Source organism: Bos javanicus, chromosome 2 (assembly GCF_032452875.1).
Source record: "Bos javanicus breed banteng chromosome 2, ARS-OSU_banteng_1.0, whole genome shotgun sequence".
In the NCBI taxonomy this organism is placed as follows: domain Eukaryota; kingdom Metazoa; phylum Chordata; class Mammalia; order Artiodactyla; family Bovidae; genus Bos; species Bos javanicus.
Window position 1 is genome coordinate 121805241 of NC_083869.1, and position 237451 is coordinate 122042691.

The 237451-nt window shown below is 53.1% G+C and overlaps 5 protein-coding genes, 1 long non-coding RNA gene and 2 pseudogenes across 28 annotated transcripts; 5 read left to right on the forward strand and 3 right to left on the reverse strand.

Moving 5' to 3' along the window:
- Nucleotides 1–1196: 1196 nt before the first annotated feature.
- On the forward strand, nucleotides 1197–40568 carry SPOCD1 (SPOC domain containing 1). Its single transcript, XM_061431241.1, has 16 exons — nucleotides 1197–1210; nucleotides 9676–10882; nucleotides 29196–29237; nucleotides 30228–30404; nucleotides 30851–30943; nucleotides 31062–31122; nucleotides 31434–31524; nucleotides 32297–32456; nucleotides 32596–32712; nucleotides 34269–34394; nucleotides 36820–36931; nucleotides 37148–37298; nucleotides 37610–37745; nucleotides 38263–38352; nucleotides 38644–38830; nucleotides 39729–40568. The coding sequence occupies exons 1-16, from the start codon at nucleotides 1197–1199 to the stop codon at nucleotides 40394–40396; spliced, it is 3432 nt and encodes a 1143-aa protein (XP_061287225.1). The 3' UTR covers nucleotides 40397–40568.
- LOC133235912 (large ribosomal subunit protein uL13-like) lies at nucleotides 24557–25500 on the reverse strand (annotated as a pseudogene).
- Nucleotides 40569–68693: 28125 nt separating the features above from the next.
- ADGRB2 (adhesion G protein-coupled receptor B2) lies at nucleotides 68694–105632 on the forward strand. Of its 10 annotated transcripts, none has more exons than XM_061389614.1 (30): nucleotides 68700–68862; nucleotides 75722–76547; nucleotides 88057–88140; nucleotides 88397–88561; nucleotides 89748–89912; nucleotides 90512–90676; nucleotides 90759–90926; nucleotides 91001–91102; nucleotides 91277–91383; nucleotides 92157–92351; nucleotides 92528–92596; nucleotides 92674–92782; nucleotides 93105–93435; nucleotides 93815–93920; nucleotides 94108–94151; nucleotides 94417–94543; nucleotides 94991–95094; nucleotides 95197–95299; nucleotides 96006–96156; nucleotides 96368–96437; nucleotides 96835–96901; nucleotides 97035–97120; nucleotides 97425–97523; nucleotides 99583–99754; nucleotides 100072–100167; nucleotides 100515–100554; nucleotides 101220–101839; nucleotides 104168–104203; nucleotides 104476–104574; nucleotides 105143–105632. In XM_061389614.1, exons 2-30 carry the CDS (start codon nucleotides 75737–75739, stop codon nucleotides 105326–105328), a joined length of 4677 nt encoding a protein of 1558 aa, XP_061245598.1. In that variant the 5' UTR covers nucleotides 68700–68862; nucleotides 75722–75736; the 3' UTR covers nucleotides 105329–105632. The 10 variants fall into 10 exon arrangements, with proteins under 10 accessions (XP_061245663.1, XP_061245674.1, XP_061245598.1 ...); XM_061389623.1 differs by having other exon boundaries at nucleotides 104479–104574; XM_061389634.1 differs by lacking the exon at nucleotides 97425–97523 and having other exon boundaries at nucleotides 68701–68862.
- Nucleotides 105633–106229: 597 nt separating this feature from the next.
- Nucleotides 106230–127829, reverse strand: LOC133231411 (uncharacterized). Of its 2 annotated transcripts, XR_009731128.1 has the most exons (5): nucleotides 127753–127829; nucleotides 124085–124250; nucleotides 123441–123559; nucleotides 118554–118596; nucleotides 106230–116843 (listed from the first exon to the last, which is right to left on the reverse strand). It is a non-coding gene; the product is annotated as an uncharacterized LOC133231411 (long non-coding RNA). The 2 variants fall into 2 exon arrangements; XR_009731127.1 differs by having other exon boundaries at nucleotides 106230–118596.
- Nucleotides 127830–127892: 63 nt separating this feature from the next.
- COL16A1 (collagen type XVI alpha 1 chain) lies at nucleotides 127893–184037 on the forward strand. 9 transcript variants are annotated; one of them, XM_061389535.1, is made up of 73 exons: nucleotides 127985–128172; nucleotides 128272–128406; nucleotides 129703–129809; nucleotides 132073–132147; nucleotides 132255–132372; nucleotides 133220–133343; nucleotides 133649–133915; nucleotides 134503–134583; nucleotides 134735–134881; nucleotides 135675–135728; nucleotides 136031–136057; nucleotides 136599–136634; nucleotides 137665–137691; nucleotides 139166–139228; nucleotides 139500–139541; nucleotides 139667–139711; nucleotides 139808–139843; nucleotides 140201–140263; nucleotides 140827–140871; nucleotides 140956–141051; nucleotides 141213–141251; nucleotides 141839–141883; nucleotides 142012–142047; nucleotides 142518–142628; nucleotides 143032–143067; nucleotides 143299–143334; nucleotides 143410–143520; nucleotides 143881–143925; nucleotides 145778–145813; nucleotides 145912–145956; nucleotides 146448–146579; nucleotides 147351–147386; nucleotides 147594–147701; nucleotides 148018–148140; nucleotides 148261–148314; nucleotides 148518–148559; nucleotides 149124–149159; nucleotides 149245–149298; nucleotides 149481–149549; nucleotides 151734–151787; nucleotides 151879–151905; nucleotides 152654–152713; nucleotides 152892–152939; nucleotides 153069–153122; nucleotides 160126–160179; nucleotides 160392–160424; nucleotides 162573–162689; nucleotides 162797–162838; nucleotides 162920–163006; nucleotides 163894–163938; nucleotides 164812–164856; nucleotides 166565–166618; nucleotides 167171–167224; nucleotides 167836–167889; nucleotides 169386–169430; nucleotides 169562–169615; nucleotides 169928–169963; nucleotides 170273–170335; nucleotides 173744–173815; nucleotides 173999–174052; nucleotides 174657–174701; nucleotides 174910–174954; nucleotides 175261–175314; nucleotides 175726–175779; nucleotides 177759–177809; nucleotides 178109–178198; nucleotides 179666–179701; nucleotides 180274–180318; nucleotides 181193–181381; nucleotides 181743–181809; nucleotides 182520–182696; nucleotides 182869–182946; nucleotides 183690–184037. In XM_061389535.1, exons 3-73 carry the CDS (start codon nucleotides 129737–129739, stop codon nucleotides 183890–183892), a joined length of 4899 nt encoding a protein of 1632 aa, XP_061245519.1. In that variant the 5' UTR covers nucleotides 127985–128172; nucleotides 128272–128406; nucleotides 129703–129736; the 3' UTR covers nucleotides 183893–184037. The 9 variants fall into 9 exon arrangements, with proteins under 9 accessions (XP_061245527.1, XP_061245574.1, XP_061245584.1 ...); XM_061389543.1 differs by lacking the exon at nucleotides 128272–128406 and having other exon boundaries at nucleotides 127893–128172; nucleotides 134756–134881; XM_061389529.1 differs by lacking the exon at nucleotides 128272–128406 and having other exon boundaries at nucleotides 127979–128172.
- Nucleotides 184038–192961: 8924 nt separating this feature from the next.
- Nucleotides 192962–211130, forward strand: PEF1 (penta-EF-hand domain containing 1). The gene is made up of 5 exons (XM_061389765.1): nucleotides 192962–193062; nucleotides 203149–203458; nucleotides 207640–207795; nucleotides 208281–208424; nucleotides 210082–211130. The coding sequence occupies exons 1-5, from the start codon at nucleotides 193039–193041 to the stop codon at nucleotides 210309–210311; spliced, it is 864 nt and encodes a 287-aa protein (XP_061245749.1). The 5' UTR covers nucleotides 192962–193038; the 3' UTR covers nucleotides 210312–211130.
- Nucleotides 196771–196892, forward strand: LOC133236153 (small nucleolar RNA SNORA70; annotated as a pseudogene).
- Nucleotides 211131–213707: 2577 nt separating the features above from the next.
- On the reverse strand, nucleotides 213708–224563 carry HCRTR1 (hypocretin receptor 1). 5 transcript variants are annotated; one of them, XM_061389733.1, is made up of 9 exons: nucleotides 224378–224563; nucleotides 223416–223971; nucleotides 221929–223280; nucleotides 221569–221747; nucleotides 219961–220204; nucleotides 219488–219603; nucleotides 217648–217874; nucleotides 216466–216587; nucleotides 213708–214580 (listed from the first exon to the last, which is right to left on the reverse strand). In XM_061389733.1, exons 3-9 carry the CDS (start codon nucleotides 222125–222127, stop codon nucleotides 214390–214392), a joined length of 1278 nt encoding a protein of 425 aa, XP_061245717.1. In that variant the 5' UTR covers nucleotides 222128–223280; nucleotides 223416–223971; nucleotides 224378–224563; the 3' UTR covers nucleotides 213708–214389. The 5 variants fall into 5 exon arrangements, 4 of the variants coding, with proteins under 4 accessions (XP_061245717.1, XP_061245728.1, XP_061245708.1 ...); XM_061389744.1 differs by lacking the exon at nucleotides 224378–224563 and having other exon boundaries at nucleotides 221929–222269; nucleotides 223195–223280; nucleotides 223416–224120; XM_061389724.1 differs by lacking the exon at nucleotides 224378–224563 and having other exon boundaries at nucleotides 221929–222729; nucleotides 223195–223280; nucleotides 223416–224120.
- Nucleotides 224564–237451: the final 12888 nt, after the last annotated feature.

Sequence of the window (237451 nt, forward strand, 5' to 3'; positions counted from 1 at the left end):
GTGGGGCGGGGGGGCGGGGGAGGCGCAGAGAAACCTTGCCAGTGGAGAAACTTGACAAATGCGACCTCAGCCAGGTGACGAAGGTCGACAATGATAAGCAGTCACGTTGATACGATGTGTGTGCATCAGCAGCCTTGGGCAAGGTGCCAGTAGCTTTGCATAAACACAAGCATGTCCACCTGAGCGGCCATGGCTCTGGTTTATCATTGGCTGCGTCCGTCCACGACCCTGCAGGCTGGGGATCAGGAGCCTTGGAGCGTCTGACCAGCGATTGCCTCCGCTGCTAGGAGCTCAGAGGCACAGGAAATCCAGAACCTTCGGCCTCGGCCTGGAACTTACAGGGGCAGCCAGGTTCAGGAGCATCTTAGGAGGGCTCAGTCAGAGGTCCGGCAGTGCCCAGCAACCTTGACCAGGATTGCAGAGTTCACAGTGTCCAGGGCATGACCTTGAGTCAGAGAGGAGGTCCCAGGGGCCGGGGTCCCAGCAGCTGGCAGCCTCAGCAAAGTCCCGTGGTGCCTGTCCTCAGATGACTCCGCGCCTCAGGACACAGAACTGATGCCTTGTGTTCCAGAGTCTCTTGCCTGGGGCCCAAAGGGTTTGCTTCTGGTTTTCCAGTCCTTGAGTCCACAACTCGTCCTTCAGCAAATCGAGGAAGCTGGGAGGAGGTGGAGTGATGGTGACCCAGAGGCCCGTGCAGGCCAAGTTCATTGGAGGGGACGGCACGGTGACCTCTGAGTGAGCCGCCCCACTGACTTCTGCTGCTGCCGGCTGGTGGAAGCCGTGCAGGGTGTGCCTCTGGGGAAGCTTAGTTCCCAGGGACGTCTGTTCTCCCATCACGGGTTTGCCTCCCCTCTTTCCCTGGGTCCTTCAGATTGAGAAGCCAGAATTGAAGAAAATGCACAAAGGTATCCATGGAAAAGAAACTTTGTCCTCTCTGCCCCTCCCCAGCATCTGGAGAAGCCAATTGACAAAAATCAGTCCATCTCAGGGAGTCAAGACTGAGACCTTCCCCCTAGTTGAATCTGTAGTAGCCTCTGGTGTGGTGGCCAGAGGTGTATGGGACAGTCAAAGCCCAGCCTGTCAAGTAATTGACTGAAGGGAATCCTGCCAGGGGAGAGCTGCCTGGTGCCTGGGGAAGGTCCCCAGCCCTGGAACTGCTAGGAGAAGCAGAGGGAGAGGTGGGGCTGGCAGACCTTATGGCTGATGAGAGGTAGGGTTGACTTCTAGGTTTCTGGCTGGGAGGACTTGGTGGATGGACCTCAGGACACGGAGTTGGAGATGCAGGAGGAGGGGCAGGTGGGGCAGGAAGCCAGCTTGGGCCACGCCGGCTGGCTGCAGGCTGGGAGCGGAGATGGCACCTCTTGGGCCAGGAAGACAAAGCCCTTTGTGCTGGGGTTCCACATCCACTCACTTGGCTGGTGCCCAGCCAGGAAGGCCCAGCCCCCAAGCCCTCAATCAGTGGCAGTTTCCCTGCCATACATACAGCACCAAGGTCTCCCCCATCAGCACGCTGCCTCTCCCTGGTTCTCAGGAACCCCTTTGCTTCTCCCCCGCTAGGCTCTAGGCCCTAGCTCTCCCCATCCCTCTTCCTTCCTTGGATGCAGGAAATTTCTGGCCCTGCAGCCCACTCAGCCGAGGGTCACCCCCCAGCTTCCAAATCTAGTCTGGGCCTCAGACATTTGGGGAGAAGGAAGGGAGGGAAAGAAGCACCGAGCACTGAGTGGCTACTGGTTTAGGTCCTCCGTAATTCTCACACCACTCTGCTAAGCGTGTTGCCACCCTTTCAAATGGCAGCCCTGGGATTTGAACCTATGTCTGTCCAGCTCTAAAGTGAGTGCTCTTTGCACAAAAGGAGAGAGCTGTAATGCCCATATGCTGTCAACACTGAGCTAGCTCCTTGCTCCTGTGTCTCCATCATCCCCTCTTCCCTGGCTCCTTCTCCTTTGGCCATAAACTCAATGCTCATTTTCCTGGAAGTCCTCTCCCCTTGACCTTGCAGTCCTCCCCTTCCTTTTGCTAGCAAACCTCCTGCTTCATTCCCTTCTATGACAGAGTCATTCCCATGCTAGAGCCACCAATGCCCCTGGGCTCCATGTTAGGCTCTTTCTTGTTCTTTTTCATTATGGCTTTTTACAGGAAATTGAATGTATTCCCCTGTGCTATACAGTACTGCCTTGTTGTCTCTTTATTTTATGTATAGTAGTTTGTATCTGCTAATCCCAAACTCCTGATTTACCCCCCGCCACCCTCTTTCCCTTTGATAACCATGTTTGTTTTCTCTGTGTGTGAGTCTGTTTCATAAATAAGTTCATTTGTATCATACTTCAGATTCCACATGTGTAATATGATGGGCCCTTTCTTATTTAGTCTTTATATTTCCAGGTTTGGACTTCCCTGGTGGTCCAGTGGTTAAGACTCTGTGATCCCAAAGGAGGGGGCATGGGTTCAATTACTAGTTGGGACTAAGATCCTACATGTAGGTTGGTCAAAAAAAGAAAAAATATATATATATATTTCCAGGCCCTTCTGTAGCAAATGACACTCTCAACAAACTACTCCTTGAAAAAACAAAAGATTTGTTTTTCTTTTAAAATGGAAAAGAAATATATGCCCCAAACACATATGTATTGCAGGAAAGAAAGAAGAAGAAGGAGAGAGAGAAAGTGAGTGAGAGGCAGGGTACTAAGATTTAGAAAGTGGTCAAAAATGGAAATGAACCTATCTATGAGACAGAAATAGCCTCATAGACATAGAGAGCAGCCTTGTGGTTGCCGAGAGGAGAGTGGAGGGCGGATGCACTGGGAGCTTGGCTTAGCAGAAGCAAACTATTACATACAGAATGAATAAAAAGCAAGGTGCTACTGTATAGCACAGGGAACTATACTCAATGTCCTTTGATAAGCTATAATGGAAAAGAATATTAAAAAACAATGTATTATATATATGTATAACTGAGTCACTTTGCTATACAGCAGAAATAAACAAAACAATGCAAATCAACTACACTTCAATAAAATAAAATTAAATTAAAAAGAAAGTGGTCATTAAGAAGTGAAAAAATAGCACCTATTAGGATGCAGAGTCATTAGGGGGTTTCTCCTAATGACTGGTGGGAGTGTAAGTTGGCACAAACACTTAGGAGCAAAGATGGGCTTTAGTGATAAACATCAACATTTACCTGTTCTGAAGATTCTGACTTAAAACCTGCTGCCAGATGCAGACGTACAATTAAAATACACAGTCAGCATGACCACCTCAACTTTACTTCTGATCATTGGGCATTAGGTTTTGATACAGGAACGGGCAACCTAGATCCCTAACATGGATAAGAGCCAGGACATAGAAGCAACTTAGACGTCCATCGACAGATGAATGGATAAAGAAGTTGTGGTACACATATACAATGGAATATCACCCTGCCATAAAAGGTACGAATTTGAGTCAGTTCTACTAAGGTGGATGAACCTTGAGTCTGATACACAGAGTGAAGTTATACAGAAAGAGAAAAACAAACATCATATACTAACGAATATATATGGAATCTAGAAAAATGGTGCTGATGAAACTATTTGCAGAGCAGCAATAGAGACACAGACACAGAGAACAAACTTGTGGACTCAGTGAGGGAAGGAGAGAGTGGAATGGATTGAGAGAGTAGCATTGAAACATATTACCTTATGTAAAATAGATAGCCGGTGGGAATTTGTCCTGTGACGCAGGGAGCTCAACCTGGTGCTGTGTGGCAACCTAGAGGGTCGGGATGGAATGGGGTTTAGGGAGAGGTTCAGGAGGGAGGGGACATGTGTATACCTATGGCTGATTCATGTTGATGTAATGACAGAAACTCACATAACGTTTTAAAGCAATTATCTTCCAATTAAAAATAAATAATTTGTTTTTAAAAAACAAGAAAAAAAAATGACTGAAGTTTCAGGTTAAGAAGGAATTAAAAGGAGACTTCCCTGTTGGTCCAGTGACTAAGACTCCATGCTCCCAGTGTAGAGGGCCTGGGTTTAATCCTTGGTCAGGGAACAAGATCTCACACACTGCAAACAAAAGATCCTACGTGCCGAAACTACGACCTGGTGCAGCCAAATACACAAATATTTTTTTTTAAGTCATAAAAAGAGAAGGAATTAAAAGAACAATAGTAAGCCAAAGGAAGCAGAAGAAATTACATAATGAGAGAAAGAGCAGAAGGTAATGAAATAGAAAATACAATGGCAAAAACAAAACAAAAGCCCAGAGAAAATAAACAAAAATCTAATTATTAAACAAAACAAAACATAGAAAGACTGATCAGGAGAGAGAGAAAGAGAAAAAGCACAAATAAACAGTATTAGGAATGAAAAGTGGATGATAACTCTGATACAACAGAGATTTTTTTTGACTCATGGGAATACTATGAACAACTTTGTGCCGTACTATGAACAACTTTGAAAACCTAGGCTGCTATCAAAAAGTCTACAAACAATAAATGCTGGAGAGGGTGCAAAGAAAAAGGAACCCTCTTACACTGTTGGTGGGAATGCAAACTAGTACAGCCACTATGCAGAACAGTGTGGAGATTCCTTAAAAAACTGGAAATAGAACTGCCATACGACTCAGCAATCCCACTACTGGGCATACACACCGAAGAAACCAGAATTGAAAGAGACACATGTACCCCAATATTCATCACAGCACTGTTTACAACAGCCAGGACATGGAAGCAACCTAGATGTCCATTGGCAGACGAATGGATAAGAAAGCTGTGGTACATAAACACAATGGAGTATTACTCAGCCATTAAAAAGAATACATTTGAATCAGTTCTAATGAGGTGGATGAAACTGGAGCCTATTACACAGAGTGAAGTAAGCCAGAAAGAAAAACACCAATACAGTATATTAATGCATATATATGGAATTTAGAAATATGGGAATGATGACCCTATATGTGAGACAGCAAAAGAGACACAGATGTAAAGAACAGTCTTTTGGACTCTGTGGGAAAAGGCGAGGGTGGGATGATTTCAGAGGGTAGTGTTGAAATGTGTATATTATCATATGTGAAGCAAATTGCTGGTCCAGGTTTGATGCATGAGACAGGGTGCTCAGGGATGGTGCACTGGGATGACCCAGAGGGATGGGATGGGGAGGGAGGTGGGAGGGGGGTTCTGGATGGGGAGCACATGTAAAAATAAATAAATTTGAAAATCAAGATAGACATAAAACATAAACTACTAAAATTGGTTCAAAAAGAAAAAGAACTGAATAGATCAATAGTCATTTAATAAATCAAGCTAGTAGTAAAATGTCTCATTGGCCAGTGGCACCATATAATTTTCCAGTGAATTTCACCAAATGTTATAAGGAGTAGAAAATCTTCATACAATGTTACAGATACTATAAAAAAAAGGAAATCTACCTGATTCATATTATAAGACTAGTACAAACTTGACCCTAAAACTAGAGAAGGCAGAATAAGAAAATAAATCTTTAACCTATTTTCTTATAAACATAGATGCAAAAACCCTGCTGAACTGTATTAAATCAAATGTGGTGGTGTTTTTTTTTTTTTTAAATCATACTTAGCTAAGGACTGTATTAGTAATGCAAAGATGGTTCAACATTAGAAAATGTTATCAATGCATTTTATTGCATTGTTTTAGGTAGAAAGGTATCAAAAGATGTGGAGCAAACATACAATAAAATTTGCCTCATTAGTGAAAACAGTATTTAGTAATAATAACAGAAGGGAATTTCCTTAATGTAATATATATTACCTACCAAAAGTCTACAGCAAAAATTGTGAAACTTTAGAAATTTACCATTTAAGTAAAGAAAAAAAATTCCCATGCATCTATTCAAAATGGCACTATAAGTGCTACACAATGCAGGAAGATTAGAAAAAGAAATATGACATATAATGAAAATGCAGTCTAAATAAAAGATATCAAATAAAAAAGGGAACTATAACTCTAATGCAATACAAGATGAAATTGTCATTATTTTCAGACTTAATGATCACACAGTTACATATAATTATAAGAAACCAATAGAAAAAATATTACAATTAATGAGAGAGTTCAGCAAAATTTCTGGATACACAGTCCACAAAATATAACTGTCTTCCTTTTCATTGGTAATAAACAAGTGGAAAAGTAAGAAGAAAAAAGAGCAACAAAGATTACAGAGCACAAAATAACTTAATAAAAATGCACAATATTTTGGTGGAGAAAAATCACAAAATTGAATTGAAAGTATGGAGAGAAATAAATCAAATTTATAGGTTAGAAGACTCAGTATGATACATATTCAGTTATACCCCCAATCTGTACATTCAATGAAATTTTAGTATAAATCCAAACAGAATTCTTCAGGGAACTTGAAAAAATAGTTCTACCATTCATATGGAAGAATAAAGGTATGTAGACAGCTAAGACAATTATGAAAAATAGGAACCAAGCTGGGGATAGGACTTGCCCCCGAGGTATTAAGATGTTATCAGAAGACCATAGTATTAAAGTAATGGCATATTAGTTAGGAATAGACAACCTGATCACTAGAACAGAAGAAAGAATCCAGAAATAAACCCAGGCATTACTGGGAACAAGGTATACATCAGAGATGTCATCAATCAGTGGAGGAATCAGCAAACAGTTCATTGGGCATTGGGCCAAAACCTGGCAAAACTGTACCTTGATCATTTTGTATGACAAGACATTTAGAATATCAGGAGACAGTGAGACCTGCTGGGTTTTTAAACCAATTTACTAAAGGTAAATTAAAAGAGGTAAACATAGGATTAATATAGGTTAAGGATTTAGACCATATACCCAGCACTCGGTTTCCCTCATTAACATATTTTTGCTTTTTAAATTCAACATCATGTCTTTGAGATATTGGATAGGCTAAAAAGTTTGTTCGGGTTTTTCCGTAACAGAGTATGGAAACCTTGGCTTGAAATAGCACTGTTTGTATCAGTCACCATTGCCCTTTTATCCTCTATGCCATGTGATACCTCTGCTTCTCCTTTCCTTGTCCAATTGTGGGAGACTTTCATTATCTAAATGGGCCAGAAAAATAGTCTACTTGGTCTTAATGGCCCTGGTCCATGTCTCTGCCATCAGGACCAGGACATTCCACGGTGGGAAGTCATCTTCAAAAATTTTTCTTTAGAGCAGTAATTGTGGTCATTGGTAACATCCAATCTCACCTCTTAACCTCATTTGTGACCTTGACAGCCATATAATGAGAGTTTTCAATATGGATCACACTACAGCTTCCTTTTTTTTTCTTAAAGTAGATTTTATTTTCTAGAAGAGTTTTAGATTTGGAGGGGGAAAAAATGAAGATTGGTACAGAGAGTTTCCATATACCCAGCACTCAATTTCCTTCATTAACATTTTCTTGCTTTCTAAATTCAACATAATGTTTTTAACATCCAACATCTTTATTGGATTGGCTAAAAAGTTTGTTTGGGTTTTTTCATAACATCATATGAACTTTTTGGTCAACCCAATATTTAAATGTATTAATTCTAACAATGTAGTAATCCCATTGAGTGGAAGCTTCTTATGGTCTCACATGGCACAAGTTTCATGCTGGGGAATTTCATCTACCTCTCAGTCAAATCTCTAGTTCTGCAGTGAAAGTATTTACATAGTCATAATGTTATAAATGGGGCTTCCCTGGTGGCTCAGTGGTAAAGAATCCACCTGCCAATGCAGGAGACATGGGTTCTATCCCTAGGTGGGGAAGATCCCCTGGAGGAGGGAATGGTAACCCACTTCAGTGTTCTTGCCTGGAGAATCCCATGGACAGAGGATTATGATTGATTGACTGGCAGGTTACAGTCAATGGTTTTGCAGAGTTGGACATGAGTGAGCAACTAACACACGACAACTAGAGAGAACCTGTGCAATCAAGACCCAGAGCAGCCAGGAATAAATTAATTATTTTAAAAAGTCAGCAACATTTCTTTTAAAAAAGATACATAAATGTATTTGGCTGCACTGAGTCTTAGTTGTGGCATCCACCATCTTTAGTTGCAGCCTGGGAACTCTTAATTATCGCATGTGGGATCTAGTTCCCTGACTAGGGATCAAACCCAGGCCCCCTGCATTGGGAGTGTGGAGTCTTAGCCACTGGACCACCAGGGAAGTCCCAGATGGAAAATATTTTTTAAAAAATTTCAAGAAAGACTCCAAAAGCAAAATTTGGATTTCTTAAGCACATGCAAGATATTCATACAGCATTTACACTGTACAAGGAATCATAAGCAGTCTAGAGATGACAAAGTATTTGGGAGGATGTACATAGGTTACATACAATGGCTATGCCATTTGGTATAAGGGACTTGAGGATTCCAGAATTCTGGTGTGCCTGAGATTTGGAGAACCAAATTCCCCAGGCAAAGGGACGACTGTAATAGCAACTAGTCGAAAAACAAAAAAAATATAAATATAAAAGACAAAAACTGGGAGGAGCAAAGAGGAAGGATTGGTAATGAAATCACACAGCAGTTAGTCAATAGATACTGTTAGCCTGGCGAGCTGCAGTCCACGGGGTGGCAAGGAGAGGAACACAACTGAGCGACTGAACAACAAAGACATTAATAAACCAAGGAATAGAAGTATGAGTATATTATTCATAGTCACATGAATAAAAAAAGAAAGAAAGTTGTTCCCAAGAGCTGGGCAAGTGAGAAGACATTTTTAGGTTTTAATTCCTAAACTTTCTGTTGGGGTTGGGTGTTGCATGTTCATCTACGTGAATTATATTTGAGACAACAATAATTAAAATAAGTAATTGAGGAAAAAATCTAGATTTGATTCTGATATTCCTCTAGAGGTTCAGGTACTTTCAGAAACGCCCCGTTGCCATAGGATCAACATGAAACTCTCACGCAGGCATTCAAGGCCCTTTCTCGTCAGGCACTTCCTCCCGGAAGCCCTTGGGTGGAAGAGGGCGCCCTCTGCCGGAGCAGCGACGCCAGCACGCCCGAGGTCCCGCCCTTTGCGTATCAACAGACTCCGCCCCCAGCCCTCGGGGGCTCTTGGCATCATGTGATCTCAGCCCATTTACACCTGGGTGTCGAACCCCAAGAAGGGGAGCCCAGAGACCCCAGACCCCAGGTGAGAGCGAGTGGGTCGGTGGGTTCTGGGTTCCCTGAGAGGTGGGAGACTGCCTGGTCAGGCTGGGAACGTAATTGGGAATATCTGTCAGGCGCGGCCCGATGTGAGGGTGATGGACAATTAACATGGGTGATTTAGAGCTGGGCTTTTTTTCGGGGACCGAATCCCGGGTCTTCCACTTTTTATCTGCGCGTGGCCTTGGGCGAGCCACTGGATATCAGTTTCCTCGCCTGTGGCTGCCAGCATGAAATGAAATAATGCACAGAAGTACATAATTCATAAATGGTAACTGTTGCCTTTAAAGCTCATACAAGCAAATGTGTGAACTCTCAGAAGAGGGGAAGACTTTATAAAAGGTGGCTGTAGCTCAACCCTGTTTGAAGACAGGCCTCCCCTCCCTCACCTGGGGCAGTGTGTCCCGCTGGGGTGCTTATGTCAGTGGTTCCTGGGTGCCCTGGAGGTGCCACCTATAAGGGAGGCTGCCTCTGAGGTTCCCATTGGCCTGGTGTCCTGAGTGGGCCAGCAGGTCAGACCCCCCTCTTATCTCCTCACAGGGCCTGCCTTCTGTATTGGGCCCCTGGAGGCGAAGAGACGTGTCTCACTCAGGAGGCAGCTCCAGCGGGTCCCAGCACAGAGGACCCCGTTCTCAGTCCCCTCAACAGCCTTGGGCTTTTCCAGGAGGACATGGAAGAAACCAGCTCCATGTCAGGCCTGGCACCAGACCTGTCAGGAGAGAGCTCGGGGGACCCCGTTTGTGCTGGCTGTGGGAAGAGGGTCCTCAGGGAAGAGTCTTGTCAAGGTGCCAGCTCCCAGGCAGTGGGTGCTCCTGGGGCTAGCCCAGAGGCCACGGCCCATCCAGTGGTCCTGGGGCTGCAAACTGTGGGACAGAACCGGAATTCAGTGCCCAGCTCCAGGCTCCGCCGTCAGCTGCCCACAGAGCCTGCCCAGGGGAGGGCTCAGGGCCTCAAGAGGGTCCAGATTATTCTGCACGATGTCTTAGCTGGAAGTTGTCCCAGGAATCTTTGTAGTGGGTGTGTGGGGGCAAGAAAGAAAAGCAGGAAGTCTGAGACCCCCTCAGAGGGTCAGGAAGGTAGCTTCTTATGGCTTGGTCAGAGTGGGGACAAGCCCAAGGCTGTGGGAGACTCCCTGCAAGGTGCTGACGTGGCGTCCTTGGGAGGCCCGTGCAGTCCTCTCTCTTGCAAGGACACTGGGTCTGGGCCTGGACACCCAGGTGGAGGTTGGGTGGACTGTGACTCAGGGATTGAGAAGTTTGAATATTTGCCCACTGTAAGGGGTGGGACCCCGCCAGGCAGCCCCTGTGACCCTGTGAGCTTCCCTGTGCCCACTGGAGGACCGTCACTTCAGCTAGCTGCCCAGGATCCTCTCCAGAGCCCTGAGCTGTGCCTGGGAGGGTCTGGAAAGGCTTCCACAGCACAGCAAGAAGCTGAGCACATCATGAGGCCTGGTGATGGTGATGGCCATGGTGCTTCACACAACCAGGAGGAGCTGGAGGTCGTGGCTCGACCAGTGTCTGGGGGGAGGCCAGGGCAGGGACTTGGTGACACCCCCTCCAGCTTCCTGGAGCCTGTAGCCAGCAAGGCTAGCTCAGGCCCATCCATGAGGCAGAGAAATTCCAAGTGTGCTAAACAGTTGAAAATGGACCCAGTGCCTGGTGCCCAGGATCAGGGCACTAACAGATGGCCAGACAGCTCCAACCAGGACCAAACAGAAGAATCCAGCCCAGGAAGTGGCCCCAGACTGGTAAGTTGACTCTGAGAGGTTGGGATGGGAAGGGCATCATTATCTTTTGGTGTCAGTGAGTCTTGTGTTCAAATCCTATCTCTGCCCACTTCCTAGTTGAGTGGCCCTGGAATATTTTTTAAACTGTTTCCTCATGTGTGAAAAGGGAATTCTAGTTCCACTTTAATGGGATTGTTTTGAGGAGAAATGAGATGATGATGTGAAATAATGTACTTAGCACAGCATAAGGCACAAGGTAAATCTATTTATGTTAAATGTGCTTTTCCTTGAGTGTAACAATAGTCCTGTGAGATAGGCATTAGCCCTATATTCCCAGGGGAAGCTGAGGCTAAGAGAAGTTAACAAAGTTTTCCAAGCTCACACAGCAAGGGAGTCAGTCCCTAGCCATGTTCCCTGTATTCACTGCTTCCCTTTTTCCATTGTTCTTTTATTGATGCTAATAATTGTCATTTTATTAATATAATCATGGTCAATATGTTTATATACCAAGGGCAGAAGATGGCATTGCTGTGTTTGATGTATATTTCTGACATAGTTGAATTTTTTTTAAATTGAAGCATCATGTTAGTTTCAGATGTACAGCATAGTGATTCAATTATATAAGAGTCGGACACGACTGAACGACTGAACTGAACTGAATATATATGTATATATATGTTCTTTTCAGATTCTTTTCCCTTATAGGTTATTACAAAATATTGAGTATAGTTTCCTGTTTTATATAGTAGCTCCTTGTTGGTTATCTATTTTATATATCATAGTCACATAGTTGAATTTTTATCACCTCTATAGAATATGTGTTGTGTGCTGAGTGCTTTTGATTTAGTCTTCACATGAAGCCCAGAGAGGTGAGGTTACAGGCCCAGGGTCTCACAGCTGGTAAAGGACAGAGCCAGTATGCAGACCCAGGCAGCCTGTCCAGAACGCTTACTGCACTCCTGCTATGTGCATTCCCACCACCATTGCAGTAGTAAAGGCCCCTGGCATGCTTACTACATGCTGGGCACTGTTCCCAAGCACTTACCTTCAGTCTCCTAACACCCTTACAGAGAAGATGCTGTTGCTATATACCCATTTTAATGATGCAGACACTGAGGCTCGGACAGGTAAAGTGAGTATGTCAAGGTCAAACAAGCAAATTAGTTGAACTAGGATAGGAACCAATGAGCTGTGGTGATAAATGCCTGTGGTGATTTATCACTATTTGATACTATAATTACATTAGAGATGCTATTACATTATCTGTGTAAATATCACTCAAAACGTTCATTTTTAATTAAAAAATGAATACATGTTTATCATAGAAATTAAAGAAGAAATAAAAATCCCCATAATGCCAACAACATTCAGAGCTATCTCCTGTTGACATTTTGGTGTATATGTCCTTTCTTCCATCTTTTTCATGTACATATATATCTTTTCTTTGCCTAGAAATGGGATCATGCAGATCAAAATTTATAACTTGATTTTTTAGGTATTAAAAATTGTTTCTACAGTGAATTTGTTGACATAGAATGAGGAAATCCCTTTTAATGTCTCCTGACCCAGTTGCCCTTTGTTTGATATTAATGGTTAGCATTCTTCCAGTCTTCTTTTTTATGAACTTCTGTACATATATGATGGAGAAGGCAATGGCACCCCACTCCAGTACTTTTGCCTGGAAAATCCCATGGACAGAGGAGCCTGGTTGGCTGCTGTCTATGGGGTTGCACAGAGTCGGACACGACTAAAGCGACGCAGCAGCAGCAGCATACGTATATGAACATCTTATATTGATCGAACCTTTTTATATATAAGTAGGCTCATGCCGTGCCTCATTGTTCTGGGACTTCTACTTTGATTTTCAGATGCTTTAGAGTTTGAAGACGTTTCCAAGTTGGCAAATCTGTGCTTTCCCTGAACTCTGCATCATGTCTGTCTACAGGCACTGCTGGGACCAGAGGGTGGGCTGGGACTTGCTTTTCTCATTTGTGGTCACTGTCGTGTAGTTAAGAGCATGAAGCTCAGAAGCTGACAGATTGGCATTCAGGCCTGGCTTTGCTGCTGTCTGAATGTGACCTAGGCAAGCGGCCTCACCTTTCCAAGCATAATTTCCTCATCTGTAAAATAGAGGTAATAAATTACTTACTCATTGGGCAGTGGTAAGGGGCAGGTGAGATGACATGTCCTGTGTTCGGCATTTAGCACAGTGCCTGGTACAAGAAAAATACTCAGAAATGTTACCTGTTGTTGACTATACATTGTCCTTCTCCAAGGACTGCCAGGGTGAACCCCTGTGCATCTGGCTTCTCCCCATTTCAGATTATCTATGTGGGCCAGATGCCCACAATTGGGATTCCTGGGTCTGCAGTGTTTTGAGGGGGTGTTTGAGTTTGGTGGTGGAGGCAGGTGCCTGCCCGTCTTGACAGGAAGCAACCCACGGCTGCTCTCTGCTTCAGTCCCATCCTTGACTCTGCGACATGGTCCCTCATCCCACAGCATCCCAACCAACCGGTTGCCATGGCAACTGGTGCCAGCTGCAGGAGAAGAATGGAGGCTGTGCTGCGACAGGGATGGGCAGGTGGTTGAGGCCAAGGCTGAGTAGGGTGTGGGCAGGTGTGGGCGTAGTGCCCAGCTGGTCTGGATCCCCTCTCAGGGCTCTGGCACCTTCTCCTGGAGACAGCTCGGCTCATATCAGGAGCAGATAGACAGGTTCAAGGTCAGGCTCTGCTTCTTACAACTGAGTGACTTTAGAGACATCTCTTCTCTGAATCTTAGTTGCCTCCTCTATGAAATGTCAGGGATCAGCTGGGCCCCAGAACTACTGGGAATCTGGTGTGAGAGGCTGGCTGTGTTGTGTTCTTTTGGTTTGAGATTGAGATTCTTGGAGGAGGGTGGAGAAGTTGGTTTGACCCCCAGGGTGGTTAGTGAGATCTGGAGCCACTCTGTGGCTGGGATACCAGGAGGCGTGGGACAGGCAGCTCTGCCAGGGCCCCCTGCTCTACCCGTCACAGTTCAGGAGGTACACAGCTCCTCTGGCCCCACCTTAGGCTCTCACACTCAGGTACCCTGTCTGCAGCTACAGAGTATCAGGAGGTGTGTGAGGGAGGCACATGTCTCCAGCAGATGGACAGCCGAAGAATAGCTCTTATAAGTGCTTACTATATACTAGGAGCTTCACATAGGTCATCACCTCACGTTTAATCCTCATAGTAGCATGAAAATTCAGTGTTAATATGCTTATTTTGCTGATTAAGAAAACTGGGATTCAGAAAAGTTAAGTGACTCACTCATGGTCACACAGCAAGTAAGTGGTGGAGTCAGGGTTTGAATCCCGGCCTGTTCAGTTCCACTCTGTGCCCTGAGCCCAGCTGCCAAAGGCCTAGCTACAGGATTTAGATGTTTTTCCCTCCTGGGGGAGAATGCAGTTTGTTTATTCTTTTAAATTAATTTTTATTGGAGTGTAATTCTTTTCAATGTTGTGTTTCTACTGTACAGAGTGAATCAGGTATACGTATATGTACATCCTCTCTTAGATTTCCTTCCCACTCGTCACCACCGAGCACTGAGCAGAGCTTCCTGTGCTATGCAGTAGGTTCTCAGTTATTTCTTTTTTTCACAGTAGTGTATGTATGTCAGACCCAGTCTCCCAGTTCATCCCATCAGTGCTTTCCCTCTTGGTATCCATAACTTTAATCTCTACTTTTGTGTCTCTATTTCTGCTTTACAAATAAGTTCATCTGTATCATTTTTCTGGATTCCATATATTATATGATACGTGTTTTTCTGTTTCTGACTTACTTCACTCTGTGTGACAATCTCTAGGTCTGTCCAGGATTTAGGTTTTTATGCGACTTTATGTTCAGCACACAGGGGTGCTCCTCCAGGATCTCAAAGTTCAGGGGAGAGGAGACAAAGTAACCAGAATTGAAATGCAGATAGAACATGCCATGCCTAGCATGTTCCAGATCCCCAGAGGACAATTGAGTCTTCCCTGGGGAGGGGTGAGAGGGAAGGCTTGGAGGTAGGGTGGAGCAGAAAGGGGTGCTGTCGGAGCTGGGTTTGGGCAAAGAAAGTGGGTGTGCAGCAGGCTGAGACATAGGAAGAACATCCCAGGAAGAGGACAGAGCACATGCAGAAGCTCAGAGGCAGGAGGCAGCCTGGAGCATTGCAGGAGAGGAGCAGTAGGTGGGATAGGGTCCAAGGGGAGGAAGGAGGTGGGAAAGATCAGTGATCATAATATTGCTCTATTTTGGGGGGGCTCCAAAATCATTGCAGATGGTGACTGTAGCCATGAAATTAAAAGACGCTTGCTCCTTGGCAGGAAAGTTATGACCAACGTAGACAGCATATTAAAAAGCAGAGACATTACTTGACCAACAAAGGTCTGTCTAGTCAAAGCTATGGTTTTTCCAGTAGTCATGTATGGATGTGAGAGTTGGACTATAAAGAAAGCTGAGCACCAAAGAATTGATGCTTTTAAACTGTGGTGTTGGAGAAGACTCTTGAGAGTCCCTTGGATTGCAAGGAGATCCAACCAGTCCATCCTAAAGGAGATCAGTCCTGAATATTCATTGGACAGACTGATGCTGAAGCTGAAACTCCAATACTTTGGCCACCTGATGCAAAGAGCTGACTCATTGGAAAAGACCCTGAGGCTGGGAAAGATTGAAGGCGGGAGGCAAAGAGGACAACAGAGGATGAGATGGTTGGATGGCATCACCGACTCAATGGACATGAGTTTGAATAAACTCCGGGAGTTGGTGATAGACAGGGAAGCCTGGCTGCTGCATTCCACGGGGTTGCAAAGAGTCGGACCCCACTGAGCAACTGAACTGAACTGAACATTGTTTAAAGGGAATTGGAGAGACTGAAGTGTGGTCAGGTGCCAGGAGGGACTCTCTCAACGACAGGAACCAAGGAATCTTTAACAACATCAGAGTTTACAGAGAGAGCTTTCTGTCTTCCAGGCACTGTTCTAAGAGCCTTGAATAATGATAATAATCCTTGCATTGACACTAGGAAGTTGATAACTGGTATGATCCTCATTTTACTAACGAGAAAACTGAGGCACAGGGAGGTTAAGTAACTTTCCCAAGATCACACAGATCCTAGGTATTGGCAGCAAGTATCCTATTGCATGAATATGGCATGATTTATTTATTCCTTGACTCCATGTGGGCATTTGGATTGTTGGCAGTTTTTTGCTATTACATCTGGTGCTGCTGTGATGAACAGTTTTGTATGTTTCTTGGTACATATGGGCAAGAATGCCTCCATGGAATATTCCTGGGAGTGGAATTGCTAGGTTATAGAGTGTACATGTCTTCAACTTAGTGCCAGATGTGTCTAAAATGGTTGAAAATAGTCTGTACTCCCATCAGCAGTGCCAAATTCTAGTAGCCCCGTATGTTTACCAACACCTGATATTATCAAACTTCAATTTTTGCCGGAGTGAGGATATGCTATGGTGCCTCACTGTTGTTTTAATTTTCATTTCCCTATTACTGAGGAGACTCTTGGCATAAATTCTGGTATTTTCTGTTAAGTCTTTTGCCAAAAAATTTTGGTTGTTTTAACTTTTTCTTATTGATCTGTAGGAGTTTTTTAAATAAATAAATAAAGTATGTATTTTTAATACATGTATTTAATGTATTTTTTAAATAAAGTATGTATTTTAGATACTATTCCATTGCCTGTTATATGTTTTGCAAATATATTTTCCCAAAGTTCATATTTTGATTTCTTTATGGTGTCTGTTGATAGGTAGAAATTCTTTTTTTGTTGTTGTTTGGCCACACCACACAGCATGTGGGATCTTAATTCCCCAACCAGTGATCAAAACTGTACCTCCTGCAGTGGAAACTCGAAGCCTTAACCACTGGACTGCTAGAGAAGTCCCAGAAATTTTTAATTATTAAAAATTGTTTATTGTGATGAAACATACGTAACATAAAATCTCCCTTTTAAAACCATGTTTCAGTGCACACAGTTCAGCATGGAGTGCATTCACATTGTCGTACAGCCATCACCACTGTCCACCTCCAGAACTTTCTCATCTTTGCAGGCTGAAATTCTGTACCCATTAAATAACCCCCCAATCTCCTCTTCCCCCAGCCCTTCATAACCTCTATTCTACTTTCTGTCTTTTTGAATTTGACTATTTTGGTACCTCACATAACTGAAGTTGTACAATAGTGGTCCTTACGTGTCTGGCTTATTTCACTTACCATGATGTCTTCAAGGTTCATCTTGTAGCATGTGTCAGAATTTCATTCCCATTTTAAGGGTGAATTAACCTTTCATGGTATGTATTTACCACAGTTTGTTTATCCACTCATCTGTTGATGGAAATTTAGGTTATTTTCACCTAATAGCCATTGTAAGTATGCTGCTGTGAATGTGCACGCAGGCTAAGTTGCTTCAGTCGTGTCCAACTCTTTGTGACCCCATGGACTGTAGCCATATCCAAATTTCCAGTAGTCTCATAAAGATGATCATTTATTTTTATACTTTGTTTTTTTAAGTTAGGGTCTAAATAGGATCTGTATGTTAGAATTGGTTGATACGCTTTTTAAGCCTCTCTTAACCTATAGATGGGAGTCCCAGGTGGCTCAGTAGTAAAGAATCTGCCTGCCAGTTCAGGACATGCAGAAGATGCAGGTTCAATCCCTGGGTCAGGAAGATCCACTGGAGGAGGAAATGGCAACTCACTCGGGTTTTCTTGGCTGGGAAATCCCACGGACAGAGGATCCTGGGGGATTACTGTCCGTGGAGTCGCAGAGTCAGAGACAATTGAACATGCACATGCAACCCACAGGTCTCTTTCCATTCTTGTTTTTTCTGAACTTTTAAAAGTTTTTTAAATTAAAAAAAATCTTTTTATTTTATATTGAAGTGTAGCTGAGTAACAATGTTGTGATAGTTTCAGGTGTATAGCAGAGCAACTCCACTGTACACATATGTATAGTATACACACATGTATACACACATGTGTGTATATACATATATGTATCCCTCAAACTCCCCTCCCATCCAGGCTGCCACGTAACATTGAGCAGAATTCCCCGTGGTATACAGTAGGACCTTGTTGGTTATCCATTTTAAATATGGCAGTGTGTACATGTTAATCCCAAACTCCCTAACTATCCCTTCCCCTCGTTCTTCCCCCCTTGGCAACTGCAAGTTTGTTCTCTAAGTCTCTTGGAAGTCTGTTTTTTGAAGAAACTAAGTTGTTTGTTTATTTGCTAAGTTGTACCTTATTGCATCTCTGTGGAATAGTGAGACCTGATCCTCTGTTTTCTATATTTTCTGTGAAGTGGTGGTTGAATCTGGAGCTTTGATTAGGTATAGATTCAGAGTTCTGGGCTGACTAATTTGTTTTTAGTGGGTTTTTTTTTTTTTTTGGTCTTTTTAAAATTATCTTTCTTTTTTATTAGTTTTTTTATTTTTATTTTTTGGGAAGCAGACTAATTTGAAAGCATATAATGTCTCATTTTATTTCTTTGTATTTTTGATGTACTATAAAATGGTAGTTTTTTAAAACTGCAGTTTCTAGCTATTGATGGTATATAAAATGCAATAGATTTTGCAGAAATCTTTTATTTATATAATTTATCTATTAGGATTTTGTTTGTTTTCTATGTAGACAGTCATGAAACATGCAAATAATGACAATCTTGTTATTTCCTTTCCAATTCTTACATCTCCCCTACTCCCTTCCCTTATTGTGCTAGCTGAGACCTTTATAGTATTGTGTAGACCTGCATAACATTGAATTTAAGTGGTGATAGCATGGAGCCTTGTCTTGTTCTGGATTTTAAGGGGAATGTGGTCACCATTTCACCAGTATATTTGCTATATTTGTATTTATATATATCATTATAATATATACTATATAATAATATATACTATATAATATAGTATTATATAATTATATTATATAATATATATAGTATATATTTGTAAGGGAACTCCCTTCTATTCCTGATTTGCTTGTTATGAATGGAAAGTACATTTTAAGAAATATATTTTCTACAGGTTTTGAAATAATATGATTTTTTATTCTCTTACTAATATTAGTAAATTTAAAGAATTGGATTTTTTAAGTGTTAAGTCAGTCTTTCATTTCCAGAATAAACCCCAATTGATCATGTTATATCTTATGTTTTCTGAAAACATAGACATGTTTTGTGTTTGTTTCCAGAACATAATGATGTGTTTTATGTTTCTTGTTTATGTCTTCGTGTTGATAGTATTTGGTTTGGAAATTTTGTGTTTCTATTGATGAGTTAGTTAACTGGCCTGAAATGATTTGTTCCCATGCTGTCCTTGTGAGGTTTTGGTATTCAGTTTTGCAGCTTCAAAGAATGAATTGTAGACTGTGTTCTCTTTTTCCATTTGCTGCAGCAGTTTGTATAAAATTGGAGTTATTTGTTCTTTGAACATTTCAGTAGAATCACTGGTTAAAGAAAGATCTGGACGGGTGTTTTCTTAGGGAAGATAATCCTCCCCTACTGAGTCAATTAATTCTACGCTTATGTGTTTATTCAGTTTTTTAAAAAATTTTCATTGAGTCAATTTTGGTAAGTTATATCTATCTAGAAATGCATCCACTTAATCTGAGTTTTCAAATTTACTTGCATGTTGGCATAAAGTATTTTACATATCGTCTAATTTTTTTTAATATCATGATTACTCATTGCAAATTTTGTCTTGTTGTGCCTTCCCTGTTTTCCTTATTGTTGCCAAAGAGTTGTCTGCTTTTTGAGTCTTTTCAAAGACCCAATTTTTGGTTTTGTTGACCCTGTCTGTTGTATATTTGTTTTCAGTGTCACACTTCTTTCCGTTTATTCTCTTATTTTTATAATACTTTGAGAATAATGCTTGGTTCATTAATTTTCTATATTTTGTTTCTAATAAAGTCATTTAAAGTTACAGAGGAACCTCTGATGATCATATTAGCTGCATCCACATACTCTCGTATATAACCTTTCTTATTATAATTCAGTTCTCAGAATTTCATAATTTTTACTACTCATTTTATTTGGCCTGTGTACTATTTATAAGCATATTTCTTAATTTCCATTCTTTCTTTACTTTCCTTCTCTATTTTTTTTTTGTTATCCTTTTTAAAATTAGTTAATTAATTAATTTTGACTGTGCTGGGTCTTCATTGCTGTGTGGACTTCTCTCTAGTTGGAGCAAGCGGGGACTACTGTGTAGTGGCCGTGCTTGGGCTCCTCATTGCAGTGGTTTCCCTAGTTGCAGAGCGCAGGCTGTAGGATGCAGGAGCGTCAGTAGTTGTGGCGCGTGGGCTCAGCAGTTGAAGTTCCCAGGCTCAAGCGCACAAGCTCAACAGCTGTGGGGCACGGGCTTAGTTGGTCTATGACATGTGGGATCTTCTTGGACCAGGGATCGAACCTGTGTCTCCTACATTGGGAGGTGGATTCCTTACCGCTGAGCCACCAGAGAAGCCTTTATTATTGCTTTTCAACTAATACATATTGTAGCCTGAGAAAGTGATCTTTATCTGAGTCGTCACTTGTCTCTGCTGAGCACTTGAAAGTTGGCCAGTCCAAATTGAGATGTTCAGTTCAGTTCAGTCGCTCAGTTGTGTCCGACTCTTTGCAACACCATGCACCGCAGCACGCCAGGCCTCCCTGTCCATCACCACCTCCCGGAGTCCACCCAACCCCATGTCCATTGAGTCGGTGATGCCATCCAACCATCTCATCCTCTGTCGTCCCCTTCTTCTCCTGCTCTCAATCTTTCCCAGCATCAGGGTCTTTGCAAATGAGTCAGCTCTTTGCATCAGGTGGCCAAACTATTGGAGTTTCAGCTTCAACATCAGTCCTTCCAACGAACACCCAGGACTGATCTCCTTTAGGATGGACTGTTTGGATCTCCTTGCAGTCCAAGGGACTCTCAAGAGTCTTCTCCAACACCACAGTTCAAAAGCATCAATTCTTTGGTGCTCACCTTTCTTTATAGTCCAACTCTCACATCCATACATGACCACTGGAAAAACCATAGCCTTGACTAGATGGACCTTTGTTGGGATGTACTATAACTGTAAATACAGTACTGGATTTCAGTGACTTAGTCACTGAAAAAAAGAAATTAAAATTTCATTAATAATGTTTTATATGGATTATTAGGCTCGTCATATGAGCATGCATTTTAAAAAACATCAAAATTGGTGAATTCTTGTGTTCAGTTCAGTTCAGTTCAGTTGCTCAGTCGTGTCCGACTCTGCGACCCCATAGACTGCAGCAGCCAGGCTTCCCTGTCCATCACCAACTCCCGGAGCTTGCTCAAATTCATGTCCATGGAGTCAGTGATGCCATCCAACCATCTCATCCTCTGTCATCCCCTTCGCCTCCTGCCTTAAGTCTTTCTCAGCATCAGAGTCTTTTCCAATGAGTCAGTTCTTCACATCAGGTGGCCAAAGTATTGGAGTTTCAGCTTCAGCATCAGTCCTTTCAGTGAATATTCAGGACTGATCTCCTTTAGGATGGACTCGTTGGATCTCCTTGCAGTCCAAGGGACTCTCAAGAGTCTTCTCCAACACCACAGTTCAAAAGCATCAATTCTTTAGTACTCAGCTTTCTTTATAGTCCAACTCTCACATCCATACACAACTACTGGAAAAACCATAGCTTTAACTAGACGGACTTTTGTTGGCAAAGTAATGTCTCTGCTTTTTAATATTCTAAGTTGGTCATAGCTTTCCTTCCAAGGAGGAAGCATCTTTTAATTTCATGGCTACTGTCACCATCTGCAGTGATTTTGGAGCCCAAGAAAATAAATTCTGTCACTGTTTCCATTGTTTCTCCATCTGTTTGGCATGAAGTGATGGGACTGGATGCCATGATCTTAGTTTTCTGAATATTGAATTTTAAGTCAGCTTTTTCACTTTCCTCATTCACTTTCATCAAAGGCTCTTTAGTTTCTCTTCACTTTCTGTCATAAGGGTGGTGTCATCTGTGTATCTGAGGTTATTGGTATTTCTCCCTGCAATCTTGAATTTTTGGGTAGATATTTTAATATTGAAGATGAAAGATAAAAAGAAACATTTTCAGAATACCATGCTTTATTATTTCAGGAAAGGTAAAAACACAACTGAAATGCAAAAAAAGATTTGTGCATTGTGTGGAGAAGGTGCTGTGAGTGATTAAACATGTCAGAAGTGGTTTTCGAAGTTTCATGCTGGAGATTGCTTGCTGGATGATGCTCTGCAGTTGGGTAGACCAGTTGAAGGTGGTGCTGATGGTGGTTTAGTCGCTAGGTTGTGTCCGACTCTTGCAACCCCATGAATGTAGCCCCTGTCCCTGGGGTTTCCCAGGCAAGAATACTGGAGTGGGTTGCCATATCCTCTGGGAGATCTTTCCATTGAGTTGATAGGGATCAAATCAAGGAATTAATTGAGAACAATTAAAATTAATGTTATACCCAGCTTCCCAGGTGGCTCAGTTATAAAGAATCTGCCTGCCAGTGCAAGAGATACATGAGATGTGGGTATGATCCCTGGATCGGGAAGATCCCGTGGAGGAGGAAATGGCAACCCACTGCAGTATTCTTGCCTGGAGAATCCTGTGGACCCAGGAGCCTGGCATGCTGCAGTCCATGGGGGCTCAAAGAGTTGGACACCACTGAGTGACTGAGCACACATGCAGTGTTACACCACATGAGAGGTGGCCGACACACTCAGAATATCCAAGTCAAGCACTGAAAATCATTTGCACCAGCTTGGTCATGTTAATTGCTTCGATGTTTGGATTCCACATAAGTTAAGCGAAAAAACCCTTCTTGACTGTACCTCTGCATGCGATTCTCTACCTAAATATAATGAAAACGTTCCGTTTTTAAAACAAACTGTGACAGACGATGAAAAGTGAACACTGTACAGTAATGTAGAATGGAAGAGGTCTTGGGGCAAGTGAAATGAACCAGCACCAACCATACCAAACGCCAGTCTTCAGCCAGAAAAGGTGATGTTGTATATATGGTGGGATTGGAAGGGAGTCCTCTATTATGAGCTCCTTCTGGAAAACCAGACAATTAATTCCAACAAGTATTGCTCCCAATTAGACCGACTGTAGGCAGCACTTGATGAAAAGCGTACAGAATTAGTCAACAGACTACGTATATCAGGATAACACAAGATCACATGTTTCTTTGATGACCAGGCAAAAACTGTTACAGCTTGGCTGGAAGATTCTGATTCATCTGCATGTTCACCAGACACTGCACCTTCAGATGTCTATTTAGTTCGTCCTTATAAAATTCTCTTAGTGGAAAAAAATTCAATTTCCTGGAAGACTATAAAAGGCACCTGGAACAATTCTTTGCTCAAAAAGATAAAATGTTTTAGGGAGATGGAATTATGAAGTTGCTTGGAAAATGGCAGAAGGTAGTGGAACAACCAGTGAATAGATTGCCCAATGAAGTTCTCGGTGAAAATGAAAAATGCGTCTTTTGTTTTTAACTTTAAAACCGAGGGAACTTTTTGGCCAACTCAATACGTATTGAAATGATAATGTTTTGGATGTGTTAATTAAAATATAAAATGAATTTCACTTGTTTCTTTTTACTCTTCTTTAATGTGGCTACTGGAAAACTTAAAAATGCACCTATGGCTCACATTCCTATTTAATTGGGCAGTGTTGGTCTAAAAAATACTCATTTTTTGAAACTTGCTGAGATTTGCTTTATGGTTTAGGCTGTGTTTAATTTTCGTATATGTCGCACGTATACTTGAAAAGATGTGTACTCTAGTTGTTAAGAACAGTGTTCTATATATGTACACAGATTAAACTTCTTCATTGTTTTCATTGAATCTTTTTTCTCCTGACTGATTTGTTTCAGCTAAATTTAACAATAATTAAGAGAAATACATAAAAATTTCTTGCTACAATGTGGATTTGACATTTTCTTCATGCTTTGCCAATTTTTGCTTTCTGTTTTGGAGGTTATGTTATTAGATGCCTATGCATTTAGAATTGTTGCAGCTTCTTGATGAAACTGCTAGTCATTATGTAATAAGGTCTTTACCTCATTATTTTTTGCCTTAAAATCTGTTTTATCTGATATTAGTGTAGCTATAAAACTTTATTTTGGTTAGTATTTACCCATTCACATATTACTCCATTTTTTTCTCTTAACCTTTTTGCATCACTGTGTTTTAGAAATAGGTTTTACAAATACTTTTTTTCCCTTTTAAAAATTTTATTTTTTTAATTTAATTTTATATTGGAATACAGTTGATTAACACATATGTTTCACGTGTACAGCAAAGTGATTCTGTTATACACGTATCTACTGTCTTTCAAATTCCTTTATAAATATCTTATAATTGGATTTTCTTTTTTAAAGATCTGGTAATTTTTGTATTCATTTGAAGTGTTAATCCATTTACATTTGTTGTATTTATCGATTCATTTGAACCTATTCCTACTGCCTTACTTTGAATATACCATGCATTTCCTATACACTTTCTCCCTTTTATTGCCTCCTTTTATTTATTTATTAATGGATTAATTTTGGATCACAAAATATAGGGAAGACACAGGGGGAATGCCTGTGACCCCTTGGCTGCACTTCCCTTCCATAAATACCTTTTAGAACCCCAGATTTGTGCTGCCTAGCCATTGTCTCACAGCCTAGCAGCTGCGTGTATATCCAACCATGTGGGAAGCTTAAGCAGACTCCTGTACTCAATGTGGTGTCCCTTCCAACTAAGTCTTCCAGCTCACTTTTGCCAGTATTGCAATAGCACTGATTGTTCCAACCGCCTATGTCCTAAAACTCTCATGAAGGAATAGGTCTCAGGCAAGTTGTGCCTGCACAGCCCTTAGACCACGTAGACAACACAGCCCTGTCTACACTTTTAAAAAGGCCCTTCTTAAACAGCCACGACAAAGGCCCCTCCGCTGTACCCGGTCTTCTAAGCCCCAGGCTGCCTGTGGCACCTGGATGGCAGCCCCTGGGGGCCCCCCACAGCCTGGTGTGGTGATGGAGGAAGGCCAGGCCAGGCCAAGCATGACGAGTAAACCATTTTATTGGGCTCAGACTAGAAACCCATGGGTCCTGAGGACGTCTGTGAGTTTGTCAGTTTTCTTCTGTGTTCTTTTCGGCCTGCTTCCATCGCCTCATTAGCTACTACGTCTCCGAGAATGGTACCTGGCCTTCTCTCTTCTCTTCTTCCGGGTGGCTTTTACTGCCTGGTTCGTCCAGCCAACCTCATGAGCCAGGGGCCCTAGGTAGGCAGACTTCTGCCTGGGCTTCAGACGCACAAGCTTGAGGGTGGCAGGAACCACCATCTGCTTTTTCTGGCTGTAGGGTGGGGGGTCCCTTCAGACACCTTTGGTGGCCCAGAGCGGCCCGGCCCGGCCTCGCTTGCTCTGATGGAGCAGTGTGCCTCAGTCCTTCGGGGGTTCGGCAGTGGTAGGGGCCACAGAAGGGGGTTGGTGTTTATCCGTTTGTGGAGGAAGGCCGGGTAATTCAGTTTATTTCTGTAGAACTTGCCGGAGATGCTGATGCCCTCACAGCACACGACCACAACCTTCAGGCCCAGAAGCACCTGCTTGGCCATGATGGCTCTGGGCGTTGAGCACAATGACCTGCCCTTCCGCCATCTTTGGCAGCCAAGTGGGGTTTATCGCCTCCTTTTAGATTGACAGCCTTTTCTTATTCCTTTTTATCTCTCTAGTAGTTTGGAAGTCTTTGGTGTCCTATTTACATTTTTTTGATGTCTGTTAGAAATGTCAACAGAAATACCTAGGCTATCAAAGTATAAAGGTAGTTACTATCTTCCTCTGAAATAACAGGATCTTGGAATACTTTAATTCTAGGCATGCACCTTCCCAATTTACGTGATGTTGTTATCTAGGAAGTTAGTCCTCAGTTATTTTCCCAATCCCACAAATGACCCAAATATTATAGTTTCATAGAATCTGTGTTTGTTTAGGTTTAACCACATATTTATCATTTTCTTTGGTCAGAATTCCTCTTTGCATCTCAGCTTTTCTGTCTGGATCATGTTTTTTTCCTTTTGCCTTAAGTTCATCCTTTAACGTTTATTAAGAAAGATAAAATCATTAAAAAAAAACTCTCGGTTTTTCTCTATGATATCTTTATTTAAAAATTTTTTTAAGATAATTTTTTTTAATTTTTTAATTTTATTTTTAAACTTTACAATATTGTATTAGTTTTGCCAAATATCAAAATTTTTAAAACTTTTTTTTAATTGAAGTATAATTAATTCACAGTGTTGTGTTAGGTTCAAGTATAGAGCAAAGTGATTTGACTCACTGAATCTGTTCTTTTTCAAATTCTTTTCATTATAGCACAGGGAACTATATTCAGTTGACTCTTTGCGACCCCATGGCCTGTAGCCCACCAGGCTTCTCTGTCCATGGGATTCTCCAGGCAAGAATGCTGGAGTGGGTTGCCATGCCCACCTCCAGGGGATCTTCCCAACCCAGGGATCTAACCCAGCTCTCCTGCATTGCAGGCAAATTCTCTACCATCTGAATCACCACAGAAGCCCAAGAATACTGGAGTGGGTAGCCTAACCCTTCTCCCCCGGATCTTTCTGACCGAGGAATCAAACCGGGGTCTTCTGCATTGCAGGCAGATTCTTTACCAGCTGAGCTACCAGGGAAACCCCTGGGATCAGACTGCCAGGATTTAAATCTTAGGTCTCTGGTTTACTAATTGTATGACGCTGAGGAAACTGACTAGCCTTTCTGCACCTCTATGTGCCTCAGTTTCCTCTTCTGTAAAATAAGGGCAATAACAGTACCGATATCTAACTCACAGGGTTATGGTGAGGATTCAGTGAACTAACATGGAGAGTATTCATAACAGTGATAGCACATTGTCAGTGCTAGATGGTTAGCAAAGTGTTAGATGGTTATTTTTTCTCTTGGTGCTTTTAGGATGTCCTTATCATTGTTGTGGAGCAGTTTCACTATGATGTGTCTAGGTGTGAATCTACTTTTACTTAAACTTTTTGAAATTCACTAAGCTTTTGGAATCTGTAAATTGTTGTCTTTTATCAATTCTGGAAAATTCTTAGTCGTCTGTCTTCAAATACTCCCTCTGCTCAGTTCTCTCTTTCTGGGACTTTGGTTTGAGTGAAATCAGTGCTTTTCACTCTGTCTTTTGTGTTTCTTTGATTGTGTTTCACGGTCTCTGTGCTGTGAATAATTTGGATAATTTCTTTAAACCTATCTTCTAGTTCACTAGCTTATTTCAGCTGTCTAATACTGTTAGGCCTATATATTGACTTTTTAAGTTTTCATACTTATTATCATATTTTTCATTTCCAGAAGTTGTGTTTGGTTCCCAACCAAATACGCTTGGTCTTTTATGTGTATTTTTGCCCTTCATCATATGTTTGGACTAGAAAGAAAGCTGAGCACCAAAGAATTCATGCTTTTGAACTGTGGTTTTGGAGAAGACTCTTGAGAGTCCGTTGGACTGCAAGGAGATTAAACCAGTCCATCCTAAAGGAAATCAGTCCTGAATATTCATTGGAAGGACTGATGCTGAAGCTGAAGCTCCAATACTTTGGCCACCTGATGCCAAAAACTGACTCATTTGAAAAGACCCAGATGCTGGGAAAGATTAAAGGCAGAAGGAGAAGGGGATGACAGAGGATCAGATGGTTGGATGGCATCACCGACTCGATGGACAGGAGTTTGAGCAAGCTCTGGGAGTTGGTGACGGACAGGGAAGCCTGGCGTGCTGCAGCCCGTCGGGTTGCAAAGAGTCGGACACGACTGAGCCACTGAACTGACTGATGTGTTTGACCTCGCCTTTTCTTTTTTTTTTTCTTTCTTTTTTGGCTGCACTGGGTCTTCATTGTGGCATGCAAGCTTTCTCTAGTTGCAGTGTGCAGGTATAGGTTGCCCTGAGGCATGTGGGATCTTACTTCCCTGACCAGGGATCAAACCCATGCCCCTGCATTGGAAGGCAGATTCTTAACCACTGGATGACCAGAAAAGTCCCCTCACCTTTTATTTATTTAGGCATATTATACGTACATACATTGTATTCTTGTCTGATAAGTCCAGTATCTGAAGTCTTTGCCGGTCTGATTCTGCTGCCTGTTGTTTGGAGCCTCATAACACTGGTATGTGAACCCCTGAGAACAGGGGCCAGCCTAAAGGTTTTAAACTTGTAAAGACCATTCTTAATCTCTTACCTGCTTTCCTTCCCAGATATCCTGTTTTCTTGTCTCCGCCCCCCCCCTTTTTTTTTTTCTCAATTTACTTTTTTGAAAGGCTGATTCACTCCCATGGTTTAAAAAAAAAGTGAAAAACCTTCTTCCCAGCTCTCAGTTCCTTTCCTACTGGAAGCCTCTGTTACCAGGTTCTTGTGGATACTTCCAGAGGTATTTTATGCAGATGCAAGCAAATACAAATTAAAAATTCTGTCTCTTTTTAAAGCAAATGGTAGCACACTACACACATTGTTCTGAACTTTCTAATTTTAAAAATAGTATGTAATTGTAAAAGAAACACATGCTCATTTTGAATAACATAAATACCCAGGTGTCTGCGAGTAGAAAGTGAAAGTCCCCCTGGAATTTCATTCCCCAGAGATAACCTGTATTGTGCATCTATAAATATATATTTACATAAATCGGCTTATGCAACATGTACTGCTCCATAACCTATTTTTTTCTTTTTCTCCCAACTATGCAGCTTGACATCTTTCCATGAATCTTACCACATCTGTCAGTGCTCTCCACATAGCCCAGTAGTTAAATGCCTGGACTTTGGAGTCAGACAGGACTAGATTCTAATTCTAGCTCTGTCGCTTAGTAGCTACAGGACTTTTCAGAGCCTCTCTGAGCCTCAGTTTCATCATCTATAAAATGGGGATAGAAATAGTACATAGTCCATGGTGGTGTTCAGAGATCTTAGTAGGATCATGTATGACATGCTCCCTCCACAGCCAGCTGCTTTATAAGCCCTCAACAAATGGTGGCTTTTACTGACTCACTCTTTTTAATGGCCACTTAGTATTATGGCCTGGAGAATTTCATGGTCTTTATAGTCCATGGAGTCGCAAAGAGTCAGACACAACTGAGCAGCTTTCACTTTTAGAATCCATAGTATACTGTGTCACTGTTTACTAACCATTCTCCTTTTGATGGACATTGGATTGTACCCCGTTTTTTAGTTACAAATGCCAACCCGGTGAACACTGAATATACATCTTTCACCTTTGTAAGGGTGTCTTCTTATGAATTCACTGCAGGGAGGGGGGGTCACTGGGTCCTCTGAATTCTAATCTTTCTATCCTCTTTCTCTCCAAGGAGACGATGAGAATGGCCCATGGAGTGAAGCTTGTGTGTTACGTAGGTTTTTGCTTTTTATTACTGCTCTTCTTTCTTCCTCTTCTGAGGTCTGGTGGGGTGGGAGGGGTCCTCCCCAGAGACAATCCCAGGCCCTTGCCCCTGCCTGCCCTCTTCCAGAGCATCCCCACTCCCTATGATGTGACTCTCAGACTTCCATCTTCCCCCAAACCTTGGAACCTGACCATTCATGATCATTCACTCAAGGATTAGTTTTCAGATCCACCTACTTTTAAAACAACTTCTGGTGACTTGTAATAAATTGGAAGAATCAAAATACACTTAAATGGGATAAAAGTCTAAAGAAAGCAAGAAAAGGGCAAGGAGAAGGGGAAATCTTGTTACTAACAACCCCTCACTCTACCAATCCTGGAAAGGTACAACTGCTAGGTTTAAAGTTAAAACTGAGCTTCCTGGCGGCCAAAGCAGAAAGGGGAGCAGAATAGGTTCTATAGGTCATCAGAAGACCCAGAACTACTCTGCGCCTTGAATGGGTCATGAAGGGCTTCCTCTCTGGGTAATAGAGGGATGATCAGTAGGCTTTCAGAGGGGTATGGATATGTTCACCATGTGGCTGCTTCAGGGGGAAAAGGCAAGTCACTGATCCCCAAAAACGGGCCTGACAGAGATTTTGAGAAAGAGAGGGTGGACTCAGAACAGGATATGAGCCCCTGGTAAGATGCATCTCTGGTCATAAGGGTGAGAAGGGTCTTGGTATAGGGTCCAAGTAACTGTGAACGTGGCTGGGAGGAAGGGCGAAGCCGAGAGGATGAGAATGATGCCAGGCTTCTTTCCTGGGATGGAGGCCAGGCAGTCAGCAAACATTTACTGAACCCTACTGTGTGCTGGGCCTTTTCCAGGCATTGGGAGTACAGTGGGGGCCAAGACACACGTGTTCTGTGTCCTCATGGAGCTTACCATTCAGCGGGGAAGAGAAAGGACTGTAAATTGCAGGTGAGGTTAGCAGTCTGAAAGGCACTTCTCCCCTGGCAGGTTGGTTCCGAACCAGTGATCTGCCTCCTGGGGGCCGTGAGCTACAGCCAGGCAGGGGGGCAGCTACCTCCAAAGCTGGAGGTTCTGGAGGACATGATGGAGGCCAGCTCAGCCTCATCTGCCCAGAGGCCCAGAAAGAAGAAAAGGCGCAGGGCCCGGGGCCGCGTGAGGCGCCAGGTACAGAACAGGGTCTTTACACTGACGTCACTTAATCCTGCTGGGAGAGACACATGGGCATGTGGTTCACAGAGACGTTGCTGCAGCCCAGAGCGATGCTCTGACTTGCCCACAGTCACACAGAATGTGACAGCCCGGGGTGCGTTAGACCGTCATCTAACCTGGTGTCTGTGTGCTCCTTCCCCTGCACTGTTGAGTTCAGGAGCTTGACTGCATGCAGCAAGGGAGGGCGGGAGGGCCCGTGGCCTCCATGCATCTGGGGAGAGAGTGGTCATGGACCTTCCTTCCTGGCCAGCTGGCATGTCCCACCATTCCAAGATCCTCTAGCCACCTCCCTTGGGGAGGGGGGTCCTGGTGGCCTCTCTGACCCCTTTCACCATCCCCAGGAGTCACTCCCTGCACCCCAGGGACTCCCCCTTCTTCTCTGCCTCCTCGTTCTGTTGCAGGTGAGGGTTCGCATTCAGGAGCCCAGTGCTGAGGGTCTAGGGGTGAGTGCTTCTGCTCTGGCCACGCAGTCTCCCTCCCTGGAGCTCACACAGGTCAGGGCGAATGTGGGGGTGCACAGGTGGCTGGGGAGACGGTGCCCCCGCCCCCGACCCTGGGGCTGGGAGGCTGTACCCAGGGACAAGGCCTCAGTTCCTCACCCCTCCCCCACAGCACAGCCCAGTGGAGGCTGAAGAGGAGGAACCTGGTGAACAAGCAGGGGGCGAGGACTTAGGTGAGGGGCTGTGGAGGGTGCCCCTCAGCAGCCGCCTGTCTTCCAGGAATTTCTGGGGACACAGGGGCTCATGCCCAGCTCCTGGCCTGACCCCTGCTGGGACTCCTCTCCTCCCCCCACCATCTGCCTGCAGTCCTTCCCCAAAGGGGTGGGGCTGCTGGCTGCCTGGGCTCAGCAGACAGACATCCTAGACACCTTGGGTCCCTGAGGTGGGACCCCTTCCTTACCTCCTGAAACCCCTCAGCCTTGAGTTGCCCCACACCCTTGCCCCTGAGCATCCCCTGGGAGCCCATGACACTCTCTCCCCACAGCTCAGCTTCAGCCCCAACAGGAGAAGCCACCCCTGGATATTGGGATACGGGGCACCGTGGTCCGCACCATGCAGGAGGCGCTGTGGAGTCGGTAAGGCCTTACTCCCCCTCCTCTGACACCCGGCACACCCTGAAGGGCTGCCCTCGCATGTCCCACCTCCCGGGGCTGTGCCGTGTTCTGAGGGCTTGTGTGTCTATCACTAACCGCGTTTTGTCCTGTGAGGTCATTTGCCCACACGGCAAGCCAGTGGAGAGCCGGATTTGAGCCTGGGTCTCTCTGGCTTCAAGGTGGCGCTTTTCCTTTAAGCCACTGCAGCTCTCAGTGTCTGCTCTGTCCTTGTGGATATCACCCACAGAAAATGCTTTCAGACACAGGGCGACTCTGTGCTGGGACCATCTCAGAGATCTGAGCTCAGAGCGCTCATTTTACTAATGGTGAGACTAAGGCCCAGAGAGGGCAGGATTTTGCAAAGGCCACACAGCAAGTCAGTGGCTGATTCAGGGTTATACCCAGGACCAGGTCTCCATCCTCTGCCTTGACCAGTGCCTTATCCTCCCACCCCCCGGCTTCTGCCCCTCCATCCATACCCTGGTTCACTGGTCAGGGAGAGCAGGGGCCGAGCAATCGGACCTTGCTTTTCCGCTCATTATGTGGCCTTGGCAAGCTCCTTATCTTCTCTGAGCAGCAGTCACCCATCTGTAAGTGGAGAATGATAGTACCTGTTTCCCACAGAGTGAGATGGGTTCACTTAGGAAAATGTTCAGAGTAGAAACCAGAGTTGGCCCAAACCCTGCTCCCCACCCCTGCTCGCTCTCAGGCTCAGTGCCCTGGCCCTACCCTTGTTCCCCTCCCCACCCCACAGCCGTCGGAAGCACCCAGACCTGGTGCTTAGTGAGAAGGTCGTGGAGGGCATCGCTGCTGGCATCGAGGCAGCTCTCTTCAACCTGACACAAGCCACCAATGGCCGCTACAAGACCAAGTACCGCAGCCTGCTGTTCAACCTGCGGGACCCCAGGAACCCGGTGAGCGGGCCTCCGGGCTGGGCTGGGGCCTGTTCCGAGGTGGGAAGCCCTGGAGTATCTGGGAGCCTGACCTGGGAGTGCCCGGCAGGGTTGGGGTGGGGGTTCTCCAAGCGGCGTGATGCAGCCCCTACCCCTGCAGGAGCTGTTTCTCAGAGTGGTTCATGGAGACATCACCCCCCACGGCCTGGTGCGGATGAGTTCAGTCCAGCTGGCCCCCCAAGAACTGGCCCGCTGGCGGGACCAGGAGGAGAAGAGGGTGAGTTGTCAGATCAGGTCAGGACCTGGCAGAGGGACTTGGGGGAGGCTCGAGGATGGAGCTGGAGAGACAGAGAGTGAGGAAGAAGGTGGTGAGACGGGAGTACAGGATAGACAGAAACAGAAATGAGGAAACAGAGCAGGCAGACGGGGAGAGGGTCAGAGAGACTGTTGTCACTGGGGCGGATAAAACAGGAAAAGAGGCAGAAGTGAAGGGGGTTGAGGATGGAGAGCCTGGTAGAGGTGACGTCCCTGAGGTGTGGTCGTCCCCTGGCTTTTCTGTGGAGCTGGACTCGGGGTGTGTGTGTGTCAGGGTCAGGGGCGGGGGGACTGGGGATGCTGGCCCAGACTCTGGAGTCCAGGAATATCATCCGCCATCCATGGTGGGTAGACCCAGTGTGACGCCTCTGCTCCAGTTCCAGCCCCAGAAATTCCAGAAAAGGCTGAATGTTTTCCTGGTGCCCCGGGCCTGGTGAGGAAGCCCACAGCCCCCCACACTTCACAGTTGCACCCCCACATACTCTGTGTCTGTGGGTCTCTCCCTCCCTGGGAATGGCTCTGAGATGGGGGAAGTGTGGGCACTGAGCCAGCTTTGGGAGATGTTTGTGTAATGGTTGTTGGTGGCCCAGTGAGAGAGAGGGGGACTGACCGAGGGAGTGGGGCCCATGGATGGACTGGGGGCAGTAAGACCTTGTTCTGACAGACACTAGGCTGGTTAGAATTAATAGTGTAATCCATTAGGTGCATCTGCCCACTGCAGTCTGAGCTTCTGTCGGGGCATTGTGGGTCAGGGAGTAGGGTCATCTGTGTAAACTGTGGGGCCCATGCAGAATGAAAACGCGAGCACTTTGTTGAATGATGAAGAATTTCAAGACGACAGCAGCATGAAGCATGGGGCCCTTCTAGAACAGGGCCCTGGGCTACTGCATGGAGCCCATGCCCACAAAGCCAGCCCTGCAGGGAAGACTGGGCTTCTGTTCTCCAGGGGTTGTTAGAAAGGGACAGATAAGCTTTCCAGAAACATTTCAGATACGATGACATTGATCAACAATAAGGATCACAAGGAGCAAATACTATGAACTAGACTCCAGGCTAAGCACTCTATGTAAGCTGTTTAATATGACAATCTTAATTTCATTTCTAAAGAACAGGTCAGCTGAAGCTTAGAGCCACAAAGGGCTTGCCCAAGGCCACACCACATTGTGGGTTTTTATTAGTGGCAGCTGGTGGCCAGTGGCTGTGCTTTCTCGATGACACACTCTTTGCAGGACAGAGAGTGGGTGGGATACAGTCTAGGGCAGATTTGACTTGTGGGAGGAGCAAAGCTCAAGAAGGCTTCCTGGGGGAGGCAGGGTTTGAGTTGGAGGGTGAATGAGTGGACTATGGAAAGGTAGGGCAGCTGGTGGGTCTTTCTGGGTTAGGGAGCAGGGAGCTGCGGAAGTAGAGGTGTGGAGGAAGGCAACCGGCTGGCATGGCAGGGGAGGAAAGGGAGCACGTGGGCTCCTGGTGGCCAGTCCCCCACAACCCCAGCTGAGCAGGGGCTGCCCCCTCTACCAGGGCCTGGAGATCATTGAGCAGCTGCAGAGGGAGCCGCGTAGCCTCCCGGCCTCCAAGCTGACCCACAAAGGGGAAGTCGAGATCCTGCGGGACGAGGACCAGACGCTGACCCTGGAGGACCTGGTGGTAAGTGGGAGCCTGACCTGGTGGTCGCCAGGCAGGGCCTGTGCCCACGGGCCCCAGCCCTCACCTCCCCAGCCGTGTGGCTGTGGGCAAGGCACCTGACTATGCTGAGGCCCAGGGTTGTCACTGTAAACCAGGGAACGTCGGTTGCTGCACACGGTCTGGGAGAGCATGGGGCGAGACAGCTGCCAGCATGGGGCGAGACAGCTGCCGGCATGGGGCCTGCCGACACCTTCTCAGTGCTGCTCCCCCGCCTTTTGGCTGAACCCCACGTGTGGAGTAGTGAGTCCCATCTCTGTAGTTCCCCCAACCTCAGGCACTCCGACCGCATCCCAGGTTGGGAAGCAGGTGGGCCACGCTGTTTGAGGCAGTGACTTTAGGGAATGTTAAGGAGCAGAGGCTTACTCTGTTCTGCAGAAGGACTGAGGATGCTCCAGCAGGGAGCGGCATGGAGTCCCGGCCGTCTGTGCAGCGTGTCCTTGCTTCCCCTGGGGTCTGCCCGATCCTCGTGCACATCCTGCTCCTTCACCCCCTTGGCTCCTCCATCTTGCACTTGGCCCAGCAGGCTGGAGCAGCCCTCCAATCAGTGAATCCATCCAATCCATTGTCAGCCTCCTGCAGCCAATCGGAGCGCCTCCTTGGCTCACTTCAGTCACTCCCAGGAGAAGGCTGCTTTGGCTTTGGTTGGGTGTTCCATGGATTGGATGTTCACCCTGGTCTAATCAGTTGTGTGTCCAGGATAGGGGAGTGTCGGGCAGGTCCCTTGAGCCATGTTTCCTGGGGAAACGGCAGTGGCCATGACCAACAGAAATCCCTACTCTTCTGCACCAGTATCCAAGCCAACAACCAGAATTGCTGGTGTTGCAAAGAAGAGCCCTAAGGGGGTGTGGCTGCTCCCTAACCCAAACCAATCTGCATTCCCTGAGAAAGTTGAATGCAAATGTAGGGGGAGGAGCCAGAGACAGATGGGTCGAGAGAGTGGTTGGAGAGTAGAGGAGGGGAAGATGACACAGAATAGCAGTCCCTCTGGTTGAACACCTACTATGTGCCCCTTTTACAAGTAGTGCCTCATTCAGACCTCACAATGAGTGAGATGGGTGAGGCACCTCACACCCAAGGTCGCTTAGTTGGCAGTGGGGGAGACTGGCACCTAGGCTGTCTGACTCCTAAGCTTGAGCCTTGTCCACTGCTCTAGAGGTGGTTTTAAGGCAAAAGTAAGTTTCAAGATCTTTTCAAATCTTCCTAAAGAAATGTTTGCTCTGTGTTTAAAGCTGGTTCTATTGTAAGGTAGAAGGCTTATTTAGCAACGGGCATCAGGACTTGAAAAATGTTCATTCTCCCTGATTCTGTCATCTGCTTATGAACTCATCCTAAGGAGGTAAATTGAAAGTTTAGGAAAATACTTTCTGCTCAAGGATGTCCTCAGTGTTATTTGTACTAGTGAAAGCCTGGGCATGACCCAGTTGTCACTCAGCAGCGCAACAATGGTGATGCGCACACTCCAGTCCACCCCATGAGTGCTGTGTCTGTAGGGACCGTGTAACATGGTAGATGCCTCTGCTGTGGTTCATGGACAGAAAAGACAAGCTTGCATGTATGATCCCAGCTCCTTTTTTTTTTTTTAAGTTATTTATTTATGTATTTAGCTGTGTCAGGTCTTAGGATCCCTTAGAAGATCCTAGGGATCTTCATTACGGCCTGCCGGCTTCTCTAGTTGTGGTGGGCGGGCTTACTTGCCCTGTGTCATGTAGGATCTTAGTTCCCCGCCTAGGGATCAGACCTACATCCCCTGCAGTGGAAGGCAGATTGTTACCCACTGGACCACCAGGGAAATCCCCCAGCTCTTTTAGCAAAAGGATTCCTGAAACTCTGGGTATAGATAAGCTATTATAAAGGAATACCCAAAATATCAGCAGTTGCTTCTGAGTGGTGAGACAAAGAATGATTTTTGTTTTTTTTATTTTCAAATTCTCTGTGTTTTCTAAATTTTTTGTAATAAGTTCATGGTACTTTTGTAATTGAAGAATGTATTATGCTGACGCTGTCTGGGACTTGCTGGCTAGCATCCGCCCAGCTGAGGCCAAGGTAACCACCTAGCCGTGAGAACCACCCCTCCTCCTAGCACCGCCCCCCCAGCCCTGAGCTCTGTCTTGCTCCAGCTCTGGAGCAGAGGCCTGGTTTACAGTATCTGGGTCCAGTTCCCCCTGTGACTGCAGAACTACTGTGTGACCCTAGGCAAGTCCCTCTGTTTCTACCTCTGGAAAATGGGGACACTCTTCCTTACTTGGCTCTCAGAGATTCAGATGAGACCAGGGGTGTTTATTTAGAAACACAAAACCACATCGCTGAGGCCTCCATATAACAGGAGGCCTCCTGACTCCCCAGCCGCCTCCCCAGCCCACCTCCTCTCTCCTCTTGTGCCTCCCAGGGACCCATGGTGTCCATAGACGGCGGCCCCCAGGCCCTGCCCGCCACATCGAGGGACAGCATGGAGCAGCACCAGCACCACTTCCTAGACCCCAGCTGCCGCATCTGCACGGGTCGGGGGAGACACGGGAGGGGCGCAGGGGCGGCGGGCAGGCCTGGACTGGGCGTGGGCTTCAGCAGCGACACGGATTCATGACTTGGGGCGATGGTGGCAGGGTGTCCCAGGTCACCTCGAAAAGGACCTTGTTCAAACCCAGTTTGTAATGCCCTGGGCTGGCTTCAGCCTAGCTCCTGGCCTCCATTTCAGCTCTTGCCTCTGCTCTTTGCAGACTGGAAGCCCTCGTGTGAGCGGCCAAGCTCACGCAAAGCTGCAAGGAGGATGCGGGACCATGCTTTCCAGAGAGCCACAAGCCAAGTTCCTGTGTCCTTTCCAGATATGCCCCAAAACAAGGAGAAGCCTCTAGCAACGTGCAAGGACAGGTGTGGGGAAGTGGGCAAGGAGGTGGGCAACCCAGCAGGGTGGGTAGGCGAGGCACCCACTGGGGCTGCAGACAAAACCTGGGCTTTTCCATATGGCCTTAGGCAAATCTTGCCTCTTGTGTGGGCCTCACTTTGCCCATCTGTGCAATGGAACTATCACCCCCACCTACTGGTCTCCGCCTTGTAAGGCCTTACTTGGACCAGTGTTCCAGCACCCACTGGAGTCACAAGACCTTCTCTGAAAACTAAGGAGCTGCTGGGGAAGCCCTGATGACCTGTTCTGCCTGGCTCTGTCTCTCTCTCCCTCCTAGGCTCCAGATGCCTGCTGGGCCCACAAAGGCCCTGCCCACCCAGCTGCCCTGGGAGGGGTCTTTGGACATGTTCTGCATCAAGCGGTTCCGGGTCAGGGCCCAGCTGGTCTCGGGACACAGCTGTCGCCTCATCCAGGTGCTCCTGCCCTGCTCTTCAGGGACTCCTTCGCACATTAACCAGCCCCCTCAGCTACACACACCGCCGTTCATTGATTGACACACTCATCATTCTTAAATCATTGGCACCCTCTCTGTGCTTGGCCCCATGCTAGGCATAGGGGCAAATGAGATGCCAGCCTCACTTCACACATGGGCAAAGGACTCCTTGTAACCCAAAGCATAAAGCAGGAAGGACCCAGGACAAGGTCTGGTGTTGCCTGGTTCAGAGGAAACCAGGAGTGAGCGAGTGATCAGCTAAAACATTGGATGAGGGGTTCGAGGAGGGAGTGAGGGGTTTCTGAGAAGTTGCAGATTGGCCAGGACAGGCTGTAGGCCTCCAGGAGTAATTAGGGCCCCAACAACCATGGGGGGCCCTGATCAACTGCCTGCCCGTCCTCTTGGCCACAGGCCATGACTTCCAGATAGCTGGTCCTGAGTCTGCCCTAAATGGGTGGGAAGCTGGGAGGCTGACTGGCCGTCCTACCTGCCTGCAGGCCCTGCCCCAGGTGATCCGCTCTGCAAGCTGCATCGCCCCTGACGCTGTCTGGGACTTTCTGGCCAGCATCTGTCCAGCTGAGGCCAAGGTAACCACCCATCCGTAAGAACCACCTCTCCTCCTAGCACTGTCCCCCCAGCCCTGAGCTTTCTTTTGCTCCAACTCTGGAGCAGAGACCTGGTTTAAGATATCCGGGTCCAGTTCCCCCCCAGTGACTGAAGACCTCCTGTATGACCCTGGGCAAGTCCCTCTGTTCCCACCTCTGAAAAATGGGGACACTCTTGCTCACACGGCTCTCAGAGGTTCAGATGAGACCAGGGGTGTTCACAGGACCAAAGCATGACTGTTGCTAAACCTGCTCTCCTTCCTGCAACCACAGGACATCTGCGTGGTCAGACTGTGCCCACAGAGCTCTCGGGACACCCAGAACTGCCACCTGCTCTACTCCTACCTCAACAACAAGCAGTGCCACGGCTTAGCAGCCATGGAACAGGCGAGGGTGGTCCTGCTGCCCCTGCCTGCCTTCCAGCCCCTGCCCTCCAGGCTGCGCCCTCTTGGAGGTCCAGGTGAGTGCCCGAGGCCTGTCCCACACCCCGCCTCCCCTCACTGGGTGACCAGACGGGCATTGCTGACATAGTCACCCCATTTCTGTGGAGGCAGGCACGCCTCAGCAGGGAATTCCCGAGACAGGCACGTGTGAGAACAGACTGGTATACCGCCTAGTGTGTGCCAGACAGCGTTCTGAAAGCCGTACTTAAATATTAAGTCAGTCCTCAACATTACTCTATCAGAATGGTAGTTAGTTTCTTCATTTCACAGATGAGGAAACTGAGGTAGGGAGAAAGCAAGTGACTTGTCTAGAGTCACAGAGTCAGTCAGTAGCAGAAACTGGGCTCCTAGCCACCACTTAGCCTCTCCAGTAAGGCTGATGAGAAACTCACTGGCCAGTCACGTTTGACTCAAACATGGCAGAGCAGAGGCAGGAACCAGAAATAATCGGCTGAAAGCCAGGCCTAAATAAAAGAGAAAGGAGGGATGTTCTTACCACGGCTGTCCTGGGCCAGGCTTGGCTTTTGTGCATGGGTAGCCTCCAGGGCGTGGCTCCAGGAAAGCATGGTTGGGGGCGGGGGTGGGGTGGTATCAAGGAGTGGGGTGTGCCTATTCCTGAGCAGAGGGTTTGATGTTTCTGGGCTGCCTGATCTGGGGACTCTATGGTAGAATCACAGTCTGGAGATCAAACTATCCATGCATCATTCTCAGCCAGTGAACCCGTTCTCACACCATGAGAGCATCTTAAAGCTGCCTACTTACTTTTCTCAGCCCCTCATGGGCCCCATCTTACTGCTGGAAAGCTCTCTTGGGATCTAAGCTGTAGACCTCTTGGCCACAGACAGAATGCAGTTTCTGGGGGCTGTGAGTTCTCTCTGTCCAAGCCTTTGGTCTCTTTCCCCCATCTTTCTCCAGGCCTGGAAGCCACTCACTCAAGCCTGTTGCTGGCTCTGCTGCTCCCACAATCAGGGCTTCCGGCCATGGCAGGATCTGGTGCCTTGAGGGGGAAGGTTCGCAAAATGGTCTCCTTCAACCGAAAAGTGGAGATGAGATGCTACCAGCCAGAGGACAAGGGACCACATGTGGCCCTGAAGGGCTCCCCTCCCCCAGGGGGTGCCATGCAGCAGAGCCAGGGCAAAGACAGCCTGGCTCCAAGGGGAATTTGTGCTTGGCAGAGACCACCCAGAGGCAGGGGGAGTCTGTGGGGAGAGCCTAAGACCCGGCAGGGTCCTGGGCGAGGGCTGTGGCCTCCAAAACCAGGCTGGTGCCAGTCCTGGCATCCCTATTCAGCATCACCAGTTGGCCATGACCAACACTGCCACAGGGCTTCCTGTCCCAACCAAGCCCTGCTCCAGCATCTCAAATCCCTGGTGGCCATGACCCAGCAGCTCCAAGCCTCACTGATGTCCCCAGGACAGGAGGAACTTTCCCAACCACCTGTTCAGCCTCCCACAGTCCCTGGGACTCATGGCCTTCTCTGCCAGCCCCCTGCAGCTCCAGAGCCCCCTGGCTCAGCCCTGGACTCCTCTTTGGGCCCTACAGATGGAGCTGGCACTGATAGTCCCCTTCCTGGAGAGACCTGACCCTCATTACTCATAGAAGAGGGGTTTTAATTCCCCCACCAGTGTTGAACTCTTAAGTGTTCCAGGGAGAGCAACAGGGACATAGGAAGGGGAGAGTTAGCTGTTTACATTTGCTGTTCTGCTATTTGCTTGGTGTTGATTTTTGGTTTAATAAAGAATTTGGCAAAGTTGAGACTGCATCTGCTGGCTGGACAGGAGGGACCCTGGGACTGGCCCTGTGTGGGTTGGGGTAGGTGTATCTGGAAGATTCTGTGCACAAGTATGGCAGAGCTAAAGTGCTAGGGATGGAGGGGTGGGGCAGCTTTGAGTATCTGAGGTCCTGGGCCATCACTGTGCCCCAGGGTTCACCTGTTGCCATGGTGGGCTCTGGAAACATTTTAATGAGTATTTTGAACTGGATGGAAGAAGTAGTGATGAGAGAGAGGGCAGCTCTAGGTTGGGGGGAGAGAAAGAAATGAGGTTTTTTGAAAGGGCATAGACACTTAAAGTTTGTTAGGGAGAGAAGGAGAGCAAGTTGCAGGGGTTTTTAAATTTTTCAGTTACCAAGGTTTTTCCCTTTGATAATTGGAGGTTTCCACCATAATCCCCATGTCTCTGTTTCTGTGCATATCTGAGGGTCTCTGTGTGTCTAGTGCCGTGGGCATGTGTGTGCGTCTGATTCTATGTCTGTCTGTGGGTCTCTGATGTCTCTTCTTTGTTCCTCTTGCCAGCCCCCAGGGACTGATACTGGAGACAAGCCAAGGGTCTTGGCTTGGGAGGTGGACTCTCAGGGTGGGTTTGGAGGCTGCTGTTAGGGTGGGATGGTGCTGCTTTGTTTGGGGGCTGGGGTAAGCTCTTAACAGCAGCTGCAATTGTAAGGTATCTGAGTGTGTGTGCACCTCCAGAGAGCTGCATGGGCTCTAACTGCCTCCTGGCTGCCTAACTCAGGGCCCAGAAGCAGGGCTAGCATTGGAGGAGAGAACTTGCGGCAGGACGCCAGCCTTACCCACCACCCGCTGCTTCGGCTTGAAGGGTTGTACCACTTCCCACCGGTTCTCGAAGTCTACCTACGTCGCCCTGGGCTGGGAACACTGGGACAGTAGTTGGGGGTGTACCACTTCTCTGCCCCACGAACTCTGCTGCTGCCCTACTCGCGATCGACAGCAGAGGGGGCCCTAGACCTTGGGATGGAGGTCGGGGCTGGCAGGACTGGAGGCCCAGCTGGGGGCGGGACGAAGTGTGGGAATTTCGCGGTAGGGATTGGAAGCACGTGCGGGGGTGGGGTGGGACAGAGTGGGAACTGGATTGAACGGGGGAGGGGGCAGGGTTCCGAGGGCCTTGTCTGGGCCTCCGTCTTGTATGCAAACTACGCAAATTACCATGCAACCTGCGGCTGGATGCTGACTCGGCAGCAACTTGGGCCATTATTTTAACACAAGGCAGTAAGGGGACGTCTGTGCGCCCCCTCTCAAGGCCCAGGGCTTCCTCCCAAGAAGGTAGGAGAGCGTTTGCTGCTTTTCCAAGCACTCAAGGAAGAAGCAGCTCCGTACTCTGGACTGAAACTTCCTTTCGGAGCGTCAGTTTTCCCTTCTGTAAATGGGAGTGATAATGCGGCCCTCTGGCACCTTGCGCCGCGGAGAGGACTATAGGTGATCCCGTAAATCCTCAGGCTGCCTGGAGGTCTGGACAGCATAACCTTCACCCACCTTTTGGCCGAAGTCCACAGCCCCTTGCTTTTTATTTGGCAGAGATGGCCAGAAGCGCGGGTTAGGCGAGCAGTTACTAGGGGGCGTGGCCGGAGGTTGCTGGGCTCGGGGTTGCCAAGCAACGCTGGGCGGGGCTCACGTTGCTAGGCCGGAGTAGGCGTCTCCGCCGCGGACCTGAAGAGCCCCCCCAGCTCTCCTCGGTTTTAGCAGAGGACAACCGAAGGCCGTGCTCTCCCGAGATTTTCTCTGGGCTTCTGTTTCCCCCAGGCAGAACGCCTTTTCTGAGGGTCCTTCCGGTCACACCCTCTGAGACTCCGCGAACCTCTAGGCCCTGGAGCGAGGAACCCTGGGTCTTTGTGAACGTGTCTACGCGTTTGCTTGTGCAGTAGAGGGAACGGGGGTGGGGGTGGAGGGGTCGCTTTTGGGTTTCTATAGCAACCGCTCCAGTGTCACCCCATTGCTCCCGAAGATTTGAGCGGTTGCTTGTGCAAATTTATATGTATCTGCATGTCATTAACATAGAGGCGGAGTCGGAACTTGTTTGGGCAACAATCCCTGGACAGTTATATTTGCTCTTCCCTCATCTCGCCGCACGGGCACGTGGGCTGCGCATGCGTGAGTGTTTTGCTTATTAACGTTCCCAGGTTTGGGGTAGGTGGGTGAACTGTAATAGTGATCACCGCTTCCTGGGTCCCTCAGTCACCTCATGGAGCTATTTGAGTGAATCTGTCCAAGTACCCTTGACCAAAGACCCAGTCCCACCAGGCAATGCCAGGCCTGGTTGGAATCCCAATCCTGCCATTTCCTGTCTGTGTGGCTTTGGGCAAGTTTAGTTGCCCTCTCTATGGCTCAGTGTCCTTCTCTGTGAATGGGAATACTAATCCCTAACTCAACAGTTATGTGAGGGTTCAATGAGATATCACTTTTAGGTACACCCCTTGCTGCTTCTGGCATACAGTAGGCCCTCCGTGATAGCGCTCTCCTGCCCTGCATGGAGCCCAGCTCCTCTCAGGCCCCAACCAAAGCAAACTGACTTCTTTGCAGCTCATGTCGTGAAAACAAAACACCAGGAAGAACTTCCAGACGTCAAAGCAGCCTGGATTTGAGGCACAGGGTGAGGAGTATCGTTTGCCTTTTTGTCCTTCTTGGAGGCTGGAGGCCAGATTGATAAAACATGGACACGCTGCCCATCACCACCATTACCACACACACCCTTACACCCTTCTCTATCTCAGTGGCCCACTGTTTCAAGAAACCTTACACTTCTGTCTCAAAGCAGCAGCAGCGAAGTTGAGAGTTTTGAGAACCAGATGAGCTTTTAAGGGGACCAAGCGAGTATTCTCCAGGACTGTGACGTCTGGGATGGAGCAGGATCTAGCAGGAGGCTGCGGCCAGAAACTTTGCATGAAGAGCCACGTAGCTGCGCCTTTTCCGGAGAGGACTGGGGGACCCTGGGGCCACTTCTTTGCCTTTTATGTCCTTAGTGTCCCCATTTGGGGACAATTATGAACAACTGGGACTCCTCTGCTGTGACTTGGGGCAAAGGGAGGCAGAAGTCAGCTCAGTATGGAGAACCCTCTCACTGCTGCAGCTGTGTAGCAGTGCCAGGCAGGAAGTGAGTTCCCTGTTGGGGCTGTGAAAGCAGAAGCTGAGAGGGATCCTTGGAGCATGGCTGGGATAGAGCAACAGATCTGGAAGTTCTTGTTCTAACTTGGACTCTGTTCTAGTTGTTCATTTGTCCAGTTGTGTCCGACTCTTTCTGACCCCATGGACTGCAGCACACCAAGCTTCCCTGCCTTTCACAATCTCCCAGAGTTTACTCAAACTCATGTCCATTGAGTCAATGATACCATCCAACCATCTCATCCTCTGTCGTCCCCTTCTCCTCCTGCCTTCAGTCTTTCCCAGCATCAGTGTCTTTTCTAATGAGTCGGCTCTTTGCATCAGGTGGCCAAAGTATTGGAGCTTCAGCTTCAGCATCAGTCCTTCCAATGAATATTCAGGGTTGGTTTCCTTTAGGTTGACTGGTTTGATCTCCTTGCCGTCCAAGGGACTCTCAAGAGGTTTCTCCAGCACCACAGTTCAAAAGCATCGTTGCAGATGGGAGAAAAAATGGAAGTCTGTCATTGTTTCCATTTTTTGTTCCATCTATAATTGTTCCAGAGAGCCTCTTAAAAAACTGGAAAGTCCTCCTGAGTCCAGTGTCACCTTTCTGCTCTGGAAGACGCTCCCTCTTGTCCTCCTCTCTCTCTATGTAACCTTAACAGCCAGGGTCAGAGAGGTGGCAAAGCAGGTGTTAAAGGAGAAGAGTCAGTTCTACTGTGTTGATTTCTTAGTTCTCAGTTAAGTTCAGATAATTAAAATAAATGAGATTGGCTCCTATCCTAGGTGGCGGGTGGTTGTTGGTGATAAAGAGGGAGTGTAGAAGCTGGATTCTGCTTGGTTGGTTGGCTTCCTGGAGGAGGTGGAATTATGTTGGGGCCATACCCTGCAGTTGTCAGTCTGCTGTATGCAGGACTGCTGTCTGCCGGTGGATGGCAGTGGGCCAACTCCTTCCCTAGAAGCCACCTGTGCTCCACAGGTAAGGGATCTAGGGACAGGCTGAGAGCCTGGCAGTGCCCAGTTGGCCTGCTTGTGTCCCGCTCTGGGGGCCAATTAAGTCTTCATCCCTAGCTGCGCCGATGAACAGTTAATAAGGCGGCAAACACCTGCAGCTATGGAGGCGAATTAAGAGCAACAGTCGGCATAATACACAACCCGATAAGTGAGCAATTAACAACCGGAGAAAGATTAATAGAAGCAATTACGTCTTACTCGGAGCTCTGTAAATACGACTGTCAATGGCTGAGGGATTCAGTCCAGTCTCTCCTGGCCCCACCCCAGGCTGCAGCCTTTGCTGGAAGGGGAGCCAGCCCAGCCAGCTTGTGGATTCTGAACCACATAGTCATACGTAATCACGGAAAGTGTGCATATATGCAGATGTGCACATAGACATACATATACAAGTATGCTCACAGAGACAGTCCATAAAATGCACAGACACACATTCCTTACTGTCACCCACACTCACATTCACATAAATGGGTACCCGGAACTACATGTTGGTCTTGCCAGAAATATACACACAGGAAAATACCCACAGTGCCACAAACAGACACTTCCCTGTTTTAGACAGAGCTAGAGCCACACAGGGGCTTCCCTGGTGGCTCAGACAGTAAAGAATCTGCCTGCAGTGCAGGAGACCTGGGTTCAATCCCTGGGTTGGGAAGATCCCCTGGAGGAGGGCATGGCAACCCACTCCAGTATTCTTGCCTGGAGAATCCCCATGGGCAGAGGAGCCTGGCGGGCTACAGTCCATGGGGTTGCAGAGAGTCAGACACGACTGAGCAACTTGAGCAGCAGAGAGCGGCACAGACTACCAAACACACAGTGACACTCACATGTACAATTTGGGCATGTAGACACGCAACTCAGTACTCTCAGGATCCCAGATGCATATGGCATCTGCCTGCCTTTGATGTCCACCTTGCAAAGGGTCTTGCATTGTGAGTGAGAGCTATGGCCAGGCATTGGTCTGAGAGAACCGTAGTGAGGGTAGGAAGGGACCGAACATACGTGAACACATATGTAAGCATGTCTGTGTGCATGTACCTCTAAGCACGTATATCCTTGCAAGAGTGTGTTTTACCAGTGTATGTTTCTGTGTGTAAACGTACATGTGTCTGTACATCTAAGTGCCTGTATGGGTGTTGGCCTGTCGTGATGTGTGCACGGGTACATGTGTATGTGCTTGTCCAGCGGATCTGTGACTACACACGTGGGCTTCCAGTTCCTGTGTGATGCTGTGCCGGTGCCCAGGTCTGGGTAACTGTGTGACTGTTCCTCTGAGTGGCTTTATGTAAGTCCTGTCTCTGTGCTGGGGCGGATGAGGGAATTGTCTCTAGGATGCTTCCCGGGGAGCCTGCGAATTCTGATGATCCCGTGGTCTACCTCCAGGGGTTTGGGTTCAAGGACAGTCCAGCATCCTCTAGAACTCCTTGGTTTTCCTCCAAGGGACTTCCAGCCCCTGGAGTGGGACTCAGCACCGTTGGGCCTCACCCAGGTAGGAGGAGAGGAATGAGAACAGTTCCTAAAGAAATAGACTTGAAGGGTAATTTCTCCTGGCTGAAAGTCGAGCCAGGGTTTCCCTGAAACGTTTCTCTCAAGGCCACAGCTCCAGTCCCCAAGGGGCTCTTCCCACTCCTGCCTCCACCTTGGAGCTTCTCATGGAAAGCCCCCAGACCTAAGACTCACACACTTAGCCTGCAGTCTGGGACATACTCCATCATGCACAAAAGCTCCCAGACTACAAGGATATGGTCATGCAGATTCACAAACCGAGATGGTCATGAATATAAACACATAAATCCTATTCATGTTCACACCCAGACCTAGCTGCCCACTCACTGTCTCCTGGCACACACAGAAAATCACACACTCGTGGGTACACACACCTGCACTCCCACATGCCCCCACTCCTGTCACCGTCTGAGATGAGTTCAGTGCCAAGCCCATGGGCCCAGAGGGTGGTCCTGAGACAGGTTCCCCCCTGCTTCTCCTAAGGTTAGCCTGGTTAGATGGCCCCAGGAGAGTTCTCCATCACTACTCACCCACCGGCTGACAGGCGGGAATGCTGAGGCCTGGCTTTGCCAGAGGGGGCACAGTGTAAAAAAGGAGGTAATGAGGCTCACCAACATCCCCCACCTCTCCACCGGAGACCTGGATACAGCCTGCCCAGGGCCTCTCATTGTTGGGCAGGGATGAGCTTCTGAGCAGAGACACAGACACAGGGATTCACAGGGAACCATCCACACACACTCACACCTCCACAGGACACCAAAGGACCCAGGCACAGGCAGTGTCTGGCACCCCCACACCCCGGCAGAGGCGCCCCCTCACCAGGCGCCAAAGCCAGGGTTAACCTTGCACAGTGTCTGGCTAGACCCCTCACTCCCCAGCAGCCACCCACCATCTAATGAAAGCAGACAGGAAACAGATCTGAGGGCCCCCGAAGCCAAAACATCCACATGTCAGTTTCTCCTTCTGTCAGTCAATCCAGCCTTCTGTTGGGCTTTTATTCATTCAGTCTCTGTTTTTCATTTGTTCGTGTGTTCACTCATTCATTTTCAACCAAGAAGGATGTTAAACAAATCATTACTTTCAGGCTAATGACCTGGCAGCCCTTCTGGCATCCTGGCTTCCTGGCCTGGGGGCACAGTAGCTGGGAAGGGAGCAAAGCGGGGACCCAGGGCTCTGAGGGAGAAAGGGGAGGAGTGGAAAGGGTACCCCATCCCCTACTTCTTCCTCAGACCCTCAAAGTGAAAGAAAAGGTGCTGCTTCTGCAGCTGGAAGGAAAAAACCAAGTCCCAGGATAATAGATAATAATAGCTAACACTTTCAGGCTCTTACTCTGTGCCAGGCACTGTTCTGAGTGCTTTCCATGAATTAACTCAGTTCATCCTCATAACAACTCTATGAGGCAGTTACTATTATTAACCCCACTTAGGCACACAGGGAGGTTAAGTAAATTCCTCAAGGTCAAACAGCTTGTCAGAGCCCCCCCAAGCATTTAGAGAGCCCAGGGCAGAGTATAAAAGGAGGCATCTAGCCATCCAATGGTTCCGCTTCTCTCTCACCCTGCTCCCTGCAGCAGCATGAGGGGCTTCATGTGCATGCCTGTTGATGCCCCAACACTTGAGTTCCTGCTTGCCATGGTCTTGGCAAAGAGCCACCCTTCTGAAACCCTTCAGCCTTGAGGAGAAAGGACGTGGGAAGAGACCACTACACCCTGGCAGCTGGCTTAGGGCTGTTTGGGGAAGGAGTTCCAAGACCCTAGGTTGGGGAAAGAGGAAAGTGAAAAAGTTGGCTTAAAGCGCAACATTCAGAAAACTAAGATCATAGCATCTGGTCCCATCACTTCACGGGAAATAGATGGGGAAACAGTGGAAACAGTGTCAGACTTTATTTTTGGGGGCTCCAAAATCACTGCAGATGGTGATTGTAGCCATGAAATTAAAAGATGCTTACTCCTTGGAAGGAAAGTTATGACCAACCTGGATAGCATATTCAAAAGCAGAGACATTACTTTGCCAAAAAAGGTCCGTCTAGTCCAGGCTATGGTTTTCCCAGTAGTCATGTATGGATGTGAGAGTTGGACTGTGAAGAAAGCTGAGCACTGAAGAATTGATGCTTTTGAACTGTGGTGTTGGAGAAGACTCTTGAGAGTCCCTTGGACTGCAAGGAGATCCAACCAGTCCATTCTAAAGGAGATCAGTCCTGGGTGTTCTTTGGAAGGACTGATGCTAAAGCTGAAACTCCAATACGAAGTTTCGCCACCTCATGCGAAGAGTTGACTCATTGGAAAAGACTCTGATGCTGGGAGGGATTGGGGGCAGGAGGAGAAGGGGACGACAGAGGTTGAGATGGCTGGATGGCATCACCGACTCAATGGACATGAGTTTGAGTGAACTCTGAGAGTTGGTGATGGATAGGAAGGCCTGGCATGCTGCGATTCATGGGGTCACAAAGAGTCGGATACAACTGAGCTACTGAACTGAACTGAGGTTGGGGTATGGTCTCAAAGTGGGCTGGAGCTTCAGATGGGCACAACTGTGTGAGCCTGTGGACCTTTACTTTTTTCTTTTTTAGTATTTCTTTATTGAATTTATTTATTTGACTGTGTTGGGTCTTAATGTGGGCTTCCCTGGTGGCTCAAGGCAGAAGATTCAGGTTCAATCTCCCTGGCTCAGGAGGATCCTCTGGAGGAGGGCATGGCAATCCATTCAAGTATTCTTGCCAGGAGAATTCTGTGGACAGAGGAGCCTGGCAGGTTTACCATCCATAGCGTCCCAAAGAGTCGGACACAGCTGAAGCAACCGAGCAGGCAGGCACACACGGGTCTTAGTGTGGGGTGCAGGATCTTCAGTCTTCATTAAGCATGGAGGTACTTTTATTAGTTGCACATACGGGAATTTTTTTTTAGTTGCAGTATGTGGAATCTTTAATTGTGATATGTGGGATCTGGTTCCCTGACCAGGGATCAAACCTGGGCCCTCTGCATTGGGAGCCCAGAGTCTTAGCCACTGGAGCACCAGGGAAGTCCTGAGCCTGTGGACATTTAAATTCTTCACCCTGTGCAGAAGAGGGCCTAAGTGGGGTCATCTAAAACGGGGGTTCAGAGCAAGGGCCCCGCTTGCCAAGGTCTGAAAATATGGGAGCTGGTAAACGACAGTCCCAGGCTATGATCCCAGGCTCTCTGGCTGGAGTCAGCTCTTTACAGACTGATGGGGGCCGAGGAGGGCAGGGGGCTGACAGGAGGGGCAGAGGTTGCTGAGTTCTACTTCCCCACCCTGACTCCCAACCCTGCCCTGATCAAATCCAGGCCCTTCCCACCATGGGAAGGCTGTGCCCAGCTCTGTCTGGGTGCTGGGGCTCTCAAGGGTGACTTGATTCTTAACCTTGTTATCCCTCCCACCCCATTCTCATTGACATCCCCGCCCCTCCTGCTGCAGGGATTAGGGAAGGAATGGAGGCTCTGGGATTGAATGGGTACCAGTACATCGACACATCCAGCTTCCTGCCTCTGTTTCCCTGGCCCCAGGATTCCTGCTGGTCTCCAGAGACTTTTTCACATAATTACCCAGGCTAGGAATTTCAATTTCTGGTGCCAGCCAGGTCCTTGTTATGCAAATATAGGCAAATGAGATGCAAACGGAGCAGTCCCAGATTAACAGAGAAATCCCCAGCAGCTGGAGGGGTCACCCTCACGTCGGCTCCTGGAGCGTCCCCAAGCTCCCCGCAGACTGTCCCTGTCCACCTGGGTGTGTCTGGCCCCTCCAGTCCTTGCTGCCACTTTCGCGCCCCCTCCCCGCTGGAAACTATCTGCCCAGACCCGGGGAGGGTCTGGACAAGAGGGGACAACCGGGCCCCGGCCCTCCGCCACCATTCCTGCTGAGGTCTCTGCCTTCTCCCCATTTTTGAGAGACCCAGACAAGGATGGAGGTTAGGGTTGGGGTGGTGAGTGGGGCTGGGAGAAAGGGAGAACTCTGCTTTGCCCCTGCAGAAGAGAGAACTCATGCACACATGCATACCCATGGACACGTGGAGTTGAGGGTGAGAATCACCCCTAAGATGTACACACATGTACACTATTCACACACAAGCCCCACATGCAGCACCACACAAATCTGGCCAAGCTCCCCACCTTTCTTCCTCCTGTGCTGTGCTCAGTCACTTCAGTCATGTCCGACTCTTTTCGACCCCATGGACTGTAGCCCACCAGGCTCCTCTGTCCATCGGATTTTCCTGACAAGAATACTGGAGTGGGTTGCCATGCCCTCCTCCAGGGGAATCTTCCTGACCCAGGGATCAAACCTGCGCATTCTTTACTGCCCCAGGGAAGTCTGTCTTTCTTCCCCCAGCACGCCATAAATTAAGCCATAGATGCCAACAGGCTGAGATAGGAGGGCAGGCTGTGTCTCCATCCTGGGACCTGAGGTTAGAGGCTGGGCTGGTGGAAGGACCTGGGGTCTGTGTGAAGACAGAAGGGAGTAGAAGATCCTGCCCAGGGCCTGTCCCTGGGGAAGAGGCTGGGGGTGTGTGAAAGTCTCCGCAGGAGCAATGCCCACCTGAACCCCCGGGGACAGGGTTGAGGCTGGTGTCTATACCCTCAGGCACTGCCTGGGGAAGCCTGGCCCGCTGGCTGGCCCAACCGGTCCAGGCCCAACTTCTAAAAATAAGAGTCGAGAATCTAAGCCCCTGGTTGGTTCTGCAGGAGCCTGTTGCCTTGGCAACCCCTTCTTAGAGGCCTCCCTCCCAGCTGCCCCGTTTGGCTGCTGGTCTCTCTGCCAGTCCCCTATGCTGGCCCCTCTGTCCTGTCCTTCTGGGGAGGAAGGAGGGGGTGTGGGGCTGGGGGCAGAAGCCCCTGGGGACTTGGGCTGAGCACAATAGCCTGAGTGTGCGACCTGTCTGGGGCTGACTGTGTTGGAGGCTGGCTGAGTGTGGGTGTGCGGCTGTGTGCGACAGGACCCGTGTCTGACAGCCTACGTCAGGCTGTGCCTCTGTGCGTCTCTTCTGCCTGTGCCTTGACTCTCGGAGTCCCTGTGGACGACTGTGCGCTGTCTGTGGATCCTGGTCCACGTGCGGCCGTGTGTACCTGTCGGAGGGAAGGCCTAGCCTTGGCCTTTCTGTGCCTGCCCCTGCCCACGGCTCCCCTCCACGTGGATTTCCCCGTACCCCTGCCCACCCCTGCTTTCTGGTGCAGCAGACCGGGAGCCCACACATGCAGGGGGCCCCAGCGTGAACCAGAGGTCAGGTGGTGAGTGGACCAAGGTCAGCTTCTCCCAGGGTTTGCAGCCAGATATGAATGAGCGCCGAATCTGCTCCTTTGGGAGAATGGGGGGGAAAGCCACTCCTGAAGCCATGCGATCTAAATCTGAGTGCATGCACGTGTGTGCTAGAGCCGCTGTCAGAGGCAGCACCTCCCCTCCCCCACCCCGCCTCCCCTCTCCAATTAATCACCGAGTCCTGTCAAATCTCCTCATAATCACTGCTCCAGCCCGCCCTTCCTCTCTTCTTCTCTGTCACTACTGCCCAGCCCAGGCCAACCCCCTCTCTCACCCAGATGATGCAACAGACTCCTAACGGCTCTCCCGGGCTCCTAGATTTCCATATCTTGCCTCCCCGTATCTCCCACGCCCCATGCTGTGGCCATGATGGTGATCTTTGTAAAACACAACTTGGATTCTGTTATGTTACACGACACCCGCGTCCCCTCCCCACCACCTCCCCGCAGAGGAACATCCACTTTATTCTCAGGGCAAAGTGCCAGCTCCTCAAGCTACTCAAGGTCTCCGCTCACTGACTGGGCTTACCTGTTGCCCCTTCACTCAGCTCCGCAAACTACGAAGAGTTTCCAGGAGAGGTCAGGATCTCTCTTGCCTCTGTGCCTTGTACATAATGTTTCCTAGCCTAGGACCAATCCTTTGGATAAACATATGCACATGAGACTCAGCATAGGCATCACCTCCAGCAGGAAGCCCTCCCGGACTGGCCAGGCTGTGTTCTCATGACATCCTGAGCTGCCTAGCCCCCGAACTCCACCACCACACATGCTACATATGTTTCTAATGACTTTCCCCAAAAAATCTTGTAAAAGATTTAGAAGAAACACAAAAGTATTAATTGAAACAAAAAGTCACTGATAATCCTCTCAGACTTAACTAATTTCTTCCAGACTTCTTTAAGTGAATTGATTAAATATTTTTGTTATAAAGTTAAGAATATCCTATATGTATAGATTCTTTTCCTGCTTTGTTTCACTTATCATTACATAATGAACCTTTCCCCAGGTTATTAAAAGTTCTTTAAGAACATGACTTTTATTGTTTGCCTAATATTCTTTTATATATGGATATATTGTATTTTATTTAACCAGCCCTCTATTGCTAGACATTTATGGTGGTTGTGATTTTTTATAGCTACAAATAATGGTAATAAGCATCCTTCTGCATGGTTCTTTTTCAGCATCTTTGGTAATTTCTTCGATTGAGTTCCTAAGAGTAGATTAAGAGGGTCAAGGGGTCTGTCTGTTTTAAAAGCTCCTGACACTACAGTGCAATGGCCTTCACCCTTCCATTGGGAGTCTGAGAATGATCCAGATTTCAGTTCTCATCAACACTGATGCTATCTTTGAAAAAAAAAAAACTATTAATTTCAATAGGTAAAATTGCATTGTATTGTTTTAATTTGCATGTCTTTGATTACTGGTGAGGATAAAGCTTTTGTATCTCCTCTTTTGTGTCATGCACAGATCATGCTGAGCTATAATTATATTTTTACATCCTGCCTCTCCCTCACCAACCTTGGCTTCTGAGGGCAGAGCCTGTTTGGGTCCAATTCTCTGTATCGGGAGCAGGGACCGAGGAGGTATTCCCGGAGGGCTGGATGGATTTAATTGAAGACTGTCTTCAGCCTACGCTTTGACATTGGGCAGACCTGGAGTCAAGCTTAACTCAGAGGATTGAACTTGGGCAAATTACTTCGCCTCTCTGGGCCTCAGCTTCTGTGTATGATAAGTGGGTTTGAGTGAGGCTTCAATGTGAAGAAGCATGTGAAGAGGCATATGAGCTGTTGTTCGAGTTCTGCTCGTGTTCACGTTCAGGCAGCTGAGGGACGAAGGAATGTGCGGAAGTGGCCAACTCTCCCCTCCCAGACACGAGATGGGGTCCCGATGCCTCTTGGTCCAGAGGCGGACAGGGAGCTAAGAGCCAAGGGTCCAGGTGGGCTGGGAAGGGCTGTGGCAGCAGTCAGGCCTAAGCTCCAGTTCAGTTGATAGGGCATTTGTGTCCTTCTGTTAAGTCCCAGAGGGGAATGTTGGCACTGTTCCCATCTGGCAGGGTTTCTGTGTTGTGAGCTGTTACCCACACCATCGTGTGATATGGTTAAGTCACCGTCACCAGAGAGGGACAGCACCTCTGCCCTGGTGGCACAGCATCTCTTCCTGAGATTGGCCCCCTGCCGCAGGGAGTGTCTTAGAGACTAGCCCTCTCGCTGGGGACACCCTCACCCATTCTGGCTCAGGACGTGTTCCAAGACAGACACGCACAATTTCTCTGAACATTACCAGCCTAATGATACTGTCATTCGAAGTCTGGAAATGAGGAGAAATCGGCTTTTTCTCGGTAATTAACGTGAGTGATGGGCCTTGAGATGGTGTGGCAACCCCCTTTAAGTGAGAACCAAGCTCTTACGAAAGTCAGTCAGGTCATCCCTATGCCTCCAGGAAGCTCCACATATCCACCCCTGGCCTCTGTTTGGTCTCCCCTGGATGGGCCAAGGCCCCCCTACCCCTTCCCCTTTGCCATTTCTTTAGGGATCACTTTAGGGGCTGAGCCCTAATGGTCAGAAAGTTCCTCGTTGAGTCTTCCCACAGTCCTTCATGCTGCAGTTCAGTTTACTCTCCATTATCCTCCTGAGAGCTACCTTTATTTTGGGGGGAGTATCCTTGGCTTAGTAGAGGCTTTCTTTATCTTGTTTGTAGAAAGCAGAGGTAAAAACACTTGGATAAGAGTGGATTGAAATGAGGTACTCCAAGGTTTGCAGCAATGTTCCAGAAAAGAACCTGGAGGGATGGGGTAGGGCTTAGCTCTAGTCAAGAGAGTTGAAAGCTGACCCAGCTCTTCTGAGTGAAACATCACCAGATTCATGAATACTTCTCATGAATACTTCTCTGCCTCAGTTTCCCTGCCACCCTCAGGGGAAAATGTTTTTATCCCATCCCTTTGTCTTCTTTGTTCACTTTTGGTGCTGAGGAAGGACACACGGAGTAAATCAGCTCGAGGTCCTGCCCATGAACAGCTCCGAGTCCAGTGGGACAAGAGACGCTGATACTAACGCTCTGAAACAGATCTACAGTGTCACAGAAGAAGGAGGTTACAAAGGGAGCCCAGAGGAGAGAATGGAGGAATCTGAGAGGTAGAGGAGGGGGTCTGGAAGGAGGCATTTGATAACAAAGGAAGGGTGTTGGAAGAGCAATCCAGGTAGAAGGAATAGCGTGGTCAAAGGCTGGGAGGTGAGCCAAGAACCTGGGACGATCAGGAAATGGGTCCTAGATCCTGGGACACAGGGTGGGTGTAGAGGCTGGAAGAAAGGGAAAGCTGGGAGGTTTCCAGGGGTCAGAGGGTACAAGGCAGTGAATGCTGAGATAGGGCGTTTGAACTTTATCCCAAGAGCACTGGGGAGCCATTGAGGGTTTAACCAAAGGAGATATGGTTGAATTTGTTCCTTAGGTTGATCATTTGGGGGAAATATGGACAGAGCATGCAGGACAGGACTAGCAGCTACTCTTACAGTGTCTGTGGTCCTGAATGAGGGCAGTGGGTTCCAGAGATATTAAGAGGGAAGATCAGATGGGACCCCAGAGCACCTACAGGTGAGATGGGCGGTAGCTGGTGGTCCAAGGTCAGGAACCCAAATTGACTCTCAGCACAGTCTCCTCCTCCTCCCCCCCCCAACCCCCAGGGGCTCCCTAGGCCCCCAGGAAAATGTTTCAGCTCCCCAGAATGGTGTTCCCAGTCTGGCCCTACCTACGTCTTAGAACTTAGCTCCTCCCACCGCCCTGTGCTCTGGCCCAACTAGTTTCTCCACTAGTCATGAGCTCACATCACCCATTCTAGCATCCAAGCCTTTGTTCATGTTAATTACTGTCCCCCTCCCCATGTCTTCCCTCCTCCCTGCCTCCCCAAATCTTCCCCACCTCCTCAGTGAAGGAGGCCTTGCCTGCCTCTGCTCCTGCCACCCCAACCCCCCTCCACACATCCTGCCTTGTCAGCCCACTTTACCTCCTTTCCTCTATAACCTTCACTTAGCAAAGGTCTGAGCAAACCTCGTCCTCAGCACAAACAGTTGTTCAAAGATCTTTAAAGGAGAACTGTAGGCTTTGGCTTAGGTCAGGGAGGAGAGCCGGCTCCCACCCTGCAGGGGCTCTGAGGGGGCCAGGCCAGCAGAGCAGCCTCCTTTGCAGCTATCTTGACTCGGCCAATGGAGTTGTTGTTATTGCTCCAAATTAGGCACCAATTTGCCCGTGTAATTGTTTGCTAATTGGCATGAAATCCTAATGTAATTAGTTGGGCCCCTTATCGGGGAGCTTGGGGAGCCAGGGGCGGTGGGGGTGGGCCGCTGGAGCAGGGAGGGTCTAGAAGTCTGGGGAAATGTGTCTGAGGGAGGAGGCCCTGAGCTGCCGTTGGGGTTGAGACAAGCAAAGGTAGAGACTGCAGAATCTCACAGTGGAAAGAACCTTTGGAGAGCCCGGGACTTGCAGCCCATCTTACAGATGGGGAAACTGAGGACAGGGGGCAGGAGGAAACTCCTGGGAGCTGGTGGGAGAGCTGGACCATATATCTGGGTCAGCTGTCTACAGGGAGCGTGGCTATGGCCTGACTGTGGGTCCTGATGGCATGACCCATGGCTGTCTGGCCTCTGTTTCCAAGTAAAGGTACCCCTTTGAGAGGGATGAAGGGAAAGGGTAGAGGTTGTGGGTACCAGATCCCTTTTGAGTAGGAAATGCAGTAGGTAGAAGGCCTAGGAAGCATGTCAAATGGTTAAAATCGGAGGAGCGATGGGGGCAGACAGGAGGCTCTGAGTCTCTCCCTGGGGAATGACTTTGGCATTGAGAGGAAAGATGGGGAGGCTAGAAAACTCAGCTTTTGTCCCCCTCCTCACTTGCCGGCAGATACCCCCATATCCCACCCGAGGCTTTTTGCTTCTTCTGTCTCTGGAATGGGTCCGCAAAGGTGCTGGAGCCAGCTCATACCAGCTTATGAGGCCCCATTGTTAAGTGTTTAGGAATTTTGCCAACCAGTTGACTTGGTGTTGCTGGTTGAAATTGGCCATCATGGGAGGATTTACACCATGGAAATGGATAAACGCTACAAATCAAGACCACACCTCCCTACACCCTACTCAGAGCCAGTTGGACAGTTACCAGCAGACCACTGAATCCATCTGAAATGTGATGAAAGAGCCTCAGAGACGCTAATCATGTTAGGGCTCGAAGGTCTCTCCAGATCCCAATACAAGGGGAAACTGAGGCTCAGAAGCCACCAAGGAAGTCCATGGGCCACCAGACTCTCAGTCCACGCTCCCCTACACCCCAGGACTGATAACAGCAGAGGGGGCCGCAACGTTGCTTGAGGATTTGGCCTCCAGAGAGAGGAAGGAGACACTGGAAATGCAGGCTGGGTGTGATGGCCAGGAAGGGGGCAGAGTGAGCCAAGGGACCACAGCAAGTCATGTTTAAAGGGGCTTCTGTCAACAACCCAGCCTGTTTCCATAGTTTGGCCAGTGAGGAGAGGCTGTGGGCCCAGGCAGGATCAGGAGGAGGGGCGGCTAGCACGGGGACTGTTCTGAGGATGCCATTTTAGTCACATGGTCCCACCCCCACTCACCATCCCTAGCAGCCAGTCTCCCCCAGAATTGACTCTCACGCCCCAGGTTGCTCTTCATCCTCCTCCCTGAAGTCTGTCCTTAATCTCTCCAACTGCATCAGCTCCCAAAGTTCCATTCTCTCTAATCCCTATCTTTACCCAAATCTCTCCTGTTTCCTGGTCACCATCCCCGGATGTCCTGAAGGCACCTCATTGCAGTGTGTCCAAAATAGAAATCATCGACTTCCCACGAGTCTTTCCCCATCTGAGTAAATGGCACGCTTCCCCTTAGGGCTTTTGCACTTGCAATTTCCCCTATTTGGACAGCTCTTCCTCCCACTATCCCTCACCTCCTTCAGGTCTCTGCTTGGATGTCACCTTCTCAGAGACACCTTACCCCAAATTGACCTCATGCACCTCTACCTCTCCTGCCTGCTCGCCCAACACTATCTTCCTTCTTTGTACTTATCAACACTCACATTCCATGTACTTATCCTTTTGTGTCTGGCTTTCCTCCTCCACTGGAAGGTCAGTTCCACATAAGCACAGCAGTTATGTGATCAGGTTCTAGAAGTTCCTTGAGATCCTAGATTGCATCCGTTTCACTCCCTTAGTACCATACACTTTTAGTAAGCTCTCACTAAGTATTTGTTGAATGAATGAATGATTGAATGAGCCGCTAACCAGTCACCTTCTCCAATCCTGGCTCCTCAAATCCACCTTCCAGTTGGCCATTGTCATTCCTTAAACAAACTTGACGATGATTCTAAAACCTACTTCTAGTTTACCTTATAAGACCCTCAGTGATATATTTCCAGCTTAACCTCCAGTTTCACACATCCTTCCCCAAACAACTGCATGCACACACACACACACACACACACACATACACACACGCGCGCACGCATGCGCGCACAGAGCCTAGATACACTATTTGTGCCTGTGTATAGAGCTCCCTCAGCTCTTAGGTGGTCCTCTACTTTCTCTGACTCATTTACTGCTTTTCTTCCTTCAGTCCCTAGTGTTTCTGGAGCAGCCCCTTGGTGCCAGTCCCTTGCTGAGCCTTACTGGGAGGAGTCAGCCCCTACCCTCCTCAAAATTCTCCCATCTTTCCAGGAATGCTTGTGTACACATGCTCAGCCTTGTCCAACTCTTTGCAATCCCATAGACTGAAGCCCACCAGGCTCCTCTGTCCATGGGGTTTCCCAGGGAAGAATACTGGTGTGGGTTGCTATGTCCTCCTCTAGGGGGTCTTCCTGGTCCAGGGATCAGACCCGTTGTCTCCTGCATCTCCTGCACTGGCAGGTGGATTCTTTAGCACTTGAGCCACCTAAGAAAGAGGACCTGAAATCATATTCTCATCCCTAGTTCCTCTTTTATTGTCCTTTGGAGCCCCCTGTCCCCAGGCAGGCCCCTGGAGGGCCCTCAGAAGGAGGCAGCCCCTGGCTCTTGTCTGCTTCTGGCTATGGAATCACACATTATTAGAATGATCAGGAATAACTGGATTTGAGGTCTTTGTCCCCTCGCCGGCCTCCGGGAGGCAGGATGCAGGGTGAACCCTCCCTGTCAGGGCCCAACTTAGGGCCTAAGTGAGTAAAGGGAACAAGGAGTGATTCAGGCTACTTCTCTTCCCTAGGACTTCTGAACCTGGGCGCTCTTCACCCCACAGGGTGCGAAACCCAGGGAGAGCTGCGGTTCAAGGGAGTGAAATGTGCACACAAACTTGCCTGTATCTGGGACCTGACCTCTTAGCAGGGTTTCAGGGGCCTGTCTCACACTCCTGTCTGTGTCAGGCGTGTTAGCAACGTGTCCAGTGCCTTTGCATTAGGGTTGTGTGCGCCTGGCCTGTTGGGAGCCAGCCCCGCCTTGGTACCCGCCGCCTGGCCTGTTGGGAGCCAGCCCCGCCTTGGTACCCGCCGTGGTCCTTCCTGCGCTCTAGCTTGAGCCTCAGGGCAGCCACAGGTCGGCGGCAGCTCAAGACTGATGAGCTGCCCCTACGCTCGCAGAAAAGCGCCAGCGTGAAACAGGCGCCGCTCCGTCCTTTGTCCTTCGGGCTAATGGCGCATCCTCTCCGGCCGTTGCCCCCGAGAGCCCATTGAGCGCCCACGGGTCGGAGAACTCGAAGGCGGGGGGTGAGGGGTGGAGCAGGGCTCAGGCGTGCCGCGCCCCGGGCGGCGGTGTGCCCGGGATCACCGTGAGGAGCGGGCTGTTCCCTCAGCCTCCCGCAGGCGCCCAGAGACGCCCAGCGGCGGCGCAGAGACACTCAGCACTTGGGGCGGCAGTGGCGGGCGGCCGGGCCTGCTCCCAGAGCCCTGCGCCCTCAGCCCCGCTCACGGACACCCACTCCTGCACCCTTGCACAGACGCACCGACACTCTTGGGCACCAACACCGGCGGAGACGCAGTGACACAGACACCTGAGTGCGCACACGCAAGGACCTGATCGCAGCTTCATGCGGGGGCTGGACGCGAACACACGCGGACCAACACACTCAGACAGACTCCTTCCTGCAAACGCCTGCCCCCTAGGCTCATCAGGGCAAACGCGGGTCCACACAGGCGAGCAGACACACCGATACACCCTCAGTGACATAGCGAGCCCCCAGTCGCACTGGCACACTCGCAGACGTACGCAGGACCGAGACCACGGACACAGACACAGACACGCTAGGGCGGACTCGTCCTAGAAACCCACGCTCACAGAGGCAAAGGCGTGCCCACAGTGCGCACGAAAACCCGACACAGCCCTGTGGACGTTCACGCAGTGATGGAGACCCCGACACCCGGGCTCCCGGTCGCTGGATCGCAGCCAAGCCGGGGTCGTCCCGGCCCTACAGAGACCCAGTCCCAAAGCGCATCCACCCAGACGCACGCCACACATGCAGGCGCGCGTGAGCAGACACACCAGCGCCGCACACACAATCGCACAACGCAGACGCACTTGGGCCCCAGCTGCCTTTGAAATTCAATTCGGCGCTGTCTTCTGCCTGCTCTGCGACCCTGCGGCCCGGCACCGCCGGCTCGGACTCGACTAGTTATTGCCACCCGCCCCCCTGCCGACCCCCAGAGGAAATTAAAATTCATTTCAGGGGAGACCTGGGCGGAGCGCGGGACGGTGCAGCCTCTGCGGGGAGTGCCCTTTCTAAGTGAAGGGGTGCCTGGTGCCGAGGGACCAGGAACCCCTGCCCCTGCAACTATGTGACCTTGACCCCGTGGTCAGCAGTTTCTGGGGCCCCTCAGGAGAGGTCCCCCTTCAAAAGGCAAACACAAAGCTGACTGAGTTTGTTGAGAGTGAGGGGCACCGCCAAGGTCTCAGCCTGAGGGTGGGTACTTCCCCTCTGGGGCTTCTTGGGAAGAATTAGTTCAAAAAATCCCCCAAGACAAGAATCACCATGTCATGGGTCTGGTTCTGCAGACACACAAAACACATATCCACACATAATCCACACTCTTCATCTAGACACACACACACACACACACAACACCCAGGTCCACAACCCGCCACAGACACACACCAAATACTATCACACACACACAGGCCCCCTGCGGGGAACTGAAGCCCTGCCAAGAACCCCAAGCACACACAGGAACACACACCACAGGCTGGTATAGACAGGTACCAAATACTGACACACAGACACACACAGACCTGCAAATTGCACACACCCTGACTCATATGCCACCCCAAGGCACAGATCCTCAGAGGCCCGAAAACACTTACTCCTACACACACGTAAACACACACACACACACTGAACAGAAACACCATACACTCTGATTGCACACAAACTCCAACAGCACCAAACACTGCCCTGTCAACACCCTCCACGTTCACCCAGACACTGAGTGCGTGCACAGATTCTAGTATCAGCACAGATACTCATTCTATACCATATATATATCCCCCCAAAAAAAACCCGTGCACAAAAACACCACACACTCCACATGCAAATACACACACACACACACAGAGCAGAGATCCCCAGAGCCAGGCCCAGGCTTCTGACGTACAAGGCCTGGGCAGACACACAAACCTGCGCGCAGGCACACCGTATACACACACAGACTCTGCCCCCACGCATTGACGCACACAGCCACCCACACGTGTACCCAAGCTCAGCCCCACTCACTCCCACTCTGACATGCAGAACACGGGCTTAGCGATGCACCCTGGGGCCTCTCGCCTCCAAACACAACAGTGGGGAGCCTTCTTGGCCCCCTCCCCTGAGCCCCAATCCCCTGCCTCAGTCACAGGGCTAGCCTCCAAGTCTGAGACCCCCAGAGGTGAGAGTTGCCAGGGTTGGCAGCAAGCTGGTCCCAGCCCCTCACCTGGCAGTAGTCATTGCCTTCCTGCCAGCATGATGTGGCATATGTTAAAGATGAGTGATGTCCTCCTGGGTTGTGTCCTTGTGCAGTGGTGTCTGAGGGGCCTGTGGTTGTACCAGCCAGGGAAGTGTGTAGGTGTCAGCCGGCATGTGGCATGTGTCCTTCCCAACACCCTCAGCAAAACCCTGGTTGTCTCCCCCAAATATAGGCAATCCAGCTTCAGCCTCTCTTTTCAATTAGCAGGCCTTGGGAGTCAGACCCCTCTCAGATCTCTCACCCTGAGGGAGCTGGTCTTCTCCGGAAGATCATCTCTAATCCAGAAATAAATTAAAGTCCACAGTTGGCCCTTGGTCTGTCCTCTGGGGGGTCGGGGGGAGGGTAGCAAGGAGGCTGAAGATGAGACAGGATTAACGCAGGACCTTCCTGAGTGAGGGGAGGTACAAGTTCTATCTCTGCCTCTCTCTCTGAGCCAGTTTCCTCATCTGTGAAATGGGGATCCTCCCAACTTAAGGGGTTGTTCAGATCCCCGGGAGAAGGGAAAGGCTACCCACTCCAGTATTCTGGCCTGGAGAACTCCATGGACTGTATAGTCCATGGGGTTGCAAAGAGTCGGACACGACTGAGCGACTCTCGCTTTCACTGTTCAGGGGCTAATTGAGACAAGAAGTTTTAAATAGCCAGCACAGTGTCAGGCCCACAGAGGCTGAGAGGGTCCCTCTAGGTCACCTCAACCCTGCCTGCTATGCTCATTGTGTCCGGCTTGGCAGGAGCCCAGCTCAGCAGGATCCAGGTGGCATAGGGCCCACCTTGTGGGGGGAGAGGGGGGAGGGTAGAGAGAAAATCCGGTATCCCAGATGGTGGGAACACACTCCCCTGACTGCCAGTGTGCCCCATGCCTGCCAATTATCCCAGGCCCTTCCCAAGGGACTTTCCTCCACACTCTGGAGTGGCTGCCAGGGCTCTTAGCCCCTAAGGCCTGTAGCAGCAGTGGGGGGCTTGTGGGATTAGACCTCAGAGAGAATTTACCAAGGGAGTGCCTGGGCTGCGTCCTGTCAACCCGGAGGGACTGTGTCTGAATGCAGCCTTGATCAGGAGGTGACAGGACTGATAGGTAAGCCAGACAGATCTCTACTGCACCAGAAAAGTGGAAGGGGTCGCGTCCTAGGGTTGGGTGCGTGTGGTTAATTATATACCTGCGTGCCCTGGGCAAGTGTGTATGTCTGTGCGTCAGTGATTGTGTATGTCTGTGTGTCAGTGACTGTGTATGGATGTAGTTTTGTCTGTATGTGCGTCTGTGTGTGTGTGTGTGTGTGTGTTTACAGGGACAAGGATGGCAGAAAAGGAACCAGGTCTTCCAAATAAGGAGAGGAGGTGCTATGGAGAAGTGGATCTGGACTCAGTTTCTCTACAGGAATCACATGTGCACACTGTCTTGGTCACATGCGGGCTCCGGCCGCCTCCTTCGCTGCAGTGATTTTAGCAGATAAGAACTCCAGCTGGTATGGGGAAGGTGAGGGGGGCACTGGGAAGGCCTCAAGGCCAGGGCCCCATTCTGTGTCATCTCCATGACCCAGAACCTAGAACAGCCCACAGCCCAGAGTAAGTCTGAAAGGGGCCCATACTCACGCAGATGACACCTCCCTGCATCTGGCACATTGTCTTTATTGTCTCACGTGACTTACGTCAGCTGTCTTAGGTTGAGATCATTATTTCCATTTTACAGAAAAGAAAACTGAGGCTCAGGGAGCATAAGTGACTTGGCCAAGGTCACACAACTGGTGAGGAACAGAAGCAGGAGTCTAGATCTGTGTGATCCCAGGGCCTGAAGTCCTTCTGGTTCTCTAGATCTGTGTGATCCCAGGGCCTGAAGTCCTTCTGGTTCATCACGTGGGAAACTATTAAACACTTGTTTTATTGGGCAAGCGTTGATTGAAGATCTCAGAGTGGAAGCTGTTTGAGGGTGGAGTCTATGCCTGTCCTTTCCCCATTCATTCCCTCAACATTTATTATCTCCTATGTATCGTGCTTTGTGCCAGGAGATCCAATGCTGAATGGATGGACAAGGTCCATCTACAGGACTCATAATCCAGTGGGGAAAACAGATGACATGTAGGGAAACAGACAACATATTTTCAGAGCAATGAGTGCTAGGAAGGAAATGCAGCAAGGCAATGGTATCAAGCGAATGGAGTGGGGTGGACAGGGACCAGAAGGTGGGGGTGGGGAGGGGCCCTGCTTTAGAAGTGTCATCGTGGAGGCCTCCAGGAAGAGGTGATAATAGAACTGTGATCTTCCTGATGAGGAGTCAGTGTGGGAAGTGCTGGGAGGAGGAGAGTTTGGAGTTTTCCAAGAGCAGCAAGGAGACCTGTGTCACCTGAGCTTTCTGTAGGGGTGAGGCAGTGGCTCTGGAGAGGCTTAAGGGCCAGGTCATGCAGGGCCTGGAAGGTCACGGTGCTCAGGGAGGTGGGAAGCCATTGGAGGCTTTAAGAAGGGGTCCCTTGATTTACATGTTAAAAAGATGGCTCAAGGATTTCCTTGGAGGCCCAGTGGTTAAAACTCCACACTCCCACTGCAGGATGCATGGGTTTAATCCATGGTTGGGGAACATGGCCAAAAAAAAAAAAAAGATGGTTTGGTGAGCTCCAGAAGAATGAGAGGTAGAAGTGGAAATCTGGAAATTAAATGAGAGAGAGTTCAGGTACCAGATATTGGCAACTTGGACCCTGGTGTTGGCAGTGGGGATGTGAAGAGCGGATAAATTTGAGATATTCTGTGAGGTGGAAGCAATAGGACTTGCTGATGGTCTGTTTCTTGATGCCTGAAGTGAAAGTGTTAGTTGTTCAGTTGTCTCTGACTCTGCAGCCCCATGGACTGTATGTAGCCTGCCAGGCTCCTCTGTCCATGGATTCCCAAGGCAAGAATACTGGAGTGTGTAGCCATTCCCTTCTCCAGGGGATTTCCTGACCCAGGGATCGAAGCTGGGTCTCCTGCATTGCAAGTGGATTCTTTACCATCGCCACCAGGGAATAATCCCATCTTGGTACCTAGTACATAGTAAACACTCAATAAATATTTGTTTAATGAGTGAAGGCATCTTCTTCATGCCAGGCTTTCGTCCACATCCTCCAGTATAAGACGTGTGTAAAGATTCCCCAGGACCCTAACATTCTTCTCCATCCTCTGCCCCAGGGGCCAGGGGCCAGAGAATGCAACCCCAAGGGTTGTACACAAACCAGACACTGACCTTCTGGGAAGATTTAGTTGTGCTGAGATAAGTTGCTTCAGTTGTATCTGACTCTTTGTGACCCCATGGACTGTAGCCTGCCAGGCTCCTCTGTCTATGGGATTCTCCAGGCAAAAATACTGAAGTGGGTTGCCATTTCCTCCTCCAGGGGCTCTTCCCAACCCAGGGATCGAACCTGCATGTCTTCCATCTCCTGCATTGGCAGGTGAGTTCTTTACCACTAGCACCACCTGGGATTTAGCTAGGTAGCAACTAATCCTCCCTTTTCTCCCTAACTTATAGCACCAAGAAAATGACAAACATTCAGCCTGGGTTGCCCCAGTATCCTAACTCTTTTGGCATCTGCAGCAGGAGGGATGGGAGCTAGATATGCAGGACATCCTTCAGGCAGAGAGGGCTGGCCCATCCCATCTTTTCCAGGATATCCCACCAGGATCCATGACAGCCAGAACACTGAGGTATTTGTCACATGGGCTCTGGGACAGATCCTGGTAGAAGACTGTCATATAGAAGTGGGTGTCTTTGGGGACATGTTATGAGCTCCTGATAGGTGTCTGAGGTGGGCGTGGGTGTCTGGAAGGAGACTTTGGTATCCAGAATTCTGGATTGCTGTAGGTGCCTGGCTGGGTGGCAGTGAAGGGCAGAGGCTGAGGGAGGGGTCCTCCTAGGTCCCACCGGCTAGAAGGAAACCTGGCCAGGCTCTGGGCCAAATAAATCCTTGGGAAGGGAAGAAGTACATTTTCTCATCTGTTTAAAGGGCAACGAAGCATAGCGGTGGCTGGCCCAGCAGGAGGCAGGGCTGAGACCAAGCGCACAAGACTGGGGTTGTTCCCCCCTCGACCCACTGTCCCCTCCTGTGCTGTCCCACTAAGGACTGTGCTGTCTCTTGCCTGGGCCACTGGTGATGTTTACTGTTAACAAGGATACAAATTAATTGGTAATCAAAACTATTTTTAAAAGGCCCTCTTCAGGGGCATAGCTCTTGCTAATCCATGTTTTTAATCCGAGCTCATTTATACCATTTCACAGATAAGGAAACAGAGGCTCAGAAAGCTGAAGGATTTTCTCAAGGTCCTCCAGCGTGGCACTATGAGAGCAGGCAGACAGCGTGACTGCTAGGTGCCCTTGGGGGATCAGCCCCCTCCATCCCATCAGAGGTCCCTGAAGGGGCCCCCATGGGGCTGAAGGGCTGGAGTCATTGTCCTTGTCAAGTCTGTGGGGTGGGGACCCATGGGAGATGTCTCTTCACCCCCCACAAGCCCTCTGTGCTCAAGCTCTGGCTGATACCCCTTACCTGGCCCAGGTTCTGAGCCAGGTTCCCTGCAGGCCCTCCTGGGGCTAAGACTTGTTGTTCCCACCCCTGCCAGGGCTATCAGAGAAGTAATTTCTCTTCAACCAGCTGGATTTGAATATGGAAACAATTTATAATTACTCCAAGTCCTCCTGGGCCGCATTATCACCATAGTGAGTGTAGAAGGGCAGGGGCTCCTGGAAAAGGAGGTGGGGAAGCCCCAGTGTAGAGAGGCACCTTGAGAGAGCCTTCTGGAGGTTCCACCTAACTCAACCTGCTTCTGCACAACCCCTGGGAGGTCCTGCTCTCTCCACCCTGCTCCCACAGGCCCTCCTGCCTTGCTGATTTCCCCACCCTGCCCCAGTGACCAAGTATGGGTACCATCTCTGTCAGTCCCTCTCTCTGTCTGACCACCTGTCTCCTCTACGGCATATGTTTTTGTGGCTGGAAGAATGGGGTCAAGAACTCTGAGGGCTACCAAGGCATAGAGAAATAGACAAAAGCCTGCTGTCTCTCAGGAGCCAAGCCTCCAATCCCCTGCACCCAGCTGCATCCTAGGCGAAGGGGGAGGGCCTCAGGGATCCAGCTGCATAACATCTGCAAGAGACCTTCCCCGGGTTTCTCTGGGCTCTGGGGCTTTAGTATGCTAATATAATGAATATTCATAGGGAGGAAGGCAGGCTCCGGGTAGGAGTGGAAGGGGCTGGAGCTGTGAAGGACAGGGTCCTTACCTCGTCGTGGGCATCCCATGTCCTGAGCACTCTCCTCACCTTTGCCTATCTCCTTAGGACCTCAACTCCAGCCACCCCACTGCCCCTCTCAGTGCCCAAGTAAGGAGGCCCAGGATCACCCACTGCCCTTGGGATGGCTCTCAACACACGGTGCAGATGGCAAGGCCCGCTTGGGCATAGCTTTTCCCTCTGCAGCTGAACCTCCAAACCTAGAGACCTGGGGTGTGCTTGAGGGTGCCCAGAAAGAACCCAAGAGCCCTGCCTGCCTCAAGGCACAGGCCTCCTTGGGCTCTCGCTGGGAAAGGAAAGGTGCCAGCCCTCCTGCCTGCTTCATCCAACCTCATAAATTCCCTTAAGGTGACGGGTGAGATTCCTTCATCACCCCTTATTACCTCCTTCTATTAAAGTCGATAATCTCTCACAATCACTCATAACAAATGTCACGGAGGCTGCTGGAGAGGCAAGAGACGGAGGGAGGGAACGGGGCGGTGGCGGGGGGGGGGGGGGGGGCTTTTTCTCTGGTACTGTCCCCTGGGAAGAAGTGGTCTTATCCTGCCCCATAACGAGGAGACATAAATTCAAGGTGCTCCCGTAGAGAGGTGGGGTTGGGATTGGGTGGACTGGGGACTTCCTTGCTCTCCAGGTTTGGCCTCCTCCTGGTCAGACAATCTTCAAAAAGTAGAGTTCCTGAAACCATCCCACCCTCACTGCAAAGCTGCCCCCTGCTGGCTACTCCTCTGACCAGAGCCCTCCGATTAACCTACTTGTCTTTGGCGGAAGTGGTGTGTCCCTGGTCTGCCCACCTTCCTGGTGGCAACAAGCCCAGGCCACAAACCGCCCCTCCAGGGCCCCGAGCCATGGGCATCTCCCTGAGTGCCGTCTTTACCGTGTGGGCTCTGGCCCCACCCAACTGTTCCTGGGTGCATTGCCAGGATGGGGAGGGGGCGGGCCTGTAGGTTTCTGCTGCTTCTACACAAACAGATGCATCATGGGGGCGCCCCTGGCACAGGGAAAGGCACTTGAGGGAACAGACAGGCACTCAGGAAAACATGTAACACACCGCACACGTGTAGCATCCCCGTGCCTAGGGACATGCAACACGGCCCAATTTACACAAGAGTATGCACCAAACAGAACACACTGCAGTGAACATGTGTGGCTCCTACATACAAGTGATGCGCAGCATTCAGCACGTATGTGGCACTTGGAAGCTTGCACATATATAGCATCCTTACCCACAGGAACAAGCAACATGCATTCAGGACCTGAGCACACGTTAACGCACCGTGCGTGTGTGTGGCGGTGGCATGCAGAGCCAGGCAACATTGCAGGGCACACACAGGGCACCTGTATGCATAAGCATATGCAAAGTTCAGCGCACACGAGTGGCACCTGCATGCACAGGGATATGCAATTTGCAGTGCACACGGGGAAAGGGGGGTGGTAACGCTCAGCCCTCAGGGTCCCAGAGACCCTGGTTGCGCGAGATGCCTCAGGCCTGGGCTATCTCCGGAGTGGTGTCGCGGATCGCCTCATCCTGCGGTCCAGGAGGCCGAGGGAGGGGCGGGGGCTTACCCGGGGCTTCTCCCGCGCCGGCGCCGGGGGCCCAGGGCGGGGAGGGGGAGGGTGCGCTTGGCTCGGCTGGCGCTGCTCCCCCTTTAACAGGAGGCGGCGCGCGTCGCCCCCACCCCCCTCCCGCCCCTTCTCCCGCGGCTCCTCGCGCCCAGCCCGGCGCGCGCCCTCTCTCGGGCCCGGCCCGCGCAGGCGCCGCGTCCCGCCTCGGCCGTCACTCGGCCCGGCGCGCGCTGCGGGCAGCGGCCGGAGCGGCCGGAGGAACCCGGTTTGGCCGCGGCGGCGCTCGGAGACCGAGGAGGATGCGGCGCCGGTTTCTAGAGCCCTGGGCTGCGGCCGCCGCCCGCGAATAGGAGGCGGCGCGCGGCGCGGGCGGTGCTCAGGGCGGGGGAGCGGGGAGCCGGGGGGTGGGGGGCGGCGTGGCGAGGAGGCGGCGGCAGGAGCCCGCGCCCGGCCCGGCGCCCGCCCGCCCCGCGCGGCTCCGCGGCGCCTTTTCTGCACCCGCCGCTCCGCGGAGCGGGAGCCTCGGCCCTCCGCGCGGCTGCAGCTAGCTGCCCCGCGCCCGGCCAAGCCCCCGCTTTAGGGATGGCAAACTTGCGCCCCGTGGCCGCCTCCTCCAGCGCCGGCCCCCGCTCCTGCTGCTGACGGCGCCCAGGTGAGTGCTCGGCCCCAGACCGCGACCGGGCCCGCACCGAGCCCTCCCGGCGCGGTCCCGATTTCCTCACCGGCCCGGACTAGGGGCGCTCCCCCAACCCACCTCTGCTGAATTCTCCCCCGCCCCAACTGAGTTCGTTCAGCATCTATTTACCCACTCGCATCTGTTTGGGAACTTACAAGCCTGGGGCCGAGGTCCCCTTCATCTCTGGTGAGTCCCTTTTCTGTCCCCCTCCTCCTTACCCATCTCTGCCAAAGCCCCTCGCCCTCGTCCCCCAGCTCTGACCCAGACCTATCCCCATCGTTGCCTCGAGTCTTTTCCCGATCTGAGCCTGGATCCGGGGTTGCGCCCCCACCCTTGAATAGAATCCGTCTCTCCAACCTGCAACTCGAGTGTGTCTCCCCCGTTAATCCCCCCTCCTCGTCTGGGGCTGAAGCCTGCTCCTCCCCTCCGCTTCATCTCTGCACAGAGTCCTTCCTGTCCCCGTCCATGTCTGCCCAGAGTTAGTGCCTTTCCCCGCGCCGGTAACCCGACCATGCTTCCCCCTCTTATTTCTGCCCTGATTGCCCCCTCCCCCAGATCTGCCCGGGCGTCCCGCTATCCCTCACCAATCTCTGCTGCAAGTCCCCTCCCCCTCAGCCTGGACTTGGGGCCATGTCCCCCATGTCTACTCCGAGCCCCCTCCTCTCCAGCCTGGGATCTCGACTGGCCCCGCATCCCTGCCTCCCTTGTCCATCTTTGGTCAGAGTCTCTCTGTCCATCCCCCATTCCTCTCTTTCCACCCCCAGGGCATAGAGCTGGGCACCAAACGCACCCTCCCGCAGCCCCGGGGGCTGGCACGATGCGGGGGGGAGGTGCGGGTTGTAGGCTCTGAAGTTGGCGGCCACTCCCGCAGTCAGCTGGGTCCGAGGGAAGTCCTCCGCGCCACGGCCAGTGCGGAGCGGGCGAAGGGTCTGGTGCCCGCGGGGGGAGGGGCTCCCGGGCCAAGAGATGCTGCCCGCCTGCCCGCCTCGCCAGCTGCCGGCCGGGCCCCTGGGCGTCCTCTGGCGCCCCCTGCCCGCAGTCCTGGACCCGCCGCCCCTTTTCCTCCCGCGGGCAACCCTAGGTTTCCGCAGCCCGAGCATCAGCGGTGGCTGCGGGACGGCACTGGGAAGTCCCTGAGGAGAGGAGGTTGGTGGGCGAGGCCGGGTGCCCCCTCGTGCTAGCAGTGCGGGAACAGTCCTGGTTGTCTGGCCATATGCTCTGGGGATGGGGTGTGGGGTGGGCAGGAGGGCTTATCCCAGGAGCCCTGTGAGCCCCCAGGTACAGACTAGCAGGACTGGCCCCTGGATTTGAGGTGGTCTGGTTGGGATTGTTTGGGCTTGGGCAGGTGTCCCCGGGGAGCCTCTGTCTCTCTACCCCATGGCAGGACCCACTAGGTGGGGGTGGGGGCAAAGGTGGGCTCTTGTCTTGGGCCTGAAGTAGTGGGGCAGTGGGGGGAATCCACTTGGCCTTGCCTGGGTCAGAAAGGGGACCTAGGGAGCATCTCTGGAGCTGCCACAGGGGTGAGGGTCAGTGTGGACCCTGCAGGGTGTGCCCTAGTTGGGGGGGGTGAGGCTTGAGGGAGGGTCTTCCCTGGACTAAGACTGACAGATTTCTCCCCTCTTCTTCCCTTGTCTGCCTTCCCCTCACCTTTTCTTCCCCCCTCCCCCATCACTCTTCAGGAGCTAGGTCCAGTCTGGGGTGGGTGTGTGTGGCAGGCATTTCTCTAACCCACAGTTAGGTCCCAGCTAGTCCCTGCCCTCTTCTCTCTCTCCCAACCTCCAGGAAATGGAGCTGAGTAAGTAGTTAGTAACTCAGCTTTTGGTTGGGTGACCTGGGTTCAAAACTGTGTGACCTGGGCAAGCTATATAACCTTTTTGAGTCTCAGTTGGTCCTCCATAAAATGGGTCAGTGATAACTGCCTCATATATCTAATGGTATCTAATGGTATTAGGTAGATGTGTATAGAGAGTCTAGCACCTAACAATGCTTGACAATGACAGGCATGTTAGGCTATTTCCTCTTCAAGGCCAAGGTCAAGCCCCTCTCCACTCCACACCACTCCTAATCCCATAGGAGAAAGGCAGGACAAGTTCTGTGACACTGTTCCAGCCTCCAGGATAATAAAGCCAGAAAACAGCTCCAGGGCCCATCATGATGGGTCCAGGGAGCCAGTGACCATTAGTCTCCCCTACTCCTTACCCATCCTTCAACATCCCTGCTAGACTCCTGTGTGATCAGAGGGGCATCGGTGAAAAGCCAAGGCCTCTGAAATACTGGCTCAAGTGCAGAGGCTGGGGAGGTGGAGGAACCCCAGCCAAGGTCCCCCAAGGTAGGCTGCCTCTTAGTGGGGGCCCACGTGGAGAATCAGTCCCAGAGGAGCAAATGGGGGCACAGAAGAGCCACTACCTCCCCCCCGCCCCCGAGGGAGGAGAGATTGAAATCAGGAACTTTCCAGGGCAGTTAGTGTTCCAGGTCAGAGTTAGGGGGCAACTTGGCTAGAGGGCCCCCAAGATCTGGAAGAGACCTGGCTTTGGCGGGCAATGGGGAGAGAGAAGGCTCGAACCCATGACGTTCTGCTGGGCCGGAAGCCCTCTGGGCAGCGTGGCTGGGTCTGGGGCCCACCGGGGAGTCCTAGACTCCCGCCTGCCCGGGCAACCCTGACATTGGGGAACAAAAGCTTTCGGTTCCTGTAGCAACGGCGGCTCCAGCTGCTGCAAAGTTCCGGGAGACGGGCGGAGGGCGGCTGAGTCACCGACCCCTCCCCCGCCGCCTGCATGGCACCGCCATCCCCCCGCCCGGGGGGCTAGGGGACCTCATCCTAGCGGTGTGCGGGAGGGCCCTGGAGCCCCCGCGTCCTCAGACACTCTGCCCGCCGAAGAGGGAGGGGCGGCACTGGGGAGGGTCGCCCCTCCCCTGGGTCTGGCCCGTCGGCTCTCGAGGCTGGTTGGAGGGTGTGTGCCCTTCCGGGTACCAGAGCTCCGCGAGAGGGGTCCTTGAAGACCCAGGCCCCGGCCGGGGCCGGGACGGGGAACCTCTAGGCGCTGCGTGGGGGTCGCCGCCCGCGTGTCGGCCTGGGCTCGGCCGCGCAGTGAGCGCCGGGGAGGCGGAGGGTGAGTGACGGGCTTGCGAATTGGAGCTGCCAGGTGGATAAACGCGACGGATGTGCGCGCGGACGCGCCCCCTCCCCCACCCGCCGCCCCTCCCCCTCCCGCGGCCCGGGGCAGCTGGCTCCCACCACCCAGAGCCCCTGCTTCCAGCCATCGGGAGGTTAGGGGTCGACCCCAGGGATCCCAGAGACCCAGCTCTTTGCCCTGAGGTGCCCCTCCCCGCCGCGCTACCCCCCATGCCCCCTCCCGCTCCAGTCTGGTCTTGGTCCTTCCAGCTGCTGGAAAAGCCTCGGATTCCCTCACTGGTGCAGAAGGGATGCCCAGGCCTGTGGGGTCAGGGAGGAAGCGAGCCTGAGTGTGCTTGGAGAGAGGGTGGGATTCTCACGTTTGAGGGCGGCAGAGGGGCACGCTGGTGAAGGGAGCCTGTGGCTGGAGGATGGGGTCCCTGAAACTGAGATGACTCCAACCAGCTCCTCACCCCTCTCAGCCCAGAGAGGTCTTGAGGGAGGTGGCCTTCAGATTATCCCCTCCGTCAGCCTCCGGACCCGGGAAGTTCTTCCTCAGAGCTGACCTTCATACCCCTCCTGTCCGCCTCTGTGCATGGAAGATTTGGTGGTCTTCCTGGACTTGCAGGTGGCAAAGCTACCTTAAGGTTTAACCCAAAGAGCCTTCAGAGGCAGCAACCCTACTCTCAGCAGGAAAGAGGAGAGACTGAGGTTCTGAGAAGGGGGATAAAGGGGAAAAGATGGTGTGAAGGGTCTCCCCCACAGACTGGCTCCAAGTTGGGAACCCCAGGGCAGGGATTGGGTCTCTGCTCCACAGAGGGAGAAACTGAGGCTCAGGGAGGCTACTCACAGCTGGTGACCATCTGAGCTGCCTGTGAGGCAGGGGTCCTTCTAGGTCCCTTCCCAGGGGAGGCAGTCTCTGACCCAGCTTAGAATTGGGCTCCTGGCCTTGTTTTGTGGGTAAGGAGTGATATCGAGAGGGACCCCTAAAAGGTCTTACGTCACTGCAGGAACAACAGGAGTGGTACACACCCAGGGTGAAATGCCAGAATTGATGTGAGGGGAGGTGTCTGAAGGAGACTGACTGGAGTAGGGGACTTGGGCAGGGTTTAGAGGTGGCTCAGTTCTGGAGAAGCCAGGCTGTGGCTCTGAAGGATAAGAGACTTAGTGCTTTTGGGCAAGTTGGAGCTTACGGAGTCTGCAGGAGCCTGGGAGTCTCAGGAGGTGGGACTGGAGGCCTGAGCCGCTGTTTCAGGAACACCAAGGAAGGAGCAGCAGGTCAGATCCTGCGTGCTACTTAGCTGTCATAGGCTGAGCTTCAAAGAACCAAACACCTGTGTGTGTGTTCACAGTAGAGAGTACATTTGCATCTCTATGCATGTGTATGAGTGTCTGGCTCTTGACAGCCTTGTACATGTGAGTGTGTACACCTCGTGTGCATTGAGTTCACTCATCTGGGGTTTACGCTGATTTCTGTGCATGTGTTATCTTTTCACATGCAGAATGCCTGGCTAGACATGTGTCTGTGCATCCACGCTTTTGTGTGCATGTCTGCAGGGCACAGGGGTATTGGTGAGTTTGTGCGTGGAGATTCCCTGATCTGCTCTCAGTGGGGGAGACAAGGCCAGTTATAATGAGCCCCCTCCTCCCCTCTACTGAACAGCAGCCATGGCCTGAATTTTGCAGCCTGCTTAAAAATAATTGGGGGCAGCGGGGGGATTGTATGTCACTCACCGTCAGCCGCTGGCTTTTGCCGGGGCCTGGTGCCGCAGCAGGCTGGCTGGGCTGGACGGTTGGTTTGGGGCAGGCATGATGTGGAGCGAGAAGGCCAGGGGCCTGGTCCCTTTTCTAGCTCTGGGGGCAGGGGGAGTAGAGGCACAGCCTATCCTGGCTTCTGCTGAGTAACTCCAGGGGGGTCTTTGGAGGAGGGTTGGGGCGGTTCCTCCCCAATCAATGCTCCTGCCTGGAACCTGCTTCCCCTCCCGTCTGTGGCCCAGGATGGGCAAGTGTGTGTCTGTGGTCGGGGCCTGGGGTCTGGCTCAGAGTGGCAGCACATGGGATCTGGGGCATTAAGGCATTCCCTGGAGGCTGCACAGGGTTTGGAGTTCTGGGGTTCTAATTCCTGTCCATAGTCCCCCACCCCCTCACCGCCTCTGGCCACTATTTAGACCCCTGAACAGCCACAGCTCCCTGGGGGAGCATCTGTGTCCTGGGACAACCTAGCCACACCCTGTGAGTTATCCTAGGTTTGTGTAGAGCTTGGGCCTGAAGCCTGAGTAGCAGGGAAGGGGACAGAGCAGGAGGCTATGGGTGGATGTAGGAGAAACTGGGCTGGGGCCTCAGTTCCTGGACTCCAGTCTCAGCCTGGCTTCTTTGGGGGTGATCTTGAGCACACTGCCTCACCTCTCGGAGCCTCATCTTTTCTCCTCTAATGTGGAACAACCAGACTCTAGGGGCCCATCCAGTTCTGTGAGCTATGCTTCGGGCATGCAGGAGGGAGGCAGTGTGGATCCCTTTTGGGGGCAGGGCTGGAAGTGGGTCTCAGGCAGCCCAGGCGCAGCTCTCTGCCATCCAGACAGCTAGGATGGAGGCCGTGGGCACACCTGCAGCGCCCCCACATCCCTTGTCCACAAGGGGGTGACTGCTTTGTGTGTCCGTCAACTCGGGTCCTAGTTACCCTCCAGTGCCCAGAGTCCATTCACAGCTGCTGGGAGCTCAGCTTAGTGCTTTGTGGGGAGGTGGAAATCAACGAACTCTGGTCTCGCCTCCTCGAGCTTCAAGGCTCATGAGATGAGTGAGCTAGCCCTAGGGAGACAGCAGGGGACAGTGGTCTCAACTGGGTGACTCAGACTTTCAGGAAAGGGCTGTGGCAGCTAAGAGCAGGGAGACAGCTCAGTGGCCTCCCTGGGCCAGGCCCTAGCAGGCCAGGAGCCAGGCCTTGGAGGATCACCCCTTGGAGGGGAAGAGGAATTAGAGGGGAACAATGTACCCATTTTGCAGATGCCTCTCCCCCTGGTTTCCAGCAGGAAGTCCACACAGCGGTAGTCATGACTTTTCATGCCTGCGATGCCCTCCCATGGGCACAGCTCAGGCGGTGCCCAGTCCCTGGCATAGGGGCGGTAACTCCTCCCCTTTCTCTCCCACTCAGTAAAGCAGAGTGAGTGAGAATGACATTGTTCCGAGAATAACCTTGATTTGCTCTGATTTATAAAAAAGCAAATCGTTGTCAAACATTGCTACTTTGACAATTACTGCGGGATTGTGTGTGACACGCCTCACAGCCGATCACGACACATTGCGACTCTGAGCAGCGCCGTGCTGGAGAATAATACAAGCTGGGTGGTGGGGCTAGGGCTGGGGCTGGATCTAAACATCAGCTGAGATGCTGGTGGTGGATGGGACTGATGGAGGAACGGTATAGTCATAGTCACAACTAATGTTTCTTAGGGACGTATGAGATTCCAGACCCTCTCCTGCATGCCTCTGTTTAAGAAGTCAGGGAACTGGGGCTCAGAGAGGTCAAGTCTGTTGGCTTAAGATCACACAGGTGGACCTGGGTGACTTAAGAGAAGTCAAGTCTGTTCTTAAGATCACACAGGTGGACCTGGGTGACTTAAAAGAACCTAGTCTTCGCCACGAGGCTACAACCTGCAGCGGGCCACAGGGGAGTCAGAGCCCATGCTGGCTGTGCTCGGGGCCACTGACCACTGTCTCTCTCCACAGGGCAAGGGACATAGGATGACCCCAGCCTGTCCCCTCTTACTATCTGTGATTCTGTCCCTGCGCCTGGCCGCCGCCTTCGACCCCGCCCCCAGCGCCTGCTCCGCCCTGGCCTCAGGCGTGCTTTACGGGGCCTTCTCACTGCAGGACCTCTTTCCTACCATCGCCTCGGGCTGCTCCTGGACCTTGGAGAACCCAGACCCTACCAAGTACTCCCTCTACCTGCGCTTCAACCGCCAGGAGCAGGTGTGTACCCACTTCGCCCCTCGCCTGCTGCCGCTGGACCACTACCTGGTCAACTTCACCTGCCTGCGGCCCAGCCCCGAGGAGGCAGAGGCCCAGGCGGGGTCGGAGCTGGGGCGGCCCGAGGAGGAGGAGAAGGAGGAGGAGGAAGCCGCGGGGTTGGAGCTCTGTGGTGGCTCTGGCCCCTTCACCTTCCTGCACTTCGACAAGAACTTCGTGCAGCTGTGCCTGTCGGCCGAGCCCTCCGAGGCCCCGCGCCTGCTGGCGCCCGCGGCCCTGGCCTTCCGCTTCGTCGAGGTCTTGCTCATCAACAACAACAACTCCAGCCAGTTCACCTGCGGGGTCCTCTGCCGCTGGAGTGAGGAGTGCAGCCGCGCGGCCGGCAGGGCCTGTGGCTTCGCCCAGCCGGGCTGCAGCTGCCCCGGTGAGGCGGGGGCCGGCCCCGCGGCCACCACCACGCCTCCTGGTCCGCCTGCTGCCCACACCCTGTCCAATGCCCTGGTGCCCGGGGGCCCCGCCCCACCTGCCGAGGCTGATTTGCACTCGGGGAGCAGCAATGATCTGTTCACCACGGAGATGAGATATGGTGAGTCTGAGCAGGGCCCAGGTGGGGCAGGGGTGTCTGGAGGACTGATGATGCCCGTCTCAGCAGATCCTGGGCTGTGCATGTGGTTGTTCACCAGTGTCCCCTCTGGGTTCTGCCGTATCCAAGTGTGGGAGTCACCAAAGTGGAGTGGGGTGGGGGTCAGACCTCCCTCTGGAAGAGTTTGCATTCTGGGTGGATGAATGGGGGCACAGATCAAGCAAAGGAACATGACAAACCCAGGGAGGGGAGACCCTAGCTGGGCAGTCAGGGAAGGCTTCCTGAAGGAAGTGATACAGGAGCAGAGATCAAAAGGACAAGCAGAAACAAGCCAAGCCAAAGCAGTGGTGAGGGCATTCCAGGCAGAGAGAGGAGCATGTACAAAGGCTCAAAGCTGGGAATGACCGCAGCAGGCCTTGGCACTGCAAGCCGACAAGGTTGCCTGGAGGCTGGAGTAGGCAGGGTGCAGGGACGTCTTCCTGCCCACACGGGTCAGTGAGTTTTGCTTGTGGCCCCAGGGTCAGGGCAGAGGAAGGAGCAGAAGAATGTGAAGAGGCCTAGCTTCTTTGAGGCTGCCTTGGAGGGCTGACCTGGCTCAGCTCCCAACATCCTCTGTCTTTCCCCTCTGGGCCCACGTCTTCTGGGACCAAGGCCACCAGTTGCTGGAGCTTCCTGCTGAGTGGGCAAAAGCTCTCCGAGCCCTTGAGTCCTGCCTGCTGCCCCTCCCACCCCAGCTCCCACAGCCATGGCCACCTTCTGCCGACCCTCCTTCCTGCAGCTTCAAGGCCCCGAAACCCTCAGCTGGGTCCTATGTGTCTGCTGAATGGGTCAGGGACTGGCCAGGGGCTCAGGACATGGGGATGGGAGGGAGGCAGATTTGGGATGTGGTTCCTAGCTCTGGTACTAACAGGGAGTTCCCCCACCCCCACCCCTTTCTGGGCCTCAGTTTCCCCATTTGGGGTAACATGTGCTGGCCAACCATCAGGAGGCTTCATGCATAGACTGAAGTCAGAAGGGACCTTCTGGATCAGGCTGAGAGCATTGACAGGGAAACAAGGGGTCTTGTGTGAGGGCTGCTGGGAGCACTGGAGTAGGACTGTTCAGTACCTGCTTTGGAGACAGAGCCCGGAAGTTGGGAGCCGTCTTTGTTACATTGAGTAGATACTGTTTTACTTACATCAGTGTTTTTGGCTGTAAAATGGGAGATAGCCCTGGTTTAATTAGAGATGGTTTATCATGACAATGGCCTCTCCCAGGGCTCTGGGGGAGCCACTTCTCAGTCTCCCCCGTGAGACTTCTGGCATCATGCCCATCCATGGCATGCCCATCCAATGCCCAGTGGCCTTGCTCTGGCCTCTCCCCTAGGCCACCTTGGCCTCTCACAGCGGTCGATGAAGCCATCGGAGTGACAGCCAGTCCGTGGGCAGGCTACGGGCCCTGGAGGCTGGCTTGGGATTTAGTGCCTGCAGGAAGAAATTGAATTTCGCTTCTTTGTCGAACATCAGCGGAGAGCGCCAGGCGTATATCAGGAGGTTTATGGCTCCTCCTGCCTGGCCGCCACTGCCTGTCACTATGTGGGGGCTCCCTCATTGTACTCGGCAGAGGGCAGGTTCTTTCGTCTGGCTTTCCCTGTGGTCCATAGGCCCAGTGGTCCGCAGTGGATGGAGAGAGGCTCTGCCCTCCTGGGCAGGCACCATCCGGGCAGGCTGCCATGTGGAGCACAGAGCCAGAAGCAGCCAGCTGGGCTTGGCTGAAGCCGGAAGCAGGAGTTGGTTGGTAGCTGGGCTGTCTTTAGGGGTCAGAGGGGGCCGGTGACGGGAAGGGCACCATTGTTCCCACCATTCTCTGAGCCTCTGCAGGGTCCTCTGGGACTGAGGATGGGTGGAGATTGGATGCTGGTTGTCTCTGGGCATGAAGCCTGGTATCTTCTCTGAGTAGGCAACCCTGGGCTTCCAGCTCATGCCCCTTGCTCTGCTTGGCGTGTTGCCAGGCTGCTCCATGGGATGGTCTGCAGGCAGGGCTCTCGTAAGGAGTTGTATGGGGGAGGGGTGGTGATGTGGCATCGGCTCTAAGTGGACTCACAGGGCACACTGGTGCCCAGAGCTGGGCTGGCACAGCCCCTTCCTCTCCCTTGGTAGGCAAGATATTGTTCCTCTTCACCACCTCTTCCCTTGGGCTTACCCTCTCTGGGTCAAGAGATGATGGGCACTTGATTCAGTTTGTTCCATGGGGCGGGGGGCATCTGAGTTGCCCCGTGGCAACATCAGGACCCGGAGCACTCTGTGCCCAGTGGCGGCATCACCTCGGCCAAACCCTTGGCTTCCCCTCTGTGTTTCCCCTCACCTCCTCCCCACTGGGCCAGGAGGGCACTTGGACCAGCTGCAGGAGAACTGGCTGGCACACACAGGACTGCTGGCTTGAGGACAAGATCGGTGGGATGGTGGTGAACGATGGTGGTGAACAGAAAGCGTGAGATCCCCGTCCCAGCCCCTCTGCCAGGCACCGGGGTAAGGCAAGCAGTGCTCATTTTCTCTGGGGCCTCCCGGGTAGTTTCAACGCAAGGCCGAGCAGGGTGGAGCTGGGTTGGTACTGGGAGAGTGATGAGGCTGGGAGTGGCATGGCTGGGCCCGCCTCAGAACCGAGTGCATTTGACAAGAGGGTACAGATGCCTGTTAATTTCACGCAAACTGCCTTTGATAGATCTCTTGTTATTTTTGGTGAGTTGAGCCATAAATTTGTGCCATCTTGCTGCCGCAATCTGTTGGGTGGGGGGGGAGAGGAAGAAAGGGAAGGCAGGCAGGAAGGAGCTCCGCGGAGGACGGGCACGGAGGCTGGCTGAGGCCAGGGCTGGAAGACAGTGGGTAGAGGTGGTACCTGCTGCAGAGCCCAGCTTCCGGGAGCCGGGTGTCAACCTGCAATTCCTGCCCTCTGATCCTCAACTTGAGTTGTGGCTGCTCCAGGAGACATCTGAGAGGAAGTGTCCTTGCACCCCCTTCCCTCCTGTGCCACACTCCCTGCCTCCCTCCAAGGGCACTGTCCCACCCTTGGCCGGATGCTACGGGCAGACCGTTCCTATCATCCGGGCTCCATTCCAGAGGCATGGCCACCAGGTGAGCCTGAAGTCCCCTGAGTGTTGGGCCTGGGGTGGGCAAGAATGGGTTCAGATCCTGCTCTGCCACTGCTGCTGGGTGACTTGGACAAGGCATGCCCCACTGGAGCCTCAGGACCCCCAGTTCTCTGTGTGTGTCCTTTCCCTGATTCAGCCCCAGTTATGGCCTAGACTCCTCAGCCTGGCATTCCAGCCCCACCCCTGATCCAGCTGCCACCCGCTTTCTCTCTAGTTCTCTCACCCTTTCAACCCAGGCTCCTACTGGCCCTGGAACCCTCTGCTTTCTGGCTTCTCTGCCTTTGCTTGGGCTGTTTCCCTCACCTGGAATGCCCTTTACCCTGGGTTATCCTTTGCCCCATCCTTCCAAGCACAGCTCAAGCCCTGTCTCCTCCAGGAAGCTGCCCCTCACCTGCCTAACCCAGTCCTAGATTGGCTTTCTTCTTCACAGTCAGGCTCTGCTGTCTTCCTTTGACAAACCTGGTCTAGTGTCAGGAAGAGGGGCCCTATCTGCCTTTTGGGGTGCAGACATGGAGGAGTCAGGGCCTCTCTCAGAGAGGGTAGGGAGGAGGCCTAGCACACGTGGTACATTTCCTGGAAAATCCTTCCAGCCAGATCTCTGCTGCTAGAAATCTGTGTGCTCCCTCGTAGGATGGGGAGTGGGACTCAGGCCCCCCACCCCCGCCCCAGACATCTCAGAGGGGACCGAGCCCCAGCCCATCCATCACACACATCTTTGAGTCTTCATCAGTATGGAGTTTGTGCCAGGCCTTGGAGTGGCTCTGAGTGAATGAGATCCAAGGTAGACTGGACACACCTGCCCTCTGGTGGGGGAGAGTGACCACTAGTTCAGTGGTGGTCCAGGCCACCGGCTGACATTGCCAAGCCTTAGGTTCAACCCCTGACACCACCACTGACTAGCTGTGTGATCACGGGCATGTTTCCCCATCCCTGTATCATCACCTATAAACTGGGGAGAGTGGCGCTATTTTAAAGAGTGAAAGTGAAGTGAAGTCGCTCAGTCGTGTCCGACTCTTTGCGACCCCACGGACTGACTACAGCCTACCAGGCTCCTCCGTCCATGGGATTTTCCAGGCAAGGATACTGGAGTAGGTTGCCATTTTCTTCTCCAGGGGATCTTCCCGACCCAGGGATTGAACCCGGGTCTCCCGCATTGTAGGCAGACACTTTACCGTCTGAGCTACCAGGGGATTAAGCAAGAGAATGTGGGTTAATGCTTAGCACAGTGCCTGGCGCATGGTAAACCCCTGATAAATAGGCGTGTGTTGTCAGAACTTAGTGCAATAGGTATAAATATAGGTGCTGGATGTCAAGGGAGGAGGAAGAGGGAGAATTAAACCACAAAGGGGTGGGAGGGCTGTCTAAAGAAGGTGATTCTGAGTTGGGTTTTGAGGAGTGAATAGGAATTCACTGGCCTGTGAATTTTTTTCTTTAAATCAAATGGCTTTTTAAATTTAATATAGTAAAAGTGGAAAAGAAGTATCACTTATCTGAAATAAGAGATAACCAAAGAAAATAAGAGATTCTAGCTTGACACTCATCCTTTCTCTTGATTTGTTAGAAAAAGAAACCATCAGATACTGGGGATGGTGGTAATGTCTCAGAGTGCACAGATACCTTCTTTCTCATACATTTGGAAGGATTAAAAGTGACATGGGTCATATAATTTATCATCTAAACCAGGACATTTTCGAGGTTATAAATGGGGGGAGGGGTACGGTCACTTCCATCAGGGCGGCAGGCCCAAACTGGACTCTCCCCAGCAGATTGGCAAATCATCACTCTGCAGGAAGGAGGCCTGGAAAGGGGCCCAGTGTTATTTCGTGGCACGTTTATGCGCCTCCCCAAGTCATTGCCCCGTGCAAGGGGAAGGGCTTTCAAGGTAAAGGAAGCTGCCCTTGCTGGGGCATGGTGTGTGAACATACAGGGAACCGGGGGCTATAGTAGACCAGCCCTTACTAGATGGTAGCCCCAGTGGTGGGAGATGGGGGCCGAGGCTCTGACTGCTGCCCCCAAACACTGGGACCTCATCCTGTTGGTGGAGGGCCTTAAGGAAGTGAGAAGTTAGGCAGCGTGGGGGAAGAGGGATGAGTCAGACGTAGTCCCTGCTCTCGGGGAGCTCCTGGCCACGTGGGGGATGTGGCGGAGACCCAGCTAGCTCTGTCGGGAGGTTGGGCAGGTAGGCCAACAGCCTGGGGAGGAAGTCGTTGGAGGGGAAACTGGGATTCTGGTGGGGTGTATGTACCCAGTTGCATTGTACTGCAGAGGTAAAGCCTGGAATTTATAAGAGCCACCTTCCTCTGACCTGGCCTTTCCCCCACACCCCCCAACCCCAGATCCTGATACACTGCTGAGATGGGGAGCCATGGAGGGGCATGATAGAACTGTGTTTCAGGGGGTCAGTTGGTGCCTTCTTGGGGCTCTAAGGCCAGTCTCAGGGAGGATGTAGAGAGCCCTGGGAAGGGAGGACTGCTTTGTAGATTACACTGCTGTCTCCCTGTGGAAGAGATGATTATCGTGGTTATTTTTAACACGTTCATGACAAAGGAGGCTGAGGGGGCTGCACTGTGTAGTTTGGGGGGCAGGGTCTGTGGAGCATGGAGTAGCAGGTGTGTGTAGTCCTTCTCAGATGGCAGAGCACCTGTGCTTACCCCGCCTGCCAGTACTTGGGGTGAAACTAGAGTGGCCCTGTGTGGCTGGGGTGGAGGAGCCCTCAGGAATATCTGGTGCTTGCTGGATGCCTGTCCTGTGTCTGGCAGTTCAGAGCTGGGCCATTTGTGCAAGAAGGTTGAGGGAGATTGAGATCCTCCATTAGGGCCCAGGAGAGAGAGGAGCCCAGGATACTCACAGATACAGCTGGGGAGAAGGGACCTACACGCCCAAACCTCTGTGTAGTCAGTCTAGGGAGGCTTCCTGGAGGAGGTGGCATTTGGAATCTAGAAACTTTTGACAGATTGAGGTAGAGGAAGGGCATTCCGAGAGGTAGGAACACCATTAACAGATGAGTGGAGGGAGGAACACATTTGCATGTTCAAGGGATACCAAGAAGGGGGTGGCAGCTCCTTTTCATTAAGAGCTTATTATGCTCCAGGTGGCCCATACCTCTCATCATTTAATTCTCACAATGAATTAGGAAGTGTCATCTCTATGTTCAGTTGGAAATTCAGAGAAGTGAGGCGACTTGCCCAAGGGCACACAGCAAGACTAGGCATGCTTGGGAATCAGACCTGCATCTGTCTGGCTCCCAAATCTGTGTCCTTCCCACTGGCCCACTTGGCCTCAGAGTGAGTTTGGCTGCCTGGAGGGAGGGGAAAGCAGGCCCTGACAGGTCAGCAGGGCAGAGCATGCCAGGCTCAGAGGTTTGTGGTGGCTGTAGCAGTGCGAGGCACTGAAGTTTCCTCAGCAGGGGAGTGTGTGGCTGGGCTTCCAGAGGACTGCTTTGGAGGCCACAGAGGAGACTCAGAATTGATGCTTTTGATCTCTGGTGTTGGAGAAGACTCTTGAGAGTCCCTTGGACTGCGAGGAGATCCAACCAGGCCATCCTAAAGGGGATCAGTCCTGAATATTCATTGGAAAGACTGATGCTGAAGCTGAAACTCCAATACTTTGGCCACCTGATGCCAAGAACTGACTCATTGGAAAAGACCCTGATGCTGGGAAAGATTGAAGGCAGAAGGAGAAAGTGATGACAGAGGATGAGATGGTTGGATGGCATCACCGACTCAATGGACATGAGTTTGAGCAAGCTCCAGGAGTTGGTGATGGACAGGGAGGCCTGGTGTGCTGCAGTCCATGGGGTCACAAAGAGTCGAACATGACTGAGCAACTGAACTGAACTGAACGGAGGAGACTCAGGCTCGCCTGGGGGACGGATGGGTCGATGAGCAAAGGAATGATTAGGAAGAGGTGTAGGAAAAACGAGAACGGAGGCAGTGGTGGGGTGAGGGAGTGAATGGGGTCCCATGGGAATTAGGAAAGGTGTCTCTGGGGAGGCCTGAGTTGAGCTGTATTTTGTCAGAGCCAGCCCAGTTCAGTGGAACGTGGCCGTGGGATGAGGCAGGCCAGAGTTCGAATCCCACACGGGCCTCTGCAGAATGAGACCTTGGAGCCTCATTAGTATCTCATTAGTAAAATGGGCAAACCCGCCCTAATGAGGATTAAATGAGCTGGTGCAGAGCACAGTGACTGGCACATAGCAGTAGTGGGGGAATTACCTACTGCGAGTTATTCAAAACCAAACAGGACAGTGAAGAGATTGTTCAGGATTGAGCTGGGAGGCGGGTCCCAGGTGGCAGTCGGGTGGGAAAGCTGATCAGTTGTAGGGCGAGGCACCCTAGCCCCTGGTCCAGTCAGCTCATGGCACTCACAGTTTGGGGGTGCTCACACCCCTCCCTGGACTGCTCTGTGTCCTCTTGGCCCCGGGTCCTCTCACACCCTGCCCTACCCTGGGCCCGGAGCCAGCTGGGACCTGCACGTGGCATATGTATAATAAACGTGTGTTTCAGTGGCTGACACCCCTGGTCTTATCTGCCTTCTTTCCTGGCAGGGAGAACTGGCTTTCTTCAGAGGGGGCTGCGGTAGGGATGGGGAGGGGAGGGCAGTCAGTGCAGGCCCCGCTCTGTGGCCTTAGGCTTGTCACTTACCCTCTCTGGCCCAACCCAGGAGGCTAGAAGAGGGGCTCAAGAGCTGGACCTGGGACATGTTCTGATTTTCAAATGGGGTGGATTCTAGAACCACCGACACCACCTCTGGTTATATGGTGAAGCTGGCCAGCAAATGGGTGGTAAGTGGTTAGTAGAGGACGCAGGCGCCACAGGAAGCAGTGTGAGCCCCTGACAAGTAAGGCAGGCTGGTCTATCACATGGCTACATTTGATGGGCTTAGTGGATGCCAGGTCAGGGATGAGAGGGGTGCCATGCGCAACAGTAATGGCCAAGGCGCTAAAAATAAGCTGGATGAGAGGACTCTCAGCTGGGTTCACAACCGGTCAAATGGCATTTCCAGAATATTTATTAACAAATGGATGTCAGGCTTGGGGGTGGTCTTGGTGGTGGGCTGCAGGGCAGAGTTGATACTCAAGATGGATGAGAGGACTCTCAGCTGGGTTCACAACTGGTCAAATGGCATTTCCAGAATAATTATTAACAAATGGATGTCAGGCTGGGGGGTGGTCTTGGTGGTGGGCTGCAGGGAAGAGCTGATACTCAAGATTACAAATGACCATTTCCAATGACCCCCATGGGGTGGGAGGATCTAGGAGCAGTGTGTCCATTGGTGTTTCCTGCTGTTTCTCTGGGCTGGATTCTGTGCTCCTGTTCACTGGTGGTCAGGGAGATGACTCACCCAGCCTTCCTTCAAAGGACTCATGGGTCGGGGGAAATTCAGTTACCAGATGGAATCATCTGTGATGACAGCTCATGTATAAGATGGGGCAGCCAACTCTGCTAGGGGAGCGAGGAATATGACTTCAAAAACAGGAGGTCATTTGAGCTGGGTTTTGAAGGTCAAGTAGGAGTTTTCCAGTTGAAGAAGATGGGAAACAAACAGGTTTGAGAGGACATGATGATCTTATTTTGGACATATTGAGTTTGGGGCCCCCCCGTCAGGGGACCTGTTCAGGAGGCAGGAAGCTATACAGGAGTGACGCACAGAAGGCTTCACTCTGTCTTCGGGGAGACAGTGATGTGGGAGCAGCCATCTTGAGGGGGTTATTGAAGCCTGGGGGAGCAGGGAAACAGGACAAAGTATGGACTCCTGATGTGGGAAGCAGCAGGAAGACCAACCCGGTCAAGGAGGCAGGGCAGGGTGAGGAAAAAGCCGGATGAGTCGGGGAGGGAGTGTTTCCCAGCTGGAGAGTCTGCGGGGCCAAATGTTGCCGAGGAGTCACGTGAGATGAGGCCTGCAAAGTGTCCATAGGATTTAGCAACAAGGAGGGCGCTGATGACTCTGTCAAGAACAGTTTCAGCAGAAGGATGTGGTCCAAAGTCAGATTGCAGCAGATTTAAGGTGACATTTGAGGCAGGATGCGCGTGGCAGGTGAGAAACTGGAGTGCCAGTTGCAGATCACTCACTGATGGTGATAAGAAGCTGAGGGCAGTAGCCAGAGAAGGCTGGAGGGTCAAAGGAGGGCTGCCCTCAGAACGGAAGGGGCATAGGTCTGCTCCCTGGCTGCCACGAGGAGAATGCTGACGAGATGCTGATGAGAGAGAAGGCAGGCGGGAGGAATGAGAGGCAGCACGGGGATGGGGGCTGGCCTCTGAGAGGACAAGGACTGCAGGAAAGTTGGGAGTTGGAGGGGGATGGTAAGAAGTCAGGATGTGCGTGTGTTGGTTGGGGGGCTTCCATGTCAAAGTTTCTGCAGTTTCTCATAAAGCAGCTTGTTGCAGAGAGGGAGTAGGCGGAGGTGGGCTTGAGGAGAGAGGTCGAGGTCTGGCACAGCTGCCGAGGTGGGGGACAGGGGAGGCAGGGAGCCCCGCATGCCCAGTGGATGTGCGGCCCTGAATCTGTCGTGGTGCCAGTTGGCACAACTGTGGATTTCTTCAGCAGCCTGGGGGTGGGCGTGGAGAAGGCGGTTTGTCACAGGCTCCAGGGCCTGGGAATGGCTGAGCGGGTGTGGTGGAAGGGCTGGATGAGGGGATTCAAGAACTTGCCAGACATGGCTCCAGCATCTTCACGGTGGCCTCGACAGAGACAGGACCCAAAGCGAGGCCAGGAGGGATGGCAGATGCTGTTCAAAGGGAGGAGGCCCAGGGGCCTGAGGGGTTGGTGAGGGGAGATGGTGAAAATAAGCCAGATAGTAGTGCCTTCTGAGGATTCTCCACGTCCAAGCAGGGTGCTGAGGGCTTCATGGCCTCCGGTCGGGAAGTCCTCAATTCAGCCCTCGAGGTAGGGGGTATACTGAATATTGTTCTCCAGAAGTCAAAAAACAAGATCAGAGAGCCAAAGACACTTGCCCAAGGTCATGCAGCTGGTCAGTGTCCACACCCAAGGTAGGACCAGAGTTGCCTGACTCTGAAGCTGTCCTGGGGACAGAGGGCCCACAGGTTTCTGAGATGGTGGAGAAGTTTGAAGGATGAGGCAGATCAGTTGCTAGGCCTGGTGGCTGAATCGGAGGGAAGGGTCCAGGAGTGGATGAGACCAGAGGCTGGGCTGAGTGGCAGCTGAGGGCTCCTTGGACCTGCAGGTTTGCTCAGAGTGGCCACTTTCATACCTGGTCAGGAAGAGCTTTCTCTTAGGCTTGGCGGCAGAGGGCAGGAAGAGTATACAAACTTCGTGAATTCCTTCCAACATGGAGTGCCTGTGCTGTGCTGACCTGGTGTTCAGAAATAGGAGAGGGCCTGGGGGTGGGGGAGAGGAGTACCTTCTAGTTTGGGGACGGCGTGGGCTGAGCCCTGTCCCAGAATTATGTTTGGGTCCCACCTGCCCCAGCAGCCTCTACATGGGCTGGGTCTTTCTCCCCTGTATTCATGTCTGCCGCATGCCCGCTACCCAGCCTGAGGGAGGGGGCCTGATGAGCTCATGTCTGAGCAGGAGGGCCTGGCTTTGGAGAAAGGGAGCTCCCAGCCTCTCCTCCAGGGTTGGCGGTGCTTCCCAGGCCTAGACCAGACACATAAATCAGGGCAACCCAGAGCCCAGTGAGGCGGGGCCGGAGAGCAGCCGCAGACCCCAGAGCGCCCGCTGCTCTCTGGCCACAGAGCCATGGGGCATCGGGTCTGCTGGATGGAGGCACCTGCCCTAGGCCCTTAGGTCTTGGAGGAGCAGCATTCTGACCTGTGTCTCCAGGTCACAGTCCAGTGCTGCTTGGGCCCCAGGCCCAGCCCCTGACTTGGCAGGAATCATGTCCCACAGGCAGGACTGAGGGGTGGTCATGGCTGCTCACCTTGGCTGTTTGTCTGCCTTCGGGTCAGCCCTTCAGGTCAGGGGCAAGAGGCTGGACTTCCAGCTTACCAAGCTGTGTCATCTTGGATGAGACACTTCCCTTCTCTCCGGTCCTCAGTTTTCTCATCTTTAAACTGCGGCGATGGTCGCTACATCCCAGGCGAGGAGGGTTTAAGGAGATAGGTAAGGACAGCACTTGGCAGAGAAGCCTCCCAGAGTTCATTAATATGAGCGGCCACTCCCCTGCAGTCTCCCCTAGTCTGGCTGAGGCAAGAGGCAGATAGTTGTGAGGCTATGCGTGAACCCGGTGTGGCCTTCTGAGCCTCAGCTTCCTTATCTGTAAAATGGTGGTGGTGGTGGGGCAGGGGGCAGGACGTGATGCTCTCTCAGCATTGCCTGCAGCTGGTGCCAGACCCTCCAGCTGAGGGCAAGCAGACCCGCTCTGTGCCACTCTGGCAGGACGGAGCTGGCCTCTGCTGAGCCCCTGCCACCACCTCCGTGTTCCAGGTGAGGAGCCGGAAGAGGAACCGAAGGTGAAAACCCAGTGGCCAAGGTCTGCAGATGAGCCTGGGCTGTACATGGCACAGACAGGTAACTCGGGCCCGCCTCCCTTCCTCTGTGGCGGGGGCCCGACTGTGTGGCGTCTGGTGGCATGTCTGCTTGGTGTGTGCCCGTCTGTGTCTGTGTCCTGGCGCTCAAGTCGTGTCTGTCTGCCATGTGACGCCTGTTGGGGCAGGGCGGGGTCGCCTCTTGAAGAGCCTGTCGCTCCGGGGTCAGGGTAAGAGGATTCCTAGGAGACAGTGCTTGGGAGATACCCCCTGCCGCCGACGCTGTCCCTCTCTCGTAGGCGACCCGGCAGCTGAGGAGTGGTCCCCGTGGAGCGTGTGTTCCCTGACGTGTGGGCAGGGCCTGCAGGTGCGGACCCGCTCCTGCGTGTCCTCCCCCTATGGGACCCTGTGCAGCGGGCCCCTGCGGGAGACCCGGCCCTGCAACAATTCAGCCACCTGCCCAGGTATGCCCATCCTCCCCGCCTGGTCTGCCTGCAGGGTCAGGTCCTGCCTGGGACTTGGGCAAGTTCATCTTCCAAAGATGGTTGGTTCCCTCCTCCTTTCATTCAGCAAAGTTGACTGTCTGCCCCTGCCAGCCCACCACCATCCGTGCCCAGCCCCCACCCAGGGCATTGGGGACACAGATGAATCAGACCAGGGCCTGCAGTAGCGGGCTTGGTTCTGGGCACGTCACTCCCCTGATACCTGCATCCTGGTAATCAAGGCGTGTCTTGTTCCCCTTACTGTCCTCCCTGTTCCCTGTGCTCTGGCCACACTGGCACCTCTTGCACTTTTCCCACCTCCCTGCACTGGCTTATTCTCGTCCTATCCCCTCCACCTCCCCCTGGGCTATTAAAATTCAGCCTGTCCTTCAAGATCTGGGAGAAATGCCACTTTAAAAAATAAAAAGAAAAAGAAACTTTCTCTGACCATCCCCTCCCTCCTCTGACTGCCTGTCCTACTCCCCAGGGAGTCCCCTCTAGACCCTGAAGCCTTCCTTGGTTCAGCATGGAGTTGTTGGGAATGCGCATGCGCCTGAGGGGCCTGGCGGCTTTAGCGGGTCCTGCCCCTTGTGCCTGAGGGAGTGAAGTGGTGCCTAGGCCAGATGGACTCTTGGCTGGGAACTTAGAGTAGGGCTACCCGGGGGAAGGGGGTGTTGGCAACTGGGGGTGTGCAGGAGCTTGCAAAGGGCTGGGGCAAAGCTGTGTTCTGATGTGAGCTCTTTGTGTCAGTGTCCATGTGGAGGGTCATGTCTATTTGTGTGTCCACGTGCTTGGGATCGGGAGGGGCATTCTCTTGCCCCTGCCAGCCTTGTTGGATTCTCGCTCTGGGTCTGGTGTGGGGAGGGGTAGGGATGGGGTAAGGCGGGGTAGATCTTGAGCCCTTTCCTGGGCTTTCCTGTGCCCCCTGGCTCCCCTCCTGGGTTGATTCTAGTCTCCCAGGTCGGGTGTCCACAGGCAGTGTGGCCTGTGTGAGTCGGGACTAGAAGTCTGTGTCTTCTACAATCACCCTCCAAGGGCAGTGTCCTGAGGCCCAGGACAGAGCCAATGAGGAGCCGGGGCAGAGCCGCCGGAGCTCCTGATTGGTGGGCGGATGGCAGTGGGCGGGGCCAAGGTGCCGCCCAGCCACCGGCCACATGCTTCCTTGCAGTGCACGGCGTGTGGGAGGAGTGGGGGTCCTGGAGCCTGTGCTCCCGCAGCTGCGGGCGGGGGTCCCGGAGCCGGATGCGGACCTGCGTGCCCCCCCAGCACGGCGGCAAGGCCTGCGAGGGTCCCGAGCTGCAGACTAAGCTCTGCAGTATGGCCGCCTGCCCGGGTCAGTAGCACCCGTGGGCTTCCAGGCGGGCATTGCCCAGCCAGGGTGGGGGGTCGGGAAAGGGGAGGAAGTCAGGTCCAGTACCCTGCCCCTGGGGGACCCCAGGAACTTTGACCAAGCATGGGGAGACTGGCAAAGTCTACCTGCCAGTGTGGAAAGTGACCTGGCCCAGCACGTACTTGGAGTTGGCACCCAGAGACCCCCCATCCAAGGGGGCTGCTTGCCCGTGCCCCTTCCCCTGAGCTACGCCTTGTTGTTCACAGCAGTTTGGAGCTCATGGCCAGCTGGACTCTGAGAGGACCCAAAGCTGGGCTTATATGTGGGCAAAGATCAGAAGGTGGCCCAGGGCCCATTTCCCTAGCCAGAAGAGAGTGTGCGTGCCTCAGTGCCGAGTGGAGAGGGTCCTGTGTTCCTGGAGCTGGTGGCAGGCAGGCCCAGGCCCAGGCACCACCAGCTCCCTCTAGCCCCCCTTCATCCACCCCTCTCCAGTGGGTCTGGCCTCGTTCAAATCTGAATGCCATCTCCCTGCAGGGCTTTATCCCAACCCATCCCCACACCCCTTGCTCAACAGCCCCCCCTGCTTGTGTCTCCCCATGCAGTGGAAGGCCAGTGGCTAGAATGGGGTCCCTGGGGCCCATGTTCCACGTCTTGTGCCAACGGGACCCAGCAGCGCAGCCGGAAGTGCAGCGTGGCAGGCCCAGCCTGGGCCACGTGTGCCGGGGCCCTCACTGACACCCGGGAGTGCGGCAACCTTGAGTGCCCGGGTGAGTGTGCAGTGCAGAGGCAGCAGGTGGCGGCCCTGGACCAGGGGGCACCTGGGGCCACTCACGCCCCCCGTCTCTGCAGCCACAGATGGCAAGTGGGGGCCATGGAATGCGTGGAGCCTGTGTTCCAAGACATGTGACACAGGCTGGCAGCGCCGTTTCCGCATGTGCCAGGCCACAGGCGCTCAGGGCTACCCCTGCGAGGGCACTGGCGAGGAGGTGAAGCCCTGCAGCGAGAAGAGGTGTCCAGGTATTGCCCACCGGACCCTGGGGCTTGGGGGGAAAGTGCCTGGGCCTGGCTGAGCCCTGCCGCTGTACCCACAGCCTTCCATGAGATGTGCAGGGACGAGTACGTGATGCTGATGACATGGAAGAAGGCGGCTGCTGGCGAGATCATCTACAACAAGTGCCCCCCCAATGCCTCAGGTCAGGGGCAGGTGGCTCTCCCTGCAGGCCCCCCACTCCCCCTCCGCTGACATCCCCCATCCCTGCTATTCCCTTCCAAGCCTCCGGCCTCTGTGAGCCTCCATCCTGAGGTGTGGAATGAAGTGGGTGAGAGCTGAGCCCTCACATCCAGCCCTCTGTCCTGTCCCCCTGCAGGGTCTGCCAGCCGCCGCTGTCTGCTCAGTGCCCAGGGTGTGGCCTACTGGGGGCTGCCCAGCTTTGCCCGCTGCATCTCCCACGAGTACCGCTACCTGTATCTGTCAGTGAGTGCACCCTGCTGGGCTGGGGCGACATAGGGTCTATCCCAGGCTCTGGTGGGAGGTGGAGGGAGCTTGATTCTTGCTCATGCCCATGTGCCTTGGGCTATAGATGCGTGCCCACTTCTGCCCAGCTCTGCCTGTCCTTGTCTGGCAAACTCCTATTCATCCCTCAATACCGGACTCTCTTCCCTTAGCCCTAGTGCCTATGTGTCTGCACCTACAGCCCCCCTGAGCTTCTCCCTCATTAGGTGTTGCGAGCTCATCACAGTGTCTGTGTCCTGTGAGTCTGTGAGCTCCTTGAGGACAGGAACAAAGTTGAAATTATTTTTATGTCCCCAGTGCCCAACCCAGGGCTCCCCATGGGGTAAAAATGGTGTTCGCGAACATGGCCTGTGTGTACTTGTCTGACTGGAACTGGTATTGTGTTTGTGCTTGGAACTTGTGTTTAAGAAGGGAGAGAGCACAGCGCACTTCAGCATGGGTGGACTCCTTTCCACTGGGGAGGTCCCTGGACTGTGTTTATCATCTTTTATATGTGCATCTGAGCTCCTTCCTTCTCTTGCTACTTCTATTTCAGTCTTTTTTTAAGTGTCTTTAGGGATACTCTCTCTCTGTATGTCTCTTCCTTAGATTCTCTCTCCCCGCAGTTCCTTTGAGCATCTCTATCTGACCTTCTCCCTCTGGATGCGCATGGTGGCTGAACTGGAGCGGGACGGGCCAGGGGCTGGTCCCGGCTCTTGACGCTTCTGTTACAGTGGTCCCCCTGTCACCTGCAGCTTCGGGAGCACCTGGCCAAGGGGCAGCGCATGCTGGCGGGCGAGGGCATGTCTCAGGTGGTGCGCAGCCTGCAGGAGCTCCTGGCCCGGCGCACTTACTACAGCGGGGACCTGCTTTTCTCCGTGGACATTCTGAGGAACGTCACCGACACCTTCAAGAGAGCCACCTACGTGCCCTCGGCTGATGACGTGCAGGTATCACTGCTCTGTCAAGAGGAAGGGGGGCTGAAGGTTCAGAAGCCCTCTTTTGGAAGTGGGGGAGGCCAAGCCCCTGTAGCTGAGTCTGCAGGGGGTGTGGCAGGTGTGGCTGTGGCGGGGAAGCTACTGTCCCTGGGGTGGTGACCTCCTGACCCCCACTGCTGTCTCCCCAGCGCTTCTTCCAGGTGGTGAGCTTCATGGTAGATGCAGAGAACAAGGACAAGTGGGATGACGCTCAGCAGGTGAGGGGCTGGGCTACCAGGCTTCTTCCCCCGTGGCTCACTCCCACCTCGGCCCCTTACACCCTTTCTGTCCCCAGGTGTCCCCAGGCTCTGTGCACCTGCTCCGGGTGGTGGAAGACTTCATTCACCTGGTGGGCGATGCTCTCAAGGCCTTCCAGAGCTCTCTGATTGTCACAGATAACCTGGGTACAAAGAGGCAGGCCGGGGAGGGGCTGCTGGACGGGGCCAAATGCAGGATGCCATAGGGGAGGGAATGGTTTCCGAGGGCTCTTCCTGTTTTACTCTCCTGTTCTCCGGTCCTGTCTTCCCTCATTTAACTCCTTAATTTTTTGTCTCCATATTTTCTTCCCATTCCCCCATTTCTTTGTTGTTTCTCTATGTGTCCGCCCCACCTCTGTGTCTGTACCAACCTTGACGTCTCCATCTGCCTTCCTGCTCTGTCTCCCCCACGTCTGTCTCTTCCCCATGACGGTTCTCTCCGTCTCTTATCTCTCTCGGTCCATGGCAGTGATCAGCATTCAGCGAGAGCCTGTCTCCGCTGTTTCCAGCGACATCACGTTCCCCATGCGGGGCCGCCGGGGCATGAAGGACTGGGTGCGGTACTCAGAGGACCGCCTCTTCCTACCCAAGGAGGTGCTCAGCCTCTCCTCCCCAGGGAAGCCGGCCGCATCTGGGGCAGTGGGCAGCCTGGGCAGAGGGAGAGGCCCCGGAACCGTGCCCCCTGGCCCCGGCCACTCCCACCAGCGCCTCCTGCCAGCAGACCCCGAGGATTCCTCCTCCTACTTTGTGATTGGTGCTGTGCTCTACCGCACCCTGGGCCTCATCCTGCCACCACCCAGGTGAGTCCCTGGGAGGAGGGACGTGGATGGGTCTGCTGTAGATCCTGGCAGGCCCAGGTAAGGAAGGAGGGCTGAGCCTGCGATGGCCACAGGGGATCCGTCTGGAACCTCCCGCAGCCTCTTGGACCTTTTTCCTGGCTGGGGACACAGGTGCTTCTCAGAGATGTCCATTGCAGCTCCCAGAGGCTGCAGAGGGGTCCAGGGGGTGTGGGACCGGGTTCTAGACCTCACTCAAAGTCCTAGGCCCCACTGAACCCTAGGCCTTCCTCTAGCCTTGGCCCCATGGTAGCCTCCTGCCTTTGGTCCAAAGCACCCTCCAGGTTCCCAGCTAGGTGTGGATACCTGCTGGCAGGAGCTGACCTCAGCGTCTGTCCCCCAGGCCCCCGCTGGCTGTCACATCCAGGGTGATGACAGTGACTGTGAGGCCTCCCACCCAGCCACTAGCTGAGCCCCTCATCACAGTGGAGCTTTCCTACATCATCAATGTGAGTAGGGGCCTGGGCAGGGGACCCTGGGGTAATGCAGGAAGGGCAGGCCTGTCTGATGGGGAGGTGGTGTCCCCTTGACCGTGGGCTGAACCTCTGACCGGTGGGGCCCTGCCCTGCAGGATGGGTGGTGGTTGGGGTGGTGAGCACCTCACCCCGCACTGGACTCAGTTCCTCTGCTCCCCAGGGCACCACGGATCCCCATTGTGCCAGCTGGGACTACTCCAGAGCGTGAGTTGGGCCAGGGCTCAGTGCAGGGAAGGCTGCAGCCGCAGGACTCCCCTCGGGTGGGGGTGTCCCACCTGGAAGGCCAGAGGGCGGGTTCCTGGGCACCATCCTTGGCCTAAGGGATCAAGGGCAGACCCCGGGGCTCTGGCTGCCTGCCTCTTGGACGTGGCCTTGCCCTGGGTCTCACCTCTTCTTGGGCAGTGGCTGGCACTGGGGGTGGGACTGCCGAGCCAGGCTGGGACTCATTCCCCCTCTCCCTGGACCCAAGAGACGCCAGCTCAGGGGACTGGGATACCGAGAGCTGCCAGACGCTGGAGACACAGGCAGCCCACACCCGCTGCCAGTGCCAGCGCCTGTCCACCTTCGCCGTGCTGGCCCAGCCGCCCAAGGACCTGGTGAGTGGGAGGGAAGTGCCCAGGATGGACAGGAGAAGAGATTCCTGGGTGCCAGGGGCCATCTGTGGTGGTGGCAGGGGGGGGACCTGGGTGATCCTACATGGCATCTGAGTAGGTATATTTGTGGGAGGGCACAAGGAAGTCTGTGCCCCCGGGATGGTGCCCACAACGATGACACATGGCAGTGGGTGATTTGCCTACATGTACACACACGTGTGCATCTGGTTGTGAGCGGAAGAGTGGGTGACAGCATAAATACGCGTCTACGTATGTGACTGGGTCTGCTCCGTGCGCGTGTGAAGGCAGCAGTGAGCCCCCTCTGTGTGTACGCGTGACACAGATGGAGGTGCCAGTCTGTCCTAGACAGGAAGTGGGGGAGGGCGAGGGCACCCCCGCAGCTGCTCCCCACCCCCGTGACCCATCGGACTGTCTGCCCCTCTTCCCCAGACCCTGGAGCTGGCGGGCGCCCCCTCGGTCCCCCTTGTGATCGGCTGTGCTGTGTCCTGCATGGCACTGCTCACCCTGCTTGCCATCTACGCTGCCTTCTGGAGGTAGGTGGGATGGTGGGGGGTAGGGGTGGGGAAGGAGGTGTCCGGCCACCCCAGGTTGCTAGCTTTTCTGTGCCCACTGTGTACCCCCCACCCCACCCCCAGGTTCATAAAATCTGAACGCTCCATCATCTTGCTGAACTTCTGCCTGTCCATCCTGGCATCCAACATCCTCATCCTTGTGGGCCAGTCGCGGGTGCTGAGCAAGGCAGGTGCAGGCTCACAGGGGTGCCGGGGTATGAGAGCGGGGTGAAGGCGGGGACGGCACACACGTCCGTGTGTATGAAACTGAAGTGCTGGATGTGTGTAGACTCTCAAGCGGGGGTTGTGAGAGAGTGCGAGTGGGAGCTGGTACGTGTGAGCATCCATGCGGGCGTTGGAGAGGGGGGTGTGTGTGTTCCAGGGAGAGATGTCTGTGTACATCTGCGAACGTGGAGGTGAGCTGAGCGAGTGTGTGCACGTGTGTTGGGGGTGTCTGCCGGCAGGAAGGAGCCCAAGTAAAGCCTCTTGCACCCCTTGCCCACGTCTGATCTGTGCTGGCTGCCCCCCTTGTGCCCCCACGGCCCTCTCTACCTGTCGCCAGCCCTGCTGGTGCCAGACGTGTGGCCCACCTGGCCGTGACGTCGCAGGCCTTCCTGTTTGTCCCCTTCCCTGGCAGCCCCGTCTGTGCGTGGGCAGCCCGCCTGCCCGCCCGCCCGCCCGCCCCTGGATGCCGAGCACCGTGTGCGTGTCACTGGGCCCGTGTCGTGCTGTGTGTGGGTGCAGGAAGACGGGGGTGCCTGGCAGGGCTCTGTGGGGGGTGGAGCTCAGGTGGGCGACCGTGGCAGCGCCCAGCAGCAGCGGGCGTGGGAAGCCCAGCGCCTCCCACCCTGGCGGCTGCTCAGGGCCACTCCCTGCCTTTGGTCTCCCCGCAGGGTGTGTGTACCATGACCGCCGCCTTCCTGCACTTCTTCTTCCTGTCGTCCTTCTGCTGGGTGCTCACCGAGGCCTGGCAGTCCTACCTGGCTGTCATCGGGCGGATGCGCACCCGCCTCGTCCGCAAGCGCTTCCTCTGCCTGGGCTGGGGTGAGCAGGGCCCGTGCTGGACCCTGTCCCTGGGCCTCGGGGCGAGGGCAGCTGGAGAGCTTCAGCTTTGGCCCCTGGTCTGCTCTCTGGTGCCAGACGTGGCCCCGGCCCTGCTATCTGGGCACAGGGGTCAGCTGGGCTGGGGGTCTGGGAGGATGAAGGACCCCGAGGATGGGCGGCCGTCTCACTCTGGCTCCCCCAACTCCCCCAGGTCTGCCTGCCCTGGTGGTGGCCGTGTCCGTCGGCTTTACCCGCACCAAAGGATACGGTACATCCAGCTAGTACGTGGGCCTCCCGGGGTGGGCAGCGGGGGTCTGTGGGCCTGATAGGGTTCCAGACTTCTTAGACTGCGATCCTGGCCCATGCCTGCTGTGGGCCTTCGGGCCAGTTGTCCCATGTCTGAGCCTCGGTTTCCCTGACTATAAAAGGCTGGGATTGGATGATCTCAGAACCGTTTACTCAGGGATCAGCCCTGTTTGACCCCCACGGTAGCCCCAGAGCCTTTGTTAGAGGGGTGACCGAGGCTCTGCAAGAGCCAGTGGCTCACTCTCACCCTGTCTGGGTCCTGGCCCCATGTGTGATGTGACCTGGCAGCTCAGGGAGTCCTGAGGGATGGTGTTTGAGGGTGGTGGCAAGCCTCCCTGGGTATCTGATACCCCCTGTTTCCCCCTTCCCCAGCTGCTGGCTCTCTCTGGAGGGTGGCCTGCTTTATGCCTTCGTGGGCCCAGCAGCTGTAATTGTCCTGGTATGTGCCCCTGCAGTGTCTTGGGACGGGCGTGTGGCCCCAGGGGGTCTGCCTCCTCCACCTGGGGGTGTCCCTTCCAGGAGGGCATCTGGTGATCCTGTCTTCCCCCACTCCCACTCCACCGGGCCCCCAGGTGAATATGCTCATCGGAATCATCGTCTTCAACAAGCTCATGGCTCGCGATGGCATCTCAGACAAGTCCAAGAAGCAGAGGGCCGGGTAAGGGGAGGGGGGTTCTCTGTGCCGTGGCCTCATGGGCAGTGCTGTAGGCAGGGCGGGCCGCAGCCACCCTTGGAGACTCAGGGCTTGATGATGTGACTGGGGCTCCCTGGCCTTGGGGCATCAAGGGTGCAGGCAAGGTGGGCACCCGGTGTGCTCAGCTGCAGCCCCTCGCCCACCCTAACCCACCTCTCTCTCTCTCATCCGCCCTCCCCCTCCCACCCCACTCGGGGCTCACACCGCCCCATCTCCTCCCATTTCCTGTGTGTCTCCCCCCTTCTCCCATGTCTGTGCCGCCCCCGAGGTCGGAGCGGTGCCCCTGGGCCAGCCTGCTCCTCCCCTGCTCAGCGTGTGGAGCGGTCCCCAGCCCCCTGCTCAGCTCAGCCTCGGCCAGGAACGCCATGTTAGTTGTGCCCTCGTGGGAAAGGGGGGTGGGCAGGGGCAAAAGAATGGGGGGCAGTGCTCGTGGTTGGGGGGGAGGAGGGATTCAGCCCAGCGCCCTGCCAACTCCTCCCACTCTCAAGGGTGATAGCAAAGGGGGCACAGGGAATGAATGTCTGTGCCTTCCAGAATATGCTGGAGTCCTGTGCCCCCGCCACGTTGCTCCCCGCCCCTGCCCCCCACCCCCGGCTTACATTTTATTCAGGCACAGCCACACCCTCCTCCTTACACCCCCAACCTACAGAGGCTCATAGAATCTTCAGCTCTCAGAATTTTTGAGCCCAAAGAACCTTAGAATTAGAATGATAGAATCTTAGAATAAGACAATCAGAAGCTAAGAATGTTCGAATGAGTGAATCAGAGAGTCTTATCATCTGTCATAGAATCTGAGACTTAGAATTTCAGAGGCATTGACTCTCACAATCAGTTGGAGGACAGAGAAGCTTGGAGGTAGGGAATCATTAGGCTGAGATGTCCCCTGGCAGCTGTGATTCTTAAAATCCCAGCCACACAAGAGTAGAATAAATGAATGAACTCACAAGGGTTTCAGGCCCAACCTTCCACTGAGGGCCAGAAAGGCAGCTAACCCTCCCTTGACCAGTGAGGGCCAGCTCTGGCTTGCTCACCTCCAGGGTCAGGGAGCTCACTGCCTGTGGAGGTGGCAGGGACCATCTCCAGGAGCTCCATGTAGTAGAAAGCTCCCTCTCACTTGGGCTGCCATCTGCTTCTCTGATCCAGTCTCTCAGAACTAACAGTCAAAAGCCTGGGCTTCAGAGGCAGCCAAGTTGAGTTTGCATCCTGGCTCTGCCTCTGCCTCTGCCCAGCTGGGCACACTCCAGTTTTCTCATCTGTAAATTGGGATAATAATCGCCATGCCTCTTTATTAGAGTTGTTTTGGCCACAGTGTGACTCATGTATGTAAAGTATTTGGTGTAGGGCCTGGCAGAGCATTGGTGGTTAATCAGTGGCAGCTCTCATGACTGTGATGAGGCCCTCTCTGTAGTCTTGGCTCTGCCCCCCCGGGGGTTGTAGAGGCCACTGTGCCCGCTCCCTGCCAGGGTGAACAACCCTGGACCACTCTTCCTAGGACAGGTCTTGGCCCCCTGCCCATGTCTCTGCCTTGTCCACAGCCATGCCCACTCCTGCCTGCCTCTCCCACCCCAGTGTTCTTGAGGCAGAGTGGGCAGAGTGGCACGGAGGGCAAGGCTGCCCCCACTGTGCCCTCATCGACTATTGCTGGTGGGGGCAGGCTGACACTGGTGCCCGGATGCCAGGGACCCTCTGCCTTTTTTCTCTGCCCTCCTTTGTCAAGGAGGCTGGGGACATGTGGGTTTGGCCCTGACCCCTGGCCTCCCCCTCCCACCCCCCTACCCCACCCCCTCCACCCCCACCAGCTATGGTCTTTCTGCCCAGCTCTGAGCAGGCACCCTAGAGCCTGGCACCTCCTCCTTGGGAAACAGAGGCAGAGGAGCCCCTGCCGCCCTGGCCCCTCATCTCCCCTGAATATTTGTGCTCTGTGATGTCCTCCGTCCTCTCCGGCCGTTTAATCTTCCAGTGTGTCTCTGCCCGTCTCATCCCCGCTCTCACCGTGTCTGTCTCGCTTCGTCCCTCTTCCTCTCCTCCCCTCCCAGAGTCTCTGGGGATGCGGCCCAGGCCTGTGATTTTGTGCAAATTGGGGCTAAAACTCACAGCATCTGTACCTGTCTCCCTCCCCCTCTGTCCCACTGGTTCTCTCCAGTCTCTCCGTCTGTCACCTGATGCTGCCTCTGGCTCCGTCCCCGTGTCAGTGTGTCTGTCCCCCCCTCCTTCCTGGTCCCCCAGTTTTCTGCTCTTTGTCTTTGTTCCGATTCTCTGCCCCCAGCTGCTCAGCCCCTCTCTGCCAGGGGACATGACTGGGGTTGTATTGTTGGGGGCCCCGCCAGTCTTGGGCAGCTCAAGGGCCCCAGGCTGAGTGCAGGCCCAGGTTCAGTCCAGCCTGGTCCCTGGGAAGGTCCCCGACGGACCATCTGCCTCGTCCTCAGGGCCTCACTCTGGAGCTCCTGCGTGGTGCTGCCCCTGCTGGCGCTCACCTGGATGTCTGCCGTCCTGGCCATGACAGACCGCCGCTCCGTCCTCTTCCAGGCCCTGTTCGCGGTCTTCAACTCTGCTCAGGGCTTTGTCATCACGGCCGTCCACTGCTTCCTGCGCCGAGAGGTGGGCTGGGCCTCTCCCTGGCCACATCCACCCCTGCCCGTGACCACGCTGGTCCCTTGCCACTCCCTATGGTGCAGACGAGCACAGCTGGGGAGGATTAAGGCCCTGGCCAGGCCCCCATTTGCGCAGCTCTTGGTGTGGAAGCTGATAACCTGGGCAGCCTTGGACCCCCTGGGGCTCCTTCTACCCACCCCCCTAGGCTGGATACGCTGCTTTGCTTCCATGCCCATCTGGGTGCCTGGGGTGGAAGGCACAGCTCGCCGTAGCCAAGGGGCCCTGTGGTGGCCTCAGGCCCAGCAGGCACCTGCTGTCCCCAGGTCCAGGACGTGGTGAAGTGCCAGATGGGTGTGTGTCGGGCTGATGAGAGTGAAGACTCCCCCGACTCATGTAAGAACGGGCAGCTGCAGATCCTGGTGAGTGAGGAGGCCCAGGCAGGGCACAGGTCAGTTCTGAGTGCCCCCTGCCCTAGACCCCTCACCTTCCCCTTCACTCTGCTCTGTCCCCATCTTTCTGGGTACAGAGATCAGGTTTGATTCTGGCTCAGCCGCTAACAGCTGAGTGGCCTTGGGCAAGTCCCCCCTTCAGATATCCCCCGCTCTTGGGTGGGGCTGGAGGAGACCACACCGGGGGCCCCTCTGCTCTGTTGGGCAATGTGCCATGGGCAGACCGTCTGGCTGGGTAGGGAGGGGCCTGAGTTCCCTCCCACCCTGATACATGGATCCTCTCTCTGCCTGTCTGCTCTCTCCCTCTCTGCCTATAGTCAGACTTTGAAAAAGATGTGGATCTGGCTTGTCAGACTGGTGAGTGTGCCAGGGCAGCGCTGAGAATGGCCCCAGATATGGGGATGAACAGGGGGCCCCCCAGCCCTACCATGGGACGCTCCAGTGGATTCTGGCTGTGGGGTCCAGCTTTTGAGTCAGGCAGCCCTGAGCTGGAGTCAAGGCTGTGAATACCACCCACTGTATGACTTTGAGTGGACAGCTTACTCCTGGAGCCTCACTTATAAAGGAGAGAAATCTCTTCTCTAGGGTGGATAGGAGCCTTAAATCAATTAGGGGACCAAATGCCTAGCAGGGTGCTCAGCACCAAGTGGCTGTTATATTATTGTGTCATTTCCATGATTCTTATCAGAATCTCCAAGTTTTGTCACCTAGGGCGGAGCTGCCCAAGGAGCAGGGAGGAACACGGCCCTTTTGACAGCCTTGGGGCTCTGGGGTCGGAGGTCAGGACCTGCACCTGGGCACCGTGGGGGCAGGGGCCTTGGCTTCATTCCTTGCTTTGCCTGGCTGTGGACTTCGGGGATAGTCACTGTCTTAATCCCCGTGTTAATCACCCAGCCGTCACTCCGGGACTCAGTTGCCCCTAGCGTCCAAGCTCAGGGCCTTGGTACCTGCCCAGCCTGGGCAAGGAGACATCTGGGGGCTCCTGCTCCCCCGGACTGACTTCTCTCTGCTCCTGCCCCCAGTGCTGTTCAAGGAGGTCAACACTTGCAACCCATCCACCATCACGGGCACGCTGTCCCGCTTGTCTCTGGACGAGGATGAGGAGCCCAAGTCCTGCCTCGTGGGCCCCGAGGGCAGCCTCAGCTTCTCACCACTGCCTGGCAACATCCTGGTGCCCATGGCAGCCTCACCAGGGCTGGGGGAGCCACCGCCCCCGCAGGAGGCCAACCCCGTGTACATGTGTGGAGAGGGCGGCCTGCGGCAGCTGGACCTCACGTGGCTGCGGCCGGCCGAGCCGGGCTCCGAGGGGGACTACATGGTGCTGCCCCGGAGGACTCTGAGTCTGCAGCCTGGCGGCGGGGGCGGAGGTGGCGAGGATCCCCCGAGGGCCCGGCCTGAGGGCACCCCCCGGCGGGCCTCCAAGTCCCTGGGCCACACCGAAGCCTACCCCAGCTTCCTGTCTGTGGAACACTCGGGCCTGGGGCTGGGCCCTGCCTATGGGTCTCTACAGAACCCCTACGGGATGACCTTCCAACCGCCGCCGCCAACACCCAGCGCCCGCCAGGTGCCAGAGCCGGGGGAGCGCAGCCGGACCATGCCCCGAACTGTGCCTGGCTCCACCATGAAGCTGGGCTCCCTGGAGGTGAGGAGCTGCCGGGCCTGGGGCTGGGGGTCAGAGGCCTGCCCTAGGGCGCCCGTCACTGTTTGGCAGCAGCCGGGAAGGGACAGCTGGCAGCCTCCTCATACAAAGTCCCAGGAAGTATACGTGCTGTGGGCTTCTCCTCCATTGATGCCCACGGCGGCTCCAAGGGAATCCTGGCTCCTGTGAGCTCCTCAGATGGGCCTGGTCTCCACACGCTGAGGGTGCCCTTCTCGAAGGTGCTCACATTTGCTTGAGTGCCCGTTTTGGGGTGAACTGGTCAGGGTGGGCCCTCCTTAAAGGGGCCCATGGCTCAGACCTGGTGCCTTATTGCTAGGGAAGCTGTATCTAGGGGCCGAGAACCTGGGCCTCCAAGTCCCTGAGTTCAGATCTGAGCGCTGCTGGATCAGCAATGAGATCTGGTGCCCAGTCTCCCCTCCCAGAGACTCACGTAATCTCTCTTCACTCTAATCTCTCTGAGCCTCAGTCTCCTCATTTGTAAAATGGGGATAACGTAGCAGCCTCTTGGTAGAGTTGCGAGGACTAATTGATGGATATAAAACATTTATCTCTGTGTGGAGCAGGTAGAAAGTGCTAGATAATTGAGGAGTGCTACTGTTACCGTTCCTGAGATCAGCCTCAGGCACTGCCCACAGGCCTGTGGTAATTGCCTCGCTCTTCCCCCCCGGGGAAAACAAGCCCCTCTCTTTCCATGCCTATGTGTTTTCTGTGGCTGCCCTGCCTTCTGTCTGGCTCCCTCAGGCCCACTCCCTGGGAATCACTGGCAACAAGCAGTTGATAGTGACCCACTGTAGAACTCTAGAACATTCTAGAACTTTCATTGGCAGGATGAGGAAGGTGTGGATGAGGGAAGGGGCAGGAGTCACTGCTTGGGCACTGTTGGCTGCTCATGTTTGGGCCCCAGAAACTGGCTCCCCATCCTCCCTATGGAGAAAACCAAGTTAGCAGCTAGAAGGTTCGCAAGTTTAGTTTTTCCTCCCAAAATGTTTCTTGAACATTTGGTGCCTGCTCCTGCCGCAGATGGCAGAAACAGGAAGGCGTCACAAAGACAGAAAACTCTCGACATGGGCAGTGGGGAGGGGAGCGCTCAGCATCATGGCAGGTTTTGTTCTGTGGACACCTGCCCATGCTTGGGCCCCTGAGGAGGGGCCAGCACTGGGCTCCTTGTGTGGGAGGTAGCAATAAACGTGGCAGAGCCTTAAGGGGTCAGGAATGACGTCCAGAATTCTGGTGTGGGCAACTGCGATGGGGCGGGGGCGGAGGAGTGCGTTTGGGGCGGGGGAAGTTAGAGTTTATTCCATTGGGCGCAGCTGTGTGCGCGGTGTCTGTGGACATGAGGGAGCAAGGAGAAGGAGTTCCACGGCCTCTGAAAGTGCAGTGTGACTAGAAATGGGGAGGACACGCACGTGCATGGTGAAGGACTGGGGAGAGTCCAGGGCAGAGTATCGGGGCCTAGAGTTGGAGAAGTCAGGGTGGGTGGCTGAGAAAGCAGGCAGGGAGGTGGAAGGACCAGGAGAAGGTGTCACCAACTGCAGTGGTGGTGAGTGTGTGTGCAGGCCTGGGACTGGGGAAATCTAGGTGGTGATTTTAGCCACATTCTTGAGGACTTGTGAGCAAGTCCCTTCTCCCTGGACCTGTTTCCCTGGTATAACATGGGAAGGTTGGTCTTGGTCTCATGAGTGCTCCCATGCTGACATTCTGAGACTCTGAGGACTTCTTGAGTGGCATTGGACGCGGAGTAGGCCACCGGGGCCTTGAAGGTGGTCTTGGGCAAGTGAGAGTCGGGAGAGGCATGAGGGACGGAGGCGGGGCCGAGTTTGGCAGAAAAAAGGGACAAATTGCAATCGAAGAAGGCTTCTGTGATGCTGAGTCCTGTATCTGCAGTGGGATGGAGGTTTCCAGGGAGAGGGGAGCCTGTTGGTGTCAGAGAGGATGGGACGAGGTGGGTCAGGACAGGGATTGCCTCTGGGGCACAGAAGAAGGAGGGTCTGCCCTGTGGTCTGGCCTGGGGATCTGTGTCCCTGCCTCGTTGGAAGTCTGCACTGTGGCATCTGGCCGCTGTGTAGGTGCACGTCTACACGTGTGCCCGCCTGCGTGTACCCCTTGGGGTGGGATTGCACTTCAGTGCCTCATCTCTCATGCCTCTGCCCCATTTCCACAACCTCAAGGGCTACCCTTTAAAGGATTCCTAACTCCTGGGCCTAGGCAGGGGGACAGACCCCAAGGGAGCAGACTTCCTGTCTCTAAAGCCCCTGCACTTGGTTAAAAAGTTCTCTTCTCCTTCACTGCCTCCTGGTTGCTCCTTCTCAGCGAAAGAAGTTACGGTATTCAGACCTGGACTTTGAGGTAAGTGCTCCAGTGCACGTGTGTGTTGAATTGTGTGTGTGTGTGGGGTGGGGGGGTGTCTGGCCGTGGAGGGTCCCCTCCTAAAATTAATCCAAGCGCCAGTGCACGGCCTGAGCCCATGACAGTCCCTCCGCTGCCCAAGGCCAGAGCTCTGGGGTGAAGACCAAACCAGGCCTTGTCCCAGAGGGGGCCCAGTAGCAGGCGGGGATGTGGGGACCCAGATGCTGAGTGCCCCATGGGGAGCACCTCTCCTGACACCCTGTGGCTCCCAGAAGGTGATGCACACCCGGAAACGGCACTCGGAACTCTACCACGAGCTCAACCAGAAGTTCCACACTTTCGACCGCTACCGCAGCCAGTCCACGGCCAAGGTGAGAGCTCCTCCTATGGCTGCCCCTGCCCAGAGCTGGGGGCCCGACCGGGCGCAGTGGCCCCTGCGGTCAGACTCTGAGCCATGGTCCCCTGTTGCAGAGGGAGAAGCCGGTGGGGGGCGGTGTGTGTGTGTCTGTGCGTGTCCCTGGGTGGAGCAGCCAGATAGAGCGTGTCCAGCATAAGTACCCGGACTGGGTAGGGGTGAGGTGGCCCATGAGGTACTCATTTTCTCCCTGCCCTCCTCCCCAGCCTCAGCCCGCCTCACCAAGGGCCTGCCTGTGGCATAAGCAACAGTCTGGGGTTTTGGGGGAGGTGGTATCGGTGGGGGCTCCCCCAGGATCTTGAGGAGGATGGGCAGACAGGAGACATGGTCTCAGGGGCCCGCTCTGAGCACAGGGGTCAGGAACCCAGCTCTGGAACCGGTGGATCTGGATTTGAACCTCACTTGATTGGTGGTAACGTGGGACATCACCAGCCCTCTCCCTGGGCCTCTTCAGTTGGTTCTTCTGTACAACGGGCGGGAGGGTTTTGGCCCATCTCCACCGGCCCTTTTTGCTCCACCCACAGGAGAAGCCCAGTCCAGGGGAGCGTCCCGGCTTATCCCAACAGCGGCGACATCAGAGCTGGAGCACCTTCAAGTCTATGACGCTGGGCTCGCTGCCCCCCAAGCCCCGAGAGCGGCTGGCCCTGCACCGGGCAACAGCCTGGGAACCCACAGAACCACCGGACGGCGACTTCCAGACGGAGGTGTGAGTGCCACGCCGGACTGCCCACTGCGTATAAATATTATATATCTCTCTATTTTCACACTCCACTTTGGAACTACCCAGGAGCCAGCGCCCCCTCCCCTCTCCCGAGGGCTGGGCAGGGAGGCACAGTGGACTCGGCCAGGCTGGGGGAGCCAGACACGGTGTGCCCGGGGGGCCGGGGCTCTTCCCTGTTTCTCAGAGGCCCCTCAGCTCCTGGAGCCCCATCTTCACCCCCAGCCTGTCTGTCCCTGTCCCTGGCTGGGGAGGGGGGAGGGGAACTTTGTTGGGAATAAACTTCACTCTGTGGATTTTGCTTCTGAGCTGCTTGCTTCCCCAGGAGAAGGCCCAGCCCTGGGACCCTCAGCTTTGTTCCTCTGTCTCTGTGATTCACTTCTCTTGGTCTTAACACATTGTGATGGGGTCCATCTGGGAGGGGAGGGTGGCCTGGGCTATGACCTCATCTTTACACCTGACTCTCTGGGTGACCCTGGACACATCCCTTCCCCTGTTGGGGTATAGGGTAAGCAGATTGGGAATGTAGGGTGGGGCCCCTTGAAGCCAGACTTCCTCAGTGGCTGTGATGGGCATGGCTGCCTTTCACTGAGACCCAGAGGCCAGGCAGAGCTTAGTGACCTCAGTTTCCTCATCTGTGAAATGGGGATGGTGACAGTACCTACCTCATAGGGTTGTTATGAGAATGAAACAATGTAACAGATATAAAGAGCTTAGTAAGTGCCTGGTACATTAACTGTTTAAGTATTAGCTGTTGCCTGCAGTACTTGGTCTCCTGCTGTGCACCATGTTAGGAGCTCCACGCCCTCGGCCTGGACCCCTCACCACAACTTTGCAGGAAGGTTTCAGGCGGCCCGTTTTGTGGATAAGAAAATGAAGCCAGAGGTGGGAAATGACTTGCTCAAGGCCACAGTCAGAGGCAGGACTGGGACTGCATCTTTATCAACACTCTCCTAGTAGGAATGGAAGCTTGAGCTCAACTTGCAGGGACCCAACCTTCATGGTTGCAGGAAACGTCAGGGAGCTGGGTGCTGGGGGAGCCTCTGGTTCCAGGGCTCAGGTGGATGTGAGGAGGAGGGGCCAGGTCAGCTTGGTGCCAGAGGGCAATTTCTAGGGCATAGTCTTGACAGGCCTGAGTGAGTGGACGCTGCTCGGTTCCAGGAATCTAGAAGTGACCAGATAGGATCAGTGTGGAGATGTGTTGATCTGGCTCTTCTGTGGTTAAGCAGCCACGGGAGCAGAGGCCACAGGTACATCTTCTGCTCAGTTAACAGCATGGGAGCCTCTGAGACACAGGCACAGCCCCTTGGGGAGCTGACCTTCTCTGGGGTGGACATGTCAGAGGGAGGGATTAGGTGTGTCAGGGGACTGAATTGGGAGAAGGAAGAAGGGACTGGCTACTGGGGTGGGGGTGGGTACCACAGCTGATGGCCTCCTGGAGCGGCTGGAGGACTGGGGGTCCTGGTGGTACAGGCTCCCCCAGGCTCCTCTGAATCCTGCCACCTGTGGGCCCAGTCAGAGGAGAGAGCGGACCACCTCCCCCCCAGGCGATTGCTCAGCAGCTGGGCTTCCCTCCCCTCTGGCAGCGCCAGCACTTCTGGGCGCAAAGCGTTCATTCAGGTACCACCTCACTTGAGTCTTCAAGGTGGGTATTGTGATTCCCCCATTTTACAGACTAGGAAATCAAGGCTCAGAGAGGGGCCAAACCCCCCATGGCTTGTAAGCTGCTACATTGGAACTTGCGGCCAGAAGGAGAAGAGCCCTGGTACCAGCCAGTTTAGGCGGAAGGGGACTTTGGTTGAAGTTGCAGCACTGCGGGCAGTGGGCGGGTGGTCAGTCTTGGGCGATGGGAGCCAAGGTCAGGCTGTGGCCAGATTTGCCATCCCTTCCAGCTGCTCTGAGTGTCAATGCCATTCTTTCAGGCAAACTTCCTCACTCCCCTGGGCCCCCAGGCTTCCTTCTCCCAGCTCAAATCGCTCAACTCTGCCCCCAGAGGGAAAGAAACTTTCTCTTGAATTCCAATCAGAAAAACCCCCAAGGAAGGACTCTCATTGGCCCCAGGCAGGGGGTGGGGCACTGTGATTGGCAGCCCCCTTGAGACCCTCAGGGGAGGGGGAGGGGGCGTAGGTCTCTAGAAAAGGGAGCCCTATTCCCAGTTGTGCTTAGTCACTCAGTCGTGTCTGACTCTGCAACCCCATGGACTGTAGCCCGCCAGGCTGCTCTGTCCATGGGATTCTCCAGGCAGGAATACTGGAGTGGGTTGCCATGCCCTCCTCCAGGGGATCTTCCCAACCCAGGGATTGAACCCAGGTCTCCTGCATTGCAGGCAGATTCTTTACCGTCTGAGCTCTTCCCAGAAGGGGGTTTAAAGGCTCACACAAACAAAGCCCCCTGTCTCTGACCTTGTGCCAGCAGACCCTACCCCACATTCCTGGGCTAGGCTTTCTCTGAAGCATCACCTAAAACCCTCTGGGTGCCTTTCCTTTGTTCCTGCCTTCCTCCTTCCCAGCGCTGTGCTCCACTGGCTCCACTAGGATCTCTCCAGCTGAGATACAATGTGCATCCCCCCGCCCACCCCCCTTGCCGTTTCTTAGTTTCTTGCTTTGTATCTGGTTTGAGGAGGAGGGTTAATATTCACCTGATTGATTCTGCGCCAAGAGCAGAGCTGCAGCAGAGGCTCCTGGAGGGCTTTGAGACTCACCACTTCCATGGTCAGGGGCAGAGCTTTCCTGTGTGGAGGGCTCTGCTCCTCTCTGCCCCTGAGTCCCCACTCCCCAGGCAGTGATGCACTGTGTCTCCTCAGACAGGTTGCCCGGCCCTGTCTGACTTGGGTTTCCTTATCTATAGTCCCGATTGCCCTTTCATCTGGGCTAGTATCTAATAACTGTTGTGTCTTTCTTTTTTTTTTTTAAGTCTTTATTGAATTTTTGTTACAGCATTGCTTCTGTTTTATGTTTTAGTTTTTGGCCCCTAGGCATGTGGGATCTTAACTCCTTGACTGGGGATCAGACCTGCACCCCCTGCATTGAAAGGTGAAGTCTTAACCACTGGACCTCCAGGGATGTCCCCTGTCCTGTCTTTGATCTCATTGTCTTCCTTGTTCTTTCTGCCTCCAGTCACTACCTAGCTCTAGTGTGATCTTTCCAAAATGCAGATCTGGCCAGGCCACTGCTCTCCCTACTAAGACGCCTTCCATCCACCCTGGAATTAGCCTAAAATGCGAGGCCTTTGGTGATGTGATTGTTGCCTGCCTCTCCTGACCCATCTCCCTCACCTCTGTGCCTTTGCACGTGCCATTTCTTCTGCCTGGAACTTCTGCTGGCTCCCATTGACAACTTCCCCTTTAGCCTTCCAGATATAACCCCAGTGGCCCCCTCCATGAAGCTGCCCCTGAACTCCCCGCCTCAGCCCTCAGCACTCGCTGGGCTCCCACAGCCCTGGCACACGTTGCCACTCTTGCACTGTCGCTGGCTGTCATCTGTGTCAACTGGTTTGGGTTTGTGCACTCAGATGAGGGCTCCATGTGGAACTGTGGCTCTTTACTGAGAGACCAGAAAGTGAAAGGGTTAGTCACTCAGCCCTGTCCCACTCTGCAGTCCCATGGACTGTAGCCTACCAGGTTCTTCTGTCTCTGGGATTCTCCAGGCAAGAATACTGCTGTGGTAGCCATTCCCTTCTCCAGGGGATCTTTCTGACCCAAGGATCAAACCCAGGTCTCCCACACTGCAGGCAGATTCTTTACTAAACCACCAAGGAAGCCCTGAGAGAGATGGAATGCACAAATCTCTCTAAACAATGGTTTTCTCATCTGCAAAATGGGGGTACTGATCATCCTTACCCAGCCTTCCTGTATCCAGAACATGGCTTGAGATTATTCCCAGGGAGAGTTTTGCAGGTGGTATCCATTCCTCCCTCCCATTATTCCTTCCTGGGCCTTAGTGCTAGCTTAGGACCCCAGGTGGGAAGTGAGCCCAGATGCTGTCCAGGGTGCTGAAAGAGACTTGCCACCCTCCCAGGCAATAAGGAGACAGCAGCCTGAGCAGCTCACCCAAGCTCACCTGCAGCCTTTCCTTGCCTTTCAGACTGTGGCAAGGTCATGGGTGAGCAGACCATCCCCACTTTCATAAGATCATACCCTGGGAATGTCCAACAAAAATATAATGCAAACTCTCTCTCACTCTCAAAGTTGCTCAGTCGTGTCCGACTCTTTGCAACCCCATGGACTGTAGCCCGCCAGGCTCCTCTGTCCATGGAATTCTCCTGGCAAGAATACTGGAGTGGGTAGCCATTCTTTTCCCCAGGGGATCTTCCTGACTCAGGGATTAAACCTCAGTCTCCCACATTGCAGGCAGATTCTTAATCTGTCTGAGCCTAATGCAAGCTACATATGTAATTTAAAGCTTTCTAGTAGCTATTTTTTTAAAGTAAAAATTAACGACATTCATTTAAATAATCTATTTAGCCCACTATATCAAAATGTTATTTCAAAAACACATAATCAATATAGAAAATTATCAATGAGCTACTTTACATTCTTTTTCCATACCTAATTCTCTGAAAGTGTGTGCATTACATGTACAGTATGTCTCAATTCAGAATTGAGGACTCAGTAGCCACATGTGGTCAGTGGCAATCATATTAGCACAGCTCTAGACAGAATAAAGGCAGTGACCTTGGGCAAATCAATTCAGCGACCTCTGAAAAGGAGGTAGGAATACCACCTGCCTCAACTGGTCATGGGAGGATTCATGGAGGTGATATAAGATGGGTTCCCAGCTCAGTGCCAGTACCGAGTAGGTCCAAAGTCGATATTCCTGGGATTTGGGTATTCAGGAGACCCTAATTGGCAGAAAGGGGGTGTTAGGGATGCAGGAGAAGGTCCTGAGGAGACCTGTGCACTGGTATCTGGCCTACTTACACTACACACCCCCTCCCCTCACCCTCTACAACCACCCTCACAACCCATCTTCCTTTTTTCCCACCTGCAGCCCCAGATCCTGGGATAAGGGAGGCAGGTTAGGAAAGGCACTTGGATCAACATATTAAAACTCAATTGAATTTAATTCACTTCCATTAGACACCAATTAAAAGAAAATTAGGTGGCCTAGGTGGCCAGAGGGAAAACCTGGGTGGAGGGTGCTGCCACCTTCTGTCTCTCTGGACTCATTTCCCTTGAGGCTGCTTCTTGCACCCCCTGGGCAGTTCATGGGGTCCAACAGCTGGGGCTTTTTAGAGCCAGTACCCAGTGCCCCCTATTTCTCCTCCTTGCACTCTTCCAAGGACACCAACCCCAGGAACCCCTCTCAGGCCCTTGAAGCACTTGCTAAGTGACCAGGGCAGGGGAGACTCGAATAAGGGTTTTGGAGTTTCAGACTAGTGCAAATCCAAGAAGGGTGTTGGGTAGGGGTTGGCAGGATCAGATTTAATAGGGTTGCTCAGGGTGGATGGGAAATGAATGGGGGCAGTTACTGAAGAGTGAGATGGATGCGGAGAGACCAATGAAGAGACCACCCATAACAAGGAAACTTAAATTAGGGGGATGCTACATGGCAACCCACTCCAGTACTCTTGCCTGGAAAATCTCAGGGATGGAGGAGCCTGGTAGGCTACAGTCCATGGGGTCACAAAGAGTCAGTCAGACACAACTGAGCGACTTCACTTCACAGAGGGGGCACGGAATCTGAATGTATGCAGCAATGGACTTGTCAGCCCCTGGTATGGGTGTTATCAGAAGGATCCAAGGGCGACTTGTGGGCTTCTGTCTTAACATGCCCAGATGGATGACCATGCCATTGAATTCGGAGGCCAGGAAGAGGATCAGCTGTGGGGGAGACAATTACGACTTTCACCTTGAGCCTGTTAACACTGTAATACCTTGGAAATAGTCAAGGGGGAATTTCAAGTAGGAAGTAGGTGGTTAGAAATACAGGACTGGAATTCAGGAAAAGGGTGGGATTAGAGTCACTGACATGGCAGGAAGCATACTGGAACAGGCTGCAGGGTGAGGGGGAGGTGAAGAAATTAAGGCAGGATAGACAATTTCTGAAACGGAGATATGAAAAGAAGGAAAGAAAGCTCAGGGGCCACTGTTGATTCTGAAGGTGAAGTTACCTGGAGAGGATGATGGAATGTTTCCAAGGATGGAGAGGCCGTCCTTACCCCCTCCCCAAGATCCTACATAATGATAGACCAAAAATAACCAGCCTTACTGTCCTGGGAGGCAGGGTCTTGAGCCCTGGTAATGGATGTCATCACAGAGATTGATTCTGCTCATTTGCTGGGCGGCAGGCCAGACACAGTTCCTGAAGGAGGGTGGGGGAGGAGAGGGGTGGGCATTCAACGAAACCTTGGCTCTAAGGTCTTCTGGGAAGGGGGAACTCTGGACTCTACAGAGTAGGGAGCTCCCGGGCACAAGATGGACAGACAAACCCACTGCCTTGGGCTCTCTGCGGCCCTTGTCCTGTTCCTTCTGACCAGGCAGGAACAGGGGTGAGCTCACCCCACAAGCCTCAGCTGCCCACTGACCCTGCTCCAGGCTTGTATGTCCCAATCCCTGGTGGTGGCACAGCACAGCACCAGCCATCAATCCAGGCATCCCCAGGGTCAACCGAGAAAGTCAATATTTAATTTGGGCACCATGTTAATGCCATCGATTGCTGACTCCCCTCCTCCACTTCCTCAGACTCATTTGTCACTTCCCACCCATGGGGGGCGGGGTGGGGTGATGCAGTACTGGAACCCAGGGGCGGTGGAGCTCAGCCAGGGTCAGCTTGGGAAAACTGGCTGCATGTGGGGGTGCTACCCTTAGCCACCCAGCCTCCCATTCTCCCTGAAAACCACTGATCTGCTTTGTTTGAGTTTCCTGAGCTCTTGTCTCCAGCAAGGAGCAGGTGGGGAGGTATACATTCCTCCCAGGCAGGGACTGAGCCTGACTCCCTGCAGGGTCCGTATATAGAGCAGGTGTGGTTGCAGGCTGAGCATTGAAGGGAAGGATATAAACCATGAAGGACCCACCGTGGGACAAAAGTGAGGCCCAATCCTGAGACCCAGAACCCGAGGGCCGTGTTGGCTCAGGCTTCTGGAGCCCCTCCCAGGTGCCCACCACTGTGCCCGTGTGATGCTGTGGAACCCACACAGGGACTTTATATGGACTCCTTCTCTGGGCCCTGGAGGTGGGCTTCGGGGCGAGTTGAGCTTAGAGGCCTAGAGCCCCTCTGAGCAGTGAAAGAGGCTGAGGGGAGGGCAGAGCCCATCTCAAAACTAGGCTGGGTCCAGCTCCACCATGTGTTCTTGTCAGCTCTGTGGATCCAGATATGGGCTGGGGGGCTGTGCCTCTGCACCCGGCCCAGCCCACCCACACTCAGGAAAGGCATGAAGTCTGCTTTACGGGCCAGGCTTGTGCTCAAACCACAACTCCGTCCCAAACTTCTGATCGACCTTGGGTAAATTAAATAACCTCTCTGAGCCTTAGATTCCTCTTCTGAGAAGTTTCTTAGGGCCTGGATCATTTTTTATAGTTTTAGAGGGTCAGGGATGGGCAGGGGCAAACCTTGGCCCAAGGAGGTATTACAAGAGTTCTCACACCGAGCAGTTGTCACATCTAGTGCAGCCTTGAGAAGCTTCTGGCAACATGCTCTGAGGCTGCTCACTATCAGTTAGGCCTGGGCCACTGTGGCCCCCTTGGTGTTCCTCATTATGCAGAGCTCAAGAGCCAAGACTGTGTCACCAAGGGGACAGTTGGGTCAGGCCGGCCATGTGGCACTGGGTGTGACCCAACAGGCAGTCCAGCTTGAGGCACCAGCAAGGTGGCAACAACATAGGTGCGCACACACACACGTGTGTGAAGAAATACTGCTTCGATGAACTTGTCCAGAGTTTTGTGATTGAAAAATCCACAAAGAAGTTGTTTTCATTTCAGCAGACACATAAGTATTATGCCTCGTGGGTTACTGTTATTTCTGTTATGAATCATGTATGGGGAGTATGAGGACATCTAAATGTCTTAGTCCGGCCCAGATGACTCCCATTCTGAGCTGCCGAAACTTCACAGCAGCCCAGCTGACCCACTCGGAGCCACTCAGTCAAGTCTAAAGCCAGAAGAGCCTGGCTTGGTCATTCATTTATTCTGTAAACATTGTCTGATGCCAAGTTGTGCCAGACCCTGAACTGGGCACTGACAATGTAAAGATGAGGAAGACATACTTTTAAAGAAGGACACAGAAGAAGAGGGAAGCAGGACAAAGGGATGGATTTTCTTTCCTCTGCCCCAAACCTTCCAGGGGCCTCTTGTTTCTCTTAGAATAAAGTTACATTTCCTTCCTGTGGTCCCTGCCCATCTCTCTTGACAGAGCTCCAGTTGCATGTCCTCCTTTTTGCTCTTTGAACACAGTTTCTCCCACCCCAGGGCCTTTGCATATGTTACACCCACCACTTGAAAGGTTCTTCCCTGGTTATCTGCTTTCCTGGCTTCTCATCTTTTGATTGAAGCTCTAACGCACCTCCTGCATACCCCTTGCCCTTCTGGACCATTTTTAATCACATCATCCTAATCCTTCCATAGTACCACTTCTCCTGGTGAAATTACGGCACCTATCTTCTGTTTGGGCTTCCCTGGTGGCTCAGATGGTAAAAAAAATCTGCCTGCAGTGTGGGAGACCTGGGTTTGATCCCTGGGTTGGGAAGATTCCCTGGAGGAGGGCTGTCTCCTCCACCAGACTGTAAGCCTGTGAGGGCAAAACAGAGTGAGTCTCTGACATTCACACCATTGCCTGACACATGATAGGAACTTCATAGCTAATGTTGAATGAATGAATGAATGTGGAGTTTAAGGTTCCCATAGGAGATCAAGAGGCAAGTATCCAGGAAGCTGGTAGAGCTAAGGCTCTGGCCCTTGTTTTTCCACTGCAGACCAGCTGCGTCTGCGTCTAGACTTGGGGGTAGAGGGAGGGTGTTGCATGTGCAAGCCTGGAAAGGAGAGAGCCCCAGAGAACACCAGCCTTCGAGCATGCATATTGCAGGAGGCTTCTTCCTTGCATATTAACTTGCTGCTGGACTGGCAGCTCCAGCTGCTAATGAATTTTTTAGTATTAGGGCCAACAGTTGACTGGGGATGAAGGCCACGTCCACTTGTGTGTGAGAGGGTTATGTGCAGCTATTTAGGCAGGGGTTTGTTCCCGGGTGGCCCGGGGCGCTACCATGTGCAGCCACGTGTCTGAGTGGGCTCTGCCCTTAGCTGGCCAACAGCACACATGGGTGGTTGATGCTTTACATGCCATCACTTCCAATCCCAACCCAGGGAAGGAAGGGTCCTTAGAAACCATGAGTTTCACTGCCCCCCCCCAACATTGTGCAGAGAGGGAAAACAGGCCCACAGAAGGGAGAGGTTGCTCAACATTACACTAGGAGTCCATGGAGGGGAGAGTCAGGACTAGTGCTCAGTGGACACTGAGCATTTATGGAGAACTATGGTGAACGGAGTTGGACACGACTGAAGCTACTTAGCAGCAGCAGCATGGTGAACCTGGCGCTGCTATGGGGGCTCATCACACGAGGGAAGCTCATGATCCAGGAAAAGGAGCCTGGGAAGAGGGAGTCAGAACTGGACATGAACAATAGGCCCAAGAGCAGGAGGCGTCTCCTCTGCCTTTAGTGGGAGGGTGTCAGGGGAGGCATTTAAAGAAGACCACACTTGTACAGAGCTTTGAAGACCGATTGAAAACTCAGCAGGCAAAGAAAAGGGAAATGACACTGCTGGTGGAGGGTGCCACGTAAGCAAATGCATGGAGGCATGAAACAACCTGGAAAGTTTGGAAAATTGCAAATCATGAGGTTTGGGTGGAGAGGAAAGTGAGGAGGATGGGCTGCAGAGATGAGGTGGCGAAGGGAAGCAGGTTCCGATGGCAGTGGGCCTTGTGGGCCACAATAGGGGTTTGGATTTTATTCTGAGGACTGCTGGCAAATCACTGGAACAGTTTTGGGCTTTAGAAAGATTTCTGTAGCTCCCAAGGAAAAATGAATTCAACAAATACATTTTGAATGCATCCCTACAATGTGCCAGGCACCGCGCTGGGTCCTAAGAATTCAATTCTGAATGAGGCACACCTAGTTTCAGTCCTGCGGTGGGAAGCACAGACAGGTGGAGCAGGTGGGACTGTTGGCACACGGACTCAAGAAACATCCTATTTTTGTATTCTCATTAAATCAGCTCTAATCTGACTCTAACTCTAAGCCCTTTCCTACATGTTGGCAGAAGATTCAGTCTCAACCACCTTGGGGCTGCCTGTCACTTTCCCTATAGGCTTGTGCGAGGACCTGCTGTCCCACCTGGGGTCTAAACATGGAGTCCTGATTCTGGGTACACTGGTTACATAGAGATAGATGCTCATTGTACTAGTCCATGGGGTCCCTTAAGCTTTGGCAACTCAGCTGTTCCTCTGCCACCCAGAGGCATTGAGGTTGGTACCCCAGTGCTTGGGCTCTGGCCTCCCCAGGTGTCCCACCCGTCCCCTCAGTTCCCATTATCTGTTGGGGGAGGGGCTACTGGACCCCAATCTCCACCACTCAGACGACCCCTGCTTCTGAATCCACTGCAGCTAGCTGCGTGCTCTCCTTTCTCTGCCCTCGTTGGCTGCCCTCTTCTCCCCATCCCTTGGGAACACCTAGCGCGGTCACTTCCAGAAGGCTAGCTTTTTCAAAAGTCAGGATGAGCCATCAAACTTCAAGCAGCTTTTGTGTTCAACCCCTCACAAGTTCCCGGAGGCTAGAAAAATCAAAGGGCTCAGATACCAGCTTGGAACTGGGAAGGGAGCAAAGTAATTAACATCTCAATAAAATATATTGCCACAAAAGTGGATAGGTGATGAGAGACCCAGGCACTGGGTCCTGTGGGAGCTCAGACAAGAGTTACCTAACTCATGCCAAAAGGCCAGGAAAAGCCTCCCAAGGAGGGGACTTTTTTTTTTTTGGCCAGACAGAGTCCTGAAGACAGCAAGGAAAAGTATTCTGGGAGGAGGGAACAGCAGGTATGAAGGCCTCGAGGTGACAGCCAACAGGGGTGTGTGATGAACTGATAATTGTTCTGTGAGAATAGCTGGGATTGAAGGAGGTGAGTCTGGGTGATAAAGAGCCTCCCAAGTCCCAAGCCAAGGTTTGGAGTTCATCTGACCAAGAGAAGCCACGGAAAATAATTAATCAAGGAAGTGACCCAAGCAGAGGTCTGGTTCAGAAACATTTAGTTGACTAGCAGTAGAAGAATGAATGGGGAGAGGGTAAAATTGGAGGCAGGGAAGGCAGTTGCCAGGAACTGCAGGGATCCAGGCAAAGGATGGTGGCTGCCTGGACCCCTGATGGTGGCGGCGATGAACAGAAGAGGGCATTATCCGTAAGTAATGAGGGAAGAGGGACAGGTTTTGGGGGTAGGGGGAGGGTGGATCTTCGAATGACTATCAGGGGTGAGTCCTTGAGACGGAGCAGAGCAGGATGTTGGTGTGAAGGTGTCAGCAGAAAATCTAGGGAGAAGAAGGAAGGATTGGGGGTGCAATGGACCCCTCCCCGCACCCCATCTCTGCATCCCGCGATTCCCAAACTTCCCACTAGATGGAGGGCTGGTGCTGGGAGACCGGCTCCGCCTCTCATCCTCTGCCCCTCACCCTCAGTGGGCTGGGCCTCCACTTGGGCTTCTCCAAACCCCGTGTGTCCCTGAACTCGACCCAGAGCACATGTATCAATATTTGGGGTCTTCAGCTGTCCCCACTCCCTAGGACTCTGTTCTCAGCCTCGAGGGCCCAGTAGTGAGGGCCCTCTGCCCCAGGTCCCCTCGGTGTAGAGCTCTGTGCCCAGGTATACAGGAGTGTTTCTGTGCTGGGGACTGCCTCCACCCCTTCAGCCTCCAAAACTGCCTGGCTCCCACAGATAGGTCCCCAGCCTAGAGGCATCCCCATCAATGGCGCCATTGTTGCCCTCGATGCTCTCCTTCTCCCGACCTCACGCTGGGGGAGGAGGCCCCCATCCCTCTCACTTTTGCTCCAACCCCCAAAGACGGGCCCAGTTCCGGTGCCAGGCTGTTAAGGAGAATGGCATCTAGGCCTTCCCGGACTTTGGGAACAGGATACGCGCTTGGCTGTGGGCGGAGCTAGTTAGGAGGCGGGGCCCAAGGTGGAGTCAGGGATGCCACCCGGGCCGTGGGTGTGGCCCAAGGCGGGCTAGGGGCGTGGCCTATGGCGGGGTGGTGTTGGGATCTCCTGAAACTGGAGGCTTCCTCCCCTCTGTCCCAGCACTCCCCGCCCCCGCCCCGTCCCAGCCTCTGCGGTCGCCCGGGAGTCCTGCCCGCTCTGGCTTTCAGTCCAATAGCCAGACAGACGGACGGTCGGGAGGCTCCTGGCCCCACTTAACAGAGGTCGTTTCTCAGGAGGCCGCGCCCAGCTCCCTGAAACTGCCAGGCCTTGCGAAGCCGAAGGGAAAAAGGAAGATACATTTTCTGGGCGCGCACCTCCCCCACCCCCTACACCCCAAGTGTTTCCGTTCTTTGCTAGACAGACAGCTAGAGGTCCTGGGGCTTAAGTCCTGAGCTGGAGAAGCTGGTCAGGCGCCTGCACCCCCATGAACCTCCCCCCGCCGCCCCTCGACGCTCAGGCTCTAAAAATAGATCGAGGCCAGGGAGCGTGCCTACGCAGGAGGGGGTCTGGGAGGCCTGAGTCACCCTGCCGGCAGGGCCTTCCCAGTCTCGAGAGCCGAGGCCGCCTTGACGGCTGGGCATCGCTCCGATCCTGTTGGCCCGACTCTGCACTCTTGGCCGTGCCATGTCCCCCTCCCATGCCCGGGGAGCCAGCCAGGCGATGGCGGACCCGGCCGCGTGAGCGGTAGCAGCCACAGCCGGGAAGGATTAGGAGTCCCCCGGTCCTGATTTATTTAGTTGTTTTTGCGTGCCTGCCGGCAGCGCCCCCATCCCCCACCCACCTGCGGAGCAGTCATGTCTACACCTGCCCTTCTCTCCTGCCCAGGCCCACAGAGATGTTCTAGGCTTCTGGGTGGGGACCTGGCCTCCGGGCAGCAAGAAGTCCCAACTTGGATCTTCGAGGTTCCAGAGTTAGCATTCCCATTCAACAGATGAGAAAGCTGAGCCCAGGAGAGAGGAAGGGGCCTATCACACAGCAGATTGTGCTGTGATATTCCTGGGTTCAAATCCCAGCTCTGACTCCTAGCCAGCCACTTCTCCCCACCTGTTTCCTTAAAGTGCTCGAGTTGAAGATGACATCCATTCACCTGTAAAATCGGAATAAGAATAGGTACTTAGGATTGTCCAGACGATTAAAATTATTCTTTAAAAAGCAGCAGTGACCTGCTGGGTGTTACATGTGGGTTTAGTTCCAGCTCAGCAAGTCAGTTATCTCTGGCACCTATTTTTTTCCGCTTCTGGAAGTACAGAGGAGGATTAATGGGTGTGGTGCGGTGAGCCCCAGCTCCTACCCCCAGGGGCTCACCCAAGATGATTGGGGCCTGGTCAGGGCGCTTAAGTGAAAGTGGAACGCTTGGGTCAGAGTGGAGGGAGGAAGGGGAGCATCCTGGCTTTGCATGGGTCTGGCTCACCTGGCGGTAAAGAATCTGCCTGCAATGCGGGAGACCTGGGTTCAATCCCTGGGTTGGGAAGATCCCTTGGAGAAAGAAATGGCAACCCACTCCAGTATTCTTGCCTGGAAAATCCCATGGATGGAGGAGTCTGGTGGTTACAGTCCATGGGGTCCCAAAGAATGGGACATGACTGAGCAACTAACGCTGGTTCCTGTTCTCAGGAGGGGGCATGTTTGGGTCGTTACAGGTTTAAGAGCCTCAGGCTCAGGGAACAAAGGGGCTCAAGAGTCTCTAAGATCATCTTTTCCTTGTTGGCAAAGGGCACAGGCCCTGAATCCAGGTCCCCTGTCCCAGGCTCTTTCTCCCCACCTTCCAACCACCTGTTCTCTGTCATCCAGACACCAGTATCAAGCCTTTTCTGAATGATCAAGGCTGACAATACTCCAGTTGGTTTTATTTCTTTATAATATATTATTTAGGCCACTTCATGGAAAAAATTGTCTGATATCTGTTGGAAATGTCATTGACCTTTCAAAGCTACATGAAATCAGCTTTGTAAATAGGAAGGCAAGTGGGGTGGGGAGGGACTGCCAGCGATGAACGTGGGTGTAAGATGCAGGGCAAGAGTGCCCGGTGAATTAGCAGCCCTCCCCAGTACTAATGATGTTAATAATTAATATTTTTGAGCATTTACTACGGACTTGGCTTAGTTTCATGTATTATCTCATTTAATCCTCCCAACAGTTCCATGTGGTTAGGTGCTATCATTATCACCCCATTTTACAGGTATGGAAACTAAGGGCTTAGAGAGATGACAGAAGAGAATGAAGCCAGGAAGTAGCAGAGCCAGGAACAAACCTTCTCCGAGCTAAGATTTTATTTCCTGCCTTGATGAAAAAGTTGGATTTTCACCCTGAAAATCCGCTTCCTCAGTCTCCCTTTCTAGCTAGGTTGTCAGGACTCCCCAGTCCAGCCCCGGGCACTACTGGGAGGAGGTGGGGCTGGGCAGCAGCCAGTTTCTCTCCACCCAGAGTTCCAGGATTCAAAGAATTTATGAGTCCAACTGTCTGAGGCTCTTGCATGCAAAGACAGAGGCCGGGAGTCCCCAAGTGCTCCTCTCCCCACCATGCCTCACCCAGGAGACTCCTTGGCTTGCTCTCCACCAAAGGGAGTTTGTCCTGGGTCCTGTTTCATTCTTGCTGCCAGTATTTATAAAGGGCCTTGTCTCTGTCACATGCTCCAGGGATAAAATGGTAGCAGGCTTACAGTCTAGCAGGCTGATAATTAATTACACCCCTCCCTCTTCCAAGCTTCTGCTCAGATCTGCCCTTTCTGGGAGACTGTTCCCAACTGCCTTCCTCAGCCTCTTTGGGAAGGAAGGTGAAGATAGTCTCAAAGCTAAACATGGGAAGGGCAGGTGGGAAGGGAAGGCAGCTAACAGATGTGTTTTTTGCGGTGGTAAGGTTACACTCTCTCATCGTGTGTATGGAATAGCTAGCATCTATTGAGTTTCAGGAGCTGTGCACAGCACTTGAAATGTCTCATCTCAGGGAACTCTCACAGCATCCCTGTGAGCTGTGGACAATTCCATTTTATCAATAAGGAAACTGAAGCTCTCTCCAGGAGATGAAGGGATTTGCCAAAAGTCACACAGCTTGTAAGTGGTAGGAGTGAGGTTTGAACCCAATTATTCTGAGGCTGCAGCCCCCACCCTTAACACTATGCTGAGTTCTTGTTTGACTAGACCTACGACTTCTTGGTGGTCCTGTGGTTAAGAATCTGCCTGCCAGTACAGAAGATACAGGTTGTATACCTGGTCCGGGATGATTCCACATGCCGTGGGGCAACTAAGCCCGTGCATCTCAACTACTGAGCCTATGCACTGCAACTACTGAAGTCTGTGCACCCTAGCTAGAGCCTATGCTCAGCAACAAAAGAAGCCACTGCAATGAGAAGCCCGTGCACCAAAACAGAGTAGCCTCGGCTTACCGGAACTAGCAAAGGTCCACGTGCAGCAACGAAGACCCAGCGCAGCCAAAATAAATAAATTTTAAAAGAAAGAAACTAAGACTTAGAGAGGCCTAACAATTGGCTAAAGCTCATACAGCAAAACAGGGCTGTGAGTTGAGTTGGCTGGTACCCAAAATGATGCTTGGGTGAAGGTATACAAGCTATCCCACTAGGGCCTTGGGAAGCTAACTCTCGCACCAGAAGGGATTCCTGGGAACGGGGCAGGGCCTGGAGGAAGACCGGTGGCGGGCAGGTCTCTCTGAGGGTCTTCAGTGCTGCTTGGGCTGCACTCTCATCCCTGCCCCACAGGCTCTGTGCTATGGGACAAAGGACCTTGGGATGTCTTGGCAGAGGCACTGTCCCTCCCATGTGTGTTCTGAGGTGTCATCTCTGTGTCCTGCTCTGTGCAGGCCTGGGGAGGTGGCTGGTAGACAGGAGAAAAGGATGTTTAAGTCCTTAACTGAGTCCTTCACCGCCCTGGGGACTTCCGGTCTGTCTGGAGAGGAGGGAGGTGCCTTGTTGGGGACAGTGACGCTGGCGAGCATTTATGAGCATATTTGGTAGGTGCTGACAGCAGGAGAGCACCTTCCCCTTCGCCTATCTCTCCCATAATCCTTTCAGCAAACCCTAAGTGACAGATACTGTATCTCTGTATACTGCTTCTGCATACAGATGCTGTATTTCTGTTTATCCGAGGAAGAGGTGAAGTGATGCCACCAAATTACAGAGCCATGATTTGGACCCAGGTATGGAGGAGCCTGGTGGGCTGCAGTCCATGGGGTCACTAAGAGTTGGACACGATTGAGTGACTTCACTTTTCACTTTCATGGATTGGAGAAGGAAATGGCAACCCACTCCAGTGTTCTTGCCTGGAGAATCCCAGGGACGGGGGAGCCTGGTGGGCTGCTGTCTATGGGGTCGCACAGGGTCGGACACGACTGAAGTGACTTAGCAGCAGCAGCAGCAGCAGCAGCAGCATAGGTGATCTAACACCGTGCTCTTCTGCAGGGTTTCTCACATGTGGTCCCTGGGCCCCAGCACCAGCATTGCCTGGGAAGTTATTTGAAAAGCAAACTGCTGAATCAGAAACTCTAGGGGTGAGGGGCTGACAGTCTGTGTTTAACAAGTCCTCCAAGCTCCCAACTTCTGCTCTCCTGCCTTATAGGCCCTGGGTGAGAGTGGGGCAGGGTGCAGGTGACCTATCTAAGATCACGGGCCCTGGAGTCAGACGGAGCTGAGTTCAGGCAGAACTAAGTTCAAATCTCTGCTCCACCACTTTCCAGCCCTATGACTTTGAGACTTTGATCATGAATCCCTGCTTTCCTAGCCTGTGAAGTGAAGGTGATAACACTGCCTCACCTCCTAGAATTGTTGCTGGTTAAAGATCTCATTTGACAGATGAAAAAAATGGCAACTCAGGGATCTCCTTGGGGGTCCAGTGGTTAAGAATCTGCCTTGCGAGGCAGGGTTGCAGATTCAATCCCTGGTTGGGGGGACTAAGATCTGAGCTGCAACTACTGAGCCTTTATGCCATAACTAGAAAGTATGTGCGCCACAACGCAGGATCCTGCATACCACAACTAAGACCCAACACAGCCAAATTAATATTTCATAAAAAAGAAAAGAAAAAACGGTGACTCAGAGAGGGAAAGGGACTTCCCAGAGCCCTGCTGTGTGAGCTCCTTTCCAGAGAGGACTCTGCCCTGTGGGTCTGTCCCAAAGTGACCGTTTCCCATCCAGCTCCATCCTGGCTAGCTGTGTAACCTTGAGCTGATTACTCATGTTCTTTCTGCCCGTCTCCTCAGGCTTAGAGTGGGGATCATAACAGTGCCTGGGCTTCCCGCCGTTGTGGCGAGACTAAAATGAGTTTCTCCGTGCGTGGTGCCGACCAGCAACTTGAAAAGGGCTCAATAAATGTTAGCTGCTGTTATTGAAGGCAGACGCAGGAGCAACCCCTGTGTCTTCTAAATGGCCCCCAGCCCTGGTCAGAGCATGATTAAGAGTTTAAAGGAGGTCAGAGAGCGTGGGAATTCTGAGGGGTGGAATCTTCCCCTTGGAGGAGAGCATTTTGGACAGGATCATTCTGTATCGTGAGAGACCGTGTTGTGCCTTGTAGGATGTTTAGCAGCGTCCTGTGGCCTCTACCATCTAGATGTTAGGAGGTCCCCCCACCAAGCTGTGATGACCCCAGATATCTCCAGACGTTACCGAATATCTCCCGGGGAGGAAAATTGCCCCTGTTGAGAATCACTGAGATTATTAGGCAGGGTGGTCTGAGGTGCTTTGTTTGCCTCATGGGATGGTGGGGAGGCTGGGGTCCAGGGTCACACAGCAGGTAGAGATGGGCCTGGACTCCAGGGCTCTGTGCCTGTCGCCTCTCCACAGGTCCCTCAGAACAGGTGGGCAGAGCCCAGGGGACAACCAAGCTGGGGCTCAGGATGCCTGGAGTGTCCCCGCTTCCCCCGTTGGAGTCTACTTCCCCGACCACTGCCCCATGCCTGGCAGTGCCCATCAGAGTCTGGGCTCACCTTTCCAGAAGCTCCAGGGTGGCCAAACCAAGCAGGTACCTGGTACCAGGTGCTACTGAAGTTGGGCATCTAAGAATGTAGCCAGGGCTGGGGTTGTCAGTGTGGAGCTAGCCATGGCCCTGTGAGGGAGAGGGGCATCAGCAGAGTGGAGCATCAGCCCGCCCGCCGGGACCATAAAGCTGCCACCAGAGGTGAAAGATGGGTCCCCCTGCCACTGGGATGCAGAGAGCCGTGGAGACGTGGTGACAGGGCTGATTTAGCGGGGGAGGAGGGAGGATGAGAGACAGTCAGAGATAAAGAGCCAGAAACAGAGGCAGAGAGACAGAGTGAAGAGAAGCAGAGAACATGGATGAGACAAAGAGAGACGGGAGAGGAGGACATAAGGACGCAAAAAATGCAAGAAACAGATCAGAGACGCACAGAGAGATGCAGTTAGAGACGCAGATCCAAAAATAGAGGGAGAGAGGAGAGTCAGAAACAGAGACAAAGATGAGAGGGAGCTGAAGAGGGGGCCGGAGTCACAGAGAGGGAGGAAAGAGAGCAGGAGAATTAGACGCAGAGAAAAGAGGCCAGATTCCGTGAGGGAGACACATTCAGTCAAAGGAGACAGGACAGAGACATCCAGAGACGCTCAAGGGACTGACCTCTGCCTCTTCTCTGTGACTCACGCCCTCTGGGCATGTGTGTGTATCTCTGCCCACGTGCACATTCATGTCTGTGCTCCTGTGTCACACTTCCCGTGGGAGCCATCTGTATCTGAGAGCCCGGCAGTGCTTGGGTGCGTTCATCTGCTAATTCACTACTGGCTGCCTGTGGGGTGCAGGGCAGTGGGTATCAGTGAACATGGCCCCTCATGGAGATGCTTGCTTATTCATAGAAAAAGTATACAAAGAAATACCAGAGCTGTGCAGAGATGTGAAACGGAGTCATGTATTAGAGGACGACTCAGGGCTCCTCTATACCTGGTGGTCAGGGAAGGTCACTGAGGAGGTGGAGGGTGAGGTAAGACCTGGATGTCAAAGAGCCAGCCTGGCAAAGATCAGGGGCAAATCCTTCCAGAAGGATGACTTGGTACAAAACTCTGAGGAGAAAACCAACTCGGTGAATGCAAGACTGAGAAAGGAGGCTGGTGGGGCCACAGCTTCAGGGGGTGAGGTGGCTGGACAGGAAGGCAGAGGGCAGATCATGAAGGATTTGGTAAGGCCAGGGGAAAGATGCCGGGGTTCTTCTAGGTGAAATGAAAACTAGAAGACTGAAGCTGGATAGTGACGCCAACAGATACAGGTTTGGAAAGATCTCGCTGGCTGCTGGGTGGGAAGTAGGGGGTTGCAAGGCTCCTGCAGTAGTCCAGGCAAAAGAGGTGGGTGGCTTGGGTGAGACTGGGGAGAAGTGGGTGGATTCGGGCTGTGTTTTGGGTGTGGAATCAACAAGATAGTGGGATGGCGGCGAGAAAGGAAGGAGCCAAGGATGACTCCTGAGTGGTTTGCCTGAGCATCTGAATGAATTACGGTGGTGTTTACCAGCATGAGGAAGACACGGAGAGGCAGCTCTGTGGGGAACAGTACAGGAGTCTGTTTCGGCTGTGTGATGTGCCTGTGTGTGTATGTGTGTGCACCTGTGTGCACATCTGCTGGGCCCAGGTGTGCATGTGTGCCTGTGTAGGTTCAGACCACCTCTTGCTTGGCCATGTGGGGGCTCCTGGGCCTGACCTGGGACCAGGCCCTGTCTTGACTCTTTGCTTCCCCCAGCCCCAGGTGCTGCCCCTGCCAGATGGGGATTCCCCAAGGGCCAGCAGGAACAATGAGGTGGGCAGGCCCTTGGCGCTGCTGACATCTGGGCACACAACCCCAGGCCCAGGAGGCCCGGGAGCCCCGCCCGGCAGCGGCAGGCAGGCTCCGGGGCAGCTGGTGGCGATTAGCAGCGTTGATTACCTCGTGGCGATGCCATCTGGGGTGAGGGCACTGAGCCCAGCCCCACGGGATACCCTGCTTGCTGGCATGCAGGGCTTTCTGGGGCTGAATGCATGTAAATGTGTCAGTGTCGCGGCCTGCGTGTGTGTGGACGCCCATTGGTGAGTAAATATCTGAGCAGGGGTTTCCGTGGGAGCCGAGTCTGTGTGGCTCCCCGTGTCTGTGTCTGCGCATGTATGTGCTGCAGGTTTCCCTGTGTGCATATATGAAGAATGATGCCTGTGGGCATGGGTGTGTGTTTCTATGTGTATGTTTGTACACACACGTCTACATGTGCCTGCATGTCTCTGTGCATATCCAAGTACATGAAATACTGTATGTGTGCATTCTGAAAATGACGCACCTGTGTTTGAGTACACCCAGGGATGTATTTCTGTGGCTTCATCTGTGCTCACATGTGTGTTTCTATGTGTCTGCTTATGTGGAGGAGTATTGTGTGTGTGCATGTGTCTGTGTAAACCTGTCTACATTTGCACACGGAGTCTATACACATGTGCTGTGAGAGAACATATCTAACTCTCTGCTTCTGCATGGGTGCATATATGTGTCTGGGGCAGGGAGGGGCACAGGCCCATTTCTAGACTGTGTCTGTGATAGTATATCCAGGCACAGGGTGTGCCCCAGGCTTGGCTGTTCTTATGCGCACCCTTAGGGAGCAATGGAAAGGGATCTGGACTCCCCCTTCTCAGGTCCTTTCTGCTCTGGGTCCAGCCATCCCCTCATGCCTAGGAGGGTCTGGGGTATGAGTGGGGGAAGGATTGGGGGTGCCCAGGGTGGCACAGTGGTTAACAGCATGTGCAGTGTGTCCAGGCTAGCTGACGTGGGCCCCTGCCCCACCACCCACTAACTATGTGACCTTGGGCAAGTTGGGTCATTCCTATGCTCCGGGTTTCTCCATCTGTAAAATGGGGGTAAGCACAGAATTCTCTTTCTGGGGCTGTTGTGAGGATGAAAGGAGCTAGCCGATGTGAAATGCTAAGCACAGAGCCTGACCTCTGTCTGGGTGTTGTCTATTCATTCCCAAGTGCCTGCCGCTGGGGCAGCACCCTACGGGACAGAGCCTGTGCCTACCCACTCCTCAGGCCAAAGCTCCCAGAAAGCCCCACCCCCTCCACTTCCCGCCTGCTGAGCTCAGCGCTTCCCAGGCCCTGCCACTGTCGTAGCCACATCTGGGCCGTCTCTGCTCAGGGACCACAGTGGTGCGCCTCCGTGGCCATGGCTGGGGTTTCCGCTGACTCAGTGCCTCAGGCTCTGGGGGCAGGAAATCCCAGTCCTGCCCCCCGACCCCCACCTCAGGTTACATGGGGCCACAGGGCTATGGCTCCACAATGTTGCTTTTCCAGGAAGACCCCTGCCCCCCAATCAGGGGACTCCAGTTGCTCCCCCCACGGGCATTCTTATGCTCAAGGACTTCTTGAACCTACTTCTCAACAGGTCCTCTTCCTTGGGGCCCAGAAATTTGCTACCTCCTTTAGAGGGTCACTTTGATCATCCCCCTGCCTCTGGACAGAACTAGACACTTTACCTGCTTCCTTCTCGGAAATCCAATCTTCTCCTCATCCAACCTCAATTCCCCTTGCTTCCTTGCATTCTGAGCATAAAGCAAAACCCTCTCCATTGCTGGGCTGGCCCAGAGTCACCCCTCACCCCATCCTCCATCCTCACATCCTGCCAGCATTCACCATAATAATGATAAAACAGCGAATATTTATTGAGCTCCTCTTTTGTGCCCTTGGTAAGCACTTTTACAGACTAATTTGTTTTCTGCTCACAAAGTATATGCAGTCATTATCCCATTTTACAGATGAGAAAGTAAAGTCATCGTTAAATAGTAAGTTCAAAACTAGAGGATAGGGATTTGAGCCCTTCTAACCTCATGGAGTTAGGAGGAATAAGGGGACCCGCTGGGTTCCACTTGTCTGGAATTGAGTCCAGAGAAGAAGGGGTTAATTTAGCATCCTCCCCAACTCTTGGAGGGAGCCCCCCTCCCCCCAGTTCAGACGGTCAGAGAACAGAGTCACAGGGAATGTTAAACTCAGAAACTGGAAAAAGCTGACCAAGGAGGCTTGGGCAGCAGCCACGTCACGGGTGCCGCGGAACTGGGGAGGAGGGTCTTCATTCCCCCTCCCCCAGCCCCACCCCCACCCCCGTTTCTGGAGGCCCAGCCGGGGAAGGGGAAGGTGATGGCAAAGGGGAGGCCTTTCAAGCTCCAGGCCTGGCTCTTAAAGGGCCGGACACTGCCCCCCACCTCCCCCCCGCCCCCCGCCCCCGACGCCTGCAGCCAGAGCCCCCTTGCAGGGCAGCTCCGGGCACGCAGGGTCCCGCCTAGCTCGCTCGCTCACCTGGCGGGCAAATGGGAGGGGCGGGCCTGGGAGCGCAGCCAGGCCAGAAGCGGGGCCGCGCGTCCCGCCGCCTCTGCCACCGCTGGAGCCCCCTCTCGGTCCTCCCTCCCTCCTCCAGCCTGGCGGGCGGGTCCAGCTGTGTTCCATTAGCGGCCCTGGCAAGTCCCCAGCCCCCTGGAGCCGCCCCCTATTCCCCCACCCGGAGTAGCCGGCAGTCCCCGGCAGTCGCGCGCGCGGGCGCGCGAGCCGGACAGCCTTCAGCCCCCAAAGCTCGGGACCCGGGAACTTGGCGTCCCCGAAGCCGGCCAGAAGTGATCCAGGACCTTCCAGCGGGCTGAGGAACCCAGGCCCTGCTTTCTGGGGTTGGCTGTATTGGGCTGCCTGGATTACTCAGTAAGGTGGGGGCGAACCCCAGCCACGGTAAGTGAGGGTGGAGGGGGTTGCCTCCGGCTCTGGGCTTGCTGTGTGACCTGGGGCAAAAGGCGTTCCCTCTCCGAACTTCAGTCCTCTTCTTTCTAGCCGGATAAGCTCTTACCTCCATGGCAGTTCTGACTCTCCCTGCCCCCAAGTCTGTGCCTTCCTATTGGGATGGTATCGTTTCCTCGCGGAAGCATCTCTCCTATCTCTATAGTGCCCTGCTCTGGCTGGGGCTAGGTGACTGGAGGCCAGAGGTCAGGAGCGGGAAGGGGACAGGGAGCGCATGGAAGTTCACGCCTCCACATGCACTCATACGCCTCACACAGCTGACAGTCCTTCCACTGACTGGCAGGAGGGGGAGGTCAGGAGAGGGTTGGAGGGATAGGAGGTGCATACCGGAAGAACGAAGAACGGGGGATGAGTGGGGCGGGGGGGGGGGAGGGGAACAGTTCTGCCTCAGGAAGAGGGAGATTGGGGTCCTATCTCCAAATATATGGAGGCGAGGGGTCCTTCCTGCTCTCGTTCCCCATCCAGAACTGAGGGAGGGGGAAACAGAATTCCTTTACAGCTGGAGAGAATGAGGTCAGACTTGCATAAGAACTTCCCAACAGGAGGGCCTACAGGAAGGGTAGTCATCGCCTGCCTGTGTGCACGTGTATGGGTACAAGCTGGTGTGTCTGGGTGGCCCCTGAACACATGTCTCTGTGAGCCTGCCTGTGTGTAGGTAGGCTTGTGTGCACACAGTGCACAAATATGCCTGTGTGTATATATGCCTGTATATCTGTGCATATCATGACTGTGTGCGCACGCGCGGGCTGCCTGTCTCAGGGGAGGCTGGATGATGTATGGCTCGCCTGGCCGCTTGCTGAGCCCGAATTGATTTATCTGGGCCCATCCATCAGGGTTTAATAAAACTAAAAGACGAGCATCCATCAGCAGGGGAGATTGGCAACAAGGTCCTGAGCCCGGTGACCTGCTCTCCCGCCCACTGCACCCATGAGGGAAGCTTCCTTGGCCTCTGTGATGCCTCTAGGAGACACAGCTCAGTTGTCAGCCCCTTGTGGGTGCCAGAAAGGGCCGGCTGGCTGAGCTGGGTGCAGCTAGCCAGGTACCAGATTAGCATATACCTATACAGTGCACAGGTTGATAAAATATCGAAATACTTCCAAGCGTCTTGGCAAATAGCCTCTGCTTCAAACCTTTTAGGACCCTTTTGATCTCTCTTCAGTCCAGCAACTGTCCACTAGCACAGCCCGATGCTGCCTGGACCTGGTTTCACTGCTCTGGCCAGCATTCTGTGCTGGCTGCTGGGTATCCGTGCCATACCGGTGGTTAAATATTTTGAATGTCACCGTGGCCCAAATCCTAGCCCAAGGCCTGTGGTTGGGCCTCTGAGAGGGACTGATGCCTGGTCAGACCTTCTGCCACCCTAGGACCAACGCCTGGGCCCCACAGGCTGGCTGCTGCTTGCCCATGTGAGAAATTGTTCTCTGTGAGCTCTGGAATCCACCTTCCCCCTCCCTATGGTTTCAGGTCCTGTGGCTGCAGTTGACTTCTCTGGACCAGGATGTGGGCATCTTGGGCTCCTGGCTTGTGGCTGCTCAGTCTATATGTTACCTACAGCCATGGAGCAGATGCAGGTAAGGATCAGAGTGCCATAGGCCTGCCACTGGCTCTCTGAGGTGTGGGGTCCTATGCAGGTATGTGACCATGGGCCTCAGTAACGTGGGCATTTATAGGAGAGTCCAGAGGCCGGGCTCAGGGTGGCCTGAGCTGTTTGTACACATGAGCCAGCATGAGGCGAGCTAGAGCAGGGGTTCCCGACCTCCAGGATCTAACACCTAATGATCTGAGGTGGAGGTGATGTAACAATAATAGAAATAAAGTGCACAGTAATTGTAATCGTTCCTGAAACCATCCCTCTCGGACCCTGGTCCTTGGAAAAATTGTCTTCCGTGACACTGGTGCCTGGTGCCGAAAAAGTTGGGAGACTGCTGAGCTAGAGAGTGTGCGTGTTTCTGTCTATGTATCTGTGTGTCTCTGGGCCTCTCTGTTTTTACGTCTCAGAGCTGCTCTGTGCTCTGTACATACTCCTATGTCTCTGTGTATGAGAAGAACCCCCCTCCCCAATACATAAACCCAACCTGTGCCCCAAGGGCTGGTGAGGCCAGTGTGGTGGGGAGGAGCCGGCAGCAAGCTCTCCTTGCAGACAGGCCAGGACTCTCCAGTCCTTTCCATGTGGAGGATCCATCCTCCAGCCCACGTGCTCCTCCTCCTCCCTGGCAATCTTGGATAAAGGGCCTGCCTCAAGGCCCAGACACTGGATAAGACAGAAGGGTGTAGCTTTCCAGGGCCCAAAGCCAGAGGAAGTTGACCGGGCAGCTTGCCCTGCCCTGCTGGGTGCCCTCTGGCTGTGTAGTTGAGCAGAAATAGAACTCCTAGAACCCCCAATACAGCCAAAAGAGGCAGAAAAACCCAGGGACAGATGTGAGAGGGTATATGTGGCAACCTGTGGGCTGTGTGTCTACGTATGTGTATTCACATGTTCCCACGTATGCTTTACTCTCCTCTCCCTCACCGGGTCCCCTGGGGATTGAAGCAGAAAATTTCAACATCTGTGAGGAATTTGGGCCCATTGCCAAGGGGTGAGTCACCCCTTGCTGCTGCTGATACCGAAGACGGTGATAGTTTTTCTGGCCAAACCTGGGGGCAGAAGGATTCGGGGAGGGGGGTTGGTCACTGAGCCTAGGGATCCAGGATGCCTTCTTCTAGCCAGGGATCCAAGGAGTCCAGTGTCCCAGCTTCTAGGAGCTATATCCATCGCCTTGTCCCAGCTACCCTATCTGCACTGATGAAAAAGCTCTCTCTTTTTAAAAATTCTAGCCTCTATCTCTTCTGTTGTAGTACCTCTCTCAAAACTTCTGTTCAATCAGCCCTAGAGAAGAGGCAGGCCCATGGCTGCCTACCTGGTCCCTTTAAGGTTTTGGAGACCTGAATAAGCTATCCCCTTCTGCAGGAGCCTCTACCCCCTTCATATATCCTGTCTGGAGCCCTAAGGCTCTGGTGGTTCCCTTGAGCTTGTGGTCCACTCAGGCCCTCAGTCTCTCCTCACAGTTTCATAAGGTGGCTATCCAGGTGAAAAGTCAGTCTGTTGACTCAGACTTGCGTCTGGCCTGCTTTGTTTTGGCTGCGGAGCGGAACCCCATCCACTGCTGAGAGCACATGTGCCCGTGGCCCATGGCATCCCTGGTGGCACAGGCATCTATAACTCACACATGTGCAGACCCGCGTGTGCATAGATATATAACACAGTGTGCACGGATCTGACATCGCCTTGCCCTCGAAGTGCTCCTTTGTCCCCCACTCAGGTGTGTGTTGTGGGATATGTGAGCTGTCTAGAATTTATTTCATTCTCTAGAATGAAAGCAGCCTGGCCCCTGTCTTGGGGCTCTAGGAGAGGTCTGGGTTCTAGGAGATCTTGCTCAGCTATGAACTCACTTACTAGCCTTAGGCTAGGCCTCAGTCTTCCCATCTGTGCCCTGACTCCCAGGGTGGGTAGGTAGGATTAGTCGCTAAGTCATGTCTGACTCTTGCGACCCTGGCAGGCTCCTCTGTCCATGGGGTTTCCCAGGAAAGAATGCTGGAGTAGGTTGCCATTTCCTTCTCCAGGGGATCTTCCTGACCTAGGAATCGAACCCGGGTCTCCTGCATTGCAGGCAGACTCTTTACCGACTGAGCCACCACCAGGGTCAGAAGGCAAAAGCTGAAAGGAGCCCAAGGCAGAGCCTGGCTGAAGATCCAGAGTGGGGAACATGAACTGGCTCTGTCCCAGGTTCCCCAAGAACTATGCCTCCACCTCAGCCTGACCCCCTCCAGATGCCCCCACTGCCAATTCTTTTGCAGGGGAGCAGTGCCCACCTTCTCATCAAGAAGGACTCAAGTTGGAACACAGAAGTGACTTATCGACCAACGTGACTGGTGAGCGCCCAGCTCAGCCTGTTGTCCCCCCTCCGCCATCTTCCTGGAGTGGCCTGTACCCCACTCACCTGCCCAGCTGAGCTCGTCATCTGGTGTCTCCCCTAAAGGCTTCAACCTCATCCACCGACTCAGCCTCATGAAGACATCTGCTATCAAGAAGATCCGAAATCCCAAGGGACCATTCATCTTGCGACTGGGGGCAGTCTCAGTCACCCAGCCCACTCGGTAAAGGCCCCAGTGTGGCCACTGGGAACCAGTCTCAGCCACACTCCCCAGCAACTCTGGATGTGGAGCTTAAGCTCAGGCGGCACCCGTGGGTCATTTATCTCTCTACTTGCCGGGAGTCAGCCTGGTCCCACTCCTGGGCCTTGCAGGGCAGGCAGCGAGGGGACTGGCAGGCCCACCCTCTGCCCTTTCCCCATCTCTGGCTAGCAGTAGGTAAGGACAGGTCTGCATCCCATGGGCACTGTGAGGACCCCAGGATGGAGGAGGGAGTCTGAAAGAGTTGGGTGTGTTTGTATGTGTGTGTGTGTGTGTTCACATGCATTGATGTGTGTCAAGTTCAAGCTCCTACAAGTTCCTGAGTGTTTTGGCCTCTGCTTACCTCTCCAGCCTCATCTTCCAGAATGTTCCTCTTTCTTTCCTGATTCTCTAGTCATGCTCAATCCAGTCATCTTTTTTCAGTATCTCTTCCCTTCCCCCAGGCCTGGTCATGTTCCCCATGGCATCCTGGTTTCCTTGGAATCCTCATGAAAGAGCAAAACAGTCATTCTGAGGATTCGTTGTTCATGGCCTTACCTCCCCCATCATCCCATCAGACTTGCAGGCTGCCTGAGGACAGGCCTCTTCTCTGTCTTTTCACCTGTTACCTGCAGCAACCAGACCACCCCGACGCATAGTAGGCCCTTGAGAAATGTCTGTAGAATGAATGGGTGTGTACGTATATGTGTGTCCATGGGACGTTATGTGCCTATGTGTGTCTCATGTAGGTTCAACAGTGTTGAGGGCCCAGGGTGGGCAGCAGACGGTCTCTTACCTGAGCCTCAGGGTACCCTCCTTGTTCTACCCCCAGACGCGTGTTCCCTCGTGGCCTCCCCAGTGAGTTTGCCCTGGTGCTGACACTATTGATGAAGAAACACACCCACCGGAACACGTGGTATTTGTTTCAAGTGACTGATGGAGACGGGTACCCGCAGGTGAGCCTGGCGCCCCGCTCGCTCCACCCCCGTTGCTCTTGGGTGGGTGCCAGTCCAGCCCAGCTTCTGTCCCAGCTTGTGATTCTGGAGCCTCCCTGCTCCACCCCAGTACTCACCCTTGAGGCCACCTGCAGCCCACCTATCCCATTCTTTTAGAAGGTATTTCTCTGTGACTCCAGCCAGCTTTCCTTGCTCTGTGGGCTGTTTCCCTTCTTGTGAAATGAGCGGGAGGGCCCTTACCTTTGGCAGGCTGTGGCTCACGGGGCTCTGATTCTGTGTCCCTGCCTTTCCCCCTCTCCACACAGATTTCTCTGGAAGTCAACAGTCAGGAGCAGAGCCTGGAGTTAAGGACCCGGGGCCAAGATGGTGACTTTGTGTCCTGCATCTTCTCAGTGCCCCAGCTCTTCGACCTGCGTTGGCATAAGCTGGTGCTGAGCGTGGCCGAACGAGTGGCCTCCGTGCACGTGGACTGCATGTCAGCCTCCTCCCAGCCTCTAGGGCCCCGGCGATCCATACAGCCTGTGGGCCATGTCTTTCTGGGCTTAGATGCTGAGCAGGGCAAACCTGTCTCGGTGAGTGCTAGGTCGGGCTTGGACTCTCCTCCCACTTTCTGGGAGCCTGAGTGGGCTCCCCAGAACCTGTATCTCACCAGGGCTCAGAACCCCCTTATGCTTCCCCATTGACCTCCAGGTGCAGCCTGGCATTCAAGGCCTTTCATGACCTGGGCCCTAAAATGTCTGCAGCATCACCTTCTGCTCCGTCTGTCCATGCACCTTGGCTCTGGCTGATCCCATGCCGGCCATCCATCTCACCTAATACTTTCACACCTCTAGCCTTTGCCTATGCTGTTACCTCCACCTGCAATGCTTGTCCTTGAAACCTACCTGCTGAATACCTACTGGTCCTCACGGCTTAGCTTGAATGGAACCTCCTCTTCCCCGCTTCTTCTGGCCAAAGCGAAAGTTTCTCCCGCCTCTCCCTCTATCTTGGGTGTATGGTTTTGCTTTGTATTTTGTGACTATATTCTTGATGATCTCCCAGGCCAGACTGGAAAGCCTCTGAGGGCAAACCCTGGGATGGAGCCATCTCTGTGCCTCCTTGGGGGCCAGGACACAGAGCTGTTTGTTAAAATGAAGTGACACTTGTGTGTCCCCTGCAGTTTGACCTTCAGCAGGCACACATCTACTGTGACCCAGAGTTCGTGCTGGAGGAGGGCTGCTGTGAGATATTACCAGGAGGGGTGAGTGGCCTGGACCCAGCCCAGCTGGGAGAGGCTGGGGCACTGCCTTGGGGCACAGTGTGCTGGAGGAGAAGGGCTGGGAAGGGGATGCCTAGACATCTTAGGATGCTGAGTGTGTTAAGGGGGGGTCCATCTTCTGTACTGACCCCAGCCCTTCCCCAACACTGGACAGTGTCCCCCAGAGACCTCCAAGGCCCGCCGGGACACCCAGAACAATGAGCTCATCGAGATCAATCCACAGACTGAGGGCAAGGTCTACACCCGCTGCTTCTGCCTGGAGGAGCCCCAGAACAGCAAGGTGGGTGGCCAGGGCAGGCAGACATGGGCACAGGCTCAAGTGGTCCTGTCCCTCCCCCGATCTGACTACAGCCATCCCCCAGGGTCAGTTGGTCACGTGTACCCAACTGGGGCAGGGAGGGCACTGGAAGGCCTGCCTATTTGCTTCCTACCCTTACTGGATTCCGAGAAGCAGAGAGACAGCCCACTGTATGACCCTATGCCTGCCTGCTTGCTGGCATTGAGAATTGTGCCTATTGAACTCTGACACTAACTAGAACTTCACTGGTACCATCCCAGACCCTGGTGAGGGAAGGATCAGGCTGGCACCCAAAGGCATTTTCTCCAGGACACAGATACCTAGGATCAAAGGCCAGGCGCCACACTGCTTGTCTTGGGGCTCACTCATTCTTCTGGGCTCAACCCAGGCCAATGCCAGACTGGTTCCATGCCCAGCACCATGGCCAGCTGCCCTGCCTGCTCCCAGATTCTTTAGGGGGTGGCAGGGAAACCCAGTTCCTCCCATAGCCCCACCCCTGGCCCTGCAGCCTCCCTGCCCACCAGGCATCTTGCCCAGCCTTTGGCTCCAGGAACACAGGATCCCATTGATTCATAGTCTTGTTTTCTCCGACATCACGTGGGTGGGGGGAAAAGAAGGGGGTAGACTGTGGGGGTGCCAGGAGTCTGAGCAGGCTCTCGATACCCTGGGAGCTGCCAGATATCAGGCTGAAGGGGTCCCTGGGGTCCATGCCCCTGCCTAGGGGCCCTCAGAACTGTCTCCTTCTCAAGACTTGGCTCTTATTCTTTCTGCTCAGGTGGATGCCCAGCTGTCGGGAAGAATCAGCCAGAAGCCAGAAAGAGGAGCAAAGGTAGAGACAGGCGGTGGGCGGAGGAGCCCACGGCATCCTCAGTCTGCCCTCCGTGTCCTCTGTAAACCCCTTGAGTAAGAGACTCTCTCCGCCCACGCTCTTCCCACCTTCCCCCACTCTTGGACAGAGCTTAGGACTTGAAGATGCCAGCTCTGAGAAGGAAAGATGAAGGGGGAGAGACAGAAAAGTACCTGGCTCTGTGTAGGGCACCCGCTCCTGGTGGTTCTTGAGTAGGGGTGTTGGAAGCTGTGCTTTGTCCTCTCCATTCCCCGCCCATTCTTATGCCCCCCTCCTCTTCCCAGGCCCACCAGGAGACAGCAGCCGATGAGGTAAGCCTCCCATCTAGACTAGAGAAAAGAGCTTGGTTGGAAGGGTGCCAGCCTGAGCCCTTTGGACAAGGCTTTGGGGCCCTGGAGGCTGGGCCTCGGGTGGGATGACCACACAGCTCCCAGCATTCCTTGGGGACCTGATGCTGGGCTCTGTCTGCCTGCTGCTTCTCCTTAGGAGGTGGCTGTTTAGCCCTGGACACTCCTGTTGAGTGGGCAGCAAATGGCCATGTGCATTTTGGAGAGAGCCCAGGCCTTGCCCATGGGAGCCCGGATTTGGGGGTCTTACTCTGCTCCATATGCTGTGTGATCCAGGTCTTGCTGCTGGTCCTCTCTGGGGTTCAGTTTCCTCATCTGAGAACTGGCTTGGCTCTGGGTTGGTGGGAGTTGAGGGACATGGCCTATTTGATGGGATTTCGATCTTTATGCTCCTTAACTCCACCCAGACACCTGTGTACTTGGTGTGTGTATGGGGGCCAGTGGGGTGCAGGAGGCTGGCCTGAGGCTCTCAGACCTGACCTCCAGGTCCATTCTTCCCTTTCAGTGCCCGCCCTGTGTCCATGGTGCCCAGGAGAGCAATGTGAGTGAAGAGAGAGTGTGCTGGGTGGGGCGGGAGGAGGCTGGGAGTGGGCACTGCCTGGAGGTTGGCTTGGCAACTTCTTGGTTCAGGACAAGGGGGTCTTTGTGTACTTTCACACTCTCTGCCCACCCATCCCCCAGAGCTGGGCTTGACCCTCAGCCCCAGCCCCACCAGGCCAGGGCCTCATGGGAGGAAGTCTCATGCTCTGTGATCTAGGCAGTGCACTGGGCTCCAGGGTAGGAGGGGAATGGGGTGGCAGCCTGCAGGGTCAGGGCCTCAGTACTGATCCCAGAACTCCCCACAGGGACTCAGGCCTGCTTTGCTTGGAAGGCTTCCCATGTCATTCTAGAGACAGAGAAGGGGAAGGGCTGGCTCAGGGTGACACAGCCCAGCATGGCCCCCCAAGCCACATGTTGACTCAGGGCTTCCCCTCTAATCCCTCTCCAGGTGGTCCTGGCCTATTCTCCCTCTGGGGGGCCAGAAGAACAAGGGAAAGGGGCTCACTGTGAGCCCAGCTGGTACCCAACTGTGCCTCTTCCGTGGGCAGTATGAGTCACCACTTTCCCACAGCCTGACATTCTGAGTTGACATTCTGCATTGATCCACAAAGGACACAACCCTCTCTCCCCTCAGCTCTAAGCCCCTGGCCTTTGGGGATGTCAGGAAGTACCCCTCTGCTGCCCGCCCTTTTCCATCCTGTCCCCCACCAAATCCAGTAAGGCTGATCATCCCCAGATATGCGGGGGTTACTATGGCAACTGAGCAGCCATGTTATCCTAGCAACGAGGGGGTGGAGCTAGCCAAAGCCAGGCAGGTTAGAGAAGATAGGTCAAACCCCTCTGTAAGTTTGACAGCTTTAGTATATAAAATCAGCATGCTGGTTGGCCTGGGAAGCAGAGCAGGGGCTGGGATCCAGGATGTTGGCTCAGCCACTCCTGTGTGGCCCTGACTAAACTGCTTGCCCTCTCTGGGCCCCTGGTTTCCCCTTCCTCCCTAAGATGATTATGTCCTCTTTCCTCTGTCCTTTCAGGTCACAATTGGTCCTTCTGGCCCCCAGGTGAGTCCCAGATGGAGAACAGGACACCCCTGCCCTCTTCAGTGGTGCCAGCCCATCTCATGGCATGTGGCCTCCTGGTTGTGTGTTTATATCAGGGCTACCCAAGCCTGCCTGGGCTTCCCAGGTGGCGCTAGTGGTAAAGAACCCACCTGCCAATGCAGAGATGCAAGAGATGCATGTCAGGAAGATCCCCTGGAGGGAGGCATGTTAACCCACTCCAGTGTTCTTGCCTGGAGAATCCCATGGACAGAGGAGCCTGGTGGGCTACAGTCCTACAGGCTTCAGCTCCCTACCTCTAGGTCTCACAGAGTTGGACATGACTGAAGTGACTTAGCGTGCACGCATGCACCCAAGTCTGCATAAGGGTGGGGCTGATTAGATGTATGTTTGCGTGTGTGTGTGTTTGTTAGAGACAGTAGTGGGTGTGTGAATCTAAAGATGTAAAAAACTGCGCATATCTAAGGGTCTGTGGAGAAGGAAATGGCACCCCACTCCAGTGTTCTTGCTTGGAGAATCCCAGGGACAGCAGAGCCTGGTGGGCTGCCGTCTCTGGGGTCGCACAGAGTCGGACACAACTGAAGTGACTTAGTAGCAGCAGCAAGGGTCTATTGTGTGTCAGGCCCTGGGCTGCCCATTGGCAGTATGACCTTCTTAAACCGCCTCAGGCATCGGTACTCTTATTTTATTTCAGGGCCAGCTATGCCCACATGTGTGACTGGTGTGCTTTTGTGTGTGTGTGTGTGTGTGTATGTGTGAGACTGTGCATTTCTGGACACGTGTTTGCATGTGCAAGGGGTGAACCCATATACCTGGGGGCCTGACAAGACCATAGAACTGTGGGTGATGGGCTAGGCAGCATGTGCAAATGTGAGATTGTACTCTTGGGTGTGCCCATGAATAAATAATGTTATTCTTGGGGCCACCTCCGTGTGCGTGCTAAGTGGCACTGAGCAGTTTACCTGCAGGGTTACATTTCTTCCGCATTGCAGCCCCTTGGCCCCTTGAGGTAGTTGCTGACACGAATCCCATTTTCTTGATGAAGAAACTGAGGTTCAAACAAGTCGCATGACTTGCCCTAAGGCATGTACTTATAAGGTGTGGAGGTAGGATTTGAACTTGGGCAGCCTGATACTCACCGTTATGGGTGTCTGCCATTCCACATATGTGTGTCCAAGCACGTGTGTCCCTAAGCCCCTGGGTGTGAGCTAGCATGCTTGGAAACGGGTGTGGGGAAGAGATGCTTTCTGCGTGAGACTATAGATTTACCAAATATAGCCTTTTGGGGTGGGAGGGACAGGCGGATGGATGCGTATGGGATCCATATGCTGTGTGCGTGGTGGTGGGGGTTGGGGTAGGGCTGTGCTCATTTACACACCCGTGTGTGGTGGATGCATGGAAAAGATCAGCCTGAGGAGAGCTTCAAGGCTCTCATGTGCATCTCTGGTCCCAGCCCTTGTCTTGGTCTCATCCACAGGGAGGGAAAGGTGAGCGGGGCCTGCCTGGTCCATCAGGACCCAAGGGAGAGAAGGGAGCCCGGGTAAGTGTTCCATCCATGACCACAGCAGGATCTTCCCAGTGTACCCTGGGGTTGGTCTGGAATGTGAGCCATCATAATCCCATCATCTTATCTGGAACTCTGCAGCCTGGTCTAAATAGAGGAGGAGGGCCAGGGTCTTTCTAGGGGTTAGTGTGTAGAAACCTCTATTTTCTAGGGGCACCTGGGATGATGGGATTCCTGGGCCCTTCCTTCTCAAAATAGGTCTAGGGTGACTCCCCTAGGAGGCTGATTCCTTGCTCCCTACTTCTAGGGCAATGACTGTGTTAGAATCTCCCCGGATGCCCCGCTTCAGGTAAGACCTGGAGGAGAGGCCTGCTTTAGGGCCAATATGTGGGTGACTCCTGGGGAAGGGGGCTGTGCCCTCTGAGCCCTGGGGGTGACCCTGGGCCCCTCTCAACACCTTATCTCCCTGCTCAGTGTGCAGAAGGCCTGAAGGGAGAGAAGGGAGAGTCGGGAGCCTTGGTGAGTATGCGACCAGGGCCAGGGCAGGGCAGCAGGGTCATGGCCAGTCTCCCCATCCTTTCCTCACCTCTCTTGTGTGTCCCCTTTTCATCTCAGGGACCCTCAGGACTCCCCGGCTCCACAGGCCAGAAGGTAATGGGCCTGGATTCTGAGGGGATGGGTACCAGGGAGGTCTGCAAACCCTACAGACAGGAAGAGGGAGGCGTCCAAAGTCATCCTAGAGGATGACGTCATTGGGCCCAGAGTGGGTGGCACCCCCCCAACCCTCCCAAGTCATCCTGCCTTGTCCACCAAAACCAGGAGGGAAAAGCCACAGACACCCTGAGTGAGTGGCCTGGCTGGTTGGGCAGTTCTTTCTGTTGTCTACCCTCCTGTGAAGCCAATTAATCTCTGGGGAGGCTGAGACTGGCTCTAGGGAGCAGATGAAGCTGTTCTGGTTCTTCCAGCCCCTTCTCTCAGCCCCTGTCACTCTGCCTCTTCCTCCTTCAGGGCCAGAAAGGCGAGAAGGGAGACGGAGGCGTGAAGGGCTCGCCAGGAAAGCCAGGCCGAGATGTACGGTGCTGGGACCCTTCCCCCCACAAAACCCACGTCCCTCAGCACGTGGTCTTGAAGTGGCGAACTGTAACCTTTGGAATCCAACCCACTGCCCCTGTTCAGACAGAATGGAGACCCAGGGAGGGGAGGGCTGCGCCCCAGGAGGGGGCAGAAAAGGGCCTGACTGACTCCCAGCTTCCCAGGTGGTGCTAAGGGTAAAGAACCTACCTGTCAATGCAAGAGATGTAAGAGATGCAGGTTCGATCCCTGGGTGGGAAAGATTCCCTGGAGGAGGGCGTGGCAACCCACTGCAGTATTCTTACCTGGAGAATCTCATGGACAGAGGATCCATGGGGTTGCAAAGAGTCAGACACACCTGAAGCGACTTAGTGCAACATGATTCCCAGTCCAGGAGCCCCTGAGCTCTAAGCCCTGAGTTGACATCTGATGGCCTTGGGGCACTGGGTGGAGTCTGGCTTTGGGACAGGGCAGTGAGGGTGGGCATTTCCACATCCCAGTGGGGCTGCTGTCCTGGGAGGTGCCAGGCCTCAGCCATTCTCACAGCCTCCCCCCGCCCACAGGGCCGGCCAGGAGAAGTCTGTGTCATAGGGCCCAAAGGGCAGAAGGTGAGCTGTGGCTGTCTGACGGGGAGGCGGGTGGTGGGGCTCAGAGGCGGTGGTTCTCTCACATCCACCTTATGTCTGTGCTAGGGAGACCCTGGCTTTGTTGGGCCTGAGGGGCTGGCAGGAGAGCCCGGGCCCCCGGGCCTCCCTGGGCCCCCTGGCATAGGACTTCCGGGGACCCCGGTGAGTATCCTCCTGCCTGTTTTCCCCTCAGAGACCCTTCTCCCTCTCAGCCAGAAGGGATGGGGGGCTGGGTCCCAGGCGGCTAGGCTGGGGGAAAGGGCCAGAGTGGACCTCACTGTAATGGGAGGCCCCTGGCTGACCCACCCTGTTTCCGCCCTCAGGGGGACCCAGGTGGCCCTCCAGGCCCCAAGGGAGACAAGGTAAGCATGGACAAGAGTGGGGGCCCATGTGGGAACCCCCGGCGGGAACCCCCTGCTTGGTGAAAGGAGAGAGGAAAATGGGGCTGGGGGCAGCAGGAGGGAGGCAGCGGGCAGGTTGGGGAAGGGGCTAGGGGGCTGGGCCCCTCAGTGGGCGGTGTCCCCATGCCAGTGCTTGCTGATGTGAAGGCCTTGGCCTGGGTTCACAGGCCTAAATCTGGTTAATGACCACAGTGGTCCAACTGGAGGGCCCAAACTCATGTGAGGGCCTTGTGCCTTGAAGAGCAGGAGGCCTGGAAATGTCTGTCTGCTGTGGTTCCTCTGGGCTCACCCAGGTCACCACCCATCCTGATGCCCTGGGGCAGGGACACACAGAGGCCTCGTGATCCCCTTCCTGTGCAAGCAGAAGGACTCGGGTTAGACACGGAGAAGGACAGGCAACAGGAAGGGAGTGTTGACAAAACTGACCGAGAGGAGACAAGAGATTTGGCAAGATTGTCCTGCTATCCAGAGGGGACTGGAGGGTGAAGGGGTGGATGGGCTGAGGCCACGGCCAGCACCCTTCTCCTTAACCCTTCTTCTGACCGCAGGGCAACTCCGGGGTGCCTGGAAAGGAAGGTCCTGGCGGGAAACCTGTGAGTGACCCAGTGGGAGCACGGCTGCCCACCATGCCCAGACCTCCTCTACCAAGGCCTCCAGAGGGAGGGGGGTTCTGTCCTCCGGCCCTCTCTGCCACGGCTAACGCCTGCTGCTTCTCCAACAGGGCAAACCAGGGGTGCCCGGGCTGAAGGGAGAGAAGGTGAGTCCCAGGCCTGGTTACACCGGGGTGGGGTGGGAGGGCAAGCCTATCTCTGAAGGGACAGTAAGCATCAAGGGTGCTGAACCTGAGACCTTCCTTGGGGGACCCCCACCCCTCCTTTGTTCCAATGGCGTGCCTTTGACTACTAAATAAAGGGCCTGGCTTTGGAGTTACATAGCCAGGTTCAAATCCCACCTCCGCCACATACATGAATATGACAAGTCGGTTAGCTTCTCTTTTTTGCCCAAGTTTCCACACCCCTAAATGGGACACAATGATTTCTTATGGCTTGTTGTGAGGAGGTAGTTTTTGATGTCCAGGGATTGTATTCTGAGTGAATGATTCAGGTGAACAGAAAGCACCCTCTACCCCCCTAGTGTTCCTGCTGCCCACTTTGCCCTGGCTCACCCCTTGTCTTCCCCAGGGTTTCAGCCCCACCCTGTCCGCTCATGGTCTTTCCCTTCTGCTAGGGTGACCCCTGTGAAGTGTGCCCAACACTACCTGAAGGGTTCCAGAACTTTGTGGGGCTGCCTGGAAAGCCAGGACCCAAGGGAGAACCAGGTGATCCTGCACCAGCCAGGGTGAGTGCCTAGGGTGGCCTGTGGGTCTCCATCAAAAAGCCTGGGGGCATAATCATGGAGAGGAGTTGGAGAGAGGGGCTGGAAACTTCTCATGGCCATAGAGACCTCGTGAGCAGAGAGTCTAGGATCTTAGTTCCATGGGGGTGGGGACTGAACCATAGAGTTTAGGGCTGGGCTAGAAGGCTGCCCCAGGTCTCCATAGCAACCAAAGAGGGTTCTTTAAGCCAAGGCTTAAGATGCCTTTTGGGCATGCTGGGGTGGAGCCAACCCTTATAGTGAGTGAGGCTGTGCCCTCCTCCTGGGATTGGATGCTGGTTGAGGGTGGAAGAAAGGAGTGGGCAGGGGTGGTTAGGGTCCTGGCTTGGACTGCGTGCTCCACTCCCTCACAGATGCTTTTTTTCAGGAGGGTCTGGGAGCTGTTGGACAAAAAGGTGATCGGGTATGTACAGGCAGTTTCCAGTGGGGTAGGTTAGCCTGGCCTTCTTTCCTGTCTGTCTGTCACGTGGGTTGATGAGCCCCAAGTCTGGGATGCTGACCTTGAACCCCTTGGGACTCCTGGCTGTTTGAAGGGTTTGTGGTATGTGACATTGCTGTCCTCATAGATGGCTGGGAAATTTGGGGTGACCTACCGTACCCAGTCTCTCAGCCCATAAATCTCTTCTCCTTGCAGGGAGACCCTGGCATCCAAGGCCTCAAAGGAGAGAAGGTGAGGGACCCCGTCCTCTGGCTGCCCCCCTCTGATCACTGCCAGCCTTTCTGATCCCTTCTCTTCCTTCCCCAGGGGGAGTCCTGCTCGTCCTGCAGCTTTGCCGTAGCGGCCCAGCATCTCCAGCCTTCTGCAGGGGCCAAAGGCGACGTGGGCCCTCCTGGCCTGGGTTTGCCAGGTCTTCCGGTAAGTCACTGCTTTCCCCAGCCAGGCCAAGGCAGCCCATCTTTACCACACTGGTAGCCTCCCTGGCTCCTTAGGCCTAGTGTCTCAAGCAAGGCAGAGGCCAGGAGGGACGCCCTGAGGTAGGGGCCCCAGGCCTGTAGCCCAGTGTCTCCCTTCACCCCTGCATCTCCCCAGGACTCCCTCTTAGAACCTCTGAGTGCCAATCTGTGTAACAGCTGTAGTTGTCCAAACACTGTGGGGTTGTGGGATTTGTAGTTCTGAGTTGGCCTTTCTCTTTCTGGGTGGACACTGGGACTCATGGAATCTTGGAGGGATGGGAGTGGGGGGCATGCAGTGACTGTGACTTGATTATTTTTTCAGGGGAAAGCTGGGGCCCCAGGGCCAACAGGGCTGAAAGGAGAAAAGGTGAGATCTGGTTAGAAGTCAGGAAAACTGGGATCTTCTTGACAAGGAGGCAGGGGAGGGGGCCCCTGGGTGGGGCATAGGGACAACATAGACAAGAAACCAAACTGTAAATCCACAGAGAAATAAATTCATCAATGTTTTGCAGACTGGAGTCAAAGAATTTATTTCTGACAGCCCACATGTTCTCCAAGAGAGTTCCTTTAGTATTGTATTTTTAATTTATTGATGATCCAAAACAATTGAGTACCTTCATAAAATAATAATAACAGCCCTCCTTTACTACTTACTTTGTGCCAGGTAGCATTCCAAAGGCTTATAGATGTATTGACTTGTTTCCTCCTCCCAAAACCTCATGGGGTAGGTACTCCATTCTTCCCATTTTGTGGATGAGGAAGCAGAGGTCCAGAAAGACCAAGTAAATTGCCCAAAGTCACATGGGGGTTTGGGGGCAGACCTGGGATTTGAGCACAGAGAAACTGGCTCCAGCGCCTGCAGTCTTGCTGCTCGGCTGGGTCGCTCAATTCCAGTGCCCTGTGAATGTATGCATTTGTGGTTGTGTTGGAGACAAATGACACCACTGAACTGATAAAGCAGCTACCCCTGTGAGGGGTTCGCTGGGTGTACGAGGGTTCAAGTGTGAGAAACCCTGGAATATACGTTCAGACTCAGCTCTACCAGGCAGATCATTTGTCAGATTTCTCAAATGGAGCTTTACACCCTCCCCCTCACCTGTTTCTTCTTCCAGCCCTTCTGATCTCCATAAATGGCACATACCCAGTTCTTCAAGCCTCCTCAAACCCCAAACCCGTCTCCACCTCATCTCCTCCATCTGACAGGTCTCTCCCAATCCTCCTTCTCCCCCGGCTTGGCTCAGCTCCACGGCTGCACATCGTCTTGGTCCCACAGCCTCTGACTTGGATGGAGGTGGCAGCCCTCTAGCTCGCCTGCCTGCAGCCGCTGCAGCTCTTCAGCGTTTTCACCCAGTAGCTACTGTGGTTTTGTTAAAACAAACACACGCTCTCAAGTTACACTGTTTCCCTGCTGAAAATCCTTCTGGGACTGGACACTGTCTCAAAGGCCGGCGGTGCCTAGCAAGACCCCGGATGCCCAGCCCTGCCCGCCTTTGCAGCTTCATCTGGTTCTTCTCTCTGCATTTCCTGTGCTTTAGCTGTGCCGCCCTCCTTCCTTTCTGGAATATGTCAAGAATGTTCCCACCTCTTAGATTTTGTCCTTGTGGCTCCCACTGTCTGGAGCGTTTTTCCTCTCTTGCTCCCCCTGCTCTTTCATTGACCGGGCCTTAGTCTCCTCTTTCTGACAATAATTGTCAGCATATAATAATAAACAGTTCTCTGACCATCCTGTCTAAAACGGCCTACCCTGCCTACTTTGTCTCACCACCCTGCTTACTCCCTTCATAGCACTCCTGGCCATCCAGTTACAATTATTTAAAAATTCTCGGTGTCCCCCACAAGGGTGTAAGTGCCACAGATGTGTATGTCTGTGCTGTTCACTGCTACTGACCAGCACCTTGCTCAGTGCACAACACGTCCAGGCATCCAGCGAATGACTGTTGGACAAACGAATTCCTGATCTTTGTGTGCTGGGCCAGGGCTGAGGGTGGGTCTGGGATTCTGCGGCCTGCACCTGAGGACAGAAACAGGCTGGCCACAGTCTTCCCTGGGGACCTTGGCGGAAATCCCTTCGCTTTCTGGGTCTCAGTTTCCTAGCCAGGAAATGGGAGTGGGGGTGGTTAGGGGTCCCCAGGGGCTACTCTTGTGGCTTGGGGTTTTGGAGTGACCTAACACTTGTGTGCCTCCCCACTTTGACCCTGTGTTCTCTGCTTTGCTCTCAGGGTAATTTCGGGGAGGTAGGGCCAGCCGGCAATCCGGTAAGTGAGCTTTGGATGCCAATAGCTCGAGGGAGCAGGACGAGGTGGGAGTGGCCCAGGCAGATGCAGGGCATCACACGTGGCTTCTTATCACACAGGGGCCGCCAGGGCCTGCGGGACCCACAGGCATCAAAGGGGAGAAGGTGAGTCTGAAGACCTTCCCCATGCAGCCAGGGCCAGCATCCCAAACACACTCCTCCTGCTTGACTTCAAACCCTCCCAGGCTGCCCACTGCCTGAGGGTAACATCGGATCCCTTACCATGATGTTCAGAACTCCTGAGGCTTGGCCCCACCTCCTTTTTTTTTTTTTTTTAATATGATCCATTTTTAAATTCTTTATTGAATTTATTGCAACATTGTTTGATGTTTTGGTTTTTCGGCTTTGAGGCATATGGGTTCTTAGCTCCCTAGCCAGGGATCAAACCTTCAAATCCCTGCGTTGGAAAGTGAAGTCTTAACCACTGGACCACAAGGGAAGCCCGCCCCACCTCCTTTTTTCACCTGGTTTTCTACTATGTCTCCTGAGAGACCCCTCCTGCCCAGTCCAGGTGCTAGGTCAGGCCCGGCTGCATTCCCAGCCCCAGATTCCAAGCCTGGGCTGAGGTCCCCCAACCCTGTGTCCTTGCTTGGCAGGGGGAGCCTTGTGAGCCATGCAGAGCCCTGACCGAGCATCAGGATGAAGACAGCCACGTGGTGGCCTTGCCGGGGCCCCGCGGAGAGAAGGGGGAGCCCGGGCCTCCAGGTTTCGGTCTGCCAGGAAAACAGGTGAGTTCTGGGGCCTGTGGAGGTGGGATACAGGCAGGGCTGCCTGGGTCTCTAGGTTCCTGGTGCAGTGGGGGGTAGGTGGGAGTGTGGAGGGGCCAGTGCGTCTGTCCCCAGAGGGAGCTGGCCTGACGGACCTCTGCCCTTCGTCCTGGGACATAGCATGGCTGAGTGTGCAGAAAGACCGCCAACCTGGGACCAGACAGACCTGGGTTCAAAACCCACCTCTGCCTTTTACGAGCCCTTTGACTTGAGCCAGTTACCTCCCTCTCTGTGTCTCTGTTTCCTACAAATAGTGTTGCTGTAAAGTCTAGGAACGATGTGTGTGAAGCATTAGTGGCACACAACAGGCATTCAAGAACGATAATTACAAAAAAAAGAATGAAAGTTACCACTGGGGCGATTATTATTTTTACTGCTTTACTCATAGCAGTGAATGCTACCACAGTGCATATCATGGGCTGTTCACAGCTTCATATGTATTGACTTGTCTAATCTCACAAGGACTCTGTGGGATAGAAGGCTGTGCTCTTTTTATCATCTCCATTTGATCGATAAAGAAACTGAGGCACTGAGAGGTGAAGTAGCTTGCCAGGGTCACCCAGGCAGGAAGCCTGACTCAAGGCTCTTTTCTTAATCTACACAAATTCACTAGAAGGAGAGCAGAGGTTTTGGTTTGTCTGTGTGTTGCCTTTTCCTTGGCTCTAACACACTGCTGGACACTTAAGGGTGTCTAGTATGAGGGAACTGACGCTGGAAATGCTTTCTCCTCAGGGCAAGGCCGGAGAGCGTGGACTGAAGGGGCAAAAGGTGAGAGAAAACTCGGTGGGCACGGGTGGGCACCACCTTCTCTCAGATGCCGTCCCCACCTCCTATTCCTGAATTGTGCTGTGCCCACTCTCCATTCCCTGCCCAGCCCCCAACCCCAGTGAAGGGCTCTGAGTGCCCGTAGGTCCCAAGAGGCCACCATGCCCTGAGCTGGGTCATCCCTGCCCTCCTGAATCTTGCTCCTTACAGGGTGATGCTGGGAATCCTGGAGACCCTGGAACACCAGGCATCACGGGGCGGCCAGGACTGTCGGGAGAGCCAGGGGTTCGGGGCCCTGTGGGGCCAAAAGGAGAAAAGGTCAGTCAGGAAGGGGGCAGGTTGCCCCACGAGCACGAAGAGATCAGGCCGAGAGCTAATGAGGGGAAGGACTTTGGGGTCAGGCCGTGACCCTCATGAGATGCTGGCGTCACCGGGTGGAGGCTCCTCGGCTCTTCTCCAAGGCAGGGGAGGAGACCCAGGAGTCTCAGGGGCCAATATTGATATCCCGGGCTGAGGAGGGGTCGGCGGAGGGGCGGAGCTCTCCGAAGGGCACAAGGACCCCAGTTTCCAATGCCTCCTCTCTTGGCGGCTGGGCCTGGCTCACGGGTTCCTGGCTGTGCCCATCTCTGACCAGGGTGATGGCTGCACCGCCTGCCCGGGCATGCAGGGGGCGCTGACAGACAGAGCGGGGCCGCCTGGGAAGCCGGGCCCGAAAGGAGATCCTGGGCCAGAAGGCGTGGGCCGGCCTGGTAAACCGGTGAGTTCTGGCTACCTGCCTTCTCGTCCTTCCCTCCCTGGGCCTTCTTTTCTCCCCCTGCCCCCTTGCCCCTGTGGGAGCCCTGGCTCACCTGTGTCTTTACTCACCTGTGTCTTTTAGGGCCAGCCTGGTCTACCAGGAGTTCAAGGACCCCCAGGACTGAAGGGCATACAGGTATGTGTGAGTGTGGGGGGCCTGGGCTGCAGCTCTGTGGGGGTGGGGAGATACTGGGGGCAAGTGGGCCTGGAGGGAGGAAGGGAGATCCGGCCGCTGCGCAGGGGGAGGGGGACGGGGGGAGGTTCAGGAGAAGGGGCTGGGGCAGGGGTGAAGGATGAAGAGGGAATCTCAAGCTCAAGCTTGTCCTTCTGCCTATTTAGGGAGAGCCCGGCCCTCCAGGAGTGGGAGTCCAGGGGCCACAGGTGAGCCTCCAGCCTTCCCTTTGCCTGCTTGCAGTTCAGTCGCTCAGTCATGTCCAACTCTGCGACCCCATGGACTGCAGCACGCCAGGCTTCCCTATCCATCACCAACTCCCAGAGCCTACTCAGACTCATGTCCCATTGAGTCGGTGATGCCATCCAACCATCTTATCCTCTGTTGTCCCCTTCTCCTGCCTTCAATCTTTGCCAACATCAAGGTCTTTTCAAATGAGTCAGTTCTTTGCATCAGGTGGCCAAATTATTGAAGTTTCAGCTTCAGCATCAGTCCTTCCAATGAACACCTACTTAGCCAAGTGCTTACTCCCATCTGCCCCACCAAACCTAAGCCCCCTCCCTGCCCCCAGAGGCTCCAGGGCACAGCCCTGGCCTTCTGTTTCTTCTGTCTGGGACTTTGGTTTGGACCCCCTGACCCTCTCTGACCCTCTGAGTCTCCTTGTGGAGCCCTCTTGAGTTTGGGCTGGCAGATACCCCACCCCAGACCAGTCTGCCAGTGGCGCAGGTTGGCTTGGGCAGCTGTGACCCAGGCTGCCTTTTTCTGACTTGCAGGGGGAGCCTGGAGCCCAGGGTTTGCCTGGCATTCAGGTACGTCTGCCTTGGGCCTTGGAGGAGTCTGGCAGGGGAAGGGGCCACCCGAGGATAGAGATAACTAATGTGCTTCCATCTGCAGGGGCTTCCGGGCCCTCGGGGACCACCTGGCCCTGCTGGAGAGAAGGGTGCCAAGGTGAGCCTTTGCATCCTTGGGCTCTAGACTAGTAATGCTTCAGAATGTCCTGGCCGTGGGCACAGGGGACATGGGAACCGAGGGATACTCATCAGACGGCTGCCCAAGGCCTGGTCTCACCTGCTGGATTGTCACGAGCTTCAAACTCAGGCCCTGCAACCTTGGTACCCTCTCTTCCACAGGGATCTCCAGGAGTGAAAGGAGCCGCTGGGCCTGTGGGACCTCCTGGTGCCAGTGTCTCTGGGCCTCCGGTAAGGGCCCCTTCTGTACTCCACACTGGGATGTTGCTGGGACTAAGGGCATTGCTGCCAGGAAGAGGGCACGGGGCCGACCTTGCCTGTGGGGGATGGGAGCTGAGAGGCCTCAGCTCAGCCCAGCGTGGGAGTAGGAAAACCACACTGTTTGGGGGGAGTCCCTGAAGAATGGCAGTATTGACCACCACCAGTTTTTGAGCAGTGACCACGCCGAGGCCCATGCTAAAACAGAGATTAACTTAATCTTCACAACAGCCCTGTAAGGGAGCAGCTATGATTATTCCCATTTCACAGATGAGGAAAATGAAGGTCTGAGAGTGGGGAGACAGAGCCAGGACTTGAACCCAGTTCTGTCTGACTCAAAGCCCATATGTTCAGCCCCCCCACCCCACTTCAAAACTTGGAATCATTCGGGATGATCTAAAACAGTGCTGCCCAATAGAACTCTCTGCCCCGCCTGAGATGTAGCCACCAGCCCCATGTGGCTCTTGAGCACTCAAAATATAGCTAGCATGACTGAAGAACAAAATTTTACATTTAATTTCATTTTAATTATTTTCAATTTAAGTAGCCACATGTGGCTGTTGGCTACCATGCTGGCCAGCACAGCTCTATCTAGACCAGCAACACTTTCAGTCTTATTATCCTCAAGGACCTCCCTTGATTACTGTCCCACCAATGATTCCCATATTCTGAAAGATGTGTCTATTGAACAAATTGCACAGATTAGGTAATAATAAGCACATTTCCTCATTTTTATTCATCAAAGACCTATATAATAGCTAGCTTCAGCTCCACATGAACCCACTAGAATTTTTCAAGACGATATAATTCTAGCCTGAATCAAAGAAAGGCTACCTTGCAGCCAGCCGGTGCTGTGCCAGGTCGTGGGCAAATGTATAATTTTTCTTGGGCTTTTGGTAACGTTGAAAATAGCTCAGTGAACCATATCTTTTCTATCTTTATCGATCCCTAGAGAAAGTCCAGACCCAGTTTGGGAATCACTGATGGATTTCTCAGGAGGGGGCTACGGCCTTGCCCAAGTCCCCACGGTCAGTCTGGGTCGTCATGGTCCCCGCCTGAGCCAAGGAGCACGCCCCCCGCCCCCAGTAAAGGCAGATGTGAAGGGGAAGGAGGCCCTGGTCCTCAGGGAGCTCCGAGTCCCATGTGGGAAGGTGGCCTGTCCGGCAGGAGAGCAGCTGTCAGCATGTGCCCTGGCTGGTCTCTCCAGACCAGCTTCCGTCAAGCTGAATCCCATCCGCGCGCCTCCACAGTCCCTAGCTGTGTGACCTTCAGCACGTGACAGCCTCTCGGAGCCTTTAATTCCCTTTAATAAGAGCCGAAATCCCTATCTCCTCCTTAAGTCAACTGAGAGACCCTTATGATGGAGAGACTGTGTCTCAAGCACCGAAGAGAGAGAGGATAGAGCAGGGACCTTGGGGTAGAGCACAGACCGGGTGAAGCCGTCCTGTTGGGCCTATTAGAAAATCTCGTTAAGCCTTAGTTTCCTCCCCTGTGGGCTTCCCCTGTGGCTCAGCTGGTAAAGAATTCACCTGCAATGTGGGAGACCTGGGTTTGACCTATGGGTTGGGAGGGATTGGGGGCAGGAGGAGAAGGGGACGACAGAGGATGAGATGGCTGGATGGCATCACTGACTCGATGGACATGAGTCTCAGTGAACTCCGGGAGTTGGTGATGGACAGGGAGGCCTGGCGTGCTGGGATTCATGGGGTCGCAAAGAGTCGGACACGACTGAGCGACTGATCTGATCTGATCTGATCTGACCCACTCCAGTATTCTGGCCTGGAGAATTCCATGGACTGTATAGTCCATGGGGTCGCAAAGAGTCGGACACGACTGAGCGAATTTCACTTCCTCCCCTGGAAGTGGAACAATACCATCCTGCAGGACTGGGAGCGGGGGATTCCATCCACTGCCCTCTGACAGGCACTTGGCCCAGTGTCTGACACCCAGAAAGCACTCGAGAAATGCCAGTCTTCCTCCTTCCTCCTCTCCTTGTCTCGTGGGCCTCAGTCTCCTCCTCTGGACATGGGCACTGAGATGTGGGTTCCAGGGAGCCCGGCACTGCTTCCGTTTGTCCCGTCACCCTCCCCTCCGAGCAGGCCAGCTGGCTGGCTGCTGTCCAGCCCTGCCCACTGACCCTGGGCTCTCTCCCTGCAGGGCCCTGATGGGCAGCAAGGACAGGCTGGACTTCCAGGAGCCAGAGGGATGCCGGTGAGTGCTGTGTCTCAGGGCAGCAGGAAGCCACCGCTGGCCTTGATTCTGTACCCCTATCTCCTCACCCACCTGTGTTTCTTCCCTGCAGGGTGAGAAGGGATCACAGGGAGAGAAGGTAAGTCCCAGAAACCTGTGACCAGTACCTCCGGGGAAATTAGCAGCCCCTAGAACCCTGCACCTGGGGGATCCTCTGCACTTGGTTGTGACCCTGGATTGGAGGATGGGTGCTGAGGAGTCATCCTGGTCTTCTTGCCACCCACCAGCTCCCTGGTTCCAGGTTGCAGGGGGCCCCAAACACTTCCCACCTCACCTGGTTGCCAGCCCAGGGCTCAACCAGGTTCCTAGGAGACCCAGAGAGCTCCAGGTCTCCCTACAGCAGGCAGCTGCATTTTCAGATGAGTGCCGAGTCACAGGACAGGGGAAGGAACTGGGTTCAGAAGAACCAGTGAGAGGACAGGGATGTGAGGGACCAGGAGAGAAGAGCATGGAAGGCGGGCTGGGCCAAGGGGAATGAGGCTGAGAACCTGTGCAGTCGCAGATGGTGATGAAGCTGAAAGGCAGTAATAGGAAGGGCTCTTGTTTTCTGAGTGCTTGGCATGTGGCAGGAACTCTGTATACATTCATCCAGTCCATCCTCATGACAGTCTATGCAGTGGGCATTATTACCCCCATTGTACAGATGAGGAGACTGAGGTTCAGAGAGGTTGAACAGATTACTCAAGGGCATAGTCATAAGAGGCAGATCCTGGATTTAAACCCTGCTCTCTCCATCTCTGGAGCCCACCCTGCCTTCCCACTGTCAGTTTCCAGAGGGTACTCCATCCTTGCCCCTCTGCCCCTGACAAAGGCTCTTCTCTTTTCAGGGCGAGCCGGGGGAGTGTTCCTGCCCCTCCCGAGGGGACCTCATCTTCTCTGGCATGCCGGTAAGTGGTGCCAAGAGCCTTCCCCCCGAACCTGGGGGAGAGGCCTGGCTTTCTGCCCCGTGCCCATGATGCACGGGCCCCCGTGCCCTGGCCAGCTGCCTCCCCACGCAGCCCTGCGCTTGGTGTGGACGTTGCCTATAACCTCTCCCCTTCTTTTGCGACCCCCACTCCCACCCAGGGTGCTCCGGGACTTTGGATGGGCAGCTCCTGGCAGCCGGGCCCGCAGGTGTGTCGCTTGTCTCCTCTGCGCCTCCTCTCGTCCGCCAGCACCCCGAGGCTTGCCCATCCTCACACCGCTGCCCCCGCGATGGGGCAGAACTTTCTTCTGGGTCTGATGATTTCTTCTCTCCCTCAGGGTCCTCCGGGTGTTCCTGGACCACCAGGCCCTCCTGGAATGCCTGGGCTGCAGGTAAAGAGGGAGAGTGGAGGGAGGGCAGGGCGACAGGGCGCATGGTCTGTGCCTGATGCCAAGTGTGCCGCCCCCTGGCCCCAACACCTGTATGTGTCATTTCTCACTCCTTATCTCCTGCTTCCCAGACTGGTACCCAGGGCCCACTGGTCCCTGAGGGCAGGCTATGTGTACTCCTAGCTCCTTTCTGACGCATGTCCTGTTGAGTGTAGCCCAGGCATCTCACTGACACCCGTGCCAAGCTCGGGCCTTGGTCAGCTGGCGGGAACCCAGAATCTAGGTCAGCTAACACTCCTTGACACTGGTACAGAGCTCACCATTTTGGAGCAGCATTGAACATTCATTCATGCAACAAATATTTTTGTGCATCTAGCACTTTCCATGGAGAAGGCGATGGCACCCCACTCCAGTACTCTTGCCTGGAAAATCCCATGGATGCAGGAGCCTGGTGGGCTGCAGTCCATGGGGTCGCTAGGAGTTGGACATGACTGAGCGACTTCACTTTCACTTTTCACTTTCATGCATTGGAGAAGGAAATGGCAACCCACCCCAGTGTTCTTGCCTGGGGAATCCCAGGGACAGGGGAGCCTGGTGGGCCGCCGTCTATGGGGTCGCACAGAGTCGGACACGACTGAAGCGACTTAGCAGCAGCAGCAGCAGCAGCACTTTCCAGGCACTGCTTTAGGTGCCGGCGACACAGCAGTGGACAGAAAGAGACCTCTGCTCTCTGGGAGCTTGTGTTGTAGTGGGAGAGACAGATGATAAGCCACAGAAAGAAATAAAATATAGTATGTTAGAAAGGGATACATCCTGATGAGAAAGCTAAAACAGGGAGTGAAGATAGGAAATGGGAGGAGCCCAGGGCAGATATTTGAGAAAAGTGTTGAAAAGAAGGGAACGTTTGAATCAAGACCTAAAGGGAAAAAAGAGAAAAATAAAAAATTAAAAGACTCAAAGGAAATGAGGAGTGAGCCTGAAATAAAGAATATTCCTGACAGACAAAGCAGTAGGTACAAAGGCCCGGGGGTGGGGACATGCCTCCCATGTCTGGGGAGCAGGAAGGAGGCCACGGAGTGGGGGAGAGAAGCAGGCGGCATGGGGAGGTCCATGTGACATCGTGATTAGACTGTGTGTTCCAGAGCCAAGCAGCCTGACCTTGAATCCCAGGCCTGCTATGTGTTAGCTTTGTGATGCTGGCTATGTTACTTACCCTCTCTGTGTTTCAGTTGCTTCATCTGTTAAGGGGAAATAATTACCAAACCTACCTTATGGGGCTTTTGTGAGTATTGTTAAACAAGTTCAGTTCAGTTCAGTCGCTCAGTCGTGTCCAACTCTTTGCAACCCCATGAACCGCAGCACACCAGGCCTCCCTGTCTACCACCAACACCCGGAGTTCACTCAAACTCATGTCCATCAAGTTGGTGATGCCTTCATCCATCTCATCCTCTGTTGTCCCCTCTCCTCCTGCCCCCAATCCCTCCCAGCATCAGAGTCTTTTCCAATGAGTCAACTCTTTGCATGAGGTGGCCAAAGTATTGGAGTTTCAGCTTTAGCATCAGTCCTTCCAAAGAACACCCAAGACTGATTTCCTTTAGAATGGACTGGTTGGATCTCCTTGCAGTCCAAGGGACTCTCAAGAGTCTTTTCCAACACCATAGTTCAAATGCATCAATTCTTCAGCGCTCAGCTTTCTTCAACATCCATACATGACCACTGGACAAACCACAGCCTTGACTAGACGGACCTTTGTTGGCAAAGTAATGTCTCTGCTTTTGAATATGCTATCTAGGTTGGTCATAACTTTCCTTCCAAGGAGTAAGCGTCTTTTAATTTCATGGCTGCAGTCACCATCTGCAGTGATTTTGGAGCCCAAAAAAATAAAGTCTGACACTGTTTCCACTGTTTCCCCATCTATTTCCCATGAACTGATGGGACCAGATGCCATGATCTTCGTTTTCTGAATGTTGAGCTTTAAGCCAACTTTTTCACTCTCCTCTTTCACTTTCATCAAGAGGCTTTTTGGTTCCTCTCCACTTTCTGCCATAAGGGTGGTGTCATCTGCATATCTGAGGTACTTGATATTTCTCCCGGCAATCTTGATTCCAGCTTGTGCTTCTTCCAGCCCAATGTTTCTCATGATGTATTCTGCATATAAGTTAAATAAGCAGGGTGACAATTTACAGCCTCGATGTACTCCTTTTCCTATTTGGAACCTGTCTGTTGTTCCATGTCCAGTTCTAACTGTTGCTTCCTGACCTGTATATAGGTTTCTCAAGAGGCAGGTCAGGTGGTCTGGTATTCCCATCTCTTTCAGAATTTCCCACACTTTATTGTGATCCACACAGTCAAAGGCTTTGGCATAGTCAATAAAGCAGAAATAGATGTTTTTCTGGAACTCTCTTGCTTTTTCGATGATCCAGTGGATGCTGGCAACTTGATCTCTGGTTCCTCTGCCTTTTCTAAAACCAGCTTGAACATCTGGAAGTTCACGGTTCACATATTGCTGAAGCCTGGCTCTGAGAATTTTGAGCATTACTTTACTAGTGTGTGAGATGAGTGCAATTGTGCAGTAGTTTGAGCATTCTTTGGCATTGCCTTTCTTTGGGATTGGAATGAAAACTGACCTTTTCCAGTCCTGTGGCCACTGCTGAGTTTTCCAAATTTGCTGGCATATTGAGTGCAGCACTTTCACAGCATCATCTTTCAGGATTTGAAATAGCTCAACTCGGATTCCATCACCTCCACTAGCTTTGTTCGTAGTGATGCTTTCTAAGGCCCACTTGATTTCACATTCCAGGATGTCTGGCTCTAGGTGAGTGATCACACCATCATGATTATCTTGGTCATGAAGATCTTTTTTGTACAGTTTTTCTGTGTATTCTTGCCACCTCTTCTTAATATCTTCTGCTTCTGTTAGGTCCATACCATTTCTGTCCTTTATCGAGCCCATCTTTGCATGAAATGTTCCCTTGGTATCTCTAATTTTCTTGAAGAGATCTCTAGTCTTTCCCATTCTGTTGTTTTCCTCTATTTCTTTGCACTGATCGCTGAGGAAGGCTTTCTTATCTCTTCTTGCTATTCTTTGGAACTCTGCATTCAGATGCTTATATCTTTCCTTTTCTCCTTTGCTTTTCGCTTCTCTTCTTTTCACAGCTATTTGTAAGGCCTCCCCAGACAGCCATTTTGCTTTTCTGCATTTCTTTTCCACAGGGATGGTCTTGATCCCTGTCTCCTGTACAATGTCACGAACCTCATTCCATAGTTCATCAGGCACTCTATCTATCAGAGCTAGTCCCTTAAATCTATTTTTCACTTCCTCTGTATAATCATAAGGGATTTGATTTAGGTCATACCTGAATGGTCTAGTGGTTTTCCCTACTTTCTTCAATTTAAGTATGAATTTGGCAAGAAGGAGTTCACGATCTGAGCCACAGTCAGCTCCCAGTCTTATTTTTGCTGACTGTATAGAGCTTCTCCATCTTTGGCTGCAAAGAATATAATCAATCTGATTTTGGTGTTGACCATCTGGTCATGTCCATGTGTAGAGTCTTCTCTTGTGTTGTTGGAAGAGGGTGTTTGCTATGACCAGTGTGTTCTCTTGGCAAAACTCTATTAGTCTTTGCCCTGCTTCATTCTGTACTCCAAGGCCAAATTTGCCTGTTACTCCAGGTGTTTCTTGACTTCCTACTTTTGTATTCCAGTCCCCTATAATGAAAAGGACATCTTTTTTGGGTGTTAGTTCTAAAAGGTCTTGTAGGTCTTCATAGAACCGTTCAACTTCAGCTTCTTCAGCATTACTAGTTGGGGCATAGGCTTGGATTACTGTGATATTGAATGGTTCGTCTTGGAAATGAACAGAGATCATTCTGTTGTTTTTGAGATTGCATCCAAGTACTGCATTTTGGACTCTTGTGTTGACCATGATGGCCACTTCATTTCTTCTGAGGGATTCCTGCCCACAGTAGTAGATATAATGGTCATCTGAGTTAAATTCGCCCATTCCAGTCCATTTTAGTTCGCTGATTCCTAGAATGTCAACGTTCACTCTTCCCATCTCCTGTTTGACCACTTCCAATTTGCCTTGATTCATGGACCTAACATTCGAGGTTCCTATGCAATATTGCTCTTTACAGCATCGGACCTTGCTTCTATCACCAGTCACATCCACAACTGGGTATTGTTTTTGCTTTGGCTCCATCCCTTCATTCTTTCTGGAGTTATTTCTCCACTTATCTCCAGTAGCATATTGGGCACCTACTGACTTGGGGAATTCCTCTTTGAGTATCCTATCATTTTGCCTTTTCATACTGTTCATGGGGTTCTCAAGGCAAGAATACTGAAGTGGTTTGCCATTCCCTTCTCCAGTGGACCACATTCTGTCAGACCTCTCCACCATGACCTGTCTGTCTTGGGCAGCCCCACACAGCATGGCTTAGTTTCATTGAGTTAGACAAGGCTGTGGTCTGTGTGATCAGATTGGCTAGTTTCAGTGTGTCTGCCCTCTGATGCCCTCTCGCAACACCTACCGTCTTACTTGGGTTTCCTTACCTTGAACGTGGGGTATATCTTCATGGCTGCTCCAGCAAAGTGCAGCCGCTGCTCCTTACCTTGGATGAGGGGTATCTCCTCACGGCCGTATAGAACCTTGCCTGATATATAGTAAACACACAGAAGACATTAGCCATCATTATGTCAACTACTGTTACGATTTTACATCCATTCTCTCGCATTCATCTGGGCCTACATCAACCCCAATAGGAGGGCAGTGTTATCCCCAAGTCACAGCTGAACACACTGAGGCTCTGGAAGGTGAAATATCTTGTCTGAAGTCATCGGCTAGGAATTAGCAGGGCTGGACTGGGGCTTTCCCAAGCAGGGCACTTTCGACTGACCTCCACTGCCCTGCACGGCGGCTCCCCCAGGCTTGCATGCCAGGCCACACATCCCAGAGATCCTAGGAGGCACAGACAGTGGCTTCTGTATGTCTGGCTCCCAGCTCTTGAAAAAGTGAGTCTCACCTGAAAAAGCAAAGGAGAATCGCATGGAAGATTTTTACAAACTATTCCCTCTGCCCTGATGATTTATTATACACCGGCCTCCACCCTGGCCTGAGAATTGGCTCTGGGGACCCCCTTTGCTGATGGGTGCCTCTGTCAAGATTCCAGTTCTCTGTCTCTTTGAAAGCGCAGAATCAGAGCCAACTTTGGGTCCCCCACAGGCCAGCCTCACCTTTACCAAGTGTCCAGGCTTCCTGCCGCATGGCCAGGAAACAGGAATCAGTCTGCAGGGGGCTTGCGGTTTGCCAGGAGAAGCATGAGAGTCATTTCAAAGTGACCCATTAACAAGCACACGCTGATGTCATGTGAACCTGGCCAAGACACGCTGGGGGAACGAGGCAGAAAGAATGACTGCCACCAAGTCTGGGCCCAGGCACCAGAGTCCCTGTCTGGCACCAGTGCTGGAGACCAAGCCGAGGCTGCTGCCAGCGGGCACCTGCCCCATGCTAGGCCGGGGCAGGTCCCCGTGCCTGTGGTCTCCTGCAGTCCTTCTAAGGAAGAGAGAACCCAGCAGTAACTCTCTTCAGGCACAGGAACAGACTCAGAGATACACAGCATCCGGACTCCAGTAATGACATCCATTCCTACAGACATTAAGAAATGTGCGGTTCTATAGCTAGTGAACGGTGTGTAGGTAGCTCTTCAGTCTACAGTAGAGCCAAGTGGGAGGTGTGGTGCTGGGAAGGCAGGGCAAGAAACTCACAGCCTCGGGTGTGAACGAACACATGGGCAACGAAGAAGGGAGCAGGGGTGAATGATACTTTAGGGGCATGATTAGAATGAACATGGTCAAGGTGTGTTCCCCACGTCAGATACTATTCTAAACACTTTACCTTCTTAACTCACTGAAGGCTTGGAATGAGCAGGGCTGGGTGACGGCACGTGGGGTGCAGGAGGGGCCGGGGGAGACTGACTCTAAGTCCGTCTCAGACCTGGTAGAGCCTGGCCTGAAATCAGGTGGGCTGCCAGGGAGGGTGCCAGCTTCTATTGCTGGGCGCTGCGCCTTGAAGGGAGGCCGGCTGTCAGAGTAGACCAAGAAAACCCCGTGGTGGGGAGCAGCGGTGCATTCATGCAGCACATAGTTGACGCATGCCTCCTCCAGGGCACTGGGGATTTAAAACCGAACACACGCCCAGCTTCCGTGGAGTATTTAACATGCAAATGTGCATCGTGTGTCTGTAAGGGGAACAGAGTCTGGGTGGCAAACACTGAACGTGAGCATTGCAGGTGCCAGGCTCTGCCTTGATCTCCTTTACGCCTCCCTGTAAACTATCCCTGTTTTACAGAAAAGGAAACGGAGGCAGAGATTTTTTTCCCCTCCCAAGCAACCTGCCAAAAGTTGGGCAGGTGGTCAGTTAGGACCTGCACCTGGATGGGCCTGACTCCCGGCCTCCCCCCTGTGTGCGCATGAGCGTTCTGGGAGATGCTTTTTGAGGAATGATGCTGAAATAGTCGTTAAGAGGGCGGTTGAAGTCAATGGTCCTCAGTCTGCATCTCGCCTCTGTGCCTTGCTCGTCCTGTGACCTTTAGCAAGTTACTTGCCTCTCCGAGTTCTTCGTCTTGTTTTTAAGCTGGAGATAACACCCAACACACTGAAACAATTCTCGTGACTAAATGAGAAAATACAGTGAGAAAATATAGGAAAAGTACTTAGCACAGAAAGGAACCATAGTTATTTACTACACAGAAGACCCTCTGCCCCTAACGTGTAGGGGAAGAACTCTTTTGGACTGTCTTAGTGGGAGGGTCCCCCCTCTGGGCCTACCTCAGCTACCCCTACAAACCATCTGGAGACTTTCGAGCTGAGAAGAGACATCAGCTTTGTGCCAGCCCAGGCTCTCAGCTCTGCAGGATGAAGGGAAGGGGCAGTGATGGTGAGAATGAATCAGAGGGACCTGCAGGCTAGAGAGAGGTGTCCACTCACCTGTGTCTCTTCTTGGCTGCAGGGGGTGCCCGGGCACAACGGTTTGCCAGGACAGCCCGGGCTAACTGCAGAACTGGTAGGTACTGGCCAGATCTCATTGCCCGCCGCCTCCCCTACTCTTCTCGGGGCTGAGTTTGCCACGCCAGCACCCTTAGCCTCAGTGGGGGTCCCTCTTCCCTCCCTCTTCCCAGGCTGGGAGAAGCCTGGATGCCATGTGGCTTCCCAAGGCTTCACCTGGTGCCCTAAGTCCCCATACCCCTTCTGAGCCCTCGTGTCTGTCTCTTTCAGGGATCCTTGCCCATTGAACAGCACCTCCTGAAGGTAAGAGTGTCAGAGGAAGGGCACGGGAACTGGCAGGGCTTCCCCTAAGGGGATCGTCATAGTCAGCGCTCAGCTGCATGGCGCCGCTCACAGAGAGCTGGAGATGGAGCTGTTTGTGGGGACCAGGCATGCCACACATCTGTATAAGGGGGCCTAACATAGTGCTGGCTCAGAACAGACCCCCAAGTCAGTGTTTGCTGAACGAGCGTTTGAAGGAATCCTGCAAAGGCACCCATGTGGCCATGGGTGCTCTTGCCAACTGCACCTGTGAGACCTGCCCACAGCTGCCGCTGGTGAGGTCACACAGGTGGAGCGGGCAGGGGGAAGGTGCACTCTTCCGGCTGCCAGGCAGGGAGGGGCCTGTGAGGGTTATGCGCTATGGTTGACTGAGTGAGGGCCTGGAAGAAGCATCCGCTGTCCCCTGGTCAATTCAGAAAGAATCCAGGAAGGAGCGGGGTTTGAGAGGCAATTCTAGTGGTGCAAGAACCAGGAGCTGGGGCCTGGTGGGAGAGCTGGCCTGGGCCAGGGCTGTCAGCAGCATTAAGTCCACACCCCAGGGCCATGGTCTGGTCTGACCTCCCACGCTGGGCACCACGGGTGACACAGCCTTTCATTGCTCAATCACCTCTAAAGACCAGATCAGGACTCTTCCTCCTCCAGCTCAGCATCCCTAGGGGTCCCTCCCAGGCCCTGGCCTCCAGAGCCCAGCCCCGTCCTGGTCACCCCCTTCTAGCACTGGCTGGTAAGTGCTCTGGACCTCCCATGAGTCCAGCGGTTCTGCTCAGAACACAGCATGGGGTGCCCCACCCTGCTGTGGACAGCAGTCGTTGTCAGAAGTAGCTTGAGGTTGGGTTAACCTCCTGGCGACAGTTACAGGTTGGATCATGGTGAGGCTGTGGCATTGAACCCCAGCTCTTCCGCCCTAGGCCTCTGGCAAGCCGAGGTTCCCCAAGGTCTACCCCTGGGCAAGTGATGGTATGACTCCACAGGTAGCATTCAACAGTCTCTGTGTAACATGTCATCTGACAGCTTCGAGATCAAGTGCTCAATGGAGGGCCCCCGACAGGAACTGAGTGTGGTCTGGAGAAGGGGTCCGATGGCGCCCCAGGGGGTGCTGACTCCCACAGGCTCCCACAGCCCAGGGGAAGCCTGAGTCTGTGGACAGAGCGCTCGTTACACCCTCAGATCAAACTCCAATCCAGGGTCCCACTTAACTTTAGATAAGTCAGGCTGTCTCTTTCAGCCTTGGCTTTCTCATCTCCAGAGTGCTTGTAAGATGACCCGCCTCATTGCACTGTCTGGGTTGAATGCGATCATGTGCAGAGGCCTGTCACCACGGCTGGTGTCACGAGTGCTGAGTCAATGACAACCATTATCATTGAGCTTCACAGCGAACAGTGGCGATGGAGCGGCAGCTCCTCTAGAGGCCCACGGATGCCTCCCCACCCCACCAGGCTGTGGATAGATGCCCGGCTCCCGAGTCCTCTGAAACTGTAGTCTAGTTTTCACTAGAAGGTTTCATTTTGAAGGGGAGCGAGGACTCATAGCCTCCATCAGACTCTCAGAGAGGTCTGTGACCCCGAGAGGTTAAAGCCTCCAGGAAAGAGGAGGACCTTTCTTGTCACAGGAAGACTTCAGGCCCGCACACTGGGGAGCCCGTGACAGCCGGGACCTGCTGTCCCATCCCCAAGGCTGCGAAGGGCCGGCAGCTGTTTCCTTGGCTCCCATGGGCAGAGGAGCTGCTGTGTGGAGCTGGCCTTTTCAGGCTGAATCCTGGTGGCATGTCCTCACAGTGGGCGCAGGTTGCAAGAACAGCCAGGACAGATGGTCACCCCTCCCCACCAGCAGGCCCCTCCGCCTCCTCCCACACAGCTCTCTGCAAAGTGGCGTTGGCTTGGCCCCACCCGAGCTTCTTCCTGGAGGGAACTCAAAGCCAGTGTTGGGACTGGGCCCCCAGAGGAGGCAGCTGAGCGGCTGCAGGGATGTGGCTGGGGAGGAAGAGAACGGTGGCTGGGGAGGTCCTAAGAGTGTGGGTGGGGGTCCAGTCTGCAGGGCACCCCGGACTGGGTTCGGAGCAGGCATGCCCCCCATCCAGCCCATCCTGGCCCTTCTCTGGCCCTGGCCCCACCACCCTCCCCTTCTCATCAGAGCATCTGCGGGGACTGTATCCAGGGCAAGATGGCTCACGAGGTGGCCCTCATGGAAAGCGGAGAGAAGGGAGACCAGGGCATCCCCGGCGTGCCAGGCCTCGACAGTTGCACCCAGGTAGGAGGCGGGGGCGGGGGGTGGGGGGCTCGGGGTGGCCCTGGTTGGGGGGCGAGCTCCCTGGCTGACCCCCTGATGCTGACCGGGCCTCTGGCTGTCATCCGCAGTGCTTCATGGAGCGGGAGCGCCCGAGAGCCGAGGAGGCCCGGGTGAGTGGGCCTCCATCTTCTCCTCGCCTCCTGCCCCGTGTCCCACGGGGCTGCTCACACTCGCCGTCCATCCCGCTCCAGGGGGACAACCACGAGGGAGACCCGGGCTGTGCAGGGAGCCCCGGGCTGCCGGGACCTCCGGGACTGCCTGGCCAGAGAGGAGAAGAGGTAAGAGCCTGGGCTGGGCCCCAAGGTGGCTGGAGTCTGCACCTCAATGACCCTCGGTTCCTGAGGGCAGTCTCATTCCTGCCAGCAGTCTCCTTGGACCTTCTGGTGGCTCCTCGTCTCCCCCTGGGAGTCCTTCAGGGGCCGTAAGGCGTCAGGCCACCCCGCACCCCTCACTGCGCTGGCTTCATCTGCCTTCCTGGCGCCCGGGGCCTCCTCGCAGTGCTGGGCCCTCGGCCACTCTTCCTCCCTCGGCCTGCAGCTCTTTCTTCTCCAGGGCCCACTCCCTCACCCCTTCAGCTCCACCCCCCCCTTTTTTTTTCCCAAAGATCACCTTCTCAGTGAGATATTCCCTGTTGTTCAGTCACTAAGTCACGTCCGACTCTTTGCTGGACCACGGCACGCCAGGCTTCCCTGTCCCTCCCCATCTCCCAGAGACCTTCCTTGACCATCTTCTAGAAGGGAGCCCCCCACACACCCCGCATCCCTCGAGCCCCAGGCCCGCTCCCTGCCCTGCGCGCCTCGCCCTCTGGCGTCCTGTGTTCCCTTCCCTCGGGAACACACTGCAGGCATCGGCTGAGCACTCAGCAGCCCCTGTTCGATTCTTTCCTGTCCACCTCTTCCCAGAACGTAAGGGCCACAACGCAGGGATTTTAACGTCCCAATTACTGTTGTGTCTTCAGCACCTGGGTTGGTGCTCAGTACGTAACAGTTGCTCGATAAATGTTTGCTGGATGATTGAACGGACCGAATGAAAGCTTTACCAACCAGCGCTGACAGCAGCTGCCTCTTGACTCTGTGGCAGGCTGGCGGGGAGGGCTGTGGAGACCCGCCCTGGGGCGCTGCGAGCTCTGAGCCTGTTCATTTATTTCCCGTGGCTTCCTTCGCAGGGTCCACCTGGTATGAGGGGCTCCCCGGGTCCTCCAGGCCCTATTGTGAGTATCCGTGGTCTTCTGGGCTGCTTGAGAGGCTCTCAAAGGAGACGTAAAACCCAGACACCATTCTGCTGCCTTGTCCCAGGAAGCTGGGCAGGACAGAAAGGGGAACGTCTTCTGCCTTTCCCTCGTCACAGCGTCTGCGGGGACTGTGGTCTCCCACCTCCGAATCCCCCAGAGCTGGCCCGCTCCGCCCCATTGTGCCTGTGGTCCTGCTTAGAGGAGGCCTCGGGGCAAATCCGTGTTTCCCTCTCCGCCCACCCCCCATCCCTGCTGTGTTTTGCACGACGGCTCACGGTCTGGATTGTCAGGAAAGCGTGTGGCAACCTGCAGGCAGGGGCCAGAAGCTAAGATGGAGCCGTCCTCCATGGCTCTGTAGGGCCAGTCTCTAGGACAAGCCTGCAGAGGCCAGCCTAGGAGCATCTCCCCTGGCGTTGACATGGCAGGGTCGTAGAAGTGACTAGGAAAACCTGGAAGAACTGAAAACGCTTCCTTTGGAGGAAAAAAAAAAAAAATTGGCCGGTGGGAGCCATCTTAGAACCAGGGAGTCCCGAGCCGGGGGCCTGTGGAGGTCAGGTAACAGGCACCATGGGCTTCCACTCTGGCACTGGGGTTCACCTGGACGCGGGAAGATGTGGGCCAGCGGTCTAACTGCGGGGGCTGTTGCGCGTCTCCACCATCAGCAGAGCCATTCATTCTTCCTGGAGCCGAGGCGAGGAGCAGGTGGCTTCTGGGCCAAGACCTGGGACGAGTCTCTTTTCTAGCTGCCTTGATAAGACCCCATGACTTCCTTTCCCCGTGAGCCCTCAGCCCCAGACCGTGACCCAGGGTTACTGTGCTTGTGAGATGTGACCTGCCTGTTTCTCCCACCAGGGCCCCCCAGGTTTTCCTGGTGCTGTTGGCTCCCCCGGATTGCCTGTAAGAACCTAGCGCTGCTCGACCTCCCCTCCCCTGCCAGCCAGGTCTCTGTGGCTCTTGCTCGTCTCCCTTCCTGCCATGCCCTGGCCTCCCTCCTCCGTGTGTGTGCGTGCGTGTGTCATCGTCGTCATACCCCCGCAGGCTCGGTAGCTAACGACACAGGTTCCCTGAGGTCCCAGCAGCTTGGACAGCCTCCCAGTCTCTGACTCTCTTTCCATTTTTCCCTTCTCCCTCTTCTCCTGCTCTCTCTCTCTTTCTCTCATCGTCTGTCTTCTCCCCCCCTTCCGTTTCCCTTTTTTCTCTCCCACAATCACACATCACTCCCCCCTAAATCCTCCGGAGCTATTTTACCTTCTTATTTTAAGCTGTTGCCTCTAGGGGCCTCTTTATTCCCTCCCTTCTTACTCTGCCTCCTGCTTCTCCCACCTTTGGTGTTGACTGAAGATTTGCTGAAAGTAGTTCTTGGGGCCCTGCCAGGCGCCTGGCACAGAGCCCGGCAGAGATGCCAAAGCTTTAGGGCTTCACACTGCAGGCTGGCACGGGTTCACTGCCCTGCTGCTTGGCGGGGCTGGTCCAGAGGCGCCCCAGGGATTTCAAGGCGGCCACGCTTGCAACCTTTCCCATCATCCTAGGGGAAGCTTCCTCCTCTTCCCTTCTTCTTCTTTGGCTCCGGGCCAAGTCTGCTCTGAGGCTGGGCATGTGGTGCCAGCAGTAGGGTTTCCGGGGGTCACAGGGCCCTGCCCCTCCTGCCCAATGTCTTGGCCACCTCCTTCTGCCTGGTGTCGTTAATTGTTCTGCCTTCGTCATCATCACAAGTACGTTTAAGTCCTTCTCATCCTCACTGTTGCTCCCTTCTGGGTCATGGAAACTAACCTCCTGTTTTGTCGGACTTCATGTTCCCGGGGTCGGCTCCTCTCCTCCCAGGGCTGGTGATGGCAGCTCAGGGAGCAGGGCCCCTCCTTGTCACAGCTCCATCTGTCCCCACGTCCTCATCCTGGCCGGACCTTGTCTGTTTCTGCTTGCTTGGGTGGAGGGGCCATCTGTCCGTCTAGCCATCTGTCTTGTGTCGTGGAAAGGTTTGGGCACCGCGTCTCTGGAAGGCATGAGGGAGAAGGGGCAGACACAGCCCCTTAACGGTGTGTGTTGCATCTATGAAGTCCAGGTTGAGGATGAGGGATGGGGACTCTACTTTGCAACAGATATCCCCAAAGAGACAGGGACTGCTCTGGAGGGAGCCTTCCTGAGTCCTTCCCCAGCATCCCTAAAGGAAGTTGATTTTTGCCTGGGGTTGGGAGCGGGGGGCTTGGACAGGTAAGTGTCGGGCATCGGGTAATACATCTTGGTGGGGAGCACTCTAGGGACACCTCTGCTGACAGTTGCCCCTCGGAGGGAGCACATGTGTCACTCTCCTGAAGGTGCGCCCCAGACAGTGGTCACAGTAGGACCCACCAGTGACAGTCACCCGCCTGGGCGGTATCTCTCTCTGGTGGCCCATCGTGGGGGCCCTCGATGTGCCTCTGACGGTGCTGCCCTTCTGGGTCCACCCCCTCTGGTCACTTTGCTGGGGACACTCTGGGGGCCACCAGCAGCCACCACCCCTCCACCTTTGCCTAGAATGGGAACACAGGGCTGCGGGGCTGTGGGGAGGAGGCAGGGGCTGGGTGGGGACTGCCCTCCCCTGCAGTTTCTCATGATTTTTCTCTCCAAGGGTCTTCAAGGAGAGCGAGGCCTCAGGGGCCTGACGGGAGAGAAGGGGGAGCCGGTAAGAGAGGGTGGCAGGGGGTGGTGATACATGAAGAGCCCTGGGGAGACGGGTTGGGCCCCCTGGGGCAGTTGTCAAGTGGAAGACGGGGAGGTGAAACTCTTTGCCCCTCAGCCCTGATTCCCTCAGCACTGGGATCTTCACAAGCCCTCAGGATCCAAGGAAGCCGATCTCCAGGTGCCCTCACTCCTGTTAGGGGCAGACACCCCCATCCCCGGGGGCTTCCTCGCTCCCTCTTCCTGCAGCGTTTGGCCTGCTCCTTTCACTCCCCAACCCCGGTCCTCATCAACCCCCGCCTGGGGGGGTCTCCTCCTTTGGCTCGGCCCCCCAGGGTCCAGGCCTCTGGTGGTGGTCTCCACTGAGGGAAGCTGGCCTAGGGGACACGGCCTGAGGTGGTGGCTGTCCTGGGGGGCGGACTGGTGGCTGTCCCCGGGGTGGACTGGCACCTGCTGAGGGGCAGCTGCAGGCCAGCTGGCCTTGGCCACCCTCTTACCCAGGGAGGGTGACAGAAACGTTGAAGGGCTGGCCCATCACGTCTCCCTTTCTTTGCAGGGTCCTCCAGGGCAACCTGGTTACCCAGGCGCCATGGGCCCCCCAGGACTGCCTGTGAGTAAGCAGGCCCAGGTCGGGGACAGGGTGGGGGGGGCCGGGGAGGCGGGGTGGGGGTGGGGGGTCCCGGTGCCCAGGGGTGGTGGTCAGAACAGGACCAGGCTTGAGCAGCCTCAGTGTGCTTCCTCCTTTATAAGCATTTCAGCGGGTGTTTTCTGCCAGGCTGTCCATTCAGAGACCAACCTCCCCTCCCCTCCCCTGGCCATATAAGCCCCCTTGGGAGTGGGAGTTGGCCCACCTCTCTGCTTTGGGGGGAGCCCACAGCAGTCGCTACACATCAGGGGCCAGAGGCTCAGAGCAGCCGGAGCCTCCCAGGGAGAGGACTGAAGGTTGTCTGGTGGGGAGGGGGAGGGAAAGTTGGGGAGACCCCGCGGAGGCCCGAGTTCGGTAGACATGACTACCCTCCTCCTTTCCACGGAATGGTGGTGGGAAACCCGGAGCCGCGCTCCCGCTCAGAGAGCACCCCACCCCACTGGTTCCCAGCCTCTTCCTGGGCGCCATCTGCGCCCAAGTGCCAGTCTGGGTGCCAGCTGCAGTCTCCACCCCTCTCATCGCGCCGTGCCAGGCAGGCCGTGGGGCTAATTCCCTCTCTCTTTGCTGCCTGTCAGGGCATCAAGGGGGAGCGAGGCTACGCGGGTTCCCCGGGAGAGAAGGGAGAATCGGTGAGTGCCTGAGTGCTGCTCCCGCGCGGGGGTGGGAGGAAGGGCTTCAGATGGCTGGTCCCTGCCCGCCCACCTCCTCCTCCACTGCCGCTGCCTGGAGAGCTTCCCAGTTGCCCCGTGAACGCGAGACGTGACCCCAGCTTCCCAACCCCCTGAATCCTCCAGCTGCGTCTCAAGCAGTCGGTGCTGCCGGCTGGTTGCTGCGGGGGCGGCAGCTGTGAGGAGGATCCGCCGGGTTTAGTGGAGATGGCTTGGAGGGGCTGCCTGGAAGAGGGGACCTCCTCCCACCCCACGCCCACAGGCTGGAGAGCCAGCCCAACACTCTGGACCCCTAGCCTCTGCCTCCAAGCCTGTCTCAGGCCACCCAGACCCAATGGTGGCTCAGCCAGTGTGCCAGACCCACCCTGAGCTCAGGTCATCAGTGGGAGCCTCCCATGACTGGGCTCACGCCGGGTCCTGCAGCTAGTTAGTGAATTAGGGTGGACGCTGGACTTGAACCCATCCCTGTTTGTTTCTAGCCTCCCCAAACCTTTGTCTTCCCTTCCCCATCACTCATGCCGCCCACCCACAGCCGCTGGTGAGGCCAGATAGGATGCTGTAAACCCCGGTTGTGCCTTTATTCAATAGCACAACTTTCTCCAGGGGCCTTCTAGGTGCCAGGCTCTGTTCTGAAGATTCCTTGACAGATAAAACAGGCAGTTGGGCCCCTGGCCCTCAGGGAGCTAAGTTCCAGTGGGACAAGCAGATAACAGATGAATAAACAGATACACATAAATTAGGAGAGATGGGACTGGTGGAAAAAATCAAGCTGGAGCCATGAACAGGATGCTGTAGACAGAGGGTTAGGGAGGCCTCTCTAAGGGGGTGGCATTGGAGCTGAGCCTTGAATGGAGCTTCAGGGTCAAGGGTGGGGAAGGACATTTGGTTGTCCATGCTGGGGAATCCCAGAGGGAGAGGCCACGGGTGGGGGCACCCCTGGAACAGATTGGTGCCATGGATGGTTTGATAAGGTTTCAAGAGACCTGGAAAGGATAAGGGATGGCAGACATTCTAGGTAGAGGGGACAGTCAGTGGTGTGAATGTATGGTATTCAGGGAACAGCAGTCGGACCAAACCAGGCAGAAGATAAGAAAAGGAGAGGGAAGTGAAGCAGGAATGGGTGGTTGGTATCAGATCACAGGATGCCTTGAAACTCAGCGTTCGGTTGGCGGAGGGGAGCCATGGAGGGTGTTGGAGCAAGAGGGTGTTATAATCAGAGCTGTGTTGAAGAAGAGGAGCTGGCACTTAGAGTGAACTCAGAAGTGGCAGAACTAGTTAAGAGGCTGGTTCGGTAGCTCAGGCAAGGGAAAGGGCGGCCAAACACCAGGGAGAGGAGTCCTGCAGCCTGGAAGTGCCTCCGCCACATCCCTGCCTCTGCTCTGCGCCCAGCCCCTGCCCTAAGCCCTGATCCCCCTCCCCCAGCCAGAGGGACTGATTCTGCTCCTTTGTGCCACCAGGGCCCACCAGGATCTGAAGGCCTCCCAGGGCCCCCAGGCCCAGCGGTGAGTGAGGAAGGGGACAGGGAGATATGGACATGAGAATCCCTGATCCTGCCTTGGAGTCTGGGGGACAGGACAGTTGCATGGGGGGTTGCATCTGGGGGTTCCAGATGCATTGTTCTCTGTGGTGACAGGGTCCCCGAGGAGAGCGAGGGCCCCAAGGAAGCTCGGGTGAGAAAGGAGACCAGGTGAGTGGTGACAGGGACCTAGCTGGTTGTTCTGACCACTGTGAAGGGCTGGGGGGAGGCAGGGAAGGGGGCCTCTCCCCGGTGGTCACTCTTATGTATGGGAGTGGGGACCAGCTGTAGCCTCCCAGCCTCCACCATCCTTGAGCTGTAACCTCACCTCCTGCCCAGAGCCTCACCTGCCGGCCTTCGGGGGCAGAGTGGAGGACAAGGCCCCACGACTCGAAGCAGCCTCACTGTGTCACTCTTTCCACCTGGGCAGCCAGGCTGGAGAGAGGGTGGCACAGCACACTGCCCCTTGCTTTCTTCCCCTAGGGATTCCAAGGGCAACCCGGCTTTCCAGGCCCCCCGGTGAGTGCAGACACAAAGCCAGCTCTGTCGGGATGCTCCCAGTCTGTCAGGGGCAGGCCTGCTGAGAGTGGGCCTAGGGAGGGGAGGGAGGAAGGCCCGGGAGGAGGAACGGCCTGGGTGGTCAGGCCTGATTCCAGGAACAGAGACCCGGAGAGCAAGGCCTCCTGGGTGGGCCCCAGCAGCCCAGCAGCCCGGAAGTCAAAAAAACGCATCATGTTAACACAACGCGAAGGACACCCAAGAGGAAGAAGGAAGTGGAGCTCTTTTCCAGCCCCACGTTCATCCTTGCCTGCTCCTTTGTTGGTTTAGGGTCCCCCTGGATTCCCAGGCAAAGCTGGAGCACCTGGCCCACCCGGCCCCCAAGCGGAGAAGGTGAGCAGGACCCCCATGTTGGCCACACTCACAGATCTGAGCCACGCAGCTCCTAGCCCCTGTCTGCCCCCTCCCACCCCCACTGCCCCACCCCCCCACACACACACCTAGTATCAGGCCTTCAGAAATTCAAGGACTGACTCAGTTATAGCAAGGATGGGCAAAGAGACTCGAGAATGGGCCCAGCAATTTCTGTAGGGCAACAGGGCCGGGGCAGACCAGTGGGCCACCAGGGCTGGGTCCAGGATGCCTCCTGGCCTCTGTGCCACCAAGCTCTGCACCTCCCCTAGTAGGAGAGGAGGCTGGCTGGGGAAAAGGCAGAGGGGTGTGGTGAGAGGTGGCCCACTAGAATGTGACAAGGTGGCCTGGGCCAGCTTGCAGCTCCTCTAGGGCCGGGCAAGGAGTTGAGAGAAGCACATCCAAGACTGGAAACCCCCTGTTTAGCAGCGAGACGAGCTCTGGGCGTTTGCCTTCTGGGTCTGACAACAGCAGGAAAGGGGAATGGGCCTCCTGGGGAGCCAGGCTCAGAGTGTCCCCAAGGGCCAAAGAGGGTAGGCATGGCCTGTGACCTGGTGACAAGGGCGGGAAGGAGCAGCAGTCGGGGAGCGCCCACACTGGCCATCCCTGGGTTTGGCTTTGGGACTAGCTCTGCTTTTGGTTTTGGTCTTTAGGGCTTCGCTTGTAGCTAAGCGGGTAAAGAACCTGCCTGCAATGCAGGAGACCCGGGTTCGATCCCTGGGTTGGGAAGATCCTCTGGCGAAGGAAATGGCAACCCACTCCAGTATTCTTGCCATGGAGAATCCCATGGACAGAGGAGCCTGGCAGGCTGCAGTCCATGGGGCTGCAAGAATCGGACACAACTTAGCCTCTAAACCACCGCTGCTTTGGTCTGGAGGCTGACGTCCCTGACTCAGCCCGCCCTCTGGGCTTCTCCAGATGCGACAGGCGGGCAGTGTCAGGAGGTGTCAGGAGGCCCGTAGTCTGACCTGTGAGCTTGGAGTGGGAGGATCACGGCCCAGAGGGAGGGGCAGGAGGTCTGTAGCCTCATGGGGAGCCTCTTTCCTCTGAAAGCGGGAAAGGACTCCTAGAAGGGGCCACCTTGGTCTAGGTTCAGGTGAAGAAATGAGGCCCAGAGAATGCTGGAAGGCCCTGGAATGGTGGTGGCATTCCAGGGCACAGCAAGATAGCAAAAGAGCTAAGATTTGTCCCCCCCATCCCCAACCCCACTCAGGAGAACCCCCACACCCTTGCTGCCTCCCCGATCAGCCATGATTGAGGCAGTGGCGGGTGCCATCTCCCTTTACCTGGGTGGCGGCCCCCGCCAGAGTCTTCCGTGCTGGCTCTGTATCCAGGGCTGCCTGCTCTCCTTAGGCCAGTCATTGCCTACTCCCAAACCTCTGGGCAGCGGTTCTCCAGCTTGACTCCCTGCGGGGCCGCCATTTCCTGGGGTTGTGCTGACCCCTCCTGGTAGCTGGTGGCATTGCAGTACCACCCGAAGCTCTCTCCCCCTGACCCCTCCCATGGGGTCTCTGTCTGGAGCCCTTCCCCTTGGCGAGCCCCACAGCCACTGACTGCTCCAGGGAAGCCAGCCTCTTGCCCCTGGGGAAATGCTGCCACCTGCCCTACTAAGCTGCCTGCCTCGCCCTCCCTTCTCTGATAAACATTCTAATTCACACATTCTCTCCCACCTTTTCCCCTGCTCTGAACTGTCAGTGGCGGCCCAGTGCCTGTAGCGGTGTTTTTTGGGCTTTATTTTGTAGTTCCCAAGGCTTTTCCCTCATAGCTCAGTTGATAAAGAATCTGCCTTCAATGCAGGAGGCCCGCATTCAATTCCTGGGTGGGAAAGATCCCCCGGAGAAGGAAACGGCAGCCTTCTCCAGTATTTTTGCCTGGAGAATCTCATGGACAGAGGGGCCTGGCAGGCTACAGTCCATGGGGGTCACAAGAGTTGGACACGACTTAGCGACTAAACCACCATCACAAGGCTTTTACACAGAATCTCATGTGAATGCTCAGTCTATAAAGCAGACTTGCCCGGCAGTCCAATGGTTAAGACTTTGCCTTCTGATGCAAGAGGTGTGGGTTCGATTCCTGGTGGCAGAGCTAAGATCCCACATGCCTTGGGCCCAAAAAAAAACACAAAAAAATAAAGCAGAAGCAATATGGTAACAAATTCAATAAAGACTTTAAAAATGGTCCATATTTTTAAAAATCTTAATAAACAAACAAATATGCAAGTGGAGCTTCTCTGGCTAAGCAAGGGGTAGACCCACCCCTGGGTCTCCACTTTGTGCCCCCAGCCCCTCCAGAGTCTTCCAGGAGCCACCAGGCTCTGAGAAGTAGTTTGAAAGCCACTAGTCCATTTGACGGAGAAGGCAATGGCACCCTACTCCAGTACTCTTGCCTGGCAAATCCCATGGATGGAGGAGCCTGGTAGGCTGCAGACCATGGGGTCGCTAAGAGTCAGACACAACTGAGCGACTTCACTTTCACTTTTCACTGTCATGCATTGGAGAAGGAAATGGCAAGCCACACCAGTGTTCTTGCCTGGGGAATCCCAGGGACGGGGGAGCCTGGTGGGTTGCCATCTATGGGGTCGCACAGAGTCGGACACGACTGAAGTGACTTAGCAGCAGCAGCAGCAGCAGTCCATTTGATAAAGTCTAGTATAGAGTTCAGTGTCCTCCCCCAATCTAACTCTTCCAGCCTCCTCCCCACCCCTGCCATCATACAGGCTAGACCAGGCATGTCACCCCCTCCAAATCTTTATCCTTCTCTGAAGTCCCCAGTGGCACACCCTTTCCCCCTTCTCCAACTGCCCAAATCCCAGCCACCCTTCAGAGCCCAGTGCCTGCGGACTCCTCTGTGACACTTTCCCTGACCGCCGACCACCCACCAACCCTGTCCCTCCCCAGCAGAGTGAGCTGCGCCCTCTTCTGGACACCCAGTTCCCCTCGGAACGCCCAGGGCCCCTGACTCGTAGAGCACAGGGACTGTTGCACTGCCCTTCGTTGTCATGGGTCTGTGATCCTCACTGGACTGTGAGCTCCTCGGGGACAGGAGCCACCCTTGTTCCATCTGGGGGACCAGAGGCCCAGTCTGCATTACCGAGCACCTGGCAGGCCAGTCGGTCAGCCCTGGGGAAGGTGCTGGACTGAGCAGGCTCTGTCCCTTTCTCGTGGAGCAGTGCAGAAAGGGGATGCTCTGTAGATGAAGACAGATCTTCTTGGGCAAGTGATATGTGGGATACAGCCAGTTAGACCAGAACCGAACTGGGATTTGAAGCCAGCTGTCCTGACTTCCAGTAGCCACCAGCCCCTGTGGCCCAGGGTCCCTTCTCCTGCTGGTGTGTCCAGGGGAGGGAGAGGGACAAGGTCCTGCTGACTTTGTTGGGGGGCTCGTTTCCAGGGCAGTGAAGGGATTCGAGGCCCATCAGGTCTGCCTGGTCCCCCTGGACCACCAGGATCTCCCGGGATTCAGGTGAGTGTGTCATAGCCTGATAGATGGGGTGTGGGTGTGTATGTGTGTGTGTGTATGTGTGTGTGTTTAGGGGCGGGAGTGGGATGAGGGGTGGATGGGGTGGAGAGGGTGGCAGGGCTGGTCAGGCTCCCGCCTCCAAGGGCTCCAGCGCAACATGCAGAAGTGCCTTTTCCTCGTTTCCAGGGCCCCGCCGGTCTGGATGGTCTGGATGGGAAGGATGGCAAACCTGGCTTGAGGGTGAGACGTGGGCCCAGGAGGGCACCCCTTTCCTTCTCCTTCCTTCCCCAAGAGCCAAAGCCAAGGGAACCCTGATGAAGGGAGTTGAATCTCATCCCCCACACTGCTTTCAGGAGGTGCCCCCACCTTCCCTCAGTCTGCATCTCACTGCACCCCACTTCTCTGAAGGCCCCAGAGCCCCCTCGTTTCTCCATTCTTCCGGTTGGCCTTAACCAGGTTGGATGTCCTGGCAGGCCGTGAAGGCAGTAAATTTACACCCAGAAGCTCAATCAACTAAGAAACTAGGCTGGGCATCAGAAAGAACAGGCTGCACACACGGAGGGACCAGGGCAGCCCTGGCTCCTTGAGCCTGGTTTTACTGGGGTATCTGAAAAGGAGGGGGCCATGGCGAAGGGCAGAACATCAAGGTCAACTGCCTTCTGTACCCGAAAGAAGGGAAACAGGTTCAGAGAGGGGCCAGGATTCACTCAGGGTGCACAACCAAGTCGGACCCTCCATCCTGGGAGAGCTGGGGGAGGGGCTGAAGAAAGGCGGAGACAGTGGTGATGAGTGGGCACAAGCTGGACAAAGCTCCTGTCTCTGTGCCCCTGGTCTCTTTCCCTAGGGGGACCCCGGTCCTGCTGGCCCTCCCGGACTCATGGGACCCCCGGTAAGCTGAGCTGCGGGGAGGGGCTGGGAACTGAGAGGTTCCAAAGCTGGGTAGGTGCCTTGGTGGGCGGGGCAGCGCGCATCCATGTCCCCTGGGGACTGAGTTAATGACTTCGGGTGGGTTTAACTTGTTTGACCCGGGGAGGGAAGAGTGAGAAGTGGCCTCTGCTTGAGCCGAGGGACGTGGCAGCTCCTGCTTTGTCTTCCAGGGCTTCAAGGGAAAACCCGGCCATCCTGGCCTCCCAGGACAGAAGGTAAGGACCTGGTGACTTCCGCCCATCAGGTTTTCTCGGCTCTTCTCAAGGCTCGACCCCGAGCAGATGGGTCAGCCTAGCTGGAGTGGACAGGCCACCTGACCCTTGACTGAGATGCCATTCCAGCATCCAGGCCTTCTGAGGCCACTGGTGCCTGGCAGACCGGGTCAGGGCTTTGCCATCTGCCAGCCTAAGGGCATCAGGGGGCCACCGGCATGTGGCAGGACCCCTCTGATGTGGGATCAGTTGGGGGTGGCAGAGCCAAGTGGCAAACTGGTGAGCCCCAGATGCCCCTCTCTCCTCCAGGGCGACTGTGGAAAGCCAGGCCCCCAGGGCAGCAGTGGCCGGCCCGGAGCAGAGGTAAGGGCCCATGGTCTACGCATGCTGCCTTTAGACAGCCCTGGGTTCTGCTGAGTCCTGAATGCTGCCCCTTCCTCCCTCCTCCCTGGCAAGGTGGCCGCCTCCTCTGCTTGGCCTTCTGGGGGAGGTTTTCCCCAACTCTGCACATCTTGACCTTCCCCTCTTAAGGCTTATAACTGGCTCCTGCCCCTATGGGCTGCTAACCTACAAAGGCCTGGTCTCTGCTTCCCCCTCCAACCATACTCACGGGTAGGGCTGGTCCCGTAGGGCTTAGACCTAGAGGCCAGGGCTCAGCGTGGTTCCTCTGGCCATTGGTGTGTCCCATCTGCTCTGCTCCATCCTCTCCTGCCTAACAGCCCGTGTGTCTGAGTCTGTATCTGTGTCATTTCTTCCTCTTTCTGGCTCCTGCAGGGTGAGCCTGGTGCCATGGGACCCCAGGGAAGACCCGGCCCCCCTGGCCATGTTGTGAGTTGACCTGTTTTAGTCTCTGTCTCTCTAAGAGTTTGGATTGCATTGGGCTGGGTGGTGGTGGTGGTGGGCAAGCTGATGATGACTTGAAAGAACTGACTGCAGGAGCAGCACCAGCCATACAGAACCAGAAGGGGCTCTGGGCTCACCCCATCCAGCAGTTCCCCGGCTCTGTGCCATTTTCATATTTTCTGGGCACATTCGAGTTTGCTTATCAAACAAACATCATTCGGTTATTCAACAAATAATTATTGAGCACCTGCTCCATGCCAGGCACTGTTCCAAGCCCTGGGCTATGGCAGTGAGTAAGGTAGAATGGTCCCCCGATCCCAGAACTTCCACACGGGCACAGCATGTTGATGGGTGCAGAGGGACCAGGTGGTGATGTGATGTCCTGGGGAGGGCTGGGAGGCGACTTCCCTGGAGAAGTGGTCTTTGAGCAGGGGCCCAAATAACATGCAGCAGCCAGCTATCGAGCCGACTGGGGGAGGAGTGTCCAGGCAGGGGTGTAGCTGCTGCAGAGAGCCTGAGACAGGCAGGGCACAGGGGAGTGGAGTTTGAGAAGGGCGTGAGTGGGGATGGGAAGGCTGAGCTGGGAGAGGTTGTGGTGCAGATGGTGGAAGACCTCAGGGCAGGAGGGGGAGGACGTGCAAGTGGAAGCAGAGATGTCAGTGGACAGGGGGTGGCGCTGGAGCGGGGGGCAGTGGACCCATCCTGCAAGTGTTTGGAGGTAGAGGACTTGCTAATGACCCAGATGGCAAAGGGGCAGGAGGCGGCAGGAGAGGGATCGAGGATGACTCCTGTTTGGCTCGGGCAGCCGGGTGAGTGGGTGGTGTGTTTACTGACAAAGGGTGACTTGGAGAGGAGGTTTATGAAATAATGACTTTCCCTTCTCCTTGATGCGTCTGTAACGCAGATGTCTGCCAATGGGTGCCTTTGATCAGTGTGACGGCTCTGAGCTGGTGGGGTTCCAGAGAGAAGGGAATACACTAGCCGTCCGCTTTCCAGAAGGCTTTTGGAAATGTTAAAAATAGATCAGGACCCCACAACAAGAACTCTTGGGGCCTCATTACTGTTTTTATGGCTCTCAAGGGATCCAGATACCTTGCACTGGGGACCCCAGGTCTAGCCCTGTCTGCCCCGGTTCCACATCAGAGATGAAAGAAAGAGTCACACACTCTGAATTGTGGAGACTCACTAGGGGGCTGGGGTGTGCAGGGCTCCTCTTCCCACCTCCGCCCATCCAGCTCAGCCCTCTGCTGAGGGCTGGCCACTCCTGCCCTGGGAGGCTTCAGATGAGAACAGAGCCTGTGCCTCCAGAACTTTCCATCTGTGAGTACAGAGGAAGGTGCTCCGAGAGAGACCCACGTGTCCCCGTTGGTTCAGAGGAAGTGTCGTTCTGACCAGGGAGGTGACGTGTGAGCTGGGCTTCCAGGGCGGGATGTGGAGAGATGGGGCAGGTGGGAGCCATCCTGTGCAGTTGAGGTTCGTCACCCCCCAGTGATGGGTGAGCGGCAGGAGACCAGGGAGCTAGGGGCTTATCTGCGAGGATGTTGGGGTTGGAGCTGAGCCCCTCTCCCTCACCTGCCTCCGCACAGAGACAAGCTCCTGGTTTCTGCTCTCCCCACAGAACAGAAGGAAGGCGGCAGGGTGGGGGCTGTTGGGGGTCCTCAGAAGACATCCAGGCCCAGGTGCCATGTGCTTCACTCCCTTGCGCTTGGCTCTGGCTCCCAGATCATTCCCTCTGTGCAGGCCCCAGTTGCACCACTCGGCAAGCAGCAGGTGTGAGCATCCTGTGTGCCCAGGGATCCCCAGGCACAGATCAAATGCAAGAGTAGATGGAAGAAAGGCCCAGGGAAGAGAATGGAGCTGCCGTAACCAAGTTCAGGGCTTGTTCCTGCGGTTGGTCCCTTGCCACCTCCTGGGGCCTCGTTACCTGAGCCTCTTTCCAACCCACTGACTTCGTCTCCCTTTAGGGGCCGCCGGGGCCTCCAGGCCAGCCAGGCCCAGCTGGGATCTCTGCAGTGGTGAGTGCCGTGCTCCTCCTCGCGTCCCTCCCTCCCCGGTGTTTGTCCCTGCGTGTCCCTGTCCCCACTCCTTCCCTCTTGTAAGCCTCTCCTGCCTCCAGTCAATCTCCCTAACTGGCTTGGGGTGAAGACCTTTGGAGAAGCCCGGAGGCTACCCCGGGGTCCTTCCCCAAGTTCAGGCAGCGCCACCTCCCCTGCTGGGGCCTTGGAACTGGGGACAGGGTCCCTTGTGCTCAGTGTCTGCCTCTGGCTCTGTGGGGTTCACTCTTCCCTCCCGCCATCTCCATCATTTTCTCTAGGGCCCAAAAGGAGACCGTGGAGCCACTGGAGAAAGGGGCCTTTTAGGTCTTCCAGGCCAACCTGGCCCCCCTGGACACCCTGGTCCCCCGGTAAGACCCCACCTCTTAGGGCTCAGCCCCGGGGGAAAGGGCCAGTGAACCTTGTCAGTTGCACACAGTCCTGCACTTCGGAGGTCTCTGGGGAAGGAGGGGTGTTCAGCACCACGATGGCAGCTTGGAGTTTGTGCCTGAGGATCGCATCCTATTTGGAATAAAGGACAAGCTGTACAAGCCAGCACTGGGCCAGCCACGCAGCAGACGGCTGCCTCTGACCTAGCACTCACGTGCACATCCCTCCTCGAGGTGTCGGATGGGGAAACTGCTCCCTGTTCCACCCCTGTCCCCTCCCCAGGGGAGCTGGTTGGTCGCATAGAAAACCTGTAAACGTCAGACACCCAAACGCAGTGTTATTGCTGGAGCTCTCCCAGCAACTCTGAAACCACTCCTTAGTGCCAGTTAGCATGTATACCCAGAGCTGCGATACACTGGTCCCTGACACTGGCCTCAATGGTGACCTACATGCCTGACATGTTGTCATTCAGTCTGTACTGCAACCCTATTTAATAGGTCTGATTGTCCCTGTTTTACAGACAAAGGAACCAAGGCTCAGCAAGGTTGAGTAGGTTGCCCAGAGTCACACAGCTATTAAGTATTAAGAGGCTGCCTGACTCCAGAACTTGGGTCCGGAGCCACTCTGCGATACTCCCTCTTTCAGAGGTTCCAAACAGGTGGACCACATCAGGTGGAACTGACTGCCAGGCTCAGGGATGAAAAATCTCCCAGGGGACTGAGGCAGGGACCCAGGTCTCCTAGCCCTCAGGCTGGGGTGCTTTCCACCCAAGCAGACTTCCTTCTGTGGGGACAAGAGCAATGCCCATGGGGCTGGTGCCCTGAAACGGAGGGGATGACTCCAACCAATCTGCCAAGAGGCTCGAGTCTTGCCGCCCAGTCCTCTGATTCCTTCCATGGGCCCTGGGCAGGCAGGTGCCATCAGTCCTCCGTCCCTCCTACCTACAGGCTAAGAACCTCCAGAGTCCCCTGATGAATCTGCCTTGCAAGCATAGATTCCTCTTCCCCAGCGTTTCACTAGAAGTGAGCAGGTCCCAGGGGGCAGCCTCTCCTGTCTTGGGGAAGGAGTGGACACTGAGGCTCCCTTGGCCAAACTCTGGGACTTCATCAAGGTCAGAGGTTCACAGGTTCACAACCTTCATTCAGCAAACACTGAACATACACTCAGAGCCAGGAAACGTGCGAGATGCCAAGATCTCAAGCAAAGAGCAGGGCAAATGCAATCTGCTCTTCCCTCCCAGAGCTCAGTCGGGGCTGGCTGGGGCCAGGCTGGAGCATGGCATGGGGTCTGAGTGTCCACAGCCTGTGCCTAGAGTGTCGAGGGGAGGTGGGGAGGATTGTGGCTCCCAGGTGGAATGGGGGCTGGCCACGCCTAGTGGGCGATGTGAGGCATGAAATGCCACGCTGGGTTGGGGCTCATCACAAGCTCCATTGCTCTCTGCTCCCCAGGGTGAACCCGGCATGGATGGCGCAGCTGGCAAAGAGGTACCGTTGTGCTGGGCTTCTCATTTTCTCTCGGGGATGCTGCTTTTAGCTCCTGGCTTTGCCCTGACCCCTCTTCATTCACTTGGTAAATGCTCCCTGTGTGTACAGACCATCTCTGGATGGATATACAGGCAACTGGTGCCCTTGTTATTACAGGAGAGAAGCTGGGGACTAGGAAGAAGGATGAGAGTGAGCCTTGTTTTTCACTCTCCTTTTTTTTAAACCATATATCTGGTCCAAAAAAACCAATGATAATAATAAAGTCCAAATAAACATCTCCTGGGGGCCAGCTCTTGTCAGGCCCTCCCTTTCATTCTGACTTCTCACCTCTCTCTGTCTGTGACAAGGGACCCACCTAGCACAATCATATGAGGCCACGTCCTGGAAACATAATTCTCCCTTCCCGCTGTCCACGCTCTTGGCAGGGAGGTTCTCGTCCTTTCTCGCACAGAAGTCAGTAGGACAAGGTTTGGGGGCCTAACGCTTTGGAAGGTCCTTTCGTGACACCTGTTTCGCCTGGATGGTTTGGACATGCTGTCCAGACTTCACCCCTGACTTCTGCTTTCTTCTAGGGACCCCCTGGAAAACAGGGACTCTATGGACCCCCAGGTCCAAAGGTGAGTTGGGCTCTGGCTGGGTTTGAGAGGAGCAGCTCATGAGTTGATGAAGCCCAGCCCGAAGCTCTGACTTTAGCCATGGAGAGGAGACACAGCAAGGCCAGTGGGCAGGGAAGAGAAGTGGGTGGGACTTGGAGCAACCTTGTCTCTGAACACTTCTCACGTGGGGCTGTCCCAAGGTTCTTAGCTATGGTGGGAAGAATGGAACCCTCGTGTTCATTCACTCCTGATTGATTCATGCATTCATTCTGCGAGCATCCGCTTGGCTTTACTCACCTGCCAGGCCCTCTCTCCTAGCCTTGGGCCCGGTGCCCACTTAGTCCAGTCACACTAACACTGGAGCCTGTTGGGTTTTAGATGCAGTGCTGTGGAATCAGAGGGAGGGAGCGATCCACTCAGCCTGGGGCGTCGGGGAGGTTGCACAGAGAACAGGGACCTTACAGCCGAGTGGGAGGAGGACACTGGGGAGAGGGAAGGCATTCCAGGCCGGGAGGACGAAGACACATGGCTGAGTCAGAACTATAACCAGCAAGGCGTGGCTGGAAGCACCCGGGCAGGAAAACGAGGCTGGAGAAGACATAGTCGGGACCCCATCATGATGGCCTGGAATGCCCGGCCGAGGAATTAAACCTTTATGCTGAGGGCAACTGGGAGACATGGAAATTTCTCAGCAGGGAGTAAGAACATGAAAACCATCCTTTAAAAGGACTGCTTTGGGGGCAGAGACACGGGGCAGCCTGTCAAGATGCTGTGATCCAGAGGGAGATGCTGGGGGCTGCGTGTGGCACTGAAGCCGGGGCAGACCCTTGAGACACTGTGAGATAAACTTGACGGCTCTTGGCAATGTTGGACTGTGAGACTTCCTGTCCTCTAGGGTGACCCGGGGCCTTCAGGACAGAAGGGCCAGGCAGGAGAGAAGGGAAGAGCTGGCATGCCTGGTGGGCCTGGCAAGAGTGGCTCCATGGGACCTGCGGGGCCACCGGGTCCTGCAGGAGAGAGAGGCCACCCTGGATCTCCGGGGCCTGCGGGGAGCCCCGGATTGCCCGGGGTGCCTGGCTCCATGGTAAGGAGGAGGCTGGCCACCAGGGGCACTGGTCCCACAGAGCAGGTGTGCGAGGTAGAGCGCACACCATTTTAGAAGCTCCTATTGATGCTCTACAGAAGAGCGTGACCCCCATATGGGTGGTTCTTAACTGTGTGGGAGAGTGGGGAGGGGGAGACCCTTTCCCTAGGAAGATGCACAAAATGTTTTCTTCCACTTTAGGGGGTTAGGACATTGGCTTCAGCGTCTGTGGGAGGCTTCTGGGACCTTTGTTCCCCAGCCGCCACCCCTCCCATCCTTTATTCCCATGAAATCTATTCCCAGGAGAGATGAGCCCCAGGCTTGAAAGTGTGATTGAGGCAGGTTTCTTCTCTTTCCTCAGGGAGACATGGTGAATTATGATGAAATCAAGAGGTTCATCAGACAAGAGATCATTAAAATGTTTGATGGTAATTGGCAGCTGAACTGGCTGGCAGTGGGTGCTGTTTGCCCTTCCCAGCTGCTTCTCCACCCCACCCCAGCCTCCTTTCCCTTAAAGTATCCACCCCGCTACTTACCTCGCTCCCCCACTTACAGGCATCTGTTCAATTAGACTTCAGCCTTTCCTCTCACCTGCTCTGTTCAGAGACAAAATGATTCCCTTCTGCCCCCCACCCCAAGCCCCCACTGAAGCAGAGGAGACAGACAAGAAAATTGATATCAAATGAGTCTGCAGAGAGTCTAAATAGAGGGGCGCGCAGCAGCCTTAAGATGGCTGGCGTGGTTTCATTTTCAGCTTTTTCTCCTGTTGATTTGTTCATCCAACATCAATAAGCTAGGGACTAGGGAAAACATGGACCCTTCCAGAAGGGGGCTAGGCATCTTGCTTGGGAAGCAGACCTTGAATGCCAAGCAAGGAGTCTGGACTTTATTCTGAAGCTGGCGTGGACTAATGAAGGCTGCTGGAGAAAAGAGATGCTGGAATCAGATCTGGGCTTCAGGAAGATCACTGTGGGGAGCGATGTGGGGGAGAGGGCACAGGCGACCATTTAAGAGATCCACCTGTGTGTTCCTTGCTCTGACGTCCCTCTGAAGAATGGCTGTCTTGGACTCTATGCTGGCAGCCTGTCGTTCTGAGTGCCCAGGGTGCCCTGTGACCTGTCCCTGTCCTTTCTTACAGAGAGGATGGCTTACTACACCTCCAGGATGCAGTTTCCCATGGAGATGGCAGCAGCTCCAGGGCGACCAGGGCCCCCAGGGAAGGATGGTCCCCCAGGCCGGCCAGGCTCCCCGGGATCACCGGGACTCCCCGGTCAGATTGGCAGAGAAGGACGGCAGGGCTTGCCCGGGATGAGAGGTAGGTCTGCCCTCTGGGTACATGCCTGGTTCTTGGGGGCACACAGAAGCATTGCACGAGGTCTGTTGTGAATCAAGTGTTTGCGTGTATATGTGTGTTTCAAATAATCTGACCAGGTAGATCATTTTTCTACTCCAAGATGGGATGTCTTATCTTATTTCTTTTGTTTCAGGGTTGCCTGGTACCAAAGGTGAAAAGGGAGACATCGGTGTTGGCATCGCAGGAGAAATTGGTCTTCCTGGCCCCCCAGGTAGGAAAAGTCAGTCTTGGAGACTGCGAATCTGGAACGGCTGAGAGCTCCTTTCTTGATGTTCTTTCCATAGCATAGTTGTGTAGCATCCCAAATAACCATAGACCTATCAACCAGCATTTATAGTAACGACACTGAGTATAAGAGACTCTACTAGGGCATGGGTGTGTACGTGTGTGTGCGTTGGTGGGGCAGGAGTGTTGAGGGTTAGGTGGGACATCCCATGCCTGTTCTCAAGTCCTAACGTGGCCGAGCGTGACAGAGTGGAAGAGAGTCGGATGTGGTGGGGCCAGGGAATGCAAGCTTAGGTCCCGCTCATCATCTTACTGGCTATATTACCTGGACAAGCCTAAGAGAGAAATGACTGAAGTTTGATAGCCTGGTTCTGAGATGTAGCTTCACCACATGGCAGGTGTGTGACCTCTCTGAGCCTGTGTCCTCATCTCCAAAATGAGATAATAGTTTCTTTCTCATGGAGTCGTTGTGACAATTCAATGAATAATGCAGAGAAAGCACTTGGCTTCTGCTTGGCAGGTGGAAACTCTGAATAAAATTAGCCAGTGGTATTATTGTCACTGTTCAGTCAATGTCAGGATCAGATCAAGTCTTCATGAAAATATGGTGTAGCTGGAGAAATAGTCATCAGATGTAAGGTATTGCTATTATTTACCATGACTGTTATTTCTTCTTTTCTTATGACCTGGGTTTCCTGATCCCCCTTCTCTGACTCCTTCCTGCCTTAGGTCCCCAGGGTCCTCCAGGGTACGGCAAGATGGGCGCGACTGGGCCAATGGGCCAGCAAGGCATTCCTGGCATCCCCGGTCCCCCAGGCCCCATAGGCCCGCCGGGCAAGACCGGCCACTGTAACCCCTCTGACTGCTTTGGGGCCATGCCGATGGAGCAACAGTACCCGCCCATGAAAAACATGAAGGGACCTTTCGGCTGAAATCGCCATTTCCATCGGATGAAGGGCTCCATTGGGAACAAATGGCTCCAACTTTATAGGACTCTGGATGGGTTGTGAATGTTTGAGATTTTTTTTAATTGCTATTAATATTTTTTTATCAATAAAGAAATAAAACTATCTGCAATCTCAGTGCCACTGGGGTTTCTCTGGGGCTGCAGCTGCATCTCTGTCATCTTCTTCTTACCATTCGGTCCCAGGATCAAAAGGGGGCATCTCCTTCATTGCCTGTGGTCAACCAGTAAAGCTGTGGAATGCTGCTGTAGAGAGGGTCCCCAGCTCAGCTCTCCTCTCCGATACTTCTGAGTCATCCTTTGGTCCTCTGAACCACATGTTCTACCCTTCATGGCACACTTCTCCAAGTCAGAGAGAGGGCATTGCTCAACCCCTTCTCATGAATGAACCAAAAGCAGTTTGAAGACCTCTTTCCAGCTCATAGAGGCCACTCCCTATTTTCTTCCTTAAAAGAGGTGGGTGTCTGGTACCCCCACCCACCCTCTGGGGTGTGACCCAAAGCTCCATCCAGGATGCACCTTGAGAATTGCCACTTGGTGCTAAGGTACATTCATCTATCTGCCTGACAGCTCTTCCAAGCAAGCACACTCTCTTCTTGCCGCTCCAGTAATTCCATGATTAGAAAAGTCTGTGCGAACAGGAGGAAAGATAAGGTGGCAGCCCTGGGCCCAGGGAAGCAGGGAGTGCTTCTCCGGGAAATGACATGAAAATTCCTTCCTGTACCGATGGAGGGCCCTCTCACCCGCCCTCCTGGACTCCACACGGCATCCTTCTGTTATTCTTTGTTAATCTAGCACGTGGAGTGATTTTTCTGTACATCTTTAGCCCTAGGCCTTCAGAAAGAGGTTACATCAGTGCAAAGGGATCACGGGATGCTACAATAAGATCTGAGTTCATGGGCCTCCAAGTCCACTGGGACTCTGGTGATCCATCTGCTGCCTCCTTCTCCATTTGTAAAAAGGCTCAGAAGAAGAAGAAAAAAAGAAAGATGAATATTATAGAAACATTCTATCTCAGACTTCTTCCTTTTCTGCTTTTCAGATCTCTTGATCCTGATGGGATGCCTACCTTGTGAGAAAGCGATAGGGCACATCCAGGGGGACTTCCAGAGAAAGCCTTTTTACTGGCTCCAGCTTTCTGGATGGTTTATTCAAGTTGGATAAACTTCAAAGGGATCACAGAGCAGGCTGAGAAATGTACCTGAAGTCCAGATGCTTATCCAAACTGCCTGAAGCTTTCAAACTGGCTGTCAAACCTCTCCAGAGCTGGCATTTCCAGCACGGTTTTGAAAATGCTCTTCCCCTGTCGAGCCCCAAATGCCAAGAGCTTTTCAGAACCTTTGACCTATTTTTTTTCCTGCCGGGAGCAGAAAGGTGTGCCAGTGACGAGAGAAATGAAATAAGGCAAACTCTTGAGGCTGCCAAGTGTCTCACATGATACTTTTAGATAAAGGAGGAGCCAGTTCTTATTTGATCTCTCACCAGCAATTCTCAGTTAACCCTAATTTCAACATAAAACATGAAAAAGCAAACTCATCCTCTTCGCATGGAAGTAGCAGCCAGTTTTTGACAGTGGACAAGGACAGATGTTAAAGTGCTCCCATCAGAAGGCCAGCTTCTTTTCAACCCAATCTGTGAAGCACTAACTGATGATGAGCTTCACAATAAAAAGCGTGTTGGCACGAGTAGAAAGAAAGAGAAGCAAGGACCAGCTGTTGAACTGAGCAGGTTGGCTTTGAAGGCCAGAGGGGGGAAACCGCTATGAGGAAACATCAAACCCATCCCCTCTGAGGACCACCAGGGAATCGATCCTTACAGAGTAAATGACGCTTTCTTCTCTTTTCTCCTCGAGTCAAATCATACTACTCTTCAGGGGATCCTACAACAGGCTAGGTTTAAGCCTTCATGATTTGAGTACTTGTCTCCCTGGAGTTGGAAATTGCTGTATTTTCTTGGACCATGAAGAACCAGATGGGAAGCTGAATTTTATAGTCTCTTCTGTTACTGTGGTCAGCAAAAAAAAAAAATCATGGATTTTGCTCATAAGTAGGAGCTGGGTACGGTGAAGGCACTGGCAACCCACTCCAGTACTCTTGCCTGGAAAATCCCATGGATGGAGGAGCCTGGTAGGCTGCAGTCCATGGGGTTGCTACGAGTCAGACACCACTGAGCGACTTTACTTTGACTTTTCACTTTCATGCATTGGAGAAGGAAATGGCAACCCACTCCAGTGTTCTTGCTTGGAGGATCCCAGGGACGGGGGAGCCTGGTGGGCTGCTGTCTATGGGGTTGCATGGAGTGGGACACGACTGAAGTGACTTAGCAGCAGCAGCAGCAGCAACAGCAGCAGCAGCAAGAGCTGGGTAAGCTTTTAGGGAAAGGCAGGAGTGGTGTGCACCTTCCCCTTCTTTCAGGGAGCTCGCTCACATTCCTGCCTGTCTTCATTTCTTAGCGTATTTATTTCAGGTTTTGAAGGCAACACACAGATCATTCGGATTGGCAATTGATGAGTCCATTTCCACTTTCTATTTTGTGCCGGGAGCAGTATCAGGCTCTGGGGATTCAGAGGCAACCTAGACAGATAGGGCCACGCCCACACAGTGTCTTGGGGGGTAGGGGGCGGGCAGACAGCAGAGTTAAACAAACAGCCACAGTAACATGGGGTGATGGGGCAGTACCAGGCACCAGGGGAGCACAGAGCTGAGAGACCTAACCCTGTCTAGACAGAGATCGATGTAGGCAGAGGGAACGCTGTGTGCCAAGGTCCAGAGATGACTGGGGGCAGCACACTGAGTGATGAGAGACAGGGAGTGTGGTTGGAATGTGGAGTGTGATGGAGGGAGGGAGACGATGGGAAGCCAGGGTTTCATATGAGGCTGTGTTGAGTCAGCTTTGCATAACAGGGAATCCTTAATTTGAGAACCCCTCTCAAATTTGAGTGAGAGGGAGAAAAGGCTGCTGCCTGTTTATTCTGCAGAGAAAAATCCCCAAATCTGATGTCTTCTGGAACTGAAATCTTTTCTGTCATAATATTTTCCATTGTCACCCGAATTTAACAGAATCTGTTTAGACTCTTCACATGTGGTCCATTAACCCCCTCTGAGACTAAATCTTTTTGTCATTGTCCTGAATAGCTTATGGGACGAGAACGTATCAATGTAGCTTCCATATGATCTCATAATGAAAGGGGTGTGTGGCCAAATTGCCACGTCTGCTCTTCTCATTTTTCTGTTGGTTCTGTGGAAAGCTACAAATCACCCTCTGCTCCAAGGCATGCAACTGGAATTTAAATTTTGGAACTGAATCTAGTCAGAATCAAAGAGAATTAATTCCATAATAATTAAGTGGGTATCGGTATTCCTTCTCAGTAAGCAATGCTGGAGCTTGGTGTTGAACCAGGATGCCTAGAGGGAATGATGTGTCTCTAGGGGTGGTGATATTTTCATGGATGGTCCTTCCATTACTAAGCTCTGCCTCACCTCTCATGGGTCAATCATGGGGCTCCTATGAACTCAGGAAAGTACTCTGTGCTCCAAAAAAGGGCTGGAATCCAAGTTTCCCCCTTTGGCTAAAGCTGAAACAAAAACAGGAACTTCTCCACCCACCTCTGTCTGCCTCAGGTAGCTGAGGTTTTGGAAACGAGTTGATTGTTTTTCAGTCTTTGGAAGCTCCTGACCTCCATTTTACCCAGCCCTCTCCAAAATAAACACCCCTGGGCCTGCTGCAGGTCCGCAGAGGCGCAGCCCTGGACTTGGCTTTGGCTGGTCTCCGACTGCCTGAGAGATGATTTGGATACCCTTGCCCCCAGATAGCACAGACATCCAAAGAACGTCCTCCTATGAGCCCTTTGCTGGGCAGAGGGAGCTGGGGTGTGAAATTCTCATAGCTTAATCCTCAGCGCCTAGAACACAGCCTGACAAGTGGTGGGAGTGCAACAGGTTGTTATGCTTGTGGAACAAAATTAGTGCGTCTCACACTGCCCCAGTTTGCAGGCCAGGTGTCACTATTCTCTCTCCCTTCACCTTCAGCCCAGACTGCAGGGCTTCCTTCTTTGGGAGATCTTGCAGTTCGACTCCACTAATTGTTTTGGACTGTGCGTGTAGGGGGCGGTGGTGATTTACAAAGGCAAAGACCAACTAACTACTAAGTACCGATGAGTTCAGTTTGCGGACCTGGCTTCAAATCTGCCTTCTCCATTTCCTTTTGATAGTTGGCAAGTAACTTAGCTGCTCTTAGCCTCAGCTCCTCATTATAGAAGGGTAACAGTATGTCAAAGGATTGTGGTGAAAATTGAGGCAATATATTGTACTTAGCACAAAGCTTGACATGTAGCAAGCATTCCTTACAGAATACTATTACTACTGATAACTATTAATAGTCATTGAACTCAGCCAAGGCACTAGGGATAGAAGAGTGAATAAGGAAAAGGACAATCCTACAGTATACATGTAAACTTTAAAGAGGACAATTCAAGTAGTGACAAGTGTTATGAAAAAATAAGACATTGCGGTATTATAGATGAGTAGAATGGGTGTGGGGGGGGGGCGCTGTTACTTTTTTAAAGACTTATCTATTGGCTGTGCTGGGTCTTCATTGCTGTACGCGGGCTTTCTCTAGTTGCAGTGAGTGGGGGCTACTCTCCAGCTGGGGTGCACAGGCTTCTCATTGCAGGGGCTTCTGTTGCGGAGCACAGCTTCTAGAGGCGCGTGGGCTTCGGTAGTTGTGGCTCCTGGGCTCTGGAGGGCTGGCTCAGCAGTTGTGGCGCACGGGCTTAGTTTCTCCACAGCACGTGGTATCTTCCCAGACTTGGGAATCGAACCCATGTCCCCCGCATTGGCAGGCAGATTCTTAACCACTGGACCACCAGAGAAGCCCCAATGCTACTTTAGATCTGGTGTCAATGTCCCCACTCCCACCACCCAAAGAAGTGAGATTTGAACTGAGACCCAGATGGCAAGGAGAAGCTAGCCAGTGAAGAGCCAGTGGAAGAACATTCCAGGCAGAAGGAACTGCTAATCCAAAATCTAGAGGTGGGAATGAGCTTGGTACGTTCCAGGGGTGGAGACCAGGCCAGGACAATTGGGAGTGACATGAGGACCACAGTGGTGGGAAGAGGGCTGAAGACACAGGCAGGGTCTTGGTTACAGAGGGCCAGAAATGCTATCAGGATGAGTACAGTTACAGATGTTCCTGTAAGAGTTATTGGAAGCCTCTGGAGAAGTTTAACCCAGGAATGACATGATCTTATTTACATTTAAGACAATCATTCCGGCTGCCCTGTGAAAAACAGAATGTGGGGGAAGGAGTGAAAGCAGGGACACTGATCAGGAAGCTATGGTCATGGTCCAGGCCACAGATGATGGTGTCTCAGACGAGGGTGAATGTGCCAACTTGGTCTACTTTTGAGCTGCAGCACATGAAAGTGGGAGGGTGTGTGGAGAAACAGAGGTGGCACAAGGGTGATTCTCGGTTTCAGGCCTGAGAGACCGGGTGGATTTTCAGGGGGAGGAGTGAGTTTGGGGGAAATTATCGAAGAGAACTCTGAAGCAGGAAGGCTAGAATATAGCACAGTGACAGTACCAAGTGCAGAGGGAGGCAGGCAAGAGCATGGGTAACTCTGGAGCTGGTGGGGATGTGGGAGGGTTACGTGAAGGATGGGATTGGAATTGAGTTGTTGTTTTTTTTATTTACTTATTTAATTAACTGCGTCAGGTCTTAGTTGTGGCATGCAGGCTCCGTAGTCGCTGCATGCTGGCTTAGTTACCCCACGAGGTATGGGGGACCTTAATTTCCCGACCAGGGATAGAACCTGTGTCTCCTGCATCGGAAGGTAGATTCTTAACCACTGGACAACAGGGAAGTCTCTGAAACTGAGCTTAGAAGGACTGGACTTGGGAGGGCTGCTGGTTGGGTGAAAGGAGTGGTCTGAACACAAGTCTTGCTTGAACACAAGTCTGGGCATGAATAGGTGCCATAAACTCATTATTTCAGATCTCTTTATATACTCGTTTCTGACAGCAGAGGAAACTGAGACTCAGAAATTAAATGACTTGCCTGAGATCATAGAGTTAGAAAGTGGTAAAATCAAGATTTCCCATTCCAAAGAAAGGGGGCTGAATGGTGGAACTGAACATAGGAGTACAGAACAGCAGACAAACGGGGGCTGTAAGACATAAGGTGTAAAGGTGAGGCTGGTCAAATTGTGAAGGGTCTAGTGTGCTGCAATGAACAGGCTGGACCTTATTTTGTAGATGTAGATGAAGACAAGCCATTGTATGTTCTCCAGTGGGCTAGGAGCATGATCAGCACTGTGATTTTGGAAAGTGCTGGCTGTCGACTGAAAAAAAAAAGCAAAACATGAGAAGCAAAACATGAGCGCTGTGAGTTGTTTTATTTGGGGCAAAATGAGGACAATAGTCTGGGAGAAAGCATTTCAGATATTTCTGAGAAACTGCTCGGAAGTGGTAGGAGGCAGGTCAGTATATATGTGATTTTGGTGAAAGGGGAATACATGTAATCAAGCCCATATATTTCGCAGAACGTGTCTGCCAGTGACGAGAGGCAGATGTCACCATGGAGGATTTCAGTTCTTTTATAGGTACGAGGCGATGCAAGAATGGGGCTCATAACATTGTCTCCTGAAAATACCTAACTAACTGAAGACCTATTCTGCCAGTTTTCCCCAGAGCACAGAATGCCTCATTACAAATTTCCATGTTTAAATCCTTTCAGGGGTGTTGAAGGTCAGCAGCAGCAATGGCTCATAATTTGATCCTTTGTAGAGATAGACGGCAAGTGCCAATTTGCAGGTGACAACGGCTCAATGGCCAAAAGTGACACCACCTCGTAACACTATTAATTATTTTTAAAAATACAGGTTCTGGAGATACAATGGCAAGCAAAATCAGACACAAGCTGTGCCATACAGGACTAACAAATTAATCAAATAAGCATGCAAACAAGTGGAGAGCCTAAACCACAAAGAAGCAAATACATGACTGTGAGGTCTTTGTCAACTAAAAAAATGCTTAGACTTGTGAGTCAAGTTTTATTTGGGGGCAAAATGAGGACTGCAGCCTAGGAGAGAGCACCTCAGATAGCTCTGAAAGACTGCTCCAAAGAGGCAGTGGGGGAAGGTCAATACATAAGATTGTGGTAAAGGGGGAGTTCAGTGCACTTGTGAGCTTACCTCACATAAGGTTTTCTGCTAATCACGAGGAAATGATGTCACCATCGAGGGATTTAGAGCCTTTCTAGATATGAGGAGATGCAAGGATTGGGATCATAAAATCAGTTCCTTAAAATATCTAACTGTCTAAAGACCCGTTTCATCAGTTTCCCTGGAGCACAGAGTGCCTCCCTCTCCACCCCGAATTCCCTTTGGGGAGTGTTGAAGGTCAGCAGCTGCAGCAGCACAGGCAGAAGGCAAGGGCCCTTGTTGGTGCAGTTCAGTCACTGGCAAAAGCTCTTGGCAAGAGCCAATTTGTAGTTGACATCTCTTAATAACCAGGATTTTACTTACATTGGGGATCAGTCCTCAACACTTTCCTGATGAAACCTGGGGCATCCACTGACCCCAGTTCTAGGCTACACTCTGCCCGTAAGCCATAGTGAACTAGGGCAGGTCACTGGACCTAGTTCTCCATTTATGAAACAAGTCAGCCTTTTGTAACTCAATGAAACTATAAGCCATACCATGCAGGGCCATCCAAAACAGACGGGTCACAGTGGAGCGTTCTGACAAAACATGGTCGACTGGAGAAGGGAATGGCAATCACTTCAGTATTTCTGCCTCAAGAACTCCATGAACAGTATGAAAAAGCAAAAAGATAGGATACCGAAAGATAAGCCCCCAGGCAGATAGATGTCCAGTATCCTACTGGGGAAGAGAGGAGAAATAACTCCAGAAGAAATGAAAGCAAGTGTTGCTCAGTCCTATTGGACTCTTTGCAACCCTAAGGACTGTAGCCCACCAGGCTCCTCTGTCCATGGGATTCTCCAGGCAAGAATACTGGAATGGGTAGACATTTCCTTACCCAGGGGTCGAACCCGTGTCTCCTGCATTGCAGGCAGATTCTCAACCCTTTAAGCCACCAGGAGAGCCTGAACGAATGGAAAGGCTGGGCCAAAGTAGAAACAAGGCTCAGCTGTGGATGTGTCTGGTGGTGAAAGTAAAGCCCCAAGAGACCCTGCTGCTGCTGCTGCTGCTGCTGCTGCTGCTGCTGCTAAGTCGCTTCAGTCGTGACCGACTCTGTGCGACCCCCTAGATGGCAGCCCACCAGGCTCCTCTGTCCCTGGAATTCTCAAGGGAAGAACACTGGAGCGGGCTGCCATTTCCTTCTCCAATGCATGAAAGTGAAAAGTCAAAGTGAAGTCGCTCAGTCGTGTCCGACTCCCAGCGACCCCATGGACTGCAGCCTACCAGGCTCCTCCGTCCATGGATTTTTCAGGCAAGAGTACTGGAGTGGGATGCCATTGCCTTCTCCGCGAAGAGACCCTAGACGATCCAATTTCCCTCCCATTCTGATGACTTGGAATTTTCCTGTCCAAATACCGTAGATCCAACTCCAAAGTTACTGACATATGGTGTCCTGAAGTTAGAACGAAGTACTTCTAGCCCTAGCCTCTGTCCTTCCCAGGATGCCTCTGTACCCCGTTATCAGGGTAACCGCCTGGGCCTTCCCCTGGTTCAGGGTAACCGCCTGGGCCTTCCCCTGGTGGAAACCTGGGCTGAGGACAGCAACTACGCCACTTTCATGCGCCCTTTTTGCCAGGTTAAAATATGGCCACCACTGCAACACCCTACCCAAGTTTCTCTCTAAATACCCAGGCCGACCAGCCCCGGGACCTACTCTAGAGCAAGAAAGGGAGGAAGAGCTGCGCCAGCACAGCAATTAAGTTTTCCGGAATCGGTCTCCTGACCCTTAGCTCCTTCGGCCTCTCTCTAGGAGGCACCAAACCTCCGCCCTAGAGCGTCAGTTCCGTCGACCCATGAGTCCAGGATGGACAGTCTCATATATCCAATCAGAATAGGGCCCGCCCCCAAGCCCAAGAGAAGGCAGGGTTGACTCCTGGAAGCTCCGCCCCTCGCAGACGTGTGACGTCAGAGTCGCCATGGCCAGCTATCCTTACGGGCAGGTGAGTGTGAGGGGCGGGCGAATTCAATTAGGGCCCTGGCTAAGTCCTGCCCGAAACCCCCTGCTTCGCTTTCTCCCCGCCTCCTCCGCGCCTTTCCCAAGCTGAGGTTGTCTTCCGCGAGGTTGCGCAGGAGCGAAGGGAAAAGGGATGGTCGGTCGCTCCTGGCTCACGTCACGTAGGCATGCACGTCTGGGAGGTCGTGTCGCGCCCCCTTTGACGTTGTGCATGGGAAGATTTGGGGCTCTTGAACCCCAGAGTCAGACTGCGCTTGGCCTGGGCCCCACAACTCTCCCAGGACTCCACTGGGGCCCGCAAGCGGGGTCATCAACGCCAGCAGAACGTTTAGAGCACTGGTTCTGTCGGTATCTTTTGGGGAGTCGATAAAAATACACCTCTGACGTACTGCATCTGAACAATCAGGAGAATCTGTGGTTTTAGCAGACTGCCCAAGTGAGCTTGTCTGGCCACTGATTTAGTCCAGTACCTTCGTTTCACACATAGAAAAAGTAAAACCCAAGAAGACATGGAATTTATTTGAAGTCGTTAGGCAGCAGAACCCGGAGCTGTCAGCAAATGCCTCTTCCCCACCGCACCTTGATCCAGCCAAGAACGCCACAGCAAAGTGATTCTGTGGCCAGAATACATTGTTGGATGACAGAATGGTTGAGTGATCAAGTGCAGTTTGGTGTGGAGGAAGGTTCACATCTTGGCTCCATCACTTAGTTTAGAGCCCTTAAACAAGGTACTTTTGCCTTTCTGAGGTGAAAGTTTCCTCCTCGGTAAAATAGGGCCACATAATAGGGTCTATTTCATAGAGCTGTTATGAAGAATAATGAAGTGATGCTCATAAAACCTTTGGTACAACTAAGAGTGTAACGGGTGTTACCTTTTAGTATTTTGATTTTTCCTAGATTCCTAGGTCAGTGCTGGAAGAGCCCTCAAAAGAGTTCCTTCGTTTTATTAATTTACTTTTAAATGTCATTTATTTGGCTGCCTCAGGTCTTAGTTCCCGCATGTGGGATCAAGTTCCCCGACCAAGGATGGAACCTGGACCCCCTGCGTTGGGAGTGCAGAGTCCTAACTGGTGGGCCACCTGAGAAGTACCAAGTTCCTTCATTTTAAAAGGAGGAAACTGAAGCTCAGAGAGGGCTCCTGAGTTGCCCAAGATCACACTAATTTAGGAGATAAAACCCATGCAGGAAAAATTGGCAAACGGTCACATGGGCTATTACTAAGCGCTGTGTGTAACCACATACCAACAGATGTGGCAAGAGCCCTCTTAGGCAGTGCAGCCCTGTACACAGTATTTGGACATCCATATTCTCAATCGTGAAGGCACTGTAAGCAGGCTTGCAGGAATAATTGATTCAACTTATAACTCCGGAAAGAGCCCAAAGAGGTTAAGTGGCTTGCCCATGGTTGCACATAGCAAGTGAGGGAGCATCTGTGCTAGAACTTAGAACTTTTGTTGCATACTTAGCAGAGGTAGGAAAGAGAGGCCCGCTGGGGCTGAGGTTAGGAGGAAGTATAACCAAGCTCGGTTACATTTGGTGAGGCTTGTGAGATGTTAATACGTATTGCTAATAAGGGGGTATGGATAAATAAGTTTGGGAAATACTCTGTTAAATATAGTACATGTTTCATCACAAAGCGTCTCAGAATTCTTAATTTGTTAATAAACATTGTATATTTGCCAGAGAGGGACAGAGTATGCAGTGTTTGTTTTTTTTTTAAATTTTAATTAGAGGCTAATTTGGAGAAGGCAATGGCACCCCACTCCAGTACTCTTGCCTGGAAAATCCCATGGATGGAGGAGCCTGGTAGGCTGCAGTCCATGGAGTCGTGAAGAGTCGGACACAACTGAGTGACTTCACTTTCACTTTTCACTGTCATGTATAGGAGAAGGAAATGGCAACCCACTCCAGTGTTCTTGCCTGGAGAATCCCAGGGACGGGGAGCCTGGTGGGCTTCCGTCTGTGGGGTCGCACAGGGTCGGACACAACTGAAGCGACTTAGCAGCAGCAGCAGAGGCTAATTACAATATTGTATTGGTTTTGCCATACATCAACATGTTTCTTAAACTTACTTAAGCATGGGAAACTCCCCCTCCCCTGTTTTGAGTCTGGTCATTTTTTGGTGACACTAGTATTATTCCTGAGGAATATAGTTTGGGAAAACATGGCCGTGGTGCATTGTTTCTCGGTGGGTGGCCTGCATCAGAATCCCCTAGGAGCTTGTTAAAAAAGCACGGTTTAGATTTCCACCTCAGACCTGTTCTGTACCCAAAAAAGGCCCAAGCGTCTGCATTTTAATAAGCTTTTGGAGATCATTGGTATGCATCCTAGAAGCAGTGACATAGAAATTAGGGGCCTGAACTTCCAGGTTAGACCGAATTGGGCTAGAATCCTAATTCTGCTATTTAATATTTATACCCCTTTGGACAAATCATCTAAGGACTCTGGGTCTCAGTTTCCTTACTTGTAAAGAGGGAGGAATAACATTTCATAGGCCTGAAAAGAGGATGAAATATGGTGAAGCCTGTGGGCACTTGGTGCATTGCTAACGTGCAGTGTGTGCTAGCGTGTGGCGGGAGCCCCCTTGCTGCTGTTATCGCGGTTACATGCCGTGCTGCCTGGCCTTATGCTCAGTGAGACAGTGAGGAGGAGCACAGAGAGAAGTGTGCCTCAAGTAGAAGAAGAAATGCTTTTCCCTCACCATACCTTTGTTCCTCCTATCCAGCTCCTGGTCCACAGTGTTGCAAGAAAGGAAGTGGGTTGTTTGAAAGCATCCAAAAAATTAGTACTGCCTGTCCTCCACCCAGTATGTAGCCCTGGAGGATTCCAGCCTCCTGTTAGGAATCAGAATTCCTGTAACTTTCCACTGCCTCCTGCCTGGGGGGTCCTCAAGCATGGACTGCGTGTTGGAGAAGTAAAACTCAAGTACCCTTTGGTCGTGTCAGGGAGCCAGCCTAATGGATTTCAGCGCATAAGAGCTTGGTCTCTGAGACCAGAGAGATTTGGCTTGAAACCCCTCCACTGCCATTTCCTTGCAGAAATTTCCCACCAAAGTCTGAGGCTTGATATTCCCCTTTTTATAAATGGGATCACAGGCATACCTACCTCAAGAGTTACTGTAAAAATTAAATGAGATAATCCACGTTAAGTGAGTGATACAGTGTTTTGGCATGTAGTAAATACTCAGGTGGAAGAGTGATTCAGACACGTAGATTGTAGAATCAGCGTGATGAGTATTAAATGGGAGTAAGAATCAGGCCTGCACAGGAGAGGTCCCTAACTCAGTCTTGAGGGAAGGAAGGCTTCTTAAAGGAGATGACGTTTAAGCCAAAAACCGAATATCCGGTAGGAGTTGGCTGCATGAAGAAAGTATTCCTGTGGAGAGAATAGTGTTCACAAAGACCAGGAAGCAAGAGCCCAGTATTGTGGAAGAATTTAAGGAGATCAGTCTAGTTGTAGTGAAGAAGAGGGGGAAATGAAGAAGAGGGGGAAATGGTAAGAAATGAGACCAGAAAGCTAAGCAAGGACTAGATCTTAAAGGGCCTTATGTTCCTTTTTGAGGAGGGTGGACTTGTGAGGGATCTCCTAAAGAGTTTTATCCCATTTGTGTTTTGAAGCTGTTCCCGGGGGGCACTGTCAGGATGGGTTGAAGCAGGGAGACCAGTTTCAAAGCTATTGAAGTAATCTAGATGATTTGCAGCAGATTAAGCCAACTGTGCTCTTTCCACTGTGGGGGCCCAGTGTGCCGTGGCTGCAAACAGCAGCCTCCTCTGAGGTATATACAGCCTGTTGCCGTAAGGGACCTTGGAGACAGCCTTTTCCAGTGGACATTCTTGACTGGCATGCTGTCCCTAATCTAGACTCCAAGCAGGTTATGTGCAGTGCCTTTAGAAAGCGCCAGGGGAGAGTGGCCAGGTACACTGGCCAAGTCATACTGTCCATCCGCACCAAGCCGTAGAACAAGGAGCATGTGATTGAAGCCCTCTGCAGGGCCAAGTTCAAGTTCTCTGGCCACCAGAAGGTCCCCATCCCCAAGAAGTGGGCATTTACTTAAGTTTAATGAGGACAAATTTGAAAACATAGTGGCAGAAAAGTGGCTCACCCAGATGGCTATGGGGTCAGATACATCCCTAATCGTGGTCCTCTGGACAGGTGATGTGCCCTGCATTCATGAGAGCCTTGGCGCTGACCCCTCCTTATTCACGCCCACCAATAAATCCTACTTTCCTGTCCAGAAAAAAAGTTATCTAGGTGAGAGAACAGTGGCCTGGTGAACATGGAGCTGGGAGGCAGAAGTGAGGAAACTTGGCACCTAACTGAGGGACAGAGAAGAAAGAGGAGGCCTCAGGGGCTGCACCAGCATGTCCCTTCACTGCCATGGGCACACAGGGAGGAGCAGATTTGGATGGAACGTCAGGAGGCTGTTGGATAGGAAGGTCTGCAGCTCACAAGAGATGAAGCTGGAGAGAAAGATTTTAGAGTGTCAGCACAGAGGTGGTAATTGAAGTCTTGGGACAATTCTTGGCTCGCTGTTTATTGGCTGCAGGCTTCTAGCCTTTAAATATTTTAGGACGTTCTGCTGGTGAATGCCCAAACCACTCCTTCTGTAATCTTGTGACTGTTTAACCCCTTAGAATGGGCTCTAGCCTCCTGCAGCAGGCTGGGGGTAGCTCCAGAGCACAGGCTTGTCTTTGCAGCACAGCTGACTCTTCCTCGTCAGCTTCAGCATGGACAACCTTTGACACCTCTGAGCTTTACTAGCATCTTCAGGGTAGAAGAATGAGCTCTCAAAGCCAAAGCAAAGTGTAGGACTTTCTGAGTGGGTTATTTAAGAGGGGGTGAGCTCCCCATTGGGGCTTCTTTGATGACTCAATGGTAAAGAATCTGCCTGTGATGCAGGAGATGTGGGTTTGATCCCTGGATTGAGAAGATCCCCTGGAGGAGGGCATGGCAACCCACTCCAGTATCCTTGCCTGGAGAATCGCATGGACAGAGGAGCCTGGCATGTTACAGTCCATAGGGTCATGAAGAGTCGAACACAACTGAAGTGACTTTGCATGTACGAGCTCCCCACCACTTGCAGGAATGTAAGCAGAGATTCCAGATGGTGCTACAGAGATTCCATCATTGATTGAAAGTTTGGACCAGAAGGGCTCTAAGGTCTCTTAGAATACTGTGGCTCTTGAATTGGGTCTAAGTGCTGGAGTGAAAACAGGATAAAATTCTTCTGAGTCTCCCTGATTTCTGGGCTTGAAGCCTCTGAAAGATCACCTAATCCAACCTTTCCCCCTTCAACCCTGCCCACTGTAGAGACCTGTTATATTTGACACATATATTTTGGACAGTCCCTGCCACTGGCGTGTGGTAGACTCTCACCCATTTATCGTGAACACTTACTTAGAAGAGGGTCGAGTGGGTGGAGTCATGCAGATCCTGTTTTAAATTTCACTATTTCTAGCTGTGCCCTCCCAGGCACGTGATTAAACTTTCTGGTCCTTAATTTTCTCATCTGTGAAATAGGGATCATAGCCCTTACCTCATAGGACAGAGGATCAGTGAGAGCCTTAATAAAATGTTAATTGCTCCCTGCCCCCATACAAACTTATCAAATGTATTTTACTTACAGTCAGTAAAGAGATAGGATTAGTTTGGAAAAGACCTTGATGCTGGGAAAGATTGAGGGCAGGAGGAAAAGGGGGCAACAGAGGACTCAATGGACATGAGTTTGAGCAAGCTCCAGGGGACAGTGAAGGACAGGGAGGCCTGGTGCACTGCAGTCCGTGGGATCACAAAGAGTTGGACATGACTTAGCAACTGAAAAATAATAATAACAACAAAGGGTTAGTTTTCTGTAATGTTTTGGAAGCCGTGGTTACTGAACTTTTCCTGTCTTTTTTTTCTCCTTTTTTTTTTTAATCTCACGTTTATTATCAGCATGAAATGCTCTTGGAAAAACCTCTTAAAGGGGCTGGCAAGTAGCATGGAGTAGTATAAAAGAACGTGGAGTCAAGGACTCTCACTCCTGTTTCATTTCTGGTTCTGACCTTTACTAATAACTCAGTGACCCTGGGAACCGTCTTCGCCAGCCTGGATTCTGGTGGTTTTACTTTCTTCATCTTATGGTGCAGACCAGAAACCTGAGTCATCCTAAACACTTCCCCTTCTTCACTCCTCCTTCCATCGCTTCCCTAATCTAATTAGTTGCCAAGTCATGTCTAGTCTATCTCTGAAATAGCTGCAGAATCCATCCTGTTCTGAGCCTGCTGTCTGGTTCAGGTTCTGCTTGTCCGGCACCTTGGCTGCTTCCTCCCCCGCAAGCTCATCCTCCACACCCTCTGCTGCTTAGTTCTCTAAACAAGGCTCTGATCACGTTTCTTCCCTGTTGGAAACCCTCCTATGGCACTCAGTTTCCCCTGGCATAAAGCTCCACATCTTCTGAGTGATATTCTTTTGTTCACGTGTTTACGGAGGCTTGCCGGTGGGTGCCAGGCACTGTGCTGGACACTGGGGTGCTGTGATGAATGAGGCCCAGTGTGTGCCCCCAGGGAGCTCACTGTTGTGTGACAGAGAGAAATTCTTCTAAGATGCGGCCCCGCACCAGCTACCGAAACGCAGCAGGACAGGTGCTGGGACGAGGAGCACAGAAAGAGCCTGCCTTTCTGAGTTCACGCTGCCTTCTTGGCCCTGCCCCTGGCTGTTAGCCCGCTCCCTGGCCACTCCACGCTCGCCCTCAGGCCTGTGCCTTTGTCTTTCTTCTCGCTTCTGTCTGGGATGTCCAGTTTCCTTTTGGAGAGTTCCTGTGCGCCAGACTGCCTCCTCCAGGAAGCCTTCCTTGAGCCCCTGCCTGCATGTGTTCCTTTGATTGCTTATTTATCGTTTGACAAATGGAACCAATTCCTCTACTCATGCCTCTGAATAGCATTTAAGTCGATTTTTCTGATGTCATTGATTGGATTGTATCACAGTTACCCCGTGCTCCGCAAGGCCAGGCCCTGTTTTGTCTAGCACAAGCTAACACAACATTACTGCTCTGAGTGAATGAAGTCTTTTAACAGTTGTCCCCCTCAGTTTCTGAAAATAGGCCTTCTAACACCGTCCTTTTTTTCTGTTAAAGGATTGTTGGTGGGATTTTGCCAGTAGTGTTTATGTGTGTATGTGAAAGTGCTTTGTAAACTGTACACCTGAGGGCTTTAATGCAGGGCAGAAAGGAAAGAGTTTAGTTGCCATCAGCCCCCTGGATTGTGATAGCGCCAGGTCAGAAGCCCTGCTGGGACAGCCCTCGCTTGATTGTAAGGACTATGCCTCAGGTGTCCTCAGCCAGGAACAGTTTACAGCTTTGCTCACAGGAGTTCTTGGGAGCAGCGACACCCTGGCTTCTTGTCCAGCCTGTTCTTTGGTTTGCACAGCCTCTGTAGAGTCCTTTCCCCTCTTCTAGCCTACCCTGGAATCCTGTGCCCTATTGCTTAAGGAAAGAGCACTGTCGCAGGAGGTAGTGGGAGTCATTGGGCTAGGGTGTGAACAAGGAGTGGTCTTGTCTTTCTTGGAGGAGGTTCGTGCTCCTCCACGTCAGTGTTTCTTGAACCAGTCCCTTCCCCTCACCTGGCCTTAGTTTCTTGTCTGTGAACTGGAGGGGATGGATTGAAGAGGTTCCCTGCGCATCTCTCCAACTCCATTGGAAATCTTTTAAAAATTTATCTGTTTATTTTTGGTTGTGCTAGGTGTTTGTAGCTGCACGTGGGCTTTCTCTAGTTGTGGGTAATGGGAGCTACTCTTCCTCGAGGTGCGCAGGTTCCCCACTGAGGCGGCTTCTTTTGCAGAACACAAGCTCAAGGACGCACGGGCTTCAGTAGTTGTGCTGCACAGGCTTAGTTGCCCTGAGGCACGTGGAATCTTCCAGGACCAGGGATCGCAGCTGGGTCCCTCGTATTGGCAGGCAGATTCTAAAGCTCTGGACCACTAGGGAAATCCCCCTTCTTTTATTCTTTGTTGGTCCCATGGCACCTGGCTCATGTGTCCGTTTTAAACAGCTCTTTCCTTATGCTGCTTTGTTAAATGTTACAGAGAGTGTTTCCGTGCTCCTTCGAACATTTCCCTCTCCTTTATATACTGCACTGCGCCCCCTGCACCCCCTCGCCCGCCCCCCCCCCCCGCCTCCCACGCCAGAGTTTACCTGGTTCAGGGCTTTGCTGATAGTAATAATAATAATTAATATAACAATAGCAACTATGATTTATGCCAGACACTGTTGTAAGAACTGTTTGTCTTGTATTAGTGCTTTTCAAACTGCCTTTTGAATCACTGGGAGGGTTCTGCAGGGGCTCACTCACAAGCTTGCGAGGGAGGGCTTGCGAGCCTGCCTCATTGAGGCTCCAGAATCGCCACCTCCAACCACAGCAGCTTTCTCTTGTGAGTTTTTGGATTTGTATTTATCCAAAGGTTCTTTAGCTAAAATTTAACAAAAGCTGTATACATTTCTTGTAATCTGCGGAACAATTCAGTGAGGAAGGGATTATTATGTATTTTGCTTGTGAGAGAACAGGCTTAGAGAGATTAAGCCACTGGCACATGGTCATGGAGTCAGCTGATGGGAGCAGAGTATGGAACTGAGATTGGCCTGTGGCTTCATTATCTGTGAAGGAGGCTTGCCATGAGCTCTGGGCAGCTTCCAGGGCAGAAGAGCGTCCACGATGCTGAGTGGGGAAGGACCTGCCACCCACCCTCCCTCAAGAAGCTTCTCTTCCTTGAGCAGGCAGTCCCTCTTTAGATCAAGTGTGAATTTGGCCTTGGCCTTGAAGGTAAGTGTCCAGGAAGCCATCAAACACAATTAAAAGAGAAAGTCCAAGTTCACACTGGCGGTTGGTCTAGGACTTGTCTGAATGGCAGCATCCTCAATTTTTGGAGCTAGGCCCAGTTGCCCTCTGTGCCCTTGACCTCAGCCCACCTGCCGAGGCCTTGGCTGTCCTCCACTCAGCCTTTGGCTGTCCTCCACTCGGCCTTTGGCCAGCCTCCACTCGGCCTTTGGCCGGCCTGTTAGGGAGATGGAGCCTAACGCTCTGAGTCTCAGGGATCCCTGGCTAGTGGCGTTGGGACACGAACAAGAGCGGGAGTGCTCCCATGCAGGCTCTACTGTACCCATGGCCCGGGCTTAGCAGCCAGGAAACCTGCATTCTGGCCCCAGCCCTTCCACGCGGTTTTGTGTGATTTTTCTGGACTTGAGTTTCCTTCTCCATAGGGGAGCGCTAATACTAATAGTTAATGTGTATTGAGTGCTTTGTACTAGGGTCTCTGTCAGAACTCTTCACGTGATAGGCCTCATTTCATTCTCATACTAATTGGTAGGCCGGCACTTTAAAAGCAAAGAATATTGAGGTTTAGAGAGGCTAAGTCATTGGACCAGTTAGGAAATGGCAGAACCCCAACTTGAACTGGTCTTTTTCACTCCTAGCCGTTGTCCTGTATTGCTTTAGAAATAGGGTCTTGCCTGCCTGTCTCACAGAGCCGTGGGTGAGTCCGGGGAAATGTTTTTGCATCATGAGCTAGAGTCCAGTAAGGAAGACGTGCTCTGGGTGAATCCATGCACCGTGCACCACTGGTGACTGGGAGGGTCAGGGGCATTACTGGAGATCGCGTTTGGCTGGGAATTCTGCAAGTAGAGGTGGGGGTACCATGGAGTGTGGATTTTGAATTCAGTTTGATTCATTTGCCTGCTCACTGATACAGTCAATACTCACGGAGCATCCATTCTGCCCTGGGGGTGGGGATAAAGTGGCAAACCAGTCAGGATACCAGCCCTTGTGGAGCCCCTTAGTGGGCAGGGAAGGGCAGGTTTCCAGGGCAGCCAGGAGAGCAGGTTTCCAGCCCTGCCTCTGCAGGTCATGGGCAGTGTGACTGGGTAAGCTGAATGTCTTCTGGACGCCGCAGGTTCCCCATCTGAACCATGGGATCATGAGTCCAGCCCAGCCTGTAGGATCAGTTAAAAGAAAGGCCATGGCAGGGCTTTGTAACTGTAGCCTGCCGTGCCGTGGCTAGTTTCAGGCCCTGTCCTTCTGACCGATGTCTTCTCTTCTTGCAGGGCTGCCCAGGAGCTGGGGGACAAGCACCCGGAGCCCCTCCGGGTAGCTACTACCCCGGACCCCCCCACGGTGGAGGGCAGTATGGGAGCGGGGTACCCCCTGGTGGCGGATATGGAGGAGGTCCTGCCCCTGGAGGGCCTTACGGACCACCAGCTGGTGGAGGACCCTATGGACACCCCCACCCTGGGGGGCTCCCTTCTGGAACTCCAGGAGGACCCTATGGTGGCGCAGCCCCAGGGGGCCCCTATGGTACACCACCTCCAAATTCCTTCGGTGCCGGACCTTATGGACAGGGACCACCTCCTCCAGGTAAGTAGGGGTCTTGGACTCCAGCTGCCTTGAGCCTTGTTCCGAGTTATCCAGGGCCCTGTATGCCCTTCTTGTGAATGCACAGGCAACCTGCTCTCTGGCTTCTAAGCATCTTGTCTCTAGCTTTGCTTGCATTAGCAGAATGAGAAGTCTGTTAATTAGCTTTGCTGTGGTGACAACAATTCTGAAATCTCTGGCTTACAGCAACAAATGTTTATTTCTGTTCCTCGCTCACACTTATTTACTCTTGCTTACACGTCGACAGCTGCAGGCTTGGCTGCTGAGGTTCTGCTCCACGTGTCTTTTCTTTCCAGGATCTCGGCTGGAGGCGCAGCCCCCGTTTGGGGTATGCTGTTTCTGTGACAGGCGAAAAGAGCAGGAGAGCTAGGAGGAATGCACAGTGCCTCCTAAAGCTTCTGCTCTGAAGGACGTTATATCTCTTCCACTCAGGTTTATCACATCCCCTGGTTCAAGCCTGACATCAGTAGGATGGGAGTGGATCTTTCTCTCATTAGAGGGGACTCTGCAGCCCCTGGGCAGTGGAGAGGATGTACCATGCTCTTGCCAGAAGTGGGGGAAGGAGTAGATTAGCCAGTCATTGGAGACAGCAGTACCATCTGCTGTGGGAAGGAACCCCTTTTCTGTGTAAGGGAGGCTGACTGCTTATACGCAGAAAGGCACGGTAGCCTAATTGCTGAAAGCTTGGGCTTTTGAGATAAGATCACTTACTGATCTGACCACATTACTTCATCTCTTTAAGCCTCAGTAGCCACATCTGTAAAATGGGTAAGTATCACTGCTTCACAGGATCGTTAATAAGGATTAAGTGAGAAGTTGCAGGTAAACACTGGGCACAGTGTCTGGCACATGGAGGGGCTTACTAAACAGTGTTCTGTTGGAGGGCTTGTTCTGGAACATTCTCAGCAAAGAGGTATTGAGCATTTACTGTGACAGCAGACGTGACAAGGGCTGTCCCACTGCAGGATGCCAAGACAGGCGGGGGGTGATGAGATGAGATGGGGAAGGATAAAGAGCAGAGGCAGTAAAGGTGAGCTGCTGGACAAATGGGGCCTGGGGAGGGGGCTTGGCAACTCAGTGGATGTGGAGAAGCTTAGGTGGGGGCTTCAGGCTCAGTGAAGACTCCTGAGTGGTCTCAGACTGGCTGTCAGGAAAGGTGAGTGCCCAGACCCCTGCGCCCTCCCACACTCATCCAGTGAGCCTGTTCACAGCATCCTTGTTCCGAGGAGCCCGCTCTGGCAGTGAGGCAGCCTGGAGCCGCTCTGCTGCACCTGAAGGGCCTCCGGGGAGCAATGCTGCAGGGAAACTGCAGCATCTTAGTATACAGAGCGGCAGGTGGCCGAGGGAGAGGCTCGGACCTTGGGGGCTCTAAACACTGGGAGCCAGTGGCATTTATCTTGTCAGAGCTGGAGCTGCTGGCTATTTGCTTTCAGCTCAGCAGCTTCCTGGTGGATTTCCTCCTCCTAAAATTTTGTTTCTGAGCCTGCATGAGGTCTCAGCAGGGGAATGGAACCCCTGGCTGTGAAGCTCACTCCTCCAAGGCCTGAGGCCAGAGATACTTTCTGGGGCTGCAGAGGAGAGGAGAAATGTGCTTCAGACTATTAACTGCTCACCCTCTGCAGCTGCCTGTCTCCCAACCACCATCCTGTCCCCCGCAGTGCCGCCCGTGAACCCCTGGAGCAGTGCTTCTTGAAGCATGATCCTTATATCACATGCACTGGAGGGCCTGCCTTAGCCCTGCTGAATCCAGAGTCTAAAAGTTGAGCACCGTGCTCTGCCAGAGAGGTTTGGCCCTTAACGTTGCCCCCACTGCCCACAGGGGAGATCCTAGGGGCACTCGACTCCCAAAGGGCCTCTCCAGCTCCTCACCTGCCATTACCCCTCCCTCCCACCAACCCAAGACCTGGTGGAGTGCTCTGAACACACTCTGTGCCTTTGCCACATGGCTTTTCTTTTCCCCATTGCAACTCTTTGGTCACCCTTTCAGACCCAATTTTAAAAGCCCTTCCTCTGTGAAAATTTGACTGCACACATTCCAGGCCCATTGCAAAAATTTTCTTTTGCCATTATGTCACTTAGTCATCAGAGAAACCCTGGGAAGTAGGTCCAATTTAGAAATGGAGGAATTAGTACTGAGAGAATGGAACGGTTTCTCTAAAGTCACACAGGCTAGTAAGGATCAGAGCTCTTTGCTTCCAGAGGCTGAGCTCTTCTCTGCTAATTGCAGAGACCGCGTGTTCCAGAGACTCTTCGCCCCTGCCTATGGCCTCCTCTGCGTCTGGCACAGCAGCTGTTTTTTTAGGAAAGAGGGTGGGGCCTGTCGGGATTTCCCACCCGAGGAGGGCAGCCTAGTCCCTCAGTCAGGCCAATCTTTCCTTCCAGCCTCGCCTTGGGGCCTGGGCGGGGGTTTCTGCGCAGTCTCTGATACCGCCTTGTGCCAACGAGCCCTTTTGGGGGCCAGTCAACTCAGCAGGGTTACCAGTACTCTGGCTTTTTCCCAAGACAGTCTTCTGTGCTTCTCCGCTTTCATCTGCCACCCTCTCTCCTCACCCCCAGCCCACCCTGCAGTCTCCTTTCCAAATGAATGATCCTTTCTTGCATCTTCTGACATACGCACAAAGCTCGCAGACACCCAAAGCCGTTTGAACGCCGACAGCAACACTAATAATCAGCAGTTACACAGGACTTAGACGGTGCCAGGTGCTGATCCAAGGGCTTTCGTGGATTCATTATATCGTCACAGTAACCTTATGAAGTAGATGCTGTTGTGTCCTCATTTCACAGATAAGAAACCGAAACACAGAGAACGTTAAGAGCTTAGCCGAGGCCGCACCCGGGAGAGCTGAGGCTTGACCAGGAGCCACCTCTGGCAGGGGCTGAGCACCTCCCTCTTCTGTGTCCTGCCGAGCCCCTGGGGATTCAGAGATGAGTTAGGCTTGGATCCTGCCCACAAGCTGCTCCAAGTATAACCTGGAAGAAGTTGGGAAAAACATGTACACAGAAGAGTGATCAGGGCTATAGGGTGAAGGGGTACAAAGGAGAGAGGAAGGAGGTCCGTCCAGGAATGGAAGAAGAAGAAAGGCTTTATGGAAGGAGCAGCATCTTCTTTTGAGTTTTGAAGTGTGGATGGGAAACGGATGCAAAGAGATGAGGGAGAAGGGGACGCGAAGCAGAGAGAACCCAGCATGTCAGGGCTCCGCGGAGGGGCTGGGCAGCTCTGGGAAGGAGCAAGGGCCTTACTGCAGCTAGGCTGGCACACAGGGTGGGGAGACAGACTGACAGGTAGACAGGGGTGGACCACGTGGTGGGGAGACTGGAATGCTGTTTTAGGGGCGCTGGGCTTCATTGTAGGCAGTGAGGCGCCTTGGAGGAGTTTTGAGTTGAGGAGGGGGAAACTGGTGAGAACAGAGTGGGATTTTACAAAGGTTGCTCAGCTACAAGTGCTGGGTGGTGGAGAGTTGCCATATGGGGGACTCGGTTTCACAGTCAGGTGAGAGGGGTCTGAATCAGGGCAGGTGCAGTAGGAACAGGGAAGAGTTGATAGCTGTGTGTGGAACTGCCAGCTTTGGGCTGCTCTTCGGATGTGTGGGATGAGGTGTTGGAGATGTCCGAGGGGAGGTTCACAGATGAGGACCTCTGGAGGCCATGGGGAGGGAGGAACAGCGGCCACCCACACTCTGGTAGGTCCGGATAGGATACACCTGCCCTCATGGTGCCAGGGCAGTCAGAGATGGACCAGACCTGGTTCCCACCACAGAGAACTCCCTGCTGCCTGATGCTCAAGATGCTTGTCTCTGGGCCATGCATGTTAGGTGCTCAGCAAACAGTTTTGGGTCCAGCTTCTCAGAAGATTCTTAATCTGACAGATGAGTCCCTGTTTCTTAGAAACTTAAAATCAAATAGAAGAGTGGCTGGAGCACTATAGGAAAAGCCTGAAGGATTTGTGGAGTAGAATTCAATGCATTTACACAGAAGGTCCTCTTCCATTAGAGGAAGGATGTTGTCTTGATGGAAGACAGGGAGGGGGCAGACAGACCTGTAAGGCTTTCAGAGAAGGGAAAACCTGTAGCCAGGGAGGTGCCGAGGCTGGCCCTTCCCAGCATTTCTGCGGATTGGTCTTGAGTCCTGCATCTGACTGTCCTGGTTGGCACCCCTTCCTGCAGGTGGCGTCCCTCCCAATGTGGATCCCGAGGCTTACTCCTGGTTCCAGTCAGTGGACTCTGATCACAGTGGCTACATCTCCATCAAGGAGCTGAAGCAGGCCCTGGTCAACTCCAACTGGTCCTCGTTCAATGACGAGACGTGCCTTATGATGATAAGTGAGTCCTAGCCCTTCCCCATGGGCTCAAGCTGGGGTCGAGCCACCTCCTGTCTGATGGGAGGCAAATGGAAGGCCATTCTGAGGAGAATTGTTTCAGCCAGGGAAGATTTCAAGCAGGAAACTGGGTTCACGATGAGATATCCCTTAAACTGAGAGCTCTTTTCCTTAGATCTTTTCTCAAGTTCTAGACATGGCTGAGTCATAGGCCATCTCGGTTTCTCGTTCTGCAGGATGGGACTACTTGTCCTGGTGGGTGATGGCAGGGAGGGGGTCAGCCCCCAAGCCTGTGGAGACGATGCAGTTCTGGCAGGGATGGGGCTGGTACAGCGCTTGATGAAGGTGCATCTTGGGTGCTGGCATCTGGGCCTCGGGCCTGTGGTTCTGTGGAGTCTCCTACCCCAGCCTGGGGGGACAGGCTGCCTGAGTGGTACCTGAGGACCCTGGGCCCTTAGTCTTGAAGCCTTCTTTCTATTTCCCCCCAAGACATGTTTGACAAGACCAAGTCAGGCCGCATCGACGTCTACGGTTTCTCCGCCCTGTGGAAGTTCATCCAGCAGTGGAAGAACCTCTTCCAGCAGTATGACCGGGACTGCTCGGGCTCCATTAGCTACACAGAGCTGCAGCAAGGTGAGAGCCTGGCGGGGACTCGGTGCACAGGCACAGTGGACCTTTCTCTTTACTCCCTAGGACAGAGCAGGGGGTGCTCTCTGCCTTCTGACCACCTCATGTCCAACTGCACTCCAAAACGCTGCCCTCAGCACAGGCCCCCTCCCCACCCCGTCTGTGACCTGGCTGGACAGTGAGCCAAATCCCGGGCAAGGACATGAGCAGGGCTGGATTCTGACAATGAAATTCCTGGGTCAGACAGATCCAGCCGGCAGGGAGCCTTGGGGATGGAAACTCAGCAGCCCAGGGCACTGTAAGGCTGGTATGTGTGGCTTGTGTGGCTCTTTCCTCTTGAGTTTCTAGCATGCAGAATGAAAAGAGCCCTGTAGAGGGGCTCAGAAAGATGGCTTCTGTTGCTGGCTCTGCTGGAAGGCAGTTTCCTTCCCAGAGTACTCTAAACGTAGTTGGGTAAGATGATGAGGTCACAGCTCCAGGTCTGGTTCCAGGTCTGACTCTAGAGGACAGTTGGTTAGTGTGGTTGATGGGAACTGGACAGGGAGCTTTGCTGGCTGAGAGGGAGAAAGCGTTCCCCAGAGAACCCAGCCCATCGCCCTGGCCATGGATTTCACTCAGACCGAGGAGCTTGGAGGCAGGGGGAGAGGGGAGTGCCCTGGTGGAAGAGAAAGGAGGAGATTTGTCTTGAGCACCTACCCTGTTGCCAGGTGATGATCTGGTGATGGATATTTGTAAGGGTGATATCATCACAGGAAAGCTAGTACTTATTGAGTCTTTGCTAAGGGCCAGGCACTGGAGTAAGTTTTTCTCCTGTGTTACATCATTCTGTCTCTGCATGTGATAGGTACTGTTTCTTATTCCCCACCCTTAGATGAAGGATCTCTTATTATTACCCTTTTACAGATGAGCAAACTGAGGCTTAGTCTAGGAAACTTGCCCAAGGGCCACATGGCAAAAGGGGAGCCGAGATAGTAGCCTGAGCGGGTAGATTATACGGAGAGGAGGAAGGGAGCACCCCAGCTGGGATGGGGGACGTGGGGAGCAGCGTGGAGGCTGCGACCTGGGAACTGCCCTGCAGCCCCACCTGGGGGAGATGGGATGATTTTATTACTTTTAACAAATAACACTTACTCTGAGTGTTTATTATGTACCAGGCAGTATGCCAAGTCCTTTGCATGATCACCTCCTTTAATCCTTACTAGAACCTACAAGGTAAGTATTATCCCTATTTTAGAGATGGTAAGACAGAGGATTAGCAAGGTTAATAAACTACTTGCAGAGGGGCTGTCTTAACTCCAGAGCAGGCCCTCATAGCCTCAGCTGAGCTGCCTCTGATGTCTGTCGGCTTGAAGCAGGGGGGCTCAGGCTTCCGTCTGTAATACAGACAAGTCAGAGATGAGCATGTACAGACTGGTGTCACTCTGGGCCCCTGCGGGCCCTTAGGTAAACACAGTAGAGACATTGAGAGCAAGCGATGGGGGCCTTCCAGCTCAGGGGAGCACCCAGAGCTCCTGCTGTGCTCCTGCCATCTCGGGCGTCTGTCCCGTTTTCGCCTTGGTGCCGGTCCCCTCGAGGCCCCTGAACTGCTGTGCTCTGTGGGGCTGATGGATGGCAGTGCTCACGGCAGGTTTTTGTGTCTGCTCTGTGTGCCCCTCCTCTCCAGCTCTGTCCCAGATGGGCTACAACCTGAGCCCCCAGTTCACCCAGCTCCTGGTCTCCCGCTACTGCCCGCGCTCCGCCAATCCCGCCATGCAGCTGGATCGCTTCATCCAGGTCTGCACCCAGCTGCAGGTGCTGACCGAGGCCTTCCGGGAGAAGGACACAGCTGTGCAGGGCAGCGTTCGGCTCAGCTTCGAGGACTTCGTCACCATGACAGCCTCTCGGATGCTATGACCAGCCCATCTGCAGAGTGGGGAGCGCGCCAGGCGACGACGTTTCCTGGCTCCTGGGGTGGGAGAAGCACGTGGGCCTCTCTTCCTTTCCTGCCCCTTCTAGAAAAAGAATTCTCCCTTGCATGATGCAGCAGTGTTCACAAAGAGTGCTGGGAGTCTTGTCATGGCCACCAAGTAGTGGGGGCCTTGGCTGAGGCCACACGGGTAGGGGCCTGACTGAGGAGAGGACTGGAAGTTGAATGTCCTTATATCCCTGAGCATTTAAATGGCACATCCTTGCGCCAGTTGCAAGACATGCAAGTCACAGCTGTGGAGTTAGTGCCCAGTTGGCTGGCTCCAGCCTCTAGCTTTTCCTTCTGTGCCCTGACGCCAGTGGTAAGTATTCATCAGCTTCTTCCCATTAGTGCCTGCATTCCCTTGCCTGTGCTGTCTTGTCAAACCGACCCCATTTCTCCAAAGCAGAACGTGACCGGGGTAGGGGTGAGAGATCTGCCCATGGGACCAGTGGCTTGGATTCCACCCCCACGAGGCCATATGTGGTTGACTTCTAGCTGCCCAGGGGTTGTCCCTGCTCAGGGAGCTTGGGCCGTCTGCTCTCTGGGCACCTTTGGCCAGGCGACCCCTCTGCAGCTCAGACCCCTCACTTGCCTGCGTCTTCTGCTTGGCTTCAGTCCCCAGGGAACAAGTTGCCACCTCCCACTGCCAATGCTTTTTTATTTGTAGTGGTTTTTTTTTTTTTTCATTTGGGGCCAAAAAGTTCAGTGACACCGTAAGCTTCAATATAAGAATAAAATTCTGGAGTTCCATGTTTTTCACCACACCTTCCCAGTTAAAGGTCCATGCGTGTATCCATTTAGTCACTCACTCACTTCACTCAACGAATATTTAAGTACATGTGATATCCAGTGGTCCCCAGCCTTTTTGGCACCAGAGACTGGTCTCGTGGAAGACAGTTTTCTCATGGATGGGGGTGTGGGGAGGGAATGGTTTCAGGATGATTAAAGTGCATTGCATTTATTGTGCACTTTATTATTATTGGGTTTCTCTGGTGACTCAGAGGGTAAAGCGTCTGCCTGCAATGCAGGAGACCCAGGTTCCATCCCTCAGTTGGGAAGATTCCCTAGAGAAGGAAATGGCAACCCACTCCAGTATTCTTGCCTGGAGAATCCCATGGACAGAGGAGCCTAGTAGGCTACAGTCTACAGGGTCGCAAAGAGTCGGACACGACTGAGCAACTTCACTTTGACTTTCTTATTGTTATTCCATTAGCTCCACCTCAGATCATCAGGCATTAGATCCTGGAGCTTGGGGACCCCTGCTGTGTACCATGCTATGCAGAAAGAAACAACTCAAGGGGCATGGCCTTCATGGGGCAGCTGTCACTTACCTGGGTGAAGTTAAGTGTTGGGGCCTGCCTGGTTCAGTCCAAGGGGCTGACTGTGTGTTTTATAACAGTTTTAGGGCCGGCATTCTGGGCTAGAAGCCGCCACCCCAGACTTCTCACAGCATGGCCTTTTATCATCTCAAGCCCTAGTTTTATCTTCCAGACAAATTGCATTTATGAAGTCATAACTTTCCTCCCATTTTTATTAAGCACAAACATCTGTACTTACCAGCTGGATCTTCAGCATGATAATCAGCCTACGCCAAATGTCTGTAGTGATCTGACAAAATCTCAATCAAAAGCCAAGACACCAGACATTCTGGCTTGCCAGGGAGACTTGATGGGTAGTGGCAAGTTAATCCTTTCACTCTGGGGGGTGAAGATAAGCAAGCCAGGCTCTCCTCCGTGCTTGGTTGGGGAAACGGCTCAGTGAGGCTGGCAGGTGTGTCAGGCTGAGCCAGTTCAGTCCCATTCTCTTCTGGCTGCTGTTGTGCTAGAGTCCTCAAGTTAGGTGGAGTCCAGTTCCCAGAGGCCAGTCCCCACCTGGAGCTAGAACCCCCTCCATTTACTCCACTGTCAGTCTGGCCTCTGCTTGCCAACCTCCAGTGACAATTCAGTGCCTTTCCAGGCAGCCCATTTCCTGCTTGACTAATAGGGACTTCTTCCTGATGTGGATCCCAAATCCCACCACGTTGGAAACATCACCCATTGGCTATGGTTTTCTCTCTCAGGCCACCCAGAACCTGTTTCACCCTCTCAGCGTGCCAGCCCCCTAGGTAGCTGAAACCTGTCACTGTGTTTCCCCCCCCAGGGCCTCCCTTCCCTAGGTCACATAGTCCTGGGCTCCTCAAAAGCTCTTCACTGAGCTTCATCCCTGGTGACCTCTGAATTATCCGAGTTCCCCAAAACGGAGGCCCGAGGCCCACCACGATGCTGGGCTCAACCAGCAGAGAGTCGGGTAGAAATGCAGACATTAGGGGAAGCTTCTGTTGTTCCTTTGCTCCACTGAGCCACGTGTCTACTGAAACCCACGTGTAGAACAGTGCCAGTCATGTGCTGTCACCCTGACGCTCAGCTGGGACTGAGGAGCCCAGGACCTGGCTTCGTCCTTACGGTCATGGCTGGTTCTAGGCTTGGGGGCCAGCCGTCACACCTCATTCTACCACACTGCCCCCCACCCCAAGCCTGGCTACAAACTGGACAAGTTTGGATCCCAAGGCCAGAGGGAGGGGAGTGGAGAATGGGTGGGACACCCCATCCCGCCTGGCAATGACTCTCAGGAGCTGGGCTGGTGAGTCCTCTGGAGAGAGGGATGACAAGCACAGACCACTCCTTCCACCTGCTCTGCCCACGAGGAGGGGTGCTGACGTGTTCCTGGGCTGGGTCCCTGGCAGGAGCTGCATTTTGCCCCCATTTTCTGATGGGCGAGGTCATTAATCAGGTTAAGCAGAGCCGGCAGTGCACAGGGCCGAGCCAGCCTCTGCCAGCTGTCTGCCGCTCCTCCCAGCAGAGAGCCCTTCAGAAGGCTCCCACCTCCTGCTCCGGCCGTGAGGATCAGGGCCTCCAGCCGCCCTCTAATCATCTGGTAGCAGATGGAGCCTGTCGAGCCCAGTCCCTGGCTTTCTCTTTTTATTCAGTAAGTTCACGGAAAAGAAATGCAAGCCCTGATCTCCAAGAAAGTGAAGATAACAGTAAACCAGTTAACCCTGCTGTCTGCCCACCCTCTCACCTTCCACAGGCTCTTGGGCCCAGGAGCTGACAGATGTGGCCACGACAGGTCCTGGCACCAGGATCAGCGCCTCATGAGGGGGCAGCAGCCTGTGAGCCCCGAGGCCTGGCCAGGAGCCACCTGGGATTCAGTGTGTCGGGGGCAAGAGGGGTCAGCAGAGAGCTGCCTTCCAGCGCTGCCTTGACCGCCCCCTCCTCCCCCAGCCTCCCCAGCTTCTCACTCCCTACCTTCTCCCTCCTAACCTAAGAAGCCCAGATTTTGTGTAATGACAAGGAAAGAGAACAGTCAGTGCCAGGCTTTTAATGACAGTTGCTTCAGGCTGCTAGCCTCCCTGCCAAACGGCAACATGGAGAGTGTTCTGTGACACCACCAGTCAGCGGGGTCCAGTCTGTGGTGTGTGCACTTGGCACCTGGTGGGGGGTGGGGGGGCTGTTTTCCCACCAGAGAGGGACTCGGCTCAGATTAGTTCACACAGGCCTCAAGGAGCGGCTGCCAAGTGCAGTCTGGGTTTTAGGGAGCCCCTGGACCAGATGGAAATGCCTGCTGGGACCCTTAAAGCAGACTCCAGGGAAGACCTGTAATTGGGTAGGAGAAGGTCTTTGGGAGGCAGGCCAAGCTCTGGAAGGATGATGGCGATGGATGGTACCATGGGGTATGGCCAAGTGAAAGGAGCGAGACGATAATCTTGTCTGTAATGCTTTGCAGTTTACGGAGAGCTTTCCATTTATCCTGAGCGTGCTTAATCCTCGCATCCTGTGTCCCTCTTAGGGCACACAGTTGAGAGAAGGGAAGTGACACTGCCCGGTGGCAAACAGGCAGAAAACCAGGAGTGGAGCCCCAGGCGGCCTCACACTGCAACCAGCAGTCTTTCCACGAGTCGTGGGGGCGGGCCCCCAAGAGCCAGAGGAGCAGCCCAGGCAGAGGACAGGTTGCACGCCCCCCTAGAGCCACCAGCCTGGCGCCCGCTCAGGGCAGCACCGTGGTGACGCTGGTGAGCAGCACGTGCTCCGAGGCTTTGGAGACGGAGCACCGGCTCTGCAAGGACAAGGACTTGTGGCTGGCAGAGGAGCGAGGGCTGGGGACCTTCAGAGAGACGCAGGGACCCAGGCCAGGCAGGCAGCAGGAGAAGGCAGCCTTAAACTGCTCCCGGAACTTGCCTTGGTTGGGAGACAGAAGACACAGCCATAAGCAGACAGAGATGGGCTTCGGCCCAGGAACACCGACATAGCTCAAGCCAAGCTGCCTGTGAACGGGGGCAAGGGGTGGGGGGAGGAAGGGTAGCCCCAGGCAGGAGACAGCCCCAAGGCAACCTCGCCCCTGCCAGGTAGAGAGAGGATAGGCCCTGGAGCAGATTCCCAAGGAGAAATGCAATTTTCGTCTGATTCCTTGACAGCGCCCTGGCTCTGAGCCCGGCTCAAAATGTGGCGTCTGGCTCAGGGACCTCAGGTCACCTCCGCCCCGGCCGGCGTGTAGGTGAAGGGGCTCAGGGCTCACCATCTGTGGCTAGGCTTTGCCCACCTCTGCCCCACAGTGGTGAAGATGACCACAGCAGTGGCCCTCAAACGAGGCGCTGTGCCTGGTGCCTGGGCTCGTCATCCAGCTCACCCCAGCACCCTGAGGGGCCTGAGTCCTTCATCCTCCTCACTCCACTGATGAGACACCCAGGTCCGCTGGCCTGTCACCATGCAGAATTTGGACCCCGTTCTAATTCTAAAGCCCTTCACTTAAAGTTGAGAGTGGGGGAACGGTGGGGAAGGAGGGACCACCATGACCACCTGTTCAGCCAGAGGACCCCAGGCAATAGACTGCTGTAACTGAACAACCACGTTTCATCACTGGCAAGCCACGCTGGTGCCCAGCAGAGGGCTGAGCACACAGTGCTGTGCTTAGACACGCAGCTGTGTCTGACTCTTTGCGACCCCATAGATTGTAGCCTGCCAGACTCCTCTGTCCATGGGGATTCTCCAGGCAAGAATAATGGAGTGGGTTGCCATGCCCTCCTCCAGGGGACTGTCCCAACTCGGGGATCAAACCCAGGTCTCCTGCATCGCAGGCAGATTTTTTTTACCATCTGAGCCACCAGGGAAGCCCCCAACACAGAGTAGGCTCTCAGTAAATGTAGAGTCAGTTAAGGAATGCTCTCCAGCACATGCTCATTTCTGTTCTCTGAGCCGGAAACCAGTGGCTAGCCTTTGTTAAGTAATTCTTTAGTCTCGGTGAAGGCTAAGATACTGACCCTGGCCCCTTCTTTAACTTTTCAACGTTTTCGCAAAAATCGTTTTGTGTCCAGGCTTGAAGAGTCATCTGGTTCTCAGGCCTGGTCCAAGTCAGAGGTCTGGTGAGTCACACTCTGCTGAGCCCAGGCGGGGGCCGGGGTGGGGCCTTTCCACCCTGAGGCTGGGAGGTAGTGGAGGCGGGTGGGGGCTGTGGGACAGCTGGGAGAGGAGACCTGCAGGGAGAGGGGACCACAGATGCCTGGAGAGTGACAGGGCTGGTGCTGGAGGCAGGTGGATTCAGGGGTAGCCCCTCCAGATCCTGGCCATACTGCCAGTATGTGTCTAGCTGGGCATGGGGAAGCCACTTCCTGGCTCTGGGCTGCCTCTGCTGGTGGCCCTCCCTTCCTCCCATGCCTTGATTATGCAGTCACCTTTTCAGACAGGGGCTCCATCTGGAGCCTGTGTCAACCAGACTGGCTGATCCGTGGTCCTGCTCTGCATGTGTCAGGCAGGGGTGGAGGTGAGCTGGCCCTCCCGCAGCGCTCCCGCCCACCCACTGGTCTGCATCATCTGCAAAACTGGATCCAGGTGCTGGACACCTTCTTCGGCCACTACTGGGAGTGTGGCCTGTCTCCCACTCAAACCAGGGCTCCTGGGTGGGGCCAGGTGTTCCCCCTGAGTGGGGGTGCCCAGAGCAGGGTCACAGTCCCCAGGAGGGAGCAGGTGTATCCTCCCAGGCTTTATTCAGCCTGGAGTGGAGATGCAGAGACTGCCGTCCTGGGGACTCTTGCCACCCTCTGTTACTCTGCGTCCCCAGTCCACTCACCACTGAGGAAGTTGTAGATGATGGGGTTGGCAGCGCTGTTGGCATATACCAGCCAGTGGGAGAAAGTGAAGCAGGCATAGACAGCTTCCCGGTCGCTGGCTTGGCGGAACATCCCAAACACCCTAGGACCGGGAGGGGCAGGACACTCAGAAACGGGGTGTGTGTGTGTGTTTTGTTGGGCAGGAGTCACCATCCTCATCTAGCATACAGGAAAACCAAGACTCAGAAAAGGAAAGTGAGTTGTCCAAGGTCACACAGCTCATGAATGGCTGTAAAGTACAGGAGTCCCACGGTCCCTTCTGTTCACCAGATGGCCTTTTCCTGGGCCTCTGGGTCTAGGGTCCTGACCACAGTTTGGGGTTCTTGAACACAGAGTGTATGGCCGAAGTGGGCCTAGGGGCAGGAGCCAGGGCACCTCTGCTCCGTCACCGACCGTCCGATCCCCTGGGGCTCCCCTTCCCCTTTATCATCTGTCTTCACAGCAGCATGGTGAGTCATAGACATCATCCGATTTTCAAATAGAGAAACAGATTCAGAGAAGCAAAGTGACGTGCCCAAGATCACACAGCCGGGAAGTGGCGGAGCACAAACTCTCGCTCAGATTGTCTCACATTGTGGAACGGCCCGGTATTTGGCCCTCCCCACCCCCACCCCACCACGGCCTCTGCTCTTCCAGATACCCATGGGTGTGGTCCCTCCCTTCAAGTCTCTGCCAAATGTCACTTTCTCAGGCCTTTTTTAAAAACCATTACATCTTAAAAAAAAAGATTTTTAAAAACCGCCACCAATCTCGGTCATTGTCACTTTTTATCCCCTTTCCCTATTTTTTTCTTCCTAGCAGTTATTGCTGGCTGACATTGTAATATATTAATATGTCCATTCTTGTCCACCAGATGTCATTTCCACCAAGGCAGGACATTGTACCCTGCCCCTGTTCACTCTGTTCCCAGCCCCTACAACCTGATGACTGAGTGAACAGATGAGAGGATAGCCTTAGGAGGCAGGCGGGTTATTCTTCCCATTTTACAGATGAGGAGATTGAGGCTCAAAAAAGAGAAACAACTACCCCAAGGTCACACAGTGAGTGAGCAGTGGGCCCGTTCTTTCTCTAAAGCCGAGAACTCTCCTTTCCCTTGACTCCACCACCTCTCCCCACCCCAGCCGCTCCCCATGTGCTCTCACCTCTTGAGGACGTTGAGGACACTGATGGGCAGGTAGCAGAGGGCGAAGACCAGCAGCACCACCATCAGCATCTTGGCTGTCTTCCTCCGGGCTTGCATCTGCTTCACCTCGGCCAGGAAGGCGCGGGCCCGAGGCTGGGGCTCTGCACCCAGGCTTTGCCCCTGCTCCTCCAGCTGGACTGAGGGCCGCCTCCAGTTCCTGACCAGGGCTGACGTGGTGCCAGGGATCTGTCCAGCACACAGACAGCAGTTGTGGGTACAGCACCTTGGGAGGGGTGTTCTGCTTTGCTGGGCTGGACTCTGGGGCAGGGCAGAAGTGAGCAAGGGACCAAACCCTTGCAGTAGGAAGGAACTAATAATCATGATAAAGACCAATATCCTGGACTTGAGTATACTTCCGTTTTTCCATTAGCTCATTGTGAGCCCTCCCACAATATACCTCTTGGGAACATGTTATTGGCCTTTAGTTATAGATGAGGTAGGGGACGCTCGACAAGTCCCCAGGTCACAGCCTGGGGCCTGAACATCCTCCTAGCTACCCATCCATCTTCCTCAGTGGTGAGTTGTGCCTTCCCCTGGCCCATGCCTGACTCGAGGAGGCCCGAGCAAGGGGTGAACAGGTGGGCAGCATGGAATGGCCTGGGCCTCAGAGCACAGGTCCCAGCCTAGGTCGGTGCCTGTAGGCCTCTGATGATTCTGGGCTCCTGGAGCAGCACAGAAACCTTCACAGCCTCTCCCACACTAGACACCTGAATCACCCTACAGCAGAAGGGCATGGGGCTAGAGTTCACGAAACCTGGGGTCTAGGGCCGGCTCAGCCGTTCATGAGCTGTGTGACCTTGGTATGTGACTCACTTTTCTTTTCTGAGCCTTCGTGTTTCCTGTTGGTCAGACAGGACTGAGCAACTTTCACTTTGCACAATGTTTGAGAATCTATATCAGAACTGGAGAAGGGAAAGGCTACCCACTCAAGTATTCTGGCCTGGAGAATTCCAGGGACTGTACAGTCCATGGGGTCACAAAGAGTCGAACACAACTGAGTGACTTTCTCTCACTCTGCACTTGTTCCTGTTGACTGGGGGACTGTGAGGAGCAGACGGCAAGTGTTGGTGGACCGCAAGCCTGCTCGTGTTCAGGCTGGCATCCTCTCCCTGTCCAGGCCCTGATGCAGGACTCACCCCCACAAGTGCCACTGCCACGGAGCACCCCCTCCCTTGGCAAACACCACCCCCACCCCCCACCCCATGGAACTTGCTGTCGGTCAGTTCGTAATAGAGGAGAGAAGGAAGGCTCTGGAACCAGGAAGGCTGTTACTCATTGGCTGTGGAACTGGTCGCCCTTACTCAGCGTTTGTATTGTGGGTAATATTGCTTCTTCGGTTAAATATTAATGTTGTGAAGACACTGCAAGCCAAGTGCGTAACTGGGAAGCAGCACAGAGGTACAATTCTTGTTGCTGAGGCCCTGCACCGAGCACTGGAACCCCCAGACCTGGGTTTTAGTCCCTGCTCTTCCACTCACTGTGAAGGATTTGGGAGAAGTTGCTTTGCCTCTCTAGGTCTCAGTTCTCTCATATATGGAGTTGGGGATAATGTTTGGTGGTGGAGAGGATACAAGACTGGCTGGGAGTGCCCGGCGTGATAACTACTGACACTACGACAGTGTCAGTCACTTTGGTTCCAGGGCCGGCACTCGCACTTCTGGCCTGGAGTGTGTCCCTAGGCCTTGCCTCTCTGGGTGCAGCCAGAACGGCATGTTCTGAAGGCAGAGAACTGTGTACTCCCTCAGATGAGGACCCTTGTGCCCTCCCAGACCAGACAGTGACACCAGAGTGGGCCTCACCTGGCGGCCCCAGAGCTTGCGGAAGATCTGGAAATAGGCCATGGCCATGAGACCCAGCGGGGCCAGGTAGGTGACGATGAAGAAGCAACTGTGGTAGATCTTGGGATAGAGATCGTCTGCAGGAGCCAAGACGTAGAAGGGTTGGGCCCCCAGCCTGCCCCGCTTAGCAATACCACCCTGCCCCGACTAGAGCCAAAGCCAGAAGCTCAGCCCCATGCAGAGCCCTGGCAGAGAGACCCTGGAGTTACCCAGCTCATGGGTGTCCATCCTGGAGGAACCCTGGCACAGATGTTGACCCTAGAGAAGGTACCCAACCTGGAGGTAACCCTGGTAGATGCCTGCTTTAGAGTGTCCTCCTGAGAGAGCCACACCCGGGGGTGCCCACTGCAAAAGTGCCCTGAGAGATGTCTTCCGCTGGGTATGTATCCCAGAGGTGCCCACCTCAGGTGCCCTCCCAAGGCTCCCGCTCTTACCAGCCCAGCGTTCATCACAGACGGAGAAGAGCCGGGTGCGGTTGGCTAGCTCGGGTAGCACACTGCTGCATTCCATGACCGCAGCCTGGGGCACCATGACGGCCAGCGACACAGCCCAGATACCCAGGATGGAGCCCCGGGCACGCCGGGCAGTGCTCTTGAACAGCAGAGGGTGGCAGATGGCATACCAGCGGTCCAAGGCGATGAAGCTGAGGGTCAGCACTGCCACGGACACAGACACGGCCTGCCCCATGGGGACACAATGTCAGTCATTTTGGGGGCCACTCGGAGACATGGGGTGAGTGATGGAGCTCAGAGCCCAGAAATACCAGGCATCCAGGTGCAATGCTGATCCTGACTCCACCACTTATGCCTGGGTGCTGTGCTATGCTTAGTTGCTCAGTCATGTCCGAATCTTTATGATCCCATGGACTGTGGCCCGCCAGGCTCCTCTGTCCATGGGATTTTCCATGGCAAGAATACTCCTGTGAATGCCATGCCCTCCTCCAGGGGATTTTCCCAGCCCAAGGATCAAACCCAGGTCTCAGGCAGATTCTTTGGCATCTGAACCACAAGGGAAGCCTTACTGCCAGGGTAGATTTGGTCAAATCACTTACCCTCTCTGAGCCTCATCTGCAGAATGAGAATATATCATCCTGGCAGGATTCTTTTTAGAATAAATGAAATTATGGGTGGAGAACACCCAGCCTGAGACCTGGCACATAGCAGGTGTACTAACTTACACTTCTGGAAATAACCACGTGCCAGACACTGTTCTCAGGACCCTCACAATGACCCACAAGGTGAGTACTCTTACCTCCAAGGTACAGATGAGGAAACTGAAGAACAGAAAGGTTAAATAACTTGCCTTAGGTGAATTTCCTCACCTGCCTGTCTTTATTTTCAGGGTGGCCGGAGTTAATCAGTTGACTGGAAAAACCTCAATATAATGGGAAAACCAAGAGGCATTCTCTCTGCCCTGGGATTTCATCCCTTTCCCCGGGCTGTAAGGGAAAAGTGTCCTCATTCTGGGAGGCAAAGATGCAGGTGGGCACTGGCTCCAGGAGTGCCCCCTGCCTTCTGGGGTATAGGGAGGCAAGGAATGAAACCCTGGCCTCTGGCCAATCCTCCTTCCATCCCGCCAACCCCACTGGGTATCCTGATTCTCACCACTGGGAAAGGGAAGGCCCTGGCCAGGGGTGGGAGGGGAGGGAAGGGGAGGAGACTCTTTCCAGCAGGCCCCCTCAAATCTGCCCTACCTCCGGATCAGGGAGCAGGCCCAGCACTCTGTCACAGCAAGCTTGTGCCTGTCGCCTCCACGGTGTGCCTGTGTGCCTGGAGGTGACTGTACATGTGTCCCCAAATGACTGTGTGTATGTCTGCGGGTGTGACCTGGAGGGGATCTCTGTATCCGTACTTGGGGCTGTGTCTCTGTCCTTAAGTGTCAGGCCTGGTAGCCTGCCCTTGCTGACAGCAGAGCATAACCCTGTCGAGGTACTGAGCCACCATCTGAAAGTCAAGACTAAGGGTCCCTGAGATCTAGCAAGGCCATGGTTGTTGTGCTTGGTGTGTCAGAGGGATCACGAGGGTCACCCAGGCGGAGCTCACCTGTAGATAGGGGATGACCTTGCAGAGGGCATGGCCGAAGAGCCAGGATTCAGTGATGTCTACTAACAAGCTAGCCGGCAGGCAGATGGCCGTCACCAGCACGTCGGCCAGGGACAGGTTGACGATGAAGTAGTTGGTGACCGTCCTCATGTGGTGGTTGCGCCACACGGCCAGGCACACTGCAGGGTGAGCAGGGGAAGAAGTGAGGCTGGAGGCAGAGCCACGCCCAGTCCAGCCGGGCCCCTGCAGCGAGACCCTTCCCCACACTACCCAGGAGGGACTGGGGAGAGAAGTGAGGCCCAGGACCCCTCCCAGTCCCCAGGGGAACCCCGCAGCACTCCCAGAGACCTGGAAACCTACCCAGTGTGTTGCCCACCAGGGCTATGAAGAACACAGCCACGTAGGCTGCGATGAGGACCCACTCGTACTGCTTCGGGTACAGATAATCACGCCACAGATAGCGGAGAAACTCGTCTTCATAGTCTGGAGGCTCCGGGGACCGTTCCCTGCCCTCCGTGGGGACCCCCATCTGGGGCCCTGGGGTGGCTGAGGGCTCCATGAGCTCAGGAGCCACTAAGGCTGACGGGCATCCCAGGCTTTCCCCAGGGAGGGGTGCGCCTGGGCCAGGCTTCAGCCCACTTCCCTCGGTGGAGGGGGGCCAGTCTTGCACTCAGGTGTTTAGGGTCCCAGCCCCAAACCTTCTGAAGGAAGGAAGGAAGAAAGGGAATATTAGGGAATGTGCTGGGTTACGTGCAGATAAGCCCTCTCAATTCTCACAATCGTGGGTTAGGATGAGCCTGAAATGGTTGGAGAAAGCCTTGCATCCCCACTTCATACCAATTGGTCAACTCACCTCTCAGCCTTGGCTTCCCCATCTATCTCGTAGAGTAATAACTGAACCTGCTTCACAGGGCCAGTGAGGAGAAATCAGCTTTAATGAACGCCAAGGGTTTTACCCAGAAACTGGCTGGCTTCCTCGCCGTTGTGGGTTACCACTATTAAGAGCTCCGCTTTGCAGAAGAGACAGAAGCTCAAGAGAGGTTGAGCCCCTTGCTCAAGGTCAAAAGGCCACTATGGTCTGTCTGAGTCCACCAAACACCACAGCTTAGGAAGGAGAAGCCATCCTGGTTGCAAACACCTCTCCTGGGTCAGTTCACGGGCCTGAATTTTGGGGTTGTAAAAAAAATTATCAAGGGTGGCTTTCAGAGACCCAGGCCCCGCCCACCAGACCTGCCAGACCCTCCCAGGTGGACACACACCCACGCACACACACGGTGTGGGTGGAGGTGCAGGGAGGAGCTGACAGCCTCCCTGAAAGCGAGGGGAGAGCCCCAGGCCCAGGGGCTGAGCGGGTCAGCACCCCCGGCCTCAGATAGTCCCCGCTTTGAATCCCTCGACCGCGATGAGCCCCGGCGGCCGCCAGGGGTCGCTGGACCGGCGCGCCGGCCGCCCTCTTCATTCATAAATCCGGCCTCGCACCCCGCTGCTCCTTCCTCGCTCAGACCCCTCCTCCCCTCAAGCTGAGCCGGGACGACCCCGGATGTGTGTAGGAGGGTTGCGGATCCCTGGAGACCCCCGGAAGAGCATGAGGGGTCTCCTTTAGATCCCCACCGGGCGCCGACGGACCTGCTTCCCCAGCGGGACCTCACTGCATCTCGGAGGCTGTGGGGCGGCGGTCGGAGGAGCGAGAGCGCGAAGGGTTCTTTAGGAACCTGACGGAAAGAGGTCAGAGCCTGCTGGGGACCAACCTCCCAGCACCTAGGTCATAGCTCCCGAGACCCCTGGCTTCCGCCGAGGGTCCTCTGGAGCCGCCCACCCCGGGCCCAGGGGTCCCCCAAGCCCCGCACCTGTTGGCTCTGGGACCTGGGCGTCCTCGGCTGCTGATCCCCCGATCGTGCAACGGGACTTCGCCTCCCCTCCCGGAAGACCGGTCTCCGGGGCCCGGGTCTGGGGGCAGGGCACAGGGCTGGGGCAGCCCCCTCCCTAGGCTGCGCTGTCTGGGCTCGCTCGGCTGGGCACGAGCGCCGGCTCAGGCGCGGGCTGTGGCTGGGCGCGGGCTCCGCGGAGCTGCGCGCCGCGGGGAGGGGGGGGCCGGGGCGGGAGGGGCAGGGCGGGGAGGGGGGCCCCCAGCCTGTCTCGGCTGCAGGTCTCCCAACCCCCGAGTCTCAGAGGGCGGAGGGAGAGGCTCGTCCCTCCCAGCTCACGACTTCACGCGTCCATCCCACCTTCATTCATGTGTCCACCCGTTCATTCATTACGTTCGCATGCATTCAACATTCCTGCCTCCGCCTACGCTGCATTCAGAGCGCACCTACTGTGTGCCGATGGGCCCTCGGGCAGCTTCGGAGAGCCACAGTGCTGGAGGTGGGTCCCAGCTCCACCTCTGCCCGCTGCCTCACCTAGCTGACGAGGATGATGGCACAGGTGGGTGACCAGGGTGCGAGAGCGTCGCCTGCACGGTCTCCTGCTAGGCTCCAGCTGTTGCTGGAGCAGTGGGCTCCCAGAGATGCCTGGAGACCCTACTTGCCCATCTCCCAACCTCTGATTCTATCTGCCCTCCAGTCCTTTCTGTTCATGACTGCTTCACCCCTCCCAAGACAGGAAGGATAGATGGGGGCAGCACTCAGGGGAGCAGAGGGGCTGATGAATTCAACAAACGTTTTCTCAGCTGTGTGTCAGGCAATGAGCTAGAATATTACAGCTGCCATTTGCACAGTCCCCGCCATGCATGATCCCATCTAATCTTCACATCAACCCGGTGAGGCGGCTGTTCACCACCCCATTGCACAGATAAGGACCCTGGACTCACGTGGTTCAGTGACTTGTCCAGGGTCACACAGCAGAGGCCGAGCTGGGATTCAAACCTGCCCAGTTCTCCAGGTCTATCCTCCTCTGCCAGACAGAGGTGCCCAGGCTGGCTGGAGGCAGGTGGGCTCACAGCCAGGCAAGTCCTCTACAGTGTGACAGAGCTGCTGGGGCACAGAAGGACAGATTGATTCAACCAGGACGTCAGGACAGTCTCCAAGAGCAGGGATGTAGAGACTTAAAGAGAAGGAAGCCCTGCGGTGGGGGTGGGGGGCAGGGGTGGTGGACTCAAGGCAGAAGAAAAAACAGGGACAGAAGTATGGGGGTTGGGCCTTCCTGGAGACACAAGCCAGTGAAGGGTGACCTCTTAGGCATCGAGCTGTCACCTTGACCTTCCTCTGTGTCCGGACAGGACCTTCCTAACCCGTCAGATTCACCCTCCTCTCTGACACTCAGAGACTCACACCCCTTCCCTCCTGGGAGGGGATTCCTGAGCTGGAACTTCCATCTTCCCTGTTGCAGCCAAAGGCTTTTTTCCAAAGGAACTAGAGATGCACATTAGGCATAGAGGGTGTGGAAGGGAAGCTGGGGGCAGGTCAGGGACCTGCTTCACCTGTCCCGGGCAGGAAAGAGGACCGAGGCTGGTGCTTACGTAGCACTCTGTCCCTGCGTAGCATCTGCACAGTAAGTGATCATTCAGCGCATCCATGAGGTTCCAAGGCTCTGAACCAGCCCCACCCATCTAGAGCTGCCCGAGGTGCCTGCCTGCCATAGAGAATGGATGAGGAGACGTGTGTGTGTGTGTGTGTGTGTGTGTGGTGGGGCAGGGGGAAGAGAGAGAGTTTGAGTGTCTGTATTTAGAAGTAAGGGTTGTGACTACATGTTTGGGGAATCCAGTGTGTGACTCTGTGTGTGTGTGTGTGTGTGCGTGTCTGAACATGCATGTGGGTAGGGGACAGGCTCTGGGTTGATGACTGGAGTCACCCAGGGTGGGATGTGTCTGTATGATTTGTCTCTATGCATACTGGTGTCCATGTCTATGAAGGGTGTGTGTGTGTGTGTGTCTTGGGGGTGTCTGTCTCTCAGTGTGTCTGGATGTGTGGTTGTAGCTTTGACGAGCACGGCCTCCCAGTTCGTTCCCCTGTGAGTGTGGGAATGTGAGGTGGTGTGCCTTTGTGTCCATGGCTCTGCGAGTGTGCGTGCATGGAACTGGGTACGTCTGCCCCCACAGCGATGACTCATCTAATCTCCCAAGTGAATCCTCCCTGTCCCCCGCCCATCTAGAGCTGTGACTGTTTGCTAGGTAGAGGCTGGGGAGTGGGCTGCGGCACACGCGGGGCTGGGAGGCAGATCGCCCGTGGACGCTCAGATGACAGCCGCAGCAAACCAGGCACAGGTGGTGATGGGAAAGGGACAGACCCCTCTGTGCCTGCGTGGGCGATGGGCACCGGCTGAGCACAGCACAGCTACAAACCCAACGCACAGCCCAGAATGCCATGATTCAGGGCCTCCCAGACACTCTGGGTTGGAGTGAACAAGGAGCTTCCCAGGTCTCCCAAATCATTGTACTGGGGATGCACGTGTCTATGTGGGGAAGAGTCAGGCTGAGAATCCACCCCACACCCACAATATCCAGTTTCACAGAACCTGTCCCATCTCCCCTTAAGAGGGATCCTTCTTCATTCCTGGGGACCCCAGAGACTGCTCCCCAGGACAAGGATCCTGGGTGATTCCTTCTAACCTGAAGCAGCAGATCTTTCTTCCTCCCCTACCAAACCCTGGCCAGGGAGGAGGCTCTGGGTCCCCAGGTCCATCTAGCCTGGAGTCTGGCTCCCTTAGCCACGGCTTGAGGGTGGGAGAGGCCAGTTATTTGGCCTCTGTGGGCATGGAGTAGAGACCCTGGGGTGTCTTGCTCAGAGAAAATCCTGGGGCCCCCAAGGGGGCCACTGATGCTCTAGGAGACCCACCAGGAGCTGCAGTGGTTTGGTCCTTGGGCTCAGCAGCACTGTCCTCTGGGCATGCATGCTAAGCCACTTGTGTCTGACTCTTTGCAGTCCTATGGACAGTAGCCTGTCAGGCTCCTCTGTCCATGGGATTCTCCAGGCAAGAATACTGGAGTGGGTTGCCATAACCTCCTCCAGGGGATCTTCCTGACCCAGGTATTGAACCCAAGTCTCCTGCATTGGCAGGCAGGTTCTTTACCACTAGTGCCCCCTGGGAAGTCCTCTGGGAGACCTTGGCTTCTGGCAAAGCACCTGTGTCCAGAGGAGGGCCCCAGGGACCTCATAACCTCCATCTCCAGGCTGGGCGCTCAACCTGATGCCTCCTCCTCCCAGGGAGGGCCAGCCTGAAGCCTTTGCTTTGCCCAAGCTGTCAGTCAACCTTTGGCCACGCGACCTCTTTCCTGGAACCAGCCAGCTCCAGCCTTGTTGATCTAATCCTGAGCCTCTGAGCCACAGGGCCGGGTCATATCCGTCTTCCAGTGTCAGCCTGGGCACTGCCCCCAGGTGCTACCTCCCCCTCCCTCTAGCGTGACTTACAGTAACCTCTGTCTGGCTGGGACTAGAATAATCAAAATGTAATTGCATTTTCAACTCACTAATGCTGCCACGGGCCCAGGATGGGATGGGAACACTCTGGGTGGGGAGGGCAGAGGTGCTTGTCAGAAGAACAGAGATCAGAAAACAAGCAGACGTGTGGGGTGGGGCCAGGGGAAGGCCAGCAGTGAGTGGGCTGTGGGCCCAGGAAAGGGGAATTCTTTCAGAGGGCTGAGTCCAGACAGGCCATGGAGGTGGCCAGGGTGCTGTGGTCCTTGGGCCCCAAAGTACTGACCCCTGGAAGTTCCTGACAAAGCGTCATACCCACAGGAGGGACCGAGGGACCTCAGGTCCTCCATCTCCAGGCCAGGCGCTCAGGTTTTGTGCCCCTCTCTTTTGGGGGAAGGCCAGTCTTTTTCCAGGGTTTGAGTGATTGGAAAGGACCCACCATCCACCAGGAGAACCAGGGGCCCAGGGTCCAAAGTCAGGCATCCTCAGTGGCTTCACCAGGTAGGGAGCATCTTCACGCCAGGGCTGGAGCTAGAGAGAAGGGGCTGGAGACAGCAGTCTTATGTCTGCTCACTCACTCATAGACCCACTCAACAAACAGACACTGGTGGGAGGTAGGCTGCAGAACTGGGGGGTTCTCCTGCTTAGGCTGTGGAGGCCCCATGTAAACATGGGTGGAGTGGGTATCAAACGCATTAGGGTGGGAGCTGCGGAGTCAGGCCTGGGGGTGGGACGGGGCCCGGACCAACAATGGGCAGTGCATGTGGATCCGAAGGAACACAGACTAAACCCCTCAGCTTGTTAATTCTGGTGTTGAAAGGAGGTGAGGAGTACGGGCTCTGGGGCCAGAGAGGCCTGGGTTAGAGAAGTGGCTCTGTCGCTTACTACTGTGTGATCTTGGACCAGTCACTTCACCTCTCTGATGGACTGGGTCATGGCCGTCAAACATGTCCGTGTCCTAATCCCCAGAATCTGGAAATAAGTTACAAGGCCAAAGAGGCTTTGCAGATGGGACTAAGTGAAAGGTCTTGAGGTGGAGCAGCCTAAGTTAACAAGGTGGGCCCAATATGGTGTAATGAGGACAGGTCCTCATAAGGAGGCAGGCGGGTGAGAAAGAGGAGATGTGAGGACAGAAGCAGAGGTTAGAGCGATGCCGGCCCTGGAAGGGACAACGGACCAAGGCATGATAGCAGCCTCTAGAAGCTGGAAAAGATGAACAACATAGTCTTTCCTGAAGTCTCCAGAGGAAACGCAGCCCTGCCAGTTCCTTGATTTTTAGCCTCATATGACACATTTGGACTTCTAAACTCCAGAAACATAAGAAAGAAAATTTTGTGTGCTTTTAAGTCACTTAATGGTAATATGTTACAACGCAATAGGAAATAATACAACCTCTCTGTGTCTCAGTTCACTGGTTAGGAGACCAACAGGAACCTTCAGCGTATTGTTGGGTATTCGCTGTGAACGGAGCAGGTGTGCAGAGCCGCAAGCGCTGGGCACCAGAAAGACAGACAACCGCATGTTCATTCTCATGGTATTTATAAAGATCAGAGTGATCTGCATGGGAAGGAGCCAGGCTTGGCCAGATAGCCTTAGGCTTACCTGTCGTTTGTTTTGTTTTGTTGTTTGTTTTTGACGTGGACCATTTTTAAAGTCTTCATTGACTTTGTTACAATATTGCTTCTGTTTTATGTTTTATTCTTTTTTTTTTTTTTTGGCCACGAGGCATATAGGATCTTAGCTCCCTGACCAGGGACTGAACCTCTGCTTTAGAAGGGAAAGTCTTCACCACTGGATCACCAGTGAAATCCCTAGTAATGTTTTTGTTTCTCGTCATGTATTGGTGCTGGAGGCTTGTTAAAGATCCAGATCCTAAAAAAAAAAAGTAATATTAGTAGTAAACAATGATCATAGGAAACATGTACTGGTTTGGCTATTTCGACACAGGAAGATATGAGGGGAAGCAAAAGAAGGAGAGGCCCGATCTTCCTGGGAGGGGTGTATGTGAGTCTGTGTGTGTGTGTGTGTGGACTAGAGGTGAAGAGTGAGTTCGCTATGACTTGGATCACCATTCATATGAGGAAAATCTTTTAACAGGACAGAGAAAAAACCAAGATAAACAGAAAAGCTCCAGGGGCAACTGGGGCTAGGTCTTGAGGGATGAATAGAAGTTCTCAGACGGGCTTTGAGTGAAACATGCTGGGCAGAAGGGAGAGAGGAAAAGGGGGCAGGATTTCAAGCAGAGGGGACAGCATGAGGGGTGGGCATGGCCACGGGTCTGTTCTGGGGCCCCAGTAAATGCTAGTTTGGCCTGAGGGTGCTCCCACAGAGGGAAGCAATGAGAAATAGAAAGATGGATGAAGGGCTGGCCTTGAGTCTAGGCTGAGGAGCTTGGGCTCCATCCAAGAGGCAGTAGAGTTCCTGAAGGGTGTGAGTGAGGGTGTGATGTAGACTGATTGGCAGCCATACCCTCTGAAACACATTTGAAATGAATGAAGAGTACATTTTCCTTGTGAAAGATTCCAAACATTCAGAATAAAACAAAGTAAAATCATTATTTTTAATTATGTAGAGTAGCTATTGATTTCTGTATAAGAAGCTACTCTAACAAAGATTCTCCTAGTCACAGTGACTTAGAAAGATGGATGCTGATTTTTCTCGCCAGGACACCCAAGGCTGGTGAGGTGGCTCAACGATCATCAGAAAGCCAGAACTCTGCTGGGACAGAAAAGTACCCGTTTTGAGCACCGGTTCTGGCGCCAGATTGTCCAGATTTAAATCATGGATCTGCCACTTATGAGCTATGTGTCTGTGAGCATACTACTTAACTTCTCTGTGCTTGAATTTCATCATCTGTTAAATGGGCATGATATAGTTTCAGCCTAAGATAGGAAGAAGAATGTTCCCCCAAAGATGTTAGTCTGGTGGGCCATGGGGTCGCATAGAGTTGGACACAACTGAACGACTCTCACTTTCTAAAGATATCTATGTCCTAACCCCTAGAAACTGTGAATATAACCTTATATGGCAAAAAAAGGGGGACTTTGCAGAAATGGTTATGTTAAGAATCTTAAGATGTTATCCTGAATGGCCCAGGTTGGTCCAATGTAATCACCAGGGCCCTTATAAGAGGGAGGCAAGAAATCAAAATAATAATAGGAGATGTAATGATGGAAGCAAGAAACTGTAGTGATATGATGACAGGATCATGAACTGAGGAATTATAGGTGGCCACTCGGAGCTCTAAAAGGCAAAGTGGTGGATTCTTCCCTGAGTCTCCAAAAGGGAGAAGCCCAGCTGGCACACTGTTTTTAGACTTCTGACCTCCAGAATGGTAAGAGAACTTTTTTTTTTTTTAAATCACTGCTGTAGGGACTTCCCTGGGGGTCGAGTGGTTGAGAATCCAACTTGCAACGCAGGGGAGGCGGGTTTGCTCCCTGCTCAAGGAACTAAGATCCCACATGCTGGAGAGAACTAAGCCTGAAAGCCACAGCTACCGAGGGCTCTCACTCTAGAGCCCGCGCTCTGCAACGTAAAAGTCTGTATGCCACCACAAAGAGCCAGCACATCCAAAATCAATAATAATAATTTTTTAAAAATCAGCGCTGTAATTTTTTATAGCAGCAATAGGAAATACACACCCTCGTTAGGTTAAAATGACTTGATACATTCAAAGCACTTAGAAAATTACCTGACACATAGCTTACATATAAGTCTTAGCTAAAACTCTTGTCCTGGGTCAGAGGTGGCCAGCTCCACCCATATTCCGGCTAGCGGGAGGCACGTCTCTTCTGTTACATCCAGTTGGCCTGAATTTGGTCACCTGGTCACACGTAACTGCAAGGGAAGCTGAGGGATATAATGTTTTTCTGAGTAGCCCATGTGCCTACCTGAGATATATGGGTTCTAAAGGAAGGAGAGGAGGTGGCTGTTGAGGAGCTAACGGTGTCCTGCTATTAAAGACAAGAAGTTCAGCAAAGGTACTTTGCCCCCAGAGTTCGGTTAGAGACACACTTTCCAGCTTCTTTTTCTTGTGCCCCTAATCTTATGTAACATCTCTTGACTTTAAGATGAGACACCCTCCTTGATCACTCTTGGCCTCCCTCTTCCTGCTAAACCATTACTTTTGCATCTGGTTCTGTACCCACAATTAAAATGCTCTGGTTTTGTGTGTTGTGTATCTCTGAACTTCAAAATTGAAAAATCAATAAAATGTCTAAAAAACTTTATGACTATGCAAACATCATTCCCTATAGAACTAACTAGCATTCTGGGACCTCTAAAGAAGGAACTATGATCTTATAGTTGAAATGTTCTTGAAGAAGAAATGCTCCAGGCTCCAAGTTCAAATATATTTTTCTACATTCCTTTAGATACTCAAAGTCATGTTACATTTTAATTCGCTTCGTATTTGGGCCACGACTCTCTTATACAACTTTTTGTTCTCCAGGAGTTTTTCATTGCTTTTCTCTTCTCTTCTTGAGAAAAGAAACATATGCCTTTTAAATCGGGTCATTAGAATCTTCCAGCTTCTTAATTACATTATTTTTTGAATGAAGCCCATTTTTTTCTTAAGGACATTCTTCTCCAAACCCTCTGACTTCCTGTTCTAATTTTGACTGATGGTTTTATAGACCTCTGGCATTTCTATTCATTGTACTATTGGGTTAATTCCACTCTTTCGTGAATCTCTTAACTTTATCTTTCTGGAGTTTTGCCTCTGTTTTGCTGACGTGCATCTTCAAATGACATTTTAAAAAGGAGTGCATGGGAGAAAAGCTTCATCGCATGTCTGAAAATGACTTTAATTTGTCGTACGCTTACTGAGTCAGGAGGTCAACCAGCAAGCTTCACTTTATGGGGTGTGGAAAGGGGGACCGATAGGCAATCAGACGAGTTCCCACCCTGGGCCAAATAAGAAGCGATCTACTCTAGACCCCAGCACTCTGAGTAGGAACCCTGGTCCTTTTGAAAAAAATTACTCAGTTTTTTTAGAAAGTACTTCTTTCTCATTTTTTTCTTTTTTAAAATATTTTTACTTTTGAAAAATTGAGATATAGTCGATATACAGGCTTCCCTGTTAGCTTAGCTGGTAAAGAATCCACCTGCACTGAGGGAGACCTGGTTTCCCTGGATTGGGAAGATCCCCTGGAGGAGGGCATGGCAACCCACTCCAATATTCTTGCCTGGACAGTCCTCGTGGACAGAGGAGGCTGGCAGGCTACAGTCCATGGGGTCACAAAGAGTCAGACACAACTGAGTGACTGAGCACAGCTCACAGCCGCTGAACAGTGTTACAAGTTACCAGGGTACAGCGTAGTGATGCACAATTTTTAAAGGTTCTATTCCACTTGTAGCTATGATAAAATATTGGCTATATTCTCTGTTATATAATGTATCCTTGTGGCTTATTTATTTTATACATAATAGTTTGTGCCTTTTAACCCCTGCTCCTGTCTCACCCCTCCCCCTCCCCACTGGTAACCACTAGTTAGTTCTCTGTATCTGTGAATCTGCTTCTTTTTTTGTTATGTTCACTAGTTTTGCTTGTTTTAGATTCCACATTTAAATGATACTGCACAGTATTTGTTTTTCTCTGTCTTATTTCACTGAACACAATACTCTCCAAATCCATTCATGTTGTTGTAAGTGGAAAATTTTCATTCTTTGTTAAATGGCTGAATAATAACAACATCTTATCCATTCTTCTGTTGATGGACACAGGTTGCTTCCATGTCTTAGCAATTGTAAACACTGCTATGAACATTGAGGAGCGTTATCTTTTTGAATTAGTATTTTCTTCTCTCTCTCTCTTTTTTTTTTTTTTTTGGATATATACCCAGGAGTGGAATTGCTGGGTCTTATGGTAGTTCTATTTTTAGCTTTTTGAAAATCCACTATGTTATTTTCCTCAGTGGCTGCACCAATTTACATTCCCATCAACAATGTACAAGGGTTCAGCTTCCTCCATGTCCTCGCCGACATTTGTTATTCATGGTCTTTCTTATGATAGCCTTCCTAATAGGTGTGAGGTAATATCTCACTGCGGTTTTAATTTGTATTTCTTTGATGATGAATGACGTTGAGGATCTTTCCATGTGCCTGTTGGCCATCTGTATGTCTTCTTTCTCTCTTACTTTTTAACCTGTCTGTCTCTACGTATGTTCCTGATGTGAGTGTATTTGTAAGGGAGAGTTGGTGGCCGATACTGGCTTGTTATTCACTAAACAGGTCTTTTCTTGAATATTTTCTAAACTTTGGTTATTCACATACCACTATTTAATTTTTGCCATATCTTCTTACTACCTGCATTACTGTTTACTCATGGTATTATTTTTCTTTGAATTGACTGTCCTAGCCCTACATGGTTGCTGCTGCTGCTGCTGCTAAGTCGCTTCAGTCGTGTCCGACTCTGTGTGACCCCAGAGACGGCAGCCCACCAGGCTCCCCCGTCCCTGGGATTCTCCAGGCAAGAACACTGGAGTGGGCTGCCATTTCCTTCTCCAACGCACGAAAGTGAAAAGTGAAAGTGAAGTCGCTCAGTCGTGTCTGACTCTTTGCGACCCCATGGACTGCAGCCCACCAGGCTCCTCCATCCATGGGATTTTCCAGGCAAGAACACTGGAGTGGGGTGCCAGTGCCTTCTCCAGTCCTACATTATACATATAAAACTACAAGTGTGTTGTTAAAATTATATCTCTTATTATTTGTAATTATATGGTTATATCTTATAATCTATGTGAAAACAAACACAAAACTCTTAATACAGCAGAGGTTTACTTAATGTAAAATAATATGAACAAGAATAAATATATAAAAAACTGAATCACTTTTCTGTATACCAGAAACTAACACAACATTGTAAATCAACTATACTTGACTAAGTAAGAGTAGGGACTTCCCTGGCAGTGCAGTGCTCAAGGCTTTGCCTTCTAACACAGCGAGGGGATGGGTTCAATCCCTGGTTTGGGAGCTACGATCCCACATGCCTCAAGGCCAAAAAACCAAAAACGTGAAACAAGCAATATCGTAATAAACTCAATAAACACTTAAAAAATGGTCCACATCAAAAATGAAAATTTAAAGCTAAATAAAAGATAACAAAGGTGTATTTATTTACCACTAAATATTATCCACAGCAGTGGTTCATGTACTATACTTTGGGAAATATTTTTTTTTTAGCTTCGTGGCAGGAAGGATCTTAGTTCCCCAATCAGGGATCAAATCTGTGGGGGTGTGTGTGGGGGGTGTCCTTTCTCTTCCTTGGTCTTTATTCTGGCATGCTGGGAAATAAAATACAAGAGTAAATATAAGAGACAAAATATCACTTTCATTGCTGATGATGTAAAATGTGGGACCTCAGCTTAGGATGAACTCACTGTTCAGTTCAGTTCAGTTCAGTCGCTCAGTCGTGTCTGACTCTTTTCCACCCCATGAATCACAGCATGCCAGGCCTCCCTGTCCATCACCAACTCCCAGAGTTCACTGACTCACGTCCATTGAGTCAGTGATGCCATCCAGCCATCTCATCCTCTGTCGTCCCCTTCTCCTCCTGCCCCCAATCCTTCCCAGCATCAGAGTCTTTTCCAATGAGTCAACTCTTTGCATGAGGTGGCCAAAGTACTGGAGTTTCAGCTTTAGCATCATTCCTTCCAAAGAACACTCAGGACTGATCTCCTTCAGAATGGACTGGTTGGATCTCCTTGCAGTCCAAGGGACTCTCAAGAGTCTTCTCCAACACCACAGTTCAAAAGCATCAATTCTTCAGCACTCAGCCTTCTTCAGAGTCCAACTCTGACATCCATACATGACCAAAGGAAAACCATAGCCTTGACTAGATGGACCTTTGTTGGCAAAGTAATGTCTCTGCTTTTGAATATGCTATCTAGGTTGGACCTAACTTTCCTTCCAAGGAGTAAGCATCTTTTAATTTCATGGCTGCAGTCACCATCTGCAGTGATTTTGGAGCCCAGAAAATAAAGTCTGACACTGTTTCCACTGTTTCCCCATCTATTTCCCATGAAGTGATGGGACTGAATGCCATGATCTTCGTTTTCTGAATGTTGAGCTTTAAGCCAACTTTTTCACTCTCCACTTTCACTTTCATCAAGAGGCTTTTTAGTTCCTCTTCACTTTCTGCCATAAGGGTGGTGTCATCTGCATATCTGAGGTTATTGATATTTCTCCCAGAAATCTTGATTCCAGCTTGTGTTTCTTCCAGTCCAACATTTCTCATGATGTACTCTGCATGTAAGTTAAATAAGCAGGGTGACAATATACAGCCTTGACGTACTCCTTTTCCTATTTGGAACCAGTCTGTTGTTTCATGTCCAGTTCTAACTGTTGCTTCCTGACCTGCATACAGATTTCTCAAGAGGGAGGTCAGGTGGTCTGGTATTCCCATCTCTTTCAGAATTTTCCACAGTTTATTGTGATCCACACAGTCAAAGGCTTTGGCATAGTCAATAAGGCAGAAATAGATGTTTTTCTGGAACTCTCTTGCTTTTTCCATGATCCAGCGGATGTTGGCAATTTGATCTCTGGTTCCTCTGCCTTTTCTAAAACCAGCTTGAACACCAGGAAGTTCACGGTTCACATATTGCTGAAGCCTGGCTCGGAGAATTTTGAGCATTACTTTACTAGCATGTGAGATGAGTGCAATTGTGTGGTAGTTTGAGCATTCTTTGGCATTGCCTTTCTTTGGGATTGGAATGAAAACTGACCTTTTTCAGTCCTGTGGCCACTGTTGAGTTTTCCAAATTTGCTGGCATATTGAGTGCGGCACTTTCAAAGCATCATCTTTCAAGACTTGAAATAGCTCAACTGGAATTCCATCACCTCCACTAGCTTTGTTTGTAGTGATGCTTCCTAAGTCCCACTTGACTTCACATTCCAGGATGTCTGGCTCCAGGTGAGTGATCATACCATCGTGATTATCTGGGTCATGAAGATCTTTTTTGTACAGTTCTTCTGTGTATTCTTGCCACCTCTTCTTGATATCTTCTGAACTCACTGAGATGAGGGCTAACCGAGCCCCACTCGCAGCATCTGCCTGGGGAAATGATTGGACCTCCGTTTCACGTGTCATGGGCTCAGAGTCTCAGTTCAGCTGCTCTCTTTCACTCTTAGTGACCATGACGGTCACTTGAGCTCAGGGACATACTCAGAGAACAAAGAGTCCATAACTTATACTAATGGCTTCAAAAAATAAAACAGAAACACAAACAACCCTTTATACTTTATGTGGCTAGTAGAACCTTGGTACTCAACCCAGGCAAGGACAGTTTGAGACAGGAAAGTCAATCTCAATAATGGATATGGATACAAATACACTAAACACAATATTATCAAACTAAATACAGCAATATATTTAAAAATACATAATGACCAAGTTGGGTTTATTCCAAGAATGCAAGGCTATTTTAACATTTGAAAATTTTCATGTTAAGTTGCAGCATTAATGGGTTAAAAGATACAAAAATCCTATGATCGTATAAAACAGATAAAGAAAAAGCAACTTATTCAAACTCTTGGCAAACTAGGGACAGGAGGGGCTTCCTTTTTTAATTTTTGAAATATGTTTTATCCTTATTGTAAAGTTTTTATCCAGGGGAATAGTGACAGTTGACCCAAATAACCCAGCCCTATTAGAAGCTGGAAATTCTTACACTGAGGTTTTTTTTTATATTATATTTTTAATTTCTAAGGGCTATTTTTGTTTGTTTTCTCAATGTACTTTTATTTTTATTTCTTTATTTATTTTTGACTTAGGGAATCTCAGTTCTCTGACCAAGGATTGAACCCAGGATACAGCAATGAAAGCATCGAATCCTAACCAGGCCACCAGGTAACTTGCAGGAGGTAATTCCCTTAGTGTGAAAATTGTAAAGGATCTTTCTAAAACCTACAGTAAACATAACAATGATAAAAGCTTAAAAAGCATTCATTTCAAAGTCAGAAACCTAAACAATGGTTGTTCACTATCTGTCTTTCTGTTCAAAGCTGTACTAGATTTTGCAGCTTGTACAGTGAGAAAAAGGGGGAGAAATGATATAAACCATTGAAAAGGAAGAAACAAAATGGTCGTTATATATTTGTAGATTAAGTGATTGTCTACCCAGAAATTCTAAGAGATTCCACAGACAAATTCTTAAAACTATTAAGAGGATTCATAGTGAGAGGCAATTTCCCATAGGTTGCATTCCTGGATGACCTGCAATCAGAGGCATTAAATGACCTTTGGACTTTTCCTTGACACTCTCTTGAAGAATATCTGCATGTCAACCATCTTTGGAATATAGAATAAGCGTCTTCCTCCAGAGCAGAGGGCAGACTTGCTCACTGTCCAATATAATGAAGATAATGTCTCCGTCTGCAGCCAAGATCAGGCATTTGGGTCCCCTCAATGCAGGGTTCCTCAGCAATTAGGCCAACTCACTCGGTGCATGGGCAGCAGCCCTTGGGACTTGAAGGGCAAGCGGAACCACTGACTCAAACAGGAAGCTCATGCTACTTGCTGAGCCACCAGTAAT

What these genes read in the sequence shown, in the direction of transcription:
- SPOCD1 (XM_061431241.1), top strand. An exon ending in CAGGAAGTGGCCCCAGACTG is followed by an intron (nt 10,883 to 29,195) that starts GTAAGTTGACTC and finishes TTTCTCTCCAAG; the next exon opens with GAGACGATGAGAATGGCCCA. An exon ending in TGACCCTGGAGGACCTGGTG is followed by an intron (nt 34,395 to 36,819) that starts GTAAGTGGGAGC and finishes TGTGCCTCCCAG; the next exon opens with GGACCCATGGTGTCCATAGA.
- ADGRB2 (XM_061389614.1), top strand. Translation starts at nt 75,737, where the DNA reads ATGACCCCAGCCTGTCCCCTCTTACTATCTGTGATTCTGTCCCTGCGC. An exon ending in AGCTTTCCTACATCATCAAT is followed by an intron (nt 93,921 to 94,107) that starts GTGAGTAGGGGC and finishes TCTGCTCCCCAG; the next exon opens with GGCACCACGGATCCCCATTG. An exon ending in GCAGCCAGTCCACGGCCAAG is followed by an intron (nt 104,575 to 105,142) that starts GTGAGAGCTCCT and finishes CTCCACCCACAG; the next exon opens with GAGAAGCCCAGTCCAGGGGA.
- COL16A1 (XM_061389529.1), top strand. Translation starts at nt 129,737, where the DNA reads ATGTGGGCATCTTGGGCTCCTGGCTTGTGGCTGCTCAGTCTATATGTT. An exon ending in TTGGCTCCCCCGGATTGCCT is followed by an intron (nt 164,857 to 166,564) that starts GTAAGAACCTAG and finishes TTTCTCTCCAAG; the next exon opens with GGTCTTCAAGGAGAGCGAGG. An exon ending in CCGGCCCCCAAGCGGAGAAG is followed by an intron (nt 170,336 to 173,743) that starts GTGAGCAGGACC and finishes GCTCGTTTCCAG; the next exon opens with GGCAGTGAAGGGATTCGAGG.
- PEF1 (XM_061389765.1), top strand. Translation starts at nt 193,039, where the DNA reads ATGGCCAGCTATCCTTACGGGCAG. An exon ending in ACAGGGACCACCTCCTCCAG is followed by an intron (nt 203,459 to 207,639) that starts GTAAGTAGGGGT and finishes CCCTTCCTGCAG; the next exon opens with GTGGCGTCCCTCCCAATGTG. An exon ending in CTACACAGAGCTGCAGCAAG is followed by an intron (nt 208,425 to 210,081) that starts GTGAGAGCCTGG and finishes CCTCCTCTCCAG; the next exon opens with CTCTGTCCCAGATGGGCTAC.
- HCRTR1 (XM_061389733.1), bottom strand. Translation starts at nt 222,127, where the DNA reads ATGGAGCCCTCAGCCACCCCAGGGCCCCAGATGGGGGTCCCCACGGAG. An exon ending in CTGTGATGAACGCTGGGCTG is followed by an intron (nt 219,604 to 219,960) that starts GTAAGAGCGGGA and finishes TGGCTCCTGCAG; the next exon opens with ACGATCTCTATCCCAAGATC. An exon ending in CATCTACAACTTCCTCAGTG is followed by an intron (nt 214,581 to 216,465) that starts GTGAGTGGACTG and finishes CTCCCAACCAAG; the next exon opens with GCAAGTTCCGGGAGCAGTTT.